Here is a 288358-nt window from a genome sequence, read left to right as displayed (position 1 = left end):
CATATACTCTTTTCCTCGCCGATTCTACGGAAAAATCTCGCCATTCCATACGTTATCGTCCCACCTTCTTTTCAACATTTTTCTGTAGCTCCACATCTCAAATGCTTCGATCCCCTTCCGTTCCGATTTTGCTACAGTCCAAGTTTCAATACTATTAGACGCTGTACTTCAAATGTACAGTGTCAGACATTTCTTCCCAAAATGAAAGCCTGTGTGTGACAGTAGTAGACATATCTTAGCTTACAACCAACATAACGCCGTCATGAAACTGAAAACTACCTAAGATCCCATAATGTTACTTAAGGAAAACTATTAGGCTTGTGAAACGAAATATTAAACGAAGTTATATCTCAGTATTTTAAACATAGCTGCGCAACAGCAACGGTTCCACGTAATAAGACTAAAAACAGCCGACCAGTTGCAATGGATAAAGTAATCTTTACCTAGGTTTCGACAGATTTAAATCCGTCTTCTTCAGAAGGCGGCCTGAGGACAATGAACATCGTAGTTTACATTAAAAGGTATGAAACTGAAGTCAAGAATAGAGTTTAACACATATTAGAGAGCTCTTGTATTACAAAATATGAAAAGGACGCCTGGTACTTACAGTATTACATTAATATGGAATGATGTATCATTGTCATTTTTACAAATATCTGCATAGATCCATTAGCCCAAAATAAAATATAGCCCTGAAAATAGGGTTTGTCATGTAAATAAAAATTAGTACATGGATGTTGCAGAGCTCATAAGCGACTGAGTATAATCGGCCAGCGTAGTTACACTGCGGCCAGGGCAGGTGGCGCTCATGTCGCGATCTATGTGCCGATTGGCGTACTAAAGCAACGTGTAAAATATCAATATTAATAGCGTCCTTAGATAAAGTGACAATAAAAACAAGGAAAGCGTTTCTGTTCAAAAATGGTTCAGATGGCTCTGAGCACTATGGGACTTAACATCTGTGGTCATCAGTCCCCTAGAACTTAGAACTACTTAAACCTAAGTAACCTAAGGACATCACACAACACCCAGTCATCACGAGGCAGAGAAAAAATGGACTTCTGTCTCAGTGTCTTGGCCTTAATCCCGCCACTAGTCATGATGACCTTTTGCATGAATGTTTGGTTATTTTAATTTAATTTATGTGTCATATTTATAACTGCATGTGCAAATCACTGTAAAGACCACAGTAAAGTTTGCCTCCCGTTATACCTCGTATCAGAGTTTCTTCCAGTCCAATTCGTGTGTGAAACGTGGGAAGCAAGTCTGTTTGAATGACGCTATAGTTAGTCTAATATTTTCTTCGTGGTGGCTACGAGTGCGGAGCACAGGAGATTCTAGTATACTCCTAAAATACGAAGGTATGCTGAAAAGTAATGCATACGAATTGTTTATTCCAGTCTCAACATCGATTGAGGTATTGCATATGATGCGTATTACTCAGGCGACTTTCCCGCTTCGCTGACGCAAGCTTCAACCCTCTTCGGCTAGAGGGCTCAGAGTGGTGGTGTATAACACGGCGATGCGTAATGTAACCATGGCAGAGCGTGAGACACCCTCAGAAAATACCATTCGAAGAGTTCGCCAACCCTCTCCTTCAGCATGAGGCCAGACCACACACAAGTAATGCGACAATCTGACGCCTTGGGTTCACTGTCATCTATCATCCTCCTTACAGGCCCAGCTTGTCCCCATCCGATTTCCATCTGTTTAGACAACATAAAGAACATCTTCGACAGGTTTACTTTGATAGTTATAAAGCCGTGGAGGCAAAGGTGAGGTTGTGGCTCCGTCACCAATGTCAGACATTGTACAGTGATGGTATCAATAAATTGTTTTTTTTTTTTTTTGGGGGGGGGGGGGGGAGAAATGTGTTCGTCGCCAGAGTGAGTATGTTGAGCAATAAATCTATAGCCATGAAGAATAGAGATGTAGAATGTTAATAAAGTTTCATTTGCATAAAAAACTTCAACAGTTTTCATATAAACAATTCGGAGGCACTACTATTCAGTACGCCCTTGCAGTAGATCTTGAAACTTTGCAAGTAAGCTTTTGCAGTACGGTTGATCTTAATCTTCAAGTAACTTCAAGGTCAGGTAATCCATCATTTCCGCAATGCTCACCAGTGGGTCCAACCGGTGATAATACGTGTTGCTTTCCTCTATATAGACTAGACTCAATGTCATCAATTCGTCCTCTTTGCATAGGTCTACATTCTTGAGCTGTATTCTACGATGGTTCACACGAATGTTGTTTAAGCAGCCTCCATTGTAGATCGACTGTGTTTTCCCATCATCCAAACAATATGAACCAAAGTCTGCCACCTGATTTACCTACTGTTAAGCCTATGACACCATTCAATCTTTATATCCTCAAAAAGAATTGCACCATGGTACCTGTCTGATTTGTGTGACTCCAGTTGTGAATCACTGACGTTATCGTCTGAAGATACTGTATTTCTGCGTTTATCTGAACATTTAACGCATCTTTCCATTTTCCACAACTATCAGAGTTCATTGCATCTTTATGTCTTTTGCCCTTTTTTTTCTTTTGACGTGATGATTTTTTCCAATTTCCGAACAGTTCTCGTAATCTCTTCCTGAGCCAGTAACCTATTGGATAATTGATTCCATTCAGACTTTATAGGAGAGTATGAAGGTGATTCAGTAATGTACTTAATTTACACAAACCGTGCTGCAGTAATACAAGTTAGGAAACTATTTATTCTATGACGGCTACAAGACAAAGACTGGAAAAACAACAAGCAACAGCAAGGTGTCAGCTCAAAAACACATGTATTCTCAACAGTAACACGGTAATTACACATCGCTTTCTAGCTGAATTCTCGATTATACCCAAAACCATGTGTAAGTATGGCGGATAACATGGGCCTATGATTTGATACACCCTTTATAATGGGAAAGGAGCCTTCTGCATAGCATCGACATCAGGGTCCATTGTCAACAATGGCAGAGATTGGAGCTAACGATGCCGTACCTTAGAATCAGTGCGAGGTATTAACTTAAAACAAATAAAAGATGCGGAAGCGGCGAGGAAGACTCTTGCTCTATGGTTGCTCTTTGAGCTGGACGAGGAAGGAGTAACAAGGAGTTTGGAGTAATGAACGGATTTAAAGCATTTGTGTTGGTTGAGATCAACTGTCGTTAATGTGGAAACGCCAGGAAACCACTAAATCATATATTTCGGCTAGTATGTTTAATTGAGATCAAGATTAATTGGCGATATTTAATGTCATCAGATCATCAAAATAAACTGCAAAATGATTTAGACAAGTTATCTATATGGTACAAAAGGTGACAATTGACTCAAAACCATGAAAAGTGTGAAGCCATCAATATGAGTACTAAAAAGAATCCACTAAATTTCAGTTACACGACAAACCACAAAAATCTATAGGTTGTAAACTCAACTAAATACTTAGGATTACAGCTACAAATAACTTAAATTAGAACGATCACATAGACAATATTATGCAGAAAGCAAACCAAAGACTGAGATTTACTGGCAGAACACTTAGAAAATGCAATAGGATTATTAAAGAGACTGCTTACTCTGCGCATGTCCACCCTCCTCTGGAATACTGCTGTGCGGTATGAGATCCGCTTCAGATAGGATGAAGTTCAGGAAAGAGTAGCTCGTTTTGTACTATCACGGAATGGGGGAGAAAGGGCTACGGGTATAATACGCGATTTGGGGTGTCAGTCATAAAAACAAAGGCGTTTTTCGCTGCGACAGGACCTTCTCATGAAATTTCCATCACCAACTTTCTTCTCAGAATGTGAAAATAGTTTGCTGGGGTCCACCTACAGGGAGAAATCAGAGTTCACGGATGACACGTTTGAGAGATTTGAATGTTCATTTTTGCGGCGCGCTGTTCGACAGTGGAAGGGAGAGAAGTAGCTTCAATGTTGTACGATGAACCATCTGCGAGGCACTTAAGGATACAGGGTACTTTTCCGGCTCAATATTATGTAAAAATCAACACCAGCTTCTTTCAGGCACTGTTTATAATGTATATGTTTTACAGATTTTTCGTTGATATCAGGTAATGCAGCGCACCTTCTAAGCAAATTAGAAGTATTTTGAATATTTTTGATCCTGCTTAGGGTTATTAAAAATTACAATGAAACTGATGCAATTATTTTTTTCAAAATGATTCCTCAACCTGAAGTACCATTTAATCCAATGTTATATATTTGAAGGAGACCAAATTTACCAGGTATGTATGACATGATGGCTGAGGTAGTAGACCTATTTAATTCCACCTATTATGTATATTACAAAAATAAAAAAATCACACCTTACATTTTAATTTTTATAGCATTTTCCTAATGAAAATGTTACTTTTTCTATAATTTAGTTGATTCTGCAATAAAGATTAGGTTTACTACATAAGTATGGACTACTGAAAGTTATAGAAAAAAATAGAGCAATGATTTATAAGTTACAGGAAATATTTGTACCTGAATTCTGAAAAATAGAACTTGCGGGAAATGGTGAATGAAGATATGAGTCCAGTTAAACTGTGCCTCAGAACATTCCTGAAGCATAGTCTTCATCCTGCAGCTTTTCTTTATCTTCAAGCTTCCTCTTGGCATTCCTTTTAGCACTTTTTGCTTCTTTGGTAACTTGCAGAGCTAATCTTCCAGTTTCATGCACCCGTTGTCTGTCACACGCAAGCAGTTGTCTTCCATATTGGAGCCACAGTTTATGCCTAAATTTCTCAGGACTTCCAACCTTCCTATTACTCCATCACTGAAACATATCACTGCATGTGGTACACCAAATTTAATGCATTTAGTCCTACAAAAACATTCTTGACTAATCTTTCCCGTATGTAATGATTGAAACTTTCATTTGTATTCTGAGTGTCCCCATGAAGACATTTACTAAGCAAAATAGGGTCACTCAGGTCTCTAAAAATTGCTTTTATTTCATTCATAACAGGCTCAGGAAGAGAATGATATGATGGTATATTTGACCACTTTCTTTTGCTTTTTGGTAATCACACCAAGAAGCTGCCCCTTTAAGGCAAGGTCCGTGGACAGAGTGGTCATCTGTGGACAACTTATGAAAGTGGGTGGCCCATACAGCTTTTCTCATTGTTGTAACGTCATTAAGAGGTGCAGTTCGTCAAATGGCTAACCTATAATTACTCTGAAGAAGGTCTATTTCTGTCAATCTGCCTCGGCCAGACAGAGATTTTCCGTCGGATAGCACTTTTCTTTCATTTCTCTTGGTAGCTTCCTCAACCTAACACCCATCCTCTTTTGCCCATGTCCTCAACACTCCAGTGTTGTTACCAAGGTATCACCATAAACATTGAACTTATTAACTTTATTGAAAGCTTTAGAGTCCCCATCGCTTAGGTACTTCGTATATCTAACGTTATAATCGGACATCGACCTCTGAAATATTTGTAGAGCTCCCTCACACTCCATACCTCCACTGTAACCATTATATAACTTAGAATACTGATGTTCAACATGTCCTTCAGTGTTACCATGGCAAGTGTGGCAGCACTTAGATAAGCACTCAACATCAACAACTTTTCCATACTCCAGAGAAGTAACACTTACAAAGGAATGATGTCCTCGACGTTGCCGTGTCCCATCTAGTGCAACAGCAATATCCCTGGTTCCACTAATATTTACAGTTTCTTCTACTACATGTTTTATAGATGCTTTAGGCACAACCGTCAAGGCACATAAAGTGTTTTTATGTATTTTCTGAACCTACTGGGAGGAAGAGGAAGGTCCATCAAACCACAAAACGTTTGAGCAGCCTTTTTTCTTTTTCCTATCGCACGCATTGTATACACTAATTTCAAATTCACTTCATATGAATTGTGCACAATGTTCGAAGTCATTTTCGAGGCATATTTGTCGCAGGATCTACAGAGAACAACTAATTTAGACACTAAACCCTTCCTGCTACTTTGTTGTTCAGTTATTTCCAGACAGCCTACACCATCACACTGTATACATTTCGCCACTTCCTCTATCGAAGAAGGTAAGATGCCCACATCAACAACAACAAATCCACTACAAACAGCGTCTTTGTTAACACAAATATTTGAATCATCAGGAGACGTACCATGTGGGAGTTTCTTCCCTGAAGAACCGATACATAGGTTACTTTCAACAGTGCGGCTTGCTTTTTGTTTGTGAACTGGTTACCACGGAGTTTCGAATTTCTTGAATTTCTTAATGCGTAGCGTAGTTTGTATGTAGTGCACGCTAAAGCATATATACTTCCACAAATATATGTAGCATTTGGGCAACAAACATTCAGTAACACGTAAACAAACTGCTTCAGTGAAGAAAAAGCAAATATTAGCAAAGATAATCATTTACAGCCACTAGAAACCTGCATTGCTACTCACATATATCATGTATCATACGTATAATCGCAGGAAACAGAAAGTTCACAGTTCTTTTCGAAATAATACTGATTTCTGTTACAGAAATAAAGGGGGCGTGGTGGCATACATGACCGTAACTTTAAAATTTCGTATATATAGCTAATTTTTCATCTAAAACCCTATATTATATATTTCAGTGTAGTCAGGAAAGACTATAGAATTTAGGTCATTTTTCATTTGAAACCCTGTAATATATATATATATATATATATATATATATATATATATATATATATATATATATATCAAAGTAATCAGGAAAGACTATATAATTTAATAAAGTCATAAAAAATTAGGATTTTTACACCATTTATAAGTGCCCTGTATCCTTAAATGTGAGATGTAGATGTAGATGCAGAACTTTAGTTTTGAAAGTTTGAACCAGTCTTCTCGTATTATTTTAGCAAGAGTGATACACATGCTGGTGCGTGCGCTCACATGCACGTGCAAGAACACACACACATACACACACACACACATACACACACACACACACACACACACACACACACACACACACACACACACACACAGAGAGAGAGAGAGAGAGAGAGAGAGAGAGAGAGAGAGCAGTATTTGCAGGTTCTGCGAGAGGATGGATTACAGTAGACGACTTGGCACGCGTACATAGCAGATGCCTCGCCAACGGTATTTGACTGAGTATTTTGCCAGCGAAATTTGGATAGGGGCTTACCGAAATACTTTTAAGAGCACTGTAGCAACAGTCTGAAATCTCATTTCAATGTCCACATCTATCTTTTCTGTAGGAGCATAATAATGATTATATCTAGAGTGCAACGATTATTGCGACGTTGTTCGAACAGAAAAAAATAAATATGGTTCATTGACCTTCTGAAGGACCCAACCACAACGATAACGAACAAATTTGGTGTGAACTAAATTGTGAGTTGCTCGAAGGGTCAGTTTCCCAGAGGTCAAGAAACAACTATGGTACATATCGCGTTTCATGAATGATGGAATCAAAGTTTGCACTCAGTATATTATAACTCAGTCTATAATCTCCATACACAGTATTAGTAACGTTCACAACTGTTCTCCGTAAGTCACATTACAATGTATGGCATAAAGCATTCCTTGTGCTATCATTTTCCCTCTTTTCTGTTTCGTTTACGAATAGTAAACAAGAAGAACGATAATCGGAAAGCCTGTTTAGGTGCCGGCCGGAGTGGCCGAGCGGTTCTAGGCGCTACAGTCTGGAACCGCGCGACGGCTACGGTCGCAGGTTCGAAGCCTGCCTCGGGCATGGATGTTTGTGATGTCCTTAGGTTAGTTAGGTTTAAGTAGTTCTAAGTTCTACGGGACTGATGACCTCAGAAGTTAAGTCCCATAGTGCTCAGAGCCATTTTGAACCTGTTTAGATCCTCGATTCTCTGTGATTTGCCATCATGTTCATTTTGCAAGGTATACGGATGAGCCAAAACCTTACTACCACTGTCCACTCTGAGGCTGAAGGCCATATGATAGTGTTATGGACACATGACATGGTAAGGAAACTATATAAGTGGAGTTGAGACCAACGGAGAATCATTCTAGACATGGTACTACACAAATTGAGAAATCTACTGCCGTAAGAGCTTTTCACAAAGCACAGTTAACTACGGCCAGTCTCCTGCAAATGAGTAGATTCATCTATGGGAAGTGGTTGAAGGACGGAGAAACCACGAGTGAGGGATAGAAGTTTATCAGTGCCAGTTCTAAACACAGTAGGTGTTTCTGATAAGAGGTTATCGGGTTACACTTCTGCTGCAAGACTACACACTTGTGCTATATATGTTCAGGATCACTAATAACACACACCTCTCCATGTTCCCCTCCTGTCCTCTCCCCCCTGGGCGAATAAAATACAAGCACACTCTCCTCCTCCTCATCGTTTATAACTGGAGCACTTTAGTGTATGGGTTAATTTTAAGTTGTGAACAATAGTAAGATGATCAGGGAATACTTATTTATTGAGAACAAATTAATTTTATTGTAGTTATTTCAAGTCACATCACACAAGGTCTAGGGCGTGGGTATTTTAATAACCAATTAAATTTAACATTACACAATTTTCTTCAATCAAGGCAGAGACCACACCCAGGCAGATACGTAAATTCTCTCATTTTTCGTACTTTCCCATATTTTCAATAGATTTACGGATTTTTCGACATTTTTACAATTTTTCATGATTTCACACATTTCCTTTTACAATTTCACATATTTTCCCATATTTTCTAGAATTTTCCAGTTACATGCGTTTTGTTCCTCTCTCATGTCATCACTTCAATGTCATGTCATATCTTGTTGCATCACGTCACATTGATGTCATGATGCTCTCAACCAATTAAAATGCAAAATGTGCACCCTTCTATTTCCATATCTTGCACAATTTTACTTATTTTTCCTTATTTTTTACAATTTTGATGTTATACATCGATCTAAATACCAAGAACAATGCAAGTAATTATGTACTACTAATGGTAGAAGTGTTTTCCTGTGCAGTAGGAATTTATAAAATCGACTGCATTAAGACAAAACGTTCTGAGATCAATATGCCGTAACTTGTGTCATGTTGACCGACGTGATGGGTTCATTAAAATTGTATTTTCGTTATGTATGCGTTGGTAAACTGTGACCTTTGTATCACAATAAAATTTCACACTTTGCTTTCTATAAAGAAGAAAAATGTAAATATGGAAATAAAAAGTTATAGTCAAACTGTGTGATTTATAAGGTTACTGGACACACTTCATAGCAGTGAATCATCCGTTGCTTGTGAAAATACTGTAACGTACTCCATACTAACATAGTAGAAGGCTATTTCCAAAACCTATAATGACTAGTTACCAGTAGGTCCAATTAACACTCTAGTATTCCACATCACAGTTCTACCACAATATTCTGATGTCAATATAGATGTCAATATAGTGTCAAGAAAAGTACATACGATTGCCTGTCATGTTCAGTCTAATTGATAATTATTCATCAGTTACATGTCACAATGTGGGAAATAATTATAATTTTCAAGTGCGTTTCTCGATGTGCGTTACGTAAAAATACGATAGGTCACGTGATTTACTCGTCAACGTGCGTTAGGATCAGAGGGTACCTTACATAATTCACGAAAAAAATAGATCGAAACTTCTTTATTGGGGAGATGGGAAGCCAGTGTAGTGTTTATGCGTATGGCTAAACAAATATTAGACAAATACTTAAGCACACATGTCATAGACTCTTCCATTATTTATAGATGGTCTGAACTGTACGCTTATAAATTGGTCACATAATCGTGATGTCACCCTTTCAATTTTCTTAGAATCGTATGTACTCCAAAACTCATCGACAGAGGGAACCTTTTGCCATGCAAATATAGAGCGACAAAGGGTACCTCATGCCTTGAAAATATAGAGCGAGGGAATAGAAACGACTGCCTAAATTCGTGTGGATACGAATGTCAATTCTCAACAGTTTTCGAAAAAAGAGCGTTCTCCAATTTCAGATCACGTAATACTAGCGTGTCGATCGAATATGCCAGTAACGAGTGCAGAATTTCATTATTGGGTTAGGAAAAGTCTTCTACTAAGTTAGTAAAAAGTGTGTTACAGCATTTCTGTAAGCAACAAAAGATTCACTGTTACAAAGCGTAGCCAGAAAACTTATAAGCCACATAAGTGGGTCTAATTTTTCATTTTGATTTTAGTTTTTCTTCTTCATAGGAAGGAGTGTATGGATCTGTCTTGTGATACATCAGTCGTAGTTTAATACTGCATATGTAACCAAAACGCATATTTAATGATACCATCACAAAGTTTAACATGACACGATATGCTGCATACTTGCCTCAGAACTTTTTTTGTACTGTAGCATTATCTTTGATATTTAGATTCAAATATAATAAAAAGGTTTCTTCGGTTGTCGGAGTACTGAGCACGCTGCTCCTATGTTATTTACTTCACGCCGCAGTGTGACAGATAGCTGCACTCACACCGAGATATCGCATGGCTTGCAATGTCAGTGCATGGCGTCTCTGTCGTGGGAGCCTCTTTATCTTCTGGTGACAAGTGCGTGAGGTCCAAGACGGTGAAAGGAATTTCTTGAGCATTACCTATAGCGATTCACAATTTTGTGATTCCCCTGCCTTTTATCACTTGTGTGTGGGATGTTTCTTGGCTATTATTGTCAATCAGCCTCCACACATTGACGCTCCGGCGGTGCTTCCTGCGACTAGATGTTTCATTTACGTGAGCAGTATTGTTGTGATGACTTCTTTATTTCCTGAGCTACCTAGAGACTTTTGGTGGTGCAAGCAGTGCGAAATTGTGGTGGCTGGGAGAACAGAGAAGAAATGGTGGTGATTAAACAGTTAATAGGTATGTGCAAAACGTTTCCCCAGCAGTCCTTGTGCGCAAGTTGTTCGCAAGTTGATCGCTGTTTGTGGAAGGTTAGATGTAATTACGTGTGAATCTTTGGAGAGCCGGTTTATCGACACATGGAGCGCGACCTTTGCAGCTCTCGAACCTCGCATTTCTGATGAAGCTGATGACTTCATACAGAGAAATAATTTATTTTTGCTACACTGTGTTGCTCAGTCCCATTTCGGTAACAGGGATGGGCATATATACTTCAGATTATTTCTGTATCTATTAACGAGACTTATAGTGATGTTATACACTAATACTGCTTTGCACAGTAATACTGCAAGAGTATATTTCGTGTTGCATGTTCCTGGCCGCATAGGCGGGTCTCACCCGCCATCAGTGGGCTTGCGTGACTGTATGCTCGCTAAATTGTACCTGATACGCTCAGTACGGTTCACATCTAGGGAAAATGTAGCAGTTTCATTACATCTACATCCATACTCCGCAAGCCACCTGACGGTGTGTGGCCGAGGGTACTTTGAGTACCTCTATCGGTTCTCCCTTCTATTCCAGCCTCGTAAAGTTCGTGGAAAGAAAGATTGTCGGTATGCCTCTTTGTGGGCTCTAATCTCTCTGATTTTATCCTCATGGTCTCTTCGTGAGATATACGTAGGAGGGAGCAATATACTGCTTGACTCCTCGGTGAAGGTATGTTCTCGAAACTTCAACCAAATCCCGTAACGAGCTACTGAGCGTCTCTCATGCAGAGTCTTTCACTGAGGTTTATCTATCACTTCCGTGACGCTTTCGCGATTACTAAATGATCCTGTAACGAAGCGCGCTGCTCTCCGATAGATCTTCTCTATCTGTTCTATCAACAACATCTGACATGAATCCCACACCGGTGACCAGTATTAAATCAGTGGGCGAACAAGTGTACTGTAACCTACTTCCTTTGTTTTCGGATTGCATTTCCTTAGGATTCTTCCAATGAATCTCAGTCTCGCTTCTGTTTTACCAACGATTAATTTTATATGGTCATTCCATTTTAAAATCACTCCTAATGCCTATTACCAGGTAATTTATGGAATTAATTGCTTCTAGTTTCTGAACTGCTATATTGTAGTTAAATGATAAAGGGTCTTTCTTTCTATGTATTCTCAGTACATTACACTTGCCTACATTGAGATTCAATTGCCATTCCCTGCAGCATGCGTCTATTCGTTGCAGATCCTCCTGTATTTCAGTACAATGTTCCATTGTTGCAACCTCTACTACAGCATCATCCGCAAAAAGCCTCTGTGAACTTCTGATATTACCCACAAGGTCATTTATGTATATTGTGAATAGCAACGGTCCTACGACACACCCTTGAGGCACACCTGAAGTCACTCTTACTTCGGAAGATTTCTGTCCTTTGAGAATGACATGCTGCGTTCTGCTATCTGGGAACTCTTCAATCCAATCACACAATTGGTCTGATAGTCCGTATGCTCTTACTTTGTTCATTAAGCGACTGTCGGGAGCTGAATCAAACACCTTGCGGAAGTCAAGAAACACGGCATCTACCTGGGAACCCGTGCCTACGTCCCTCTGAGTCTCGTGGACAAGTAGCGCGAGCTGGGTTTCACACGGTAGTCTTTTTCGAAACCAATGCTGATTCCTACAGAGTAGATTTCTAGTCTCCAAAAAAGTCATTATACTCGAACATAATACGTGTTCCAAAATTCTACAACTGATCGATGTTAGTGATATAGGTCTATAATTCTGCACATCTGTTGGACGTCCCTTCTTGAAAACGGGGATTACCTGTGCCCTTTTCCAATCCTTTGGAACGCTACGCTCTTCTAGAGACCTACGGTACACCGCCGCAAGAAAGGGGGCAAGTTCCTTCGCGTACTCTGTGTAAAATCGAACTGGTATCCATCAGCTGCGGCGGCCTTTCCTCTTTTGAACGATTTTAATTTTTTTCTATCCCTCTGTCATCTATTTCGATATGTACAATTTTGTCATCTGTGCGACAATCTAGAGAAGGAACTACTGTGCAGTCTTCCTCTGTGAAACAGCTTTGGAAAAAGACATTTAGTATTTCGGCCTTTAGTGTGTCATCCTCTGTTTCAGTACCATTTTGGTCACAGAGTGTCTGGACATTTTAATTTGATCCTACCGCTTTCACATAAGACCAAAATTTCTTAGGATTTTCTGCCAAGTCAGTACACAGAACTTTACTTTCGAATTCGTTGAACGCCTCTCGCATAGCCCACCTCACACTACATTTCGCTTCGTGTAATTTTTGTTTGTCTGCAAGGCTTTGGCTATGTTTATGTTTGCTGTGAAGTTCCCTTTACTTCCTCAGCAGTTTCCTAACTCGGTTGTTGTACCACGGTGGCTCTTTTCCATCTCTTGCTTGGCACATACTCCTCTATTGTATATTGTATGATACCGAGCGAGGTGACGCAGTGGTTAGACACTGGACTCTCATTCGGGAGGAAGACGGCTCAATCCCGCGTCCGGCCATCCTGATTTAGGTTTTCCGTGATTTCCCTAAGTCGCTCCAGGCAAATGCCGGGATGGTTGCTTTTAAAGGGCACGGCCGACTTACTTCCCCGTCGTTCCCTAATCCAATGAGACCGATGACCTCGCTGTCTGGTCTCCTTCCCCAAACAACGCCCATCCATATTGTATGAGGGCTTTGAACTTTGTCCACTGATCCTCAACACTATCTGTACTTGAGGCAAAGCTTTTGCGTTCAGCCGTCAGGTACTCCGAAATCTGCTTTTTGTCACTTTTGCTAAACAGAAAAGTCTTCTACATCTACATCTACATTTATACTCCACAAGCCACCCAACGGTGTTAGGCGGAGGGCACTTTACGTGCCACTGTCATTACCTCCCTTTCCTGTTCCAGTCGCGTATGGTTCGCGGGAAGAACGACTGCCGGAAAGCCTCCGTGCGCGCTCTAATCTCTCTAATTTTACATTCGTGATCTCCTCTGGAGGTATAAGTAGGGGGAAGCAATATATCCGATACCTCATCCAGAAACGCACCCTCTCGAAACCTGTACAGCAAGCTACACCGCGATGCAGAGCGCCTCTCTTGCGGAGTCTGCCTCTTGAGTTTGCTAAACATCTCCGTAACTGTTTTCCATTCATTTGGAACCTTCCGTTCCTCTAGAGACTTGCGGTACACTGCTGTTAGAAGGGGGGCAAGTTCTTTCGCGTACTCTGTATAGAATCGAATTGGTATCCGTCAGGCCCAGTGGACTTTCCTCTGTTGAGTGATTCCAGTTGCTTTTCTATTCCTTGGACGCTTATTTCGATGTCAGCCATTTTCTCGTTTGTGCGAGGATTTAGAGAAGGAACTGCAGTGTGGTCTTCCTCTGTGAAACAGCTTTGGAAAAAGGTGTTTAGTATTTCAGCTTTACGCGTGTCATCCTCTGTTTCAATGCCATCAGCATCCCGGAGTGTCTGGATATGCTGTTTCGAGCCACTTACTGATTTAACGTAAGACCAGAACTTCCTAGGATTTACTGTCAAGTCGTTACATAGAATTTTACTTCCGAATTCGCTGAACGCTTCACGCATAGCCCTCCTTACGCTAACTTTGACGTCGTTTAGCTTCCGTTTGTCTGAGAGGTTTTGGCTGCGTTTAAACTTGCAGTGAAGCTCTCTTTGCTTTCGCAGTAGTTTCCTAACTTAGTTGTTGAATCACGGTGGGTTTTTCCCGTCCCTCACAGTTTTACTCGGCACGTACCCGTCTAAAACGCATTTTGCGATTGCCTTGAACTTTTTCCGTAAGCACTCAACATTGTCAGTGTCGGAACAGAAATTTTCGTTTTGATCTGTAAGGTAGTCAGAAATCTGCCTTCTATTACTCTTGCTAAACAGATAAATCTTCCTCCCTTTTTTTATATTCCTATTTACTTTCATATACAGGGATTCTGCAACGACCTTATGATCACTGATTCCCTGTTCTGTGCTTACAGAGTCGAAAAGTTCGGGTCTGTTTGTTATCAGTAGGTCCAAGATGTTATCTCCACGAGTCGGTTCTTTGTTTAATTGCTCGAGGTAATTTTCGGATAGTGCACTCAGTATAATGTCACTCGATGCTCTGTCCCTACCACACGTCCTAAACATCTGAGTGTCCCAGTCTATATCTGGTAAATTGAAATCTGCGCCTAAGACTATATCATGCTGAGAAAATTTATGTGAAATGTATTGCAAATTTTCTCTCAGTTGTTCTGCCACTAATGCTGCTGAGTCGGGAGGTCGGTAAAAGGAGCCAATTATTAACCTAGCTCGGTTGTTGAGTGTAACCTCCATCCATAATAATTCACAGGAACTATCCACTTCTACTTCACTACAGGATAAACTACTACTAACAGCGACAAACACGCCACAACCGGTTGCATGCAATCTTCCCTTCTAAACACCGTCTGTGCCTTTGTAAAAGTTTTGGCAGAGTTTATCTCTGGCTTCAGCCAGCTTTCCGTACCTATGACGATTTCAGCTTCGGTGCTTTCTATCAGCACTTGAAGTTCCGGTACTTTACCAATGCAGCTTCGACAGTTTACAATTACAATACCGATTGCTGCTTGGTCCCCGCATGTCCTGACTTTGCCCCGCACCCTTTCAGGCTGTTGCCCTTTCTGTACTTTCCCGAGGCCATCTAACCTAAAAAAACTGTCCAGTCCACGCCACACAACCCCTGCTATCTGTGTAGCCGCCTGCTTCGTGTAGTGGACTCCTGACCTATCCAGCGGAACCCGAAACCCCACCATCCTATGGCTGAAATCATCGATGCAGTAACCGTTCTATGATCGATGATTCCTTGTTCTGCGTTTGCTGTTTCAAATACTTCGGGTCTGTTTATCACCAGAAGGTCTAATATGTTATCTCCACGAGTCGGTTCTCTGTTTAACTGCTCAAGGTAGTTTTCAGATAACGCACTTAAAAAAATTTCACGGGATTCTTTGACCCTGCCACCCGTTATAAACGTTTGAGTCTCCCAGTATATTCTGGCAAATTAAAATCTCCACCCAGAACTATAACATGGTCGGGAAATCTACTCGAAATATTTTCGATATTTTCCTTCAGGTGCTCGGCCAAAACGGCTTCTGAGACAGGGGGCTATAGAGACATCCAATTACCACGTTTGAGCCTGCTTTAACGGTGACCTTCACCCAAATTATTTCACATTTCGGATCTCCGTCGATTTCATTCGATACTATTGCACTTTTTATCTCTATAAACACGCATCTCCCTTCACTGTCCCGCCTGTCTCTGCAGTATACTTTCCAATCTGCATTTGGAATTTCATTACCGTTTACATCTGGTTTCAGCCAACTTTCTGTCCCTAGTACTATGTGGGCATTGTGGGCATTTATTAATGAGAGCATTTCTGGGGCCTCATGCAGTTTACTATTACTGCATTGATATTGTTATTCCCTGTTGCGTTTTGCCTACTACTACCATGTCTCGTCTCAGGAGGCGTCTTGTGGGGCCTAGGGAAGGAATTCTCTAACCTACAAAACCCACATGTGCACTCCACACGTACTCCGCTACCCTTGTAGCTGCTTCCTGCGTGTAGTGCACACCTGACCTATTCAGCGGGACCCAACATTTCTCCACACGATAGCGGAGGTCGAGAAATTTGCACCCCAGCTCTCCGCAGAATCGTCTGAGCCTCTGGTTTAAGCCTTCCACTCGGTTCCAAACCAGAGGACCGCGATCGGTTCTGGGAACGATACTACAAATTGTTAGCTCAGATTCCACCCCGCGAGCGAGGCTTTCCGCCTTCACCAACTTCGCCAACAGCCTGTATGAAATGAGGATGACCTCAGAACCCAGACGGCAGGAGTCATTGGTGCCGACATGAGCAACAATTTGCAGTGGGGTGCACCCAGTGCTCTCTATTGCCGCCGGCAGAGCCTCCTCCACATCTCGGATGAGACCCCCCGGCAAGCAGACAGACTGAACACTGGTCTTCTTCCCCAACATTTCCGCTATTTCCCAAAGGGGCTCCATCACCCACCTAACACTGGAGCTCCCAATCACTAATAAACCCCTCCCCCCGAGTGCCTGCGCGGACCTTGCTGAAGGAGCGGCCACATGTCCACTCACAGGCAGAGCGGGCGATGGCACACGGCATGCCTCCACATTGACCCTCCGCCTCGTGCGACGCGAACGCCGCTGAACCCTCCACTCCCCTTTGTGAGAGGGTGGCGTAACCGCGCCTGGTACCCGCGAAGGTGTCTCGACAGCAGGGACCGTGGGTGAAGCATGTAACACCTGGGGTGTACCATGCGACGCACCGGACTCCCCACTGCCGCTACACTCCAAGACAGCAGCCTGAAGACGGCTGTCCGCGGCCATCAACACGTTCAGCTGTTCGCGAACAGATGCCAGCTCCTCCTTCTTTCGTACACATCAGTCACACATCCTATCCATCCTAAGAAATCAACAATTTACTGTAGAGAGTCAATCATTTTAATTAGATTGCTGATTCCCTAAAGGCAACTGATAGCTGACTAAACTGTGGTTACTAGACACTTCTAGTTGGAAACAATGAAAATAAGCACTACCTGTCTCTGGACTGTATTCAAAACAACCACGAAGTCTATGGAACACTATTACTTGTACTCGAAAATTAAAGCTTCCTAAAAGCAAAAAAAAAAAAAAAAAAAAAAAAAACACGGAAAAGGAAGTCGCAAGTAAGAAGAACACAGTTAATACTTGAATTTACGTAGCTCGCTGTACAGCAGATATGATTACATTGCATCATTCCTGGCCATATTTGAAGGAAACTCCAGACTAACTTACCAGTGTCATGGACACTTAAGAATTTGCAGCACTGCTACTGGTTTGCCTTCGTACTCATTTATGAGTCTTTTACCAGTATCCCCTACTCACTAATAATCTAATAGTTTATATCGTGTTATGGTAAGTTACATTGATTTTAATTCTGTCTGGGAGCTATGGCTGACCAAGAATGACACTGCCCACACATAAGCGCTACTTTTTAAAGCAGGAGGGTTAGGGAGCCAGATTCACAAGAACCCAGAGAGTGAAAGGAGGAACGGGACGACCTTTATCTGCAATGCATCTCCTATACTTCACCCAGTGTGTTGGGACATCAGAGTCGTTTACACCCAAATACTGCAAATTTCTCGGCCATTGATAGGGGAGTATTCACGGCAGTACTACATGCATCAACGTCCGAGGTTTGGTCTACCCACACAGGCGCTAGGTGTCTCTTTCGTTGCTTAGATCAATCTGCTTCAAATGACTCACGACAGTTGGAGGCACTGGTTAGGTTTCCAGGTGTGTGTTTTGTGACACTCTGCTAATCATTATACATATATAATGATTCTTTGATCGGAAATCGGTAAACCTCAGGATTTTGCTACAATATCACAAATTTACCGTGATACCGTTTTAACACATAAACTGTGACGTCACACACTAGACATGCAGGGGGGTGGGGCAACCTAACCAGAGTTTATGGTGCTGTGGCATTTCTTATACATACAGGACCTTTGGTTCAAAATCTGTAAACTGAAGTGCTAATAGAATTGGCTTTGACGTCATTAATTTGGCAGAATATGTCATGATGTCATTTTAACTCGTACACATACTACGACGTCATATACGCATGCTATTAATGCAGAGATAGCTTAGCAGTGATATATAGTTCAGATACTTTTGTGCACATACTGCACTAGATGAGAGCATCATGACACCAACATGCCGCGACAAGACATGACATGGTATGACGCAACATTGACTTGAAATTGAGAGCATTGGAATGAAACTCGTGTAGTTGGAAAAGTGTGGAAAAATATGAAAAATTGTGAACATGTGAAAAAATACATAACATTGCCGAAAATACGGAGAAGTGTTGAAATATGATAGTACACTTTCTGCACTGTGATTGGTTGAGAGCAACATGAGGTCGACATGATGCAATGTGACGGGACATGATGCAGCGTGATACTAAAGTGACATCGAGAGGAGGAAACTAATGTAATTGAAAAATTATCGAAAATACGTAAAATTGTTAACAATACTAGAAAATATGTAATTATTTTAGATAAATATTGAACAATACGTAAAATTGTTGAAAATGTAGAAAAATAGGAAAATGTAGAGTACTTTCGTATCTGCCTGGATGTGATCCCTGTTGGTGTCTCGAATGACGAAAATCGCATAATATTGAAGTTAATATATTGTTAACAAGTACCTACACTATAGACCTCGAGTGATATGAATCCACTCCCTTATGTCCTCCAGCTACAAAATATGAGGAGAGGAAGGTGGGGGGCTTGAATTTTATTGGTCCTTAGGGAAGGGAACCGGGAAAGGGGAAGCATAAAGATGGGGGTGACGTTGATCAACTGTCAGGGGAAGGTAGTGGGGGGTGACTTAAATATATATATCACACAAGCGTGTAATCTGACATCTGAATTGTAGCCTGGTAACCCCCTTATATTTTCAGCAGTTCCCACTTTATATAGAACCAGTACTACTAACCTACTGGCGAGGAAATGTTGAATCCCCATGCTTCATGGAGGTCAGAGGATCGCCTGCTCTGTGGGGCATGATGGGCGATGGTCTGAGACAGGTCTCACGACAGAATGAAAATCTAGTGCAGGCACTGTCAGGTATGCAGTACATGCAGGAAGCAGCTACTAGGGTAGCAGAGTATATGTAGCTTAACATGGGAGTTTTCTAGGTTAGAGGAACTCCTGGCTCCTTGGGGTCAGAGTCGAATTTTCTGCTGTAATCGAAAATACATCACCCACAATGTCCTCAGAGAATCCTCGCTGACTGGTTACAGAAAAGATCAGTATTTTATTAACAAACTGCAGGAGCATTCAAGGTTAGATCCCAGAATTAGTATCGATTATAAAGGTTTATTATGCCCAGATAGTATTACGAACAGCAAGTTAGTTGAAACCGGAAGTGAGTAGCAACGAAATTGGGACTGGAATATTGATCGTAAGAATAGGTTAGTCGGCAATGGTGGCGGCCTGTTTATTGTAATACAAAATTCTAAAATATCTAGAGATATTATCACGGATTTCGAATGTGAATTAATCTGGGTGAAGTTAAGTACCAGAGGTCGGTCGAACATGGTAATGAGCTTCTTTTATATACTGCCTGAATGAGGATCTGTAGCGGCAGAGCGCTTCAGAGAGAACTTGCAGAATATCGTTAGTAAATATCCTGGTCATGCCGTTGTAATTGCCGGTGATTCCAGCTTGCCAGGCGATGATTTGGAGGTCATGTTTCAAAACTGGTGCCAGACGTACAGATTCGTGTGACATCGTTCTGAATACCTTGTCCGAAAATTATTTCGAGCAGACAATTAGAAAACCAAGTCCAGAAAGTAACGTCTTACACCTCCTAGCAATAAACAGACCTGCATTATTGCATCAGTTAACGTAGAGGAATGTATCATTGATCATAAGGCTATGATACCAACTATGACTATACTGAGATACAGAGATAGGTACGACAATATTTTTCTTATAGAGGTAGACAGCATACAAATTGCTGTCTGGTTAACATCAGATATTCAGTAGCGAGGAGAAGGAAATGGAACACAAATGCAAAAATTCAAAAGCAGCGTTCAGTTTGTCTGGGAAAGTATGTTCGGAGCAAGGTCTTAAGGGATGGGGAAGACACACAGTGACTTAATAGTCGTATTAGAAAACTTCTGTATAAACAGAGAGAGCCTCGTCACAGATTCAAGATAGTCAAAAGGTTGCAGATAAACGAAAGCTGAACGAATTGAAAATGAGGGAGCAATATAATAAGCGTTCATTGACTTTGAGAGTAAAATTTTACCGATCGAGCTGGCTAAGAACTCTGTCTCGGTCTCAAGTAAAATCAGTACGCGTTTCCAACTCCTCTATTCATTCATTCAGTGACCGTACTGGCACCGAAACGGCGAATAACAGAGAAAAATGGTTCAAATGGCTCTGAGCACTATGGGACTCAACATCTTAGGTCATAAGTCCCCTAGAACTTAGAACTACTTAAACCTAACTAACCTAAGGACATCACACACATCCACGCCCGAGGCAGGATTCGAACCTGCGACCGTAGCAGTCTCGCGGTTCCGGACTGCAGCGCCAGAACCGCACGGCCACCGCGGCCGGCAACAGAGAAAAGGGCGAATTACTGAATACGCTCTTACGAAATCGTTTGACCGCCGATGATCGCAATACGATCCATCATTTCAGTTACCGTACGAACGTTGAAATGGCAGATTTCACAAGCTGCGACATTGTCGCGAATAATACAATACGTTTCTGCCGGCCGTTGTGGAAGAGCGGCTCTACGTGTTTCTGTCCGGAACCGCGCTGCTGCTACTAAAGTGAACGAACACATATATAGGTCAGGAGTACCTTTCATTATCGTCTATTTGTTGTTTTTAAGCTGTAGACAATCTGCGAGTGTAATTATGATTTTTTCCCATTTTTTGCTGTGGATCGGATGATGGTCATTATAGACCGATACCGGTAATCTGTTAACAAAAAGTTTCTGACCATATACGTTAATTAAAGAATACGTAACGAAATGGCAGACATTGATATTACCGATCGCTGATTAGAAAAACGACTACAGTAGCTTAAGCGTGGCAAGTCATTGGGAGCAGATAAGGCACATGTTAGATTCTACACAGTTTATGCCAAAAAACTTGCGTCCCTTCCAGCACCAGTTCATCTTAGTTTCATGCAGCAACGAAGGGTGCCTAGCGACAGGAAAAAGCGCGGGTCATTCCCGTTTTCAAGAATAGTTCTAGGACAGATGAACATAATTATATACCTATATCCCTGACATCAGTCTGATGTAGAATTATGAAACATTTATACACCAAAGTTATGACGTATTTGGAGACATCTATCTAAACATCAACATGAATTCCGCAAATAGAGATCTTGCAAAACTACGCTCGCTCTGTTCCTCTACGAGATCCACAGCGCCTTTGACAACGGCCTGAGCTTGATGCCGTGTTCCTTAATTTTAGGACGTCATTTGACACCCCTTCACTCTGCCGTATAGTGAAAAAAATACGAGCTTACCGAGTATCGGACCAGATATGCGACTCGATTCAGGACGTCGCTCTTAACGCAGCCAAATCGACAGATGTAAAGGTAATTTCTGGAGTACCCTAAGGAAGTGTGCTAGGACCGTTACTGTTTATTATATATATAAGTGAGCTAATAGAAAGACTCGGTATCTCTTTAAGACTATTAGCAGATGATGCGGTTGTCCATAAGAAAGCAGTAACGCCAGAACACCGTATCGACTTTCAGAATAACCCATAGAGGATAGATGAAAGGTGCAGGTTCTGGCAGTTGACAGTCAACGTAGATAGATGTAACATATTCCGCTTACACAGGGAATGATATCAACTACCGTACAACTAACTATTGATGGACAAATTGGTGGAAACAATATTTATCGTAAAATATTTTGGAGTAACCACCCAGACCGATCTTCAGTGGAATTACCACATAATACAAATAGTAGGAAAAGCAGATGTCACACTGAGATTCACAGGAATATTCTTAAGGAAATGCAACTCATCCACGAAAGAAGTGGCTTACAAAGCACTTGTTTGGCCGAGACTTGAGTACTGTTCATCAATCTGCAATTATTACCAGGTAGGACTGATAGAAGGGATAGAGAATATCCAACGAAGAGCGGCGCGTTTCGTTACGGGTTCGTTTAGCCGGCACGAGAGCGTTGTAGAGATGCTCCACCAACTCCATTGGCATACGCTACAAGAGAGACCTCGTGCATCACGGAGAAGTTGACTACTGAAATTTCGAGGGAGTATTTTCTGAGAAGAGCTGGAAAGCTTCCCCTATCCGTTATCTCACATACATTTCGTAAAACGACTACGTTGAGAAACTTTCAGAAATTACAGCAAACAGAGGATTATCGACAATCACTTCTCCTCACGCGCCATTCGCGAGTGGGACAGGGAAGGGGTGATCAGATAGTGGTACCAGAAGTAACCTCCGCCGCACACCATGGAGTGACTAGCAATGTATGGATGTTGATGTAAACATGGGTTTCTGCAGTTTTAGGTGTCTATGGTGTGACATCAAAGAAAGCAGGCAGCTATTCACATCGCTCTTTACATTGTGGATGACGCTGGAGTTGTTGTCCGATGATGTCCCATATGAGTCGATTCAAGACAGAGCCGGTCACTGATCAGGCAACATGTCGATACTCTGTAGAGAATGTTGGGCTACAGTGGCGGTATGTGGGCGAGTGTTATCCTGTTGGAAAACAGCCTTGAACTGCTGTTCATGAATGGGAGCACAATAGATCGAATCACCAGACTGACGTACAAACTTCCAGTCAATGTGCATGGATTAACGAAGAGAGTGCTCCTGGTGTCATACAAAATTGCATTCCAGACCATAACTCCGGGTATAGGTCCAGTATGTCTTGGCGGCAGACAGGTTGGTTGCAAGTGCTCAAATCGTCTCCCTCTAACCAACATATAGCACTGGGTCAGAGCCAGCTTTACCATATCTTCGGAATTATATCTCTATAGGTAAAGTATTTACGTGATTAACGTTGCAAAATCACAGGTTAATATAAGCGCTGGAAAAAGCCACTGCAAATGTGACATTCTGGTAAATTAACAATCGGAGCAGTTGCCAGAATGGTGCCCCTAAGCATCCAAAGGTGAATGCAATGTATCGTACAGGTGCCGGATGCCAATTTGTTATATGAATTTCATACCTGTTGCACTTGATCGGTCAATAGAGGGACGGTTAATGCTGGTCGGGCATGAGGCTAATATTGTCGTCCGCTGATGTCCCATTCGCGCTAGATTGAAGACAGATCTGACGATTGAATAGGCCAAGGCAACACGTCGACATTCTATAGAGCATGTGAGCATGTTGGATTACAACAGTAGCATGTGGGCGAGAGCTATCCTGTTGGAAAATACCGCATGGGATGCTGTTCAAGAATGGCAGCGCAACAGTCGAGTCACAAGATTGACGCACAAATTTTCAGTCATGGTGAGTACAGGAACCTCGAGAATGCTCTTGCTGTCATACGAAATCACACCCCAGACCCTAACTCCAGGTGTAGGTTCAATATGTCTTCGTCGCAAACAGGTTGCTTGCAGGCACTCACCTGACCTCCTTCCAACCAACATACGGCCGTCACTGACACCGAGGCAGAATCAGCTTTCATCAGAAATCACAACAGACCTTAACTCTGCCTCCAATGGGATTTCGCTTGGCGCCACTGAAGTCGCAAGCGCCTGTGGCTTGGATTCAGTGGAATGCACGCTACAGGGCTTTTGTCTCGGAGTTTTACTTAAATTAAACGATTTGTAACAGTTCGTTGTGTCATAGTGGCGCCAACTGCTGCTCGAACTGCTGTTTCAGACGCAGTATGATGCGCCACAAACATATGCCGACCACGATGGTTTTTCCTCTCGGCAGTGCCACGTGGCCGTCTTCTTGGGTCCGTGCCTTACCGTGACTACCACTGCCAGCAAACATTTACAGTGGCTACATTCCTGTCAAGTCTTTCTGAAACTGCGTTGGGACGAACATCCAGCTTCTCGTAGGCCTATTAAATGACGTCGTTCAACTCAGTGTGGTTTTCACAACGGGGACTTCGTCGTCTTAAAGGCATTTTTGACTACCATCAACTCTTACCATCCGCCGGCCTTGGGTGGCCAAGCGGTTCTAGGCGCTGCAGCCTGGAACCGCGCGACCGCTACGGTCGCAAGTTCGAATCCTGCCTCGGGCATGGATGTGTGTGATGTCCTTAGGTTAGTTAGGTTTAAGTAGTTCTAGGGAACTGATGACCTCAGAAGTTGAGTCCCATAGTGCTCAGAGCCATATTTTTGAACTCCTATCGTCCAGTCTCACAGGTTACTAATGATCACGACATTTAAGTTTTTACTATCTTACTATGCTATTGCTTAGAGCAGTCTGTAATACGCGAACGTGTTTACCGGTACGTCGTGCGTCGAAATCCCTTAACTGTGTTTGCATTTTGTTGCAAACTGTTACCCACTGGAACGATTCTGGAAGGTAAGTACTTTTAAATTTAGTTGCAAGTTGCAGTGAGTTACTAATTTTAGTTGTTTTCAACCTCTATTACTTCTGTTTCTTGTGAACTAACCGTAGAAGAAACTATCGAAAAAGTACGCTCACTGTGTGGGTTTAAAGTTTCTCTGAGTGGACCAATGGACGAGTGAAACATGGTGTGAAGTTTTTATGGCATTTCTATTAACGGTGGATTAGTATTGTCAATAGCAATGTTTACATTCTTTTTTGAGACTAATATGTGAAATCACTACAGTTATTTCATAAAAATCTTCTACTGTTGTAACATAACTTAGGAAAAGAAGTATGGCTTTTTGACCGTTGTAAGAGCTTTACCATGGGTGAGAAGTGTGGATTTTGTCATAGGTTCTTGAGTAGTTATTTGCGGGAAATATTTTTATTGGGAGGAACGCAGTGGGGAAGTCAGTGGACAGTCTATGGAGATCTTCTCTTGGAACTATAAGATACGCAACAAAAAATATGTTAATAGAGGAGTAGGAGCAAGAGACCTGTTCCCTTCAGGTGCAGTTACAAAGACCAAAGGGAGGAGCTACAAAGGATGAGGAAGGAGAAGAGGGCTGGGGAATGGGAACTGGCAGTTGGTAAGAAGGCTGCTGGGAAAAGGGTCTGTTAAGACAGTAGCACTAGGTGTATCACCAACAGATTTGACCAACTGCCAGAGTTTAGAGCACAGGAGTCTCTTGTAGATTTAGATGTAGAAAACAGGCAATAGCCTACAATTTTTAAGAAGCATAAGTCAAATATAACTTAAATAGAAAGAGGTGTGTGCCGCTGCCAGGTAGTTCTCTTCGCAGGCGTGTAGGCAAACTATTGCACAAAGTGTTTGGGACTGAGTACCCGGTCACCATCATTGTAGGGTGCAGGGTTGGCTCAGGTGACTGATAACATAGGAGACTTACGTAGAAATTTTACGGAAGAGGATCGATAGTGATTGTGGGTGGAACTGGGAAGAGTCTCGATAGGGGCAGAGATTATGACACAGATAGTGACCTGGAAAAGATAGCTACTCATACTCGTGGAACATATGTGCACATCTTGCAGGTGTTTCAGCGTCGTGATCAATCTCATTTTAGTACAGCTATTAGCCGCATTAACATGGGCATTGAGAAGGCACTGATGACGAACGGCATGGCTCACATTTCAATGGTGCCAGATCAGTCAGTTGATAGATCAGGCTTCACCATGTATAGCCTACAGCTCATTATGCATGAAATGAAAAGGTTGGGAAACTTCGTAGGTCACAGTATAGTGGCAAATGGTGGAACCATTAGTGAAAAAATTTGTTCTAGAGCTGCAACGTTTTTAGACTGAAATCTTCTAATAAGTATCTCTACTTAAGGGAAGTCTCACTGACAAAGGAACCGCCTTCAAAGAAGGTGGGCACCTAAGTAATGAAAAGAGTTACCAAGTTTCATGAAAATACAGGGTGGAGAAAAATTGTGTCACGAAATTTTAACCATGGATAGCTGATGGCAATAGGAACCAAAATTGCCAATGTTGTGTAGGTCGACAATGCAACATTTTTAAACTGTGGAAACTTAGCGCCACGCTCTCCAATTGGCCGTGGGATCGCCCTGTAGCAGTTTGTCGTTGATGGGCAGCGTTATGGTTGTCGGTTTACACATACAAACGTCCCTCGTCCCGTCACTGCCGTAATGTGATACACATACGTGTCCAACAGGTCTTGCTGTTTGTCTCCGCCTCAGTGACTTTCACACGTAAGCTTCGCTTCGGAGCACACACACGTCACCTGCGATTTAGTCATATAGTAAGCATGGAAGTACAGTATTCGTTTGAAGAACAACGAGATACGGTTTTTGTTTATGGACTACCCGATGGTAATGCGCATGAAGCTCGACGGTTGTATGAGGAACGGTACCCAGCAAGACACCACACACACCTGCAAACGTTTACAGCAACTCAGCGGCGACTTGGCGAAGCAGGATCGTTAGCGGAATATCATGGTGATGCTGGAAGACCTCGAACACGACGGGATGCTGCAGTTGAAGAGACTGTTGTCGAGTCCTTCGAGAAAGCACCTACTACAACTACTCGAGCGGTTGGACACGACATGGGGGTCGCTCATCGGTTAGTCTGGGAGGTTTTGAGGGATGAAGGCCAACATCCATTTAGTTTCCACCATGTTCAATACCTAAATCCTGTGGTGAATATGAACACAGGCTAGGGTTTCGCCGGTTGTTTCTGCGACGTGTTGCACGAGATCCCGATTTCCCCGCCATTTTATTGCTTACCGACGAGTGCACCTTCCATCGGGATGGCCTTTACAACACTCGATACGTCCATTACTGGGAAAGTGGAAATCCTCACGTCACATGCGTCCACGGATACCGGGAACGATTTTCGCACATCTTTTTGCAGGCATTGTGGGTGACCATCTGGTTGGGCCAGACGTCTACCTTCTCGACTTACCGGGGCAAATTGCCTTCACTTTTTGAAAGACACTCTACCCGGCCTGCTGGAAGATGTCCCCCTGCACATACGGCTACCCATGTGGTTGCAGCATGATGGGGCGCCCGCACGTAACAGTCGTGCTGTGGGCGGATATTTAAATGAACTCTTCGACGGCCGGGTAACGCAGAGGTGCTCGTAGGACATGGCCCCTGCGATCACCAGATCTCACGCCAGTGAACTTTTTCCCGTGGGGATTCTTCAAGGTTGTAGTTCACGCACCTAGAAGCGAACCATCTATAAGCGAAGAGGACTTAATTGATTCCATTCAACATGCTACCAGTCACATAAGGGCAATGTTAGGAATCTTTGAAAGAGTTCGGTAAAGCACTGTTCGAGTGTGCTCCCTGCCGCCATTGGGTAGGCAGCTGCCAGCAGCAAGTCATATACTCCTAGCTCACTTATTTGTTACATAGTTTAATTCTTAATTTCTTTGCGTGTTTTTGGATACTTGCATTGTTTAATTCATAAATTTCGGGCATATTATAGTATTTGAGAGTTGTAGCATCGCGTTTTAGTACCTGAATAGTGTAATTTGCGTAGTCGTTTGTCTTCTGTTTTTGTTTTGAATGGTCAGTGTCGGTTGGTCACAGCCAGTGTGCTCCCTGCCGCTGTTGGATAAGCAGCTGCCAGCAGCAAGTCGTATACTTCTAGCTCACTTATTTGTTACATAGTGTCGTATAGGAGGTGTAATTTCGAGTTGTAGTTACTGTAATCGTAAATTCAGGCAGATTGTAGCGCAGTCGTTAGGCATTTGTACAGGTTAGTTCATACATTCTTTGCGTGTTTTCCTTGCGTTATCTAGGCACAGACTCGTGTTTCAGTAACTGTTGTTCAACATCGATTAGAATGGACAGGTACTGTGATTTCTGTGTTCAAATAAGGGCTGAGTCGGCATCTCTTCGCTCACAACTGCAGGCGGTGCTGACTTCGGTCGTGCAGCTGGAGGCTGTTGCCAAAGGGCACCACTGTGGGGAGCCAGACTTGGGTATCACGGGGATGTCAACCTCGTCCCGCCTGTCCCCAGATCGGTCTGCCACTGTGGTTGCCCCGGTTGCTGCCCGCAGTGGGGCTGAGCTGTCGCCTGTGGTTGATTGGGAGGTCGATCCAAGGAACAGTCGGAATTGTAGTTGTAAATTGTTGTAGTTGTGCTGGGAAAGTCCCTGAGCTTCAAGCTCTAATAGAAAGCACAGAAGCTGAAATCGTTATAGGTACAGAAAGCTGGCTAAAGCCTGAAATAAGTTCTGCAGTAATTTTTACGAAGTCTCAGACGGTGTTCAGGAAAGATAGATTAGGCAGAATTGGTGGTGGAGTGTTTGTGTCTGTCAGTAGTGGTTTATCTTGTAGTGAAGTCGAAGTAGATACTCCGTGCGATTTGGTATGGGTGGAGGTTATACTTAACAGCCGAACTAAGTTAATAATTGGCTCCTTCTACCGACCCCCAGACTCCGATGATATAGTTTCTGAACAGTTCAGAGAAAATTTGAGTCTCGTAACAAATAAATACCCCACTCATACAGTTATAGTTGGTGGGGACTTCAACCTTCCCTCGATATGTTGGCAAAAATACTTGTTCAAAACCGGTGGTAGGCAGAAATCTTCTTCCGAGATTGTCCTAAATGCTTTCGCCGAAAATTATTTCGAGCAGTTAGTCCACAAACCCACGGGAATTGTAAATGGTTGCGAAAACACACATGACATCTTAGCCACAAACAATCCAGAGCTAATAGAGAGCATCATGACTGATACAGGGGTTAGTGATCACAAGGTCGTTGTAGCTAGGCTCGATACCGTTTCTTCCAAATCCACCACAAACAAACGCAAAATAATTTTATTTAAAAAAGTGGATAAACTGTCACTAGAAGCCTTCCTAAGAGACAATCTCCATTCCTTCCGAACTGACTATGCAAATGTAGACGAGATGTGGCTCAAATTCAAAGATATAGTAGCAACAGCAATTGAGAGATTCATACCTCATAAATTTGTAAGAGATGGAACTGATCCCCCATGGTACACAAAAAAGGTCCGAACGCTGTTGCAAAGGCAACGGAAAAAGCATGCGAAGTTCAGAAATTCTGGTCGTATGTAAAGTACACAAGCACCAAGACGCAGTCAATACCTTCGCTGCGCAGTGCCGATGGTACTGTTACCGACGACTGTGCCGCTAAAGCAGAGTTATTGAACGCAGTTTTCCGAAATTCCTTCACCAGGGAAGACGAATGGAATATTCCAGAATTTGAAACACAAACAGCTGCTAGCATGAGTTTCTTAGAAGTAGATACCTTAGTGGTTGCGTAGCAACTCAAATCGCTTGATACGGGCAAGTCTTCAGGTCCAGATCGTATACCGATTAGGTTCCTTTCAGATTATGCTGATACAATAGCTCCCTACTTATCAATTTTATACAGCCGCTCCCTCACCGATAGATCTGTACCTACAGATTGAAAAATTGCGCAGGTCGCACCAGTGTTTAAGAAGGGCAGTAGGAGTAATCCATCGAACTACAGACCTATATCATTGACGTCGGTTTGCAGTAGGGTTTTGGAGCATATACTGTATTCAAACATTATGAATCACCTCGAAGGGAACGATCTATTGATACGTAATCAGCATGGTTTCAGAAAACATCGTTCTTGTGCAACGCAGCTAGCTCTTTATTCGCACGAAGTAATGGCCGCTATCGACAGAGGATCTCAAGTTGATTCCGTATTTCTAGATTTCCGGAAAGCTTTTGCCACCGTTCCTCACAAGCGACTTCTAATCAAGCTGCGGGCCTATGGGTTATCGTCTGAACTGTGCGACTGGATTCGTGATTTCCTGTCAGGAAGGTCGCAGTTCGTAGTAATAGACGGCAAATCATCGAGTAAAACTGAAGTGATATCAGGTGTTCCCAAGGGAAGCGTCCTGGGACCTCTACTGTTCCTGATCTATATAAATGTCCCGGGTGACAATCTGAGCAGTTCTCTTAGGTTGTTCGCAGATGATGCTGTAATTTACCGTCTAGTAAGGTCATCCGAAGACCAGTATCAGTTGCAAAGCGATTTAGAAAAGATTGCTGTATGGTGTGTCAGGTGGCAGTTGACGCTAAATAACGAAAAGTGTGAGGTGATCCACATGAGTTCCAAAAGAAATCCGTTGTAATTCGATTACTCGATAAATAGTACAGTTCTCAAGGCTGTCAATCTAACTAAGTACCTGGCTGTTAAAATTACGAACAACTTCAGTTGGAAAGACCACATAGATAATATTGTGGGGGAGGCGAGCCAAAGGTTGCGTTTCATTGGCAGGACACTTAGAAGATGCAACAAGTCCACTAAAGAGACAGCTTACACTACACTCGTCCGTCCTCCGTTAGAATATTGCTGCGCGGTGTGGGATCCTTACCAGGTGGGATTGACGGAGGACATCGAAAGGGTGCAAAAAAGGGCAGCTCGTTTTGTATTATCACGTAATAGGGGAGAGAGTGTGGCAGATATGATACGTGAGTTGGGGTGGAAGTCATTAAAGCAAAGTCGTTTTTCGTCGCGGCGAGATCTACTTACGAAATTTCAGTCACCAACTTTCTCTTCCGAATGCGAAAATATTTTGTTGAGTCCAACCTACATAGGTAGGAATGATCATCAAAATAAAATAAGAGAAATCAGAGCTCTAACAGAAAGGTTTAGGTGTTCGTGTTTCCCGCGCGGTGTTCGGGAGTGGAATGGTAGGGAGACAGCATGATTGTGGTTCGATGAACCCTCTGCCAAGCACTTAATTGTGAATTGTAGAGTAATCATGTAGACGTAGATGTAGACGTTACCAAGCTTGTGTCGCGTCAGACTGTCGCCAATTCGAGCACCTGCTTTAGGTAAATTATGTCCTAGCCACAAAAAAGGTCCTTGTCAGGGCCGACTTGATTTGTAAAAGATTTTCTGTACTTGAACTAACAGCTGTTGACGTGTTGTTACCGGTATGTCTTATCATGAAACTACAAAGGATGTGTCGGCACCCCGGTGGATTCGCCCCCAGGCCCACAGAGTGGAAGGCTGGCGCGCAACCACTGAGAGTGGGGGCCGCCTTGGATACATCGCCATCTCCGGCAGGCAAAGCATTCGCGGTCATGCGTTGTCCAGAGCATCCGGCAACAGGGCAATCCCGCAGCCAATCTGAGCACACGGGGCCAGGTTTCCGTAGTTTCCGACCTACAAAACATGTTTTTCAAGATCTTTACGAAGTGGGAGAGTGGCCATGCATATGAAAAAAAAACTGTATTCCATTTGAATTTACTGACGTGTCAAAGCACTGCACTGGACGGGTCATTGAATATTGTGGGGGAGTAGTTGAATTTAGTGACACTACACTTTTCAATGCTGTTATCTATTGGTCCCCTAACTCTGGTTTGAGGTCATTTCTGTTTTAAGGAGTAAGACTTCTTGTTTCACTTTATGCAAAAACTATTTGTATATGGTGAATTAACATTAGTTTCAAAAGTGATTTTCTGAGGCAAAGAATGTTGAAAGATCTTCTAAATTCACGTCATCTAATGCAAACTATTATGTCAAACCGGACTATAGGGGAATAGTAGCACAACTGTAGATATTTTTGTTCATTCTTTATTACTGGGGGCGGGACATTCTATTACTATAAGGGTAAAATGAGCTTTGATGCAGAATTTTACCGATGAATGGAATTTATGCACACACATGTTAAATATAATTACAAACAGTTTAGAAATGTTAATCTATTGACAACAGAGACTTTTCTAAACCTCACTAGAGGGCAAGAATAGCTGGAAGTTTATAAGTGCAGATAACATAGACGATAAGTATAATGATTTCCTCATGCTTTTCTCGTGCTTTTCCATTAGAACATTTAAAACAGAATGCTGGCACTAAGTGGCAACCTGCATGGCTGACCGATGGGATAAAAATATTATGTATAAGCGACAGTCAAATGAAAACGAAACAGATAGGAGAAAAAGTAAGTAAACTGTTTATTGTTTCCAAAATAACAGCCATAAGTTTTAACATATTTTGCCCACTGTGAGGCAATGTGGTCAAAGCCTTCATGGGAAAGTGTTTTCAGTAGTCTAGGCAACCTTGATTGTACCCAGGCGTACACATCTTCGTCTGCAGAAAATCTACGGCCATGAACGCCCATCTTCAGAACTCCAAAAGCAAGGAAGCCGTATCGGGAGATGTCGGAACCGTATGGAATATGTGTAAGTCCTTTCTAGCGAAACTTCTGCAGTGTATTTGAAACAACCTTGACAACATGACCAATCGAGCTACAACAGCCCATTACAAACACTTCTGTAAGCTTCTGTAAACTGTCAAAGAAAGGCCAGAAGCATGTGGTACGCAAATAGAATCGGCAATTCTCAAAACAGAGCTAAAACCACCTTCTTTCTTCAGGGAATCATATAACTCTGTTAAGAAATGGCTTACCAAGACTTCTATCTCAAATACACCTCTGTGACAGTGAAAAAGGGGAGACAATAATAAAATCGCTGAAGGCTAAAGACTCTGAAGGATATGACATGATATTTAGCAGGATATTAAGGGACTGTTCCACATATATTAACCCAGTACTTAGCCACATTTGTAATTTTTGCTTTAGGAATGGTGAGTATCGTGAACGATTTAAGTATCCAGTAGTAAAACCTGTTTATAAAAAAGAACAAAGGGATAATGTAGCCAGTTTTAGATCTACTTCCATGCCATCGGTGTTTCCAAAAGTTATTGAAAAGCTTTATGTATAGCGGTAATTAATCATTTCAGTTCACATAATTTGCTGTCAAAAGTACTGTTTGGTTCCGGAAGAGGCTGGACAATTCTAAACCTAAACGCTATGTTATCTTTTCTTAGAGAGGCACTGGACGGATTAAACAAAAGCTGCGAACATAATGCATCTTCTTTGATTTAACTACGGCCTTTGACAGTGTGGATCACCAAATATTACTGCAGAAGTTGAAGCTTTATGAAATAACAAAAGTATCTCACTGCTGAATCCTGTCATTCTTTCAGAACAGCAGTAAAAAGGTCATTCTGCACAGTAATGGGAAAAGATGTGAGGTTGCTTCTGATTTGGGCATTTCTGATAAAGATACCGTCCTGGTAGAAGGATGCAACATACGCAGTGTATCAAAAACTGCACTTAAAGACAGAAATTCGTGGGTTGTAGAAAATAAATTGATGCTAAATCACAGTAACACTCAGTTTTTGCAGTTTATAACACACATTTCAACTAAAACAAGGATTCTGATTATACAGAATGGATATATGATTAGTGAGTCAGAACAGTTCAAGTTTCTAAGTGGTCAGGTAGACTGTAAACTTAATGCTGGTCTATTATCTTTAGAAGAGTGCTGCAATAAGTAAGGGTCCAACAAGAAAATTTATCTTGTTTGCTTACTTTCATTAGTGTGTGACATACAGCATTATATTCTATGGTAACTATTCCCATTCACAAAGGGTATTTTTGGCTTAGAAATGTGTAGTTCGAGAAGTATGTGCTGTAAATTCGTTAACCTCTTATCGGCCCCTTTTCAGGCATCTGGGCCTCTCAATACTTTTTTTAGTGTTGTTTGTTGGTCACAATGTGAGATTATTCCCAAGGATTTGCAGCTTTCCACTCAGTTAATTCTAGGCAGAAATCCAGTCTACATTTCGATCCCACCTTCTTGACTGTTGTGCATTTTCTCTCAGTAAGCTATCACAAGAATGAAAAAATATTAGTAGCAATCCTTGCATTTTCAAGTATAAAGTGAAAAATTTACTGCCGCGTGGTGTAGCTGAGTGGTCTGAGGCGTCTTGTCACGGTCCGCGCGGCTTCCCCCTTCGGAGGTTCGAATCCTCCCTCGAGCATGGGTGTGTGTACGTGTGTCGTCCTTAACGTAAGTTAGTTTAAGTTAGATTAAGTAGTGTGTAAGCTTTGGGACCGATGACCTCAGCAGTTCGGTCCCATAAGACTTACCACAAATTTCCAATTTTATTTTGAAAAATTTACTCATGGTTCTCTGATTCTATCCCGTCGGGAAGATCCTGAAAAAAAAATTTAACCTAATTACTGTGTTATATTGTTGATTATGGTAATATATACTCGCAGCTTGTCATCTGCATACGTTTGGCCTACATTTTATTTCATCCATGCTGATCACATGTACTGACCACTTCCACAGCCATGGAGATTCGCTTCTCAGTTTTGTCCAGCGGAACTAGGTGTGTAAATAAAAATAAATATAACGATGCTACGGGTCAAGTTTTGACCCAACTATATCATCAGTTACGGTTGCAATTGGCAAGGGATGGTCGAGATTGGACCGTGGACCAATGGAAGTGTGTCAGCTGCTCAGATAAACCATGCTTCTTGTTATAAAATGTCGATAGCGTGTCAGAATACGCCGTAATCGAGGCAAACGTCTGCACGAGAAATGAACCACACCGCAGACACAGGCTGATTGTGGAGGGGGGATGGGGTGGCGTTATTACGCTGTGGGGGATATTTACCCGGGCTTCCATTGAACCTGTATGGGTTTTCAAAGGCAACGTGTCTGTGTGTACTACGGGAACATTATTGCACACCTCCTGCCTACGTTCTCGCTTGATGTCTTCCTCCACCGCGAGGGCAACTTCCCGCGAGGTAACTGTCCGTGTTACCTCATCAGAATCGTGTTATTTTGGTTTGAACTCTTGTCGATGTCCTCCCTACCCTATAGAACACATGACGTGCTATTTGGCGCCAGCTTCACGCGCAAATATTACTGGATCGTAATTTACGGAAATTGAGCAGCACGTAGACAACTCGTGCAACATACCCTCGGAGAAGTACCAACATCTCGTACAATCGATACCACGCTGTATCGTCACTGCATTGTGTTCCAGAGGTTAACCACCATGCTATTTAGCAGGTATCGTAGTGATAATGTTTTGACTCATCAGTGTAACTGCACTGTTTCAATGCATTGTGACCAGACGAAACAACAATCGTGCGCCTGCAGCTGTAGATTCTTAACGTGCTCTGGTAGACGGTTCATTTTTCACTACAACAGATGAAATATTAGTTCACTTTATCATATGAATAAAAGAACATGTTTCTTTGACTTGTTACTGTTCCTGGTTACAGGAAAGCGTAGAATATCTACAACTGCCGTTGACTATGAAAGCATCGCTTGAAGGATGCAATCACAAACTGTTCTCTTGATATATTAAGTTCAACTTTAACCAATGTTCATGTTTATCTTTTACTTCACGATCACTGCTCTCTCACAATGCGGTCGGTTGCTACGAATGAGTTGGCAATCTAAGCTGAGCTCTTGCATGATCGACACTATACTGACCTCCTGTGCGAGGGTGTCGCTGTGCTGACAGGATATGTGTGGCCTTCAGGAGCCCCTCTCATACGTAGTTGTGGTTTGCAGCGGAATCTCGCTAATGTCTGTGCCATCGTTTCGAGTTGCCAACTGTAGTGTGGCACCCGGATCTCTGGACGATACCGCACTATGTACTTACACGCGTATAAAGAGTAATTTATTTATATCTGGCCTATCCGGTGTAATGAACAGCTTCATTGTACACGAAAGTGTTAGGACACTGTTTTGAATGGTGAAGCTTTAGAGTAAGAAAAGACTAAGGCATTTGCCTTAATGCGTTATGGTAATTTCAATAGAAAAGAGTAAGAAGCAGAAATATGTTTATGACTTATTACAACATTTGTAAAAAATATTGTTATTCAGTGTGCAAGCGAAGTATGTTAATAAATAACACATATCGATTTCTTAATTTCTCGTTGAAAAATCTGTTCCAGTCTTTTTGAAAAGTTCAAAATTCGTTTAATCATAGACATGCAGTGCTACATTTTCGTCAAGGTGATACTTTCATACTTTTAAGACTACCACTGTCCTTCCTCGTTTCTCTTTTCAGTGTCAACCTCACTACCTTGTGTGGTCGTCATTCTTACAACTCACAGGGCTATGGCGACAAATGTCGCGTAAATTTAAACGCAGGTAATCCTACGTTACACGGTGATTTCAACTTCGATGTTGTAAAAAATGGTTCAAATGGCTCTGAGCACTATGGGACTTAACATCTATGGTCATCAGTCCCCTAGAACTTAGAACTACTTAAACCTAAATAACCTAAGGACAGCACACAACACCCAGCCATCACGAGGCAGAGAAAAACCCTGACCCCGCCGGGAATCGAACCCGGGAACCCGGGCGTGGGAAGCGATTCGATGTTGTAGTGCGATCTTCATTACTCGTATTATCTAAAGAGGATCTGTTAACAGACGTGATTCAGTAATGTATAGAATCTTGAATCCTATGTTTATGACTTACTATAACATTTGCAAAAAAAAATTGTTATTCAGTGTGTAAGTGAAGTATGTCAATAAATCACACATACTGATTTCTTAATTTCTCGTTGAAAAATCTGTTCCAGTCTTTTTGAAAAGTTCAAAATTCGTTTAATCATAGATATGCAGTGCTTCATTTTCGTCAAGGTGATACTTTCATACCTTTAAAACTACCCACATTGTCCTTCCTCGTTTCTCTTTTCAGTGTCAACCTCACCACCTTGTGTTGTCGTCAGTCTTACAAATCACAGGGCTATGGTGACAAATATCGCGTAAATTTAAATGCAGGTAATCCTCTGTTACACGGTGATTTCAACTTCGATGTTGCAGTACGATCTTCATTACTCGTATTGTCTAAAGAGGATCTGTTAATAGACGTGGTGTCAGTAACGTAAAGAATTTTGATTCATGTAAGAATGTTTTTAGCCATCATCGTAGAGAATTAACAGCAGTAAGAAATCAGCTACTGATCATGCTGGCAGAGGTATTCAAGAGCTCGAGTTGTATGTAGGTCCGAGCACGTTTACAAAGATACGTGAAGGAGAACAGAATATAGGTATTATAAGTGAGCATTTCTGCAATCTGCTTGAGTTATTTTGCTGCAGTCAACCAAACGATCTCACTTGCGCTAGGAACAACACATCCCATCTAGTCACGTACTCTGCAGCAGTGGTTGGTGGGCATCGTTACTGGAATTCTGCTGTATAATATCGAGAGCTCTGAAGAACACGTAAGGTGATGTTTCCAACACATACTGATTAAATCGCTCAGGGTAGGTACAGCGAGCATTGAATAATTTCTCATAGAGATGGACGACTTCACAACAGGACATCTCTCAGCGATACATTTGAGACGCCATTTCATATGTGACAACGGTTGTGACAGTCTTTCTTGGAATTTCTTGAGGAAATTTATTTAAACAATCGTTTAGTGATGAACGTTGAATCAATCTGCATTTACTGTCTGATGGCTGTGATGTTCCTGAAGTAATAGAGAAAGAAAATGGTGTTTCTGCTTCTAGACAACGACTAGTCAATAGTCACTGTGTTTGGTTCAGATATCGCCGTCTCTAAATGCAGAGGTGATCACCGGAAACCTCGGATGACAAGAGGTTTAAGCGTAGTTCTGTGGTATGAAAGCCACACTGAAGTTGATTATACAAGTGTGGATTGATTAATCTGGTAAATTTCTACTAAAGGCAGTCAATAATGGTATTAAGGCCTGCTGATATAAAGGTTTTGTTGAAACTTTCAAACAACTGCAAGATATAGCTGCCTGTCACCATCATATGTGATGGATGTGAGAAGTTTCTTTGGAATGTGCCAATGCGAATGACTTACAGTGACAAAACATAATTATATTCAAAAAGTGGACTGAGGTGGGTATATAAAATGACTAGAGAGATACTCTTGACGATATTATAACAGCACCGAAAATATAACTACATACAGTCTTTAGAAAGCTTCAACATTGGCAAGATCTGTGTGACTGACCGAGGTTTCATCTGAAAGGAAGTTAGATGAAAATTACGACACAGAGATGCATGAGTTTGGTATTAAGGTTAGTGTGATTATTGAAATCAGAAACATTCATATGGATGCGTACATACTATTCCCGAGAAGTTCTGCATATGCAGAAACTGAATGCACTGTGACAGGAGTGTTTGTTAACTTCTACAACACACGTGACATTCCGAAACCTTGCTTACAGTAGTTGAAGCTCAATTCTGAGAACTTTTGGATTCCTCATGTGACTAAACGCGAATTTACTATTACATTTCGGGGGCAAACTACCTGTCATATTTCACCATGTGGGGTCGAGCAGTGATATGGCGCTCGAGAGAATAGCAGCTGAAATCCCCATGCAGCTATTCAGTTGTGGAGTTCCCGATGTTTCCTGAAACCACTCAAGTCTGTTTTGGACTTTTTGTTAGATGGCTAGGATGAGTGATTTCCATGCTAGTTTGCGGTCAAGGCTAGTCCGATGTGTTTTAGTATCTCAGTCGGATAGGACTGTTGTAGGTTATAAGCAAGACGGAATCTACGAGTGTTTCATCATATTTACACTACTGGCCATTAAAATTGCTACACCACGAAGATGACATGCTACAGACGCGAAATTTAACCGACAGGAAGAAGAAGCTGTGATACGCCAATGATTAGCTTTTCAGAGCATTCACACAAGGTTGGCGCCTCTGGCGACACCTACAACGTGCTGATATGAGGAAAGTTTCGAATCGATTTCGCATACACAAACAGCAGTTGGCCGGCGTTGCCTGGTGAAACGTTGTTGTGATGCCTCGTGTAAGGGGGAGAAATGCGTACCATCACGTTTCCAACTTTGACAAAGGTCGGATTGTAGCCTATCGCGATTGCGGTTTATAGTATCGCGACATTGCTGCTCGCGTTGATCGAGATCCAATGACTGTTAGCAGAATATGGAATTTGTGGGTTCAGGAGGGTAATACGGAACGCCGTGCTCGATCCCAACGGCCTCGTATCACTAGCAGTCGAGATGACAGGCATCTTATCCGCATGGCTGTAACGGATCGTGCAGCCACGTCTCGATCCCTGAGTCAACAGATGGGGATGTTTGCAAGACAACAACCATCTGCACGAACAGTTCGAAGACGTTTGCAGCAGCATGGACTATCAGCTCGGAGATCATGGCTGCGGCTACCCTTGACGCTTCTAACAACCCTACGACAACAAAGGTCAAAATTTTATAACGATTGTGGTGTTGCTCACGCTGCTAAATACTGCATTTTCGGGCAACAACAGTAATATTATGTGGCAGGTGTCATTAGAGCACAGTTAACAGTCATTTCATGTAATAATGAAAAAACTAGGCACTCATCTTTTTGTGTTTCCCACGCTGGTCTCGTTGTAAAATCATGGCTGAATCGTTGAAAATCTAGGTGGTTATGATTCCAAACTCGGACGCAAAGAGGCCTAGGTTTTATTCTGCTATATTCAAAGGTTTTGTAGATGCACTTCTCAAACCATTCTTGGAGATTATATTGAAAACATCTTCCTCACAGTCACTGTTAAAGTTCACGGACTACAATATGCGTCTTTCCTACATGACGTCCAAGACTTGACTTTTTCAAGGTCCGACTCTCTCACAACTCAACAAGTAACTAACTAATCGCTTATGCGCCCAAAAATCAGAGTTACAAGTACGTCAAAGATCATAGTGACAAAAGAAAGAATACCCATAAGAATAATATCACTGCAATATAAACATATCGATGTATCACAAATGAAATCAAATCTGAATGTTGTCTCAGAAATATGTCAACTACTTTGCAGAAACACAGTAGAATACTACTGGTATCGAGAGGTTTAGGTGAGGTGCCGTAATGGTTGCGTAATTCAAGTACCATTACACGCTGCATCACAGACAGGAGCGCCTGAGATGGTGTACTCAACGACGAACCTGGGCGCACGAATGGCAAAACGTCATTTTTTCGTATGAATCCAGGTTCTGTTTACATCATGATGGTCACACCCGTGTTTGGCGACATCGCGGTGAACGCACATTGGAAGCGTGTATTCGTCATCGCCATACTGGGGTGTCACCCGGCGTGATGGTATGGGGTGCCATTGGTTACACGTCTCGATCACCTCGTGTTCGCATTGACGGCACTTTGAACAGTGGACATCATATTTCAGATGTGTTAGGACACGTGGCTCTACCCTTCATTCGATCCCTGCGAAACTCTACATTTCAGCAGGATGATGCATGACAGCATGATGTAAGGGCGTTTCTTGATACAGAAAATGTTCGACTGCTGCCCTGGCCAGCACATTCTCCAGATCTCTCACCAATTGAAAACGTCTGGTCAATGGTGGCCGAGCAACTGGCTCGTGACAATACGCTAGCCATTACTCTTGAAGAACTGTGGTATCGTATTGAATCTGCATGGGCAGCTGTACCAGTACACGCCATCCAAGCTCTGTTTGACTCAATGTCCAGGCGTATCAAGGCCGTTATTATGACCAGAGGTGGTTGTACTGGGTACTGATTTCTGAGGCTCTACGCACCCAAATTGCGTGAAAATGTAATCACATGTCAGTTCTAGTATAATATATTTGTCCAATAAATACCCGTTTATGATATGCATTTCTTCTTGGTGTAGCAATTTTAATGACCAGTAGTGTATTATTATTGCGAGGGTCTTAGAAGTTCTTAGTTTGAGGAACCGTTGGGATTTCTGGACGGTGAATTCAGGGAAGGAAGGAGGTGCCGTCTGCGTGCTGGAGGAGGTAGTTGAAGGAGTTTGATAGATACCGGCGGTGCAAAGGGCACAGAATTGAAGAGAAACAACGGAGCCTTGAGACTTACCTACAGTGAGATGGCCTATTCGGGAGTTGTGTTATTTCATGTTGTATGGTGTGGGAGTTTGGATAGAAACGATGCAACAAGCTAGCCACCGTGAACTGGAAGTGCATAATAATGGAGTTTTAGCAGGTGACCTGAATGTGCGCAAAGTGTACGGCCTGACCATCAGAGGAAAAGTAATGACGGAACGCACTCTGGCTGATACGTTTTGGGGAGGGGGGGATGCCCTATTAGATGTTTATATTTGAAGGGAAGCATTCGAATACCTTGTTGCTCACATCACCGAGGTAAGGCTGATGAGGTCTCTAGCAGGAGGTGTGAAGTATCAGAAGCTGCCGGCATATTTCACTGGAATCATCGCAGAAACATCCACAGGCTGGACCCAGCTTTTGACGGCCACAAATAAAATCTTGAGCAGAAAGTCAGAGACTGTGACGGCAGCTAGTAAAAGCCTCGCGGAAGGACAGATCGTGGCAGTGACGCAGGCGGCCGGGGCTGCGTAGTGTCTGCTGGCGCCAGCCACCGGGCCCCTGCGCTGTTCTGCTGCCGGCCCCGGCCCCGGCTGCAGATAACGCCGCCCGAAGCCCGCCACTGGCGCCAAAGGGGTGGCGCCAGCCGAGGCGGCGGCAGCGGCGACAGCGACGGCGACAGCAACAGCGACGGCCACACACGTACGACGCCGCTGGGGGTGGCCCCAGGGGACCCTGTCGACGTGTTTTGTTCGGAACGCTACAAGTAGGGCCCGTAGGATGATGTTATTGGAAGAGAGTTGTTAAAAGAGGAAGTTTTGCAAAAGTTAAGAGATTCCTGATACTTAAATCAGTGAACGCGTTAGTTTTTAACGGTAGTTGTACGACTGGGAAGTAATAAATGGAACTCAGAGAACTGTTAGAAACCGAAATGACACAATGAAAATTAAAAATTAGGTAGGCTAAAAAATGTAGTTGGCTGATCTCTGGATAAGAAAACGATGAGCAAGACATTCTGCAACACACTGAAAGCTGCAGCTTAATGGCTTACGTGGAGTCTAGACAACACATGAAACTGTAAGAGTTTCACCAAACTCGATACAACTAAAGTATATCGCATGTGTACGCAACAGGCGCTACGAACGGGTGTATCGAATAGCTAGTTTTGGATCCTATTATTTTATAAAATTAGTCAAATTTAAGTCATTTGTGGCCATAAAACGTTACCATTCGCCTCTCCCGTATCTAAAATACGGGTCAGTGTTAGAGTCTGAAATGGCTTTGTTGCAGCGTCCTCCAACAGGTGAAAGTTCTTAGAGATGGAGTGTTGCTCCTGATCCAAAACTAAAAGTGACTAATAAGCTCTCTGGCTTACTGAATCCAGAGAATCCGAAGGCTGAGCATTTGGTTGGTGAAGCTTGTACGACGGTGGTAACTTTGGAACGTCTGATCATACCCTGGCTTAAAGTGACGTGGTGCACAAAGATATTAAGGTTACTGCCGAGGCAAGGTGCCTTGACGTATGCTGTGGATAATGTAGAAACCAGCATCCACGCAGGCAAAGGACGCTTATGAACTTCACAATTCGTTGTACTAAAATCCCTACTTCGCATCTCGTTGGTTACAAAGAAAAATTTGATCCTGGTTGCCGTTGTCGGTTCTATGCACGAAATGTTTCGGCATTATTTGCCCAAATCTTTCATTTTGGTCCTGAGATTCTTATTCTTCTTCATAGCACTAATGTGACACCCGTCTATTACTATCAGAAATGTTTCTAATGACTTCCCTAACATCTGTTGAAATAGTGGAACGGCTGATAGACTTCAGGAAAAGACTGTTACGATCAGTGTTGCTGTCCTTAATTATACGACGGCATTTAGTCTCACCATACAAAATGCTGCAAGGTTCTTACCAGAAATGCTAGGATGAACGCAGAGCCGTTAGCCTGTCCCCGATTACAGAATGTCATTAACCATTCCACAAATGGACAGACGGTCTTCGAAGCTGTCCCGGAAACTTTGACACAGACGAATCAGTGATGTGGTGGATCTTTTTTTTTTTTTGATAAGATCAGCTTAATCCTGGACTCCGACTCTAATTTCGAAACAACCAGCTGGCTGTGTAGCGTCCAGTTTGATTCCTGAGCACCCACCTTGCCGACATTCGTTCGGGCAGTCGCCTGTCTTGTAGACCTATCCAGATCGAGAAGTGATCGCTGGTTTGCAGATCGTGGGCGCCTATAGAACTGAAAGGGTGCTCGAGGTTTATGAAGCAAATAGCGCCAGTAATTCCAGGGTGAATATTCGTTTTACAAGCAACTGCTTGTAGGCTGGTGTTATAAGGGAAAAATTAGGAATGGTATGCATCCTTGAGGAATATCATAACAATAACGCAGAATGGCGCAATAGCCCAGCGCAGGTCTTCCAACTGGACGTCACTTCGGCGACATGCGTGTCCATGATCCAACGGCACCTGGCTTACCCAGTCACCAATCCATGTACTGACAAGGCCCAACGTTGTTTAACCACAGTGATCGGGCGAGCACCGGATAACATGGCTTGGCAGTTGGATTCAGTTAGTAAAATAAGAACTCTTCCTTTAGATTAGCTCACCCTTTCTGTGCAGGCTACAAACCTTTAGGATATGAATGTCAGACAATTTAAAAAGTGTTTCCTTTAAACACAACATAAAGATCTGATTTCCTCGAAATGTATACTGAGTCTATGTGCGTTCTGCTGTAAATTGAGACATTTGACGGGAGATGATTCGTGATTTTGTTATATTTTTCTGCTACGGTGGACACATCACGACAGAAAGAGGGTTTTCCGAGGTTGGTTCCCTCGGATAGATTTCGATAATAATACTTCCTTTACTTTCACAAGATTCGCCACACAGAACAAGTGCAGCGTGACGTGATAGCGTCGGACAGTTTCTTTCCTCTCTTTTCACCTTTACCATGGATTTTTCCTTCGTTGAAGATGACGGGTACCATGGTTAAACTTGGTCAGCCACCTGGAGGGATGCTGCTGCAGCTGGTGGTCTAAGTTTTTCTGTTGGTTTTGTTTACTGAGTGATGGAGAGAACTGCCTTTATGGCAGCTTTGTAATTACATGTGTACGTGTCGTGCAGCTAGTCACAATGTCATTATGAATATTCCATGATGTGAAGTTGTATTCAGAGGGACGCAAATCAGACATGATGACATAATGACGTAAACATTTGTGACCATAGACGTGAAGTAAAGGAAATTTATTCTATTTTTAGGTCACTGTTCAATTCGCGACCACGTCGCAGCGTGTGAAGCTGAGGCAAATGACGTTGCACAGTTTAGTGGTTTTTGAACACCGTATAGTTTTTTGGCTATCAGTTAGAGAATTTATGAATACCTTTTCATTCAGAAAAACATGACAGCCACAGCACCCAACTCCTTCCTATGTTTATGTGAAAGTTGGCCATTTTTTCCCATACGTTTCACGGCCATTACGTGATATGGTTTTGCGTCCATAGTGAAACACTTCAATCAGTTTCGGGGGAGAGGAGAGGGGGGGGGGTAACCCAGAACCCATCTGTTGGATGCCCAAGCAACGTTAGAAAACTAAAAGAAATGGCAAATGCAACCGCCTACTCTAGTTCGCCGTTCATTTCCTTCTTTATGTTTTTGACACCTGTCACGACTACATCTTCACTGTTCCTTCAGTCCCTTCACATACATCCTCTGAATGACACAGCATCCTTGCCTCAAACACAACTGCGTAACCTATAAGAAATTTCTCTTTCTCTGTCACTTCAACCTGACGTAATGTAGTTGTTTCCACTAGTAGTGCGCAATTCCTCAAGCCTGCTGTACATCCTAACATCTTACGTATAATGAAAGGTGACACTTAAAAAAACTATCCTCCATACAGATAACGATCAGGAACACACTGAAATACATTAAATTTCATATTACTGCTTGGCAAACTTTTCTGAGCTGAAGGTCGTGGTGGCCTGTCAAAAGCCTATTTCGTCTGCATGTAATCGTTCCAAGATAGTGCTCCTATCCCGTTAACAGTAATTTAGAGATCCTTCCTTGCCGACGTAAGCCTTGTACAAGGCACGAGCGGCAGGTTCTTCAGAGGTTAATCGCTAATGGCTGTTTCACGTCAGCAGTCATCCACTCCGTCTGTATACTTCGAGGCTCATTTATGCAGATCTACACTGAGTCGCCAGAGTTCATAGGACAGCGATAGCCACATTTACAGATAGTAGCGGTATTATCGTATACAGAAGCTATAAAAAGGCAGTGCATTGGTGGAGCTGTCAATTGTACTCAGGTGATTCGTATGAAATGGTTTCCGACGAGATCTTGGCCGCACGAAGAGAATTATCATACTTTGAAGGCGGGATGGTAGTTGGAAGTAGACGCACGGGGCATTCTTTTTGGGAAACTGATACAGAATTCAGTATTCCGAGATTCACCGTGACAAGAGTCGGCCGAGAATGCCAAATTTGAGGTATTAGCTCTCACCGCGGTCACCACTGTGGCCGATGGCTTCACTTGACAACCGAGAGCAGTGGCATTTACACATGGATGTCAGTGCTGACAGACAAGTAACACTGCGTGAAATAACCGTAGAAATCTATGTGGAACGTAGACCAACGAATCAGTTTGAACAGTGCGGTTAAATGTGGCATCAATGGATACTAGAAGAAAGACGCCAATGCCTTTGCTAAAGGCACGACTTCGCCTGCAGAGCCTCTCCTGAGCTCGTGCCTGTATCAGTTGGACCCCACACTACTGGAAAAACCGTGGCTTGGTCAGATGAGACGTGATTCCAGTTAGTTAGAGTTGATGGTAGGGTTTGAGGGTGGCAAAGACCCCAAGAAGCTACGGACCCAATTTGTTAACATGCCAGAGTGCAAGCTCGTGGCGGCTCCATTACGATCGTCCCGTGTTTGCATGGAATAGACCGGGTCCTCTGGATGTTCGATTTCTTGGAGATTATTTGCAGCCACTCAAGGACATCATCTTCCCAGACAACTACAGAATTCTTTTGGATGACAATGCACCATGTCACCAGGCTTAAATTGTCCGCTATTAATTTGAAGAGCATTCTGGTCATTGCGAGGGAATGGTTTGGTCATCCAAATTGTCCGACATGAATCGCAGTGAATATTTATGTACGATCACTGAGAGTTCAGTTCGTGCAAAAACTCCTGCACCGGCAACACTTTCGCAATTTTGGACGGCTATAAAGGCAGCACGGCTCAATATTTCTGCAGGAAACTTCCAACGACTCGTTGAGTTCAAAAAAAATGGTTCAAATGGCTCTGAGCACTATGGGACTCAACTGCTGAGGTCATTAGTCCCCTAGAACTTAGAACTAGTTAAACCTAACTAACCTAAGGACATCACAAACATCCATGCCCGAGGCAGGATTCGAACCTGCGAACGTAGCGGTCTTGCGGCTCCAGACTGCAGCGCCTTCAACCGCACGGCCACTTCGGCCGGCCGTTGAGTCCAGGCCACGAGTTGCTGCAAGACGCCAGGTAAAAGGAGGACCGACAACATGTTAGGAGGTATCCAATGATTTTTGTCACCTCAGAATATATCGCACTCGAGATCCCAGACGTTATGCCAAGATCCAGACCCCTGTGACGGACAACGTTCTACCACTGATGTGCACGGAGATTGCTGAAACATGTATAGAACTTAATGTCACACGAGACTGGTGGAGTTCATTCATGCTCATCAGATCAGAAACTCCGGGTTCACCAAACCTTTACCCAGCCAACGAGGACTGCGCTCCCTGGGAGACACGTATGGCTTGTCGAATGACACGGACGCCGCGAGAATAATTTCCTGGAGGTCCGGCTGGTACCATTCAACCTCTCTGAATTGTTCTCTACAGAGATGCCTAATGTGTATGTCCAGACGTACGGATATACTGAGTGTCTCCTCGTGACCAAAAGTCAGTAAAACATTGGAAAATGGGAGACAAAAAAGGACCAAATGTACGCTCTGCTTCGTGGAACAGCAATGAACCCATTATTGTGCTGTCGCCCAGCGGATCTTTAAAGGATTCTTCAGACCTGTTCATCGTTGAGCTACAAGTCTCACGACTTATCAGTCTGTTGACGTTGTTTGTCCACAAGTGTAGATGTGTGTTACTTCAGTTGATCATACAAAACAGACTGACAAGTGTACAGAATATATTGGTGAGGCATAACTCCTCTGACGAATATTTAGCGCTCATCAATTGGCACTCTATCTGTTTGAACAAATTGAGGTCACTGAAGGACGCTGTACTATGATACGTATTTTCTCAAAACATTTGTGATAGGAGCTTATGTACCATCGCTTAAACATTCAGTTTATAGAACTCTAGCATGATTGTGTTACCTTCTGCTTAGACCGTAAGAAAGAGGAATCAAATATATGAGAACTTATTGTATGTCGTGATTGAATAGCTCAGAAAGTAGAACAGAAACACGAAATTCAAGACTTTGTGGTAGAATTCCGGTACGGCATACACTTGTAATCTGTCAAAAAGGTCAAAAGTAGGTAGTAATTCCTCAGAAAACAGTAAATGTGATGTGCAATATAGAATCCTACCGTTACATGATTTCCCGGCTCCTACCATCTTGTCAAATGACGCAGTTAATTTTCCATTTCTGCCACCAGCGTTGATTTGTCATAATAGGTATACCTAACTGATCATATGCTAGTAGCCAAACTAACTTGTCGAGCTGTATGTGCCAATAGGTGCCCGTAGGTATCGGTATTCGTGAATCCTGTATTCTCTCACTAATGTTAGAAAATGAGTCACGTGGGTTTCATGAAGCGGACACATCCACTAGGATAGTCTCATAGATGGTCAATAGTATACAGATCAGGGGTATTTGGGAGCTGCAGAGTAACTTCATACTTTTATTCCAGCCATTTTCAGATTGAGCTTAAGCAAAAATCCTGAATTTATTGGAAAGACCTGTCCTCGCCAGGTCAAGAAACTCATCAGTTGAAAGTCAGAGATAATTCGTAAGAATATCGGCCAAGATATCTTTCCATATACGTTAATATGCCTAGAGAATGCCACGAAACATTCCCTAACCATTAAGTTACATATGTTTCTTCGTTCTTCCAGTTGTAATGTGAATGTTGGCCGACGTCTGTAGTAGACCAGTGTAGTGCAGAATCATCTAATCAATCCAATGAAATGCGTCTGATATGATAAAGATGCATGTGGTCAATAAACTGCAGTCCCTTTTCCGTACTAATGAGTGATTTCAGATACGCAACAGCTACCAAAGTAGAACTCATTCATATTTCGGAGCTCCATATGTAAAACGGTTTTCTGCATTGTAATGATATACACAGCTCTGTTTGCCATTTAGTTTATTTGTACTATCAACTGTTCTACCCTCGCATTTAGGTTATATTTCATGAACCGTCGTAGTAAAATTTGATCTCAGATATTATTGGCACGCGGAGCACCATTATTTCCAGACAAATATCTTCATCTGACCGACGATAATCAGCACTTTATATGAACTCTGATAAATCACTTCATTGACCCAGGGCAGCAGTATGAGTCTGACTGAAAGCCCCTTTTCGAAACAACTTTTCCAGTGCACACACCATGACACGCCAAGTGATAAGCGTTACATACGTCACATCTAGGAGATAATCGTAATAATGATGCTCTACATCTATACACTTCAAATCAGTTTGAAGTGCACCGCAGAGGGAACCTCCCACTCTATCATCTACTAAAATTTCTACTCCTTCAATTCGCTTTTGGAGCACGGGAAGAATAACTGCCTGAATGGTCTTTGCGCGATGTAATTACTACAATCTTGTCGTCGCGAAGCCGGCCTTGTGACCGAGCGGTTCTAGGCGCATCAGTCCGGAACCGCGCTGCTGCTACGGTCGCAGGTTCGAATCCTGCCTCGGGCATGGATGTGTGTGATGTCCTTAGGTTAGTTAGGTTTAAGTAGTTCTAAGTCTAGGGGACTGATGACCTCAGATGTTAGCTCCCATAGTGCTCAGAACCATTTGAACCATTTTTTGTCGTCGCGATCACTAAGAGCGGTAAGTAGTGAGCTTAAGCGTATTTCTAATTTCTGCACTCACTACTAGTTCTTCGTAAGTAGTCTTTCGTGGAATGTTTGGCGTGGGTCCTCAGGCGTCTGCCACTTAAGATTTTTCATTATTTCAGTGATGCTCTCCCACTGGTTAATTCGCGCTCCTCTACTGTTGGTACTAATTGGTTCAGGCCCCACACACCTGAGCATCTTTGCAGGATGAGTCGCACGAGGTTTTTGTAGTCATTTTTTCAGTGTCCTACAAACGAACCGAAATGCACTTGCTTTACCTGCGGTCAACCTTATGTGATAAGTAAGTTTCACATCCCCACAAACTGTTACACCTAAGCGTTTGTGTGAACTGGTTGATTCCAGTTCTAACACATTAACATTGTAGTCATTGTAGCGGGTTTGTAGTTTGTGAAGAGCACAGTTTTTCATTTTTCAAAATATAAAGCAAAATGTTCATGTAGGCAGAACTTCTAAACCCTACCAAGTACTGACTAACTACCCATACAGTTTATTCACATAATACTTAACTGTAGACAGCTGTATAATCTCCAGATAGTCTGGGGTTAGTATTAATATTGTCTGCCGGGCCACTTATACTAAAAAACTTCTATCCTGGAACCCAGTTCCAATTACAGGTTGCCTATCTAATAGCTTCCAGAGACAACAAAAATTTGATTTTCAATATCTCGCGTATTAAATAACCGAATTTAAAAAATTTAATGTGCTGTCATAGTCGAGTTATTAACAGGTATAATCTCACATGTATTAAAGATATGAACTGTGTTTTTGTCTTGAGGTAGCTTAGTTGACGGCATCCAAACACCCGGACTTCATTCATACACTATGTGAGAATTAGAGCATTTAGGGATTTCGAAGAAGGCTCACACACAATTTCAAACCTTTACAAAGCCCTTTATCGCTGATATCCCTGCAGAATACTGAAAGTAAATACTGTATGATACTAAAATAAAATGTTTGGCCCTATGCACAATTTGCCAAGCAGGTCTTACATGAATATTTATAGCGATTATTAATTTGTTTGGTTTATCAGTTGTGATTTGACTTTTTCATTAGTCTATTGATGAATTATTCGAACTAATAAAATCAGTATAATTAGCGTTTTGCATCTTCATCCACAAACGCTTTACATGCTTAACATCAAATATCTGTCACATTAATTCATCTGCGAAGTAACCTGACGTTTGAAGTTGTTTTACACATGTGAATTCGCTTCTTTAATGAATCAGAGGTAAGGGACTGCTGCTTAAATTAAACAAGAATAGCAACGGTTCCAGCGCACTTCGCTGAGGCACACTTGATGTTATTTTCAGCCCCGTCTCGATGACTATCCACCAAGATAACGTTCTGTATTGTGCCTAGCAAGAAATCTTCAACACTCTCACAAATTTTGTTTGATAACCTGTACGGTCATATTACGCTACAGGCACTGATGTTGCTTTTCGGATGCCAAGAAATGTCGCGTTAACTTGGCTGCATTGATCTATTGCTTTCAAAATATATTGCGAGAAAAACTCTAGTTGGTTTCGGATGATCGATGGGTTAAGTGAGTCTGTGGCCGTAAGCATGGAATATTTCACACGGAGGAGTTCATTCTGTTCGAGGTGTTTTCTGCCACGGTTTGACAAAAAAAAGATATTTCCTGATAGAACTAACCCAAAAGGAACGAAGAATTGAAACAAGGTAACGGGAGAAACGTGGAGGGTAAAAATGTAGAGGGAGAGCAAGGCGTAAATACAGTAAGATGGTTGAAATGGATACAGGATGCGGTAATCAAACAGAGAAGAAAAAGCTTGCACACGACAGAATAACATTGAGAGCTGCATCAAACTAGTCTTTGCAACAAATACCAAAACAGGGTAATACGAGAGACATAAGGAAGTTATACGGACGTTGCCACCATGACACATCTGCAAACAGAACCGGTAGGGGTAAAACTATGAATCAGTTTTCTTCGACATTTGGTGTAAAGTAGAATATGCTTAATAAGTACATTTATGAATAACACACTAGCAGGTGAACAGTAGGTGTACGAGTACATATCTTGTCTTGTTGATTTGTCCAAGTACATAATGTCTACCAAATATAACTGTTTAGTCAGACGTCACCGTAACACTACCCAGAACTTAACTGATATCACACCAGTGCTTCCACATGTCACACGGGGTATACTGGAACCTCTCACCATGCAGCTGGTACTTTGTATCATGTTAACCAGTAAGAAATTCTGAACCGGAATCGGATGTGGAAAATGACGCAAGAGTGGCATTCAGTGGCTGAAGGCTCCTGATTATAGCGTCACTCGCAATATAGCCTTCCTTGGCGAAGAACAGCGCACCTTTTGGCAGTCGCTGTAGTAGGAATCGCTATTGTTGATAAGAAGTCAGTTTATTTTTTATAGCATGAACCGATTACTATGAGATCACGAGATGCCTACATGCTCTCATATCTTATGTAAAGGCACAGCGGCACAAGAAGGTTCTAAGTGAATGACAGTTTCGACTCCGAACTTCACACGCGTTCCATAGTGCACCACTTGCCTTTTGGATGATAAAATATGCCCAGATAGTTTCCAGCAATTTACACAGTAGCTGTCTTAATGGATAATACGACTCTGGTTACCACTGTAATGGACATATTGGAATGTCTGTTTTTAAACTCTACAGAAGCTATCTTAACAATATTCTGAAACACGTTAGACTTTAGACCCTTTCATTCACAGCCACGTAATATACGATAGTGGAAATCAAAGAAGACTTGAAGTGTAGAATTAGTGCTCCCACGGAGGTTCGAGGCCATAACATGAAACATGAACTACCAGAGGATGTATTACATAGTGGCTGTAGTATAAACAAAGCGTGCACATTGTTAGAAATGGTTAAGTGAATATTAGCCAGTTTTCGTGCTAGTTGAATCACCCATTCGTATTTTAATTACCCTCTCACGCCTTTCGAGTGTCATGTAACACATCAGGCAACCGATTTTCCTATTTACCATTCGAAAATTGCAAAGGAGGGTGAATATATGATACTAACACCAAAGCTTCAATAGCTATTCCAGATACCACAAAATAGAGTACATCTATATATCTACATATTTACACGGTTCATCCACATTAATGTAAGGACTAATCAAAAGCTTGAGTAAAGACCTGTTGCAGCTCAAGACGTGCAGGAAGAGACAGAGAAAGATTCTGAACGGTACCGACACGGATGTGTAGCCATGGAATCCGGGCATCTTGGTAGTCAGGACAGTAAAGTAAACTCATCCTTGTACTCTTCAAACCACGCACATACATTGCGAGCTGTGTGACATGTTACGTGATCCTACTGGTAAATGCCATCTTGCAGAGGTAATACTAATTGCATGTGAGTCACTAAGGACAGATGCGTACCTCTATTGATCCATCCATTGTGCCTTCTAGAATGACGAAATCACCCAGAGAATGCCACGAAAACATTACTCAATCATTAACGCTCCCTTTTCCTGCCTGGCCTCCTTCGACGCTTCTTGCACGGTGTTTGGGTTCAGACATTTCACACAGTGCACGCCAACGGCCGTCTGTCCTATGGAACATAAAACGTGATTTATCTGAAAAAGCCACCCGTCGCCGCTAAGTGGAAGCCCAGTTGCTATATTTGGTGCAAATTCCAGACTTCATCGCCCATAAAAAGCAGTCAGCAAGGGCGCATGAACCAGGCGCCCGTTGCAGAGGCCGATATGCAGTTACGTTTGCTGAACAGCCGTTGAGGAGACACTGTTGATAGCCCCTTCGTCCATCTGGGCGAGCAGTTGCTATACTGTTGCACGTATGTTCACCCGTGCATATCTCCACAGCCTCCGTTCACCCCTGTCACTTTGCCCGTGTGCACCACGGTTGCCTCGGCGCCGCTTTTCAATAGCGCCGATTTACTGTGCACGGTATACTTTAACCACTGCGGCACGCGAACAGGCTAGAAATTTAGCCGTTGCGGAAATCGTTTCTCCTTTGGAACAAAAGCCAATTATAATACCCTTTTGCACGTCACGGTAATACGCAGCAATGTATCTCACGTACTTTCCGACAAGCTTTACATAGCTTTCGCTGCTAGTGCTGCCACGTGCCGTATACGAGTGGTTACTGCACGGTGACGTCGAACATAGGCGGGCCGCTTATACACACATCAAAAAAACTTTTGCGTCACCTCGATTCCGAGAGTTTCGGAATCTGCACAGAAAACTGGAGTATAGATCAACATAAACATCATATCCGCCCTTTTTATTGTTCATGAAAACCACACATTTCATGTTGTACCACCATGCAAAAAAAAACTTCAGAGGTGATGATCCAGATTGCTATAGACACCGGTACTCCAATACCCAGAGCACGCCCTCTGGCATTGACGCATGCCTGTATTCGTCGTGGCATACTATCCAAAAGTTCATCAAGGCACTGTTGGTCCAGATTGACCCACTCCTCAAAGGCGATTCTGGGTAGATCCCTCAGAGTGGTTGGTTGGTCAATTCGTCCATAAACAGCTCTTTTCAGCCTATTCCAGGCATATTCGATAGGGTTCATGTTTGGAGAACATGCTGGCCACTCTAGTCAAGCGATGTCGTTATCCTGGAGGACGTCATTCACAAGATGTGCACGATGGGGGCGCGAATTGTCGTGCATGAAGACTAATGCCTCGCCAATATGCTGCCGATATGGTTGCACTGTCGGTTGTAGGATTGTATTCACGTATCGTACAGCCGTTACGGCCACCAGCGGCGTACCTCGGCCCCATACAATGTTGCCCCAGAACATAAAGGAACCTCCATCTTGCTGCACTTACTCAGCAGTGTGTCTAAGGCGTTCAGCCTGACCGGGTTGCTCCAAACACGTCTCCGACGTTTACTGGTTGTAGGCATGTGCGACACTCTTCGGTGAAGAGATCGTGATACCAATCCTGAGCGGTGCATTCGGCATGTTGTTGGGCCCATCTGTAAGCGCTGCATGGTGTCATGGTTGCAAAGATGGACCTCGTCATGAACGTCGGGAGTGAAGTCGCGCATCATGCAGGCTATTGCGCACAATGTGAGTCATAACACGACGTCCTGTGGTTGCACGAAAAACATTATACAACATGGTGGCGTTGCTGTCAAGGTTCCTCCGAGCCATAATCCGCAGGTAGCCGTCATCCACTGCAGTAGTAGCGCTTGGGTGGCCTGAGTGAGGCTTGTCATCGACAGTTCCTCACTCGCTGTATCTCCTCTATGTCCGAACAACATCGCTTTGGTTCCCTCTGAGACGGCTGGACACTTCCCTTGTTGAGAGCCCTTTCTGGCACAAAGTAGCAATGCGGACGCGATCGAACCGCAGTACTTACCGTATAGGCATGGTGTAACTACAGACAACACGAGCCGTGTACCTCCTTCCTGGCAGAATGACTGGAACTGATCGGCTGTCGGGCCCCCTCAGTCTAGGCGGGTTTAGTGACATCTCTGAACAGTCAAAGGGACTGTGTGTGTGATACAATATCCACAGTCAACGTCTATCTTCAGGAGATCTGGGAACCGGGGTGATGCAAAACTTTTTTGATGTGCGTATATCGCTAGTCTCTGTACAATGCATGGCAGAGCGTACTTCGTAGAACCAATAGTAACAACATTATGACGTATTCCATTCGCGTACCGAACAAGGTAAAATGATTGTGACCATGCCGCTGTATGCGCAATAAGGTGTCTTCTCTTATTCTCATCGTCCTTATGGGATGCATGCGGCGGAGGAAACATAATAGTTACACATGTTTATCTCGGATACCGATTCTCTGAAATTTTGCAACAGAATTTGATGAATATTGAATCGTCTTTGTTCCAAACATTTCCGATTTAATTTCCCGAGTGACTGTTTTGAATTTTCAAGCGAATTTTATAGACCTTCTACCACCCTAGCAAAATATCTCTGAATTCTTTCTGTGTCTGTTGTCATTCCTATTTGATAAGGACTGCAACGCTGGTACAATAGACTCGAATTGGTTGTATTGGCTACTGGTATGCAAATTCCATCATCCCTTATAACAAAACTCATTTGCCTCACTTAATAACGATTTTACGTATTCATTCCTTTTGATAAAGCTTTTATTATTATTCTCGTAAACTTGCTACCAGTATCTACTCTTATAAAAAATGTTCAGATGTTTGTGAAATCTTATGGGACTTAACTGATAAGGTCATCAGTCCCTAGGCTTACACACTACTTAACCTAAATTATCTTAAGGACAAACACACACACCCATGCCCGAGGGAGGACTCGAACCTCCTCCGGGACCAGCCGCACAGTCCATGACTGCAGCGCCCAAGACCGCTCGGCTAATTCAGCGCGGCTCTACTGTTGTAGGTCAACAAAATTTAGATACCACCACCTTCATTGAACTTGTTCTGCAGCTGGCACAGAATATTTAAATCATCTACAGTCTAAGTAGCTTGTATGGATGTAACAGACTTGATTACGCTGGGACGTAATTGTAAAGAGAAATATTCGATACGTTGCACCGTTTCCGAATTAGGTGATTAGTAGTGAAATTAGCCAATGAAGCCGTTGCGTACGCCAATTCAGGCTGCCCCCCCCCCCCCCCCCAGAGCCTGTTTGACCAAGCATGATTTCGTTTGATTTCCTGAAACCTAACAAGAGGGCGACACAAAAATTGGACAGGAAAGGTGGAAAGGATCTAACCCGAGGTAATGGCTGAGCTGTCTCATGCGTTATCATCTACGCTATGAGAACAACTAATAATAAATTTATCTGGGGGGGGGGGGGGGGAGGCGTTTGAATTTGCGGGAGCAACGACCTGATTGGCTGACTTCAACCTACCCTGCAACATCTTTACAAGCTTTTCAGATTATTTCTGACCACTCTGTTTACAGTTTGCAGCTGTCATTTTTTAATGGTTTGTTGTACAATTTCGGTCTTAGACCATTTTCAAGTATCCCAGTTTGTAGCTCAGCGTAACTACTTTTTAACAGCTTTTTCCAGCGCCCACAGTAACCATTGTGCGGTGCTGAAGTGTAAGTTGAGTGCACTGGTACGTGGGAGTAGATATAACTTTAAATTTGTGACTTGCACACATCTTAACGATCCCAGTGGTACTGATTTCATCCATTCACTTAAACAATTAGGCATCAGATGATAGAGTACTAACGGGATTGCCATACGTCAGTAGAAAAGCCTGTAAAAGGTCTAACACATGCAATCGTTGAAACATCAGTAAATTAATCCTATCAGGACAAAGTCGAACACATTTAATTTAGAAATTGCAAATTAGCATTGTTTGTGAATAAGTGCGTTTTCAGAGATCACTGAAATTAAGGAGAGGTTTACTATATTTGGCCCGGAAGAAACATGTTCTCTGAGAATTTTTTTCTCGGGATGTGTTATAGATATCAATGTAAAATTTGGTGAAAATGTTTATTGATATTTCCCTTACAAACTGGAATTTTGTCGACCGGAAATGTTGAGGAGCCAAGACGGAAGTGCAGTCGGAACGAAACAAAATTTGTTGTAGATTTCCACGTGTGGTATTCACAGGTCAGCCGGTTTGTCTGATATCAAAATTGACATTATCGAAGTATATAAGATTCCTTAGGAGTAGTACTTCGCTTAAGTTATTTGGCCCATTGGAAACAAAATGGCTGAGATTTGAAACAAAATAGGGTTTTTTTCATTGATTTTTCGACTTTTTTGGCCAAGTAAAAATAATTATAGTTGGTGGATCGGAATAAAAGTTCTACAACTCCTAGACAATTTAGTTAGGTTCGTCGGAAACAGCGAATCATGCCAATCAGTTCAGTAGATTTAAAGTTACCATACCGCCCGATAAATAAAGTCATTTCGAGATATACGCGTTTGAAGTTTTGACTACTATAAAAGCAAAATCATGCAACTTACGTTCCTCTTCCTCATAGAGGACGTTATGCTCGATCTGGACCATCCTGCGCTGCTCCAGAGCCGCTCGTATGGTGAAGTCCATCGTAGTCACGTCTTCAGAATTACTGAATACCCTTCATTGAAGCTGCTCACTGCCAGGAAAGTCGCTATCTCCATCTTCGCACAAGAATGCAAATGCTTGGGGGCTAATTTCCAAACACACGCGTTCAAACTGCAAACTTTCATTTGAATTTGGTGTGTTTCCTCCCAAGCACCGGTAAAATAATTTGTCCTCTGAAAGGGCCTCGTAGATCGGATGAATCACTTTTTTAACTTCTTTGGAGAGCGGCTGGTCGTGTTGACATACGTCCAGATGTCCAGTAGCCTCAGCAATGCGCCACTTGCATCAGCTAGTTTCCCCAGCCGGACAATTTTGGTGTTGTGGGTGGTCATCCGTCGAGCGCTTGTGGAAGTACGTTGCCCAAATTTCCTTCTTGATCTGTTCCACCGAATTGGAAAGCCGTCGGTTTGCCAAGCTGTAGTACGTCGTAAACTCCTTGATCACTTTATCAGTTTTAGTCATGGGCAAGCACATAGAATAATTTTTCAGGGCTACAAAGTCGAAATTCCCGAAAAAAATGGTGCGTGAAGAAGGCCATTTCAGCCAGGTGCATTTTTTTGTTCAATCGCGAATAACAAACATTTCCGTTCCGTATTCGGAAAAACCGTTTCAGGGGTGGATTCTGAACACTTTAATGGATCCTAAAATGCAATTTAAAAAATCGATTTTTTGAACCAAAAGATAGTAAACCTCCCCTTAATCAACGTCAGTTCTGTATCATGACTAGATCATTAGGGATCTCCAAATTTTGTAGAGAAAACAAGTATCCTATGCTTGAGCCCGCCTGGCTAGCCGCGCAGTTTAACGCGCTGCTTCCCGTTAAGGAAGGCGTGCCAGTCCCCGGCACGAATCCGCCCAGCGGATTAGTGTTGACGTCGGTTGTGGATGATTTTTAATGCGATTTTCCATGTACTTTGGCGAATGCGAGCTGGTTCCTCTTAATCCGCCTCAGTTACACTATGTCGGCGATTACTGCGCAAACACTGTCTCCACCTACGCGTACACCATAATTACTCTACCATGCAAACATTTGGTGTTGCACTCGTCTGGCATGGGACGTTCCCTGGAGGGTTCACTGGGGGCCGAACAGAACAATATCCCTGTGTTCGGTGTGGGGCGGCAGTGGGGTGGGTGGACTGCTGTGGCCTGTTGTGGGGTTGTGAGCCACTGAGAGCTATGGCGGAACGAAGCCTCTCTGTCGTTTCTAGGTCGCCGACTTAATACAAACAATCTTAAGCTCGCTCAACGAGCACTGCGTTATCGTTGCAGTCGTGCAGCTTGCCGAAAATCTCTATTATATAAGAAGTACGCCTACTTCAAACTCTTGAAATAGTTGATTCCAATTAGAGTACAAAAGTCAATCTTTACGTAATAATTTCGACGTTAATATCTGTCTGTCTCGTATCTTGACTGTATCGTACGACTCTGCTTCACAGATTGTTCCTCCATTCCGTTCATCCTCTTGCTCCACAGTCCCGCACTCTCGTTATATCTGATTCGCGGTAGCCTTTCAACAATTCACAGAGGAGAACCTGCGAAAAGATTAGAAAGAGAAGATGCTCCACCCTGGTGAAATATTTCCGTATTCAGATTAGTTAAGTATTACATATAATTCCTCTAATTCAAAGTGAAATGTTCAAAAAAGTCTGAATAATTCATCTTCTTAAAATTAAAACTGTAGTGACTAAGGGGGATGTGATTATTCTTTTTGATGAATGAAAACTTAAACGAATTCCACGATTCAGAAAAATGAAGCTCTACGTCGGTTTAATGCTCTTCCCTGAAATTTCAGTAGAAATAATGCTTCATGCAAACTGGATGTACAGTAAAACTTTCCTGACAACCGCCGACGTTCTGCAGCCTCGTTCAAAAACTGTAAGTCAGCTGGTTCTAGAAGATTCATAAAGCCATCACCTTAACCTTTCAAATGGTTCAAATGGCTCTGAGCATTATGGGACTCAACTTCTGAGGTCATTAGTCCCCTAGAACTGAGAACTAGTTAAACCTAAGTAACCTAGAGACATCACACATCCATGCCCGAGGCAGGATTCGAACCTACGATCGTAACGGTCTCGCGGTTCCAGACTGCAGTGCCTAGAACAGCATGGCCACTTCGGCCGGCACCTTCACCTTTATACACCGTCCGTAATCTGTTCGTGTGCTTATTCAGACCGGTGGAAACTAGATAACAGTCGTCGTATTGCCGCAAAAAAGAAATTTGTAAAGTAAAAATATTTTCAAAATTGGGTATGGCGATACATGCAGGTTCTAAGTGTCTATTCATTCTTCATCGATCCGCACGATCTATGAATCACCGAGATATCTCGGATACACGTAGTTCGATCCACAAAATTAAAACTCAAGCATACCTTTTGGAGTAATTAATGAAGTATGTTCTTGAAGAAGCAGTACACTTTTCCTCTACACGTTCAAATAGATTTCGTTGATAATTAACTCGAAACAATTATATGAACTGAACACAAATTAAAATTCAGGCAATGGCGACTGCCAAAACTGGCTAGACTTTTCAAAGGAATCTAGTGTCAATAACAATGACCGTCTTGTTCAACCTTTCAGCATAAGTAAGTCTACCTTAGTTCGTTTTAGGTAAATTGTCATTTCGTGGATAAATACAATGCAAAGAGCGCTGAACGCTTTCGCAGGCGAACTGACTGTGTCCGTCTTATAAGTTAGGAGCGCAACTCACACGTTGTTATACTACATTAAAATGCGATGGTTTCAAGATCTGCACCACTAAACTTTTAGTCCGTTCTCTTTGTTACGGTCATTATGTGGAATTTATTCACATTTATAGCGAGCGGCTATCCAAATCTTTTTCAATTTCCCTATGATCCTCCCAACAGAGACAGTTTCCAGTAGACCGTAGCACCGTCGGCGAACAACATGATAGCACTGCTGATCCTGTCTGATAAATCGCGTGTTTACCTTACGTACCTTAGAGGCCAAGGTAGTTAAAGAAATGGTTCAAATGGCTCTGAGCACTATGGGACTCAACATCTGAGGTCATCAGCCTCCTAGAACTTAGAACTACTTAAACCTAACTAACCTAAGGACATCACACACATCCATGACTGAGGCAGGATTCGAACCTGCGACCGTAGCAGTCGCGCGATTCCGGACTGAAGCGCCAAGAACCGCGGCCGGCATTTCTCAAGTGTGTGTTGTTTGCTACGCTCGTATTATATACACCATCGAGTCGGTGCTGATAAGCCCTTGGCTTTTCACAGTTAAAATGCATATAGATTAAGTCTGATGTTCTGGCGTTAAACCTTGTTCTTTACATTATACAGGATGTCTAGAAACGTGTCGAATGTTTTGAGAGGTGTAAGTATTCATCGGAACAACAAAAATAGGTTCTATAAACCTGGGTCGTACTTTCTAAGATAATTCCAATAAACATGAGCCCGGAAATGCACACAGCGTGTGATAACACGTGTTCACAGGAGGTGTTCAATCGTGGCGTCTACCATGGTAGGGCGTATAGCCCTATTAATATATCGCCAAGTACACCTGCCCATGTGTTGATTGAGAATTGATGACAATGGCATATTTCCTGAATTGCCTGAGGATTTACATTTGCCCATACATGCTAATTACGGAAATTGACAACACCATGTATTGTGAACCCTGCCTCAATTGTAAATAAAAAAACCTGGATGTGAACAGTGGATCTGCAGCACAGTTCTGCAACAGCCACTGAGAGAACCGCCGTCTACCACGATGTTCCTGCGGCCTTAAGGTCTGAACACGCTGTAGGTGATATGGGTATAGCAACTGTTCATAAGTTATCGCCTCATATAAGAGAGTGAGACACACCTTCTGCTGCTGCTAACTGTCGCACACTGGTCCCAGGAGTTTCTACCACCGAACGTAGCACATGCTCCTTCATGTCAGGCGTGTGGATTGTACAGAGTGTTCCCCTGTCAGTCTTCCGTGGTGCAAGAATACCTGTGTCGAAATGGCTCAAATGGCTCTGAGCACTATGGGACTTACCATCCTAGGTCATCAGTCCCCTAGAACTTAGACCTACTTAAACCTAACTAACCTAAGGACACTAGACACATCCATGCCCGAGGCAGGATTCGAGCCTGCGACCGTAGCGGTCGCGCGATTCCAGACTGAAGCCCCTAGAACCGCTCGGCCACCGTGGCCGGCAATACCTGTGTCCCACAGACGCTGGACAATTGTGCCCAGCAGCTTATAAGAGGGCACTCTACGCTGTGGATGTTTTTCAGCATAGAGAGCATGGGCTTGCAGGGTACGTCCATTTGCTAAACCATAGCGGAATATCGTATCCGCCATTCCACTTGTCGAGCAGTAGGCTTCCATTGCTAACAAGTGGCCTATGAGAGAAAATGTAGAAGTACTGCACCAAATGTAAGCACTAACAGCGCAATAACAGTAATCACGTAAGTGAATCCGTGTTTGGGAGAAGGTGAAACACCATTATACGTACCCAGAGTTCACAGTATTGAACTATAAGGCGCACAAACAGGACGAAAACTAACGTAGCCTACAACATGACTCGAACCATACAACTGACTTCAGACTATCTAATGGTAGATAGAGTACTGTGATTAAGAGATCATAATACCCTGACGATAGGTTTAATGGAGCGCCACTGCAACGACTGTGCTAATACCCGCAACCGCGCGTCGCGCAGCCCTTCCTATAAACACATGTTTATCTCGGAATTAGGGCGTTTCCGGACCCATGTTCACTGGATTTATTTTTCTTATTTCGATGAGAACTATTACATCTCAAATTATTGGACACTTTCTTTTGAACGTCCCGTATATGAGAGTAATACTGGTTTTTAACACTGTTTTCTATGTTCTGTGCAGGTCTGAACTGAAAATGACACAAGAAAATGGAACATTCACAGTGAAATAGAGTCCTGCTGTGATTAAGTAACTGCTCCTCGTACTCCACTGTCAAGAATTAGGTTGTTGCATTAAGAACAGGGTATTTCAGCACTGAAGATGAAGAGCTTCCTGGAAGAGAAGCTCAAGTTACCGTGGATGCTGTTCATTCCATGATCCTGGATAATCGTAGGATAACTTCCAAAAACATAGCAGAGACTCTGGGCATTTCTCGAGAACATATTATTCATAACATTTTGGACATGAGATAGCTCTCAGCCACATCGGTTCCCATATGTCTCAATGCAGACCAAAAGTGTCAATCAATAGTTTCTTCGTAGTCCATTTAGATCCCATTTCGCTGGTATTCTGTGGGATTTTTGGATCGTCTGGTCACCATGGATTAAAAATGGGTATACACTTATGACCCATAGGCCAAACAACAGTCAGAAGACTGCAACACACTGGTTCTCAACGTCCAAATAAGTTCAAAACAGCAGTCAAATTTGCTTGCATTCGTCTTTGAAGATAAACATCGAATCCTTCTTGTTGATTACTTGGAACATGGAAAACTATCTCGGTGAAGTAATATGTTGAGCTTCTCGATAAACTGATAAACTGAAGCAATAACTGGTCTCCAAATGTCGAGGAAAGCTAAGAAAAAGAAATAAGGCAGCTAACACGTTGCAAAACTTGGCAGATCTTTACTTCACAACTCCATAGCAGGAATGCGTTCTTCAGGGGCCAGTCCACCGACCTTCCGTGTGAAACTGAGTAGTCTCCACGGGCTGTATCCATATCCAACAATTACAGGTACGAAGTGCGAAAACAAATAAAGCTCTCTTTCTGTACAATTCTGCCAAGTTTCGCCATCTGCCTTGAGTTTAGGTCAGCGCACGACCTCAGATGTGCCGTAGGTTCTCGTCAACAGAAAACAAACAAAAGTTACGTACCGATTGCTAAAGCAGTAGTAATTCTTACGGTAGCCCACGCTATGCTAGAATTGTGTACTGCGGTTGGGCGGAAACAGGCCGCATTCAGCATCTAGAAACTCATAGGCTGAACACGTAGCGTGGGCCCTACCTATGGAAACTTGTGGTCGCTGACTCGTAAATATAACATCGCAGAGAGATTTTCGAATTAAAAATCTAAACATGGCATTCAACGTTTATTGCTTAGTTCTATCAAATTTTACTACACAATTTGTGATTTAACGAATTGATGAGATTAAAAACTGAAAAATTATCGTTTTGTATTTTCGCTTTTAAATTCTTATTTCCTTTTGTGTCGATTACTTTGTATTTAAAGGAAGTCATTGATTATAGCTCAAATGAAAAAGTACATAAAAAGTCTTATTTGAGTAGTAGGTTTGCTTTCCTTCTACATAGTCATGCCCCGGCAATGATGGGTAATGCCCTGACAGCTGTGCTGGGTACTGAACTGTAATGACAAGTATAAACGACAGAACTTTGTAGTATGGATGTATGCAAATCTTTGAAGTTTTTCGAAGTTGTGGGTTTGTGGTATAATCAGTGCGAACAAAGGATCTGTATGATTGTCTTTGCAGGCCGTAAGATAATGAGGAGAAAGCAGCCGGAGTGACTTAAAGTGGCATGATTATGTAGAATAGATTGTAGGAAATCACATAGCAGTCTGAGGTTCATTGAAAGAATCTTAGGAACCGCGCGGCCACTACGGTCGCAGGTTCGAATCCTGCCTCGGGCATGGATGTGTGAGATGTCCTTACGTTAGTTAGGTTTAAGTAGTTCTAAGTTCTAGGGGACTGATGACCTCAGATGTTAAGTCCCATAGTGCTCAAAGCCATTTGAACCATTTTGAAAGAATCTTGAGGAGATATAATTCATCCACCAAAGTAGCGGGTCACAAAACTGCCGTTCGCCCGATTCTTGAATATTGTCCATCAGTCTGACACTGTTAGAAAGTGTGATTAACAGAAAAGACAGAGGATATATCAATCACGGGATCGCTTAGAAAGTGCGAGAGCGTTACGGAGATGCTCAGCGAACTCAGTGGCACACACTACAAGAGAGCCGCTGTGTATCACGGAAAAGGTTACTGTTGAAAGAGAGTGCGCTGGAAGAACAGTGTAGCGACATGCTACATCCTCCGACATATGTAGTGCGAAATAACCACGAGGAAAAAATCGTGGAAATTTGAGCTCATTCAGAAATTTACGGACAATCGTTACTCCCACGAAACGTATGCGAATGGAACAGAGAAAAGGGAAAATTACTGATTCATGGTAGCAAAGATACCCTTCGCCACCAACGGTAAACTGGCTTGCGGAGTCTAGGTGTAGATGCAGAATTTGGAATTTTCCCCTAAAATGCTCACAGTGACGGCGTGACCTTCCTAAGATAATACGTGCCAGTAAGACGTCAAACGCTACGGATCTTAAGACGTACGTTTCCCGTAGAAGCTGCCTGAAAATGGTTGAGTTCAGCGATAGGAAGTATTAAAAATTTTGACCCTGCTTTAGATGAAATGAAGTATGGAAGAAATCTTTTTTAGCAAAACCGAACACATTTCAAACTTCTAAAATTCTCATAACGATTATTTTAAAAGCCGTTACTGTTTTGCCAATTGGATTAACAAATATTTGACTGGGTTCACTGGAAATTTGAAACGACCCCTGGAACTTGCACGTCGACTTAATTCACATCAGCTCTCCAGATGAAAATGTTAATATAAAATAATTACGTTTTCGTATTATCCAGCTATTAGAGTGTCCTCGCCACAGTTTCATAATAAATATATTTTTTATTTTATACTTTTGTGGTGCTGACTCCTAAGATGGGGCCTAAATAATTTGAGGGTTCATATGGGCCAAACAGAATTACACAAAATCATTTTTAAAAGTGTTTGAGAATTCCCTGTTTGTTGTTGTTGTTTGTTATCGTTGTTGTTGTTGTGGTCTTCCGTCCCAAGACTGGTTTGATGCATTATTTTACCATATGCAACCCTCTTGGTCTCTGCTTAGCTGCCGGAATCTGCATGGCGTCGAAGCTGCTTAGCGTATTCAGACCTTAGTCTCATACTACTTTTATGCTCCCCCTCGCCCCCCCCCCCACCCCCCCCCCCCTCCCCGACTACACTTCCTTCCTTTACTAAACAGACGTGTCCTATCAGTCGACAGCTTCTTTTAGTGAAGTTATGCAATAAATTTCATTTTTTGAAATTGGTTCAGTACATCATTAATTATTCAATCTATTCATCTAATTTTCAACATTCTTCTGTAATGCCAAATTTCAAGAGTTTCCGTTCTCTTCTTATCTGAAGTGCTTATCATCCATGTTTCACTGTCTTACGACACTGTTCTCCACAGAGATAACTTCAGAGAATGTCAACACTCAAATCAATATTCGATATTAATTTCTCATTTTCAGGAATATTTTTCTTGCTATTTCCAGACTGCAATTTTCATCCTCTCTACTTTGAACATCGTCAGTTATTTTCCTGTCCAAATTGCAAAACTCATCCACTTCTTTTACTGTGTCACTTCCTAATCTAATTCTCTTGTCATCGACTAATTAAATTTGGCCGGCCGTGGTGGCCGTGCGGTTCTAGGCACTTCAGTCCGGAACCGCGTGACCGCTACGGTCGCACGTTCGAAACCTGCCTCGGTCATGGATGTCTGTGTTGTCCCTAGGTTAGTTAGCTTTAAGTAGTTCTAAGTTCCAGGGGACTGATGACCTCAGATGTTGAGTCCCATAGTGCTCAGAGCCATTTGAACCATTTTTTGAACTAATTAAATTCGACTACGTTCCTTTAAAAATGTTTTACTTTTGTTGATATTCAACTATTAATTCCTTTTTCACTTCTGAAGACCCTACCCATTTGACAGAACTACTGACAACGGCAAGCCGCAAATTTTCTGTTTCTTCTCCCTGAACATAAAGTCCCTTTCCAAACTGATCTTGGGTACAACTTGTAGATAACCTTTCCTTCCCTACTACCTTCAGAATTTTACAGTACAATGTACTTAACAGTATCAAAAGCCTTCTCTAAATCTAAAAACCAATTGTAAGACTGCTTTTCTTCATTCTGTTTCCTAAGACAAGTCGTAGGCTCAATAATGTCTCCCTTGTTCCAACATTTCTCCGGAACACAAACTGAACTTCTTCAAGGTCACCGTCAAGAAATTTTTCCGCTCTTCTTTGAATAATTGATGTTTGCAACCATGACTTATTAACGTTGATTAATAACAGAGCAGTGCTCCAGATTTTGGATGGGGTAAGCACATTTCTTAAATCCTATTACGCTTCCATGCGGTACAATTTCTTTTCTGTTGAACATTCGCCTTACACTGTTGCGTTCTGGATTTTACGTGCCAAAAGTCACCCAGTAGAAATGTGCACGTGGATACTAGGGTGATTGATATTAACACCTAAATCACCGCAAGGTGACGTAGATGACGCTGAGTCAAGTAATTTAATATACGACACATGGGGCCGCAAATGTCGGGAAATACCCCAAAAGTGGATGACAAGTATGGAACATGTGACATCAGAAGTTGACGTATCTTGTGAAAAGTGCAGCCATTACGTTTGTTGATACTGTCCTCGCCGGTAGGGGAAGTGCTACACGTCACAGCATTAGGCTACAATGATTTCGAACACATTTTGTCAATGTGGTCTGATATAAACAAATAAATTACAAAATCATTGTAATTGTCCTCTCTGTAAGCACTGTAAGCAAAAGCTATTATCGTTTTGTGTCTCTTTTTTTTTGTTTAGTAAAGAACACGTAGGTCATTTTCTCTTAGCTGTGAAACTCGGAAGCTTACACTTATTTTCTTGTGACGCAATACGGTAGGTCTTTGTTGTACTGTCCTTTGCAATTAACAACAGCTTAACGCAATGCAAAGAAACACCGTCTGCCAAACACAAGACACGAACCTAGAGCCCCACATGTTGAATTCGAACCCGGAGCCACACCGACGTGAATACTTGATTTGGGTTGGAATGATCGGGTGCGACAGACTGATAGGCTCCACCACTGCACAAGAGGCGAGATACGTCATCTGGTGACCACAAATGTTCAACATTTGTCATCCACTTTTGGGGTATTTTTCCGACATTTGCAGCCCCATGTTTCTTATATTAAATCACTTGTCTCAGCGTCAAATAAGTCGCTTCGGGGGTTTCTAAACGTTAATAAGAGTCACCCCGTTTATGTAGGGTGTTTCACAATTCATGTTACACATTTCTAGAGGTTGTATAGTGGCCTTAATAGATCAAGTTTTACATATGAACCCATGGCCGTTAACGTCATCCAACGACGCTACAGTCAAACTTGTAGGCGCCGGCGCCTGTACATGTTATATACGGGGTGCGTCAAAAAAATGTATACACACTTTGAACTATCATAGACAATTTATTTCCCGTTCTGCAAGGTTAAACATCTGTAAGAAAGTAATGTTATGTTTCTTCAACAGGTGGCAGCAGTGGCAAGGAAGTAACTGCACCATCGCGGACATGCGTTTGAGCTTTGAAGCGCGGAAGCAGATAATGAAGTGGTGCTGGAAGTTTGAGAATGTAGCTGCGGTTCGAAGACAGTGGAGAAGTGAGTGTGGTACAGAACCACCTTCCAGGTTAACAATTACACATCTACGAGACAAATTCGAAATTCATGGATCTGCATAAAGGTCGATCAGGGCGACCTCGTACAGCTAAGAGTGATGATTCCACAACTGCGGTCTTGGAACTGTTTCAGCGTTCGCCTCAAAAATCTTGAAGGCAAGCGGCACGTGAGAGATATGTAAGTGCTAGTAGTGTGCTACACATTCTGAAGAAAGGCAAGTTTCGTGTGTACATTCCAAGGCTGGTGCAACAGCTAAGTGACGACGCTCCAGATCGAAGGTTAGAATTTTGTGAATGGGTTCAGGAGATGGTGAGACGTGAACTGGGATTTATGGGTAGCGTAATTTTGACGGATGAAGCCCAATTCAAACTCAGTGGAACTGTCAGTGGGCACAGTTGTGTGTACTGGGCTGGAGATAATCCTCACATTACAGTTGAAAAGGCTGTGAACTTGTCTCGTGTAAATGTGTTGTGTGGTTTGTCTGCAAGGGGACTCATTGGACCTTTCCACTTTGAAGGTACTGTTACTAAAGAAACGTACCTAACAATGCTTGCTGACTCCATATTCCTTGCCATTCGTACATTATACGGTAAGGATGAGTTTTATTTCCAATAAGATGGCGCCCCGCCGCACTATCATAGGGACGTACGAGCATACCTGGCGCACAATGTGCCAGGCCAGTGGATAGGACGCAGGGGACCAATCGAGTTTCCTGCACGCTCTCCAGACCTCACGTCGCTGGATTTCTTCTTATGGGGCACAGTAAAAGATGAGGTGTACGAACGTAAACGACGTAACCTGGACACACTTTGGAAGGAGATTCAGGCGGTGTGCGCAGAAATCTCATTGGACACTTTGGTACGATGTACGGAATCAGTGGTGACTCGTACTCAGAAATGTATTGATGCTGAAGGCCACCAGTTTGAACAATAATCACATTTGCAAAGTACATTTATTTTTCCAATTGGATTTTAAGCTTTCCATTTCCAGAAATTTAACATTGTAGAACGGGAAATAAATTTTCTATGACGCTTCAAAGTGTGTATACATTTTTTTGACGCACCCTGTATATACAGGCTGATTCCGTGACGATGTTTCAAAGTTTCAAGGATGATGGGCCGCAAAAATTGAGAAATTCCCTGGAAGGGTCTCTGGTTCGGAAACGAAGTGTCGAAAGTTATAAGCGAAAACCGTTATGATACCTCTGACAGTGGAATGCGTGTACCGGTGCCGTTGTTGCTAAGGTTGTAGAGTGGGCAGTCTTCGGAGGTGGTTGTATGGACCAAAACAACTACAAAGAGTCTAGAAAAGATGGGCTCTAAATGTCCACCTTAAGAACTGTGACCTGTGAACCACTTATTCAGTATGGGAGAGTTCCACAATAGCGAAGAAGAACAATGCCCGTAGCTCCTCAGATATGCGTTTTAGGGCCCTTGTGTACTGGGAATTTTTTTCCTTGTTTTGCACGATACTACCACACTGTGAAAGCTGCCTGCCCTACAATCTTAGCAAAATCCACTATCAGAGGTATCAGAACGGGTTTCGCCAATGACTTTCGACTCGTTTCCCAATCAGGGACCCTTACAACAAATTAATACATTTGTCCGTCTCCATCATACTTGAAAGTTTTTACCATAATTACGGAATTACTCTGTATACAGGGTGTTACAAAAAGGTACGGCCAAACTTTCAGAAAATATTCCTCACATACAAAGAAAGAAAACATGTTATGTGGACATGTGTCCGGAAACGCTTACATTCCATGTTAGAGCTCATTTTATTACTTCTCTTCAAATCTCATTAATCATGGAATGGAAACACACCGCAACAGGACATACCGGCGTGACTTCAAACACTTTGTTACAGGAAGTATTCAAAATGTCCTCCGTTAGCGAGGATACATGCACCCACCCTCCGTCGCATGGAATCCCTGATCCGCTGATGCAGCCCTGGAGAATGGCGTATTGTATCACAGCCGTCCACAATACGAGCACGAAGAGTCTCTACATTTGGTACCGGGGATGCGTAGACAAGAGCTTTCAAATGCCCCCATAAATGAAGTCAAGAGGGTTGAGGTCAGTAGAGCGTGAAGGCCATGGAATTGGTCCGCCTCTACCAATCCATCGGTCACCGAATCTGTTGATGAGAAGCGTACGAACACTTCGACTGAAATGTGCAGGAGCTCCATCGTGCATGAACCATATGTTGTGTCGCATTTGTAAAGGCACATGTTCTAGCAGCACAGGTAGAGTATCCCGTACGAAGTCATGATAACGTGCTCCATTGAGCGTAGGTGGAAGAAAATAAAATGAGCTCTAACATGGAAATTAAGCGTTTCCGGACAGATGTCCACATAACATCTTTTCTTTATTTGTGTGTGAGGAATGTTTCCTGAAAGTTTGGCCGTACCTTTTCGTAACACCCTCTATACATACATTTACAGGCAGTGGCTATAACTTTGGTCCTTTGTAGCGTCATTGGATGGCGTTTGCGGACATGGGTTCCTATGTGAAACTTGATCTAGTAAGTCCCCTCTACTAGCAGTGGGTGACGTTAATTGTGAAACACGCTATTATTTTTAAGCTCAGTGAAGAATTCCTCTAGCAACATGGGGCCGTCAGAGGGCTCGCTGCCTTCGGTGGGTCTCAGCCCTAGATTAGGAGGTCGATACGGCGGCCCATTGGCCGCGGCGGTTTGTTAGTGGGCGTGTTTTGTAACGGGCCGCACTGCTGGAGGGGGAAGGGGGGCGCCTGATCGCCGCCTGAGGGGAGGGGAGAGGCCGGCGGCGGTGACGGCTGACACGCTCCTCCGCCCCCACCGCCGCCCCCGCGCCGCCTCCGCCTCCGCCTCCGGCGCGGCCGTCCATCGGCAGTCCCCGGCGGGCGCCGCTCGTGGCTCATTACCAGCGCGTGACACGCAGGCTGGCGGACGCGCACGGACGCTCGACGCCGCTGTCAGCGTTACCTGCTAGTGGCTGGCCGGTGATCCAACTTGTCACCAAGGCGAGTCGCTCCGATGCCCGCGTGGCAGGTGACGAGGTAAGAGACGGTCGCCGCCACTCGAACTGTGCGCGTGTGCTGCCACACCCCCTCCGCCCAACTTTCCGGAAAGCGTCGCTCCGCGTGTTGATGGACGTGTGTCGAAGGAGCAATCTCGCCTGCCAACGGCAGCTGCCCCTGCATCACGAGCTGTGCCAAAGTTGGTAGCGACGCAACAGCAAGGAGTTGACGCGGTGCGGGGTGCACTGACCGCTGAGACAGTTGTCAACAGAGCTACGACGAACTGTTTACACACTACTAATACACTACTACAGTGCACTTAAATAAACTGCGATCTTTTCATTCACAGCCTGCCCTAAATAGTAAGCCAAATGCTATTTAATTTTTTGCGCAGCTTAAGGCTCTTGGCTGTACACCACGCTATTTATATGACGATTCGTAACTTCTAGTCGTGATCCAGAAACAGTTAAGCCTTCTTTGGCGAAATGTAAAGACACTTCTGTTCCTAGGAAAGTCTGAAGTGGTGAGATTACAGTATTACTAACTGCTCTCTGTCGTGCCGTACTAACTAATAGTGTCGTAATTTCTAGAAAGTGTTTGGGAAATAATGTCAAGAAATATAAAGCAATTCTAGTCTTCGCGAAATGTCTGCTACTAGACTACTGTTGGCATTCAGAAGCCAGAATTATCGCTGAACACTCATTCAGAAAAGTATGGGACGACCTGTTTGTACTACCGAGTTCAGAGCGTCAGACACTCGACCTTCCACCGTGTGACGGAACCAAGATGCTCTCTGGCGGGTGCTACCAGCCGCAGTACAGCGGCAACTGCACCGCAGCCTTCAGCGGTGCCACCACCACGGGGTACCACCCAGCGCACCACCACCATCACCACCACGTGCACCACCACGGCCAGGTCCACGCGGCGGCCACCCCTTTCTCCGTCAAGGACATCCTGAACCTGGCGGCGGCCAACGAGCAGCAAGCTGCGAGCCAGTTCTTCCCCGTCATGGACGTCAGCTTCGCCTTCGACGAGTGCTCCGCAGCTGGCACCACCTTCACGGCAAGCAACAACAACAACATCTGTAACGTCGCGAACAACAACAATAACATCAACGGCTCCCTGGTCGGTGGCAGCGCAGTGAACGGCACGTCCGGTTTCTGCGACGGCAACGCCCCTCTCGATCCGTTCGCTGACCTGTACTACTCCACCGGGTACGCAGGGGGAGGCGCCGGCGGGAAAGTGTCTGTGGAGGGCTTTTGCGGAGGCGGCGGCGACGTGGACCAGTCGCTCACGTCGCCGCACGTGCAGCAGCTGAGCCACCTGTGTCCGCCATACCCGGAGCAGCAGCCGTCGCACGTGCATCAACAACTGCAGCCACAGCAGCAACACACCCAGCCAGGCGCGGTTGAAAGCGACAGTAAGTACTATGATTGCTTTTTTTCACTAATCACTCTTCTGTCTTCTTTGGACCTCTCTTAAATTTATTCCTGTCTTGTGCTAATCTTTCAGTCTCTCCATAACTACTATACCAAAAAACTTCTCGGTGTTCAGGCAGCGACAAATCGGAGGTAGAACCACAAACTTTTAAAGATTATCACCAGCAGCTTCCTAAGGAGATATGACAGCTGGTTCAAAATGGCTCTGAGCACTATGGGACTTAACTTCTTAGGTCATCAGTCCCCTATAACTTAGAACTACTTAAACGTAACTAACCTAATCACATCACACACATTCGTGCCCGAGGCAGGATTCGAACCAGCGACCGTAGCAGTCGCGCGGTTCCAGACTGTAGCGCCTAGAACCGTTCGGCCAATCCGGCCGGCTATGACAGCTGGGAGCGATCTTAGCAGACAGTCATCGCCTGACGAAGGAGAAGGTGACAGTCAGAAAGCTCAAGTTTTGGCTCCTACCTGATGCTGTCTGAACACAGAGAAATCCTCTCTTTAACCTATTTCACTTATTTTATCCTTTGTCTGCCCATGCTGTATTTTCGTTCTGCCACTCTTCCCAGAACCTAATATACTGGTCCACAATGTTTAGCAGTTGCCACACTAATATGCCCCCTTTTCTGGTAATTGTCTTCTACAGATTCCTTTCATTACCTTTGTTATTTGTAGAGCTTCTTCATTTCATACTTCTACTGTGCATTTTATTCTCAACGATCTTCGATAGGTCCACGTTAAAAACTTTTCTAGTTTCTTCTTCCTCCGATAGCCGGTTTTCCCTGTCTTTCTTCCGTTCAGTACTGTCCTCCAGAATTCCGCTGACAGGATGCTGTATTGTTAAACAGCTCACCTGTTCATGGTGCATAATATAGGCGACAGTCCCAACTGCAGGGCGTCTAAATGCTTCCAGGAGCAACAAAAATTTAACTTTCCGTATTTCATATAATTACTGAGCGAATTTAAAATTTTTAAGTGTTGTCATAACCTACTCATTAAGAGAGATGATCCTACGTTAAAAGTTTAACACATTAACACAAAAAACAGCTATAGGTCTTCAGGCAGCGTTACGCACTGCGCGCAATTATCCACATTATATTCATCCAGAATTTGAGAATGGGAGCAATTACGGACTTCCAATACACTTTACGCATTATATGAAACCAAGTTTATCGCTTACTACATTTCGCTGCCCATGCAGTGAAACTTCATCAACAGACATGACGTTTTCATTTATTACGTCTTAATGACTGACTCTACTCGCGACGCATTTTGGTCACAGTATCGAAAAATATCGCAGAATGTAACTCCAAAATTAAGCCACTAAGTATACGTAGCTGATATGTGAAAAACTAGTTCTTGCTTAAAACGAAGTGCAAATTACCCAGACTATAATTATTAGGTAAGTGTTTGATAACGAGGGTACTTAGCAATTTCCAATGAATTTTTAACTTAATCCAGATATTTTTTAAGGTTTTCCTTGCCTACATGCTTCACAGCAGATGTTTAAAAAATCAGAAGCTTGAAACTGTTTGGTAGTCCTACATGGGAGTTCGATTCTTTCTAAGGAAAAAAGGGGAAGGAAGGGGCGGGGGGTGGACCTGTTTACTGGTTTCTTCCAAATTTCCGTATCAACATCTAACAGCATTTAATTTTCTATTGAATAAACTTTTCTTTATTTGTGCCAGTCTACTTCTCATCTTTGCATCAGCCATCCTGCATAATGTTCCTTCTCAGACAGCAGGATTGTTTTACTTGCACCACTACAAATTTTAAAGTTAAGCGAGTCGTTCTTCTCCTTTCTATTATTCTTCATCACCTCCTTCTCTACCTTGTTTATCCTTAAGCCATAAGCAGTGGTGAACCATTTTGCAACGTACACAACTTTCATCTTCGTCAAGAACATACAGGGTGCTCAAACGTCCTTTAACATTCCAAAAGGCACTAATTCATGGTATATTGTAGGTAGAGAGTTAAAACTTGACACACACGTCTGAAATGACATGGGGTTTTATTAAAACCAAAACGAGTGTATAAACTGGCCGACAGAGAGCGCTATAGAGCAACACGTCAGTGACGCCGCTTGAGAATCGTATATACAACGAACTAATGAGAGACTGAATCAGTCCCGAGGCCTCAGTCCGTGTGATTACTGGTAACTGATATATTGTACAGTGCTTTGCTAAAAATGAATTGTAATTGCATCACTTGAAGCGCCATCTGTTGGTCTTTTGTGCAACCCCACGTCATCTCAAGCATGTGCGTCAATTTTTACCTGTCTCTCTCATGTCTATATATATGTTTTCAAAATACATTAGCCACCTTCACATCTTATGTCACTATAATTATCCATACGCTGTGTATATATAGCTTATTTGTGTCGAAAACTTCTATCATAGGATTCCACGAGCTCACGGCGCTATTATCAAATCAATCACTGGAAGTGCTACTTGTGATTTCTGTCTGTGAAAGAAATTGTATGGTGTCTCGCAGCTCGGCTTATGCAGTGCACTGATACGCATGGGGATGTATATTATCCATTTTATCTCCACTTTTTCTCTTTATTTGGAAGACCTACAAAGGAGGAAAGAGCATGACCACAATCCGGTGACGACCTTCTCTCATTCTTCTAACCTTCACTCGCGCCTTTCCACTCTGTTACACACACAGAACACAATTTATCCCTTAATACGGCTATACTACATTCAGATGTGGCACACTCAGTTAATTTTGTGCTTAACCAACTTCCATTTAACAATAAATATCAATTTTATACCATTAAACATTATGTTAATATGCTGCGATTTCTCCACAACCTGCTACGCGGAAACTAATAGTCCTACATAAAAAATGAAAATGACCTTTTTGGAGGAAATTGTATGAAGCTTAATTTTATACAGGGTAACATCTTCGTCAGATGCCGCGATTTTCGAGATATTCAAGACAAAGCTAAAAAGGTTACATCACAGGCACCCCCTCTCCCCCCAACCCCGCTCACATCTCATCGGTAAGGATTTTTAGTATGTTGTTCATTGCACCCCCGCCTTTGGCCTTCGTGGCTTGCCATAAGGCAGAGCTGAAAAAACGCCATATGCATTTCTGCCGAAAAATATTAAAAAAAAAAGATTTGCCCTGTCTTGCAACTATCTGCACATAGCTGGAATGACACTTAGCTTTATTATAATAAAGGTATCTATCGCCTGAAAACGGTTGCGATCTTCTCAGACTTTTCAATATGGTGGAACCCCCGGCCATTGTTTATGAAAGAAACACTCAGCCGTTAAAGCACTTGCGAAAGTAAAGCGCAAGCTAACGAAATCTTTCAGAGTCATCAGCCACGCAATGTTTCGTTATAGTTCGATATTTCAATGAGTTTCTTAATCGACGTTTCCCTGACAGACAGGGCCAGGACAGCGAGTAGGCCGTTGATGCTTAAGATATAATGTCTGAGAAATTAATTTAGAAACCTAGCATTCATAAATATGAAATTAATATCTCACCCAGGACTGCGTACCTATTACCATCGATTTGACAGCATCAATGTCAATGGATTATGATGAAAGTAGTAGCTGTCATCAATGTTTTTCTCTTATCAGTTTGCATTGGTCACGAAATAATCTGACGTAGATTCGCATTTAATCAAGCACATTTGATGAGGGCCTTCTTGAGAAAATAGTGAAGTTTCTTAACAGGGGAATCAGAAGAAACAAGGTGTCGAAGTTATTGAGTTTCAGGACACCCAAAACACTATTGTAGAATAAAAGAGTTCGAGTTTGGTTCTAAATTCCAACATTCGATGACAACACTGTTCTGTTACAATAATGGTGGTGCACTCCTTATTTTTCTTTCTTACCTTTGTACAAATATGGTTACCTTCGATAAGGACTGAGACTAAATACGGCTCCAGGAAAATAAAATTACGTCAGATTCATTAATATGATTACGTATTTCTTAAAAATGGGTTTTCATGTCTGATATGTAAACAATTCAGACCCCGCGTCAGTATATTTCGTCAAGATATTTATATGACCACAATAATGCTTTTAAGAATTCTACTTCAAATTAGTGAGCCTGTTATTGCAATACAGACATAATATAGAATTTCTAGATTTACTATGTAATTCTTGCCTTAAGTTTTTATGTTTCCAACTTAAGAACAACTACAGTATATTCGCTAAATGAACAGTGAAAATCTCTAAATGCTGAAGCATAAATAGCATTTAAGTCATCCTGATTTTGCGATATATAGGTGCTCTTTCCGCAAGAATATGCTGAAAAAGTTCACAGGAAACAAGATAATTTACGGTCAAAAACGAGAGAAAACTGTTCATTATCGTATATTTAGGATATATAAGAAAACATAATTTATTTCATTCCGGAGTCATCTCCATCTAGGCGCTCAGTCCGGAACCGCGCGGCTGCTACGGTCGCAGGTTCGAATCCTGCCTCGGACATGGCTGTGTGTGATGTCCTTAGGTTAGTTAGGTTTAAGTAGTTCCAAGTTCTAGGGGACTGATGACCACAGATGTTAAGACCCATAGTGCTCAGAGCCATTTTCATCTCCATAGTATTGGATGCGTTATCTATAGTCAGATAACAGTTTGTACGCCAGAGATAAAGCACGTGAGTCAGAACATTGTGACTACCTGCTGAATATCATGTTGTTTCCTCTTTTGAATGGAACACGTACAGCGCTGATGATGAATCTGCTTAAAGTGGGTTCGAGAAATCCTTTCTGGTTATCCGAAAGAATACGGCGCTGGATGTCTACGCTCAGACCACGCCATTCTCGTAAATTACAGGCCGATTGGTTGTGGACGCGAATCTGGCGCGCAATAGCATGTCGGATGTATCACATAGGCTTCAGCACACACAAATTTGGTGGTGAAGACATCAACGTGAGTTCATTATCAAGTTTGTCAAACCACAGAAGTACGATTTTGGTCTTGTGAGACGAGCAGTTATCCTGATGGAAGATCGCAGACAGGGAAGATAAACTTGACAGTCAGCGCGTTTGGTTTCTATGCAGCGAACCCGGGCTCGATTCCCGGCCAATTCGGAGATTTTCTCTGCTGGGGGAATGGGTGTTGTATTGTCCTCATCATCATTTCATCATCATCGACACGCAAGTCGACCAGTGTGGCACCGACTGAAAAGACTTGGAATTCGCGGCCGAACTTCCTCAGTTTGGGACTCTTGTTCATCAATGCCATACTACTATTTCCTTTTAGCATGAAGAGATGCAGGCGATCCCAATAATATTCACGTACACCGCACCTGCTTTGGTGCCTCGGGTCACATGGAAGCCCAGGCAAATCTTCTCCGTTGCATAATACTTCTCTTATCAGACTTGTCCGTGGTACGTTGCATATTTCGACCAGCGATTCGTCTGGATGACGGGATAGCTGGGGACGATCGCCGATCTGCTGTAAAAAGAAAAGTGCATCTAACTACGTGATAGATGCGGATGATCGTGCCCACTGCAATCGTAAATGACAATATCGTTGGGTAAACAAGCGAGAACGTAGTGGTCGTCCGTTGCGGAGCCCTAAGTTCAATACGTGCTGAGCGGTGGTGTGCTCCGACACACTTGTACCTGCACCATCATCGTATTATGTTGTTAGATCTGCAAGAGATCGCCACCTGTCCGATTTTCCAGAGCGGGCAAGCCTCCGATTGCTATGTTCTGTAATGAGGCGTAGACGTCAAATGCATTGTTGCTTAACTCGTGGTTTTAATGAATTTCCCCATTTACGGACCTAAAATGATTCCTCATACGACTGTGGTCCGTTTATATACTTCAGTAAACGAGTCACGTGCCCGCTTCACCACGGGACAGCATTCAGTCTCGCTCTGTGGAACGGTCATAAAGTTTAGGCTCGGCAGTGTGAGTGTGTGTTTGTGTGTGTGTATAAGAATTTCCTGTCCTGCCAACAACGAGGTCCACAGAGACGAAGTACATGGTTTTCTTGCACATTATGACAAATGAAATTGGCTGCTTCTCTTTCAAACTACCCATCTCATCATTCGCGTTGGCAAATTTACGCGACATCAAAAAATATAAAACTGGACAGAATGACGACGATAGAAACTACTCCTTCGGAAAGAGAATCCAGGTCCTTCACCACTGAATCACTTCGCTCGGGTAAGTCAGTTTATGAGGGGTATCGAAATGAGACTGACACAGACAGAAAAAAAGTAAGTAAATTGTTTATTATTTGAAAAGGAATCGCCACAACGGTTAATTCACTTATCCTACTGTGAGACAAGACGGACAGTACCCTCATAGAAAAACATTTGTATTGTCTACGGAAACATGATTGTACCTACGCCTGCATCTTGCGAAGCAAATCGGCTGCCACGAATCTCTTCCTTTAGGGCTCGAAAAATATGGAAATTGCTTGGAGAGACATCGAGACTGTGTCGGATGTGTAAGAGCTTCAGACCGAAACGGTTGCAACATAGATGAAACAGCCTTGGCAATTCTTAGACGACTGCCTGGACTTGATGGCGAGCTTCGGTTTTTTCATCGTGTCCACCTACCATTGTGCATTATCTTATGGCACCGTTTACCAGAAGGTCAATGAGCAACGAGACCTTTCACTCATAGGAAGAGGTCATCATGACCTTCCTGAAATTGGCGTGTTCGGCTTCGGATTTTTTTCCGTGGGGTAGGGTTTGGGGGGAGGGGGTAAATCCATGTGCTTCCATTATTAGCTCTGATGCCCTCTCTCCGGCTCAAAATGATGACATCATGTTTCATCTCACACGACAATACGGGACAGAAACTAATATTCTTCAGTGTAAAACCGTTCCAGATGATGCAGCGTTGTTGACGTTCTTTTCAACTGCTGCTCTTCCATTAAACTTTGGGGAGCGCAGCACACGCAGGTTTTCCGGAACTTCAGGCGCTGTGTCATGTTGGCGCTGACACCAGCGTCCACCGCAGCAATGACAGTGGGATAATGACACGATGAAATGGCTCTGAGCACTATGGGACTCAACTGCTGTGGTCATAAGTCCCCTAGAACTTAGAACTACTTAAACCTAACTAACCTAAGGACATCACACACATCCATGCCCGAGGCAGGATTCGAACCTGCGACCGTAGCGGTCGTGCGGTTCCAGACAGTAGCGCCTTTAACCGCGCGGCCACTCCGGCCGGCTTGACAGATGAGCTAGACATGACCAACTGCTGTCTTTCAACGACACCCGACCTTCTCGAACTCGTTTAATCCACGTAAGCACACGTGCAAGCCACATACTATGTTCGCCATAAACAAAAGAACTGAATTTCACTTCATGACGCTCCCTCCGCAGTCAAAATCCGCGCTACGGTTCACTGTTTCTTCTTCCTGGCCTCCATCGTGAAGTAGGACACATAAAAATCACTCTGTGACTTCACGCCGAGCAAGTCTAAAACACAAATGACACAGCCCTGAACGCCCGCACAGTTCCTTCCTGATTCCCAATAGAGGATACTTCCTTACACACACGTACCTGCGTTACTTAAGTCTATCCAGTGCTCGTTATACAGTCTGTCCCCTGTCTGACCCCTGACGCAGTGAAGCACTAGAGTAACTGGTAAAGGCACGCATATTGAAATATAGAGAAATGTACACAAGCAGAACACGGCGCTGCGATCGACAATGCCTATGTAAGACCACAAGAGTCTGGTGCAATTGATAGATCGGTTAATGCTGTTACAGTGGCCGGTTATCAGTATTGAAATGAGTTTGAACGTGGTGTTATAGTCGGTGCACGAGCGATGGGACACAGCATTTCCGAGGTAGCAATGAAGTGGCGATTTTCCCGTACGACCATTTCACGGGTGCATCATGAATATCAGAAATCCGCTAAAACATCAAATCTCCGAAATCACTGCAGCCGGAAAAAGATCCTGGAAGAACGGGACCAATGACAAATGAAAAGAATCGTTCAACGTGACAGAAGTGCAACCCTTCCGCAAACTGCTACAGATTTCAATGCTGATTTCAATGCCATCAACAAGTATCAACAACATCATCGACATGTGCTTTCGGTGCCGAAGGTCTACTTGTGTACCCTTGATTACAGCACGGCACAAACGCCTCGCCTGGGCCCGTCAGCATCGACTGGGAACATTTTGCCTGGTCGCACGAGTCTCGTTTAAAATTGTATCGAGTGGATGGACGTGTGCGGCTATGGAGACAACCTCATGAATCCATGAACCCTGCATGTCAGCTGGGTACTATTCGGCTTGATGGACGCTCTGTAATGGTGTGGGCCGTGTGCAGTTAGATTGAAATGGGACACCTGACACGTCTACATACTACTTTGACAGGTGAAACGTACGTAAGCATCCTGTCTGATCACCTGCATCCATTCATGTCCATTGCGCACTCCGACGGACTTGTGTAGTTCCAGTAGGACAACGCGACACTCGACACATCCCGAATTTCTACAGAGTGGCTCCAGGAACACTATTCTGAGTTTAAGCATTTCCCAGAAATGAGCATTATTGAGCATATCTGGGATGTCGTACAACGTTCTGGCTGTTCAGAAGAGATCTCCACCCCCTCGTACTCTTAAGTTTTTTATGGATAGCCCTGCAGGATTCATGATCTCTGTTCCCTCCAGCTCTACTTCAGACATTAGTCGAGTCCATGCCACGTGTTGTTGCGGAATTTCTGTGCGCTTGTGGAGGCCCTACATGATATTAGGCAGATGTACCTGTTTCTTTGGCTCTACAGTGTACAATAGCAACGAAGCAAGGAACACTTTGTTTCCTCATTGTAAGTGTTTCTGCAGTCTGAATATTTTTCGTTGTGGAAGTAAGACAGAAAATCGAATCATCACACTATTTGACTGTTAAATAACCTGGAAGTCACACCAATAATGGCGAATGGGGCATGTCACTGGAACACATCAAATGCCTGCTGTCTTTTTAAGATGACAAGATTTTCACTGGACGTACAAGCAGTTTTGATATATTAATTGTACACTGATGAGGAACTGACTAAGAGACGCCTAGTACGTATTACTACACTTCGTTACTATTCGGATATTGGTTGGACGACACGGAACTGCGTTAATCCACGACCGTGCAGCAAGCGTCCTCAAATTAGTTCAGAAGCGTCCAAAACGCTTAGGTCTTTCCTGACAGTATCTCACATCTGTTCAATAGATTAAAATAAGGTAGCATTAAGTCTGGGGATTGTTTACCAAACCATCGTGGCAGTATTGCGGAGGCATATGGCTGGTCATTGTAGTGTTAAGAATGCTGTTCGCCAAGGGCGTCTCATAAGCGAACTAGTACGCATTATTCCAGCCCTATCTTACAACGGTCTTCTATGACGGATAGTTGCAGGGATTCAATTAGATTCTGTTTAATTGCCCATTAACATTTCTGTTACGAGGGTTTCAGCGATAACTGCGTCGTGCCATGTGTAGTTGTGATACAAGACTGACTTTCCATGACGATCGTTGAGTTGGATTCCCTGGGACCACGTTTGCTGTTGTATCAATCTGAGGATGGCAGTGACGACCCAGCTCATCCACACATTGTTGTCCGCAAGCATTTGACACCTTAAGCAGCTGCTTTATCCTTACTGAGGCCAATGATAGATGGGTCTGTATAACACATAATAAACTACTGTTATGAAAGCGATGTCTCTGATTAGCAAACGCCCCTGTAGTTGTCGATACATGTAGTATTTCAGTTATCCTTTCTTAATCAGGCATACAAAGTAGCTCTGGACTAATGAGGTCCCTTCAAAGAAGCGACATACAAGAGGGGTGGTCATAATGTTGTAATCACCCATTCGAAAAAATAAAGTTGCGTAATTTTTTTCTTATTTATTTGCACACAAATCGATGTCCCTGGGATGCCCTACCGTAGTGCGCAACCAGAGGGGCCAAAAGAAGATGGTATAGGCCATACCACGCTATGAATGAAGTGTGCCGTTGCTGCAGTACTGTGGTGAGAGAATCACGGTGTCAAGTTCACTGAGGACAATGCCATATTGCGCAAAAGTGAGGATGAGTTACAGGACCTGTTGAATGGTATGAACGTCTACTGGTATATATATATATGGTTTAAGAATAAACCAAAAAATCAAAGAAAGACAAAAGTGTTAAGCTGCAGCAGAAATGAGATTAGTGATGAACTTAATAAGTGCCGGGGCACATTTAATAGACTAAGTTAAGGGGCTGTGCTACCTTGGAAGTAGAATAACTGATGACGGACGAAAATAATGACGTAAGAAACCACTAGCACAACCAAAGAGAGGATCTCTCGCCAATAGAAGTGTACTGGTATCGAAGTTAGATGTTAATCCCAGGAAGAAATTTCTGAGAATTTTCTTTGGATCGCTCCATTGGAAGAGAATGACGTGGTATGCGAAAGCCAAAGAAGGAGATCAAAGCTTCTGATATGGATTAACAGAAAGATGCTGAGAATTAATTGGAGTGATAAGACAAGAAACGATGAGGTATTTCGTAAAATCGGCGATGAAGGGAAGACGTTGATAACACTAACTAAAGTAAGGGGCAAAATAGTAGAACTTTCGTTGAGTTATAAGGGAATAACTTCCACAATACTAGTGGGAAATTTATATGGCAACGATTATAGAGCAAGGCTCAGATTGGAATATATCCTCCAAACAATTGAGGTCGTGAAAAGTTCTGATCAGAGGTGAACAGGTTGGTACAGGAATTGAAGGCATAGTGGACATCTTGAAACCAGTCATAAGATTGGCTTGCATAACGCATTTACCGCAACTCAGTCAACTCAAAACGTTTTCCAGCCTCAAACTTCTTTCTGATGGGAATCAGGGAAATACAGTGGCTACCAGATTTGATGAACAAGGAGAACATGCCAACAATTCATACTTCAAATCCTTCATTTTCTCCCATTGGCGAAGCACTTCTATGGGCGGGGGTGAACTACTGACGAAATAGGTTATTTTGTTTTCCTTTATATACGTATTTGCATTCATATATTATATCACAGATTTTGTACTTACAGTTGGTATAGAACGAAGTATTCGCCCAATATTGTCTTAACGTTTGTAAGGTAATCAATAAAAAGAATCTCTTTTATATCTCTGGAACAACTAGTCATAGCCTTAGAGCCTGATAAGATGGACCCAATCTAAACTGTGGTAACAACTCGCTGCTTTAATTGGAGCTTCATTCTGGAATGAAATGATGTGCTCACGGCTCATCTACATTGAAAAGTCGCCGTTTTCAAACTGTCCTAACATTGTCAAGAAATTCCGTTTTTGCCCTTGCCGACGTTTAGTATTCAATAAATGAAGAGGCTATTTTGAGGACGTCTTTCTAATCAGTAATTCCTCAAGCAAAATGTATAGTACTCCATCTCCTGATACACCTACAACATTAACTACATCATACTCATTTAATCGTCGTCGGATAATACTATACACTACACTTAAGCGGTTTTTTTTACCCGTGCATGAATTTGGTTACGTCCTTCATGTATATCTGTTTAATGATCACGTTTGAATTCAGCAACCAATTTTTTAATGTTGGAAAATGTTGGAGCAGAATCCTTACGAACTCTCACTTTCTTCGAATGAATATAGGCTGACTATAAAAACCCCAAACTGGAAAACGCTTTGGACCGTACTGTATTCCAACTAACCACACAACACCACTACTGTCAACGTAACTGTTACGCAGATGAAACTGATTCAAGTCATTCCGCTAAATGTGTCAAAACTATAAGAAAGAAATTTCGTTGATATCGAAGCCATCTCCGTCCCATACCGACTAATTTTCACCTCACTGTTATAGGGTTCCTCTCGGAGAGCATGCATTGTCTGATCAAAAATATCGCTACAACCATTATTGGACATTATTATGGCGTGTGACCACCCTTCACTTTCATGGTGGCTTTGTTGGGGGCATTTTAAATGTGATGTCTGAATGTTTGTGAAGGAATGACAGCCCATTCTTCCTCAAGAGCCGAAACCAGAGAAGGTAGCGATGCTGGACGCTGGGGTTTGTAGCGATCTCGGCGTTCTGATTCATCCGAAAGACGTTCCGTTGGTCTCAGGTCTGAGATCTGGACAGGCCAATTCACTTCAGGATCGATGTCGTGCACAGTCTACGACCTCACAGATGCTGCTGTATGACAAGTTGCATAGTCATAATCTAAGACTGATGATGAAACACGGAAAAAACTATTTATGTCACAACATGATTTGTGGTTCATTTATAGTCTGAGCAGTTCAAGCATGTACCTGAAGGGACACTGATTTAACTTGAGACTATTCCAGTTATACACACAACTGAAGGAAATACGGCCGGGCGACATCGTCGTCGGCTACGTCATCAGGCTGAATTCTCGTAAATTATGTGAACATTGTATACACCGGGAGTCAAGTCTCATATATCAGTGTCGTTCCTAGGCTTAAAGATACCTGGGTACGTTGCCTGGGAAGTTGCAGGCTTGGATCTGAGTTTTAAATGTGCCGTTACTGTTCGTACCCACTACACTAAAAAAAAATTGAATAAAAGAAATGGCTACACTTATCTTCGGACTGCAAACCGATGAATGCTTACAAACGTGGTTAAGACTCAAAAATAAAACTAAATGAAACAAAGGGAAACTACGGAGCGAATATCATAACAGTGCTGACAAATAACGGATTTCATATGTGTAATAATAATAAAAAGTAATAAATATCTCGAACATATGATAAAACAAACCATCATATATGTTATCCATTTAGTAAGTGTGGGACTCACTTTCTTCATCACTATGTTGCAGAATCATGTCATCTGTTTCTTTCATTTCTTTATATCTTCATCTTTAAGTATCAATGGCTTTTATTAGACTGAATAGATATCAATGTTTCATCTGCCGTTTCACGTATGGCCGAAATTAATAATTTAGACGCTCGAAGCGGAAGGCTAGCGCGTACACTGCACTCATTTTAACTCTTCCACTGTCGTTCTCGCACTAGTTGTAAGGAAAGCATTGACGTCTTGTAACCATTTTTTCCAATAAATTTTACTGAAGCATATCCTGTAATATTATTTTTATTTGGTCTCCTGAATTAACTATTACTTACGCCAAGGCTTTAACATCTTCTTACAACTGTGTATTTACAGCCAGAGCCCTCAGTCATTTTCAACAAGAAACAATTGGAGCCCATCTTTCTCATGTCGCAAGGGCACCTTCACAAAACCCACGGCGTAAAATGTAAAACTTGTGGGTAATCAAAGTTGTGATATGAATACAGTAAATTCAGACTCGCTTCTGTCACCAGTGAAGCATTTAAGCTGGAGCTGACACAACTATTTTCAGTTATCAGCATCTGACTGACCCACGTCGAACTCTGCTTGAATAGAGCGGTCTCTAGCAGGTAGCTACGTTGCTTTTGTATTGCTGCTGTTCTAGCTCTCGTACCATCTTGTGAAGTAACGCTCGTGTTCCTCCACCAAGTATTCTCTGCAAAAGTACGTCAATTTTGTTACCGTGGTGGCAGAAGCATTACATGTAATATCATACTTCATGCTAGATGAATGCCGCTATCTAAAAGCGAATTCACTGCAAGTAACCTTTTAGGCGTTCGCCTCTTTACTGGCGTCTTTCACATGCTTCGTCTCCTTCCGAAATTGTTGGAATTCCTTAAGATATGTTGATAGTGTCACGTTATACGTGTACTTGAATCAGCGTTACAACAAGTTATTCATTTCGCAATTATGAAATGTCTACTCTTCCTGGAGAACGTCAAGGAACGAATATTTTATTTCTTATTTTTGTGCCATAGCTCTTGTTAAAGTGGGTACAAAGACTTGCTAAGTCTACAAGTAGACACTAAGGACATGTTTTACTTGGTAGATGCAGAAGGAGTTGCTGTCGCCAGACAGGCACAGTACAAGCACGTAAAAATATAGGCTCGGAGCCTTCTTGTACATTGATGAGATTTTCATTATGTTAGGTGTGCCTACAACCATAGAGATATATGTCCACCGCGCACTGCAGTTTGAGACCTTCACATGTTTCGGACCAGTCAAATAATATAAATATTAGTAGTTATGTTGGGACGGAAAGCTATGAACATGAAGTCGCGGCTAACTGCTCGATGAATAACGAAAACATACTCGCCTATTACCTCCGTATCATTCTGTCGCTCTGTGTAAGACCTTTCTGTGAATATAAATAAACGGTTTCTTTGCGTAGTGCAAGTGGTATGGTACAGGTGATCCGTAATGATCATGTTCAATATGTTTTCCGTATAACAATGATTTCCTTATCCTCATCACACTACCAACTCTATGCCCAGAGTCGTTGTGTTAACTTCATGAATACTCCTCAGAAGACGTCACCATCACACACTGCTCTCGGACCCAGTAATAATGTATATTCACCACTGCAGTATGGCCAGAGGTCTGTGGAAAGAACATTGAGAGACGAGCACAATAAGATCGCAGTACGGAGGAAAGCGAGGATACAGTCTGACAGGGTGCACCCACTGTCAAGGCCTACGCGAGTACTGGACCTGCTTCACCACACTTGCTGTGCGCCCAACTCTTTTGTTAGTCGTTCGTTTTCAACAAATTCCGCGATGTATATTCACATCTGTTGCTTTAGTATCATTAAATACCTCATTCGCGAGATCACAGTGATATTGTCATCCATGAACAGATATGAACGTGTGGATGCATCTGTGACGGCCCGATTATCACACTTATCATGTGTCCACGTATCGAAACATTCAGTGGATTATGGCCAGAAGACCATACTGGCCAATGGCACGGACCACGACGACCAACACTCCGTCAAAGGCAGATATCTTTCAAAATCCTGGTACGCAACTCAAGTGCACTTTGACCTCTCATTCTTGACCCACATATCGCGACGAACTTCTAGGTCCGTTTTTTCTTTTCAGTAGCATGAACTTCGTGTTTATCATGGAGGCCAAGTAGGCTCGTCAGCTGAGTCACCTGCGTTGCTAGATTGAGATTATATGATGATTATGACACATAATTCTACAGCACACCACACAATGAGTCTTACTCGCTGGCCGTGACTGGTAACCTCCGCACCAAGGGGGTTAGCACATTCAAATGTGTTCGTTGTACGTACGTTTACGATACCATCTCGACCAAATTAGCATGACTGCTGAAAAAGTAGATGACCCAAATGCCAGTGAGCTTGTGACCATGTGTGTTAACCACAGAATTCTGAATGAGGGAGAATAGCCCTCAGTTAATTGCTATAGTGTTTAAAAGTGATTTATGTGTACAGCAAGTCAAGAAAAAGACACTAGACAGACATCAGACTTACATTCATTTCACGGTCCACTTATAGTCTGTTCTTAAGTGAACCGCTGGTCACACTATGTAACACTGGTCACACGATGTAAACAAGTCTCCCATGGAAAGTACTACTATACGTCGCGTTACATCGCAATTTATACGGACACACCAATCTCAGACTACTTCACACACAAGATGTGCTCCATGTATGCAGATGTGTGTGCAATGTGACGCCCTCCCTTATGCACGGCAATATAAGCAAACTGGACAAGAATTTTGTTATTTTCAGGAGAAATAACAATAATACCGTCTAACATCGCCTCTGACGCTGAAAATGGTCCCAGTTTGGCGAGGGAGAGAGTCTACACCTTCCTGCAGGTATGCTATATCCAGGTGAAGCAAATCATTGACGATTGGAAGTAACAAATTGCTGAGACATTGACTGCTGCGTCACACTTGGTCACAGAGAATGTAGAAATAGACACGTTGGTTGATGTTCACAGTGACATGAAAATGTGCATCTAAATTATGGTACGAAAAACACACAAAAAACAGCTCAGAATCACCCGTGGAGGACCCTCCACACACAGTGGTGTAACACCTCACTGGGCTCTCGGTGCATCAGCGCCCTGAATTAAAATCGTAATTCAGCGGACCATACCACACTCATGCTCATAAATTAAGGATAATGCTGATACATGGTGAAACAACGCTCTGATGGGCGGTTTGTGGGTTTAAATAACCTCGGCGTATGACCATGCGGTGCATTTGACCTGCGGTCGTCGCACGGTGGCGCTGCCAGCAGTCCACATACGCAGAGGTGTGGTACATGTCAGAGTACGGTGCAGCGAGTAAGTGTGCAGCCGTTGTCAGACGTGCTAATGGTGACTGTGTGTTGAAAATGGCTCAGAGAACACATATTGATGACGTTATGAAGGGCAGAATACTACGGCGACTGGGGGCTAGTAAAACACAGCATGTCGTAGTACGGGCCCTCAGTGTGCCACAAAGTGTGATCTCAGGATTCTGGCAATGATTCCAGCAGACAGGAAAGTGTCCAGGCGCTACAGTACGCGACGTCCACAGTGTACAACACCACAAGAAGACCGATATCTCACCATTAGTGCCCGCATCTGGCCACGGAGTACTGCAGGTAGCCTTGCTCGGGACCTTACTGCAGCCATTGGAACAGTTGACTCCAGACACACAGTATACAGACAACTGAACAGACATGGTTTATTCGCCCAGAGACCTTCAAGGAGCATTCCACCGACCCCTGGACACAGGAGAGCCAGTGAAACCTGGTGTCAAGAACACATTACATGGTCACTGGAACAGTGGTCCCAGGTTATGTTCACGGACGAGTCCAGGTATAGTCTGAACAGTGATTCTCGCCAGGATTTCATCTGGCGTGAACCAGGAACGAGATACCAACCCCTTAATGTCCTTGAAAGGGACCTGTATGGAGGTTTGATGGTGTGGGGTGGGATTATGATTGGTGCACGTACACCCCTGCATGTCTTTAACAGAGGAACTGTAACAGGTCAGGTGTATCGGGATCTCATATTGCACCAGCATGTCCGCCTTTTCAGGAGTGCACTGGGTCCCACCTTCCTCCTGATGGATGATAACGCATGGCCCCACCGAGCTTCCAATCGTGTAGGAGTACCTTGAAACAGAAGATATCAGGCGAATGGAGTGGCCTGCCTGTTCTCCAGATCTAAACCCCATCGAGCACGTCTGGGATGCTCTTGGTCGACGTATCGCTACACGTCTTCAAACCCCTACGACACTTGAGGAGCTCCTACAGGCTCTGGTGCAAGAATGGGAGGCTATACCCCAGCAGCTGCTCGACCACCTGATACAGAGTATGCCAACCCGTTGTGCGGCTCGTGTACGTGTGCATGGTGATCATATCCCATATTGATGTCGGGGTACATGTGCAGGAAACAGTGGCGTTTTGTAGCACATGTGTTTCTGGACGGTTTTCTCAACTTATCACCAATACCGTGGACATACAGATCTGTGTCGTATGTGCCTATGCTATTAGCGCCAGTTTTGTGCTGTGCCACATTGTGTGGCACCACAATCTGCAATTATCCTTTATTTATGAGCATGAGTGTATATAGCTACAGTCAGCTACTGTCAGTCCGATCCCGGTAGCTGAGTGGTCGCCGGCACTGTAGCTCAACGTGTTCGGTCAGAGGGTTAGTTACTCTCTGTAACACAAAAATTGAATGAGATGATCAACAAAGAACCTAAACGGGTGTCAGAATGTCAATCCTAAGCGTCCGGGTTCAATTCCCGGCTGGGTCGGAGATTTTTCTCCGCTCAGAAACTGGGTGCTGTGCTGTCCTAATCATCATCATTTCATCCCCATCGACGCGCAAGTCGCCAAAGTAGCGTCAAATCGAAAGACTTGCACCAGGCGAACGGTCTACCCGACGGGAGGCCCTAGTCACACGACTTTTTTTTTTAGCTACTGTCCAGTTTCTGTATTCTTTGATTTACAGAAGACATGTAGCATTATGCACCGCTGTCAGGAATGGCCTGTTGCGAGGTACCCAACTCAAAAAGTTCCTTGCATGCAGTTTCCTTCACAGCGCTCATTCGGAAACTGGTTGATATGGATCTGCATTCACCGACAACAGCAGTTCATGAGAGATTTGAAACCGACTGTCAGTGCCAAGGCGTGACACTAAACTGCGATGTTCTAACTACCACTGTTTTTACATCATGACAGTGAGTGGTACACTGTTCCTTCCACTCACGTTGGACAGACCACTATATTGCACCAACAAATTGTGAGATCATGAGCACGTCCAACAGCAATAGCTTCTTTCTGCTATTCTGTTACGTCTCCACGTCGAGTGCTGATTCCATACAACAGACGGGCTCAAACGCTTCAGTTTACTGTCAGGGTTTGAGGGTGATCGAAGGTCACCTGACTTCCTGTTTCTAGTTCTACCCTAACACCAAAGTCGGCTTCTTGTTGACACTGATGACCGTGAACAACAGTTTCCCACTAAAAGTAACCTGACAGAGCAGTTATTTTTCTGCTGCAGTAGGCATTTGTTAAACTGGAAACTGGTCACCACCTAAGGGCCATACATCATCCCCACAGAGTTTAATTCATCTAACACTGGTATACGCATTATTAATTAAACTAGCTCAAATAAACAATGACTGGAAAATCACCATCGTTTATTCAAAGGAGATTTGGCTAGTTAAAAAAAAATGGTTCAAATGGCTCTGAGCACTATGGGACTTAACTGCTGAGGTCATCAGTCCCCTAGAACTTAGAACTACTTAAACCTAACTAACCTAAGGACTTCACACACATCCATGCCCGAGGCAGGATTGAACCTGCGACCGTATCAGTCGCGCGGTTCCAGACTGTAGTGCCTAGAACCGCTCGGCCACTCCGGCCGGCCTTGGATTTGGCTAGTCAAAGGAGCGTTCAGGGCGTACACATGTAGTGAGTTAGGGAAGCAATTAGAAACCAAAATATGGGTGACGGGTGAGGATATGAAACCTGGTCCTCCAGAAAGCGAGTCCTGTGTCTGAAATTAATGTGAAATTCTTGGTATATGCATGTGAGATGTACGCAATTTCGGACTGATCTCAGAGATGGATGATAAGGCTGCTACAGTTAATGATTTAATGATTATATACAGATATTCATGAGTCACCAGGTGACGATAGGTAAAATATCACATATTTTTAAGAGGATGCGGTTACCTAAAAGAGAGTATTATTCGATTCTTAGTCCAATTGATGTCCAACGGCTATGAAATCCTGATTGACTTCTAGAAAGGCATATGCACGGATATGATGAAAATTCAGAGGCACTTAAATTTGACATTTATCGCACTGTTCTATGAACGTTTCACAGCTCTCAATTGCTAAAAAGAATGATAGAAAAATATAAATAAAAATGATAGAGGTATTTGATAGTAACAAGTTCGCTTTCGCACAAAGTGCAAGTATTTCAGAAGGCATTCTCCATGCTTCATGCTAAACGAATATATATCGCGACTTGCACCTTCCCAGTGAATATTTTTCTTATTTCAATTCAAGAAAATATTTGCAATTCTTAGCAGAACAGAGAAACACGCTGCTAGAATTTGTAAATGATGATATAATGTTGCCCTTCTGACTGAAATCATGAGGATTAACTGATAAACGGAATCAGTGACGTGAATAGCACGTAATTCAATTTAAAGAAAATAAAAATATATCAAAATTTATGGTCTTAATGGAGACAAAAATAATAATCTACTAAGCCTCAATATTTGTAAAGAATCTATGGAAGATGTGAATGAATTCTGCTGCTTGGGAAAGATGGTATTACAAAATAGGTTAAAAGATTAGCGACGAACTTCCATTTTTCACTAAAACTCTCTTCATCAAAATTAAGATAAAGCTGTCGAATATTAACTTCAGAGCCGGCCTCTGTGACCGATCAGTTCCAGGCGCTTCAGTCCGGATCCGCGCTGCTGCTACGGTTGCAAGTTCGAATCCTGCCTCGGGCATGGATGTGTGTGATGTCCTTAGGTTGGTTAAGTTTAAGTATTTTCTAAGTTTACGGGACTGATTACCTCAGATGCTAAGTCCCATAGTGCTTAGAGCCATTTAACCGTTTGAACTAACCGTCAGATGAACAACTTTTTAGAGCAGTACTGAACCATGAGGAATGTTGACAAGGAACAGAACTGAAAATAGGTGGCATTTGAATTCTTGTTTTTGAGATGATCGTATGACGTGCGAAATAAAGAAATGATAGATGCTTACGGTAAACTCTTGTCAGGAGACGGAATTTGCTGTAGTATCGTGTGCTGAAGCATGTATGACCATTTTACCCGACGAGAGGGATCGTTAGAGCATAATACCTGTTCAAATATGCAAAGTTAGGAACGTATACAGCATATTTATAAAACCAGTGGTTGATACAAATTTTCTGACATGGATTTGTTTGTTAACTTTAAAAGGAGATCTGAAGATCTAGTACGGCCAACTGAAGAATTTTTAGTGACACTTTTAAACAATTCTACTTGCCAATAACAAGAAAAACATTAACAAAAGGTATCTACAACGCTTTTTTTGACGTGGTGACTCTGTGTTAAAAATATTATGACGTAACGACAGTCAGTTGAGACAGTGTACTCAGATTCGAGAGGAAAAGCTTTGATATGCCTATGCTGATTTTCTTGAGACACTACGCATTCATGTTTCTTACAAGAGTACTACAGTATAAAGTACATTATGGGAAAGAGAAATGCTTAGCCCAGAAAGTGCCAAAACAAGAAAAATTTTCCATTTCAGATGTTTTTTGAATGAGCAGCAAACTCTTTACTGAGTCAATGATAGCTGCAATGAAACAGATTCTAAACAATTAATAGAAATTTCATTGAGCTGCAGTGAGACAAACCAGCATGCTGTTGATACATAGATCGTATAAAATTAGGCTGGGTACTGAATTTTTTCTGACTTCATTTCTGAATCGTAAAATAAATATCCTAAGTGAGTCAGTGTTTTAACTGTGTAAAGTTTCGTATTAACTCGTGTCAGCTATGGCAGTAAAATTCATGGTATGAACTCACTGGAAATGTTGGAAATCAAAGAAAAGAAGACTCTAGAGCAAACGTAGTCTCATAGCTGCGAAAATGAAGTGAAAAATTGGTTTATTTAAAGGACGACGCAGCTTATTTTAGGGACCACTGTTTAGGAATCAGTTCTATTAGCCTCTTAAATTACATAATAATAAGACATGTAAGTTAAAAAAAGGGAACATCTATTTGTGGATATTATGCTATACTTTCTTCACGGAACACTGGTGATGTTACATAGCTACTTCAGATAAGTAGACGTCAAATGGCTTTAATAAGTCGTTGACAGTTGTAACGTAAATAAACTGTAACAGACCGCCAACAACCAAAAGTTTAGTATTATGTTTGTTTCTACATAGCAAACACTTTGGAATGATGCTATTACCGGGTGTAATCATAAATATGTCCTGCATTGTAAGCGATCCGTTACGAATGGGAGTATTTGGTTGCTTTAAGTTCGATACACAAAAAAACTTAAAAGCTACTACATAGCAACTTTATTAGTAAAGATTCTTCATAAGACTATCAGATGCCTTGACTGAAAATTATAACTTTCTTAACTTAAATTTTAACATAAGGAATCAAATTCTGACATACTGGAGGTACGTCGACTTACATCTATGTACTGTCCGTTTCCTAGATGCCAGTTGCAAAGTGAGACAAGCTCCTGCAAATTTACCGAAAGTAAGTTAGATCCTATGATGGCAGAAAATTTTTACGAAAAGATAATCAGTGACTAGATTTCTGAACGAAAAGGCGGTAATAAACAAATGAAAAATAATGGTACCAAATTTACACATAATAATGATGAAAGGGAAAAGTATTCCAAGTGAATTTTATTTCTCTCAGACGGGATCTTCTATTGACCTCAAGAGTGCATGGCAAACCTGAATGTAGCGTAAAAATAACATGAGCTCTAATAGAGAGTTCTGTGTGTTACAGTGGCATTGCCGCTGTTGTGGACTTGCAGTACGAAGACTGGTTTGATACGCTGGTCTGGCTTGCACAAGTCACTTCATCCGTTCAAAAATAGTGCAACCCACATTCTTTTAAATGAAGTCTCTGCGCCGTGAGGTGTAGCCTTGTGGTCTGGGGCGCCTTGCTTTGTCCTTAGCATAAGTTACTTTAAGTTAGATTAAGTAGTTTGTAAGCCTAGGGATGGATGACCTCAGCAGTTTGGTCCCAGACAACTTACCACAAATAAAAAAAAAAAATTAAAGTCTCTATCTGTCTCTCTGATTTGTACCCTCGCCACCCTTCCTCTTCCCCACACACAAACTTCCGTTCATTGCCCAATTAACTATTCCTTGACACCTTAGGACGTTTCCTATCAGTGTATCCCTTCTTTTATTTAAGTTGTGGCATAAAGCGCTTCCCCAAATTCCATCCAGAACCTCTTCATGGGTTATTCTATCTACTCAACTAACCTTCAGCTTTCTTCTCGCACACCACTTTTCAAAGGCTTTTACCTCTTCCCGTCTGTACTTTTATCGTCAAGGTTCCACTTCCATATGAGGCTAAACCACAAACTAATACTTTTAGGAAAGGTTTCTCAAAAATTTATCTTCTTCTACGACGTTTTTATTGCTATTACCAGTGTATATGTAATAACCTCTTTACTTCAGCCATCCTCGGCTGCTTTTCTGCCAAATAGGAAAAGTCGTCCACCACTTTTATGCTTGCATTTTCTAGTCAAATTCCAACAGCATTGCCTGATTTATTTCAATCACATTCCATCACCCTCGTTTTATTTTTGTATATGTTCGTTGAATAACCTCTTTTCCAGGCATTATCCACATCGTTAAACTGATCTTTGTAGTCCATATCCGTCTTTGACAACATGAAAGTGTCATCGACAAAGCTTAAAGCTTTCTGATCTTCGATTCATTTTACAATTTTCTTTGGTTTCCTTTAATTTACAGTTTGAATAAGAGGGAAGATAGGATGTAACCCTTGTCTGACTCCCTTTTCAATTACTGGCTCCTGTCTACTTTCTGTACTTGTTGTGAGATACCCTTTCATTACCCGTACGCTATCCTGATAACTACAGTATTTTACTTAGTGTATTTCGATCAACATTTTCAGTGATAAACTGTTATTTCTCTATTTTGCTTTAAACCTTTTTTCAAATGTTATGCATTATTTTGGGACCAGCGTGCACTGTGCTGTTTGATCACTACTACGGGTGCTCATGTGCACCGCTACGACAGTACATGGGTAGCAGATTTCGTCAAGATGATACACCCAATCCCATCATCCACCACCGTGTGCCAGCTAATTCACAACGTCTTATCTACTCTGTTTATCAGTAGCACATGAAATCAAAACGGCAAACACTTCAGACTTCATAATCCGTTGAAAGATATATACATTTGATAGTGTCACTCCATCACAACTACGTTTACTTTTACTGTGTCAGCGTTCTTCCACAGAAATCCAGAGAGTACGACGTAGTTGCTGACTAAGACGACTACCCTGTTTTAAATTGATTGACAATGCTTCTTCTGGAATCCTCCAGAGGTTTCATTAGCAAAAATGTATTGCAGTTTCATCCCTTTCACAAGAGACAAATGAGAAAATTTTATATTCACCAATTATGAGTTTCAGGTGGGCTAAAAGTAAAAAAGTAAATAAAACTTTATCGGTGCAACGTGAGGAATTAATAAGAGGCGAAAGGTTGCAGAATCAACTATTCATCGAAGGAAATTTGAGGGAAAATAATACGAAAACGTCTGTTCCATATAGTTGTTTCAAATTACAACTAGATGCGAAGAATTTGAGAATGGGGATAGTAAGTGAGATCCAGAAACATAGATGAATGCAGAATTCTAAATTGCGGAATATCAATCAACACATTCGATGAGATTTCTTCGCTTGAGGATCTTTAAGAAATCGAACTTGGGCAACTAAAATTATAGAGTATTGTAAATAACTGTATTCACTTAACTTGCTTGAAGTTAAACACAATCGAGCTATGAACTATATCACAACGTGTGACTCACCAAGTGTGGAGACAATCAAGAGGTGTTACGAGTGTTCAGTTGTGTGTATATGACAACTATAAAGTATAAAATACGTATCTGTGGCACGAGAAGTCGCTCATGATTTCTAGGTACTGGACGTTGTAAAAGGAAAGATAATACACGAACTATTATGGGATCACTGAAGAAAATACGCTCAGATGAACGTTTACAGTATTGAGAAGATGCGTCTCCATAGCCGAAGTTACTAACGAACGTTACGGCATTGTCACGCAATCCGAATATAGCCACTTAGGATGGATACTGACAATGGGAGACATTTTCACCACCCGGATTTGGTCAACGGGATGAGAGGTCTAAGTAAGCACTTCCAAATCATAAGAGTACGCAAACGATATGAATTATTATCGAAAACGAGCGATATCGTAAGACCCTTTAATGGTGCTTTGCATGTTGGAAGAGAGTGTCAAACTCTATAGCATTTTTAGGGTTTTTCGAGAGCATCGGTTTTCACCCTTTCATCAGCATCGACAATGCAAAGAAACTACAACATTCAGGAACTACTCGTCACAGTCGTCTGCAGGTTGAGACAGCCAAGACAAGTCTCCCAAATATACATCCGGAACTAGGGAATCTGTCAAGTACCCACTTAGGGTGGACAATGTGATGAATTTTCTGACGTACGCAGTCACTTTTCGACACTTGTAGCTGCCGAATTATGACATCGATATTGGCTTTTTCTGTTAACCGAACCGTATAATTTATTTGTGGCACTGGCAGGTTCCTTCTAAGAGATCTTCTGCGACCATCATGTTTGGAACTTGATCAAATAGTAAGAAGATAATAGCGTCGCACGCCACTGTTACAATGTATAATTGTCGAAAATGTATGTCGGTTTCGCTTATGGCGAATCTAGCCACATTGTTTGAGCAGTGGCGATAAAGCATGCTAGAAGGTATGCTGATCGTCACAAGCCCTCTCCTACTGACTTGCCAAACATTTTTTTTTCAGTGGAATGGAAGTATGAAAAATAAAATACGCCAACGAAAAAGAACAGCAGTTGATGATAAAAATGAAACTCACATAGCAGCAGTAACACAAATAAGTTTTTTGCTAATACTACATTCTAACGTATTTCCAAGATCACTTTCTATGCACTACTTTGTTTACTAAAGAAGGATCGACACAAGCTATGGGCAAAATCAATATTCGAAATATGCATTGCTAGTCAACTGAAAACCCACGGTAAGAGTAGACTATGAACAGCGACGACCTTGGTCTGTCAATGCGTGGTGCGAGATTTTCAAGAATCGCGTCACTTGTTGTTATAGTGATTCGACCTAAAACAGCCATAAGCAAAAGATCTCTTGCCTCACTTCGTGGACATACGGCAATCCATGTGCTATCAATGTGACGGACGTCTTGCCCATTACAAGCAGATGCACCCACAGATATACTTCAGGCTAACAAGTTCTGGAATTTGGTCTGTGTGGAAAATTAGATCACGAGCTATAAGAAGGTAGGCTTCCACGGCCGGCGTCATTTTGTATAAAATAATTTTGGGTATTAGGCCGCATCATTGTAAACTACTAAAACAATTAAACTGCCGACGTTTCGACCGACTGCCTGTGATGGTCTTCAGGGCAGCTCAATGCTGCAGTGAACCGCCCTGAAGAGGACCGAAAGAAGTTTAGTTTAGTTGTTTTAGTAGTTTAAATTATGCGTCCCACTACCAAAAATTATCCAAAATAGAACACGAGCTGTACAAGGAAACTGCCGACAACTTTCGAAGCCTTGGAATACAATACAACATAGTCCTGCGGTGCCATAGGTCCACGTGCCAAGGTTTATAATTTCAAACACCAACCAGCCCCAAGATGGTTTAAAAATTTTGTTTATGTCAAACTATTACTGGTTTCGCATTTATTACAAATCCGTCTTTAGATAACTGTTACAGATTTTCTTTCTTTCCTGCTTGGTCCTCGTTCTGTAGTCATTGTTAGTTTTGCGCACTACGTCTTTAGTTCAAAATTCAGTAAACGTACGAGAGTTTTCTTTTATCTTCAGAGAACGATACTGGAAATGATTTTAAAGTTAATGAAACATAAAATGTGGCGAAAAATTCTCGGAAAACTGTTTTTACACATACCATTCTTTGTTTTACTGCAGCATATTTATAAAACGCAGTCACTACTTCAGATAAGGGACAAACATTAGCTCAAAGACGTTTAGGTGCAAGGATAGTAAGTTGCACATGCCGTATAGAGATTATCGGCACAGTAAAATATGTCTTTGCTAGAGCGATGAAAGTAATTTAACTGTTGAAGAAAAAGGTAAAACTATTTAGAATAAATTCTAATGTGGCATTCTCCTGAATGACCAAGACTACATGTACACAAGTATCATACGTAAATAATTGAAGGTTTATAGGTGTGAACGAACTAATCAGAGCTTATGTGTGTTAAATTGTAATGGGATAGTGTATATGTACATTTAAAATTTTTTTTTACTTATGTGGAGCTGGGAAAACTTTTGAAAATGTTGAACTTGTGTGTAGTCATAAAACGTGGTACGGCGTGTCTTACGCAGTTTATCGAGAATTTCACAGCATTCACATAACGAACGTGCCAAATTGTGGACTCTTTAAAGTGTACAACACAATTACACGAAAAATTTGTCCTGTAGAAGTATATGCCACGTGAGTTTAGCAACATATCTGTGTTAACTTTCAAATCAGTTCTTGTACCGTTTTCCAATGGTAAAAATATAAATCAAATAATATAAAATAAAATACAAAAATCTCTCTTTAGTGAACTGAATTCTGAAAGAAAGCTTTATGGTGGGACCGTACGAACTTCGCTACACCGATCTGATTCACATTGAAAGAATGTGTAGAGCACGACTAGGACTTCAACATACTTAAACATACAAAACTCTCAATATTTCTGGAGAAAACATAATTTCAGAATTTTTAGCATGTTCTTATATTTCGTATGGTCGTAACTGTTAGAGGATTCCGCAGTCAAATGAGTAAGTGCTTGATTTCATAAGTGTGAGGTCTGTCGATCGAATCTCGTTGCGAGTAGTCTTCTTGTTTTCATTCCCACGTCATTGTAATAACAGATATGCTTGGTACGCCACAAAATTGTATGACCACCGAGAAGCCTTTAAGAATGTAAACCAAGTCGGTTTGCAACAGACACGTTACAAAACTCATGCACATGAAAAATTCGGCGTTTATTACAACTGCTGTTGTCGCAATAATTACTGTTTTCCTGTTTTTATGATATGTATCATCCTCTGCAGGCTACACATTATAATTGTCACACATGTAGATATAACAATATAAATAAAATTACTATACTGATTTGGCGGAAAGTATTTATTTATCCTTTTTTATTTCTAATCGATATATGACAATTCCTTCTCCTTTTTTCAGGATTAAAAAGATGAAAATAATAAATCATTAAAGACTGATAATATACTCAGTAATAACAAGTATATTGTTAGAATTACGTGTAAATGAAAAAAAACTGAGCCAGTACGGGCATTCGATCTAAAGACCTCGCACTTTTGAAACCAAGCGCTTAAGTACTCGACTATTGTCTCCTTGAATTGTAGCGACCAAACAAATTATGTAAGCAGGCGTAAAATTTTAAAACTCTGTTTTCTCGAAACTAGTTGATGATTGCCTCTTACCGTTTACGTATGCTGAAGATGATGTGAGGTCTCACACATCCTGTCACAGTGGAGAGGGGAAGCTCGTACGATCCCCTCGCCACTGGTCAAAACCAGCGATGACCATAAAACGAGGCCCCAGCAGGAAAGCGACATAAACTGTAAGAGACATCTGAAGATGGATGTGTAATAAATCTGAAACTGATAGTCGCTTGACGTGAATAAATATTTTTAAATAATATTTGTGCGTAGTGCTGTTTCAAATTACAGCCATTTAATTGAACTATAGGCACGGTTCTCGCAATTTCTACGTTCAAGAAAGCGATGTCTACAGAAATTCAGCTTGTCTATCCAACATCGCTATACAGCATGTATGCAGGGTGAACATTTTGAGTACGTTATATGACAGTTGCAATAACAAACAAACGCACCATACCTGAGTTACGTGTTTGCTTACTTTTGGTGCAGCAGGGCAGACGTATGTGACACCTAATCTAGCCAAGGCAGCATAGTTGTTTATTGTGTTGTTATCCTCTTACTGTCTCATTAAGTTTCACATATGTTCAAGTCGACTTGCAAGGCTCTTTCAGAATACAAAGAAATAGTGTTAGTTCGATTACAAAAGTTATTTCGATTTCACAATTCAGCAAATATAAACGGTAAAAATTATTTGCTTACGTCCCCCCATAATCCACTATAACTTAGAGAAAACACCATATCCATATTTTCACTCGTTTTGCATAGATTTGGGATCGTGTTTTTCAAATTATTCACTCTCTTTGCTACCCTGTGTCGTTCACACACTACACGAGGTTATGTGGCGATGAGAACGAGAGCAAATAGCTTGAAATAAAATATGTAGAACTGTAGCAGCTGAGCCTAATCTTCTCGGTTCCGAAAAAACGACAAAAATAGCAAATGGCTTTACTTCTACTTTAGATTCAGGAACTTTCTCATCAACAAAAGGACAAGCAGGTGCAAGACGCACTACATCAGCGAGATCTTTTGAGTATGGGAATGACGGGGAAAAGGGAAGTCGAAAAAAGGAGATGTAGTAACGATTATTTGCTCTAAAGGAATAATAACCTAGGACAAGGAAGGTAAAATTAAAGGTTCTACGGGAAAATAATCACCCTTTTCTGTTTGCATCAAGGTGGTTTGGGGTTCGCCGAGTTGATGACGCTGACATCATTAGAGATGTGGCACCAGCTCAGTTTTTTAATGTAGATAACATATAAATAAATATATAAAATTCATACTGCTATACGAAGACAAGTCGTTGTTTACCGTTGTTATCTAAAATCTCGAAAAGTTGTTGATCGATCGACTTCAAATTTTACACGATAGGCCTTTGAAACAATGTGGCAAAATCTCAACAAGTTCTTGACCAGTCCACTTCAAATTTTTACACAATATCCTATCAGACGTTTGGACGGAGATAGGCTGTATATACTCCAATAAACTCGGACGGTCCAACCATTTAGCTTCTAGTGGTAGTTTCATTGTCCTTCTACCTCTTTCCGGAGATGCTCATGACAGTCGCACGTGAACATTCGACCGGATTCGCCGTTTGCGAGATAATCGTTCACACGCTGTGAGTAACAATAAGTTGCCTTTTGTCAAAGCAGCTTGTCTCAATGAATCTCCCTATTTGCAGCCCATATTTTTGCTAGAGTGATAGCTCGTCTTTTTCTGCTCTACTTACTCGTACATACGCTTGATAACGCCACCAGGCGGCATCCGACTTCGCTGTGGGCAATGGTCATAATGTTTAGACTTATCAGTGTATTACTTTTATTTGCGTCGCGACCCTGTAGGATCGCGCAAAAGCATTCTGCCTCATTTGGGTATTCTTTCTTATATTCCACGGTTCCCTCATTTTTAATAATAAATGAAAAGCACCAGTTTGCTTTTGTTCTACAATATTCATTTTTCCCTCGATGGAGTCTCTATCGTCACTGCACTTTGTGCCTGGTTGCTTTGAGACTTCATTCTCTGACCTAACATTCCACTTGTATGTCTTCTTTCTGTTTATTCCTCTGTCTTGAACATCTATTGGATCGATTTTTGCTTTTTCTAGCTCAAGCTTGACTTTTGTGATACATGATACTGTCGACTTGGTCTCTTGTATGTAAGTCAGAATTCTCATAGTGAGTTTTGTCTCAAGTACTGATATTGTTGAGGATCAGTGGACAAAGTTCAAAACCATCGTACAATATGCGTTAGATGAGTATGTGCCAAGCAAGATCGTAAGAGATGGAAAAGAGCCACCGTGGTACAACAACCGAGTTAGAAAACTGCTGCGGAAGCAAAGGGAACTTCACAGCAAACATAAACATAGCCAAAACCTTGCAGACAAACAAAAATTACGCGAAGCGAAATGTAGTGTGAAGAGAGCTATGCGAGAGGCGTTCAATGAATTCGAAAGTAAAGTTCTATGTACTGACTTGGCAGAAAATCCTAAGAAATTTTGGTCTTATGTCAAAGCGGTAGGTGGATCAAAACAAAATGTCCAGACACTCTGTGACCAAAATGGTACTGAAGCAGAGGATGACAGACTAAAGGCCGAAATACTAAATGTCTTTTTCCAAAGTTGTTTCACAGAGGAAGATTGCACTGTAGTTCCTTCTCTAGATTGTCGCACAGATGACAAAATGGTAGATATCGAAATAGACGACAGAGGGATACAGAAACAATTAAAATCGCTCAAAAGAGGAAAGGCCTCTGGACCTGATGGGATACCAGTTCAATTTTACACAGAGTACGCGAAGGAACTTGCCCCCCTTCTTGCAGCGGTGTACCGTAGGTCTCTAGAAGAGCGTAGCGTTCCAAAGGATTGGAAAAGGGCACAGGTCATCCCCGTTTTCAAGAAGGGACGTCGAACAGATGTGCAGAACTATAGACCTATATCTCTAACGTCGATCAGTTGTAGAATTTTGGAGCACGTATTGTGTTCGAGTATAATGACTTTTCTGGAGACTAGAAATCTACTCTGTAGGAATCAGCATGGGTTTCGAAAAAGACGGTCATGTGAAACCCAGCTCGCGCTATTCGTCCACGAGACCCAGAGGGCCATAGACACGGGTTCACAGGTAGATGCCGTGTTTCTTGACTTCCGCAAGGCGTTCGATACAGTTCCCCACAGTCGTTTAATGAACAAAGTAAGAGCATATGGACTATCAGACCAATTGTGTGATTGGATTGAGGAGTTCCTAGATAACAGGACGCAGCATGTTATTCTCAATGGAGAGAAGTCTTCCGAAGTAAGAGTAATTTCAGGTGTGCCGCAGGGGAGTGTCATAGGACCGTTGCTATTCACAATATACATAAATGACCTGGTGGATGACATCGGAAGTTCACTGAGGCTTTTTGCAGATGATGCTGTGGTGTATCGAGAGGTTGTAACAATGGAAAATTGTACTGAAATGCAGGAGGATCTGCAGCGAATTGACGCATGGTGCAGGGAATGGCGACTGAATCTCAATGTAGACAAGTGTAATGTGCTGCGAATACACAGAAAGATAGATTCTTTATCATTTAGCTACAAAATAGCAGGTCAACATCTGGAAGCAGTTAATACCATAATCTGGGAGTACGCATTAGGAGTGATTTAAAATGGAATGATCATATAATGTTGATTGTCGGTAAAGCAGATGCCAGACTGAGATTCATTGGAAGAATCCTAAGGAAATGCAATCCGAAAACAAAGGAAGTAGGTTACAGTACGCTTGTTCGCCCACTGCTTGAATACTGCTCAGCAGTGTGGGATCCGTACCAGATAGGGTTGATACAAGACATAGAGAAGATCCAACGGAGAGCAGCGCGCTTCGTTACAGGATCATTTAGTAATCGCGAAAGCGTTACGGAGATGATAGATAAACTCCAGTGGAAGACTCTGCAGGAGAGACGCTCAGTAGCTCGGTACGGGCTTTTGTCAAAGTTTCGAGAACATACCTTCACCGAAGAGTCAAGCAGTATATTGCTCCCTCCTACGTATATCTCGCGAAGAGACCATGAGGATAAAATCAGAGAGATTAGAGCCCACACAGAGGCATACCGACAATCCTTCTTTCCACGAACAATACGAGACTGGAATAGAAGGGAGAACCGATAGAGGTACTGAAGGTACCCTCCGCCACACACCGTCAGGTGGCTCGCGGAGTATGGATGTAGATGTAGATGTAGATGTAGATGTCGTTGGTGGTAGCCTGCTGATGTGCACATAGAACTTTAACCTTCTCTTTCTGACATTTGCTGCTACGTTTGACATTTTCTCTTTGATTTTCCTACAGTGTAATCTGTACCCTTTTTCAATCGTTTTTGGGTCGAGATTTTTCTCGTGATTTTACGTTCTTCCTTCACTACACTTTCCATGTCGCTTGTCGTATGGTGTTAGTGTCTCACTTGCGTACAGTATGTCAAGTTAGATTACTCGGTTGTAGTGTCTGATCTTCGTTTGAATGGACATGCATTTGTTATTACTGATGTCTTGTTTCCAGCCGCAACCTGTATTTTTTATTGTCGTGTATTCTGTAGGACTTTTCTACTTCTGTAGATTCGAGGTTTTCGCATAGATACTTGATACGTTTATAACTCTGTTTATCTTGCCGTATTTTGAGGCTAATTTTTGTATGTTTAATTTTGGGCTGAAGAAATCAGATATCTGGATAGAAGACTTGCAGGCCACATTCTTTTAGGATTTCTGTTTGTTTGGCCGCTGTTGCTTCGTTATCCGAGAGTATGGCCAGTACGTCTGCGAAAGCTAGGTTTGAGATTTCTGTCTTGTCCCTGAATCGTCCTAGTCGTGTTGGTTTCAAGTGTTCCTGGACTTTCAGTTCTTTTTCCCGTTCCCTCGTTACCTTGTCGAGGACTGTGTTGGACAATAGTGGGGATAATCCGTCGCGTTGCGCGTACGCCAGCTTTTATCATGAACAGCTTCCCAGATTCCACCAATGAATTTAACGTTCGATTTTGTGTCAGCCATTGTCTATTTGATTAGTCGTAGTGTTTTGTGTCGTGTTCCTCTTCTTCTAGGATGTTGTATAAGGATTGTCACTCAACACAACCGCATGATTTCTTGAAATCCATGAAAGTGAAAATGATTGGCGTATTCCTAACAGCCTTGCGTTTTATAAATGTTTTCAGACTGACAATTTGTTCTGTGCATGAACGACTGTGGCGAAAACCTGCCTGGTAGTCACTAATTCTATGTTCTAACTGTTCTTGTGTTCTCTGGACTAAGCACGCCAAGAAAATTTTGCAGTTGACTTGTAGCAGGGAAATTCCTCTGTAGTTGTTCACATTTGCCCGATCCCCTTTCCTGTGCAGCGGGTGGATACGTGCATATTTCCACTCATCAGGAAGTTTTTATGTTTTCCAGATGCTTGTGATTATTTGCGTCTGTTCCTGTAAATACTTTAGGCAAAGGTTCTTCAGTAATTCTGCAATGATGCGGTCTTCATTGGATGTTTTTTCCTTTTTTTTTTTAGTATGTTTGCGGATCTGTTTTCATGTCGGTGAGAGTGATTCTGAGTGAGAGGCAGTTCAATCCTATGTTGGAAATCTTTTTTCAGGTTCTGGGCAGTTAAGCAGATCGGAGAAATAACGTGCCATTTCCTGTCGATTCTTCTTGATTAGTTAATGCAAGTTTTCTATCTTGTGTTCTGAAGCACAAGTTTTGAGGTGCGTACACGTGGACCTCCATTGCGAAAGTCCTGTAGAAACCTCTTGTGATGCAGTTTCGGAAATTTTACTCTATAGCGTACAGTTGCTCCTTCATGTACTTTCTCTTGATTTGACTAGTGACTTTTGCTGCCTGTTGTCTGGCCTCATTAAAATGGCTTAGGATTTCTGTGGATTTACTCTTGTATTCCTGGAACAGACTTCTTTCTTTCTTTCTAATGCATTTTCACATTCCAAATCCCTTCTCGGATGTTCAGTGTTCTGTTTTAGTCGAATCAGTTCTTTTGCTTTTTGCGCGATTTTCCGATGGAATTCTTCCTCTTGTAATGGTACTTGAATTACGCAATCATTACGGCACCTCACCTGAACCTCTCGATACCAGCAATATTCTACTGTGTTTCTGTATAGTAGTTAACATATTTCTGAGACAACATTCAGATTTGATTTGGTTAATGTAGAGGTACTTTGATACATCGATATGTTTATATTGCAATGGTATTACTCTTACGTGTATTTTTCCTTTTGTCACTATGATCTTTGACGTACTTGTAACTCTGATTTTTGGGCGCGTAAGCGGTTATTAGTTGTTAGAGAGTCGGACCTTGAGAAGGTCAAGTCTTGGACGTCATGTAGGAGAGACGCATATTGTAGTCAGCTTATTAAATGTGAACTTTAGCAGTGAGTAAGATGTTTTCAAGTATTTTTGTATTGTGAAGTGATGTTTTGTGTGTTACGCGATATTGCAACAAAAGCAATAAAAAGGAAGTGTAACTTAAATTCGGAGTGCTGATTATTTTTTACATCACCATTGTGCTAACTTTCAAAGGTTTAATCATCAAGAATGGTTTGTGAAACACATCTATACAACTTTTGAATATCGCATAATAAAATCTAGGCCTCTTTGCATCCGAGCTTGGAATCATTACCACCTAGATTTTCTACGATTGAGCCATGATTTTACAAGGAGACCAGCGTCGGAAACACGAAAAGATGAGTGCCTAGTTTATTCATTATTACATGAAATGACTTTATTAACTGTGCTCTAATGACACCTGCCACATAATAACTTTGTTGTTGCCCGAAAATGCAGTATTTAGCAGTGTGAGCAACACCACAATCATGATTAAATTTTGACCTTTCTTGTGGTAGGGTTGTTAGACCCTGCGTTTGCTTGTCGTCTTCTATATGTGTACTGAAGAGCCAAAGAAACTTGTACATCTTCCTAATATCGTGTAGGGTCGTCGTGAGCGCGCAGAAGTGCCGGAACACGACGTGGCAAGGATTCGACTAATGTCTGAAGTAGCACTGGAGGGATCTGACACCATGAATCTTGCAGGCGTGTTCATAAATTCGTAAGAGTACGAAGGGGGGAGATATCTTCTGAACAGCATGTGCCAAGGAATCCCAGATATGCTCAATAATGTTCATTTCTGGGGAGTTTGGCGGTTGTGTTTGAACCCAGAAGAGTGTTGCTGGAGCCACTCTGTAGCAATTGTAGACGTATCGCATTGTCCTGCTGGAATTGCCCAAGTCCGTCGAAATGCGAAATGGACATGAATAGACGCAGATGATCAGACAGGATGCTTACGTACGTGTCACCTGTCAGAGTTGTATCTAGACGTATCAAGGGTCCCATTTCTCCTACTGTACACGCCTCACACCATTACAGAGCCTCCACAGCTTGAACAATCCCCTGCTGACATGCAGCGTATATAGATTCATGAGGTTGTTTCCATATCCGTACGTGTCCATCTGCTCGATACAATTTGAAACGATACTTGTCCGACCAGGCAGCTTGTCTGCAGTCATCAACAGTCCAATATGAAAAGTTGTCAGGAAAAATCTCTATATTTTTTGACCGACTTACTTCAAATAAACATTCAGTCAGCTATATATTTTTTCTTTCTCACAATCACTTTTAACTGCGATTGCACCGCATTTGCACTCTGGAACAGTTGTTTCTCCCATGTGTATTATTTTTCCTTATACATAATTTTAACAAAAATTGTAGAAACAACTATATCCTGTTTCTTTTTTTCTTTCCCGCAATTCGTTTTAGCAGAAAACAGGTGAGTTGTATTTATGGCTTATTGGCTTATGTGTACAACACTACTACGGAATCGGAATCGTCCGAAACTTTGTAATCCAACCTGTTTGCACTATGCGAAATACTATCAATGAAGCCGCTATCCTCACAGATCCAGAAGCAAGAGAGATCTCTCATGTACTGTATACCAATGTTACCATTCAGTTTCCACATTATTTTAAGCGAATTCAATTCCCAATCAAAATTTCGTTGGCAATTACAATAAACAAGGCTCGGAGAAAGAGGGGAAGAGAAGATCAACGGAGCGGACGGCGATGAAATGGACATAAAGAGGGGAAAGGAGGAGATGCTCAGAAAGAGAGGAGAGAAAAAGGCTGAGAGAGGTGGAGAGAGCAGGAGATGGACGGAGAGAGGGTGAGAGAAGAACATTTGAACGTATATTCCGATTCCCAGATACATATAGCAATTTCAAAGCGTCACCGGATTCGCTAGTAATTCAAATGAAAACTAATATAGTGACGGCCGGAAGTGGATTTGAGTCGCACATTTCCAGAATGTCCCAACGAAAAGGAGGTGTTCTTTCGATAATATCTAACAAATTAAATGTGACAATGGTATTCTCCTACCGCACAGATGTGAGTCTAAGGGTAGGCGCAGTGTGAAGAGTAGAAGAGGGGAAATTGCTGGGGAGAAGCGGAAATGTTGCGGAAGCAGTAGGGGTTAGTGTACCGGCTGGAGGGTGGGTCGCCTTGCCTTTCCCGTTCTCCAGAATCGCCCATACATCACACGCTGACGGAGACTCCTTCGGTACTGAGAGGCTGTACTTGTCCGGCGGAAGAGCCTCTTGAACGGTCGATTCCGTCAAGACCTTCTCCGTGGCCGCACTCGAAACCTCTGCTAAGGACCGCCACTGGAGCGCAAAAACTCACGCCCGCCTCTAAGAGCCCAATAATAAATCGACACCTCACTCTCGCCTCGTAACAGCATCCATAAAACTCGTATTTTACTGCAGTTAAGCTTCCTTCGTTACTGCAGTCAGCGATATGATCATTTAACAAATGGTCGTACGGACTCCTGGATGTATCATCTCGTACATTCTGTTCAGCAACATGTATGTCCTAAGTTGCTCTTATAACTCCCCCACACCACGAAATAAACGCGAATCACAGAAGAATCGTCCAGTAACAATTTCTTAAGAGCAGACAGTGACAAAAACAATGATACCGAGGCGTCGAAGACCCATACAACGCCTACTTCGATAACTATACATTTCGAAAACTCGTCATTCTCAGAGAAGGAAGTGCACCATTAAAGTAAAAGCAAATGAAAAGACCGCCTGAGTCGAAGTCCTCTGCTATGAACAAATATCTGGATGAAAGAGAACATAATAAGCTAATTCTTCTGCTATGGCTTTCTGGCAACAAACCTTCATAGGTTCGAAAATGAAATGGACATGGAACTGCAATTCGAAGTTCATATGTTCAGGCGTATGGTAGAAACAACAGACAATAATGCGAATGAACGTGATGGGAAGTATATCCAAATTAAAAGCCAGAGTGCAAAGGTAACATAGAGGTAACCCTGTTAGTGGTGGAATCAGTAGCAAATCATGACGATCCTTCTGCTGTGTCAGTCATATTAGTGGTCGTATTTATTCTATGTCAGATGACATAAATTTTGACAGACATTCAGGTGAAGAACTTTCTGGTATGTTTGAGACTTCGGTGATCTGTTTTCACTTAGAGAGACATGAAATAATGATTAGCGTAACATCGCAATCGTATTAAGCACAGACGTAGGGGCAACTACTTTTACTTCATTTTATTCAGAAAGAATTGTGCTGTGCTATGGCTGTAGAATAGCCTTAATAGAAGAGAGAAACTCGATTATTGCTATTTCATCGCTACGACGTAACACACGGGAGTTTAAAAATGAGATTATCAGCCATTCTTGCAGCATATGGAATGTTGCACCAACTGTAAGCTAATGTCACTCCCAATAGCAAAACATATAAGTTAGAGATTTTTGGGTAGTTGCCTTATGCTCTTTGGAGGATCTGAATGAAGTATAGTGGAGCCGATCTCTTACACAGATCACATTTGTTGGGATATCACACACTGGTCTCGCATTCGGGAGGCCGACGATTCAAATCCCCATCCGGAGATTCCGATTTAGAGTTTCCATGATTTCCCTAAAACGCTTCATGGAAAAGGGCACTTTGAAAAGGGCACGACCTGTTTCCTCCCCCATCCTTCCATAATTCATCTCTAATGACCTAACTGTCAACGGGACGTTAAACTCTAATCACTATCCTCTACTGGGATATCTACCAAAATTAATTTACAGTAAATTCTTCAGAAACGGATTCACTTACATTTTACGAGAACTAGCGGCATATTTATTACTACAGACAAAATCCGTAACGGCTGCTGCTTTGTTCGTGAAACTCACACGTTGAATACATGTCCGTAGAACAAAACTTCAACCTTGGAGAAAGTTTTTCATAGGGAACGGATGTATCTTAACCCAATTTACTGACATTCTTCGTAAGTAAATAGCATGCCAACTAATTCTGTGTTAGTGACACTCAAGGTAAAGCTTTTTTCAACTAATTAACCGCAGCACGACACTTAAAAAAATTATGAACACAATATTCCACATAAATTTCGACGTACTACCAATAAATCAGATATGCATAAACGCTAATCCCAGGGTACTTCATTCAAATGTTCTGGAGATACACGACAGACAAATTGCCCAAGTTATTTTTAGCACTAAAAAATCATTCACACAGGGAGATCGATCACCATACAAACTTTTCAACGAATGACTTAGATACAAGCATTCCTCATGCTAAAAGGTAATTGTGCCACTAGAAAATAATAAAACGCTAGGCAGTAATGGAATTTCAGTTCGCCTTTACAGAGAGTACGCTGAGATATTGCCTGCTTTATTTGATCGGATTTATACGGAATTTCTACAACAGCGATCAGTCTCAAGCGCTTGCAAAAAGTGCAAGTTATTCCTGCGCAGGGTGTTCCAGGAGTAATATGAAACATTTTGAGAGGTTGTAGGTAGACTAATTCGAATAAAGCATGCCGTATAACATGTCCAATACTTATTTGTTACAGGGATACGGATGTGTACAGATACAAGTTTACATTTCGCTTGATGAATTACATTGTATCATTTAAACATGCAGCACGTATTTACAGACGCAGGTAGACTAATGTGGTTTTTGTTACTAGTTGTGTAATGGAACATAGGCCAGACAATTTCCTAACCACAGTGTTCCACATCCACTAAAACGCGTGAAACTGATGCAGTACTCAACAGTCACATTTCATCTGGACGTGCACATGAAGTAGAGCTCTTTATCAAGTTGAAGCCATTCCCACTTGTGACGGTATCAATACCGTTCGTGAGTCATACCGGTGCTCAGACGACAGAACTGCTTGATTTTCTGCGGGATAGCTGCGCTTTCTAGGGCGCTTTGCCACGGTTCGCGAGGCGAAGGTTCGAGTCCACCCTCGGACGTGGGTGTGTGTGTTGCCCTTAGCGTAAGTTTAAGTTAGATTAAGTAGTGTATAAGCCTAGGGACCGATGACGTCAATAGGTTTTTTTTTTTTTAACGAAATCCCAAATTCCAGTGTTAATGAAAGAGGTTCTTCTAGCTATGAGGATGTTTATGTTCTTCCCACATGAAATTGACCCTGTACGTTATAGTCAACAGAGGAAAGATCATCTAAACCTTTCACATCCTGGAAAATGGATCGAGAGAAACGGTGACCCTTTTTGGCCACCAATGTTCCCGGACCTTACCCTTTTAGATTTTTTTGCAAGACCACCTCGGGAGAGCTACACCTGGTGTTGTCAAGAGATTTAGAGCGTGTGTAGAAGTTTGAAGAGAAATGTATGGAATCTAACTTTGAATTTAATTATTTGCCTTTGCTTAACACCTTCTGGTAGTATTTTATTGAATTACATTTCAATAGCTTCAATTCCGTAAATAATAAAAATTACAGATGTGTTCTACGGAATGTTGGATTCGAATTAGTTTATGTTAACACCTCCTGAAACACCCTGCATATGTGTAGGATATACGAAAACTTTTATTGCCTATTTTTAGACCATTTTGACTACGAGAAAGTATTATACGGCTGCTCTTTTAGATCTCTAAAATCAGCAGACCACTTGTTGTTAAAAACTATATTTGCTGGCGCTTTTCGGGCACAGCGAATCATCAGAACATCACATAGAATGCCTCAATACAGAGTATTGTTTCACCTAATTACATTCTTGACATCAGTGCTCAATTGACGGCGAACTGCAGCTTCGAAACCTAACAGTACTGTGTACTTTAAAATATTTTTACTCCTAATGTCATGCTTTCACTGTACTTCCAATTTTAAGGTCATTGCGTTTCATTTGAAAATGATCCGATGATCTGATGAGACTGAAATGCATAGCAAGCATAATTTTTAATCACAAGTTATCTGGTGCCTTTAGCGACCAAATAGAACAGTGACAACAGTCGCTCATTTACACAATGGTAGCAGACCTCCTTCGCGGATCTGTGTTGCCTTCTTAAACCAATATCCTTAACGTCTGCCTCCTCCATTATCCATGAGCATATTCTAACATGAAAAATAAAAAGGTTTTACGGAGAAAGGAAAACTTACGTCCACAAAACAGTAAGGATTCAGAACGTGATGGTGATTTTAATGCTCCAGGTGTTCTAGATAATCTCCCTTAATTTAAGTCGAACGCACTGAAAGTTCAAGCACACATGTGGAACTGTGAGAATAGACCTTCTTTGGGATGTCGTTCAACTTACGCGTCTCATTCTTTCATTGTTTGGACTTGGATGAATCGTCAGAGATCCGTTCTGTACTTCGTCGTTTTGTGGTAGGTTCGTATTGATAGCATCAACTCTCGTCACCCGCGATGATTTTTCTACAATAAAAATGTCAACGTTTTTCATTTCAACCAAGTTGCGGCAGGTGTGCGCACGTTGTTTTTGTTAGGGACTCAAGGTGTGCGGGACATACTTTGCACACACTTTTCTATTCTTCAAAGCATTCTGGAGAGTAACTTGAACACCTGGTTCAGAAATCTTGCTTCACTGAGGTTTGTGACACAACGTTGACTCCCTATGGTTGCTCGTCCACTGTATGACATGCCTGGTGACAATGACTTGTCGAATGGCCGGCCGGAGTAGCCGAGCGGTTCTAGGCGCTACAGTCTGAAACGCGCGACCGCTACGGTCGCAGGTTCGAATCCTGCCTCGGGCATGGATGTGTGTGGCGTCCTTAAGTTAGTTAGGTTTAAGTAGTTCTAAGTTCCTTTTTGGACGGTCGGTATAGCACTAATGGTGTGCAGCCAGATTTAGTCATCTCGGTTAAATATGTGGACATAGCGTTGGATAAAGCCACAGAAAACAACGAGCATGAAAGGACAGTTGTAGGAAAGGCAAACTGATGATTATGGTTTCCTGAAAAGTTCTGCGAATATGTAACATGCCTTTAAGAAGCAGAGGGCACAAAACGCTTGTGTGAACCATTGGGATACCCACCACATCGGATCAAAGGGAGATATCGACACGATTCAAAGGCACACTGTCTGTTAGTTTTGTTACCGGTGAAGTTCGATCAGTACCACACTATGACGGAGGTACATTGTGAGTTTAAACGGAAGTCCTTGGATGGAAGAAGACAATCTTTTCACAAAACGCTGTTGGAGTTTTCCACAAAATAAGAATTTGAGGCTGATAGCTGAACAAGTCTACTGCCTCTAATATTCATCTCGCCCAAGGACTATTATGATAAAATAAGAGTACACCAGTAACTGTAACTCCATCGTTCAGAATTGTAAAAATTTAGACAGTGTGTCATTCAGTTTGTCACACAACTAACAGAAAAACCTGTATTATGTGCATGTGTACTCCGTAATTTCTTATAAGACGTACGAGATACACTGCCTGACACAGAAAGTGAAGCACCAGAAAGGCATGGTCGGATGTCAACGTACTTTCTTACACGTATAGGCCATTGGCTGGTAAATAACGGATTAAAAGTTACAATTCTCTGCGACCGGTTCAACGGCCATCAGAGTGAGTGTTGTTGCCAGGCCTGGGAGGGTATATATACGAGGAGTGTTTTTTTAAGTAAGTACCGTTTTTAAATTAAAAAAAAAGACGTACTAAGATATCTCAATAATTTTATATTTACATGAAAGCCTGTACCTTAATCTACGCACTGATGCCATTACAGTCTGATTATTCCTTGTTTACGTAGTGTACTGAGTGTTTAAGATGCCTCCGATAATCGTGAGTCCCGCCGACTGTGAAGTACGGGCTGTTATAAGATTTCTTCGTCCTAAAGGCCTAAAAGCGATCGATATTCATGGTGAGATCTGTGCAGTTTACGGAGAAAACATTATGAGAGATGGAATGGTAATAAAGTGACAGAGCATTTAAAGATGGCTTCACAAATGTGCATGATGAACAACGGAATGGGTTCCCTTCGGTCGTTAATGAAAGTTAGGTGCAGGAATTGGACAATAAGGTGAGAGAAAACAGACGATTTACGATTTCCACCTTGCTGGATGACTTTCCTAATGTTTCTCGTAGTGTTTTGTATGGCACTGTGACAGAGCACTTGAATTACCGAAAATCGTGCGCACGTTGCGTACCGAAAATGTTGACGGATGTGCACAAAATCAAAAGTTTAGACAGTGCATTGACTTTCCTTGAGCGGTACCACAACGACGGTGATGATTTATTAAGCCAAATTGTTACGGGTGATGAAACATGGGTGGCCTACGTCACACCAGAATCAAAGCAACAGTCCATGGAAGTTGAGCAAGGGCATCGTTTTGCTGCAAGACAATGCCCGTCCGTATGTTGCGAATCAGACCAAGGATCTCATCACATATTTTTGATGGGAAACTCTAGATCATCCTCCGTACAGCCCAGATCTTGCGCCCAGTGACTACCATCTGTTCCTGCATTTGAAGAAACACCTGGGTGGTCAGCATCTTCAAGGCGATGACGAAGTCAAAACAGTGGCGATGCAGTGGTTAACTAGTCAGGCGGCAGACATCAATGAGGAGGGTATTCAAAAACTGGTACAACGTTATGACAAGTGCCTCAATATTGACGGAAATTATGTGGAAAAATAGATGAAGGTACAGGCTTTCATGTAAAAATAAAATTATTGAGATATCGTAGCACTTCTTTTTTTAAATTTCAAAACGGTACTTACTTAAAAAACAGACCTCGTAACAGCCGTGAACAGCGTCGGATGTTGAGTGATAACTGCGAAGAACACGGAGATGCGGCGCACTTATGTAACACAGAGCATCAAGAAATGGCTGATTTTGAAAGGGGCCTCGTTGTGGGTCTCCGTTTGGGCTGCTGGTCAAATCGTGCATTATTCAGACTTGTGGGGCGTTCGGATATGACAGTGTCCCGATGTTGGACTGCTTGGAAAATGGGGTGAGGCACACACGTTGTCAAGCTTCCGGGCAACCACTACTGACCACCACAAGAGAGAATCGCCGTATTGTGTACCTAGAATGTAGTTACCCTTCACAGCTATGCCTTCCATACAAGAACAAGTAATAGACGCCCTGCAACATCTGGTGGAGACTAGCAGCATAGCAGCAACCGGACTGGGAATTGACGTCACATTGTTACTGCAACACGAACGGCTGCGTTTGTAGCAGAGCCGCGATCGGAAAGCATGGGCTGTTGATGACTGGCGTCGCACTATGTTGAGCGACGGATTATGATTCTGCACTACACCGGATGACCAACGTTGGCGAGTATGGCGGCGACGTCGGGAATAGTCCCATTCTTCCCATGATTTGGAGAGATACGGCGTTGCTACTGCTAGCGTCATGGTCTGAGGAGATTTCAGTTAGCAGCGAATGGGAGAACTCTGACAGCAGAACTGTACGTCACGGACATGCTGCTTTCTCATGTGTTGTCTCTCATGTGACAGTATGGTGGTGCTATTTTACAATAGGGCAGCACTAGTTCACACATGGCACGTGTCCCTATGAACTGCGTGAGTGATGTTAAGGTAATCCTGTAACCAGCAATATTCTCAGATCTGTCCCCAATAGGACATGTGTGGGACCAACTCGGAAGTCAACTCGATCCTAAATGAAATGTCGTGTGGCTATTGCCACCGTCGGGTTGACCAGTCGGCTGGTGCAAGTCTTTCGAGTTGACGCCACTTCGGCGACTTGCGAGTCGATAGGGATGAGATGATGATGACAACACAACACCCAGTCCCTGAGCGGAGAAAATCTTCGACCCAGCCGAGGATCGAACCAGGGCCCCTTTGCATAGCATTCCGTCGCGCTGACCACTCAGTTGTCGGGGCGGACAACTCCACCCTAATATGGATAGGCTATATAGGATTTCAAGAACCAGTTGAAACAGTTGTGCACTAGCTTGCGTCGACAGAAAATAAAGACACTGTTAGACACCATTGCCAAGCGAATCAGCGCGTGCAACCATGCCACACTGGGTACGACGTCATACTTATAAGTGAGCTCATATTGCCGAGGTCTTTGAAAATTGGGCTCGATTGTGTAATCACAATCACATAACCTCTCAATCTGTGAAGTTTTCTATAGTTTTCTTTTCCCTTTCTGACTACTTCACTTTTGTTGTCGGATAGTCTGCCTATAACAGCAAATTTTTCAGATCCAGAACTGCAGTGTGCGAGACTAAATTACAGCATTTTTAATTCGGGAAATACCTTTTATTTTTTTATTTCTGTGTTTAATGAGCTTAGTATGGCATGTTGTTCATCATTTTATGAGATCCTAAGCTCATTCGTCTTGGTGGAAACCCATCTCCAGTAAAAGTATATCTGAAGTTAAAGGTTCGAATGGGGTCACTGTGTGTATGAAATCTGTATGACTTCAAAGGAAATTTCTGGTAGGCTTTCATGCGGGTGCCTGAAAAAGACGTTTGTTTGTCTCCAGCATGAGTGGGAGTACTCCAAGACAATATTCAAATCCTTAATGTCAGCTTTTCTGAATATTTCAGGTTTTGCAAATATATTACGTATCATGCAGTCCGTTCTTTCCATCATGTCCGATACAACAGACTCCATTCTCATCCTACAGCCACTATGAATCAAGACAAAAGGAAAGAATGACATTAGCAGCTAGTGGGCATTGGTTTAAATGAATGGCGAAAGTTGGAAATTTCTGTGGTACTGGGATTCGAAGCCAGGTCCCTGTTTACTAGGCAGATGCGCTGACCACTGCTCCATCCGGCACACGCGCTCTAACTGTTACGGTAATCAGCCAAACGCTGCTAGTAATGAGGATAATGGGCAAGGGGCACTACATCAGTAGGGTGCGGATAAGTTGACTATTTGGGCTGACGGGATGCGTGCCAGGATAGTCCGTGCGGCTGCAATACCCACTGCGTCTCAAAGTAGTTCATCGGCGAACATCTTAATCTACCAGTCAGTATCATTCATTATAATGATTCATTTCTTAGCCTCCAACTGTCCCTCGAGCGAGGCGGAGCAGCTGTAAAATATTGGATACCCTCTCCTGAAAACAGCTGTACAAATCTCCACGGAAGCCTGCAGAAAGTTATCCAGGGGGAAGGCGGCGGCATCAGGTCTCTAAACTTGGCGCATAGATATGAATCAGTTCGTCCGTTTCGAGACATGCCATAACAAGAGAACTAAATTTTATAGGTGATACAAAAAACTTTTTATGTCACAGAGAACTGATGGTTATCTACTCACTTCGAAAAGTGTACCAGAATTCTGAAATGTATTAAAAGTTGTACTCCATATCCTGAGGGACAAATTCACTTTTAAGCTTGCGCCACTCCCTCCCCCCCCCCTCCTCGGGACAACTTTTCAATCTCCGTCTGTATATCACGATTTACGGTTCCCTTGATTTCTTTAAACCGATTCAAATGAATGCCGGAATATTTGCCCTATGAATCATGAATTTCGTTTCAGTAAAGATACACCACAGGTAGCTCAATGTAGGATAAGCACAAAAAGCATTCGAGCTGATGGCTTTTAACTAAGGAATACTCAAGTGAATTTAGAACTTTCCTAGAAACCCTCCAACAAAACCAAACTACCCAGAACATCTTGAAAATGAGTGATATTAAATGAAGTTCAATTTACGTTCTGGAAGAAGGGATCCAATTTTGAAATGAAATTCGACATTTAGGACAACAAAAAGAGATTTCAGTCCACGAAACAATTTTGATATAATAATGTTTAAAACGTATTTAGTTAGAGGGATGTATTAAAATAAATTTATATCCTCAAAAATATAAAGCCTGTAATTTATATTCCACTTTGTTTACCGAAAAAGGGAACATGCCCAGTTGAAACAAAAAGATTTTTAAGCTACCGGTAACGCAAAGTTGGATAAAAATTGCATAATCTAAAACACCTTACAGCCTCATATTTTTATAGACAATATAGAATAAATTTGTCTTAGAGTTTTTACGTAAAGCAGTTTATGCTTCTTACTTCCTGCAATTACCTTTTCACATGTTGTTAAAGTTTATGCTCTATCTTCAGAATCAGACATTCGTTCTAGCTTGACTTCTGCCATACGTCAATGGAAATCGCATGTAGTAAACAATTCTGCCAAATTAACGTGCACTGAAAAAGATTCAAACCCGGATTGCCGCCTCTAGCTGGTAGTGCCACACAAATTGCGATATGCAAGTTCACCTCAAAGATCCACTCAAAGCAACGAAACACGCAATCCTTTCATCTTCACAAAACACTCACACAAATATGCACTTTTTATATTTATCTGATACAGTGTTCAATAAATATATCGAACCGACGTTTTCAAGAGTTTGTTGTAAGGTAAATTCAGGAACTAGCAATCACCTCCCGTTTCTTCTCTCAGATGGGAGCCCCTCAGCTCCAGTAACAGCTCGCTTGGTGATTTATTGAAAACTACCGATACTATTAACGGCCGAGTCACAGCCAGCCCACTCTATTCACTGGGAGGGAGAAACCAAGAGAACGACGCTCTAAGTTTGTACTTGGCTACAATTCCTCCCTATCAGGGCATATACTTCGCTGAACACTGTAAAGGTGTCATCTAAGATAATATCCATGAGCGTATAGTGAAATGGACTTTTACGCTTCACTATTCCTTCCAGGGAAACTAGTCCAGAAACTCTGTAGAAGAGGGGTGTTAGAGTATGGAGGGTATAGAGAAAAAGTAACCGCTGGTTAATGCAAGGTGATAATTATTGAAATATATGAAATGAACCGTCATATCATTTGAACGGTTTGCGTTAATACGTTCAAACTGCACGGCTAGCCGCGGGGCATGATGGGAATTTGTATGCACATGTATGGTTTGGTTAAGCGACGAAGCCCACTTTTATTTGGACGGGTTCGTGAATAAGCGAAATTGGCCCTACTGGGGAACTGAAAATCCTCATTTCACCATCGAGAGGTCTCTTCACCCTCAAAGAGTGACTGTGTGGTGTGCCATGTCCAGTCACGGAATAACCGGTGCGATATTCCTAGATGTCACGGTGACTACCGAAAGGTACGTGAAGGTTTTGGAAGGTGGTTTCATCCCCATTATCCTGAGAGACCCTAATTTCTACAAGATTTGGTTGATGCAAGACGGAGCTCGAACCCATAGAAGGAGGAGAGTGTTTGATGTCGTGGAGGAGCACTTTGGGATCCGTATCCTTGCTCTGGGGTATCGAGACGCCACTGGCATGGGCCCCGATTGGCCGCCATATTCTCCGGATCTGAACAAATGCGACTCTTTTTTGTGGGGCTATATTAAGACACTGTGTACAGCAATAACACAAAAACCATTGCTGAGCTGCAAACAGCCATTCTGGAGGTCGTCGACTGCATCAATATTCCGACACTTCAGCGGGTCATGCAGGATTTCGCTATTCGTCTGCGCCACATCATCGTCAATGATGGCAGACATGTCGAACATGTCATAGCCTAAATCCAAATATCTGCAGTGGCGTTTACACGTTGAATAAAGTGTGTGCACGCCGTAGTTTGTAACTAATTTAAGTTTTTTTCTTGTAGTTCAATAATAGTCACCCTATATTTTGACTAATACCTGAGCTGGGCTCGAAAATCGTAACTGTCAGTGCGTACTGCATCCAGTTCAGGTTCAACACACACTTTCAGCAACATGAGATCTGTGGTTCTGACTTGACGCAAACTGTTTTTTTTTTAATTATATCCGAACTAGTCTTAGGATGGAGTCACAATTACCAGTGGTTTTCTTCATTTTTATATTTTTTCTGTATCTTATATAATGCTAATTTGGTAACGTGTGGGGGGTTTGTCACACAGCACGTCATGTGTTGGCCTCCATTTTCGAGATGACTCCTAGGAAAACTTCATGCTTAGCTGTAAACCGCAGCTAATCGGTCTTGCCTTCTGATCGAGAGCCGGTGGCTTCCAGCGACTGTCTCAAACAGCGACGTCCACAGGAGCAGAAAATCGATCGGCAGACAAGACGGATTAGCTGCAATTTTACTCCCAAAGACGAAGTTTCAGAATCAGTCCAGCAAACCGAGGCGAACACCTGATACGATGTATGAGGAAAGCGCAACACGTAACTAATGTAGCGAGGTATAAGAAACACAAAAAATAAAAGAAAAAAAATTACGCTGAGCATGACCTGGTATCGCTGAACTTACTTGAGAATAGTAAAGGGCTTCCACCTACATCTACATCAACGTCTACGTCTGCTTGATTAATTGTCAATTCACATTTAAGTTCTTGGCAGAGAATAGCACTTGGGATAAATAAACACTTAAATCTTTGCGTGTGAACTGTGGTTTATCGTACTTTATTACGAGGTTCAGTTCTTCCTAAGTGAGCGGGTGTCAACAAAACATTTTCGCATGCTGTGAGAGAGTTGGCGACTGAAATTTCGTAAAAATGTCTCTCTGCAAGGAGAAAAGCCTCTGTTTTAGTGACTGTCATGACAACTCGCATATTTTATCCGCGACAATCCTTTCCTGTTTTCTCGATAGTAAAAAACGAGCTGCCATTCTTTGAACTTTTTCCATGTCCTCCGTCAATCTCATCTGGTGATTATCCCATATCACAAAACAATATTCGACAGGTGGACGAACAAATGTAACGGTGACACACTCCTTAGTACATCTTCGAAGAGTTCTGTCAATTATATCCAGTCTTTGTTTTACCTTTCACAAAATACACTCCTGGAAATTGAAATAAGAACACCGTGAATTCATTGTCCCAGGAAGGGGAAACTTTATTGACACATTCCTGGGGTCAGATACATCACATGATCACACTGACAGAACCACAGGCACATAGACACAGGCAACAGAGCATGCACAATGTCGGCACTAGTACAGTGTATATCCACCTTTCGCAGCAATGCAGGCTGCTATTCTCCCATGGAGACGATCGTAGAGATGCTGGATGTAGTCCTGTGGAACGGCTTGCCATGCCATTTCCACCTGGCGCCTCAGTTGGACCAGCGTTCGTGCTGGACGTGCAGACCGTGTGAGACGACGCTTCATCCAGTCCCAAACATGCTCAATGGGGGACAGATCCGGAGATCTTGCTGGCCAGGGTAGTTGACTTACACCTTCTAGAGCACGTTGGGTGGCACGGGATACATGCGGACGTGCATTGTCCTGTTGGAACAGCAAGTTCCCTTGCCGGTCTAGGAATGGTAGAACGATGGGTTCGATGACGGTTTGGATGTACCGTGCACTATTCAGTGTCCCCTCGACGATCACCAGTGGTGTACGGCCAGTGTAGGAGATCGCTCCCCACACCATGATGCCGGGTGTTGGCCCTGTGTGGCTCGGTCGTATGCAGTCCTGATTGTGGCGCTCACCTGCACGGCGCCAAACACGCATACGACCATCATTGGCACCAAGGCAGAAGAGACTTTCATCGCTGAAGACGACACGTCTCCATTCGTCCCTCCATTCACGCCTGTCGCGACACCACTGGAGGCGGGCTGCACGATGTTGGGGCGTGAGCGGAAGACGGCCTAACGGTGTGCGGGACCGTAGCCCAGCTTCATGGAGACGGTTGCGAATGGTCCTCGCCGATACCCCAGGAGCAACAGTGTCCCTAATTTGCCGGGAAGTGGCGGTGCGATCCCCTACGGCACTGCGTAGGATCCTACGGTCTTGGCGTGCAGCCGTGCGTCGCTGCGGTCCGGTCCCAGGTCGACGGGCACGTGCACCTTCCGCCGACCACTGGCGACAACATCGATGTACTGTGGAGACCTCACGCCCCACGTGTTGAGCAATTCGGCGGTACGTCCACCCGGCCTCCCGCATGCCCACTATACGCCCTCGCTCAAAGTCACGTCCACGCTGTCGCGGCATGCTACCAGTGTTAAAGACTGCGATGGAGCTCCGTATGCCACGGCAAACTGGCTGACACTGACGGCGGCGGTGCACAAATGCTGCGCAGCTAGCGCCATTCGACGGCCAACACCGCGGTTCCTGGTGTGTCCGCTGTGCCGTGCGTGTGATCATTGCTTGTACAGCCCTCTCGCAGTGTCCAGAGCAAGTATGGTGGGTCTGACACACCGGTGTCAATGTGTTCTTTTTTCCATTTCCAGGAGTGTATTTTCTATGTGCTCGTTCTAATTTATGGTGTGCGTAATTAGAATCTCTAAGTATTCTGTAGTACTGACGACTTTAAATTTTTTTTTGTTTATCGTGTAAGCGAATTTTCACGTACTTCATATAGTAGGCTGCTGAAGTGGACGACCTCAAATTTCTTATTGTCCAATCTTATTGTTAATTGGAAGCCAACATCATCCAGTGGGTTAGGCGCTCCCACTACACTAGTTATAGTGAGAATGCGGTGGGTTGGGGGCCGTTATTCGGAACACTTCGGTGTTACTGTTTCAGATTACTGCTACCCGCAGGACCCCAAAGTTATGAGACCGTAATTGTCTGACGAAGTGTTATTGTGATGTCCGCGTGAGTGAACAATTAATCTATTAATAACAGTAACCGCACTTACATGTAAATGCATATTGTAATATCAGATACGGTCTCAAATATTTATTAAATGTTTTGAATGTCAATTTACTTCTACTCATTGTGCTGTATTACAACCGCCTTAACTTAATTTCGCAGTCCTTGATACAAATATGTGCTCCCATTGAAGACGGCCATCACTATAATGCGTGTTCACTAATCCATGTTACTTTCGTTTGAAATTTATATCACAGCAGCTGATCAATACAAAACGCGCACGCCAGTTAGTTATCAGTAATGTAAGAGAAACAATAAAACATTCGTACTTTCACGTCCTCTAATCCTACATTGGCCGCTCTACTTACCCCTCTGCAGCTGAAGTAAGAAGCCAGATTTACTTAGCTCACGGCTGAAAACATCAACATCAATTTAAATTAATCAAATCGTAAAATATTACTGTCTCGGTAACTGTATTTGTTACTGAGCAGGAAAATTACAGTCTTAGGAGGCCGTTGACGTTAGTCGACGTTTCTGTATTGCGCTGTTTGTTGTTAGATGATAATATTTTTACAATATGTAAATACATAAAACTGCAACCAGTCACATCTGTGGATAGTTATTTATTTCGTTGAACCTGTTTTCGAACTTTTGTAGGTCAATCTTCAGATGGTTTTCTGGAAGTTATATCACTGTTCCTAAAGAAATGTTGGGCGCTGGCCTGGGACAATATGAACGGCTTTTCTCGTTAGTGTCCATCTGTATGCTTCTGTTTTGGTGGCCAGTTGGTACATCACTTCACATACTTGTGAAGTGTGCGAAGTGATGAAAAGTCCTCCCATACCGTCGCAAGCCAGCATTACTCTAGAAATCTGATGTAATGTGCAGAAAACCATCTGAAGATGAATTTGAAAAGGTTTGAAAACCGGTTCATGGAATAATAAATAACTACCCATAAAAGTGTCTGCTTGCAGTCTTATGTATTTACGTTCAGTTAAGAGTCACGGGTTCTAAAATATCCGTAATGGTTAAGCTTAATCTGTTATACAATATTGTGCGAACCGCAGGCTGCGCGACTATTTGATTCGGTCCGCACGCTCGCCTTCGCTGCAGTTTGACGACCGGTGACTTAAGAGTCAGTTGCCCTTTTCTCACCACATAGATGTTTTACACAAACCATTTTGTAATTGGTTCTGAGCTTCTTATGCTTTTAGTAGACTTTAAACAACAGCATCACCTGCAAACAATCTAAGAGTGCTGCTCAGATTATCTCCTCAATCGTTTATCTAGATTAGGAACAGCAGAAGGCCTATAATTCGGCCGATTTCACTTCTGTTGTATTCGATTACTTTCTGCCGATTACAGAATACTGTGACATTTCTGACAGGAAATCACGCATCCAGTCGAACAACTGCAAAGAAACTCCATAGGTACGCAATTTAATTAAAAGACAGCTGTGAGGAACGCTGTCAAAAGCATTCTGGAGATTTAGAAATGTGGAATCAACTTGAGATCCCCCGTCGATAGCAATCATTACGTTGCCTGAAAAAAGGCCAGTTGTATTTCACAAGATCGATATTTTCTGAAACCGTGCTCTGTGCCAATAGACCATTTCCTTAAAGATAATTAATTATATTTGAACATAGAATACGTTCCAAAATCAAACCTTAAAGCTGTCAGTGGTATAGGTCTGTAATTCAGCGGATTAAATTCAGTTTCTCTTCTTCTGTATTGCTGTTAAATGTGCACCTTCCTAGTGCTTATCTTTTATCGAACGAGCTATTGAATATGATTCATAAATATGGGGCTATTACACCATCATATTCCGGGAAATACCTAAATTGTATACATTTTGGACTGGAAGACTTCCCGTTATTAAGTGATTTATATTTCTATCCTCCTCCCCCCATGAACCATGGACCTTGCCGTTGGTGGGGAGGCTTGCGTGCCGCAACGATACAGATGGCCGTACCGTAGGTGCAACCACAAAGGAGGGGTATCTGTTGAGAGGCCAGACAAACGTGTGGTTCCTGAAGAGGGGCAGCAGCCTTTTCAGTAGTTGCAGGGGCAACAGTCTGGATGATTGACTGATCTGGCCTTGTAACATTAACCAAAACGGCCTTGCTGTTGTGGTACTGCGAACAGCTGAAAGCAAGGGGAAACTACAACCGTAATTTTTCCCGAGGGCATGCAGCTTTACTGTATGGTTAAATGACGATGGCGTCCTCTTGGGTAAAATATTCCGGAGGTAAAATAGTCCCCCATTTGGATCTCCGGGTGGGGACTACTCAAGAGGACGTCATTATCAAAAGAGAGAAAACTGGCATTCTGCGGATCGGAGCGTGGAATGTCAGATCCCTTAATCGGGCAGGTAGGTTAGAAAATTTAAAAAGGGAAATGGATAGGTCAAAGTTAGTTATAGTGGGAATTAGTGAAGTTCGGTGGCAGGAGGAACCAGACTTCTGGTCAGGTGAATACGGGGTTATAAATACAGAATCAAATAGGGGTAATGCAGGAGTAGGTTTAATAATGAACAAAAAATAGGAGTGCGGGTAAGCTACTACAAACAGCATAGTGAACGTATTATGGTGAAAAAAAAAGACACGAAGCCCATGCCCACTACAGTAGTACAAGTTAATATGCCAACTAGCTCTGCAGATGACGAAGAAATCGAAGAAATGTATGATGAGATAAAAGAAATTATTCAGGTAGTGAAGGGAGACGAAAATTTAATAGTCATGGTGACTGGAATTCGACAGTAGGAAAAGGGAGAGAAGGAAACATAGTGGGTGAATATGGATTGGGGCTAAGAAATGAAAGAGCAAGCCGTCTGGTAGAATTTTGCACAGAGCATAACTTAGTCATAGCTGACACTTGGTTCAAGAATCATAAAAGAAGGTTGTATACATGGCAGAATCCTGGAGATACTAGTAGGTATCAGACAGAGATTTAGGAACCAGATTTTAAATTGTAGGACATTTCCAGGGGCAGATGTGGACTCTGACCACAATCTATTGGTTATGAACTGTAGATTAAAACTGAAGAAATTGAAAAAAGGTGGTAATTTAAGGAGATGGGACCTAGATAAACTGACTAAACCAGAGGTTGTACAGAGTTTCAGGATGAGCATAAGGGAACAATTGACAGGAATGGGGGAAAGAAATACAGTAGAAGAAGAATGGGTAGTTCTGAGGGATAAAGTAGTGAAGGCAGCAGAGGATCAAGTAGGTAAAAAGACGAGGCCTAGTAGAAATCCTTGGGTAACAGAAGAAATATTGAATTTAATTGATGAAAGGAGAAACTATAAAAATGCTGTAAATGAAGCAGGCAAAAAGGAATACAAACGACTCAAAAATGAGATTGACAGGAAATGCAAAATGGCTTAGCAGGCATGGCTAGAGGACCAATGTAAGGATGTGGAGGCTTATCTCACTAGGGGTAAGATAGATACTGCCTACAGGAAAATTAAAGAGACCTTTGGAGAAAAGAGAGCCACTTGTATGAATATCAAGAACTCAGATGGAAACCCAGTTCTAAGCAAAGAGGGGAAAGCAGCAAGGTGGAAGGAGTATACAGAGGGTCTATACAATGGCAATGTACTTGAGGACAATATTATGGAAGTGGAAGAGGATGTAGATGAAGATGAAATGGGAGATACGATACTGCGTGAAGAGTTTGACAGAGCACTGAAAGACCTGAGTCGAAACAAGGCCCCGGGAGTAGACAACATTCCATTAGAGCTACTGACGGCCTTGGGAGAGCCAGTCCTGGCAAAACTCTTCCATCTGGTGAGCAAGATGTATGAGACAGGCGAAATACCATCAGATTTCACGAAGAATATAATAATTCCAATCCCAAAGAAAGCAGGTGTTGACAGATGTGAAAATTACCGAACTATCAGTTTAATAAGTAACAGCTGCAAAATACTAACACGAATTATTTACAGACGAATGGAAAAACTGGCAGAAGCCGACCTCGGGGAAGATCAGTTTGGATTCCGTAGAAATGTTGGAACACGTGAGGCAATACTAACATTACGACTTATCTTAGAAGAAAGATTAAGAAAAGGCAAACCTACGTTTCTAGCATTTGTAGACTTAGAGAAAGCTTTTGTCAATGTTGACTGGAATACTCTCTTTCAAATACTAAAGGTGGTAGGGGTAAAATAAAGGGAGCAAAAGGCTATTTACAATTTGTACAGGCACTAGATGGCAGTTATAAAAGTCGAGGGGCATGAAAGGGAAGCAGCGGTTGGGAATGGAGTGAGACAGGGTTGTAGCCTCTCCCCGATGTTATTCAATCTGTACATTGAGCAAGCAGTAAAGGAAACAAAAGAAAAATTCGGAGTAAGTATTAAAGTCCATGGAGAAGAAATAAAAACTTTGAGGTTCGCCGATGACATTGTAATTCTGTCAGAGACAGCAAAGGACTTGGAAGAGCAGCTGAATGGAATGGACAGTGTTTTTAAAGGAGTATATAATACGAACATCAACAAAAGCAAAACAAGGATAATGGAATGTAGTCGAATTAAGTCGGGTGATGCTGAAGGAATCAGATTAGGAAATGAGACACTTAAAGTAGTAAAGGAGTTTTGCTATTTGGGGAGCAAAATAACTGATAATGGTCGAAAGTAGAGAGGATATAAAATGTAGACTGGCAATGGCAAGGAAAGCGTTTATGAAGAAGAGAAATTTGTTAACACCGGGTATAGATTTAAGCGTCAGGAAGTCGTTTCTGAAAGTATTTGTATGGAGTGTAGCCATGTATGGAAGTGAAACATGGACAATGAATAGTTTGGACAAGAAGAGAATAGAAGCTTTCGAAATGTGGTGCTACAGAAGAATGTTGAAGATTAGGTGGGTAGATCACGTAACTAATGAGGAGGTATTGAACAGGATTGGGGAGAAGAGAAGTTTGTGGCACAACTTGACTAGAAGAAGGGATCGGCTGGTAGGACATGTCCTGAGGTATCAGGGGATCACAAATTTAGCATTGGAGGGCAGCGTGGAGGGTAAAAATCGTAGAGGGAGACCAATAGATGAATACACTAAGCAGATTCAGAAGGATGTAGGTTGCAGTAGGTACTGGGAGATTAAGGAGCTTGCACAAGATACACTCCTGGAAATTGAAATAAGAACACCGTGAATTCATTGTCCCAGGAAGGGGAAACTTTACTGACACATTCCTGGGGTCAGATACATCACATGATCACACTGACAGAACCACAGGCACATAGACACAGGTAACAGAGCATGCACAATGTCGGCACTAGTACAGTGTATATCCACCTTTCGCAGCAATGCAGGCTGCTATTCTCCCATGGAGACGATCGTAGAGATGCTGGATGTAGTCCTGTGGAACGGCTTGCCATGCCATTTCCACCTGGCGCCTCAGTTGGACCAGCGTTCGTGCTGGACGTGCAGACCGCGTGAGACGACGCTTCATCCAGTCCCAAACATGCTCAATGGGGGACAGATCCGGAGATCTTGCTGGCCAGGGTAGTTGACGTACACCTTCTAGAGCACGTTGGGTGGCACGGGATACATGCGGACGTGCATTGTCCTGTTGGAACAGCAAGTTCCCTTGCCGGTCTAAGAATGGTAGAACGATGGGTTCGATGACGGTTTGGATGTACCGTGCACTATTCAGTGTCCCCTCGACGATCACCAGTGGTGTACGGCCAGTGTAGGAGATCGCTCCCCACACCATGATGCCGGGTGTTGGCCCTGTGTGCCTCGGTCGTATGCAGTCCTGATTGTGGCGCTCACCTGCACGGCGCCAAACACGCATACGACCATCATTGGCACCAAGGCAGAAGCGACTCTCATCGCTGAAGACGACACGTCTCCATTCGTCCCTCCATTCACGCCTGTCGCGACACCACTGGAGGCGGGCTGCACGATGTTGGGGCGTGAGCGGAAGACGGCCTAACGGTGTGTGGGACCGTAGCCCAGCTTCATGGAGACGTTTGCGAATGGTCCTCGCCGATACCCCAGGAGCAACAGTGTCCCTAATTTGCCGGGAAGTGGCGGTGCGGTCCCCTACGGCACTGCGTAGGATCCTACGGTCTTGGCGTGCATCCGTGCGTCGCTGCGGTCCGGTCCCAGGTCGACGGGCACGTGCACCTTCCGCCGACCACTGGCGACAACATCGATGTACTGTGGAGACCTCACGCCCCACGTGTTGAGCAATTCGGCGGTATGTCCACCCGGCCTCCCGCATGCCCACTATACGCCCTCGCTCAAAGACCGTCAACAGCACATACGGTTCACGTCCACGCTGTCGCGGCATGCTACCAGTGTTAAAGACTGCGATGGAGCTCCGTATGCCACGGCCAACTGGCTGACACTGACGGCGGCGGTGCACAAATGCTGCGCAGCTAGCGCCATTCGACGGCCAACACCGCGGTTCCTGGTGTGTCCGCTGTGCCGTGCGAGTGATCATTGCTTGTACAGCCCTCTCGCAGTGTCGGGAGCAAGTATGGTGGGTCTGACACACCGGTGTCAATGTGTTCTTTTTTCCATTTCCAGGAGTGTAGATTAGCATGGAGAGCTGCATCAAACCAGTCTCAGGACTGAAAACCACAACAACATTTCTACCCTACACCGAGAGTATCTACTTCCAAGCTACCCGTATCGGCAGCCAGTCTCACTTCGAATCCTGGAATATTTACTTCGTTATCTTCGGTGAAAGAATTTCGGAAAGCCATTTTTAGTGATGCCGCTTTAGTGATAATGTTATTGGCAAAATTATCAATCTTGTCGCGCAATGAGTACCATTATTATGTCTTGCCGCTGCTTTAGTTCACATACGACCAGAATCTCTTTGCACTTTCCGGCAGATTTCGAGATAGACTTTCGTTGTAGGAACAAGTAAAATCCAATCTAATTAAAATCTACGCTAAATTCCAGCATCTGAAAAATATCTCCAATCTTGTAGATTTTGCATTGATTTCTATTTGGTGCTATTTTCCTTGCTTTTGCAACAGTGTCCTGACCTATTTTGTGTACCATAGGAGATCAATTTCGCCTCTTATTAATTTATTTGGTTTGTATCTCTTAATTACCGTCAATCGTATTTCTCTGGATTCAAGCTACATTTGGTCTATGCTTACACAGTTTGTTTAGAAGGAAAGAAGACTGTCTCTTAAGAAAGCGCCACAGGAATTTTTATCTGCATTTTTAAACAGATATATGGTACCGCTACGTTTATTTTTGGTGGATCTGGATGTGGTCATTCATCGCTGTATTCGTCATGATGTCCCCCATGTGTTCAGGATTATTTCTTGCTAAGAGGTCAAGTACGTTACCGCAGCCATTTACACTTCGAGTGGGCTCCAGAAGAAACTGGTCAAAATAATTTTCAGACAGGACATTTAATACAATTTCGGACGCTGTTTTATTCCTTCCATCGATCTAAATATGTGTCTTCACGATCATATCGATTGTACACACACCAAAAAATTTTTTCATCAACCCGATTCCCAGACCTCCTGAAGATTGACGTTGACTGTGGATATTGTAGCACAGACACAGTCCCTTCGACTGTTCAGAGATGTCACTGAACCCGCCTGAAGGTAAACAACCATACATGAGCTGCGCCTATTAGATGGAGTGGGTCCGAAAGCCGATCACTTCCAGTCATTCCACCAGGAAAGAGGTACACTGGTCGTGTAGTCCGTAGTTCAACCATGCCTAGACGGTCAATACTGCGGCCCGGTCGCGTCCGCATTGTTACTTTGTGCCAGGAAGGGCTCTCAACAAGGGAAGTATCCAGCCGTCTCGGAGTGAACCAAAGCAATGTTGTTCGGACATGGAGGAGATACAGAGACACAGGAACTGTCGATGATATGCCTCGCTCACGCCGCCCAACGGCTACTACTGGAATGAATGACCGCTACCTACGGATTATGGCTCGGAGAAACCCTGAGAGCAACGTCACCAAGTTGAATAATGCTTTTCGTGCAGCCACAGGACGTCGTGTTACGACTCAAGCTGTGCACAATGAGCTGCATGATGCGCAGCTTCACCCCTGACGTCCATGGCGAGGTCCATCTTTGCTACCGCGATACCATGCAGCACGGTGGAGGTGGGCCCAATAACATGCCGAATGGACCACTCAGGATTGGCATTACGTTCTCTTCACCGATGAGTGTCGCATGTGCCTTCAACCAGATAATCGTAGGAGACGTGTTTGGAGGCAACACAGTGAGGCTGACCGCCTTAGACACACTGTCCAGCGAGTCTAGCAAGGTGGAGGTGCCCTGCTGTTTCGGGTTGCATTAAGTGGGGCCGACGTACGCCGCTGGTGGTGATGGAAGGCGCCGTAACGGCTATACGATACGTGAATGCCATCGTCCGACCGAGAGTGCAGCCATATCGGCAACATATTGGCGAGGCATTCGTCTTCATGGACGACAATTCGCGACCCAATCGTGCACACCTTGTGAATGACTTCCTTCAGGATAACGACACCGCTCGGCTAGAGTGGCCAGTATGTTCTCCAGACATGAACCCTATCGAACATGCCTGGGATAGACTGAAAAGGGCTGTTTAAGGACGATGTGACCCACCAACCACTCTGAGGGATCTACGCCGAACGCCGTTGAGGAGTGGGACAATCTGGACCAATAGCGCCTTGATGAATTTGTGGATAGTATGCCACGACGAACACAGGCATGCATCAATGCAAGAGGACGTGCTACTGCGGGTTAGAGGTATCGGTGTGTACACCAATCTGGACCACCACCTCTGAAGGTCTCACTGTATGGTGGTACAGTATGCAATGTGTTGTTTTCATGAGCAATAAAATGGGCGGAAATGATGTTTATGTTGTTCTCAATTCCAATTTTCTGTAAAGGTTCCGGAACTCTCGGAACCGAGTTGATGCAAAACTTCTTTTGATGTGTGTAGGTTTCCGAGCGGTTCTAGGCACTACAGTCTGGAACCGCGCGACCACTACGGTCGCAGGTTCGAATCCCGACTCGGGCATGGATGTGTGTGATGTCCTTAGGTTAGTTAGGTTTAAGTAGTTCTAAGTTCCAGGGGACTGATGACCTCAGCAGTTAAGTCCCATAGTGCTCAGAGCCATTTGATTTTGTGTACGTTTATGTCGCCACCAACTGTGATTATATGAGCGGGGTACCTATTTGAGATGATACTCAAGTTTTCTTTGAACTGCTGAGAAGACTCGGGGATCGGTAAATAGAACCAATTATTAACTCACTCCGGTTGTCAGGTATGACCTCTTCCCATACTAACTACCAGCATCTATTCACTTTCGCTAGTGGTAAACTACAGATGACAACAATAAGAATTTCATCATCCACTGTGTCTGATCCGTTCTTTCTGAACACCGTTAGGTCCTTTGCAAAAGTTGGGGCTAAAGGTATCTCCGGCTGAAGCCAGCTTCAATGAAGATTTGAGCTTCAGTGCTTTTTATTAGCGCTAGGAGATCTTGTTCTTATCTAGCACAGGTACCACAATATACTGCTACAATGCTGTTTGCTGCTATGTCTAACTTCTTTCTGTGGTCGTCCTGCACCCTTTGAGAAGCCCTTTCTGTACCTTCCTGAGACACTCTTACCTAAAAAACCACTCAGTTTGTTCCTCACAACCGCCGCTATCTGCAAGTTACATGGACGCAGAACCACCTCAGCCTCTGATTCAGACCCTCCACTCATCTCTGCACCAAAGGCCAGCATACTGCCCTGTCATCGATGGTTCATATGGGAAGATCTGCTTGAACTCACAAGCAAGACCTTCTTTACTACTGCAGACAGCCGCCAAAAACCACAGAGAAAATCTTCCTATCCACAGTGACACACACGATTAATACTCCAGCTAGCTGCACGCTGTGCTCCTCATGGAATCTGGTAGGACATGTTCCACATCTGGGGTGACTTCCTCGTTTGCACTTAGCAGGCACACTGGGCTTCTTCCCCTCTGTGGCAGCCTTACACCCGAGGAGAGCCATCACGCGCCAAACACCTGTAAATAATTCCATCTTCTGTGAATGCCCGGATCTTGCAGGCTAAGAGGCTTCCACGCAAACAGGGCAGACGACTACAGATGGCTCAGGATTTAATCACCTACTGATAGCACCTGAACCCTGTTTGCCAGACAAACCGGGGAAGCCTTGCGATTCGTCCCCTAGAAAGTCTTTCTGCTGACGGCCCCCACTCTAGCACTGGTAGCGTGTCAATCTCAATGCAGGTAATACCTTGGCCGTCTACAGTGGTGCACCAATCAGGAAACACGTGGGATGTGCTGGACGTACCTTGAATCACCATATCCGGCCCCCACCCATGGCCTCCCCCCAGAGACGCCCACTGGCAGCATCCTGTGGGACTGAAGCCAGCACCACCTGGCGCAGTGGGCGACAGGTCACCAAGTATAGATCCTAGCAAAGCATGCATGATACCTATCAATATTAATGAGGGCAGAAAATTCCATTACACGAACACACAAGATATTTATGGTTAAACTACAATTTGCACACAGAAACTTATTAATAAGTCAGTCTCGTAAAATTAACTCAATAACGAATTACAATCCTGCTGTTGCTTCTTTAGTATTGAGCTCTACAGAAAGGTTCTGGCTGGCCAAAACACATGACATAAAACTACAGTACATCAAATCAGACACACAAAGTCCTCATTGTTAACCTGCAATCAAGGAACAATAAGTAGATGAGTTCAAGTGCACAGTGATGGACACACTTTTAACTTGTCACATACGTTCATCGCGAAAAATAATTCGTCAAATAATGAAAACATGCTGATTTGATATATTGACTTCTCCTCCTCCTCCTCCTCCTTCTTGTTTTTCTTTTGTTTGTGATTTTACCCCGCAGTGTCGGCAGGGTCGGCATGGTTACAATCAGATTTCGCATGGTTAGTTCGAAGGGGTGGCCGATTGCCCTTCCAACCGCCAGCCCGTAGTCCCCAGAACGGAAACAGTGTACCCCAGCTGTCGGCGTCTAGTGTAAATCATGAAATAATGCGAACGTGCTTAGATATAGTGACTCTAGTCGAATATTTTAGTACTTACACATATTGTTAAACTAGAATCTTAAATATGTTGTATACAATATTCCTATTCAAGTAGACTCTGATTTGTGTTTAAAATATAAACGAGTTAACCCATATACTGCTGAAAGGTTAGGCCTACAAAGAAAATATAAATGCAACAGACGAATCGATCTTTCGACTTATGAATAGTGCTGCCCTCATAAAAGAATCTCAAATTGGCCTCAGAAGAGCGAAATGTCGTGTTGACGTGATTTCGAAAGTGAACTGGTATTGGAAGTAGAAATTCGGAAATCAGCTTTGAACTTATTAATTTGCCTTTACTTAACATCTGCCCTGAATATTTGGTAGGGTCGCATTCCAACAATTACAACTTTGTAAACAAAATGTATGAAATATTTTACATGGTATGTTTTATTCTGATTAATCTTCATTAACACTCCCAAAATATTTTCAAATATTTGCCTCCTGCAACACTCTGTATTTACGCTGCATCGCTCTGTGATCAAATGCTCTAGTGTCTCTTATATTTCTCTACTGTTTGTGATAAAGTAAATGATGAAACTGCAAATTTTCTATTGCACATTGGCGATTGTAGACTCACACCGTTCTTGTCGTAACTCAGAGCCTTTAAAAAGAAAAGAAAATCCTCACTCGAATAGATAAAAAGAAATTCAGAGGTAGAGACGTCGAGAACCATTTAAACTCTTTCTTCAGGCTGCAAATCAAAGCTACTCAACAATGACAAATGGAGAACTAACGATCCATGTGACTGAGTGATTACCAACTGCTGAAAAACGTCACAAATGTACTTTTCATGGAACAATGAACACAAATACATTTTCTTCCCATTGACTCAAAGGAATGATTATTTACATAACCCTTGTTCTTGATGAGTCACCCAACTGACTACTTCTATATAGAAGAAATGAGTTTTATTGTGTGGATGTTCTAGGACCTTATGCTGTGACAAGTTTTGTTAAAATCGATCAACTCATTAGCAGATTTTAATGGATAAAAATTTTTGACATAAGAAAATTTTACTGCCTAGGCTGCAATTCAGTTACTCTTAGTTTTGACGTGTCTTGTCAGTCTGGTTGTCCTTGTGACATTTTACTTTTAGTCATCAACTTCTGCACATATTGTAAGGTTGATTGTTTTATACGCCATGATTCTGTGTTCCTTTGTAAGCCAGGTTATGGAATAGCTGACAGTTCTTGTTACCGACGCATATGTTGTGCAATTGCAAATAATGAGCATTTGAAACAATTTTTACTTACGCAACTCACCATTTTCCTTCTTTATTACCCGCATCTTCCCAGTTACGGTTTACAACCTGGTTCGCTCTCTATGATGATTTTAACAGCGCACTGTCCTAGCCTTGTTGGTTCACAATTCGAATACATGGCATTTCATGACTGTTTCTATTGATCACGCTTTTCAATGCATATTCACCTCGTTTTTACTATCAGAACGACCTGAAGGTAGTTGTTGTATGTAACCGAAACTAGTCACCACGTTTCGACTGTATAATGTTGAAAAATGGCTCTGAGCACTATGGGACTTAACTACTGTGGTCATCAGTCCCCTAGAACTTAGAACTACTTAAACCTAACTAACCTAAGGACATCACACACATCCATGCCGCTCGGCCACTCTGGCCGGCTGTATAATGTAAATTGAGGTCTAGGCAGTAGGAGGTATTTTTTAGAGATTTTTATTCAAATAATTACGTTAAGACCCCTGTCTCCTACCTGACAATGTTAGGGCTCATTAGCAGAAGACGAGGATTTTCGTAAGTATGTGTTCTCTCGTTGCGACGACAGGGAAATATGAAGGAGCTGTTTCTCTGAGGACAATCACACACATAAATGCTTTGAGTAGTGCAAAGAACAAACTCAGACGTGTGGAGACACAAACGATTTCTAGTTAGAAGGCGGTTACGAGTAACTAAACATACTGGGTAGGGAGCCAAGTCTGCAATATGTCTCTTTCTTTTAAAACGTACTTCGTTCTCGACTTTCTTTGATGGAGCGCTAAAGAATTTCTATTGTAAACTACTGATTTGCAGTCACACAGTTAATCGATTCTGATTAAAATTCTCACAGCGGAAGGAGACATTACAAGGTCGAAAATCAGATGCGATCTAATTCGCAACCACATATGGTTCGTTATTAATGCGAGCAGTCTGGTTTCTTTTGCGTCGAGGTAGTATAAACCGTCAGGTGTCCGCGAAGAATTCAAATTCTTCCCAAGCACTTTCAGTAGGTTTGGTATAAGGTTATCTGCTGCTGTATTCACAAAACTTCTAATTTCGGATAAAGTTGCTAGACGCCTGGGGATATAAATTTGTCCTTGATAAACCGCTACGGGAAGATATTACGCACTGAAGAACGTGCGGATTCGGTAGCAATAGCAGTTTGCACGGTATACAATACAGCTGGCTTGTAGAATCATCCTAATATTTAGTTCGGTAATTTGCCTCTCCGCACTGATTTCTGCGGGCTTCGTACAAAACTTTGACGCAATAATTTACATAAGCTACCGAATGCATTCTTTTCCTGTCAGCAGATAGGACTCTTGTCGCAAATTGGCGATTAGAGCCCTCTGATTGTTGACATAGAAGGAGTACAATATTTAAATTTATTTTTCTTTATCGACTGTTTACAGGAGCAAAGTATTTAAATGACCAACTGACCGTCCATCGAATCGCTCCGACACTATCAGTACATTTGTTCCCAACCCGTAGCGTAGATAATATATTAACAACAACAGTAACAACGGGCGCAATTCACATTCAGTAGCGTATCCAATGAAACAGCAATCATACTTACAAATTCAAGATGGCGGTATGATACCATATTTACGTTGATAAGCCAAAGTATTGTGACCATTGCCCACCGCGTCGTTGTATGCCGCCTTTTGGAGTTGGAGGCACGTGACGCAATAAAGAAAGTATGAAAGTGGTTCTGACACGGACGGGGGATAGCCCTAGCAAAGATATGGGCTGCAAATGGGAAAATCCATTAGAATAAGCGATTTCGACAAATTGGAGGTTATTATTACCCACAGCCTGTGAACAAGTATCTCGAAAGCGGCGAAGCTAGTCGAATGGTTACTTGATACCGTCGCGAGCATCTACGTGAAGATGTAGAAGGACAGTGAAACTATAACTAGGCGTTAAGCGGTTGGACGTCTACGACTCTTCGCAGAACTTGGGGTGGACGCTTGTCTGCTTTGTAAAGTGGAATGGATGGTGATCTGTGGCATCGCTGCCCAATAGAGCACAGTGCTGGTGCATGCACAAGTGTTTCGGAGCACACCGTTCATCGTACATTGGTGAACATGGAACTCGGCAGCAGACCACCCCTACGTGTTCACAAGCTGATCCAACGACATCGTCAGTTACGATTATAGTGGGCACGGGACTACAGAGATCTTACCCTCCATCAATGGAAACGTGTCGGCTCTTCGGGTGAACCGCATTTTCGCTACACTAGGTCGATGGTCGTTTCCACTAACGTCTCCATCTACATCTACATCGATACTCTGCAAATCACATTTGAGTGCCTGGCAGAGTGTTCGTCGAACCACCTTCACAATTCTCTATTATTCCAATCTCATATAGCGCGCGGAAAGAACGAACACGTGTATCTTTCGGTACGAGCTCAGGTTTCCCTTATTTTATCGTAGTAATCGTTTCTCTCTGTGTAGGTCGGTGTCAATAAAGTACAGGGTTATTACAAATGATTGAAGCGATTTCACAGCTCTACAATAACTTTATTATTTGAGATATTTTCAAAATGCTTTGCACACACGTACAATAACTCAAAAAGTTTTTTTAGGCATTCACAAATGTTCCATATGTGCCCCTTTAGTGATTCGGCAGACATCAAGCCGATAATCTAGTTCCTCCCACACTCGGCGCAGCATGTCCCCATCAATGAGTTCGAAAGCATCGTTGATGCGAGCTCGCAGTTCTGGCACGTTTCTTGGTAGAGGATGTTTAAACACTGAATCTTTCACATAACCCCACAGAAAGAGATCGCATGGGGTTAAGTCGGGAGAGCGTGGAGGCCATGACATGAATTGCTGATCGTGATCTCCACCACGACCGATCCATCGGTTTTCCAATCTCCTGTTTAAGAAATGCCGAACATCACGATGGAAGTGTGGTGGAGCACCATCCTGTTGAAAGATGAAGTCGGCGCTGTCGGTCTCCAGTTGTGGCATGAGCCAATTTTCCGCGGGCTACGCGTGAAACTTGCCCGCACGCGTTCAACCGTTTCTTCGCTCACTGCAGGTCGACCCGTTGATTTCCCCTTACAGAGGCATCCAGAAGCTTTAAACTGCGCATACCATCGCCGAATGGAGTTAGCAGTTATGGATCTTCGTTGAACTTCGTCCTGAAGTGTCGTTGCACTGTTATGACTGACTGATGTGAGTGCATTTCAAGCACGACATACGCTTTCTCGGCTCCTGTCGCCATTTTGTCTCACTGCGCTCTCGAGCGCTCTGGCGGCAGAAACCTGAAGTGCGGCTTCAGCCGAACAAAACTTTATGAGTTTTTCTACGTATCTGTAGTGTGTCGTGACCATATGTCAATGAATTGAGCTACAGTGAATTTATGAAATCGCTTCAATCATTTGTAATAGCCCTGTATTTTCGCATTCGGAGGAGAAAGCTGGTGATTGGAATTTCGTGAGAAGATTCTGTCGCAACGAAAAACGCCCTTCTTATTTCGCGATAATACAAAACGCGTTGCCCTTCTTTGAACTTTTTCGATGTACTCCGTCAGTCCTATCTGGTAAGGATCCCACACCGCGCAGCAGTATTCTGAAAGAGGACGGACAAGCGTAGTGTTGGTAGTCTCCTTAGTAGGTCTGTTACATTTTCTAAGTGTCCTGCCAATAAATCGCAGTCTCTGTTTAACCTTCCCCACAACATTTTCTATGTGTTCTATCCAATTTAAGTAGTTCGTAATTGTAATACTTAGGTACTTAGTTGAATTTACGGGTTTTAGATTAGACTGATTTATGGTGTAACCGAAGTTTAACGAATTCCTTTTAGTACTCATGTGGATGACCTCACGCTTTTCGTTATTTAGGGTCAACTGCCAATTTTCGCACCATTGAGATGTCTTTTCTAAATCGATTTGCAATTTGATTTGATCTTGTTATGACTTTATTAATCGATAAACGACAGCGTTATCTGCAAACAACCTAAGACGGGTGCTCAGATTGTCTCCCAAATCGTTTATATAGATAAGGAACAGTAAAGGGCGTATAACACTACCTTGGGGAACGCCAGAAACCATTTCTGCTTTACTCGATGACTTTCCGTCAATTACTACGATCTGTGACCTCTCTGACAGGAAATCACAAATCCAGTCACATAACTGAGACGATATTCCATAAGTACGCAATTTCACTACAAGCCGCTTGTGTGGTACAGTGTCAAAAGCCTTCCGGAAATTCAGAAATACGGAATCGATCAGAAATCGCTTGTCAATAGCACTCAACACTTCATGTGAATAAAGAGCTAGTTGTGGTTCACAGGAACGATGTTTTCTACACCCATGTTGACTGTTTGTCAACAGACGATTTTCTTCGAGGTAATTCATGATGTTTGAACACAATATATGTTCCAAAATCCAGCGGCATATCGACGTTAACGATATGGACCTGTAATTTAGTGGATTACCCGTACTACCTTTCTTGAATATTGGTGTGACCTGTGCGACTTTCCAGTCTTTGGGTACGGATCTTTCGTCGAGCGAACGGTTGTACATTTATTGGTAAGTGTGGAGGTAATGTATCAGCATACTCCGAAAGGAACCTAATTGGTATACGGTCTGGACCAGAAGTGATTTCATTTGCTTCACTACTCAGAGGATATTTACTTCTACGTTACCCATGTAACTTAACTGCGTCTCGAAACGTGCAGCGTGCATAGGACTTAAGCTGATGGGAGCAGTATTAGGCTGTGGGAGACATTCTCCTACACTTGCATGGGACCTGAGTTAGTAATCGAAGACATGCCGACAGCTGCGAACCACGTGCGTCCCTTCATGCTTGACGTCTTCCCCTGTGGCGATGTCATCTTCGAGCAGTGTAACTGTCCTTGTCTCGGAGCCCGAACCGTGCTGCCGTAGTTTGAGGAGCATTGGAAAGAACTCACGGATGTCTCCGCGGGCAAATTCGCCTGATAAATTCTGTGGAACCCAGCTGAAACCCTATCAGGTGCCATCACTTCGTACGTAAATCAGCGTTATTTACGCGCATTACATGACCCGTGCGTACACATCTAATGCCACATACCCCCAGAAACCTACCAACAAACTGTCGGATCCCTGATACGTAGAATCAGTGATGTGTTTCGTTCCAAAGAGGGACAAATAAGGTAGCAAACAGGTGATCATGATCTTATGGCTCATCAGTGTATATTATGTGTTACTGAAAATAAAATCTACAGAAATCGTCCAATCTGCTGTCATTCAGTTACACCCACGTACATTGCAAGTAAGCCGTTATGCTCATATATATTTCAGACACCTTTGTATTTAGAATTTAATTTTTAATTAAAATTCTTCATTACTGTCATTAGTTATGTGCACGTCTTGTCACAGTGTACACAATCACTCAATTTTTATAGGCAAGTATTAGGTCAGGTTGTTCAAAAATATTATCTGTGACTAACATTTTAGCCCATACGTCAACAGTGGATAGTCTTAAAAATCAATGTCCACTATTAAAGATCATTGGGAGTGTGCCTCGCACCGAACGAATAAAAATTAAGTCATACTTTTTAGCAGGTGTTACTGAAGTAACAATTAATAAATGAATTAAAATGATCGCATGGCATTGTTAGCCGGAAGGGTCCATTCGGGGGAGTTCGGCCGTCTTGTTGCAAATCCTTTTTAGGTGACGCCACATCGGCGACTTGCGAGTCAATGATGATGTAGGGCACACAACACCCAGTCCCCTGCCGGGAATCGAACCCGGGCCCCCTACGTGGTAGGCGGTAACGCTACCGCTACGCTACAGAGGTGAACAATTAATACAATCTTACTGCTCAAATTCGTCTGCTTATGAACTCTTTCTGAACTTTTACAGAACACTGCACTAGCAATAACAAGAATCGTGTGGTTAACGCACGATGGAGGTGCAACACGTTTTAATCACATTGTTGGAAATAAATTGGTTCAGATCTAACACACCATGTATGGTAAAATCAGTCCAATGGCCTGCATTTTCGCCGACCTCACACTTCAAGTTTCTTAGCCCTGGAAGCACATAAACGAACTAAATTCCCTTACGGCTCTTCAAATGCAGAGTTACGGTAGTTCTTGTACAAAGTGATGGCATTCTGCAGTAATCATACACGCTGTGCTACCAGTCTTCAGTCACGTTCTGTATGACTTCAAGCGATACATTGAAAATTATATTGTTGAAGGTACTTTCAGTCTACATTACACATCTCTTTTCGCCACAAAAATGCAACTAATGTAATTACAGCAATCAGGACAGGGCGTGAAGATGGTCCCTTCGAGTTCAAGCAATCCGCCAGAAATACTTCTAATTAGTTACTACACTTCCAAGGTCCACGGCCAGTTACGTTACAGGAGAATGGGAACGTAAGGGAAGCACTAAGTGAATGCTTTAGTAGCTCAAGACAATCAAGTAATAGAGGTATATGAACTATAAAATAACTAGTGTACAAACGAATAGACAATCACATTATGAAAAGATCCGTGACGGACTATTCCGTCGAGGGACAATCGATGTGCTCAACACGATCAAGATCTAGCTCATAAATCACCAATCACAAGAAACAATGGGAGACATTACTTAGTGTCGTTAAAAAGCGCCGTCATTGACTCAGTGGGCTGAAGAAGAAGATTGTGTGGAGTGGTCTTGTTCTCAGATGGGCTTGTGTGATTCACGTAATTCGTGGAAATCAATACATAATTCAGTGCGCTGTGGCGAGGGTGGTATATGAGGTTGTTGGTGTGATGTATGGTGCAGTTTTCACAGATGCAGTACTGGCCATTTCATTTGGTTGACAACTAAACAAACGCAAATTCTTATTATTAGTTCTGCTCTCTGACAACAATGTGCTGCCCGCAATGGGGCGAGTGGGGGGGGGGGGGTGGCGGGGGCGGGGAACAGTCTTGAAACGGAGACACTATGAATTTGCATGACAGTACCCCTGTTCACAAAGCAAAGATCTTACACGAAAACAATTAATTATTTCATAAATACAGCTACTACTATTCAGGAATAGTAGAAAGACATTCCGCTGTGAGTTTGTAGGGAATCATTGAAAAGATAAGCCTGAAACTTAAAAGCTACAGTAGTATCGCCGGCCGGTGTGGCTGAGCGGTTCTAGGCGCTTCAGTCTGGAACCGCGCGACCGCTAAGGTCGCAGGTTCGAATCCTGCCTCGGGCATGGATGTGTGTGATGTCCTTAGGTTAGTTAGGTTTAAGTAGTTCTAAGTTCTAGGGGACTGATGACCTCAGATGTTAAGTCCCATAGTGCTCAGAGCCATTTGAACCATTTTTGAACAGTAGTATCAAAAATAGGTTCTGTACACTAGACTGGGAGCTACAGGCGTGACGTCGCTGAATGGAAAAAAGAGAATGTCCGTACACGTTCGACAAATCGAGTAGATAAGTGTGAAAAATTTCCATGAGGCCAGACACTGTTTTGGAGAAAAGTTAGTATGCAGACAAGCTACTATATGAACACAAAAGTAAGACAAATGTTAAGATTCCTTGTTATCCAACAACTTTAAGTGGAGCTCGTTCCATTTCTTTAAACCTAATCGACTGAAATGATCATTAAAAGATTCGGAATGCCACAACGTGAAATGTGTGCTTGCGTAACTTCCAATCGACAAAAAAACGTTTCATGTTCTTCAGGTATCTGCTTTCAGGAGGACTGGTGCATTGTGCTTCAGTTGGAAAGAAAGTGGGTACAGTAATGGTACTTAACTGCGATCAACACAAATACTTTCAATGCACTACGAGATATATTGCTGGTACCCCATTAAGCACTCATCTATCACTGCGAAGTTTTACAGAATTTTCAAACGAGGGACCAGAACATTTCAGAATGCTTAACTGGTTCAGTAAATATCGCTGAATGGTGCTAATGTAGACCATCTCGGAGTGAAACGATCCATTTTCGAACCTGGCGGCGAAATATATTTTCGCCACAAGAATTCGTAGGCAAAAAGAGGATTAGCAGACTGTGCGCGAGTGTTGTGGCATCAGCCCCAAATCTCTGCAGGGAGTCTCGTATAGTGAGGGGATACCACGCTTTTGATCCGATAGCAAGCTGCAGCCCCCTTTACTGCTATTTGAAATGAGTGAGATCTTTTCCAGCGTTGGGTTTCACCATCTCCCCTCTCTCTCGAAGATAAACAACGCAAACATAACACGTCGCAGATGCTTTCGACACATTCATCTTATCTCTTAAAAAAAAGCGACGCCAGAGAGACAAATCCCATAATTTGGTGGGAGCTGGGATACAAAAAGCGATAAAGAAGAGATTTGTGTCTTTACCGGATGAATTTACCTCATCTCCCAGCAAACGGTTCTTTAGAAACTCAGTTCAGTTCTTGAGTCTGTACATATATCAGTTACAATTACCATTTCTTACCATTTGGAAAACGAATTTGGTGTCCTAGCAACATCTGATATGTTCCATACTGCTATTCGTTAAATTGCCACTCAGATTTACGCCATTCTACATTCACGCGAATCCTACAAACAGCGCACTCACGTTAATACAACTAGAAAAATAAAATAAAAAAGTTAGTATTTGCTGAAAAGTTGTAAATAAATTGATAACCAAATAGATGAATAGCTGACCATCATAAAAAATCTCTCCACCCCGTCCGTCATTTTTAAGTACGTCTCGTTTTGTGCCGATTCAATTTAAAACGTTTCTAGGAAATGCGTTAAACACCAAGAAAGTTGACCTGTTGACTACAGCATGAGACAAGCGCAAAATGAATTCTCCGAATTTCATTACATAATAGTATTTCACAAACGAAAGTGTCTGAAGTACAACAAATTGTAGAGACTGCAACATCAGGTTGTTCATTCTTAGATACCAAGGTACGTAAAACTGTAGTTCTTTCGTTGGCCACAAAGCCAAATCTTCTGTTCAACCCTATCATGTAAACAAATATGTGGTGTGTTTCTGTTCATTTGTCAACACAAAAATTTCATTTACGTTTGGTATGACATCGGCAACTGATCATTCTGTCCAATGATTCCATCAGCCTTTTTCTCATGTAATAACAAGAGTTTGGACTAGAATGGTTCTTTTTCTCTAGTGATAATTATCTGGTATTACTTATAATACTTTTATCTCTCTAAAACGGGATACGTTCTACTATCTTATTTTGAAACTGCCACCTTGTTACAATCTCTGATAACCAGCGGTTAACATTACTTGAATTACTTCTATTTTTTACTCGAGTTCCATTAGTTTGTTATTATGATCATATCTAACAATGTCTACAACTTTATATTCTTCTTTTCTCGTTCTCATTGAACTTTGCCATACTCACAGCTTTTACTGGGGCTTAGCCCGCGCACATTTTTCCGCTTTAGTCGCCTGATAGATGAAAATTACTGCCTGCTCTTTATGTGTTAAATCTAGAATACAGTTAAAAAATGTCAGTTGATAACTTGTAAACTTTCTCACAGACAAATTATTTCCATGCAGTACATTGACACAATACGTGCGTTTAAATAAACTGTATTGTAATTGGCGCATTCCAAGAAAATTTGCAACTATTTCTAACATAATTTGAAAATACCTCATGTGCCACACAATAATAATAAAGACGAAAGTTTTGTTGCTGGCAACTGGCGTCTTAATGGCTACAAAGCAGTACGAAATTACAAATAATGCACCACACCTTATTATAAACTGAAACAAACGCCCTTTCTTCTTACGCGTGAAATAATGTTTTACATTCTCTTGGCTTCAGCGGGATACGTTACCATTACATTCAATTTCGCAAGTACTTCTTTATGAGTACGTTGCAGGTTATGTCATTTGATTTGTATGTTTTAGCTCTGTTCACGACTATTTTACGGTTATTCATATCTAATAATACTGAAGTTTGGAAGACTAAATTATTGTAACAGTTTCGCAATCTTCGCAGTGAAATTATGACGAACAAACACGTTATGACGTGAAGATGCATGTAGTTTTTTCACCGCTTAGAGACCTAGTGTCGAGCCAGAGTCGAACGGTTAACAGCTTTTACAATAGTGTTCGTCCACATACAAGAACTTATTATAGTATCATGTAGTTCAGATGGGGCAGTATTTTCTTAGTTAAAACTCATATAGATCGAATTCCCTGTTTCCAGCAAAGACATTATGAGTGTTATTCCTTCGTACTAAAGCATATTTTGGAACTTTCAGGAAGTTTAACTTTCTCTCACAATCTGGGAATCAAGTCCCAGTAAAGATAGGCTCGTTACTAGCCGTGGCGACGTCAAGTTTGAGTAGTATCGACTACTTTACCTAAGTATGTACACATATCTGGGATGCACATGTCTCTATGGGGCAGTAATGCTCTAGTAGCACATTAAATTAACTTCAGTTACCGAACTCCAGCAAAATTTTTCTGAACATTTCAAGTGACTGTCATTTTTTCCCATCTCATGCTGCATATTGTCAAACTGCAACCTTCATATTACAAAACTCATCTGAAAAAAAAGAAAGTAAATACGGTACATCTTTTTCCATTTAACGAAAATATGACCCCGATTCCCTTCAAGGCTTCCGAACGTTGAACCTTTGTATAATCATAACTATTATTGATACCAAAATAGAATATAAAATTATAGCTCATCAACAATTACAAATCAAAATCACAGTTAACACCTTCTCTTCTCATAAGAAGCAAAACAAATGTCTTCACATTACCAGTTCTAAGCCAAAAATACTGAAACATGCTAGTGATAACACGATATATTCGCATGCCTTATTAGAGATCGTGTACCATGAGTCGTACTACCGCCAAAGAAATGAATTAAATTAAGAAACTGGTGATCTCCCATGTAAGCCAACTAAACCAATGTACGTCATATAACGGTTTTACTGATGTTCTAAGGCACAGAGTACGTAATCGTATAAGCGTGTTTACCTACATGTTACGAGTGCCTCACTGCTTTTACCAGTTAGTGTTAAACAAAAGTACATCTGAATAATGTTAAATGTTCATACGAAGAGCTTTAGGAAAGGATCTTAAATCACAAATTCTCTCAACAACCACCTAAATTAAAATTTCATTTTAAATTGTGTGTTCAAAAAATAAAAAAATAAAATTAAAAAACAACGCTATATAGAATTACTGTGTTTATACCTGTTCATCTGGAAATCAGTACATCGACTGTGTAGTTGGTATTTTCATTATAAAATAAAATCATTACTTCATCTGTAGTTTAAGTACTGTAATTCCGGTTACGGTTAAATAAGAATTAATATACTTTACCAAAAACATTGAGGGTTGTAAAAAAAAGTTTGCAATATCGTCGTTTCATATTATCTCAACACTTACCTGCAACACATTCGTTTGAAAGAAGTACATGCTCTGCAAATCTGCCATTGTCTCTTACAAGCTTCTGCTAGTACATGCCACTCTCAGATATTAGTAAACTTTTCCACCTCTCGTTCTTCTTTAGACAATAATATCGACGTATTCTACTACACAAAAGCTTACATAAGTTTTAAGCAGCGAGCTTTCAAAACTGTTCGACATTGCGCCATTACCTTTCAGACCTATTTTCTTGATGCAGCGCTACGCTTCTATCACACTAACTTCTTTGACCAATGACTACCAACAACAAATATATATCGATGCTCTTTCGATGCACTGCAGAATTATTAACGTAATTACTTTGTAGATATGTTTAATATAGCATTACAATTGTCCCAAAAACAGTTTTAGACCGTTTCAGTTTATATCTCGTTATTCGCACTTGCAGTCGCACAGACGTTATCATCGGTGACCACCCGTAGTTCACCCTGTTTCTTAATAGATGTCACTTGCCTCATTACTACAGTGTGAGTCTGTTTCCTCTTGATAAAAAGAGAAGGAACAACCAGGACGCTTAAACTAACTAAAGTTGTTGTTTCCATAACAGTATATGTCCGAGAAGGATTAGTTGTGAATTACACGTCGTAGCGTGCAATATCCGGCATCAGTTGGGCATAGAATCCAGTGCCTACGTTGCAACTGATACTGGGTAAATTAAAAATTTTTGTCATCTTATAAACATCGACGCCTGTCTAAGCCATCAAGCATACACTGAAGACTGCTTTAGTGATTGCCAGACACGAGATGTCGGTAGGAAACTTACTCGTCTCATGTCGCTCGAACAGTCCATGAAAGTCTACTGTAAAAAGTGAATGTTTATGTTACCACGCCCTCTGTGTTTCTTCTTTATTAGTAAATTCGTATGAAACATTTTTGCCCAGTGATTAACGTGCTTGGCATCACAGTCAAGGAGCATTTCTTTTGTCGGTTTGCGGGTTTCTACCATTGAGGTTAAAAAAAAGAAGGGAGGTGGCACTACAGACTTCCGCTGTACGTTGTTTTGAAGACAGAGTGGGCGCCATTTCAAGTAGCCCAAAACATTATCAGATTAATGTTTACTTGTGCTTCTTATTTATTATTTCTGTCGTGCGCGCTCAACAACAGTTTTAAATACTAAAAATTAAAATTACGTAGCTTGCATGAATAACATAGTGTCAAGAAGGCAATTTCGAACTTTTCTTGTTCTTGAATGCGCATTTGCTCTAGTAATACGCCACAGCCACGGGAAAGAGTCACCGCAATGAACTCTGAGGCACCAATGCGGTGATCCTAACGTTTTGGGCTGCTGAAGGTGGCGGACATCGGCTTCAAGTTTGTAACGTAATGCCGCCACCCTTCTTTTCTTACCTCTGTGGTTTCTACCGTAGAGTTTGTATATCTATGGAATGAGCATAGTCTACAACTCATGTTTTCAACACCAAACCGGGCCAGTCACGTGATTCAGGGACGACACTGCCTGTCTTCGATTTTTGGTATTAGCGAAACTTGAAAATTACTCGTATTCGTCTTGTTTTATATACATTTCTGCACGTCTGAGTTTTAATAACAATTATGGTGCAGTATTGTCGTTTTCACGGATGCAAGGAGAAATATGTGAGAGGAGTATCGGTTACTTTTCGTAGGTATATACAACAGTATAATTGTTAACGTATTACTGGTATGAGGCCTTTACATGTTGAAAACTGTAGAGACGCTGTGTTAAAATGTCTTGTATTGTAGAAGTAATTTCTGCAATTTGGTCATGTGTTTACAAGACAAGTGCTAGATATATTTACAAGTATGTTTGAGTAATATGTCAGTCAGTTTATACATACTGATTTTATGTTCATATGCAGATAAAATCTATACACAATAGTCTGATTAATTGCTTCCAGTTTATGCACGTTTTCAAAACCGTTCCGTGCATACAAGTTCATGAAACGGTTTTCTATACACGGTCATTGTTACGCAATTAATTAAAATAATTTCGACAATATGAATCAGTGTAACAAAAATCTAAAAAAAATATATTTTTGGCTGCCACTTCTTTAATTACTCCAAAATTCAAGCATTGATCTTCTATTTTTTATTTTCGTGTGAGTAGTGTATGGTTTTACTTTTCTGATGACATGGCGAAAAAATATCAGAGATGTTTTATTTGTCCACAAATAGCAGAAGGCTAAATAAAGAAAAACTGAAAATAATAAAGGACAAGCATGTGGTGCAAATCGATTGCCGTATTTAGTGCAATAGATCCGTAGTTCCAAATGCGTAGTTTTTTCCTTACACTTCGGCACCGTCTAAAGCGCCATTGTAACGTTATTAATTAGAATAGTGATTCTACAATATGAATAAATGTAACAGAAAGCGTAAAAAGGTATTGTTGGCTGTCACTTTTTATCCTGTTACCGAAAAACGTAAATAACGTGTAAACTGAGCGTGGATACTGGAGGGAGAAAACACAGTACCATTGGTCTTCTCATCTTTAAGCCAAATACAGTTTCCGGTATCAAACTGTTAAGCTACATGTATACAAAGTGTCACGGTACTTGTAACGCTGTAGCAGCGAAGTAATAACACTCCAAATGCGCTTAGCGCCATGCTAGTTCAAATTCGCCTTCCCAAAGCCATGTCGTTTGAGCTGCAGGGAAGTTACGGAGAGAATTCTCGTTTTACGCATTCAAATACGCACTCCATAGATTTTATAAAGTTTCTACCAATGAGCTCAATACCTTCGGCTCACTGGTTTCTATCCACTGCTGAATCTCTCTGCTTGAAATCTTGAACAAAGCTATGAATAAGCACTACCGTCGTGACTACGTTTCTCCAGAGTCTTGAAAGTTTTCTCTTGTACAGTTACTTAGAATGGATTTTATCATGTGACGAATAAAAATTCAGGTGATGTACCGTCATTCTATTATCGATAATCTATCATTAAAATTTGTAAATGACATAAATTTTACGTTGTTGTGTTTAAAGGGAAAGTACCTGATAGTGTATTATGTCAATGTTTCGTTTCAGAGACGGTGCGAACAGATTCGAAAAGGAGCCAGACTGGTCAGCATCGCCAGAGGATTAAGAGGAAGCCCAGAGTGCTCTTCTCGCAGGTCAGTACACCAAGACATGTTGGCTCATTTACACAAATACAGTAAGAAATACGTATAGGACATAGTATGAAATGAGCGAAGAACACAGTTTACCTTAGGCAAGACAACAAAAATAATACATTTATTATAGCTATTTGCTGAACGAAATGAACTCAGAACGCAGTAAGAAATGCGTACAGAACTCCAGTTTATCTTCAACGAGACAACAAACGGAAGATACAGAAATGAAAGTAGTCGTTAAGTATCTTTGTTATGTTGCAGGCCAAATTGTTTCTCTGCTCTTGATTGTAGTTGTCACACTTTAATTTGGTACCATGCAATATTTTGGAATACCGCTGCCGTGCAAAAAATTTCGATTCGCCAAGGCTTTTTTTTACCTTCTATTATGTCGAAAGCTATTTGAAATCGTCTTTTCTTTATTCCTGTACTTCTTAAGTTGTTAACATCGGAGAATAGATTTAAGTGTCAGGACGTCGTTTCTGAAAGTATTTGTATGGAGTGTAGCCATGTAAGGAAGTGAAACGTGGACGATAAATAGTGTGGACAAGAAGAGAATAGAAGCTTTCGAAATGTGGTGCTACAGAAGAATGCTGAAGATTAGATGGGTAGATCACATAACTAATGAGGAGGTATTGAATAGAATTGGGAAGGAGTTTGTGGCACAACTTGACTAGAAGAAGGGATCGGTTGGTAGCACATGTTCTGAGGCATCAACGGATCACCAATTTAGTATTGGGAGGCAGCGTGGAGGGTAAAAATTGTAGAGGGAGACCAAAAGATGAATACACTAAGCAGATTCAGAAGGATGTAGGTTGCAGTAGGTACTGGGAGATGAAGTAGCTTGCACAGGATAAGAGTAGCATGGAAAGCTGCATCAAATCAGTCTGAGGACTGAAGACCACAACAACAACAACAAACCTAACTAACCTAGTGACATCACACACATCCATGCCTGAGGCAGGTTTCTAACCTGCGACCGTAGCAGCGACGTGGTTCCGGACTGAAGCGCCTAGAACTGCTCGACCACAGCAGCCGGCTCCGTTTCATTATAAAATTGGTTCGCAATCTCGACAAATATTTTAGAAATCGTTATTATACACATGGACGTGCAGTGAATTAGTTAGTTGTGTATATATCAGGGACAGTCAAATGGTAACGAGACAGATGGAGGAATTGGACTTTTATTATTTCAGAAGTAATCGCCATAACTTTAGTCGATTTATCCTACTAGGTGACAAGACAACCAGTGCTCTCATGGACATAATGTTTGCCATTCCCTGCGGAACCATTATTGTAGCGACACATGCACTTCTTCGTCGGAAGCAAACGAAGGCAGCGAATGTCTTTCTTCAGGGCTCAAAAGATACAGAAATCGCATGGGGAGGGATCGGGAGTGTATGGAAGACATATAAGGACTTCCCAGCAAAACTTCTGCAGCGTAGTCGAAACAACAGCGCCGCCAGCTCTGGGAAACTCATGATCACCATTTCCTTTAACTGCAGATGCCCGCTGCTAATTGACTTTGAGAAACACGACGCCACAATTAACCCACAGTGCACGTGAACACTTTACTAAAATAGAAGTGCGCCATCAAGTCGAAACGCCCAGTAATGTTGGCAGACGGCTTCTCTCTGTTGCAGGATAAAGCCTGCCCAACTGTACCCAGGGTTGTATCGGCTACGCTGCTCAAGTTACGCTGGAAACTTTTACGCATCTTCCATATAGTCCCGTTCTCTCCACATGCGATTTCCAATTTTTGAGTCCTGAAGAAAGACATTAATGGGCGCCGATTTGCTTCGGACGAAGAGGGTCACGCATGGGTACAGTCATGGACTCTATAGGCAACAACCAACATTTTTCCATGGAGGACTGACAGTCTCTCCTAGCAGTGGGACAAATTTATATACTGTTTTGGAGAGCCTCTTATAGTATGAGGGCTGTCCAAAGAGTAAATTCCATGTATCATGGGATGTTGTTGGGGATACGAAACAGTCGCTGGCACCGATTCACGTAGTAGGTCACTGTGGCTATGAGCCGCAATAGCGAGGAAAACAATTGCTTCTCCTTCGTCTGTAATAGATGTTGAAAATGAGCGTCGTATCGGGAAATTCTATATAATGTGAAAATCCATCCTCAGATATGATTTTTAGTGGTGACAAATCTCAGATTTCTTCACATTCAATGCCAAGTTTGTGCTGCATGCGGACTGAAAGTGTTGTCTGAACGTAGTGTGCATCACTGTTATTTATTTAAGAGGGAAAGGACGATTGTTCACAGTGACGAGAAAGTGGCCCTCCGTCGTCATCAGCAGAGTACTGGTACAGGAAATTACGAAAAAATACATGAAAACCTACGTATCTGTGTATTTCAACAGTCAGAATACTTTTTACAAATTGTCCCGAGCGCTCTACATGAGGTTGTAAGTAAACAGTTAGGATAAAAGAAATTCTTTTTTGTTCGCTGGGTTTCAGAATTTACTTCTGAGCACCACAAAACTCAACAGATTACTGCATCTGTTGATTTGTTTTTTCGTTGTCTTGTAGAAGGAAAAAGCCTATGAAACACAATGTAACGGTGACAATACTTGGCTTTCTACTCTAATGCACAGACAAAGTGGCCGTCAGTGATGTGGATCATAGCACATTTCCCAACAAACCAAAACAAGCACTCCAAACGTATCCACCACAGAGTTTATGACTGTCTTGTTTTGTGACGCTAAGGGAATACTGATTAAGGATTTTCTGGGGCGTGGATGGACGATCAATTTTGAGGTCTACTGTGAAATGTTAAAGAAACAGAAAAGAGCAGTTTAAATAAAAAAAGTGTGTCTGCGCTACCTGTGTCGTGTTTTTGCACAACAATGCTCAGCTATGCTCTCCCGTAGGAGGGACTGTTGTGCTATTTCAAAAGAGACGGTCCTGAACGCCCACTCTACAGCCCATACTCGTCTTGCAACACTTGGATCCCAACGTTTTTACACCGACAAAGTTGAAAACTGTTGCGGCCTCCAAGCAAGGACGTAACTAAAGGGGATGGGAGGGGGTCTAGGGGGTCCGGACCCGCTCTGTCACTTAAATAAAGCTGCAGATGACCTAGTTGCCATGCAGTGAAATTAAATAATATTTTGATTTTCAGTTTTACAACGAAAAAGGTATACGCACTGTCGATAGTCAACAAGGCCATCGATACATTTAAATTACTGGTATATCGACAGCACTATCTGCTACCACTCAATTCATACTTTAGCCAAGACCATTATCGTTGGTCTTACTTGATGTCAGTTGTTTTTTTAATCAGTTCACTTTTTACTGCAGTTGAATTAAATGAAAGTGCTGCCATTTTTTGCTTTTGTTCTGTGTGGTGTTACGATAGTGTCTAATTGAAGGTAATTCTGTAACACGAAAGGAAAGGAAAATCAGTTCTGATTGGTCCTCCAGCATTATCATACGTTAAGAATATGTACTCGCTACTGTAATACCCGAATCACCTATTATAGCAGTTTAATATTAGCACTGGAGTCGTTATTTGAAGATTGGTAGAACTTCAGGGTTGCAATGTATCTGACAACATAGTGGAGTGGTAAACATAACTATAAATAACATTAAATTAAAATCAGTGGTTAAAAATAAACTTGCATTTGCCTATGTCGCCCAAAAATCGCGCTGATCAACCAAAGTATCGCTCTGAAGACGTCGGTTGCATTGTTTAAAAAATTTGCTCAAAATTCTATCATTAGTAGCCGAAGTGGCAAAATATCGTCCCACATTGTCAACTGGGCGACACTCATTTACGAAAACCAGTTCCGATACAGAACGACGGGGAGGAGTTGGCTGATAGTGGAAGGGGTATATGATGACAGTACGTTTTATAATTCATTCGTTTATAAAAGATTTTTTCAGCACGTTGCATGTATTCGTCTGAGGCGACTGCGTCCTGCATCTCCATCCTCGTCCTCCATTCCCCCTACCCCCTACCTCTCCTCCAATAACCTGTTCTCCCTCTTCTATCATTATAATAACAAGCGTGTCGGATGTTCTATAATTATCATCAAAGTCTAACGTTTCTAAGTTGTAGAAACAATTGTAAAGATAATTTTTTTTCGTTACTTTTGTAACAGTACCTACCTTCATTTCGGGAATAGTTAATTATTTCTCGGGCAGAGAGTGTTTAATTTTAATGTTAGTTTGGATAGGATTTCGACAATATGCGTAGTTCAATGATGTTTGTTTTGAAAGGCAGCTATCCAACGCCATTTTCTATGTACATTTGCATAAAGATAGCTCACATGTGGAACGGCGATATATCATTTCTTCAAATTCTGCTGCAAGAAAGTTAGTCTACCATGAAATGCCTTATTCGTAATATTCTTGGAGCAATTAGTACATTGGTCATAACTATAACATATTTATAAATAAACATAATATAATCGATAACGTATGTTCCACATCACGGAAGAGTTCATTATCATCAAAGACTGTATAACCATATTATCATAGAAAACTGCCGAATCATTTGTGATGTGGCATACATTTTAAGTCTAGTAGAAATCAGAGCATGAACCAATGTTACGATCCAAAAACTGCAGCTCATGTTATTTGTGTAATCCGTCTTGTTTTATAAATATATTTGCTTACTATAATTTCAAGTTGACTATTGAAATAATCATTTAAAAAGAAGTTCTTGATCACTTGAGGAAATTGAAGAATTTTAATGAAATGAAAGACACGTAATTTGAGATTGAATTGAGGAACTTGATATGGTTTGACGTACTGAAGGAATTCTGACTTGGTTTCAGACATTTCGGAAATTTAAAGACAAGATTGTAGCAGGAGAAAGATAGCTATTCTCAAAAGAAGTTTGCACCTCAGAATTTTATACTTGGGCATGACATATAGATAAGTTTTTATATTATCATTTTGACATCTTACCTGCGCTGATACTTACATTCTGTTGAGGTTGTCTTTCTTCAAGGGCTACTTTCTCACAGATGCGTAGATGTTGTTCATCCTGAACATTATGTTGTCTTCTACGCTGAAGAGCCAAAGAAACTTTTACACCTGCCTAATATCGAGTAGGGCCCCGCGAGCTCGCGAAAGTGCCGCAACACGACGTGGTATGTACTCGACTAATGTCTGAAGTAGTGTTGGAGGGAATTTGACATCACGAATCCTGCAGAGCTCTCCGTAAATTCGTAAGAGTATGAGGGGGTGGAGATCTCTTCTGAACAGCACGTTGCAAGGCATCCCAGATACGCTCAATAATGTTCATGTCTGGGGCGTTAGGTGGCCACCGGAGGTGTTTAAATTCAGAAAAGTGTTCCTATAGCCACTATGTAGCAATTTTGGACATGTGGGGTGTCGCATTGTCATGCTGAAATTGCCCATGTCCGTCGGAATGCACAGTGGAGATAAATGGATGCCGGTGATGAGACAGGATGCTTACTTACGTATTGCGTGTCACAGTCGTATCTAGACATATCAGCGCCCCCATATCACTCGTACTGCACGCGCCCCACACCATCACAGAGCCTCCACCTGCTTTAACAGTCCCCTGCTGGCATGCAGGGTCCATGGCTTCATGAGGTTGTCTCCATACCTGTAGACGTCCATCCGCTTCATACAATTCGAAACGAGACTCGTCCTAAAAGGCGACATGTTTCCAGCATCGGTGTTGACGGGCCCAGACAGGCGTAAAGCTTAGTGTCGTGCAGTCATCAAGGGTACACGAGTGGGTCTTCGGCTCCGAAAGCCCATATCGATTGTGTTTCTTTGAATGGTTCGCACGCTGACACTTGATGATGGCCCAACATTGAAATCTGCAGCAATTTGCGGAATGGTTGGACTTCTGTCAATTTTGAACGATTCTCTTCAGCCGTCTTTGATCCCGTTCTTGCAGGATCTTTTTCCGGCGGCAACGATGTCAGAGATTTGATGTTTTACCGAATCCCTGGTGCTGACTGTACACTCATGAATTGGCTCGTATATAGGCGTTGCCGACCGCAGCGCCGTATTCTGCCTGTTTACATATCTCTGTGTTTGAATACGCCTATACCAGTTTCTTTGACGCTTCAGTGTATATATTCTGTGTAAGGTATGACTAGGTGGTTTTCTACATTTGGTCTCTTGACACGTACTTGGACATTCATTTGACACATATGACATAATTATGCCTATATTCGGTTTTCTGCTTAGCATTTTATAGCTTTGATGTGACGAACAGATATTTTTACATTATCATTTTGCTACATTTACTTATATTGACACTAAGATGTTGCTGATGCTGTCGTTGTGCAAGGACTAATTGCACATCGATGCATATTTCGTTGGTTTTGCATATTTCTGATGTTGTATTTCCTTTTCTACAGATATTTTTGTAGATTAGTAGGTTACTTCAAGACTGTGCAGTTTAATGTAGCATCCAACTGACCAATAAAAATCATGGCATATTTAATTAATGGTTTTGTTGATAAATATTTCATTTGTACAACGTGTAGAGTGGAAATTCTTTATGGTATACTATATATAATTCTACTTTACGTATGTGACGATCGATGTATCTGTTGGTTTTATCAAATGATTACTATAAATTCAGTTGTATAGCATTGTCCTTGATTCTTGTTCTATTTTTAATATGTCTTTGTATTTCGTGGTTGGTAAGTTAATGTTTAAGCATACAGGCCTGAAGTTTGTGCACTGAATCTCCGAAACTGGTAACGATATAATAAATAAAGCCGAAAAGACTGCTCCAGGGGTTTAATTTTATTACGTAAGTGAACGGCTGAAATCCCTCAAACCTTCAGTCTGAAGGTTAGACGTACACAATCATTGAAGATGATCGCAGGTCAAACATGACACGTTTCTCAGGACGATAAAACATTGAAGTATATTATCGTGACAATGATTTTTGTTGCAAGAATGTGGATTCATCAGGGGGACACAGGGTCGACTTCAACTGTAGGAGATCGATGACTTTGGATCTACCAGGCTTTAGAGTACGTCTGACATTTGATGAATTTCGCACATTTCAATGATCGTGTGTAAGTCTACTCCTCCCTGACAGACGTTGAAATTTAGGCTGTTCCCAAAAACAAGAACGAAGACGATGACGAAGCAGGAGAAGAAGTAGAAGAAGAAGAAGAAGGGGAAGCAGAAATAGAGTCAAATTCCATCTATGACTAGAAAATGAGGAAAGCCATTATTGAAAACTTGTACGTTAGTAGAACGGATTATACTATGATGTTCTTTCAGGAATTGGTACGTCCATTTCATTTCATTTTTTACAATAAATAAAAATTAATAAACTTTGTAAAAGAATGAACTTTCTTTTGAGTTTCAGTTTCTTTCTTTCTTTCTTTCTTTCGCTTGTGCCTTTTTCCCGCAATGACGTAGGGTCGGCATGGTTAATCGGAATTGGCGAGGGTAAGTAGCCGGATGCCCTTCCTGCCGTCAACCCGAACCCCCCCAGGACGGAATTAGTGTACCCCAACTGTCTGTGTCTAGTGTAATCCATGGAATTGTGCGAATGTGTTCAGATGTCTGCCAGCCGTGTAACTGAGGCGGGACGTGGAGACCAGCACGGTATTCACCTAGTGGGATGTGGAAAACAGCCTAAAAACCACATCCAGGCTGGCCAGCACACCGGCCTTCGTCGTTAAGCCGCCGGGTGGATTCGATCGGGGCCGGCGCAACAACCCGAGTCCAGGAAGCAGCACATTAGCGCTCTCGGCTAACCTGGTCTTTTGAGTTTCAGTTACTGATTTGTAAAAAAATATTTCTTGATTAGTGAAACTTTCGTGAAATCGAATTCTCAATGAATCGAACTTTAAGTTGTGCCCCACGTACTTTGCATTTTCGAGAGTCGACTGTATTATTCTGAAATCTGAACGGTTATTATTGTAAAGAAGTACAGTAAAGATATAATTTTAAGATTTTTCTAATTATTCTGCTTTAAATTTCCGTTTTTACCCTACCTAAAGTTATTTCCTGTATTTTCTTCTATTTTTCACGTTGCAACCAAAAGTTAAGTCCCATAATACATTCATCCAGAGATGATTCGTGGCACTTCGACTGGGCTCTGCTCTTTCGCTTCGCGCTTTTCTTTTTCTTTCTTTTTTTTGTGGTTTTAGGGCGCACAGCTTCAGTGGTCATTAGCGCCCTGAAGACGTTAAGAATGCACCGCGAGCCACAAGTTTAAAACAACAACTAAAAGGGAAAACACGATAAAAGACAGACTGACAGGCATAGGATTAAAAAACATCATCATCAAATGTCCTTAGTGAGGTTTGTCAAATTGATAAAACGAAGAATACGAGCAGCTGCTCATGGGTCATCCGCTAAAACGGCATCTAAAGTACATGGCAGGTTAAGATCGAGACGCAGCGCGTTAAAATCCGGGCAGGACATTAAAATTTGGCGGACCGTCAGCAATTGCCCACATGGGCAGAACGGCGCCGGCGCAGCCGTCAGCAGATGGCGATGGCTGAACCGGCAGTGTCCAATTCTTAACCGGGCCAAAACTACCTCCTCCCGCCGAGAAGGGCGTGAGGAGGACGTCCAAGCCACGGGAAGAGGTTTCAAGGCCCGAAGCTTGTCGGCTGTAAGGGCAGCCCAATCGGCATGCCACAGCGATAAAATGCGCCGACAAATAACCCTGCTAAAATCTGACGAAGGGACACAACAAGAAGCTGTCCGAGGCTGGAGGACCGCAGCCTTGGCCGCGGCATCTGCAGCTTCGTTCCCAGGGATACCGACATGGCCAGGGACCCACATAAAGCTAACCGGAGAACCGACGTCCACCAGCTGCCGAAGAGAGCGTTGGATCCGGTGCACGAAAGGGTGAACCGGATACGGATCACTGAGGCTCTGGATGGCACTCAGGGAATCGGTGCAGATGACATAAGCAGAATGTCGGTGGCGGCAGATGTAAAGAACAGCCTGGTAGAGGGCAAAGAGCTCAGCTGTGAAAACCGAACAATGGCCATGGAGCCGGTATTTGAAACTTTGTGCCCCGACAATAAAAGAACACCCGACCCCGTCATTGGTCTTAGAGCCATCTGTATAAGTGAAAGTCATATTGATGAACTTCGAACGAAGTTCCACAAAACGGGAGTGGTAGACCGAACCGGGGGTAACCTCTTTTGGAAGCGAGCTGAGGTCAAAGTGAACGCGGACCGGAGCCTGGAGCCAAGGTGGCGTGTGGCTCTCGCCCACTCGAAAGGTTGCAGCGAGTGAAAAATTAAGGTGTTGAAGGACGCGACGAAAGCGAACTCCAGGGGGTAGCAGGGCAGAGACATACAACCCGTATTGACGGTCGAGAGAGTCGTCAAAAAAGGAACGATAAGACGGATGGTCGGGCATTGACAGTAGCCGACAGGCATACCGACAAAGCAGTATATCGCGCCGGTAGGTGAGCGGCAATTCGCCAGCGTCAGCATGAAGACTCTCTACGGGACTAGTATAAAATGCTCCGATCGCAAGTCGTAAACCCCGATGTTGTATGGAGTTGAGGCGGCGTAAGATGGATGGCCGTGCAGAGGAGTATACGAAGCTCCCATAATCCAGCTTGGAGCGGACGATCGACCGATATAGACGAAGTAGGACGGTTCGATCCGCTCCCCACGACATACCACTGAGAACACGGAGGACATTTAAAGAACGGGTACAACGGGCGGCCAAATATGACACATGTAGAGACCAGCTAAGTTTCCTGTCAAATGTAAGGCCTAAAAATTTGGTTGTCTCCACGATTGGGAGAGCAACGGGACCGAGTCGTAAGGACGGTGGGAGAAACTCTTCGTAGCGCCAGAAGTTAATACAGACCGTCTTCTCGGCAGAAAAACGGAAGCCATTGGCGACACTCCAGGAGTAAAGACGGTCAAGAGAACGCTGAAGACAGCGCTCCAGGACACGTGTACACTGCGCGCTGCAATAGATGGTAAAATCGTCCACGAAAAGGGAGCCTGATACATCAGCTGGGAGGCAATCCATTATTGGATTGATCGCGATGGCGAAGAGAGCGACGCTCAAAACTGAGCCCTGTGGCACCCCATTCTCCTGGCGAAAGGTGTCTGACAGGACAGAACCCACACGTACCCTGAACTGTCGATCCATTAAAAAAGATCGAATAAAAAGAGGGAGGCGACCGCGAAGGCCCCATGTATACATAGTGCGGAGAATGCCCGCCCTCCAACAGGTGTCGTAAGCCTTTTCCAAATCAAAGAACACAGCCGCGGTCGGGCGCTTCCGCAAGAAGTTATTCATAATGAAGGTCGACAAGGTAACCAGATGGTCAACAGCAGAGCGGCGCCTACGAAATCCACATTGTACATTGGTAAGTAGGCGTCGAGACTCGAGCAGCCAAACCAATCGAGAGTTAACCATTCGCTCCATCACTTTACAGACACAGCTGGTAAGCGAGATGGGTCGATAACTGGAAGGCAAGTGCTTGTCCTTCCCCGGCTTAGGAATCGGGACAACAATAGACTCGCGCCAGCATGCGGGAACATGTCCCTCAATCCAGATGCGATTGTAAGTACGAAGAAGAAAACCTTTACCCGCAGGAGAAAGGTTCTTCAGCATCTGAATATGAATAGAATCAGGCCCTGGAGCGGAGGACCGTGATCGGCCAAGGGCGTTTTCGAGTTCCCGCATGGTGAATGGGGCATTATAACTTTCACGATTCGAGGAGCGGAAGTTAGGTGGCCTAGCCTCCTCTGCCTGTTTGCGGGGGAGGAAGGCAGGGTGGTAATGAGCGGAGCTCGCAACCTCTGCGAAAAAGCGGCCGAAGGCATTGGAGACATCCTCAGGGGCCACAAGGACGTCATTCGCGACCGTCAAGCCAGAAACTGGTGAGTGGACCTTAGTGCCAGATAGCCGGCGCAGGCTACCCCAGACAACGGAAGAAGGAGTAAAACTGTTGAAAGTGCTTGTGAAAGCAGCCCAGCTGGCTTTCTTGCTTTTTTTAATGATACGACGACACTGAGCACGTAATCGTTTATAATTGATACAATTCGCCACTGTAGGGTGGCGTTTAAAGGTGCGTAAAGCACGTCGACGGGCACGTAAAGCGTCTCTACATGCTGCGGTCCACCAGGGGACCGGTACGCGACATGGAGAAGAAGTAGGGTGAGGGATGGAATATTCAGCAGCAGCGAGAATGACTTCCGTGAGGTGTGCGACCTGATGATCGCAGCTTGTGAAGGTTTTATCCTGAAAGGTCGCCCTGGAAGAGAAGAGCCCCCAGTCTGCCTTGGAGATGGTCCAACTAGAGGAGCACGGAGAGGGGGTATGCTGCAGGAGATGGATAAGACACGGGAAGTGGTCGCACGAATATGTATCAGAAAGGGCATACCACTCAAACCGGTGTGCAAGTTGGGGAGTACATATAGAGAGGTCTAAATGGGAATAGTTGTGAGATGTGTCCGAAAGAAAAGTAGGGGCGCCAGTATTGAGACAGACAAGATTGAGCTGGTTGAAAAGGTCTGCTAACAGGGAGCCCCTCGGGCAGGATGCTGGAGAGCCCCAAAGGGGTTGGTGGGCATTGAAGTCTCCAGTTAACAAAAATGGTGCAGGTAGCTGAGCAATAAGTTGCATCATGTCTGCCCTGGTAACGGCAGATGACGATGGAGTGTAAACGGTACAAATGGAAAATGGAAAAGTGGGGAGAGTAATGCGGATGGCAACTGCCTGCAGGCCGGTGTGCAACGGGATGGGATCGTAGTAATATCATCCCGGACCAGCAACATAACCCCTCCATGAGCTGGGATACCTACCACAGGGGGTAGGTCAAAACGCACAGAGGTGTAGTGTGCCAAGGAAATTTGATCGCATAGGCGTAGCTTCGTTTCCTGGAGGGCTACGACGAGCGGACGGTGCAAGCGGAGCAGCAACTTCAAGTCCTCTCGGTTGGAGCGAATGCTGCGAATATTCCAGTGAATTAGCGCCATCGTAAGAAAAGGAAGATGAAAGAAGGGGTCACCTCGAAGGCCGCTGAGGGCCTGGCATCGAGCGAGCACTGCCGCCGCTATCAGTAGGCGGACAGTCATCGTCCATTGGGTCTATAGGTTCATCGGCCATCTTGGGAGGATGGCCGGGAGGGGGAGCTTCCTCCGCCGGTGAACGGCCAGATGTTCGGCTACCAGCGGTGCGGCCAGGCGAAACGGATGACGGCCTGGGGCGCAACCGCTGGGTGGCGCAGGAGAAGAAATGCGCCGTGGCGGAGAAGGAGAACTGTGCTTCCTATGAGCCTTCTTGGAAGGACGTTTGGTGGAAGTACCGGTCGAAGGCTGGGAGGTCGAGGTACGTAGGAAGTCTGCACGGGATGGTTCCTTCTTGAAGGCCCGTGCATCGGACTTCTGGGTCTTCGTCTTAGCAGAAGCTGATGAAGGGGCTGGTGTCTGTGGGGTGATGGGAGGAAGAGAAGACGTCGACCGCGCGATCTTAGCACTGGCCGAACGGACGACCGTGGTGCTGAAGGTCAGATCGCCTGTCTGGGTTGCCACCTCCCGGGTAGTCCGAGGAGATGCGAGGACAGTACTATATTTCCCCGCTGGGAGCAGCGTGGGCTTCCTACCAGCCAATAGCTTGCGAGCAGCCGAGGTGGACACTTTCTCTTTGACACGAATTTCTTGGATACAGCGTTCTTCCTTATGGACAGGACAGTCGCGAGAGGATGCGGCATGGTCACCCTGACAGTTCACACAACGAGGAGACGGAGGTGGACAGTCACCCTCATGGGCATCCCTGCCACAAGTGTCACATTTAGCCGCATTGGAACAAGACTGTCGAGTGTGATTGAAACGCTGACACTGGTAGCAGCGCGTAGGTGTCGGGACATATGGGCGAACAGAAATAACCTCGTAGCCCGCCTTGATGCGCGATGGCAGCTTAACACTATCGAAGGTCAAGAAAAGTGTCCGGGTCGGTACAAGGTCATTGTTGACCTTTTTCATGACCCTATGGACAGCCGTCACGCCCTGCTCAGCGAGGAAAGATTGAATCTCCTCGTCAGTCAATCTGTCGAGAGAGCTAGTATAGACTACACCACGAGACGAATTCAAAGTTCGGTGGGCCTCCACCCGGACAGGGAACGTGTACAGGAGTGTGGCCCGAAGCAGTTTTTGTGCCTGAAAGGCGCTCTCAGTTTCTAGTAATAAGGTACCGTTACGCAACCTGGTACAAGATTTGACAGATCCGGCTATGGCATCTACGCCCTTCTGGATAACGAAAGGGTTGACAGAGGAAAAATCCTTTCCGTCCTCAGATCGAGAAACGACGAGGAACTGTGGGGCAGGCGGTAGTACTTTTGTCACTGGTGGCTGGTCACGTTTCCGTTTTTGGGCAGAAGTCGAGAGAGATGGAGTGAAATCCATTGCGGAGGAATCCCCCATGATTGCCAGCGTCTCCGATGGCGCGCTCCTTCCTTGTGGGGACCCTCTCAGAGGGCACTCCCGCCTTAGGTGAATGTTTACACCTCAGGTCACACCTCCCGAGAAATAGACGGAGGGACCAATCGGCATGGTCAGAAGGTATCAGCTCAGGCAATCACCCCTCCCCGGGCCTGGCCTTTACCAGGGGGTACGCGCGTGCCTTACATGTCTACCCAGGGCGGGGAATTACGCGTTACCCCGTCACCGGCTACGCGTGCGAACGCGTGGGTCGGCCTTCAGGCACGCACAGGGAGGAAGGAAGAAGAGGAAAAAGAAGAGAGAGAGGGAGAAAGAGGACAGACTCTCTCAAACGCCGAGGCGGAGACCAGAGAAGGCAATGAGAAGAAGGCAATGAGAAGGCAAGGAGAAGAAGGCAATGAGAAGGCAAGGAGAAGAAGGCAATGAGAAGGCAAGGAGAAGAAGTCAAGGGAAAGAGTAAGGAAGACAGTGAGGTGGAGAAGAACAAAGAAAGGAACCAACCAAAGGAAGGAAGAAACGAGAAGTGAAAAACCAAAAAGACCACAATTATAGGTCGTGGAACCGTTCGTCTCCGAACGCAGGCGCTAACTACCCCCGTGAGGCGGATGGACTCCTTTTAGTCGCCTCTTACGACAGGCAGGAATACCTCGGGCCTATTCTAATCCCCGGACCCGCAGGGGGAACGCGCTTTTCTAGTAGTGAGCAGTTAAGTTTGTTTATGTTCCTACAGGAAAAACTCAGTGGCGATTCAGTTTCAAGCAACACCAGTTTTCAGTCAGTACTGACGGCAGCCTTTCGCTGTTCAGAGCAGACAACAGCGCTGACAACTGTGGGACACCTTCTCCCGCCGAATAGAGTATTGTGTACTTCTGTCTGACAATCAAGATACCGTCTAAACAGACCGGTAGCAAATGAATTTTAAAATAAAAGATTAACAACTGTGAGTTGACGATTTTTACGACTCTCGTAAATTTTTCTCAAAATATTTCTTCATTCTCTTCCTTGCACACGGAGATGGGAGCAATATGTTTGTTCAGATTCCTTGACAGTCTTCTATTCGTTTTCATATTTAACCTGTTTATAGCTTTTCTAAACAGTAGATAGTGTTGAAATGATTAACTTACTAACTGTATTGCTTACAATGAACAATAAACCACGTTTTTTATTATTGCAAATTCCGGTTTTAAACGTTGGAGTAAATTTCTTACTCATAAAGGTCTCTGCTTTAAAAAGGTATTCTTCCGAAGCTGTTGTCAGAGTCACTAAAATGGGTTTTCATCGGGATGACACCAGGCTCGAAAGTGTTGACCTGTTTGGTGGAGTGTCTTTACTATGAGGAAGTTACTTTCAAAGTCACTTCTTCGATCGTGAACCAGTGGGTACAGGGATAGAGCGTGGTAGCTTTATGGGATTTCTGAATTGGTTCAAGGTTGCTTATGTTGTCTATTTATGTAATTGGATGATTACAGATGATAGTAAAAATGTCTGGAAGTGAGATTAATAAACCGTATGGTGGATAGACTGCTATTCACAAGAGAAGTTCAACGTATGCGGTGTGTTCGGAAATTCCAGTTACAAACTTCTAGGACTTGCAGCTGGGAGTAAGTACACAATATTCTGAATATGAACTAATGTCCGGAAAGGTACCATTTCCGTGCTACAGCTGTTGGAAAACATGTTTGCTGCGTATGTATACAACCGGGTTGTTGGGGGGAGGGGGGATGCTTACATTGGATTGGCTGATTTCTTTTGACGTCTATCCTACTTCTCTGACCGGTTTCGAGCCTCCTACTGGTGTCTGTGACTGTTAGAGCAACATGGTTGAGTACACGTTTGCAGAATATGCTGAGATGATTTTTCAGAATATTGAAGCTCCATCGCATATCCTGTTCGCCACAATTACGCAACAGATTCCAGAAGGGGTATCTTCACAGTCAGCAGGCATTACTGTGGTGCACGCAAACTGGAGGAGGTCGTACTGCATCACGTTGGGGAGTACCCATCAGTGAGTACACGAGGAATTTCTTTGGCCGTTAATGAATGGAATGGTAAAACAAGTGATACGTCTCCATACATAGTTTCAAATTCCCAATTTTATCTATTCACTCCGCTCTAAAAGCCTTAGAAGTTTGTAAGGGGAATTCCTGAACACTCTGTATACTCCGTAGGATCTTCAGTCCTCGCTTCATAATACACTGACGGAATCGTGTATTCAAAAGAAGAATTTGACCTAACAGTCATATGATGAGAAATTGTCTGTGATATCCTATCAGTGTCTCTAGTTTCCTTGCACTCCTTCGACTCATTCTACCATTCATGACAGATTATATTCTGGTGATGAAGATAGTTCAGTGTTCAAAAACCACCCCGTTACAAGAGATCATGAATGCAAGTACAGTTGCTTTCACTAAATGGAGTAATAAACCGTCTTGCACTACATCTTTCTACGAATTTCCAACAGTTTTCCACCCTCAGATAAAATACGCATTTTTAGTATCTTAATTTTTGTACTCTGTGTCACCTCCGTTGAAATTAAGGGGTATACTAGGTCTCCCATATCTTCCTAGTTTTCACAATTAAAAAAACTGCTAACAAAATCTAAAAATAACACATCCACTGTTTTCTTTCCGTTTCTCACTTTATTGCTGGTTTACATCCCTTAGCTGAAATGTCAGTACGTCTGTTCTTTTTTATTTTCGGGCACAAGATACCAACTGATGTTGTTGTTGTGGTGGTCAATCCGAAGACGGCTTTGATGCATCTCTCCACGCTACTCTGTTCTATGCAAGCCTCTTTATCTCCGAATGACTGCTGTATACTACATCCATTTGAACCTGCTTATTGTATTCATCTCTTGGTCTGAATTTACAGTTTTAAGTCCGACTCCAACCCCACTTATCTCCAATGCTTAATTCTTGATCCCTTTATGTCTCTGAATACGTCCTATCAACCGATCGCTTCTTTTAAACATACTATAGCGCTGTATGTCCTCGGGAAAAAAGCAGCTGCTGTTTCCCCTTGTTTTCAGGCTGTAAATGTCATAAAGAACTGTGCATTAAATATTTTTATTTCTTCTGTGTCATACAGCACAGTCTCCCTCCCAGTGTTTACTCCTGCGAAAATGTAAAGGGCAACCACATCGTTGACGTGTTATGCTGTTGCACCGAGCACTCGCTGCTGTTGGTGAAAAATCATAAATTACTGCTCATATCGCTGGTATGCTGTCACTCCCACACTACAAACGCGGATGATATTAGTTGGAATTTCAGACTTTTCACAAATTGTATGAATAGCTATGAGGAAGTTGTATCTGATATAAACTGCAGAAATGTCTCGTTAGATCAAGACATTGGGCTTGTAATAGCACTGGAAAAAGCGAAATGTGCAACAGATAATACGTAAAAGCGTAAATGTCTTAGCTGTGAAAAAAAAAGAAAAAAGAAATAAGAAAGTGGCAGGAGGCTACGATTGATTGGCTGTATTTTAGGTAAATACCAGTTGATGTCCAAAAAATATTGCTCATAGTACTTGTGTACTCCATATACTTGTATAGTGAACAAGAGTTTGGCATTCATAGGAGAATAGAAGACGCTTCGAATGGCCACTGGTTTCACTGACTGGTGACGGAGTATAACATAAATGTTAAAGTCTTTACTCGGGGTTAATGAATGACTTCGTATATCTAGCAAAAACTTGCTTCTACAGTTGTTAGAAGCAGCCAGAAAGCGGAACTCCCAAAGTTACAATAGCGCTGCATGCTTGGCGGCAGCAGTAAGCGCGGGCCAAGGCAGTGTTATCACTGGTGAATTGCTGTTTATTCTTCGTATTTTACTCTCCATGTTAAACATGTCAATAAAACGAATATCGCACCAGACCAATTTTGGAGCGCTCTATCGAATGAGCACGTAAAATTTCGCTTCAAAAGTCATTTTGTTCGTAACTGGAAACAAACCGACGCTTTCCGTCGCCACTGGCCTCGAATGAGAGACCTGATGAGTAGTATTTGTTACGTGTGATACATTGAAGAAACGAAATTGCAAATATCTTTCGAAACACAAGAGAAAATTCGCCAGACGATTATTTGGAGTGACACCCCGTGTAAGAGTATTTAGTATACTAAGTACTGCATTTTATCACAGAAATTTTACTGTTTTTCAGAGCGTAAATGTTGATGAATAGGTAGGAATAACATGCAGATGATAGTGAAACACTGCTTATAATACCTTCCGTTTTTTTGCACTAGTTATCACACCATCTAAGTCGATTTTCTGGCACTTTGTGTAAACGTTAACAAATAAATAGGTGATACATGTTTAACACAGCAATTTACGCCAGATGTACAAATGTTGTTTCTGAATGATTCTCAAAAAAGTAAGGAAATTAGGATTACACAAACAGCATCTACTATTTTATGAGAGCCAACATTATGTTTAATGGGCTGAATCAGTTAGTCTAGTCTCGAATACACGTGATTTGTTTGGCACCTGATAAAGAAACAGACAACACAAAAAATAATATACTGTGTACTCCAGTGTTTTGGGTAGGGTAAGATGGGGCTACATGAATCATTTCAAATTTTTGTTTCCAAAATGAGTAGTAAACATTTTATCATGCATGTTAAATTATCTACATCTTCATCTACATCCATACTCCGCAAGCCACCTGACGGTGTGTGGCGGAGGGTACCTTCAGTACCTCTATCGGTTCTCCCTTCTATTCCAGTCTCGTATTGTTCGTGGAAAGAAGGATTGTCGGTATGCCTCTGTGTGGGCTCTAATCTCTCTGATTTTATCCTCATGGTCTCTTCGCGAGATATACGTAGGAGGGAGCAATATACTGCTTGACTCTTCGGTGAAGGTATGTTCTCGAAACTTTGACAAAAGCTCGTACCGAGCTACTGAGCGTCTCTCCTGCAGAGTCTTCCACTGGAGTTTATCTATCATCTCCGTAACGCTTTCGCGATTACTAAATGATCCTGTAACGAAGCGCGCTGCTCTCCGTTGGATCTTCTCTATGTCTTGTATCAACCCTATCTGGTACGGATCCCACACTGCTGAGCAGTATTCAAGCAGTGGGCGAACAAGCGTACTGTAACCTACTTCCTTTGTTTTCGGATTGCATTTCCTTAGGATTCTTCCAATGAATCTCAGTCTGGCATCTGCTTTACCGACAATCAACATTATATGATCATTCCATTTTAAATCACTCCTAATGCGTACTCCCAGATAATTTATGGTATTAACTGCTTCCAGTTGCTGACCTGCTATTTTGTAGCTAAATGATAAAGGATCTATCTTTCTGTGTATTCGCAGCACATTACACTTCTCTACATTGAGATTCAGTTGCCATTCCCTGCACCATGCGTCAATTCGCTGCAGATCCTCTTGCATTTCAGTACAATTTTCCATTGTTACAACCTCTCGATACACCACAGCATCATCTGCAAAAAGCCTCAGTGAACTTCCGATGTCATCCACCAGGTCATTTATGTATATTGTGAATAGCAACGGTCCTATGACACTCCCCTGCGGCACACCTGAAATTACTCTTACTTCGGAAGACTTCTCTCCATTGAGAATAACATGCTGCGTCCTGTTATCTAGGAACTCCTCAATCCAATCACACAACTGGTCTGATAGTCCATATGCTCTTACTTTGTTCATTAAACGACTGTGGGGAACTGTATCGAACGCCTTGCGGAGGTCAAGAAACACGGCATCTACCTGTGAACCCGTGTCTATGGCCCTCTGAGTCTCGTGGACGAATAGCGCGAGCTGGGTTTCACATGACCGTCTTTTTCGAAACCCATGCTGATTCCTACAGAGTAGATTTCTAGTCTCCAAAAAAGTCATTATACTCGAACACAATACGTGTTCCAAAATTCTACAACTGATCGACGTCAGAGATATAGGTCTATAGTTCTGCACATCTGTTCGACGTCCCTTCTTGAAAACGGGGATGACCTGTGCCCTTTTCCAATCCTTTGGAACGCTACGCTCTTCTAGAGACCTACGGTACACCGCTGCAAGAAGGGGGGCAAGTTCCTTCGCGTACTCTGTGTAAAATTGAACTGGTATCCCATCAGGTCCAGAGGCCTTTCCTCTTTTGAGCGATTTTAATTGTTTCTCTATCCCTCTGTCGTCTATTTCGATATCTACCATTTTGTCATCTGTGCGACAATCTAGAGAAGGGACTACAGTGCAATCTTCCTCTGTGAAACAACTTTGGAAAAAGACATTTAGTATTTCGGCCTTTAGTCTGTCATCTTCTGTTTCAGTACCATTTTGGTCACAGAGTGTCTGGACATTTTGTTTTGATCCGCCTACCGCTTTGACATAAGACCAAAATTTCTTAGGATTTTCTGCCAAGTCAGTACATAGAACTTTACTTTCGAATTCATTGAACGCCTCTCGCATAGCTCTCTTCACACTACATTTCGCTTCGCGTAATTTTTGTTTGTCTGCAAGGCTTTGGCTATGTTTATGTTTGCTGTGAAGTTCCCTTTGCTTCCGCAGCAGTTTTCTAACTCGGTTGTTGTACCACGGTGGCTCTTTTCCATCTCTTACGATCTTGCTTGGCACATACTCATCTAACGCATATTGTACGATGGTTTTGAACTTTGTCCACTGATCCTCAACACTATCTGTACTTGAGACAAAACTTTTGTGTTGAGCCAACAGGTACTCTGAAATCTGCTTTTTGTCACTTTTTCTAAACAGAAAAATCTTCCTACCCTTTTTAATATTCCTATTTACGGCTGAAATCATCGATGCCGTAACCGCTTTATGATCGCTGATTCCCTGTTCTGCGTTAACTTTTTCAAATAGTTCGGGTCTGTTTGTCACCAGAAGGTCTAATATGTTATCGCCACGAGTCGGTTCTCTGTTTAACTGCTCAAGGTAGTTTTCAGATAAAGCACTTAAAAAAATTTCACTGGATTCTTTGTCCCTGCCACCCGTTATGAACGTCTGAGTCTCCCAGTCTATATCCGGCAAATTAAAATCTCCACCCAGAACTATAACATGGTGGGGAAATCTACTCGAAATATTTTCCAAATTATCCTTCAGGTGCTCAGCCACAACAGCTGCTGAGCCAGGGAGCCTATAGAGACATCCAATTACCATGTCTGAGCCTGCTTTAACCGCGACCTTCACCCAAATCATTTCACATTTCGGATCTCCGTCAATTTCCTTCGATACTATTGCACTTCTTATCGCTATAAACACTCCTCCCCCTTCACTGTTCAGCCTGTCTCTGCGGTATACATTCCAATCTGAGTTTAGGATTTCGTTACTGTTTACGTCTGGTTTCAGCCAACTTTCTGTCCCTAGTACTATATGGGCGTTGTGATCGTTTATTAATGAGAGCAGTTCTGGGACCTTTCTATAGACGCTCCTGCAGTTTACTATTAGCACATTAATATTGTTATTCCCTGTTGCATTTTGCCTACTCCTATCTTGCCGCGTCTCAGGAGGCGTCTTGTCGGGCCTAGGGAGGGGATTCTCTAACCTAAAAAACCCCCATGTGCACTCCATAAGGGTGAACAGATCATAGCTACAAATTTTGTGTGATAAATGTACATTGCTTCAAGACCCATTCTTGCTCTCTGCAATTAGCATAATTTGAAATGTTGAAAGTACGGAAAAATTAAAAATTTTTGGCGCTATTTGAATCTTAAACGTGGCTCCATGGATCATTGTAAACGGCCATACAACTATACACAATATGGAAGATTATATTTTTTAACTTTTCCAGTATTAGTCACATGCATTTCCCACAGCAGAGTTATTTACGACCAGTAGCCTCCACACCACTTTTCTGAAACCTCACCTTGCACTTATCATACCTGATACATTCCCCTTTCTTCACAGATCCGGGGTGTAATATCTGGTGTTGCAGAAACTAAATGGTAAGTTTTCTTATTTGGCCTCAGCTTCAGGAGATGATGAAGACGGATCCTCTTCTGGATTTGAAAGTTTCTCTGGGATATCCAGGACATTTCTGCAGACCTTGATCTTCTTCACTCGGGTGTTTTCAAAACACAATTTTCTCTTCATTCCTGTAACACTGAGATGAAATGGTGAAGCCACATGACAAGCTGAACTGTTGTCGCTCTTCGCACGTGAGGTACCGATGGTTTTTCGTTGGGATTGGCAAAACAGAAGAAAATGATGAAGATTATGCTGCTGTGCTCTGACGTTCCGAATTTCTTGAAGGATTGGAAGGAGTCGCAGAGCCTCGGTTTGGTTCTGATTCTGTGGTAATAACGTGTGATTCCTGATTCCGGAATGTGGACGACGGAAGGAATTTGTATGATGATATGTTATTGTGATCATAGTGGAAAAAATCCCTTCCATTCAAATTCTTTCACAGTTTTTTTTATTAGCTTCACGTTTCCAGCCGACGTCAAAAATTGTACCAAAAATAAATTTGTAATAGAGGCAATGCGATTATTGTGTATAATGAGGCAACATGAATACTTTAATAAAGAAGAAATAACACATATTATATTCCGATTTAGAAAGCCCAACGAAGACTGATTCGCATAGCTCCATTCCCCTGTTATTTTTTAAATGTTAATAGTTGCTCAAATTTTAACAGATGTCGGTAACTTTTCTGTTGACCAATCTGATAGATCCTATACAACTAGTAGCTGAATGATTGATAACTAGCATTCATCTATTTCAACAGTACACCTTACTTTAGACAGCCTTAATATTGCATGGAACATTGTTATAAGCAATATTGTTTTAGCGCTTCTGCTTCCTTCTGGATGATTGCTGTCTAGATTGAATATATTTGGAAAAAGCTTCTTGTCGATTGTGCACGACTTATCGAGCAACGGCCTGTAAGATAATGGCGTCAAAGTTACGCACATGGGCTGAACAGTAGAAAATCTGCTTATTTCCGTCCACATAACATCATGGTTCAAGCATCCCGACCCAGTTGTATATGATCAGTGACACTTTAACTCTTAGTACCGCAAATTAATTTAACAAACACCAGTTAAACGGAAACATTGCTGCAGATACGAAGAAACTAATGAAATAGCGAATTGATACAACACAGGAAGTAAGTCAGAAGGTTATTGAAGAAGAATAGCATTTGATCGTTTGGTAATCTAGAGGACTAGTCCTCTATATCCAAAGACTTGATGAATTAGAGACAATGAATTACATTACAAACAGTCTGTAACTGTTTTTGGTGCCTTTGCACAGGTTTAAGGGGAGCTGGAGGTGCCTATGCTGCCCATGTTAAAATCACTAAGTTTGAGGAACATTTATGAATAAACTACCAAATAGAAAAATTTGAATTTTTTTTACATATAGAGTGGTTTAGTATTGCAGTTATGACCGAGGAATTTTGGAGTATGTTTTCTAGTTTCCTTCCAATTATTTTTTTATTAATGACCCAAATTTTTTTACAAATAATTGCTTTATAATTAAACTGAAATGCAACTACTGAACATATTGCCAAATGGCTGTGTTACAATGTAGGTTTGACCACTAGGAGTGCTGTATAAAAATTTCATCTCTCTAGCTTCAGTGAATTTTGAGAAAATGTTCCTTATATTCGATAAATTCTAATTTACGGGAAATGGCTATCAAAGTTTCTCAGTACATTCCTGCACTGTAGGATGGATTATCAGGGTATTCTTCTTCATACTCCAAATGCTTCCTCTTCTGTCTTCTTTTCTGGCCTGTTGTTTCATCATACTTCATATGCCTTTCTCTTCTTTCTGCTCCTCTTATCCTTTCTCTGTCAATATTTCTTAGTGCTCGTACAGTGTTCACCCCAGCTGTAAATCCTAATGCCTTCAGAACTTCACACTTCACACTGTTCCCTTGGTTGTAGGTTGGTATTGCATCATAAATGCCAAAGTGCAGTGTTTTTATGCTTACAAACACCCTTTTAGGAATCACTTTCCAAATCAAATGGTTTACGCTCTCATTAGGATTCTGCGTTTTTCCGTGTAGACATTTGTGTAACAATTCTGGCTGTGCTATGTCATGAAAAATTGGTTTTATTGCATTTATCACAGCTGCTGGCAAACCATGTTTGTGATCATAGTCCTTTTTTGCATTATATTTGCACCAGGAATCTTTTGGGCACAGGCTGTGTTTAGGGTATTCATTGGAAGAGGCAGTATGAAGGAACAATGCCCACACTGCTTTTCGCATGTCACTAACATTACTAGTATTTTGCCTTATAGCATACCCATAGTATCTCTGTAGACGTTCAATCACGTCATCAGTAAGCCTGCCTTTCCCTCCTGTTGTCTTTCCATCACTGAGCTTACTTGAACCCAAAGTTTGTTTGAGCCTTCGAAGCCGAAACGGTAAACAGCAAAGAGACGATGTTCCGCGCTCTTAGCGCTTTATTTGTCACAGAAAACAATGTAGCCAACCCTTACACACTCGCTGTATGCGTAACATAAGGCGCTGTATGCGTAAAAGGCCGAGAAAATCCCAAGCAGTTCGCCAGGAAGTCACGAGAGGGTGTTAGATGCATTCAGCGGCCGCCCATTTCTTCTGCAGGCGTGGGGAAAAATGGTAATAACTCCACTTCTAGCGCGAGTAGAACAATAATTCAAAGTTTACATTAAAGAGGAATGTTCCAATTAATTTTCGGTAGCAAAAAAAAATCGTAATTTTTTGGATTTGACCACCTCCGGCTCCCCTTAAGCTCATCGAGGCCTGCATTGGGTTTTAAAGCGACTGTTGTGATGCTGACATTGTGGTGGGTCAGCGCCCCAAGTGTCCACCGGAAGACGCCGCCAAGTGGAAGCGTGACGCCTGAGAGGAGGCAAACAGCCGCCTACTTCAGCCTGAAGAGCACAGCCTGCTCCCGAAACGATACAGCCGACCCGCCCCCGGACAGAGGACGAGACGTTTGCATGTTGCAAACATGGAGAGGATTTTGTGGAACGACAGCGTCTGTTAAGTAAACGTTTTAGTGAAGGAGAAAAAAATAGGAAGTGAGCTATGGAAAATTTAAATTAAAAATGATACCATTTACGGAGAGTACTATGATGTACTTCTAACTGACGACGTGGCGTATTTCAAAAATCTGGACCAACAACATCCTTTTTCTCATTCCCCCAATCTTAACAAATCGTGCGACGTCAGCCATGTTACAAATTAGATGTAGCTTAGGTATCAGACTTCTCACTTGCAAACCGGGCACCTGTATATCAACAGTTACAAAATGTATTATGAAAAAACATCATACTTCCTGCCAGACAATGCCTAGTCCATATAGATTATATGAATGTACTAAAATTTCTTTCAACGAATAAATTTACCGTGCCAAAATGAATCCCGGAAATAACAAACGATATCAGGGGCATTTATGATATACTCAACCTGTTGCAACAAGATTTTACTTTAACGTGGTTTCGGCACCGACTGTGTGTGTCTTCAACAGAAATCAGTATCCTGCACGCAGAAATAAAAAGACGTCAGGGTTAATTTCCTTGAAGAATTAGAAATTTTCAAAGCCCATCCCATTGTGAGTGAACAAACAGTTACAGCTACGTAATAAAAATTTGTTCGTTGGTATAAAGCCCTTACTTAAAAATGCCTATAATTTACTCCTCGTTTTCCTCACTAAAATCTATTAAATATCGTCTCCCTGGCTCCTTCTTATTTATAACATTTTCACACAAAATTTATAGAACAATTGCTATTGCTTTGGCCTGTATAAATTTCATTTTGCATAATACTGGCTTTTAACTTGTGAGATGGAAACTGTTATCCTATTCAAAAATATGTTTGTAATTGAAGCAGTTGAAAATGGTTCAAATGGCTCTGAGCACTATGGGACTCAACGTCTCAGGTCATCAGTTCCCTATAACTTAGTACTACTTAAACCTAACTAACCTAAGGACATCACACACATCCATGACCGAGGCAGGATTCGAACCTGCGACCGTAGCGGTCTCGCGGTTCCAGACTGTAGCGCCTAGAACCGCACGGCCACTCTGGCCGGCAACTGAAGCAGTTGATATCTTCGATTGCTAATGGGTGGTGAGACACTTTTCGCTTCCACGTTGTGGCAACTTCAGCCAGTGAGCCTCTTAGTCTGATGCCACGTCCAGTGTCAGTTTCCTCTTACACCCCGTTGCGGTGTATAGCAACGTAGCTATAATTTTACTTATGACGGCCCATTTCATTTAAGTTCAAATGCCTGTACTTTTACGTTGTTTAACTTCCTATGAAACTACATGTGACCACAGTCTCTTCACCAATCTGTTCGGTGTAGCAACCATCTATTCTTAGTGCCTGATGAAGACACCCATAGTCGGTGTCGAAACCAGGTTGAAGGCTAATCTTGTTGCAACCGGCTGGCCGTATTGCAGAAATCATGTTCCTGTACGGTTGATATCTCATAAAATTCTTTAAAATTGAACGACATAAGTGGCAATAATATCAGGAATAGGCAGTAATATTTGAAAATATATTTGTAAATGTGAACTGTTGAAACTTCCCATTAGAAAAATTTATTAATTACTGTGCTGATAAAACTCTTACGCTATTTGATTTTCAAACAGCTGAGCAAAACTGAACGTACTCAGACATTTCGCTCTTTACCTATTCTGATCAACACTAAACTGACACACAATATTTTTAGCGCAACGCAATCTGACTTTCAGTAATCCCTACAAAATAATGGCCCTGACTAACATTAACCTATACCTTTCACAAATCACTTACCTCACAAAAATCTTCGTTACTCGAACTTCTGCAATACAGCGAGCGCCACTACTGGCAGCTAAATAAAAGATTCTAACTACTGAAGGCACTAGCTACTGATAGGCATAGTTAGCAAGTGAAAGATTTTGATAGAGAACAAATAATGTATTTACCTTAATAGTGTTCAAAAGTCATAATATATATAGCAGTTCATGACACCCAGTCTTACAAATTTACTGTCTCTGATGGACACACGTCCAGATCATCCGCTCTCAAAACTCCGCCATTTCTCTCCCCACATCCACCATTGCTGGCGGCTCACCTCCAACTGCACAATGCTACGCGCTGTTAACAGCCAACTGCCCAACACTACAATGGCAAATTCCAACAATGCAAACCAGCCACAGACTGCACACAGCACAGTCAGTGATTTTCATATAGAGCGCTACATGGCGTTACCAACATAAAAACCTAAACAGCCTGCTTACTCTGTTTTTAACATATGTGTTACATTTTACTCAACAATTGACACTCTGAGGACTTACCATTTACATATTGTCTATCATAAACAAGAGACTTGGTTTTAAAAAATGATTGGTAGTTGGGGTCCAAAATATAATAGCAGTAGACAACATTGTTAAATATACATAATGTAGCAAGTCTCAAATGCAGTTAAGGATTGTATTTTTTTCTGTTCATAACTGATGGGAGAGCTATAGTTTGCTATAACTTCCTACTAAATTTCTTTCGGAAGATACTATTATTGAATATTGCTTACTACCGTAGTTGTACATCATAGAAAAATCTGCTGGTCCTCCCTGAGCATAATACACGGATGGCCAGCCGCATACGTAAGTCATATTGATAGTATACATAAGGAAACTTTAATTGACATAAATATTATGTTTTAAGAAATAAATGAAATTCATGTGGATCAGGGCAGGGATAGTCGATGAGGAGATTCATCTATCGTTCGCAAAAAGCAGGAAATCCGGTTTCGAGCCCAGATCAGCACAAATTTTCACTGTCGTCATTCCATTACACAACCGATGGTTCTCCATATTCGCTACTGCAAATACATTTTACATAATTTATAACGGCTGTAGTAGCAGTAGGACCTGTTCCTTATGAAATGCATACATGTCCGGAAGAACGTTGTATCATTCTTCTGAAGAACAGGTTAACTGCAGTATCGTATGTAGTGGGTAAAAGGGGCTGCGTACCCCGGGCTACGTAGTGTTGTCTTTACTGACTATTTTAATGCGCACTTCACTTGCACATACCTTACAGACAGTCACACAGTACCTCACCGAAATCTGTCCTGGGCGTTGGGTCCGTCGTCGTGAGTAATTTCTTGGTCACCGAGGTCAACTGATCATACTAAATTTTATTAATGTTTGTGGGGTTTGCTGAAGAGCGAAGTCCACAAACGCAGAATGGACACAAAGGAGGAACATCTCGCTCATATCTTACATACGCTATATGATCAAAAGTATCCGAACACCTGGCTGAAAATGTCTTACAAGTTCGTGGCGCCCTCCATCGGTAATGCAGGAATTCAATATGGTGTTGGTCCACCCTTAGTCTTGATGACATCTTCCACTCTCGCAGGCATATGTTCAATCACGTGCTGAGAGGTTTCTTGGGGTATGGCAGTCCATTCTTCACAGAGTGCTGCACTGAGGAGAGGTATCGATGTCGATCGGTGAGGCATGGCTCGAAGTCGGCGTTCCAAAACGTCCCAGAGGTGTTCAATAGGATGCAGGCCAGGACTCTGTGCAGGTCAGTCCATTGCACTATGAACAGTTGCTCGATAGTGTTGAAAGACGCAATCGCCATCCCCGAATTCCTCTTCAACAGTGTGAAGCAAGAAGGTGGTTAAAACATCAATGTAGGCCTGTGCTGTGATAGTGCCACGCCAAACAATAAGGGGCGCAAGCCCCTTCCATGGAAAACACTACCACACCATAACAGCACCGATTCCGAATTTGACTGTTGGCACTACACACGCTGGCAGATGGCGATCACCAGACATTCGCCATACCCACGTCCTGCCATCGGATCGCCACATTGTGTACTGTGATTCGTCACTCCACACAACGTTTTTCCACTGTTCAATCGTCCATTGTTTTCACTTCTTACACCAAGAGAGGCGTTGTTTGGCATTTACCGGCGTGATGTGTGGCTTACGAGCAGCCTCTCGACCATGAAATCCAAGTTTTCTCACCTCCCACCTAACTGTCATAGTACTTGCAGTGAATCCTGGTGCAGTTTGGAACTCCTGTGTGATGGTCTGGATAGATGTCTGCCTATTACACATTAGACCCTCTTCAGCTGTCGGTGCTCTCTGTCAGTCAACAGACGAGGTCGTCCTGTACGCTTTTGTGCTGTACGTGTCCCTTCACGTTTCCACTTCACTATCACTTCGGAAACAGTGGAGCTAGGGATATTTAGGAATGTGGAAATTTCGCGTACACATGTATGACACAAGGGACACCCAATCACCTGACTGCGTTCGAAGTCCGTGAGTTCCGCGGAGCACCCAGTTCTGCTCTCTCACGATGTCTAATGACCACTGAGGTCACTGATACGGAGTACCTGGCAGTAGGCGACAGCACAATGCAGCTAATATGAGAAACGTGTGTTTTCGGAGGTGTCCGGATACTTTTGGTCACAAAGTGTATCTGTGCTCAAGTAAAGGGGAGTAAAAATGAGCTCAGAGCAGCAACGTCTGTCTGTTGCTGTTGCTTTCTTGCATAGGCAGCGCCCATAAACTAGAAGTCGATTAATATATTTAATACTGTTCACTTTGCATAAATGTGAAATAAACTGTTCGGGTTAATTACCCTCATATTCATGTCATTTTGAGGGCTAAAAAGAAATATAGTGAAAAAGGAAAATCGGATATAACCTCCAACTAACTTGGTTATTGCATCATATTATTTCAATTACATTTAAATTCATGCACAACGACAACGTCCAGCACAAATATACATTTATCAGTCTCTGTAAAGATATAGTTTTATAAATTAATTCTATGATAAGGAAGTTTGACATGATTAAATTTCAGTGCATACTTCCCGCTGTAACACAGTTCTTCTAATTACAACCAACAATAGCTCAGACGTAGTTTTATTGCTCTAAAGGATTCCGTATACTCCAACGTTAAGCCAACAATTGACACTAGCCGCTGATGTACAATATTCTGCCAGGAGCGTCTTCTGACTGAAATATAAATGCGAAATTCAGAGTCTGGTAGGCTGAAAAAGATTAATGATTTCATTTTGCACACTGCTCCAAATGGTGATTTTACTTGTGCATGCTCTCTGGTTTATAAGTGAACTGTAGCGTATTCTTGATGTCAAGCTTCTGTTTATAACCGAGTTCTGATCCTGCTGACTCCTATGCCAATTGGTGTTCGGTTAATCTCAGATCTCTCACTGACGTTCAGTGTAAAGCAGATTTCCTCGTTATTTATCGACTCTGACGGACGAGATGACTACTAGCTATGTCTCCAGCTTCACTTACAGTGAAAGCCCTCTCTTTGTTAGTAAGATTTTCCAACTTATAATGCGAATGTTTGGTTAGGTTTTACCGTGGACAGCAAGTGAAACAATTTTACTGAAGAAAAGAATGAAAATTTGTTAGAAGGCGGGATTCCAACACGGCTCTTCTTCTACTCACTAGGTAGTTGTACTATCCACTAAGTCACGCTGGCACAGTGGCTTTGCACTACTTCACGGATTATCGTAGCGCGTTTCAAGTGTGATCATCCATGTGTCAAAGATATATATCTTTGAGACTTTATAAGGTGTCTGTAACCATACAGCTTCATTTGAACGAGTTTACTGTTATCAGTCATTCATACATAGACAGAATCCTTGATTACACAGCCCCCTCTCTGTATTGACTTAGTACCAGGCTGTAGGTGGCGACAACTTGTTTATTTTTAAGAACCACGTATTGTAAAATCGAACCAAGAAACGTTTTAAATGTTCGTATAATAATGTATAATGATAAGATTGCTAAACGAATTACTAAGTACTGTCAATTTATTCTAGGCGATCCTTACATTATCATTATATTCTTGTCTACTGGATACTTCTGTCTGACGAGCCCGTCGTTGGTTTCGTCGTCTGTTCTGATAAGATCTTTTATGATATAGTCAGATATCTCAATCTTCAGAGCCGGGATGTACCGAGGAGATACGCTTTTCACGGACTAAGGCATTGGGATAGTATAGTAAATGCGCTACACAGGTCTTACAGTGCGCAGTAACCGGTTAAAAGTAAGAGGGCAACGCACTATCTGGCTGTGGTCGAGGCTGCTCGGAGTACCAGAGGAAGGCGACTATCTCCGATGTATTCTGATCAAACTGGAATCGCCAATTGTGATAGAAACTCGTGAACATGCTGTCAGTCAAACACACAGAGGAAAACACGGTTAACATGCCACTTATTGATTTCCTAAGTACGAGTTTTCCAAAAACTACGTTCAAACATACCTAGTTTATACTCGTTTGTAGCATTCTGTGTTGACAGGCAGCGATGATGGTGTAAACTGGATTCACTTGAAGTAACCGAAAATTAGCGTTGTCCTTCGAAAATTGATGAGCATTGTTCTCTACACGTACTTTTCTCCCTATGCCATATATTGGAAACAACTTTATATTATCGTCACGTATTAAGTTTGACAGTCTTTCAAAGCACCAAGTCTTGATCCTTGTGCTTGGACTTTAGAGGCTTAAATAAACTGTATAGTGTAATGCTTGGCTGCCATTGTGACCGTACTGTTCGTGATTGCCAGTGCCACTCCCACACTTGTCTAATTTCTCTATATATAAATTGAAGTTCGTTGTTCGCAAGATAATATGAGGAGTTTCTGTGAGATTTATGAACCGGTTTTACACTGATTCACGCGGATACTTTGTACGTAACTTATACAGGGTGACAACTATTAGACTGTATGAAACAAATCGTCATAACTTCTTAACAGTTTGCGTTACCACGTTCAAACTGCACGCTTGGTTGCGGGGCATGATGGGAATTAGTATGGGCACGGGCACGCACCTTGTTGTTGTCATTTGGATGGGTTCGTCAATAAGCAAAATTGGCCCAAGTGGGGAACTGAGAACACGCATTTCACGATGGAAAGTCTCTTCACCCACAACTGGTGTGTAGTGTGCAGTGACCAGTCGCGGAATAATCCGTGCGATATTCCTTGATGGTATGGTGACTACCGAACGGTACGTGAAGATTTCTAAAGGTGATTTCACCCTCATTATCCAAAGTGATTCTGATTTCGACAAGGTGTGGTTCATGCAAGACGGAACTCGACCACATCGAAGCAGGAGAGTGTCCGATGTCCTGGAGGAGCACTTGGGGACCGCATTCTAACTCTGGGGTACCCAGACGGTATTGGCATGGGCCTCGATTGGCCCCCATATTCTCCAAATATGAGCACACGCGACTCCTTTTGTGGGGCTATATTAAAGACAAGGTGTACAGCAATAACCCCAAAACCATTACTAAGCTGAAAAGAGCTATTCAGGAGGTCATCGACAGGATCGATATTCCGAAACTTCAGTGGGTCATGCATAATTTCGCTGTTCGTCTTAAAAATGGTTCAAATGACTCTGAGCACTATGGGACTTAACATCTATGGCCATCAGTCCCCTAGAACTTAGAACTACTTAAACCTAACTAACCTAAGGACATCACACAACACCTAGTCATCACGAGGCAGAGAAAATCCCTGGCCCCGCCGGGAATCGAACCCGGGCACGGGAAGCGAGAACGCTACCGCGCGACCACGAGCTGCGGACGCTGTTCGTCTGCGCCACATGATCTCGAACGATGGCAGGCATATCGAACATGCCGTAACCTAAATCCCAATACCTGTTGTGACATTTACATGTTGAATAAAGTGTTTGCACGCTGTAGTTTCTAACTAATTTAGGTTTTTTCCATATAGTTTAGAAATTGTCGTCTTGTATGTCTTTGTACAAATTGTCTGAGCTATGACGAATTAAAGATAAGTTGTGAAGATCATGCCATTGCCAACTAGCGAACAGCCGCCATAACTCGCAAGAGCAGAAGTGCCTGAAGAACTCAGCAAGTGAGAGCTAATTCGCATCTGGTGTGGCGGACTAGTAGCACCGAACGGGATGGTTGTTAGTTTATCGCCTTACTGCAGCGTCGCTCGCTTGATCAGGTCTTCCTCAGCCTTGTTCGTGTCTTCGTGTGTGTCACGTCGTCGTTTGGTCTGTAACGATAGTAGTTGTGCGTGTCCGTCGGTAGCAGCGTATCGGCTCATAATGTCCGTCACGGGTTTCAAGTGTGTTCCAACAAAAGGTACAGTTACCTTTAGTTTCGAGAAATCGACGCTTCCCGTGCTGTTCGGATCTTTGGAGGTTCATGACCGGCTCGTCGACACCGTTAATGTAACATCCGATGAGGTTCATACTGCCTATTTCGACTCTGATAACAATGTCTTTTTCGTTAAGTTTTTGGATCCTCTGCAAGGGTTTCAAGTGTGTTCCAACAAAAGGTACAGTTACCTTTAGTTTCGAGAAATCGACGCTTCCCGTGCTGTTCGGATCTTTGGAGGTTCATGACCGGCTCGTCGACACCGTTAATGTAACATCCGATGAGGTTCATACTGCCTATTTCGACTCTGATAACAATGTCTTTTTCGTTAAGTTTTTGGATCCTCTGCAAGGGTTTCAAGTGTGTTCCAACAAAAGGTACAGTTACCTTTAGTTTCGAGAAATCGACGCTTCCCGTGCTGTTCGGATCTTTGGAGGTTCATGACCGGCTCGTCGACACCGTTAATGTAACATCCGATGAGGTTCATACTGCCTATTTCGACTCTGATAACAATGTCTTTTTCGTTAAGTTTTTGGATCCTCTGCAAGGGTTTCAAGTGTGTTCCAACAAAAGGTACAGTTACCTTTAGTTTCGAGAAATCGACGCTTCCCGTGCTGTTCGGATCTTTGGAGGTTCATGACCGGCTCGTCGACACCGTTAATGTAACATCCGATGAGGTTCATACTGCCTATTTCGACTCTGATAACAATGTCTTTTTCGTTAAGTTTTTGGATCCTCTGCAAGGAGATAGGCTGCATTTGCGTCATGGTTCACAAGTTCCTTCTAAGCATCGTGTAGGTTGTATAAGTATGGTGCCTCTTGCTAACGCGGATCTAGATTGCTTCAACGTCCGAGTGGAAGCTGACGGACTGTTCATTTAAGGAGATTTTTCTCCCTTACGTTGTCAAGGATATACGAAGCGAACTCTGGTCCATTCAACACCGTTTATTATATTATAGCGGAATCCGTACAGCAGAGATGGTAACCAAATGTTAACATTCCTTCCCATCCACGGGTCTGTGACTAAAGCGTTCAGATAACGTATAGTGAGCAAGTGAGACTTACTTTCTTTCCAATGAAAGTGGCAACCTCAGATTTAATTCCATGAGGCAGGTATTTTTATTGAAGTCCTCATTTGCAACAGCGACGGAAATTGACGTTAGCTGATATCGATTCTGCTGCTCACAACGTTGGTGCTACGCCTTCCCTGGGTGATATGGAGCAACAGAGAGATGCGCAGCTTGCTGTTCCAGACTTTCTGCCTATATCCTCGCAGCACGAACCTGAAATTATTATTCCCAATCCCGCAGTGTCCGCAATGCAACATAGACGCCGTACGCATGAGTATGAAGAGACGGATACGTCTGCTCCTCGCCCAATACTCGCTGAAGTTACTTTGTTGGCAGATTTATCTTGCAGTGCTGAGTCGTGGTGCGAAAGCAGATGGTGTGATCTCTAGCGTTTCTCCTAGTATTCCTCCCGCGGTCGAGGTAACTCTTCCAAAACCATCCTAGGGTGGAGAAGTCGTTGAGCCTTCTGATGTTCCAATGACTCAACAGCAGCAAAATGAGGCGCCCCTAAAGTTATCTGTTCCCTTGACGTCACCCATGCAGGTAATATCGGAACCAAAAACTGTTGTTAAGCGAGTGGGGGTCATTGGTGGCCAGGAAACCCTACCTGTTGACCCAGAAGTTGTGATCCTCTCTTGTGGGTCGGTCTGAATTCCAAGGACCACGTCCGGCGGAATGGGCTCCTGCGACTCGTTTTTTGTAACCTACTTTGATTAATGTTCAAGAACCACCTGCGTCCCCGACTGCCGATGCTGTATTACCTCCCAGTCGTAAACAACGCGTCAAACCTGAGCGCGCGGGGGCTCGTAAAGAGAAGAAACACAAAGTTTCCAAAGGCATGAGTGCAAGCCCCTAACCCTCTGGCTCGTCAATAGACTCAGCAGTGGATCTTGATGTAGACTGATAACGTAATTGAGTTGGTCGGAACATGGAATTTCGTTTCTTATTCTTAAGATTTGCTAGCTCACGCGTTTATTCCTTTTATAGTTAACAGGGCAGAATCGGACCAGCAGCTCGTTTGCTGTGTCTGTTTATCAACACAGAAGCGCCGAAGAAACTTGCATAGCCATCTGTATTCAAGTACAGAGATATGTAAACAGGCACAATACGGCTCTGCGGGCGGCAACGTATATATAAGACAAGTATCTGGCGCAGTTGTTAGATCGGTTACTGTTGCTACAATGGTAGGTTATCAAGATTTAAGTGAGTTTGAACTTAATGTTCTTCTTTCGGCGCACGAGTGATGGGACACAGCATCTCCGAGGTAGCGATGAAGTGGGAATTTTCCCGTACGATCATTTCATGAGTGTACCGTGAATATCAGGAGTCTGGTAAAAATCGGTTCTCCGACATCGCTGCGGCCGGAATAAGATCCCGCAAGAACGGGACCAACGACGACTGAAGAGAATCGTTCAGCGTGACGGAAGTGTAACCCTTCCGCAAATTGTTGCAGAATTCAGTGCTGGGCCACCAACAAGTGTCAGGGTGCGAACCATTCAACGAAACATGGGCTTTCGTAACCGAACGCACACTCGTGTACCATTGATGACTGCACGATACAAAGCTTTTCGTCAGCACTGAGACTGGACTGTTGATAACTAGAAACATGTTGCCTGGTCGCACGAGTCTCGTTTCAAATTGCATCGAGTGGATCGACGTGTAACTGATATGGAGACACAGCATGAATCCATGGACCCTGCATGTCGGCAGTGGAGTGTTCAAGTTGTCGCAGGCTCTGTAATGTCCTAGGGGGTGTGCAGTTGGAGTCTAGATACGACTCTTTCAGGAAACACGTACGTAAGCATCCTTTCTGATCACCTACATTCATTCGTGACCACTGGGCATTGCGATTGACGAGGGAAATTCGAGAAGGACAAAGCGACAGCCCACATGTCTAAAATTGCTACAGAGTGGCTCCAGGAACACTCTTTTGAGTTTATACACTTCCGCTGGCCACCAAACTCACCAGATATGAATATTATTGAGCATATCTGGATGCCTTGCAACGTGCTGTGCAGAAGAGATGTTCACCACCTCGTACTCTTCGGATTTATGGACAGTTCTGCAGTATTCCTGGTGTCAGTTCACTCCAGCACTATTTCAGACATTAGTCGAGTCCATGACACGTGGTGTTGCGGCACTTCTACGTGTTCGTGGGGCCCTACACGATATTAGGCAGGTGTAGCAGTTTCTTTGTCTCTTCAGTGTAGAAGCTTGCCAATGTGACGATGTCTATGATCTTACTGTCAGATCGCCTTCTAGCAAGTCGCCAGGATTGGTTGGCCTGCCTAAGGAGTTTTATGTACATTTTGTGCGTTTGTTGGGTACTATTTGTGCATTTATTTTGAACGAAGTGAAGGGCTTGGGCCCGTCTCGTTTAAAGTTAACAAAACTGTGTTCATTTCCTGAAAGTTCTGGTCAGGCGGCACCTAATAACTTTCGTCCGATTACCTTATTGAATTTTATTTAGACGACTGCGACGAGGGCTGTGAATACCCAGCTGTCTGCGTTGCTGGGGGACGATTATTACTGACCCTCAAAATTGTAATCCTGGTCATATTATTCTGACCCCGGCAGCTAAATGTCCTGATGTCAAATCAATGGCTGCTGTTAATTCTGTTCCTAGTGATTTGGCATTTTTGGATTTTGACGAGGAGTTCTACCGGGTCAGCCGGGCGCTGTGGCCGAGCAGTTCTAAGCGCTTCAGTCTGGAACCGTGCGACTGCTACGGTCGCAGGTTCGAATCCTGCCTCGGGCATGGATGTGTGTAATGTCCTTAGGTTAGTTAGGTTTAAGTATTTGTAAGTGATAGGGGACTGATGACCTCAGATGTTAAGTCCGATAGTGCTCAGAGCCATCTGAACCATTTCTACTGGGTCAGCCATGTCTCCATCCAGGGCACCCTTACAGCGTATTGGTATGTTGACGATATTCTACATTCCGTAAGGTTGTCCTTCAGGGCAAGACATCGAGGTTTAAATTTCAGCGAGATGATGCCACACCGCATGAGTTTCTACTGCTTGTCTTCGTCCTTGCGAAACCCTATCTTGGCGAGCAAGGTCGCCTAATCTCTCCGCAAATTAGAACGTTTGTATCATCGTGGGCGCGGCCCACCGACCATTTCACAATTCTGACTATCTAACGCACCAATTGGACAGAATTTGGCACGATATCCCTCAGGAGGACATCTAACAACGCTAACAATCAATGCCAAGCCGAAAAACTGCTTGCATAAGGGCCAGAGGTGGACCGACGCATATTGACCAGCTTAGTTCTGTGAAGCTCTTTTTCTTGAACAAGTCATCTAATTTTTCTGCAATTATAATTATTTGTTTGTTTGTATATGTACATCACATACACCGATTTCCGTGTCATTCGGATAATTTCTTCGAGGGACTTTCTTAAATTTTTTCTTAAATGATTCCCATGGCATGGCTGCGATATGGCACTGGTGTTCTAGTTGGTGAGCGCAAATTTTACTGGGGAGCGACGCGGACGGGGCAAGGATGCGTTAACTTTAAGAATTCAGTAGGAGAATCCTGTCATAGTTTCGGAGTCATCGCAAAAGGAAAGTACGTGACTGTGTGTGTGTGCTGCGTTACAGGCGCAGGTGCACGAGCTGGAGCGACGCTTCAAGCAGCAGCGCTACCTGTCGGCCCAGGAGCGCGAGCACCTGGCGTCGCACCTCAAGCTGACGTCGACGCAGGTGAAGATCTGGTTCCAGAACCGCCGGTACAAGAACAAGAGGCAGCGGCTCCTAGAGGGCGCCACCGCCGCCGCCGCCGCCGCGGCAGCCGCTGCCGCCGCCGCCGCTGCCGTCACAGTGAAGGTATACCGTCTGTCTGTTGGTGGAATTGCGCAAAGCGCTGGAGCATGTAGTAAAAAAACTGGGTCTCGTCATTGTTGGGCTACTAGTTGAGGGGTTAGAATCTCAGATGTCCCAAAAGTACATCAACGCTGCGCTTCCGTCCAGGAATATCTCATTCCAAATCTGGGGTTGAAATTGCCTGTTAAATCTTAATCAATGTTTTCAAGAATTATATTACTAAAAAAAATAAAGATTAAAGAAAGTAAACCTAGCTGGTTGGTGAACAGAATGAGATTTTCACTCTGCAGCGGAGTGTGCGCTGATATGAAACTTCCTGGCAGATTAAAACTGTGTGCCCGACCGAGACTCGAACTCGGGACCTTTGCCTTTCGCGGGCAAGTGCTGTGCCATCTTTTTTTTTCTTTTAATCTCATTTTGTTCGCTTTTGTTCGTTGCATCTGCTCGAGGCGGACGTCGTAAGACATCCGTTTAAGTTCGTTGCTGATCGATTAACTCAGTTTTTATTACAGAGGGCAGCTGACCCTCTGACCGAACACGCTGAGCTACCGTGCCGGCACCATCTGAGCTACCGAAGCACGACTCATGCCCGGTACTCATAGCTCTACTTCTGCGGTTCGCAGGAGAGCTTCTGTAAAGTTTGGAAGGGAGGAGACGAGATACTGGCAGAAGTAAAGCTGTGAGTACCGGGCGTGAGTCGTGCTTCGGTAACGCAGATGGTAGATCACTTTCCCGCGAAAGGCAAAGGTCCCGAGTTCGAGTCTCGGTCGGGCACACAGTTTTAATCTGCCAGGAAGTTTCATAGCTGGTTGGTATGAACCTTCTCATAACGTGCAACCACCTTCTCAGGACTTAATTTCGACTGGAACGGCTATCCGGCACCTCGCAGGGAATTTTTTTTAACTCACTGGAACAGCTGAATCAGCGTAAAATCAAGAGCTGTAATTTCTTTCTTAGTTGACAGTAATTCGATCTGTGGTAAGGTCGTATGGGACCAAACTGCTGAGGTCATCGGTCCCTAGGCTTACACACTACTTAATCTAACTTAAACTAACTTACGCTAAGGAAAACACACACACCCAAGCCCGAGGGAGGACTCGTACTTCCGAGGGGGGGGGAATCCTGACAAGGCTCCTATACCGCGCGGCAGTAATTCGAAATAATAACACCAAACTCGGCAGAGTGAAATACAGTGTTAACTAGTTCGCTATATTAACATCGACCACGTTTAAACAAAATCCTGTGAAAATCACAGAAAAACTGCCCGTAGCAGTCATGTCCAGTTTATAATTCTATTACACGTTTTGCCGCATTACACATATATCAAAAGGCAAGTTGAAAGATTGTTAGTGTACCATTATAGTTGTTTTTGTACTTAAGGACTGTGTCAGTACCTGGAAGAGGAAATTGTTCCTAATAAACGCAACAAATTGCACTAGAAACGAGTGACAGTGATGGAAAACTACAATATATTAGCTTATTGTTTTTTTCCAGAAGTGCACATTTAAATGTCATTAGACAGCAATTTACGGTTCGTCCACGATCTGCCATTGTTCAAACACTCATTGATTTAGCTTATCTTAAAATAGAAGGAACTGAATAATATACAGAATATATTTAGAGAATCAATTTTCATAATATAATGAAGAAGGTCTAACAAAAGAAGTCACGAACGAATGCCCAAATGAGATTGAAGCAAAAAACTACAAACAAAAATACCAGCAGTCAATTTCTTCCTGTAAGTCCAAGGAACACGCATTATAAAATAACATACAAGATAAAGCATATTTGCGATTGATGTAAAACATACGTAAAATATTCCTAACGTAAGAATTAAAAAAAAAAGCGGTTGGTTTATACGTGAGATATACGTGTAACACATGTGAAAGTAGCACAAACTGAAATGACAGTCAACACAATATTAATAAGAAGTGTAGAACACGCAACAACGAAACATCAACTAGCTCTACAGGACGACAGTATCCAATAACAAACACTAATGAATAACAAACAACCGCAACTGTACAAAATATTTCCATTAATACAAAAATATTTATGTAACGTTGTCCGTATTTGAATATTTGTCCCCATTCATTCTGCAATAATATGACAATTTTGTCAACGTCATTACAAAATATCCCTTTCGACTACCACGAGGGTTGCCCAGAAAGTAACGCACCGCAATTTTTTCTCATCCAAAAACAATCCTGTGGTGTCACCGCCAGACACCACACTTGCTAGGTGGTAGCCTTTAAATCGGCCGCGGTCCGTTAGTATACGTCGGACCCGCGTGTCGCCACTATCAGTGATTGCAGACCGAGCGCCGCCACACGGCAGGTCTAGAGAGTCTTCCTAGCACTCGCCCCAGTTGTACAGCCGACTTGCTAGCGATGGTTCACTGACAAGTTACGCTCTCATTTGCCGAGACGATAGTTAGCATAGCCTTCAGCTACGTCATTTGCTACGACCTAGCAAGGCGCCATTACCAGTTACTATTGATGCTGTAAAACATGTACCGTTAAGAGCGATGTTCACCAATTATGGATTAAAGTTAAGTATTCCAACAGATACGTACTATTTTTGCTAGTCTCAATTCCTTGTCCTGTTCCAGACCTCACGCTAGCCTGCGTGAGCTTAAACGCGTGCTATTCGGCTTCCTCATAGTGGATTGGCTGCCTTGCCAATCCACAACAAATCCTACGAGTGCGAAGCGCTACGTATGTATTGTTTGTAGTCTCCTGGGTGAACGCGCCATGTTTCCGTCATTTCCGACAGATAGCTCCAGGACAGTTTCAAAATGGCGTGCGTAGGTGATGAACGTTAAAAGCAATGTGCTGTCATTGAATTTGTCACTGCAGAGAAAGAAACTGTGAGGAATATTCACAAACGCTTGTGCAAAATCTATGGGGCATCTGCTGTCGACAGAAGTACAGTTAGTCACTGTGCACGGAGGTTGAGGTCATCAGAAGGAGGTTCGGCGGAGCTCCACGATTTGCAGCGGTCGGGGACACCGTCCACGGCTGTCACACCTGACATGTTGTAGCGAGCTGATATTGTCATTCGCGAGGACAGACGCGTTACAACTCGTCAGTTGGCGCTGCATCTGTCAGTCAGCAGAGGAAGTGTGGATGCAATTATCCGCACTCTTGCACATTCAAAAGTTTGTGCAAGATGGGTCCGCGGAGTCTAACGGTGGATCACAAATCATACAGAAAAAACATTTGTCTTGATTTGTTGCAATGTTTTGAAGCTGAGGGAGAGGCCATCTTGTTCCGGATTGTGACAGGTGATGAAGCCTCGGTTCATCATTTTGAGCCCGAAACAAAACGACAGTTGATGGAATGGCGCCATTCCCACTCCCCGCAGCAGGAAAAATTCAAAGCAACTGCTTCCGCCGGTAATGTCATGATCACCGTGTTCTGGGACTGTGATGGTGTGATTTTCATTGATGTGATGCTAAGAGGCGGTACCATTAATTCAGAAGCATCTGTCAACACATTAACAAACCTCAAGACGCGCTTCAAGCGACTTCGGCGCCACTGCAACCCACGAGATGTTTTGCTGCAACACGGTAACACTCGTGCCCACACGAGTCTGAGGACTGCGGAACACATCGCAGAACGGGGATGGACAGTGTTACCCCTACAGCCCTGACCTAGCCCCTCGGACTTACACTTGTTTGGACCATTAAAGGATGCCATTCGTGGAAGACATTTTGAAGACGATGCTCCGGCACCAGGACAAGGATTGGTACCGACGGTGGATACACGATTTTGTTTCGCGCTGGAGGAAGACCATAGAACTCGGTAGAGATTACGTGGAAAAATAGGGTGTGTAGGTAAAACACCGTTTTTTCGTGTGTGTAATCCTCATTATGTTCAAAAAAGAATTGTTTAAGAAAAAAATGCAGTGCATTACTTTCGGGCAACCCTTTTACTAACATCACAATAGTTACATAAGTCTGCGTAATACAACGGAAACGAAAATGATCTTAGGAGACAGAAAGCTGAGAATACGACGTGGATGATAAACTTTCTAGTTACAGATCAGAAATCGCTTACACGCCGACAGAAGCAGAATAAACACGAACAAAATTTTATTAAAGTAAGTGCACTATTGTATCGGCTTATTCGCATTATACGAGATAGCAATTCACTGTGAAACGAATCACTTACTGTCGCTTCTTGTACCAGTCTCCTAGCAATGGCATTTATTTCCTTATCTATGTTTCAGGCAGCTCGTTTACCAGTTTTCCAGGATTATGTGAATAGATGGAAACGTAGACTATTGTACGTACCTTAAGTACGGTTCTAGACTAATAGATGCCGTGAAGGAAAAATTCACATTACGGGGCTTAATTAATCCCTAACTGCCTCCCAGAGAAAATTTTCTATACTCTGTTCTTTGGAAGGTCATGTATTCCACCAAAAAAAAAATCTCTGTATCACCAAACATAATGTCGTTGCACATACGTACAACAAATCTTCGATTCTCTTCACGTTTTAGGCCAAATATGTTGTTACAGTATCCGTATGTTATGTTGTCTGTGCTCTCTCCTTCTACCTCAATAATCCTGAATTTTGGTTATTAGGGCTAAGATTTCACTTTCCGTTCTTCACAGATGATCATTCGATAGGAAAGAATTTTTCCGTGTTACTAGCTGTATCCGGCCATGCTTTCCAGTGGCTCCGTCTGCTTAAAAAGAAAAGGAAGAAAAGGGAATACACAGGTTTCTAATATGTAAGGGAATTAGATATACGTCCTAATCTCCTTTTCTCCCCTTTCACTTCTATCTCCCCTCCCCTTTTCTTTGTCCGTCTTCTCCTCCTTCCCCATCTCTCTGTCCACCACTTTCTCCCTCTCTGTCTGTCCATCTCCTCCTTCCCGTTTTCTATGTTAATTTCCTTCCACCCCTCCGTTCATCTCCACTTCCGCTCTCACTGTGACCCTGAGCGTTATTTAGTGTTATTAGGAATTGACATTCTGTACTATTGTTCTAATCATAAACCAATATTTCATAAATATACCTCTCCTGTTTCCTAACAACGTTCCACTATAGTATATTTTATATGTGTTTTATATACTAAAAAGTATGTAGTCTGTATGCATCTAAACGTTTTGCTGTACAAACGAGGAAAAGTTTGAAGTCAAGTGGAAGGTACATTTGAGATTTTTCGTAATAATGTTTTCCTTTACATATTATCTATGTGCTGTATGTATTGAAAATATACATATATTAAAGAATTACACACTAAAAATACATCCATATTGGGATTCAAAGTTGTGTCAACATTTCTAAGAAATCATTCTAGAGCTTTCGGAGATCACAGATTTTGAACAAACCAACTTTTACATTTTTATAATGTTTCCCCTTCTGTTACATATGTCTATTACATACATACCACGCGCCGGTTACAGTAGGTATATAAAAACGCTTGGGTATTCGAACTCACTTGTGTCTAAGTTTCAAAGCAACCCAATAAGAACTTCCGGAGATTTGATATTTTGAAGAAACGAACGTCTTGTTTGTACTCATATAGAAAATGTAAATGGTCCTAATCGCAAATCTCCGAAAGTTTTTGATCGTTTGTTTTGAAATATTGCCACTACTTCCCATTGGTATACGCACGTATTGGATAAGTATTTAATGACCTAGGAATCAATGGGACGTTAAACCCATTTTTTCTATCTTGCTAAAAAAATGGTTCAGATGGCTCTAAACACTATGGGACTCAACATATGAGGTGATCAGTCCCCTAGACTTATAACTACTGAAACAGAACTAACCTAAGAACATCACACATATCCATGCCCGAGGCAGAGTTCGAACCTGCGACCGTAGCAGCAGCGCGGTTCCGAACTGAAGTGTCTAGAACCGTTCGGCCACAGCGGCCGGCTTTCTATCTTGTGCTTCCTTGATCCATAAGTAATTAAGTGTGATCGAAATAGCAATTGGTTACCCAAACCATTATCTGAGCTATACACGTTACCTGTTGATAGAACCTGACGCCGTCCTCGCGGCAACACCCACCACCGTGCCAGCAGCAGCAACATCAGCATCAGCAGCAGCAACATCAGCAGCAGCAGCAGCCACGGCGCATCGCGGTGCCGGTGTTGGTACGCGACGGCAAGCCGTGCGCCAGCCCGCCGCCCCCGCAACCGCCCCCGCCAGCCTACCACCTGCCTCTGGCTGCCACCGCGGCCGTCAAAGCCGAGGAGGAGTCATTCCTGTGCCACGGCTACCCCACGGCCTCCACCCCCGGCGCTCTGCAGTTCGACCAGCCGCCGCCGCCGTCGCCCCCAGGTCTGGACGTCTTCAGCCGCCAGGATGCTGCCTCCTACTGTGCGGTCGTAGACGCCCACCAGCTGAGAGCCTGGTGAAGGCCGAGCCTTACTATGCTACAATAAATACGACACTCAGCGGAAAATCGTGCTGCGCTACCTATGTGGTGTGATATCGGAGCGTATGCTGATACACGTGTAACGTCTCACTTGGCCCAACACTGACATCGTGCTTTAGCTACGGAACTTCGGCATAAGGAAATAGGTATAGTCTGCTGGACACTCGCAGATCATTGAAGACTGCTCTAATGTCAGGCTACACCACTATGAGATGCAGAAACTTGGCCTAAATAAATGCGCTTAATTTTGGAGTAGCGGAAATGACGTTAATCATTAAACCACGGCAGATGAGTCGTAGGAAGCCCATTCAAGTTCAGAGATCAGAGAGAGAGAGAGAGAGAGAGAGAGAGAGAGAGAGAGAGATCTCGCGAGAGAGAGGAAGGAAGAGAAGGGGAGGGAGACACGGTGGAAAGGGGGATAAGGGGGATGACACTACTCGTTTCCAGAAACCAAATTGAAAGAACTGTGGTATGATATTAACTCTGGTTGCGGATACAAACCTTCTGTAAAACAACACAAAATATTTTCTCCCGATGCTCACCCAGCGATATTTCAGCGCATGTGTGCCATGTTGAGCTGATTTATACTTTTCCTTTGTGTGTAATACCTTTGCACGTTTACTCTTCACCAGAATATTTCTTTTATTTTTCTTTATTTAATGTTTTGTATATACGTTAATAAATTTGCATTACATTTTCTTTGTGCAGAATACTTAGCATGTATCAAACATCTTTGCGCATAGAGACATCATTACGGAAGTGTCGAAAATTGCAAGAAAAATTTAGTGTGCTTCATTAGCACGAGTATTAGATGATTACATACCGCCACCCCAAGGATCTGCTTCTCAGGGAAACAGTAACGAAAATAGAGACACATTCAAAGAGGGCTTATTAAAATAGAAGAAACGGACGTGTTCTGGAACATACACGGATCGGTATGAAAGGAAAAATAGTTCGTGTTTTGCAGAAGGTCTTCCAGAATTTTAGTTTACAATAGAGTGTAAAAATAAAGAGCTATCAGAATTAAAAGATTACTGTGCCAACAGTGTTTAAATGTGAAGGAAGGAGTTTTGACCTACTTCACCACACCGAATCTTGTGCGACGCTGTCCTTAGAAAGAAGTGACAATGAGACAAATATTGAGGAGTATAATTGGAACATGTAACATTCTACGACGCGTATTTCAGGATAATTCTCCAAAGTAGATAGTGTGGAGTTATGGAGTACTGACAGGAAGCCCAAATAAACAACCTTTGTTTAACTGGAGACGCCTCTCGGCTAGATAAGAGAGTGAATAAAGAGTAATAAACATCCCATAAACTACAGACACTTATTATTTAAGTTGCTACGCATCCGAAAGACTATAAATGTGTATATTATGAGTGAAGCTAGTGTTTCAGCTGCAAAATGTTTGTCGGTACATGACCAAGTCTTTGTACCTTTCTGTCATGTTTGCGCAATTGCTACAGACGTTTGTTAGAAGCATATAATTTCGCCGAAGTTTGTTATTCGTGGTCTTTATTTGTTGCGATTTGAGCGAATGTGTAATAAAGAACTCTACTTGTATCCATTGTATAGTTTCTCTTTTTCTACGACTTAATATTTAAAGCTCGATGGAACTGTATCTGGAATTGTCCCTTCCTGTTTCTTATTCACTTTTATCACTTCATCAGCTTATCATTAAGCTCTTTTTTTCTCGACGAGTGTTTCAAGAAGACACTTTGGTCTTGCTATGCTTTGTATCCTGTGGTGAGTACTATTCTCTCATATCTTTAACAGAATTTTTTGTCGGTGCTTGACACAACATGACACCACACTCAAATAGCAATCACTTCCTGATGTTCTACAAAATACAGTTCATTTGGTCATGAAATCTTTTCCGGCTTCTTAGATCATCGTTAGGTGGCAAATGTCACAAACACAGATGAAATGACATCTTAATTACACGAATATCACTCACATAAATACAACACTCAATTACAGAAGTTAGAAATAATGAAGAGTTGTAGAGTGATTACAAAGGAAATTGTTACACCATAATGTCATCGCAAAAATACAGTGATGGAAAAAAAATCACAACACCAAAAAATAATCAAAGTAGTGTAATTTAATTTTGGGAATACATTTGTCTAGGTAACATATGTAAGTGATTAACATTGCAAGATAACAGGTTTCAAATCTGAGATGCTGATGCATTAATGTCCGGGGTAATCTCCAGACTGTCGGATGTAAGATTGAAAACGTGCACGCATTTGGTTGCATAGATGCTGGATGTCAGTTTGTGGGTTGGAGTTCCATGCCTGTTGCATTTGGTGGGTCAATACAGGGACGATTAATGCTGGTTATGGATGACAGTGGAGTAGTTGTCCAATGATGGTTCAAATGGCTCTGAGCACTATGCGAATTAACTTCGGAGATCATCAGTTGCCTAGAACTTAGAACTAATTAAACCTAACTAACATAAGGACATCACACACATCCATGCCCGAGGTCGCTCGGCTCCAGATTGTAGCGCCTAGAACCGCACCGTCACTCCGGCCGGCTGTCCAATGATGTCACATATGTGCTCGATTGGAGACAGATCTGCTGATTGATCAAGCAACATGTCGACTCTGTGAAGAGTATGTTGTATTACAACGGCAGTGGACAGTGTTATCCGGTTGGAAAACACCCCTGGTAAGCTGCTCATGAATTACTGCACAACATGTCGAATCACCAGACTGACGTACAGATTTCCAGTAATGGTGCATGGGGTACCGAAGAGAGTGATCTTACTGCGATACGAAATCTCACCCTAGACCATAACTCCAGGTTTAGGTCCAGTTTGGCTAGCACGCAGATAGGTGGTTTCAGGTCCTCAGCTGGCCTCCTACCAACCAACTCACGACCATTGCTGGCACCGATACAGAAGCAGTTTTCAACAGAAAACACAAGAATCCTTCACCCTGCCCTCCAACGAGCTACTTCTTGACATCACTGAAGTCGCAAATGGCGGTGGTCTGGTGTCAGTGGAATGCACGCTACAGAGCATCTGGCTCTGACCTGTCCTTGAAGTAACTTAGTTGTAACAGTTTGTTGTCTCGCTGTGGTGCCACTGACGATGAAATTGCTGCTGCAGATGCGGTACGATGCACCTGAGCCTTACGCCAGAGACGATGGTCTTCCGTCTCGATAGTGCCACGCGGCGCTCTGGACCCTGATCTCATGATCACCGCTGCCAGCAATCATGTACAATGGCTACATTCCAGACAAGCCTTTCTACACTATAGCAAAAGGTACAGCCAGCTTCTCGTATCTCTATTACTCGACCTTGTTAAAATTAACTGAGGTCTAAATAATGGAGTCTTTGTCGCCTCAGAGGCATTCTTGACCAACACCAGCTCATCGCTTTTTTCGTTAACTAAAGAATATGCTTGTGCAAGAGCTTTCTTCGTAATGCACTGGTAGGCTGAAACAGATTTTAGACATTAAGAAAACCATTTCGCAGCTCTTAGTTGGTCTTCATAAGGAATAACACAGGGCACATTGAGTGTATTTCTCATGTGCAGTACGGCGTAGAACAATAGTAAATGCTGGACTGCCGTTGTGCCACTTAATACCAGTGTTCATCGGTATTAATCATCATAAGAGAGAAACAAACAATTCAGACAAAAATCTCAGAAGTTAGACACATTACTTCTAACATTAATGAACTACTTACCTCAAAAATCACGTTGGTTTCTCCGGCGAGCTACTATTGAATAGCAGGACTTTCAGATAAGTGAGGTCTGCGGATGATCGGAAAGGTAATAAAGAGCGTAATATTTTATTTGTTTCCGAGGCGCTCAACCACTGAGAAGTCAAAGAACTTTACATTAGTATAAATTACATCTAATGACAATCACACAGCCGATAACACAGAACCCAAATTCTTGTTAATCTGCACTATTTCACCTTGTTAATGTTGGTAAACAAATGATCTGTCCAGAACAAAACAGTAAATTAATACGGATGGTGTTATTTACTCCGCAGCGGCTTGTATGTAGTTTCGATCTTTTGTATCAACCAGTGTTAATTAAGATAAAAGAGGAACACGCAGTTTGGATCCAAATATCAGCGTTTAGGCACATAAAGTCTACCACGCATCAGAATTCAAAACCGAAACAGTAACTTGGGTGGGGCATGTTTTTCCAGCAGACGACAGCTTGCGGCCACCAGAAAGGGACTCATGCAAAAACAGTTATCCCATTAGGCACTTGTCTTCGAAAAAAATCAACATCTGATGTCATGAGGCAAGATGTTTCTTGTACCAGGTGCAGTCGTTATAATCCTCGTAACTAAAGATATTTTATTTAGTCATCTCAGATTCGCAAAATAGTAATTTTCGAGAAACTGAAGGAATAGTGTTTTCGATACGTTTCACTTACACTTCAGCTGGGAAACGGCGTGATGAGCAAGTGACGGTTCGGAGGGGGGAGGAGGGGACACCGTCATCGAGACTCGAAATGTTAAGTCCCCGCCCACTTTAGTAGCTCTCTATTTAAGCAGATATGGGTGTAGTTAAAACCTCCAACCTGAAACACACGACGCCACTGACTTTCTCAGCCGCCGACTGCGATGATGAAAATATTTTGTTTATCATTCTGGATGAAAATTAGCCTTTTACACGCTCAGACGTTATTTTATCGACTCCAGACTTCAAAGGAGCTTCTTTGAATTTGAAATAACGAGAATATTTATGTTATCTCAAAACTGAATAAGGCTTAAAAGAATACCATTTTCCATTACAAGAAGAAGGGAGAAAGAAGTAGTAAGTGACTAAGGTCTGGACACGAGTCTGAAGTAAGCTGTAGGATTTAGTTTTCAAAAAAGAAAGTAGTTTTGACAGTGGTCGCTAGTGCAAAATTGTAGCAGTGTGGTACAACGTGGTGGCCTACAGACTTTTATTTACAATGGTAGTAATCGTATCTTAACTGATTATATTAATTTTGCAAATATAAATTGAACTGTAAATGTATATTTAAATTTTCTTAACTATAGTTTAACGTTCTGAGGAACAAAATAAAATGAAAAAAAAGTTGGTAACGGCAGGAACTGAACCCCAGTCCACGAATTATCAGTCTGTGTCTTTTTTTACATTTTGTTCGTTATTGTTCTCGGGATTTGGTATGGGTGGACGTCACTTGACATCCCTTCAGGCTTATCGTTGGCTCCTTCACTACGGTTTTTTTTTCTTTTAACTGCAAAGGTCAACCAGCTCTATGATTGAACAAGCTTAGCCACCATGCCGGCTATGCCTTAGTCCACTCGCCCATGGTGAACTCATGATGATGGTGCTATAAAAATCGGTCATACCCTATACTTGCACAAATACTAGGCGGAATTTCAAAGAAAAATACTTATCTTTTGAATTCAGTAATCTATGGCAAATGATTGACTTCAAATTAAATATTTGTCCAGAATATGATGTACCCTTGCTAAAACCACCTTGATATTCACCTAAATTACTCTCCAGCGTCGTTTTTACTCTAATTAGTCGTATGTTATATGCAACAGGTTGTAAAGGAACTCCTCTGTTGTTGTTGTTAACTTCCTGTTTATTAATGCAATGGAGAAACAGCCAAATTTGCAAATATCACTTTAATTTACTTGACTAGTTTCTGGTTGTGACCCATATTCATATCATCCAAATAGTCAAAATGGTATTTCCACAGTATAAGAACCACATTTAGGCAACAAACATGTTCAAATGAGCAACTACAGCTTACAGATGACTTATCTGTTTGCTCTGTAACAGCTCATTTTCTTTCTTCATTTGTTATCTTAATATGGTTCTTATATTGTGGGAAACATCATTTTCATTATCTGGATGGTTTGCAAATGGCAAGTAAATAAAAGTGAAACTGGCAACATTGGCCATTGGTAAACTTTCTTCTAGATTTTCATGTGTGTTTGTGTATTTGAGCTTATGGATTGGTTCTGGAGAATTAATATGCTGATAAAGATATTTTGCTAGTATTTTGAAATTTCCGGTCTAACGTAAGCAAAATTAGTGAGCATCGTCCCACGCCCTCTGTTTGTAGATTTACACTTGATGTACATCTACCTGACTCTTTAAACCTCACTTTCTCCTACAAAAATCTACTAGATATTTTATTTAGTAGATCATTTACAGGAAACACTTTCACACTGCATTTCCTTGGATACTCGCTTGTTTCGCCGCTGTCAAGCGTAAAGCCTTTTGAGTTACAACCGTGGTAACTGTAATTAAACCAAAACTATTTTTTAGGGGTATAGACTCAACTCCAGTTTTTGAATTTTGTAGGTAATAGTTTAACATTGCGAAGAATAAAATAAAATGGGAACACTGTTAGTGAGAGCGGGAATCGAACCCACGTTCTCAAATTGCCAGTGGGCGCTTTACAGTACTCTCTCATAGTGCATTCATGACAACATTTCTGTAAAAAGAGTTATATTATGCACTTGCGCACTACGCTACAAGCAATTTCAAAGAAAACTTCTGTCCTGGTGCTATAAGTAACATACCACTCACAGTACCGGAAGGAATGACGTCACAACAGAGCATGCGCAGTGGAAAACAGGCAGCTGCCTTAATGCACTGAACTGATCGTTGTCCAGCTGATCGAAGTTTCGCCGGTCGCGGTGGTTTCGCGGTTCTAGGCGCTCAGTCCGGAACCGCGCGACTGCTACGGTCGCAGGTTCGAATTCTGCCTCGGGCATGGATGTGTGTGATGTCCTTAGGTTAGTTAGGTTTACGTAGTTCTAAGTTCTAGGGGACTGATGACCTAAGATGTTAAGTCCCATAGTGCTCAGAGCCATTTGAACCATTTGATCGAAGTTTCAACGCTTGACACTGGTTTCTAATTGTCACAGGAGAGCGCTAGAAAACATGTTTAGTCCTTTTTATTCGCATTAAAAGAGAAATGGCGTAGTTTTAGTGCTTTTTCCGGCTCGCTTTCGAAGCAGACTGACATAATTCTGGTGCGATATTTACAGTGTGCTGTAGCACATAAGCGCATGATAAAGGGCTGCCACTGAGTTTTAGTTAATCGAATTTAACCCATTTTCTGCCCAATTTTCATTTATTTGTGAAATTTTTTTTACATATTTCCATGTATAGTGATCGCAATAATATCTGTTTGCTAGAATATTTGATTTTTTTGTTTTTAGTTTTTGGAGAGAAATTTGGGATGATTCCATATGGCATCATTTGGTAGCTTACGTTTCCATCACTCCATCATTTGGTAGCTTACGTTTCCATCACTCAGTGGGTGGAATCCGACTAAAAATTATACTTATATAGTTAGTTGCAGTTTACTAAATGAACTAGGAAAAATAATGCGTAAAAGAGTTCAAGTTGCATTTCAAAGCAAAGCACAAGGTTTTTATAGTGTCGTTGTTATCTTACATGAAAATTTAAGAAGCAGTTCTCATCTTTGGTGAAACAAAGGGGTTTATTACATTTAATACATTTTCTTTGAGAATGTGCTCTTATTCACAATTTACATATCTGTTCTTCCAGATGCTCTGGCCAGTGTCCAGTGATGTCACACCTTCCTTCATCATCTGGGCTGGAAACAAACGGGGCTCGTTTTTTCACAACTGTTGCCGATGGACTGTCATCTGGAGGCAGTTCTCGTCTACTTAGCATTGTGTCTCCTGTTTTCAGTGGTCCATGAGCTATGTCAAACCGAAAAATCAACAGAGGCATGTGTCTGGTAATTCCTGTTTGCCTGCAATGTCGACAGTATAGGAGCCACGCATTTACAACACACATGTCAGTGAAATGGAATATGATTCTTAGATAAAATATTTTTATGCCAATATTACTCCCTTACGTAGCAACAAGCGCGTCATATAAGTCAAGCCCACCCATCAAACAATTTCTGTAACAACATTTTTCCTTTGAACATGAATATATTCTTGTTCTCAGTTTTCCCAACGTTTCACAGGTTCCGCTGGATTTCTTCCTTTCTATGACGATGCAAGGACGACATACTCTGTATCATACCACTTCAGTGCTATGATGTTGTTTTCTGTTTTAGTTCTGTAATCATATGACCTTCGTCCGTCCTTTTTCAGTTCACTGTCCACTTTTGGATTGCGTTCTTGAAGTCTTGTGGATGTAAGAGCTCCAACAGTCTCAATTCCAAGGGGGTAACCAGTTGTCTGTAAACACTTGACAATTTTTATATTTAGATAGTCTTTCCTCAAGCATTATCACTATATCGCCATTTGTACTAAGACCAGCATCACTATACACGGTTTCCTTCCCTCGTTATACTTCAAAATTGTACAAATTCCACTGGCACCAACACAGTTAAAACTTTTTATATCCCATTTGCGCAGTTTTCGTTTTTACATATTGTATCAGGGATTAACGACCTTGAAGAGAATGATTAATTCGTCCACTGAATTTATTACACAACTTCAATAAGTGAAATTTTTTTTTGATCTTATCAACAAATAGTCTTACCTTGAGAAAATTGTCATAATTAGGGTCTTCTCTTTGTTTCATTTTAGTATCGTTATTCACGTAAAAATACTTTCTTAATTTATCAGTTGTGTCCCTTGGCATTGAGTCAGCTGTTGGAAGAAATCTTGTAGCCTCTGCATAGTACATTCTGTAATTGGGCATTCTAGCAGCACCTGCCAGACTGTGTATCCCGAGATCCTTTTCTATTTCTCGGTCATTTTCATCCAAGCATGCATCATTTTTTGTGTGCAGTGTAGGTAAGATCGCGTGACCAGGCTGTGGATAATGCCATCACTACATATAGGTCTTAAATACTGTGAAGATGTACATATTCTCAAGGGTCAGAGAAAACTGCATTACATAGGTATCCACTTCTTCGACGTCCTTCACTCTCCATCAAAGCTGCCGGCGTGTCTCGCATTGAATTATCTGTTGAACATCATCTTCAACAATGCGCTGAGTGTCCAGAATGTCAACCTCATCGAGATTCAACCCTTGAAAAACTTGCATATTCTGTGTAGTAGGGCCCCGATACTTAGCAGTTTCAATATCTTCCTCCGCATCAGACGTATCAGCGCCCAAATCAGATAAACCACCTTCCAGAAGAACAGTACATCTTCCATTTGAAAATGATTTATGGTTCCGTATCATCTCGTGAGCAAACCGAGAACTTTTCCTACAGCGCCAAAAATACTAGTATATTATGTCAAAACAGAATTTTAAAATATTAGTATAACCAATTAGTATATTATAGAGGCAAAGGAAACTGAAAGTTATTAAAGCTTCATTCTCTGGCAAACGTTAGTCGAGGGTTTTGCATGTACTGCGTTCTGTTTTCATAATAAATTCCCAATGACGGCTAATGAAATCACACATATTTGTGACTTCCAAGCAACAAGTTTTATAGGTGATATAATTTCCAAACTGTTTACTAGTTAATTTATAAATCCAGCAATAATTTATTAGTGCTATTTCCGAATTCTTTTGCTTCCTTTCATTTGATATAATATTTTTAAAGTCCTCCTGCGTGTGCTGTAGCTTAGACACCACGTGAAAATACGTTTGCCAATGCACTGTAGCCTGATGTTCTCTGTTTCATCGAACTCACAGTAGCCAAGCTAATCACAACTATTTTGGAAGGTCCTGCAAGATTGTTTATAATATTTAGATATATAGTTTTACCTTTAGGAGCAATTAAATATGATGATACCTTACAGAATCACTTGGCGGGAAAGGGTTAATTATATGATGCTAAAAGGTCTGGCTTCTTTACAAGGAGGATGATTCATCTTTTCGGGCTAGAGAAGTTTCAGTAAACTATTTTAAGTATTTTTATTTTTTAACGAATTATATGTTCTAATAAAACTGCGGTTAAAATTTTTCTTGCGCGGCAGAAGAAGCCGACACAGATGTAGCTGCTTTTGGCGAGAGAAGTCTTTGGGCATGGTGTGGAGGGCCATTAAAACGACAAAATAATGTAATACATGCTTCAAGATCATAGGAAACTTTAAAAAAATATGGTCCATGTGAAAAATCGCTAGTTGTTTATTGCTGGATTAATATCTCTGTTTATATTCCTAAAAGATTCACTTTACTTCTTGTCTTGGTTCTTTCAGACTGTGTCGGATAGTATTCGTAGCGTAAGAAGAGAAAACAGATAAATTATCTGCACCAAGCAATTTTCCTGCACGCTAATGTTTGCCACCCAATATGCGATGGACGTCACACTTTGTTTACGTTTGAATCGTAGCGAATGATTTCGACGAGAATCATGATTACGGTGACACATTAGGGTTGACAAACGATTGGGTACAACACTTAAGTTCTTTCTGTAAAAATATATTGCAATAAGCACGATTCGAACCCACACTGAAGCTAGGTGAGTGTGATCTATCCTCAGGAATTAAACCTTTTCGTCAGCACCCCTGTTAGCAGCGCCCACCCAGTAAATATCTGTAACAGAGCGAAACCACTATTTACCCCATTTTTCGGGAGCTATCATATTTCAGATCTGATAAGTAAAATTAAAATTCGTTCATTTTATCGGCTCGAAGGATCTCACGTGGTCCTAAACAGTTCTGCATCATGGACTTTCACCTCTATTTTTCGAAAACACAAGTGTGGTAACCTGAAAACTTAAAACATTTAAAATAATATTCATAAACCAAAATACTATAATTAAAAAATCAATTCTATAAAACATACTGAGACAAAAAACAAAAAAAGTATTTGTATTAAATAATTAAATAAACAAAAAATCAATATAATAAAATAAATAATCAAGACATCCTGATATCCACAGAAAAATTTTCAGTGAAAGGGTTCCTTTCGAGTAGCCCCCGACTATTACGTCGGACTCATCGAAATCGCACACACATGATGCAAGCATTGAATCACGTTACTGGGGAATAAACAGAGCATCATGAAAAAATTAGAGCATCAAAATACATTTTTTAAAGAAAATATTCCTTCTGGAACCAAGTAAGAACGTTCTAGAACAAAGTAAGCAATGAGACGGGAAAAACGAATCAGGAAAATGCGGACATTACCTAAAAACAGAAAACAGGTAAACAAAAGGTAACCTCAAATTTACAGACTTTTTACTTACTTATTTTCTGCCTGTATGACACAATCTAGGTCTGTACACATCCTTAGTAGATGGTCTCCAGTTTCTAGAGAAAACAATCAAAAGAAAGTTTAATAAAATTTCATCTACATTCTGTAACTGTAAAATTCGTTCTCAATCGCATCCTCTCTCTTGAGAATAGGTGTTCATGTTGCTACAATGAAATCGCTAGTAGAATAAACTGTCTTCAGCTGAACTTAGTAATAAATTTATTTACATTTGTAGTGAATCTTTTCATACGCATTTCTCCCGATAGATTTATACATGTTGTTGTCAAGTGCCATCACTGTAAAGGATGTACAACATTATTAAACTATTATCACTCTCTGTTATTATTATTATTATTATTATTCGTATTTAAAGATATTTTCGGAAAGATTTTGAATCGCAACCTTTATAAACGCTTAGTAGAGTAAAACAGTTTGGGATTTACATAGAACTGTCAGCTGAACTGGCGTTATTTGCGTTGACAGTTGATAAATCAGTTACCTTAGGGAGTATTGTAGACTTGGCCAATTTTTTTCACTGCGCTAGTCAGGATACCTTCACGCAAATATTAACGTGCTATGCAATAGTACCCATATCAGGCTAGTCGTTTTTATCTCATTTGGAAGAGATAAAGCAGAATATATTGTTTCCAGCAAGTGGCACTCAGAAATTGAAGCATTCAGACATGGGTCATCTGTTATTTCTAATATACATGAATGATTGTCCACTTGGGCCTTCTCAAAATTTTATGTTGGCAGCATGTTTCAAACAGAGAGAATAATCAATATTTCCTCTTACCCTTTGATTTAATCTATTTCTATTGTTACTGGTCACACTGTCATGATGTTAGTGACAAACGTCAGGAAATAATGAAAAGAAGAAAGAGTACAATGGAGTTTCTGAAACATGCAGCCATAAAACGAGCGAGAGAAATATAGCAGCTTGTGTAAATTAGAAAGTGACTACTTTTATGACTGCAGGTGAGTACTGCTTCAAAACTGATATTTAAGTATCACTGTGAGCAGAATAATAAAGGAAAATTAAATTCAGTTGAATATATAATTCTGTTTTCAGTTGCCAGATGAAATGCCAATGAAGATAATGGAGGGCTGCGAGATAGAATTATACACAAAATTTATTGCATTCTAATAACGCTGGACAACATGTTAAACACTTTCACTTGTTCTCGTACTATTAAGGAGGTCAAAATAAATAGCATGTTATGCTGAGATTCTGTTTAATGGCTTCACCACGGGGAATACTTCAGTTCGTCGCCCATTACTTTCCAATGAAAAGCTACTCTTACCTTTCACGTGATAGAGACATCACCATGTAAAAATGAAAATTATAAAGACCTATATTGTACATTTGCTCAAAGTATATGCAGAATTGCAATTAGAATCCTGCAAGAAGATGAATTTTGAAGTGAAAATAACAGAAACAGAAGAGGTGCTGAATTGTAAGAAATGGTGGCAAGTTCTGCTATTTCCGTTGAAAATCAAGGAAGGGCTACACAAAGAAAAACCATAAGTAATGTCATGTAAAGCAAATCATTTAGTTTTTGCTATAAGCATGAAAGTCTCTGTGTTGTTAAAGTTACGCCATTCATAGAAAGAGCAGAAGTGCACACGTTTCGACTGCCTGATAAACCTATAATTCACCCAAGCTCTGTAAGTCAGGCTAATCAAGATCATGTCTTTATAAAGGAGATGATAATGCATGACTTAAGACAATTTCTGCCATCTCTACTAAAAGAAGAAATGAACCAGAACTTCTAACATAATATATGCAATTGTCCATAAAGTGTCAAAGAATAAACTATATATGGAATACCACGACAAAGAGAATGGAAAATAGACATAATTTGTTTGATTTTTGTCCATACTATCGTCATATTAAGAGTTAAGTAATGACTGATGGTTATTTATTACAAGTTTACTGAGGAAGGTCATAAGTTCACTGCATGAATTTTAGCTTAATGTTAAGAAAAAGTATCATGATTGTCTACAGTGAATTGACATTCTTCCCTCTACATTCATATTAACAAAAGATGAAAAGTAAAATGGAATTTCATCATAATTTTGTGACCTAGAACTTTTTTGTATCTCCTGATAACTTTAGTTTTTTGGACATGTAAGGTTTCTCAATATTCTTATTCAGTTGAAGAATATGCGTATGAGACGAGGATGTACCGATCGATACCTCCGTGTAGGGAAAGATAGCAGAACGGCTAAAAGTCTCCCTTACTCATGGCCAATCTATTTGGTTTCCTTTGTCGTTCACCGTTTAAGGTTAAAAGTTTATTCGTAAATTTAAAAAAAGATATATAGGTAACTAAAGCAGAAGAGAGAGATTGGTACGCTTTCCTCCAGTAGATTGTACAGACAAACGCAAATTTATACATTGTACCACAAGTTGTACCGGTGGACGTGATTTCGAAGCCGACACATGCAAGTGGAAAACATTTGAGTCCTATGACGTGTTCATCGTGTGTCAGTTTTCAGGGAAAGACGATCTGTTCCGTTTTTAACTAAAATGACGAAACAACATGTTTGTTGCTCATAAGGTACGAACGAATAGTCATCATTATGGAAGACCATCTTACAATAAAAAAGATTCAACTAGAAAGACAGCGCATTTTCACTCCGTCTCATCACTGGATACGAACTACAGTATGTCACTTTTCACCATGAAAACGAACTACGCGTGAAAATTAGATACTTGGTAATCCAGAAAAGAACAATAAATATCAGACAAGTCCTCAAGCAAGACATAATGTCTCACTCCTACCAAATTTTTTGAAGCCTGATACCAACCGTAATGGGAAAAAGGCTGCATGATTTAAGATGTGCTATCTGACGTTTTGGAAGTTTGCCGATTGTCATTATCATCGGCCATCATCATGCCATCCCTCACACTCCTGTGGTGGTAAGTATAACATTTCACACACGTGTATGTAAGCCCATCAACAGCCATTCTTTGGCCCACGATAATATTTTCTGGCGTCCCATTCTGCTTTGTCTGGCCTTAGTTAGACAATAATCTTCCAATGGAAAGCGGAACAATAGACAACTACAACCGTATAGCATTTTACGTTTCGACAAGTAATAGTCGAAAAATGAGGCTCCGCGAAAATTACGATCTTTGCCAGTGATTTCACGCTCATTATTCTAGTGCAGCTCGCAAAATCTGACGAGACAAGATTTTCTCTTTTTCTTTTATCTAAGTGATTGTGATTAAATTTCTCTAAGCCTATAAGAAAGTTGAATTTCAATCAGTAAATCTGTAAGTCTGTAAATTTGTGGTAAGATCTTATGGGACCAAACTGCTAAGGTCATCGGACCCTAAGCGTACACACTGCTTAATCTAACTTAAAGTAACTTACGGTATGGTCAGCACACACACCCAGGCCCGAGTGAGGGGAGAGCTACATGGAGCGTTACCAGACGTCCTAGACCACGCGGCTACCACGCGAGGCTCTGTAAGTCCGTATCGACCTATTTCCATAGTACTGCGCTGATGGCAAAGTTGTTAAATTTTCTCGAGAGAAATTATCTTGCCGGTCGCGGTGGTCTAGCTGTTCTGGCGCTGCAGTCCGGAATCGCGGGACTGCTACGGTCGCAGGTTCGACTCCTGCCTCGGGCATGGGTGTGTGTGATGTCCTTAGGTTAGTTAGGTTTAAGTAGTTCTAAGTTCTAGGGGACTTATGACCTAAGATGTTGCGTCCCATAGTGCTCAGAGCCATTTAAACCATTTGAAATTATCTTCGAATCATGGTTGTGGGGAGACGTTGATCAACGATGAAGACTTGTTTCAACACCCGTATCCAACAGCACATAACGAGAAAGGTGTCCATTATAACAGGATGTCTTCCACACACTCTGTTTTTTCGTAGCTTCGTCTCGCAAGCAGTCTTTGCTATTATTCGTTACACATTGATCGACCTCCGCATATTGACGACTGTTTCGTCTGCAGAAGTGTATTTGCCTCAGGTATTAGGTTGATTAGGCGATACCCATACGAATATCCGTGCCTGTTAAAACGTTGCTTCCGTGATGGCCGGCCGGGGTGGCCAAGCGGTTCTAGGCGCTACAGTCTGGAACCGCGCGACCACTACGGTCGCAGGTTCAAATCCTGCCTCGGGCATGGATGTGTGTGATGTCCGTAGGTTAGTTAGGTTTAAGTAGTTCTAACTTCTAGGGGACTGATGACCTTAGAAGTTAAGTCCCATAGTGCTCAGAGCCATTTGAACACTGATTTTTTTAACAGGTTGGTTATTCAAAACTTTTACTTTACACAAAGATTAATCTACCCAAGATGATCTCTGTTCATTCAAAAAATGTATATGTAGGGGAGAAGAATTAACTTTCCTAGCTGTGAACAACCCAGGAATGTTTCAGCCAAATTTCGGAACGAAAATTAATTTCCAACATAGTGTTAACCACAAGGAAGTTTGCAAAGCTGTAAATGTACCTTAAATCCATTCTTCGGAAAACTATTTTCTGAATCCATAAACACCTTTATCATTGTCTTATTCGGTCATTTCCATCTTATCTGCATTCAATGTGTAGCAGCTCAATTTCAGTTAAAAATTTCCTGACCATTCAGTTCCACCTCTGCTTCCCAAAACGCCTCGACCGATAATGAAGCTCTCTCTATGAGCATAAGTAATAAGTTGACAATTGTATAATAGCGAAGATGTCATGCACATTTCACAGGATGTCTTCCTAGAGTTCCCAAACTGCATCCACTTGGGTTTCGGCAGATAAGTTATTATTAATAACCAGATTACTTTCGTGTGCAATTCTTGTTCTCTCACCTACCCTGATCACTCATGTTGGCTGTAGATGGTGTTCCCTTGATGTACTACTCCACCCCTTTCTTTTCATTATTTGCCGATATTAGAGAGCAATAAGCGAATACCATTCACTGATAATTTGAACTTTTCCTACTACAAACATCGTGGTGACGGGTGACGCTATGCCATGTTTCAACATTGCGGCGTCTATTCCTTGTTTCCATATCCGAATCGTACTTCAACATGCTTTTGTTATTAATGACAAAAGTGCGCTCAGGTTGAGATTAATATACAAGTTGCTACAGCATTTTTACAAGTAATTTTAGTCTCTGCTATATAATGACGTGTCAAAAGTCATGCAATACCTCCTGATATCGTGTCGGATCTTCCTTCGCATGGTGTAGTACAGCAACTCGATGTGGCATGTACTCAACAAGTCGGTGGAACTCACATACAGAAATATTAAGCCATGCTGTCTCTACAGCCGTCCACAGTTGTGAAAGTGTCGCCTGTACAAGAGTTTGTGCACGAGCTGGTCTCTCGATTACGTCCATTAATGTTCGATGGGGTTCATATCGGACGATCTGGGTGACCATATCATTCGTTCGCATTTTCCAGAATGTTCTGTCAAGTAGCATTGTCATCCCCAAAGATTCCTTCTTCTTTGGGGACATGAAGTCCACGAATGGCTGCAAATGTTCCGCAAATAAATGAACATAAACATTTCCAGTCACTGACTGCTCAGCTGGACCAAGGACCCAGTCCATTCCATGTAAACACAGCCCACACCATCACAGAGCCACCACCATCTTGAACATTTCGTTGTTGACACCTTGTGTGCATAGCTTCGTGGGGTCTCCATCACACTCGAACCCTTCCATCGACTCTTACTAACAGAAATCGGGACTGATCTGACCAGGCCACGCTTTTCCAGTCGTCTACGGTCCAACAGACATGGTCACGAGCCCAGGACAGGCGCTGCAGGAGAGCAAAGACACTCGCGTTGGTCGTCTACTGCCACAGCCCATTAACGCCACATTTCGCCGGACTGTCTTAACGGATACGCTCATCGTACGTCCCACTCTGATTTCTGCGATTGTTTCACGCAGCGTTTCTTGTGTGTTAGCACTGTCAACTCTACGTAAACGCCGGTGTTCACGGTCATTAAGTGCCGGCCGTCGGCCAATGCATAGTCCGTGATGAGAGGTAATGCCTGAAATTTGATATTCTCGGCACACTTTTAACACTGTGGATCTCGGGATATTGAATACCCAAACGATTTCCGAAGTTGAATGTTTCATGCGTCTAGCTTTAGTTACCATTCCACGTTCAGAGTGTGTTAATTCCCGTCGTATGGCCACAGTCACATTGGAAACCGTTTCACATGAATCACCTGAGTACAAATGACAGCTCCGCCAGTACACTGCCTTCTTATACCTTGTGTACCTGATACTACCGCCATATTTATATACTACTGGCTATTAAAATGGCTACACCAAGAAGAAATGCAAATGATAAACAGGTATTCATTGGACACATATATTATACTAGAACTGACAAATGATTACATTTTCACGCAATTTGGGTGCATAGATCCTAGGAAATAAGTACCGAGAACAACCACCTCTGGCCGTAATAACGGCACTGATACGCCTGGGCATTGAGTCTAACAGAGCTTGGATGGCGTGTACAGGTACAGCTGCCCATGAAGCTTCAACACGATACCACAGTTCATCAAGAGTAGTGACTGGCGTATTGTGACGAGCCAGTTGCTCGGCCACCATTGACCAGATGTTTTCAGTTGGCGAGAGATCTGGAGAATGTGCTGGCCAGGGCAGCAGTCGAACATTTTCTGTATCCAGAAAGGCCCGTACAGCACCTGCAACATACGGTCGTGCATTATCCTGCAGAAATGTAGGGTTTCGCAGGGATCGAATGAAGGGTAGAGCCACGGATCGTAACACATCTGAAATGTAACGTCCACTGTTCAAAGTGCCGTCAATGCGAACAACAGGTGACCGAGACATGAAACCAATGGCACCCCATACAACCACGCTAGGTGATACGCCAGTATGGCGATGACGAATACACGCTTCCAATGTGCGTTCACCGCGATGTCGCCAAACACAGATACGACCATCATAATGCTGTAACCAGAACCTGGATTCATCCCAAAAAATGGTGTTTTGCCATTCGTGCACCCAGGTTCGTCGTTGAGTACACCATCACAGGCGCTCCTGTCTGTGATGCAGCGTCAAGGGTAACCGCAGCCTTGGTCTCCGAGCCGATAGTCCATGCTGCTGTAAACGTCGTCGAACTGTTCGTGCAGTTGGTTGTTGCCTTGCAAACATCTGTATCTGTAGACTCAGGGATAGAGACGTGGCTGCACGATCCGTTACAGCCATGCGGATAAGATGCCTGTCATCTCGACTGCTAGAGATACGAGGCCGTTGGGATCCAGCACGGCGTTCCGTATTACCCTCCTGAACCCACCGATTCCATATTCTGCTAATAGTCATTGGATCTCGACCAACGCGAGCAGCATTGTCGCGATACGATAAACCGCAATCGCGATGGCTACAATCCGATCTTTATCAAAGTCGGAAACGTGATGGTACGCATTTCTCCTCCTTACACGAGGCATCACAACAACGTTTCACCAGGCAACGGCGGGCCGGTATGGCCGAGTGGTTCTAGGCGCTACAGACTGGCACCGCGCGACCGCTACGGTCGCATGTCCTAATCCTACCTCGGGCATGGACGTGTGTGATTTCCTTAGGTTAGTTAGGTTTAAGTAGTTACAAGTCCTAGGGGACTGATGACCTCAGAAGTTAAGTCCCATAGTGCTCAGAGCCATTTGAACCATTTGAACCAGGCAACGCCGGTCAACTGCTGTCTGTGTATGAGAAATCGGTTGGAAACTTTCCTCAGATCAGCACGTTGTAGGTGTCGCCACCGGCGCCAACCTTGTGTGAATGCTCTGAAAATCTAATCATTTGCATTTCACAGCATCTTCTTCCTGTCTGTAGCTCGTCATCTTCGTGGTGTAGCAATTTTAATGGCAAGAAGTGTACGTGAATATTGCTATACCGTGACTGCACCTAGGTGTAGTCCGTTATAGTCCCTTTTTCTGTTTTGTCTTGTCATAAGGTGGTATCTTTTGCAACCCTGTCCACAAAACACATTTACTTTCTCCACCCGGTTCATGGAATTTATCGTTGACACATATTTCATGATGAAATTCACATTTTGCAAAAGTTGTTGTTAGATGCCTCTGGTTTCTACATTCACTGGTCCAGCTTTAATCCGTCATGGATGGTGTGTTCTTGAAGTCTAGGTCTGCCTCGTTCTTCGTATAGTCTATGATGTCGATGAGTTTCTGGTATGGTTCTGTCGAAGGTAGCCAGTTATTTTTGCTCTACATTTTCACAGTTTACACTTTCCAAGGCGAGCTTGGCAACTCTGATTGGGTCACCAGAAATGCATGACATCTTCGCACGGTCAGTTGTGCGGCTCTGTTGTACCTGAGCACCGTACTCCCAAGATGAATGTACGAGGCATGAAAATTGACAATGTTTCTTTGTCGTTTGAGTAACAGAGTATCGGATCCTTGGCAGTATAGATAATGAACACGGAATCAAGTAACGAAATTTCAATGGTTCTTCAGAGATATTTTCTTAGTATTTTGGTGTAAAGGAAACATGGCCATCGCTGATTTGTTACAGATTAATAATGTAATTATGATTTACTCACTTTTTACCGCGATTACAATTTTTCTGTGAGAACACCTTCACAAAAGAGAATAAAACTCATGTAATACTCAATAACTAGAACATACAACACAGGACACAAAGTTGGAACGCATGTAGATGCACTTCACAGAGGTGTGCAAAATATACAGTAGATGCAGATGTAGATGTACAAATGTAAAAATACAGTGATGTATTTCCTGTAGCTGCAGGAACAGCTCAACGTCGCACCGTTGTGTCTTTCTTTACAGGACTGCAGATTGGCCAACTCTTCGGGAGTAAAGCTATCAGCACTGTTGGGAAACACTGCTGTACACATACTTTGACTGCAATAGCGATACAAAGTATACAGGATTGAGAAATGTGACGAAATGCCATTCCTATGTGACGAACCGCCGAGATCGCTGGTTGCTTACAGCAAACTACTCACAAATAACCCTGACCAAGATCCGAAATTATGTCGATGGGTTTCGGGTTCACTCCGCGCACCAGCCACATGAGTAACGCAAATATGAGCAATTTACAGATTTGTTTTCAGTATGATACAATCACCAAATCCCATTTCTATGAAGCACACTGTTACGGTGCGAGGGTCAATAATTAAACAATCACAAACAGTCACTGGTACTTTACACGCCACCATGACGGAGGTCGCTAATCACGTAGCGTTTCACTCACAGGCACACCCTTTAGAATCCTGGCGGTGGATGAAAATTTCGCTGCGAGTATTTGGCCAGCAAGTGGAGAAGAAGTTGTGGCGTGATGTTCCTGGTCAGCAGCGTTTGCGTCAATGACTTGGATTAAGCTCCAATCTTCTCCACATTGTCTCGTGAAATGAGGGCATGTGACGCCGTTGATTTGAAACAGTCTGTCAAATAGGGACTATGCCCCGTGGTGTACCACAGTTGCCTCAGCACTGGTTTTCGATAGCGTCATTTTGACACGCACGGCATACTTCAATTACAGCCGCGTACCAGCTGTTCACAAACTTAACCATTTTGTAAATGCTTCCACCCTTGGTCCGAAAGACAATGATCATGCGGTTTTGGAGTTAGATAAATCGCTTCGTTTTTGCATTACGACAACCACTGTACTCCAGAATGAGATTTTCACTCTGCAGCGGAGTGTGCGCTGATATGAAACTTCCTGGCAGATTAAAACTGTGTGCCGGACCGACACTCGAACTCGGGAACTTTGCCTTTCGCGGGCAACTGCTATACCAACTGAGCTACCCAAGCTCGACTCACGCCACGTCCTCACAGTTTTACTTCCGCCAGTACCTCGCCTCCTACCTTCCAAACTTTACAGAAGCTCTCCTCCGAACCTTGCAGAACTAGCACTCCTGAAAGAAAGGATACTGCGGAGACATGGCTTAGCCACAGCCTGGAGGATGTTTCTAGAATGAAATTTTCACTCTACAGCGGAGTGTGCGCTCATATGAAACTTCCTGGCCGATTAAAACTGTGTGCCGGACCGAGATTCGAACTCGGGACCTTTGCCTTTCGCGGGCAAGTGCTCTATCGACTGAGCTACCCAAGCACGACTCACGACCCGTCCTCACAGCCTTAATTCCGCCAGTACCTCGTCTCCTACCTTCCAAACTTTACAGAAGATCTGCGAACCTTGCAGAACTAGCACTCCTGAAAGAAAGGATATTGCGGAGACATGGCTTAGCGTTGCGCTAAAAATATTGTATGTCACTTTAGTGAATGTCTGAGTACTTTCAGTTTTGCTCAGCTGTTTGAAAATCAAATAACAATAGATGTTTTTCAGCACAGTAATTCATTAATTTTTCTAAGGGGACGTTACATTGTGACCGGCCTGTGCATACACATGTCCATTACACTCACCTACACTCCACAAAACACATACAGCCCTCCACTAACGTATCTTCGAGGCAGGGGGCCAATGTGCGCAGAGGAGGGAAATATTTTCTGCTAGGACGCTGAACTCACCATGTAGAATATCCCAGCCATTATTTCCATATGACACATACATTTACTGACGCTTTACAGCATGTAAAAGCAGCAGTTATGGATAGCAGGGTACCCAGAGCATCAGTGAGTGTGTAAACCTGTAAGTTATGTGCCCCTTGTAAGAGCTGTGACACATTCAAGCAAAGATAAGCATACTAATAATCGAAGATCAAAATTCTAAAAAAATGGTTCAAATGGCTCTGAGCACTATGGGACTCAACTGCTGTGGTCATAAGTCCCCCTAGAACTTAGAACTACTTGAACCTAACTAACCTAAGGACATCACACACATCCATGCCCGAGGCAGGATTCGAACCTGCGACCGTAGCGGTCGTGCGGTTCCAGACTGTAGCACTTTAACCGCTCGGCCACTCCTGCCGGCCTCAAAATTCTTTCAGTAATTTTGAGTGTTATTCGTTTATATTTATTCTTGAAGGAGGGGAAAACATTCACTTCTCTGTTTACCATTTCTGCTAATACCCCTTGTATTTCTACCGACGCACAACAGAGCAAATTGCTACCTTCGCCGCCAGATACGCACGTTGCTTGGTGAGACTATACTGTATTTCACTCTTAATTTAATCTGCTTGCCAGAGGTTGAAAATACCGCTACAGTTGTAAGGTAGTTTCATTTAGAACACGACCGGTTTCGGGCTCTTATACGCCCATCTTCAGGTGTTGTAACTTGATTCGACTCATGGAGTGAGTAGTTCACAGAAGATTGCGGTGCCTGCCAGAGGCGTGCCGTCTGGTGGCTGGTGGTGAACTGCAGACACGGCCCCGGATAACCCCAGGTCTGGCGGCCAGATGCCTTGCCTGCAATGCAGGCGGGATAACCTCCGCTCACCTCCGCTCAGCAGAGAACTCCTGCAGACGCCGCTGCACCGCTGATATATTGCTCTATTTATATTGTCACATTACTATATATCATCCATACCAGCTAACTGATGTGGCTAAAAGCAGTCCGTACGTCTACTCCACTGACGAACTCAGTGTGAGCAGTCCGTGTATCTAAATATGCAGGGCGGTCAAAAACAGTTTGAAAAGACTGTAAGAGTATTTCAGGGGCGGCTGTGCTGAGAAATAATTGTTAAGAAAAAAACTCGAAATACTGCGCCGTTTCCAAGTAATTTAGCAATGAAGTCAGCCAACAGGTCGTCGTGTTAGACAATTCAAGCAACTTGCCAGAGATGGTGTCGCCAGATACGTTCTTTGTTTGATTTCCTCAAACTAAACGAAGGTAGCTTTTGCTCATCTAACTTAAACGTATTACTTTCTGAAACGGCACATTTTAACTGGTAATGAGCATCTGAAGAAGTGGTAACTCTCGGACCCACAGATGTCTGTACATTACCGCATTTTAGCCCGAGCACGTGGTTGTATTTGCACGCGCATTGATCTGAGTGTTTAACTTCATTACCCAATAACTCGGAAATGACGCAACGTACAGATTTTTTTTCAACAGTTATTTCTCAGTGCAACCTCCCCAAAACTACCCTTACAAGCTATTCAGATTGTTTCTCACCATCCTGTACAGACTTGCGACAGGTGTGGCGAATTTTTTTATGTACACAAGGAGTGTGAAACCTCAATAGGTGCCGCACTATGACTACAAATTTCTTGTCTTTTTATGTAACCAAATTAATTTTTCTGTGGGACTATGCCGACATAATACTTGCAGAACTTGTTCAACTAGTAACCAGACAATGCCGCTGCAGACCACTTTCCTGCCGTTAGCGGAAATGCTCCCAGAAACGACTGCCTATCTGTACCAGATGAAAGTAAACTCTCAACTCTGGGACGTTTCTAGTGCGACTTGTGCGTTTCAAGCTCATCACTCAGTGTTTTGAGGTTGTGTTCTCGATGCTATTCCAATTTTCACATTCATCCCTTTTTTTCTTTTTGACTGGTTTGCTCGCCTGCCTCTCCTGCGCTAACCACTTCATCTCAGACTAGCATTTGCACCTTACGACTTTTTTTGTGTGCATATATTGCAATCTTCTTACCCTCTGTAACTCTCCATAGCGCCATGGAAGCTGCTCCGTGACACTTGACACGTCCTATCATTCTGTCCCTTTTTTATATCAGCGTTTCCTGTATGTTCCTTTCTTCGACGATTCTGCGGAGAACCTCCACATTACCTGTCTTATCAGTCTACCTGATGCACATCTCGAACGTTTAGATTCTCTTCTGTTCCGGTTTTCCCACTGTTCATGATCCTCTACCATACAAAGCTGCGTTCCACACTTAGGTTCTCAGAAATTTCTTCTTCAAATTGTGCGATCTATGTATGATACCAGTAGACTACGTTTGGTCACGAACGCCTTTTCCACCAGTGCTAGCCTGCTTTATATGTCCTCCTTGCTTCGTTAGTCATGGATTATTTTCTTCCCAAGCCTGCAGTCTTCACTAACTTCATCTACTTCGTGTTCAGCAGTTTTGTTATCAAGTTATCGTTAATCTCATTTCTGTACTCCTCATTACGTTCAACATTTTCGGTTTACTCAAATTCTGTCTTTTAGTTCCATTCTTAACTTTCACTGAGGCTAGCAGTATCATCAACGAATGATACCTATATATCCTGAATTTTAATCCCGCAGTTCAAACTTTCTTCTATTTATGTCAGCGCTTCTTAGATGAATAGACTGATCAAGAATGATCAGTAGAGACGAAAGATTGCATCCATGTCTTTGAGCCATTTTAACCCGAGCTCTTCATTCTCGATCTTCATTTACCGTTTTTTTCTCTTTACTCTTGTACATATGGTAAGTTATATTCCCGTCTCTCCATGTAGCTTATATTTTCCTCAAAACTTAGCTCATCTTCCACCAATTTACACAGTCTAACACATCTACCATGTCGTCAGATCCTATAAAAGTGCTTGATTTTTCTTAGGCCTTGCTTCCATCGTCAAATGAAACGTCAGAACTAACTCTCTGCTAGGTCTACCTCTCCGAAAGCAAAAGTTTCGTCGTACAGCAAATCCTCAATTTTCTTTTCCATTTTTCTGTAGATTAGTTTTTTTCAACAACTTGGATGCATGAGACGTTGTGTAAACGGCATTGTAACAGTCTAGACGTATCAAGGGTCCCATATAACTCCAACAGCACACGACTCACACCAGTATAGAGGCTCAACCAGTTTGAACACTCCCCTGCTGACATGCAGGGTACATGCATTCATGAGGTTAATTCCATACCCGTACACGGTCATCTGCTCGATATATTTTGATACGTGACTCGTCCGACCAGACAACATGCTTCTAGTCATCTACAGTCCAATGTCGGTGTTGACGGGCCCAGGCCGTCATCACGGGTACACGAGTGGGCTTAGAGTCTGAAAGCCCATACCGATGACTTTTCGTTGAACTGTTCGCACGCTGACTCATGTTGATGGCCCGGCATTGAAATCTGCAGCAATTTGCGTAAGGGATTCACTTCTGTCACGTTGAACGACTCTGTCCAGTCATTGTTGGTCCCATTCTCGCAGCCGGCCAGAGTGGCCGAGCGGTTCTAGACGCTACAGTCTGCAACTGCGCGACCGCTGCGGTCGCAGGTTCGAATCCTGCCTCGGGCATGGGTGTGTGTGATGTCCTTAGGTTAGTTAGGTTTAAGTAGTTCTACGTTCTAGGGGACTGATGACCTCATACGTTAAGTCCCACAGTGATCAGAGCCATTTGAACCATATGAACCCGATCTCGCAGGATAGTTTTCCGGCCGCAGCCTTATTGGAGAGTTGACGTTTTACCGGATTCCTGATATTTACGGTACACTCGTGAAATGGTCGTACGGGAAAATCCCCACTTCATCGCTACCTCGGAGATGCCGTGTCACATAGTTCGTTCGCCAGCTATAGAACCACGCTCAAACAAAGTAAATCTTGATAACCTGCCATTGCAGCAGCACTAACCACCTAACAACTGCATCAGACACTTGTAGTCTTCTATCAGCGTTTCCAAACGCAGCACCGTATTCTGCCTGTTTACATATCTCTGTATTTGAATACGCATGCCTATACCAGTTTCTTTGGCGCTTCAGTGTGTTACTGCTGTAGAAAAAAGGAACAGGACTTTTTTTTTGTAGGAAATTTAGTGTGCTTACATTTTATACCAGGATTCGTTTTTGCTGGAGGCCATTGTTTTCAAGTTATATAGGACAAATGCCTTGAAGTCAATTAAGCAAAATTTTCTTGAATATTTCGAAAACTACTGCTTCTAGCGAAAACGTATCGCAGTACAAAACTAAACCACATTAAATATGTTACAAAAAAGGTCCAGTTCATTTTTTCATGGGACTAATAGTTTGCACGTAGTGAGAGAGAATAAGAAAATCTCATGTATGGTTTTTGTAGTCATTGCGGGTTGCATTAAAGCAATTGGTATGGCAGCTGAATCGCTTTGTATATTGGGCACATACATTCAAAGCGTCAGATGTCCGAGTTATTTCTCTGCACTCGTCATGTGACAGATGAGTGTTGAATACCGCAGTACTGAAGAAGATCATAAGCTCTAGCTGAGTAAGAGAGAAACGAGGAAAAGTAGTGTGAAAGAAATGCCGCAAGCCCCTCCTCCGAGCCCCTCCCCCCCCCCCTCCCACTCCCTCATAAGAATGCTCCCGCTTCCCCACTGTGTCTGTATTCACAGAAGAGCTGCATTTCAATCACGTATATCTGAAATGTGCCTGTCGTCACGCATTTGCCTCTACGACTGGTAAATGGGATACATGTGTGACGCGGAGCCAATAACGCACTCTGACGCGGAGCTTTCCTTTTAACGCGACGGCCGTGTATACTAATAAATAAACGGAACTGCCCGCAAGGCGTCGCTCTGCATCGGCTGGAAGCTGCCGCAGCGGAGCCTTGTGCAGCGTGTGGATGCAACTAGCAGCGACGTGAAGGAGTGATGGGCCGTGACTGCGTCGTTCACAGCGCTTCCACAAGCCACACTTCACCTAACCTCGGCAGTAAAAGCACCTCAGAACACAGAGCGAGTGTCAGTTACATACACAGTCTTTCTGGATTGTTTCCTAACATCAAAACTAGCACGAAATGTTATATTAATACATGTCAACAAATGTGCTGTACAAATACGATGAATAAAGTATTATACATGTTACATTTTACGCTCAGAAATTTGTTCAGTGATAGTGCGAAATGTTGTTCACTTGCTTCCCTTTGAAGCGATTCCAAATCAGTCACTGGAAGCAGTCGCATTCATTAAATATCTGGGAGTACGAGTACGGAGCAGTATGAAGCGGAGCGATGCCACAAAACTAACCGAACGTAAGGTTTATGACAGATGAATATCATCGGAAGAATCCTCGGAAATGTAGCCCATTCACGAAGGAAGAAGCTTACAGAAGGCCTGATCTACCAGTTATTTTCAGCCATAATGTCTATGTTTGTAAACCATGACTGTGTGGGATAATTATTTATTTCAAGTTTCTACTACCAGTCACTTTTTATTTTATGCTTAATCTAACATAATGTAACGCGTTTCGACCATGTTTTGTTCATCTTCAGGCGTTTATACATACATACGTACATACATAGAGAAATGTTACTTAAAAATAAATAAATAAATAAATAAATCTAGTTTAAGACTGTTTATTTTTAAGTAACATTTCTCTATGTATGTACGTATAAACGCCTGAAGATGAACAAAACATGTTCGAAACGCGTTGCGTTGTGTTAGATTAAGCATAAAATAAAACGTTACTGGTAGCAGAAACTTGAAATAAATAATTACTGATCTACCAGTATTTGAAGACTGTTCGTCGCTCTGGGATCCGTCAGAGATAGGACTGACAGAGGATATCGAGAAAATCCAAAGGTTCATTTAATAAGCGCGAAAACGCCACGGGGATGCTAATTCAACTCCAGTGTTAGACACAGCAAGAGAGGCGTCGTGCCTCTTAGTGTGAGATTTACTGTTAAAATTCCGAGAGCGTACCTTCCTATAAGAGTCAACTTATATATTGCAAAATTGCCGCGAAGGTAAAATTAAAGAGATTGGAGCTAACATTGATGCTCCCTGCGGTGCATTTGTGACTGGGAAACGAAGAGTGGGAATAGACAGTGGCACAGAAAGTACCCTCCGCCTACATTGTAAGGTGGCTGGCGGAGTATAGATATGGTTGCAGATGGCAGACTTTTGGTTCAAAAGCAGCCGCAAGACGAACTCGCGCTTGCACACACTTTTCAGTCAGAATAAAAAAGGAAACAGTCGTGTAGCATTGTACTGAGAGATCCACAGGGGTAGATTCAGCTGCCCTGTTGGAAAGAGGTTTCTTTATGCACAAGGAATGATTTCTCCTCTCCGGGAGTCTGAACGATGTTATCTAACGTTTCGTCTCCATTAGCGGGAGACATCTTCTGAGGTCGTCCGGCTACTGCCACTGAGGCTCCAGGTACTCTCGCATTTATAGAGCGCATAGAGGGCACCACCATTCGTCACGATGTAAGACGTATGCGTTGCCGGCGATGGGCGAGGCATTGCAGAGTCTCTGACCAGAGAGTAGTATGTACACTCCTGGAAATTGAAATAAGAACACCGTGAATTCATTGTCCCAGGAAGGGGAAACTTTATTGACACATTCCTGGGGTCAGATACATCACATGATCACACTGACAGAACCACAGGCACATAGACACAGGCAACAGAGCATGCACAATGTCGGCACTAGTACAGTGTATATCCACCTTTCGCAGCAATGCAGGCTGCTATTCTCCCATGGAGACGATCGTAGAGATGCTGGATGTAGTCCTGTGGAACGGCTTGCCATGCCATTTCCACCTGGCGCCTCAGTTGGACCAGCGTTCGTGCTGGACGTGCAGACCGCGTGAGACGACGCTTCATCCAGTCCCAAACATGCTCAATGGGGGACAGATCCGGAGATCTTGCTGGCCAGGGTAGTTGACTTACACCTTCTAGAGCACGTTGGGTGGCACGGGATACATGCGGACGTACATTGCCCTGTTGGAACAGCAAGTTCCCTTGCCGGTCTAGGAATGGTAGAACGATGGGTTCGATGACGGTTTGGATGTACCGTGCACTATTCAGTGTCCCCTCGACGATCACCAGTGGTGTACGGCCAGTGTAGGAGATCGCTCCCCACACCATGATGCCGGGTGTTGGCCCTGTGTGCCTCGGTCGTATGCAGTCCTGATAGGGGCGCTCACCTGCACGGCGCCAAACACGCATACGACCATCATTGGCACCAAGGCAGAAGCGACTCTCATCGCTGAAGACGACACGTCTCCATTCGTCCCTCCGTTCACGCCTGTCACGACACCACTGGAGGCGGGCTGCACGATGTTGGGGCGTGAGCGGAAGACGGCCTAACGGTGTGCGGGACCGTAGCCCAGCTTCATGGAGACGGTTGCGAATGGTCCTCGCCGATACCCCAGGAGCAACAGTGTCCCTAATTTGCTGGGAAGTGGCGGTGCGATCCCCTACGGCACTGCGTAGGATCCTACGGTCTTGGCGTGCATCCGTGCGTCGCTGCGGTCCGGTCCCAGGTCGACGGGCACGTGCACTTTCCGCCGACCACTGGCGACAACATCGATGTACTGTGGAGACCTCACGCCCCACGTGTTGAGCAATTCGGCGGTACGTCCACCTGGCCTCCCGCATGCCCACTATACGCCCTCGCTCAAAGTCCGTCAACTGCACATACGGTTCATGTTCACGCTGTCGCGGCATGCTACCAGTGTTAAAGACTGCGATGGAGCTCCGTATTCCACGGCAAACTGGCTGACACTGACGGCGGCGGTGCACAAATGCTGCGCAGCTAGCGCCATTCGACGGCCAACACCGCGGTTCCTGGTGTGTCCGCTGTGCCGTGCGTGTGATCATTGCTTGTACAGCCCTCTCGCAGTGTTCGGAGCAAGTATGGTGGGTCTGACACACCGGTGTCAATATGTTCTTTTTTCCATTTCCAGGAGTGTAGTTAGTTGTTGCTTGTCGCTTGTCGGCAGTAGTTTTTAGTAGTCTGCAGTAGTCTTCTGTAGTCTGCTGTAGTCGACAGTAGTCGGCGCGTGCCTGCGCGTGTCGGCAGTCTGCTCTGGGCGGGACTTTGGAGGATGAGTATTATTGTAGAAGGTAAAGAAGCAGCCTTGCGCATATCTAGTAATGTATATTAACTGTCATTAACTACTTTTAAAAATACCCCAATAATAATTTTATATAATACACTCCTGGAAATTGAAATAAGAACACCGTGAATTCATTGTCCCAGGAAGGGGAAACTTTATTGACACATTCCTGGGGTCAGATACATCACATGATCACACTGACAGAACCACAGGCACATAGACACAGGCAACAGAGCATGCACAATGTCGGCACTAGTACAGTGTATATCCACCTTTCGCAGCAATGCAGGCTGCTATTCTCCCATGGAGACGATCGTAGAGATGCTGGATGTAGTCCTGTGGAACGGCTTGCCATGCCATTTCCACCTGGCGCCTCAGTTGGACCAGCGTTCGTGCTGGACGTGCAGACCGCGTGAGACGACGCTTCATCCAGTCCCAAACATGCTCAATGGGGGACAGATCCGGAGATCTTGCTGGCCAGGGTAGTTGACTTACACCTTCTAGAGCACGTTGGGTGGCACGGGATACATGCGGACGTGCATTGTCCTGTTGGAACAGCAAGTTCCCTTGCCGGTCTAGGAATGGTAGAACGATGGGTTCGATGACGGTTTGGATGTACCGTGCACTATTCAGTGTCCCCTCGACGATCACCAGTGGTGTACGGCCAGTGTAGGAGATCGCTCCCCACACCATGATGCCGGGTGTTGGCCCTGTGTGCCTCGGTCGTATGCAGTCCCGATTGTGGCGCTCACCTGCACGGCGCCAAACACGCATACGACCATCATTGGCACCAAGGCAGAAGCGACTCTCATCGCTGAAGACGACACGTCTCCATTCGTCCCTCCATTCACGCTTGTCGCGACACCACTGGAGGCAGGCTGCACGATGTTGGGGCGTGAGCGGAAGACGCCCTAACGGTGTGCGGGACCGTAGCCCAGCTTCATGGAGACGGTTGCGAATGGTCCTCGCCGATACCCCAGGAGCAACAGTGTCCCTAATTTGCTGGGAAGTGGCGGTGCGGTCCCCTACGGCACTGCGTAGGATCCTACGCTCTTGGCGTGCATCCGTGCGTCGCTGCGGTCCGGTCCCAGGTCGACGGGCACGTGCACCTTCCGCCGACCACTGGCGACAACATCGATGTACTGTGGAGACCTCACGCCCCACGTGTTGAGCAATTCGGTGGTACGACCACCCGGCCTCCCGCATGCCCACTATACGCCCTCGCTCAAAGTCCGTCAACTGCACATACGGTTCACGTCCACGCTGTCGCGGCATGCTACCAGTGTTAAAGACTGCGATGGAGCTCCGTATGCCACGGCAAACTTGCTGACACTGACGGCGGCGGTGCACAAATGCTGCGCAGCTAGCGCCATTCGACGGCCAACACCGCGGTTCCTGGTGCGTCCGCTGTGCCGTGCGTGTGATCATTGCTTGTACAGCCCTCTCGCAGTGTCCGGAGCAAGTATGGTGGGTCTGACACACCGGTGTCTATGTGTTCTTTTTTCCATTTCCTGGAGTGTATAAAGTAATTTTTTTTAAGAAAAGCAATCATTTCAATTTAAAGAATATTTCCAATGCATGATCATTCCTTCCAAGAATCAGAAAAAATATAGGCCAGCATTGCACGAAGCTGCGCCGAAAATTTTTTACATAAGAGCAGATATATTCGCAGTTTTTATTGAGGTAAGAATTTTTCCTTTTTATTTCAGAATACAGGGCCGGGGCGCAGCGCTGCTGTCGTCATAAAATTTACCAGGTTACTGAATTTTTTTTATTATTTTGGTGATTAGGAATTTTTCTGTTTCGAACTTAACATTAAATGAGAAAAGAATTTTGTGGTTACATTAAATGTGAATGCATTTCTGCACGGAGATTATAAATGGGAGCCAATTTTGTCCAGAGGTTACAATACTTTAAAAATTCATTTAATTATTTTTGTGCGGAGGTTACACTTGGTTCTTGGTTCATCATTTAATAAATATTTCTGTGGGGAGGTTACAACGTGATGCCTAGCAACACCTGGGGTATACAAAATTCCATGCAGTTGTGGACAAGTATATATTGGAACAGCCGCTTAGCCGAACATAAAAGAAACTGCCGCTTAGGGCACAACGAAAAATCGACCGTAGCTGAGCATGTTTTTCGAGATGGGAACCACGAAATTAAATTTAATGATTTAAGCGTTCTAGCACGAACATCCCATTATTATGCGCGCATGTATAGAGAAGCAATAGAGATTCACAAACACCATAACAATTGTAATAGAAAAGAGGTAGTTTTAATGTTAGACAAAATATGAATGTCGACGTTGCGCCAGCAGAATAACAATCGATTACTCTTAATCGAGAATGATGACGCCTTCCAAAGATACGCATACCGTCGGCATCACGTGACGAATGGTGGTGCCCTCCATGCGCTCTATAAATGCGGGAGTACCTGGATCCTCAGTTTTTCCGCCATTTTACACTTTAAGTCACCGTTTTATCGCCTGTTTTTCTTGTTTCTTTTCTTCTTCCGTTTTTAAAAAGGTCTGTAGGCCGTAGAGCAGCGTACTAAGCCTCTCAGCCCGGAAGTTGCAACTGAAGACAACAACGGCCGTGAAAGCCTACATTGTGTGATGTTATATAAGTTAATCTGTTGACCGCAGGTTAGTGTAACAGATAACTGCACGGTGTGGTGTTGTATTTGCATTCTACTATGTTGAAAGAGAAACTTGATAGTGAAGCTTAGCGTGGTCACATAGCCTACGTCTCTCGAATAGCACCAATGAGGCCGACGAACCTAACGTCCCCACAATATTGCCTGACCACCGTCAACCGTGTAACACAGCCTCAATCCAGAGACACTCTGTAGAGGTTTCCAATTTAATACAGTCTACTGGCGCACATTCCCCCCTTTACCAGGCAAATACCGATGAAAATTTCTTCTACCATCAGCATTCGAACTGGCTACTGACAGGTCGACAGCCACCACTAGAGTACTTGAGTCATCACTCTACGTACCGACGAATGTGTCCCTTAGTTATTTATTGCATCAGTTACGAGTCATTTTCACTGCATGAAGTATGTTTAGGAATAACAGAGCTGTCACATAAGAAAAAGCATACGTTCAGATGATGCGCTTCGTTGTCAGCTGAACGCTAAATTGGCGGAGAGGGAGCTGCTAATCCTTTGACCTGTATGCTCCCAAGACGTATGGATTTATATCTAGGGGAATATTTAAAGTCCACATTGTGTGATAGTGTGAAAAATGAAGAACCTGGGATTTTCGAATCGTTTGCAATATATGGCTCGACGAGGCAAAGGATGCTTTCAAGTAGGTGGAGAGCGTTTTGGACATTTATTCCGATTCACCGCTGCAAATGAACAGTTGTAGTATTCCAGCTACCTCTTTTTATTTTTCACTTAGATTAAATGGAAAGGAATCATGGACTATGGCAAATTCGAAGAAAGGAGAGACGAATTGTTTGAGATGTTGAAAGTTAATTTGTCTCATAACAAAGGATCCTTCTTGGAACCGACGAAGAAAGGAATTTGTGGAATGAATTGACTAGAAGAAGAGACAGGATAACACGAAACTTGTTACGACGTCGGGGAATAGCTTCCGTGCTACCAGTGGGAGTCATACGGGGCAGAAGCGGTAGAGGAAAGCAGATACCGGAATATCTCCAAAAAATAAACGAGGATGTTGTGTGTAAGTGCTAATTGAAATGAAGAGGCTGGTACAGGAAAGGAAGTCTTGCCGGACCCCATCAAACCTGTCAGAAGACTGGTAACACCTCCAAAAATACACATGAAAAGCCTCTAGTATTCTTGTTGTGAAATGCTTGCACATCAAGCTTATCAACTAGGCATTTATAGATATGGAGGTTGGACAAAAATATGGAAACACCGCGAGAAATTCACGCTTGAACATAAATTCAGATGCTAACCAAGTCTGCAGGTTTCGCTCTTGAATCTGACCTCGAACTGCATCTTTGCAGTGTTGAGTACTCCGCAAGTGTCAATCGTGTCGCTGTGAGAGCGTTATGTCGAAGCTAAATGTATTTAAAAGTGGGCAGACAAGCAAGGAAGCCGATGTGCTTTGTGTTTTAAGAGCTACCGTACTGAAGATCTACACTGCATATAGGGAGAGCGGAAAAAAAACATCCGCTGTGTCACAACGAGGGCGAAAACGCCTGTTGAGTGATCCTGACAGATGGTCATGATGAGGATCCTGACGCAGAATGTAAGGATAACAGCTACAAAATTCGCTGCCGAACTGAATGTCGCCCCAGTCAACCCTATCAAGTGCCAAAATAACCCGAAGGGAGCTCCATTAACAGGGACTTGCAGGGGTGTCGCCCAAGCCATAAAACCTGGATTGTGAAGCAATGGAAGAAAGTCATTTGGTCAGATGGTCTTCTTTATCACTGTTTATAAATTCTGACCAGGATTGCATCCCAGGAGTGAAATATGGCGGGGGTTCGGTGACGATTTGCGAAGACATATCGTGACAATTCTTGGGGCCTAACGTTACTGCCAAAGATTATGTGATTGTTTCCCAATGTTACTGCTGCGTTCTGAGACGACGGGGACCGTGCTCACACAGCACGCATCAGCCAGGACTAGTTTTGTGAGCACGAGAACCTGTATTACCACATCTGCCCTGGCCACCAAAGTCACCAAATCTCGATAGTATTGGGCCTTTGCGGTGTACTTGGAAGAGAGGGGTCAGTGATCGCGATCTACCTCCACCTTCGTTACCTGAACTTAACATTGTTTTACAATAACAATGGGGGTAAGATCCCATTAAAACATATGAGACCGGTATTTATCCGTTCTGAGACGACTGAAAGCTGTTTTGAATGCCAACAGGTTATGGGTACCGTATTAAGCATGCTAATGTGTTGTGTGTTTTCGTCCAATCACTTTATTTTTTGCAAACATTTCTCGTGTGTTTTAAAGTGAGTAACATCTTATAAAAATGTGTTTGCTGTAACGCCAAGCACAACAAGAGCCGCAGATTTTTAAGACTCGATGGGTTGGTCGCTGCAGGAGATTCAAGAATACTTAGGGGTCTGATAAACACTATTTCTGAGGTTAATTCTGAACGTTAGAAGAAGCAAATGGAGCAACTGGCTACACAACACAAGCCAGTGTCAGAGCTCGTGGGGTTAGAGGTAACAGAAATAGCAATCAGTAGCCGCATTTTAAGTAAAACATTCACAGCAGCTATCCAGATGAGAAAAACAGACTTGTCGGAACATACCCACAGCTGGCAACGAGCGACATGGAGTTGGCACCCCAACTATCTGACTGAGAACTCTGAATGCAAAAATATGGTTTTTTAAGGGACTGTGGAGGCGCTCTAGTTCTCCCTTCCTGTAATCAGCGCCTCAGTCCACCGGCACTTTACAGGCTTCACCCAATTTGATGAATGGCTCTGGACCTCCAAGGTGCCACTGGCGAATCACGTTCAGATTCGTCCCATTCTACTACTCGTTAGGTAAGGATGTTTCTAGACTTCGCGATAACAAACTCCAAGTTTGGTAGAAGCAGCTTTCAGTTGTAAGCTGAAAGTCACTCTGTCCCTCCACTAACAACAGTGCTTTACGTCACTTGACCCCTCGCTGAGACCACTCGCGGGTGGGGACCGCTGGTGTAGGACTGTAATCTGTGTAAACCCATGGGTGTTGTGGTTCTCAGGAGCAAGCATCAAGCACGCTGCGTCTGCTAAGATGTACTTTTTTGTGACCGTTTTCCACTGTGACCCCTTACAACAGCGTCTAGGCAGTGAATGGAGTTACCAGTTAATTCTCTGACATGAAACTTTTCCCCTTGGACAGCTGCTCAGATTTTCTGCAGTTTGGAGGTCTCTAGCGCTACTATTTTCCTCCGGTAACATGAAAGCTACCACTTTTGCACTGTTCTTTCCACTGTGTATCTTCTTTCCTAACCTGAAGGGCCCTCGCTGTTTTCAAACAACCTTCGCCTTAACAATGTGAAAGTCATTATATCGTCAGCTATGCTATACGAGCAGGATGATATGCCCGCATCTCGTGGTCGTGCGGTAGCGTTCTCGCTTCCCACGCCCGGGTTCCCGGGTTCGATTCCCGGCGGGGTCAGGGATTTTCTCTGCCTCGTGATGGCTGGGTGTTGTGTGCTGTCCTTAGGTTAGTTAGGTTTAAGTAGTTCTAAGTTCTAGCGGACTGGTGACCATAGATGTTAAGTCCCATAGTGCTCAGAGCCATTTCAACCATTTTCAGGATGATATAGTTCTATCACAACTTTCATAATTCATTTTCAGCCAATCCTAAGACGATTCCTCAAAATTACGTGCGTCATTTTTATTGTCTCGTCGTACTGAGTTTGTTACCCGTCGTTCATGATCTCTACGTCGATGAGACATCGTAGTCTGGGCTTATTTTGGTTCTTCCAGGTGTTTAGTCGGAACTCCTTTTAACTGGATGTGAATATCTTGATGCTACTTCATTAAAATCAGTGGAAATATTTGAGCAAATCTCCTTTGTTACATCAATCAAGTAACTGTCCAATAATTCCAACATGAGTATGGGGTACGTGTCAGCTATTATGTGGTGAATACGAAGCTACACGCAAAGTAAACAGGCGGGAAAAAACGCTGTGTGTTTGATACTACGTTACCCTTGCTGAAATATGTGTAGTGAGGTTTCCAATCACCCTACAGCAACTCACAAATGTTCAGACAACTGCAGATATCTTCAGAAACTAATGAAGTCCCATGGTTGAAGAGACTTAGCAAGGAAACAGTGACTTGACAACGAAACGTTGCAATAATAAAATGCAGAACTACGGTACAAAGTGAGCTGTTGATTTGACGCACCTGGTGATCACACAAATAACTTCAGTCGAGTACCACCGACTCACAAACTACGCGCCATAGAACTCGGGTATTGATCAGATGCTATTTCTTTTGGTAACGCTGTCGCATGGCCTTTTGCAGTCTTTCTGGTTTCGCTGATCTGTGACTAATTACGGCTTCCTTACCAGTTATGAATAACGAGCTCAAGGGTTGAAGCTCTCTGTAAAGAGGCAGCTCTTTTGACTACTGGTAGTGGAACTATCTTCAACTCCAGAAGCTGGCAGTCAAGAGAAGGAGGTGGCTATGAAGAGCTTGTGATCAGCAGTCTCATTGGCTGGATTAAATTTCATTACATCTATTTTGCCACCAAATTAAATTATGGTATGTGTTACTTTTTACGCTGGTCCACCCTCGGACTGGGCCGTTAAGACAGGTGACCACTTCGCTTCTACTCGAAAAGAGAAGGTGCCACTCTGAAGCCTCATTTTTTCCACTTTCTCTTCCATCGTCACTATAAAAATCACAAATAACACAAATTACAACGTGATCATGTGTGATCTGCAGTAAAACATACACTAAGACACAGCAGTCAGTTTCTACAACGAATCTGGCTGAATCTCGGCCTCTGGATAGCACTGTCATACAGCCATTCGTGTAATACCAGTTTAATTTAATAAAACCAAGTAAAGGTGGAAGATTCAGTGTAATGATGTTACAAACGCTACTGACAAGGCTCATTAATACGTTGCCCCCTTTGATTTTTGTCTAAATTGTCGTAATAGTGCAATATTGCCATACTACTCAAACTACTTTTCAGTATATTGGTGGGTAATTCAACCTACACCAGATGCTAGTCGCTCATAGGAATCGGAAAAGAAATCTAATGCGTCGAGCTCGATCTCTCTATGGTTAATAGAAACGTTAATAAACATATGGCATCAGGTGGCCATTATATTAAAGTAAGCACTCCATACTTCAACCTGCTAAACAGCTACAGTGAGTTCTAGATTTAAATAACGGGAGTAGTATAGGTCCTTCAAAGGCATTGCACTATCTTTTAATTTACAGTACGGAAATGTCCATTCTTGATTCTTCATTCCTGTTAAAAATGTTATCTTTTCAACATCATTACATCTCCTGAAACTATGTAATATGAAAGTCTTATTATTTCACACTCTGTTTGCTGGCTCGCGGAACATAGATATACAGGATGTTTGGGGAGGAAAGGTTAAATTTTAAACAATGGTAGTATAAGTAATTCTGAACAAAAAAATGTTATTTGAACATAGGTCCGCAAATGCTTCATTAGAGAGGTATGGGTATTGAAAGGAACTTTAATTCTGCAAAATTGATGTGCACAACGTGAACGTATACTCAATACAACTAGACCGTGACATGGTTTTCTTGCAAACAATGCACGGGTACATGCCATGTTTATGCTATGCAACCTACAACGTATTAATGTCATGTGACGTACATAGTACGTGGTACAGTCACCCGTTGTTTGGGCAATTGTGTAGTGTATCGGCGACGGATCGGTCAGCTGTGTAGTGTACGTTGTTAACTGTGTTCGTGCAAGCGTTGCTAACAATGCTACACGTTTACAGTAATGAGAAATACCCAGATATGATGTATGTTTATGGTTTCTGCGACGGTAGTGCTACGCTGCAAGAGAAGAACACCACAGGCGCTTTCCGAATAAACGATTACCTGATCGCAGGGTGTTTACCAAAGTGTTTATAACTTTTCGTGCAACAGGCTCTCTTCCAAGTTGACATTTTTCGTCCGAGCGTGCACATCAACAAACTTTTTTAAGAACAGGAAGAAATTATCGCGGCCGGCCGCGGTGGCCGTGCGGTTCTGGCGCTGCAGTGCGGTCGCAGGTTCGAATCCTGCCTCGGGCATGGGTGTGTGTGATGTCCTTAGGTTAGTTAGGTTTAAGTAGTTCTAAGTTCTAGGGGACTTATGACCTAAGATGTTGAGTCCCATAGTGCTCAGAGCCATTTGAACCATTTTTAGAAATTATCGCAGTGTTGAGCGAAGTCCCGGTACGAGCATACGAAGAATGTCCCTGCGTATGAATGTCCCATAGACACGTGTATGGGAAACATTACATGCGGAAAACCAGTATCCACTTCACACAGAGCGTGTCCAAAATCCCCACGTTGGCGACAATACCCAACGACTTTAATTCTGTCTCTGGGTAATTGAGAATAGTCCTTTGCTTCCATACATACTATTTACTGACGAAGCCTTGTTTTCACGACATGGAATAAACAACACACGCAATAATCATCGATGGTCACGGGAAAATACACACACTTCAGTGGAAAGCAATTTCCAAGTTCGTTCTGCCATCAGTGTCCGGTGCGTCACGATCGGTAACCTTTTGATAGATCCACCTATTAACAATCATTGTGGAATTATTGGAAGATGGTCCTTTAGCCAAGCGAACTGGAATGTACTTTCAACATGACGGCGCCCTTCCATATACACTCCTGGAAATGGAAAAAAGAACACATTGACACCGGTGTGTCAGACCCACCATACTTGCTCCGGACACTGCGAGAGGGCTGTACAAGCAATGATCACACGCACGGCACAGCGGACACACCAGGAACCGCGGTGTTGGCCGTCGAATGGCGCTAGCTGCGCAGCATTTGTGCACCGCCGCCGTCAGTGTCAGCCAGTTTGCCGTGGCATACGGAGCTCCATCGCAGTCTTTAACACTGGTAGCATGCCGCGACAGCGTGGACGTGAACCGTATGTGCAGTTGACGGACTTTGAGCGAGGGCGTATAGTGGGCATGCGGGAGGCCGGGTGGACGTACCGCCGAATTGCTCAACACGTGGGGCGTGAGGTCTCCACAGTACATCGATGTTGTCGCCAGTGGTCGGCGGAAGGTGCACGTGCCCGTCGACCTGGGACCGGACCGCAGCGACGCACGGATGCACGCCAAGACCGTAGGATCCTACGCAGTGCCGTAGGGGACCGCACCGCCACTTCCCAGCAAATTAGGGACACTGTTGCTCCTGGGGTATCGGCGAGGACCATTCGCAACCGTCTCCATGAAGCTGGGCTACGGTCCCGCACACCGTTAGGCCGTCTTCCGCTCACGCCCCAACATCGTGCAGCCCGCCTCCAGTGGTGTCGCGACAGGCGTGAATGGAGGGACGAATGGAGACGTGTCGTCTTCAGCGATGAGAGTCGCTTCTGCCTTGGTGCCAATGATGGTCGTATGCGTGTTTGGCGCCGTGCAGGTGAGCGCCACAATCAGGACTGCATACGACCGAGGCACACAGGGCCAACACCCGGCATCATGGTGTGGGGAGCGATCTCCTACACTGGCCGTACACCACTGGTGATCGTCGAGGGGACACTGAATAGTGCACGGTATATCCAAACCTTCATCGAACCCATCGTTCTACCATTCCTAGACCGGCAAGGGAACTTGCTGTTCCAACAGGACAATGCACGTCCGCATGTATCCCGTGCCACCCAACGTGCTCTAGAAGGTGTAAGTCAACTACCCTGGCCAGCAAGATCTCCGGATCTGTCCCCCATTGAGCATGTTTGGGACTGGATGAAGCGTCGTCTCACGCGGTCTGCACGTCCAGCACGAACGCTGGTCCAACTGAGGCGCCAGGTGGAAATGGCATGGCAAGCCGTTCCACAGGACTACATCCAGCATCTCTACGATCGTCTCCATGGGAGAATAGCAGCCTGCATTGCTGCGAAAGGTGGATATACATTGTACTAGTGCCGAGATTGTGCATGCTCTGTTGCCTGTGTCTATGTGCCTGTGGTTGTGTCAGTGTGATCATGTGATGTATCTGACCCCAGGAATGTGTCAATAAAGTTTCCCCTTCCTGGGACAATGAATTCACGGTGTTCTTATTTCAATTTCCAGGAGTGTATTACTTACGTGTGAGGGACCATCTCAACCGCACCTAGCCTAATCGCTGGATTGGCCATGGTGGTACTATTAACTGGCCTCCAAGATCAATCGAGTTTACACATTTAGATTCCTGTTTATGGGCTTGGATGAAAACAGAGGTGCACAAAGTGAAGGTAAATACACGAGATGAACAGCATCATCGACGCTGCTGAATTGATTAGGAACCAACCACCGGCAATTGAACAAGCAACACAATATGTTATCGCTAGAGCGCAAAAGTGCATCGACGTTCATGGTGGGATATTCGTACCTTTTCTGTGGAGCTGTACAACATCTGTACGATAAGTGTTAAAGCCGTTTATAAAAGACGTGGTACGTCTTTTTCAACTGAAAGTATGTAACATGCATGTTGTAATGCGTTATGTACTAAATGCAAAGTAAATAAACATTATCTAAAAATATGCAACATAACTCTACTTCTCTGTAACATTATTTCAAGAAAATCACGTTATGGTCTAGTTGCATTGCGTATACGTTCACGTTGTGCACATCAGTTTTGCAGAATTAAAGTTCCTTTCAATACCCATAACTCCCCAAAGAAGAATTTGCGGACCTATGTTCATATAACATTTCTGGTTCTGAATTACTTACACTATCACTGTGTAAAATATTTACCTTTCCTCCCCAAACACACTGTATACCATACATGTAAATCTAGTCAGCCTATTTAGAGTCTGTGAAGCTTGTAAATGGAAGTTTGCCACCTGAAGCACAGAAAATTTTGTTGTTACATCGTTCTATTAACAATTTTGAAGTACATAAATAACAAGGAAATTTTTACTTCATAGTTGCTTGTCTCAAAAGTGATGGTCTCATGTTATGTCTGGCTTCATGAAGTAGATAACGGAGCATGAGCATTTGACTTTGAAACTAATACGTAAGTTTTACCTCCGATCAACTGCGTACTGTTTCACACTAAAGTTGCCTTGTTTGCCCCTCATAGATGTCAGTACGTACAGTGTGAGTTGTCGAATAGACACACATCCGTGTTAGTTATCACACTGACAGCAAAAATATTGCAATAACAAGAAAGACGAAAACACAAGCTGGTCGTCGTGTTTTCACAGCAGAAAGATGACGTCTATTAAGTTTTCTTGCCAGTCGCTTCAGAGTGGCACTAGTAGAGCCGCTCTCTCTTTCCCAGCATTTATCCCGACTTGTGGGGTCTGCTGGTTAATCAGATGTGGCATGTAATGTTAAGGGGTGGCCAGATGCCCTTCCTGTCGCCAGCCCGTACCCCCTGGGACGGAATTAGTGTACCCCAACTGTCAGCGTCTAGTAGAATCAATGGAATAGTGCTAATGTGGTCAGATATCTGTGAGCCGTGTAACTGAGTCGGATCGTGGGCACCAGCCCGGTATTCACCTAGCAGGATGTGGAAAACCGCCTAAAAACCACACTCAGGCTGGCCGGCACACCGGCGCTCGTTGTTCATCCGCCGAGCAGATTCGATCCGGGGCCGGCGCACCTGTCCGAGTCCAGGAAGCAGCGCTCTCGGCTACCGTGGCGGGTTGGCACTAACAGCGCTGCTACGAGGATGACAGTCAGGTTTTCTTTAAATACCCTCTGTAACTGTGGTGAGCAATAGTTAGCTTTGAGATTAGATGTGTTGATTTGATGGTATTCAAGAAAGCTTTTCAGGCGACATAGACGGCGTTATGAACACACCACTGAGTTTGAAACAAATCGCGTAGTAGGGAGAAGCTGGATGTTCCTTCTGCTGTACAGCCTGAAGACGTCGCAGAAATGTCACCACTGTACATCATTGCTGGCAACGGTAGTAACGGGAATGTACGGTTGCAAGAAGACCGGGCTCCGGACGGTTCAAAAAATTTTCAAATGTGTGTGAAATCTTATGGCACTTAACTGCTAAGTTCATCAGTCCCTAAGCTTACACATTACTTACCCTAAATTATCCTAAGGACAAACACACACGCCCATGACCGAGGGAGGGCTCGAACCTCCGCCGGGACCAACCGCACAGTCCATGATTGCAGCGCCTCAGACCGCTCCGCTAATCCCGCGCGGTGCTCCGGACGGCCACGTGTCACTACTGAGAGGGGAGACCATGGTGTTCGGCGCAAGTCTCTGGCGCATCATACTACTTTTGTAGCAGCAGTTTGAGCGGTGGCACCACAGTGACACAACTATCGGTTACAAACCGATTACTTCATGGACAAATCTGAGGCCAGACGTCCTGTAGCGTGCATAGTACTGACCCCAAACCATTGCCATTTGTGACTTCAGTGGTGTCAAGCGAGAACTCATTGAAGGGCAGGGTAGAAGTCAGTTGTGTTTTCTGATGAAAGCCGGTTCTGCCTCAATGCCAATGATAGCCATATGTTGGTTAGAAGGAGGTTAGTTGCGGGCCTCCAACCAACCTGTCTGTATGCTGGACACACTGGACCTCAACCTGGAATTGTGATGCGGGGTGCAATTTATCCCACACACGCTGACTGCAGATTTGTACGGCAATCTGGTGATTCGGTCCGTTCTGCTGCCATTCATGGACAACGTTCCAGGGGTTGTTTTCCAACAGGATAGCGCTCGCCAACATACCATTGTCGTAAACGAACATGCTCTACCCAGTATCGACATGTTGCCTAGGATTGCTCGATTACCATATCTGCCTCCAATCGAGAACATATGGCCATCATCGAACGACAACGCCAGCTTCATCCAGCGTTAACCATTCCTGTACTGAGGGACTAAGTGTAACATGCAGTCAGGCAGTAGTAGCCGACCGAGACAGACGCAACAACGGGGAAGTAACCGCATTTGTCATTTACGAGTTCCTAACCAGGAGCGAATTTTATCATATCATCTGTGTGCTTTAATAGTTCAGTTTCTTGTGTTTCTGCGTCTAAATTTAATATCTAATAGCCACAGTTGTCGCGTTTTCGATTGCGTCGGAAAGTAAACCGATTTTGTGACATATTAAAAGTTCCTAATCAGGGACAAATTATTTAATTTCACCTGAGTGCTTCGGTAGATAGGTTTTTGAATACCTGCGTATTACTAGACGCAGTTCGCGCGTTTTCATCAGGGTCTACAGTAGAGTTGCGCAGCACGTGCCGATAGTCCGTTTACCTGCATAGTTTATTTTTCCACGGTTTTTAGTATGGACAGGGACAGCGATTGTTGTGTGCGAATACGAGCCAAGTTGGTGATACTTCGCTCTCAGCTTCAGGCTGTGATGGCTTTGGCTACACAGCTTGAGGCTGCAGTGGATGGGCACCACTGTTGTGGGTCGGCCGTGGGGATCCAACGGACGTCCAGCACGTCAGTGTGTTCCGTTCGGCCCTCACCGTTGGCCAACCCAGTTACTGCTGGCACTGAGGCTGACCCCTCAACTGTCGTCGAGTGGGAGGTCGCGCCGGGGAGAAGCAGGCGGCGAAAGACTTCCCAGGCGGCCTCCCCGGTTTGTCTGTCAAACAGATTCCAGGTGCTGTCTGTGGCTGTCGTTGAGCCACATGCTGTCGCCTGTCCTGTTTCAGAGGAAACAGCCAACAAGATCCGAGCAATCGCAGAGGGTGGGATTATTGGTAGTTGGGAACATCAACGTTAGGCACATTATGGGGCCACTTAAGGACTAGGCTGTCAAGGAGGGTAAGAAATACAATGTGCACTCTGTGTGCATACCAGGTGGAATCATTCCAGATGTGGAAAGGTTGCTCCCGGATGCCATGAAGAGCAAGAGGGCAGCCAACTGCAGGTGGTGGATCACGTCGGTACCTATGACGTGTGTCACTTTGGATAAGAAAAGATTCTCTCTGGTTTCGAGTGGCAAACAGAAGTGGCAAAGGCTGCCAGTCTTGCTTGCAAGATGAAAGCAGAGCTGACCATTTACAGCATAGTCGACAGGACCGATTGCGGACCTCTGGTACAGAGCCGAGTGGAGGGTCTGAATCAGAGGCTCAGACGGTTCTGCGACCGTGTAGGCTGCAGATTCATCGACTGGCGCTTAAGGGTGGTTGGGTTTCTGGTTCCGCTGAATAGGTCAGTTGTCCATTATACGCACGACGCGGCTACACGGGTAGCAGGGGCTGTGTGGCGTGGACTGGTCGTTTTTTTATGTTAGAGGGTCTCGGGAAAACACAAGAAGGGCTTTAGTCACAAAGGGTGCAGGCTGAACACAGGAAAAACGTAGATACAAGAACCATTGGTATGACAGTTGTAAATTGTCGTAGCTGTGTTGAGAAAGTACCAGAGCTCCAAGCGCTAATAGAAAGCACTGATGCTCAAATCGTTAGAGGCACTGAAAGCTGGCTAAAGCCGGATATAAGCTCAGCCGAAATTTTTGCGATGAACCTACCGGTGTTCCGAAAGGATAGGCTAAACACAGTTGGCTGTGGCGTGTTTGTTGCTTTCGGAAGTAGTTTAACTTGTCGCGAAATTGAAGTAGATACTATAACGATATGTATACGTAATGAGTATACATAAACATACAGTTATAAACGTCCCCGTTCGTAGTCGCTAATTATAACAATATGTTTACTTTTGTGCTGTAACATATAGCTATAATCAGCGGTGGAAACATATTTGCGAACGCCGACCGTTTGCGGCTGTTTCTTGTTGGATCGTCTGATCAGTCGGAAGTTGCACTGCAGAGGAGAGTAAATGCCTATTCAAAATATAATTATTTTGGATAGCTCAACATGAATTTCCTAAGGGACCGTAGTTTATCATGCATTTATCAGTAGAGTATGGCGCGGAGAAAATATTTCGCCGCATGCAACTTCCGTCCGATCTCGACGAAAGAATTCGTGACTGTGAACTCTCTATTTGGCAGAAACATAAAGAAAATTAAATAACTTCATGAAGGAGTGAGACATAGATTCTATATTAAATAAATAGTCCATACACCAGTTCCATGAAACTCTGAATTTATGGCAATTAATAGACGAACTTACACTGCAATGAAGGATTTAACATGGATGACGTTTTGACTGGCACTTCTCTTAATGAAAACAATTCCTTCGACGTTTTCACATACACGTCGCACAATAAATCTACTGCTAGGCACTTTTAGTATTACACATTTACACTAGAACAATATTAATTTTAACAATAATAATACGGCGGCAAGACATGCGCGTCCGACACAAGTTACAGGAGACAAGAGAAGAATGAGTAACTGTTCATCGAGAATATCTCGTACCTCAAAAAAAAAAATGTGTAAAAGTGTTCTTCTTCTGTCTGTTTTTCGCGCCGCGGTTTTCAAAGTCAATAACTCACTGCATCTCTGACGGCGCTTCGACAATAAACAAGTTACGTCACAGGTCGTTCACCTTTTACATTCTCGCAACATTATTTGCTAACTGTAGCTGTTGCCGAGCGACTGCTCGATTAGTGAATGATTTAAAATGATAAGACAATCACATAATGTTACATTGCCTTCCACGGGAATCTTGGAAATCAAGGAGATTACCAAGATTCACATGTCGCCGTTAACATTATGGGATTGAGTACTTTACAGATTTACTTTGATCAAACACAGTATTCCTGTCATTTGATTATTAGGATTACACAAATATGGTGATCTCTCATTCATAGACAAAGACAGTTCTTAAGGTAAAGATACACAAAAAAATTAAAAAACTAAGACAGTAAATCTACGAAGTTTACAATGGACATTATACATTATACTCATTACAGTCTTTTTTTTTTTTTTTTTTTTACAGAGTTCATACCGACCATCCTTGTGGCCTCAAGTTATTGTCCAGAGCTCATAGGCTCTTTGCTCCTGAAAGAAAACACATAGGATTCATCTTTTTATACGCACATAATTCTCACACATGGAATTTCTCACACGTGTCCATTTTTATACACATATAATTCTCACACATGGAATTTCTCACACGTGTCCATTTTCCATTGCTCACTAGTTGTCATGATTTTTACGCTTTCACTGTTTGTGTATTGACAGGTAAGTTAAAATTTGATTCTTCTCCAGGTGAAGCTTATGCCTTGAGAAGTTGGATCGCTACTTTGCGGTCTCCGAGTAGAAAACTTTTCATCAGCTCTGGCGGGCGAGTCTCACTCGCACGTTACGTACACACGTTACATGTAACAAAAGAAATATAAATACCCATTAGTCTAAAAACTAAGCTTAAATCTATTTTAGGACTTGGGATTCATAGGAATTTGACTTTGTCACTATTCGCGTGTGGTTTGGCTGTTCACATTTCATCCACGGGATATAACATTAGCATTGTATGTGATATGTTGTGAACTCATATAAGAGTCTTTTATTTTGGGAGCGGCTTTCATGGAAAGTCCGTTTCGTCGAACTGCAGCGGGAGTGCTGTGCTAGTACATCACTTTAAATTTAACGCGTTTGTTGCGTCGATGTACGTTGACACAGGCTGATTGTTAGAGCTGAATCGCAACTCGAGGCGCTCACTAGCCTCCACGCGGTACTTCAGCTTTTCCGCGCACGGTTCAGTGAACACGTTTCGTCGATGGTGTTGTGGTTTGCTGAGCTGGTGCGGAGGGACGAGAATTATCAGGGACAGAGGCTCCATTGAAACCATCCCTGTCTCCACATTTTCCAGCCGATTTTGAAGATTTTAAGGTAGGCTAGCGCTCGCACTTTGCAAAGCAGCTAACACACTTGGTTTCCGATGCACTGCACGTAATCACATCACCGCCTTCGGTTACACAACCGGACTATCATTGTCCGTCGGCCTATCTGCACGTTTAACACTTTTTTCTCTTCACCGTGAATGAAATTATCACTTACTTATAACAACGATGCATTGCTTCGTGTCTGTGGCAGACTTCCACACCATTTTAAGCCGTCACTTATACACTACTATGTACACAATTTTTTTTTTACAGTTTATAATCAAATAGTTTGTCTCACTTTGAAGCTTGTTAATTCAGAGCTTTGATTATCATGTCCATTTCAATTTCTGTTACTTTGTTGGTAACTACCTTAACATTTCGCTTTACATTGTTCCTCATCTTTCTCTAAGACTAATTATGCTTTTAGTTCACAGTCACAATACATTAGTTTCTCCGATCTGTTAGCAATTATTATTATTTCAATTTATTTGAATCGTTCTTTCTATTTATTAGATTCATTAAGGTTATCAATGTCATTTCAACAAAAATTCTCTTTTTACTAGATGTGAGGATCAATCAGTCACATTTGATTGCCCTCTCACATGAGAACAGAACACCATTCAAGAAAATATTCAAATTCCTTATCGCGATCTCGGTTTGCGTCTCGGATTGACTTTAAAAGGAAAAATAAAGACATTTCAAAACTAGCTTTTCTCGATTTCGTTCACGCGCTTCCTTTTGAAAATCGTATGCCAAACCAGCCTTCCAAGTCAACCGCATTTCTCAATCTGTGACGTCAAGTCTACGGGACGGGTTTAGGCGGGTTAGGATATTTACACAAATTCAGAAGAAAGACATAGATATAATAGTACATAGAAGAAGAAATCTAGCAAACAACTCCTTGTTCCTTATGACTCATAAATTAATTTTCCTTTGCGCCGTACGTCTGCGTACACGCTCCAATTACAAACTAGCTACTTTGTTTTGCCGGCGGTTTCATTGTCATTTTATTCTCGCCTTGACGCCTGCTTGCGCTACACTGCATTGGCCTCTATATATGACCTTAAGTCATAATTGCTTTGTCCTTGCCACTTACACTCTTATACTTGGTATTTATTTCACTTATGGCTTTGAATGTATCTGTCCTGCGTATTGCAATTACAATTAATGCTACTTTGTTTATCTAGCTGAAGGATAGCGCTTTCGTGGTCATGTTGGTACTTACAAGTAACTCACATGCTTCGTAAACATTACGTTATTTTAATGCAGAGATGAACCTGTTCCAGATTTCTATGTACATTGGAACTTAATCTAGACATAGCTGACTCAGAAACTAGTTACATGTTTTCCTTTTTAGTGGGATCAGGAACCAATAATTGTCAAGCGACCCTTGTCCTTGACGAAAATAAATTTCGTTTCTGGATCATTGCTCCTTGAACTTAAAAAAAAATTCTTACATACTATGTTTTATTTTCACTTCTTTAGCATTTCATATCGCAGAAGCCGGCTTGTTAGGCACATCCTTCGCTTTATCTTTCATTTCTCTCTCTTAAATATTATCTCCTTAAAACTAAATCTTAAAACTAGAGTTCTTGGAGTTGATCACTTTCTTTGTTAAACAAGATTTTCTTTTATCAGCTTGTCTGTACTTAAATTATGGCTCAAGATAACATATTTTAAATTGTCTGCTGTATAGCAAGATAGACTCACTGTCGTGTAATATATATTCTAAGCATTTTTTTTTTAACGAAGTCAAATCAGTTGTCACTTAGTCACTAGCGGCTAACCTTCTCTTGTCATTATAAAGCTTCCCTTTTGACTTATTCTGTAGCATGATATTTTTTAAGATCAGAGTGATGGTATAACCCTTTCATTTTTCCATTTGCGGGATGAGAAATCAGATAACAACCTGTATGCGGTATACGAAGGATCTCGTAAGGTCCCTCAAAAAGACTTTGCCATTTTCGATTTTTGTGTAAGAGCAACGATGGTTTAAAGTGTGTTTTTAGCAAGACCTTTTAGCCTACTTTATAAGTTAACACCTTATTAATATGTTTGTCATACGCCTTCTTGCGTAAATTGGCTTGGGTGGTCAACGTTGTTAGAGCTTGTCTTATTCTGGCGTCTAAACTAGCACTTGTGTTGTTACACTTAGGAACTGAATTGACCTTGAATGTGTTGTTACACTTAGGAACTGAATTGACCTTGAACATCCTTGGACGGGTAATGTTGGAATTTCAATTAATGTAATAATTTGCTTATAGAAACATAAGGACATAGCATTAATATTTGCACCTGTATCTAGGATTACAGTCGTCAAAATTCCGGCTATAGGAAGTTTTGTCATAGCTTGCACTTGGTCATCTATCGGTTCATCACCGTCAGTTGTCTCTTTCTCTTTTAATAGTTCTTGTCACATGTCAATCCCGTCATTGTATCTCAGTACAAGTACGTCATGGTTAGTCTCTCCGTCGAAGTGGTAGCCCCCTTCTGTCTCACAGCATCACTTAGGGAGCTTTCAGATGCTGGACTTAGTTTTCCTGCTTGTGTGGTTTTGATTGGCCTTCATCATTAGATAGTTCGACCAATCTGACATTGTGAGAACACTGAGGAACAAAATTACTGTTATGCACAAACCTCGTGTCAAAATGTTGCTGCGTTTGTTCTGGTGTCCAATACGTGTTACTGTCTTCCGCGTTTGCGAAAAATACAGGGGGATTGTAATGCCTTCGCGGGGTCTGATAATTTTTATTACTATTATGATTTCCGGAATTGTTACTGTGAAATCCACCTTCACACTGTGGGTTGCCGTTAAACTGTGTGTTTCTGTACATTCCCTGCGCTTGATTTTTACTAGGCGCGGAGTTGTATTGGTATGAGTGGGCGTTATCAGCTGTTTGTTGCTGCCCGTAATCTGAGTGTTGGCTGCGCGAGTACGATGCATTCCATTGCGATCCGCTCTGCTGTTGCCAACCTTTTTGACTGAAACCGTTTCCAAACTTCTGCTTGTACGATTGATTGCCGTACTGGTTACCAGTCGTGTTATAAACGGGATTGAATCGGTTGTGTTGATTATGTCTATTCCTTTTGTGCGGATACCCACTGCCTTTATTTCCGTTTTGCCAATCGTTACTACTTTTTGAACCGTTCCCTGGCTTTTCATAGCCGTTACTGTCGTAATGTTGTGGCCAAGAATTGTGCGGAGTATTCCGCGGTTTGTTAGCTCTCATGTCCTCATAGATCAGGTCTAGGGAATCTAATATCGACAGAAAGGTATCTGGATCATCATCTGGTATGGCTATCAGCTTTTCACGAATCGAAATGGGTAATTTAGACTTGAGAATCATAATTACATCTTTACTATTGATAGGGTTATCCCAATACTTAATTTTGCCAAGATATTTTTCGAAGTACTTTCTCAGGCTACTATTCCTGGGGTCAAATTGTTCTGCATTATAGACTTCTTTACGAAGGCGCTTCTGAACACCTTCGCTCCAAAATTTGCTGAGGAAACAGTGCTCAAACTCCTCATATGTTCGACACTTATCAACCATTTCTGTTCCCCATATTGCCGATTCGCCACCTATATATCCGGTAACAAATTGGATACGCTGTCTATCAGTCCACGAATTTGGAAAAATGCCGGAGAATCCACGAAGAAAGACAATTGGGTGGATATTTCGTTTTTCTGGGTTAAAGGTTTGAAAAACTCGATGCTTTATCATGCTTTCTTCCTTCATCATTTTTACTACTGAGTCAGATTCTTGATTTCGGTGACTAACTGGAATATGTGGTGGTGAAGTGTGTTCATTAGATACAACAGGTATTCGGAATTGCCGAAATAATTCATCTTCTTCCTCTGAGGCTAAAGAGTTAGGATAATTCGGTCTCTGTATTCGGGAACTACTACTCACTTGTGCCTTCAGGTTATTTAGCTGTTCCGTTACCTCTTGCTTCCAATTTGGTAATTCTTGCTGAAGGATACGCCTAATGCTACCGAGTTCAGACATTACGGTATCTCCGGAGCTTCCAGGAGCTGACAAGATACCAAGAGTGGTTGCTTTCACAGTCTCTACTAGGTCTTTGTTAATTTTATCTTCGACAAATTTGTCCTTTCCAGCAATCCAGTTCTCATACTTTTCTCTAAATTCTCTCTCATGACTATCTAGCCTCTCCTTTACTTTCGTTTCCGTTTCCAGAGTCAAATTTGACATTCCCTCAGTTAGTTTTTCTACCTGCGTAGTTACTCTGTCTAATCTGTGATTAACCGTGGTTACGGTGGAGTCAAGATTCTTGGTTGCGTTTCGGATGTCAGCTGTCTCGCTTTGCATGGTAGCTAAAGTGTCATTCAGTTCGAAAATTATTCCACTTCGCATTTGAGAAACAGCATCCTTAACTTGCTTTGCTATTTCTTTGGCTACGTTTTCTCTAACAGTTTTTATTTCTTCGCTTACTGTAGAAAGTTTATCTTCAATTGAGGCTAACATTTGTCTATTTTCGTCTTTCAAATCATTTTTAATGGAATTCACCATTTGGCGATTTTCCTCTTTCAATTGGCGATTTCCGTCCTGCATCATTTGACTTATTTGACTCAGTAGCTGTTTGAATACATCGTCTGTCACTACCCCTGAATTGCTTTCACCTGCCTCCCTTGTAACCGGTATATGGCTACGACTACTAGTGGCAGAAACTATGCTGGCATTGTCTAGTTCAGTACCAGTAACATTATGGTGTGAGGCACTAAAGTCCGTAAGATTTCCCACTTCACTTTCTACAATTGTTTCAATTGGTGTCTCAGCCCTACTAATTACCGTGCGGGACCGTAAGTGACGCGACACTTCACACGTTTCATTCCGTTCATTTGAATCTAGTGATGACATTTTATCGTCTGCCATAGCTCACTTATTTACAAACAGTAAGTCAATGAAGTTCGTTTGAGCTACGGCCGTCAGCTGTCGACAGAGATGTAATTTATCGGTTGCGAGTCGGTTGTCACTGCTACGTCACAAGATCGGAATGTCGGGAGATGCACGTCACGAGAACAAGAGACTATTCTGGACCGTAAAGAAAGTATGGCTGCACACTGTTCAAAATAAATGAAAACTAAGGCTGGTCAGCTCCGTGAACAGGCAGCGGACATTTAAAAACAAATTATATGTAATACACAACAATGGAATTTAAACAATACTTGAAGAAATTGCTAATCTACTAAATGCAATCTACTGAATTCAAAGCAAATTTTCCTGCAACTACTAAAGATCGCCACAAATTGATTAATGTCGGCTGAAATTAAGGTAGCTTGGCTACGGCTAACGAAATTTTAACTTACGTTACTGATGACTGCCTTGGGCGTTGCAACTAGATTTTCGCACAAATTCTATTCCAAAAAAAATCTCTCTTCCGTAATTTTCTCTGAATATCTCGTTTCTTTCGCTCAATGGAAATTTTATTGGATGGCGTTTGATGTCATGTAACAAATAAAAAGCACAAGATTAGCTACAATTATTTATGAATATTCCCACAATGCGTATCTTATATAAATTATTATTCCTTTGAGTATATATTTTTTTTTTTATTCAGGTCCGTGTTCGGGCGCCAATTATAACGATATGTTTACGTAATGAGTATACATAAACATACAGTTATAAACGTCCCTGTTCGGGCGCCAATTATAACGATATGTTTACGTAATGAGTATACATAAACATACAGTTATAAACGTCCCCGTTCGTAGTCGCTAATTATAACAATATGTTTACTTTTGTGCTGTAACATATAGCTATAATCAGCGGTGGAAACATATTTGCGAACGCCGACCGTTTGCGGCTGTTTCTTGTTGGATCGTCTGATCAGTCGGAAGTTGCACTGCAGAGGAGAGTAAATGCCTATTCAAAATATAATTATTTTGGATAGCTCAACATGAATTTCCTAAGGGACCGTAGTTTATTATGCATTTATCAGTAGAGTATGGCGCGGAGAAAATATTTCGCCGCATGCAACTTCCGTCCGATCTCGACGAAAGAATTCGTGACTGTGAACTCTCTATTTGGCAGAAACATAAAGAAAATTAAATAACTTCATGAAGGAGTGAGACATAGATTCTATATTAAATAAATAGTCCATACACCAGTTCCATGAAACTCTGAATTTATGGCAATTAATAGACGAACTTACACTGCAATGAAGGATTTAACATGGATGACGTTTTGACTGGCACTTCTCTTAATGAAAACAATTCCTTCGACGTTTTCACATACACGTCGCACAATAAATCTACTGCTAGGCACTTTTAGTATTACACATTTACACTAGAACAATATTAATTTTAACAATAATAATACGGCGGCAAGACATGCGCGTCCGACACAAGTTACAGGAGACAAGAGAAGAATGAGTAACTGTTCATCGAGAATATCTCGTACCTCAAAAAAAAAAAATGTGTAAAAGTGTTCTTCTTCTGTCTGTTTTTCGCGCCGCGGTTTTCAAAGTCAATAACTCACTGCATCTCTGACGGCGCTTCGACAATAAACAAGTTACGTCACAGGTCGTTCACCTTTTACATTCTCGCAACATTATTTGCTAACTGTAGCTGTTGCCGAGCGACTGCTCGATTAGTGAATGATTTAAAATGATAAGACAATCACATAATGTTACAATACTTCCTGTGAGTTAGTATGGGCAGAGGTCATTGTAGGCAACCGGAATAAAATAATAATTCGATCCTTTTACCGACCTCGCAATTCAGATGATATAGTTGCTGAAAGGTTCAAAGAAAAGCTGAGTCTGATTTCAAACACGTACCCGACTCATACAATAATAGTTGGTGGTGACTAATTTACCCTCGATATGTTGGCGAAAATACATGTTTAATTCCGGACATACCGGTACGCATAAAATATCATCCGAAATTGTGCTAAACGCATTCTCTGAAAATTATTTCGAGCAGCTAGTTCATGAGCCCACGCGAATAGTAAACGGTTGTGAAAACATACTTGACCTCTTAGCAACAAATAATCCTGATTTAATGATAACCATGAATACTAATTCAGGGATTAGTGAACGCAGGGTTGTCGTAGCGAGACTGAATACTGTAATCCCCAAATCTTCGAAAAATAAACGAAATATATACCTGTTCAAAAAAGCAGATAAAAATTCACTTGACGCCTTCCTGAGAGACAATCTCCACTCATTCCATTAACAATATAAGTGTAGACCAGATGTGGCTTAAATTCGAAGAAATAGTATCGGCAGCAACTGAGAGATTTATACCAAATAAATTAACAAACGACGGAGCTGATGATTTCAATGCGAGATGCCTATAACAGTTTCCACAACGAAACTTCGTCTCGAAACCTGACACAAAATCCAAAGAGATTCTAGTCGTATGTGAACTATGTTAGCGGCAAGAAACAATCAATGCCTTCACAGCACGATAGCAATGGAGATACTATCGAAGACAGTGCTGCCAAAGCAGAGTTACTAAATACAGCCTTTAGAAATGCCTTCACAGAAGAAGAAGAAGTAAATTTTCCAGAATTCGAATCGAGAACAGCTGCCAACATGAGTAACGTAGAAGTAAATATCCTCGGAGTAGTGAAGCAAATTAAATCAATAAAAGAAAGTCTTCTGGTCCAGACTGTATACCAATTAGGTCCCTTTCGGAGTATGCTGATGCATTAGCTCCATACTTAACAATCATATACAACCGTTCGCTCCACGGAAGATCTGTACCCAAAGACTGGAAAGTTGCACAGGTCACACCAATATTCAAGAAAGGTAGTAGGAGTAATCCACTAAATTACAGGCCCATATCGTTAACGTCGATATGCGGCAGGATTTTAGAACATATATTGAGTTCGAACATTGTGAATTACCTCGAAGAAAACGGTCTATTGACACACAGTCACCACGGGTTTAGAAAACATCGTTCCTGTGAAACACAACTAGCTCTTTATTCACAAGAAGTGTTGAGTACTATTGACAAGGGATTTCAGATCGATTCCGTATTTCTGGATTTCTGGAAGGTTTTTGACACTGTACCACACAAGTTGCTCATAGCGAAATTGCGTGCTTATGGAATATCGTCTCAATTATGTGCCTGGGTTTGTGATTTCCTGTCAGGTAGGTCACAAAAAAAAAAAAAAAAAAAGGCTCTAAGCACTATGGGACTTAACTGCTGAGGTCATCAGTCCCCTAGAACTTAGAACTACTTAAACCTAACTAACCTAAGGACACCACACACATCCATGCCCGAGGCAGGATTCGAACCTGCGACCGTAGCGGTCGCGCGGTTCCAGACTGTAGCGCCTAGAACCGCTCGGCCACACAGCCCGGCGATAGGTTACAGTTCGTAGTAATTGACGGAAAGTCATCGAGTAAAACAGAAGTGATTTCTGCCATTCCCAAAGGTAGTGTTATAGGCCCTTTGCTGTTCCTTATCGATATAAACGATTTTGGAGACAATCTGAGCAGCGGTCTTCAGTTGTTTTCAGATGACGCTGTCGCTTATCGACTAATAAAGTCATCAGAAGACCAAAAGAAACTGCAAAACGATTTAGAAAAGGTATCTGAATGGTGCAAAATATGGCAGTTGACCCTAAATAACGAAAAGTATGAGGTCATCCACGTGAGTGCTAAAAGGAACTCGTTAAATTTCGATTACCCGATAAATCAGTCTGTTCTATAGCTGTAAATTCAACTAAATACCTAGGAATTACAATTACTAACAACTTAAATTGGAAGGAACACATAGAAAGGCTAACCAAAGACTGCGTTTTATTGGTAGGACACTTAGAAAATGTAACAGACATACTAAGAAGACTGCCTACACTACACTTGTCCGTCGTCTTTTAGAATACTGCTGCGCGGTGTGGAATCCTTACCAGATAGGACTGACGGAGTACATCGAAAAATTTCAAATAAAGGCAGCACGTTTCGTATTATCGCGAAATATGGGAGAGAGTGTCACAGAAATGATACACGATTTGGGATGGACATCATTAAAAGGAAGGCATTTTTCGTTGCGATGGAATCTTTCACGAAACTACAATCACCAACTTTCCCCTCTAAATGCGAAAATATTTTGTTGACACCGACCTACGTAGGGAGGAACGATCACCAAGATAAAATAAGGGAAATCAGAGCTCATACGGATACAGGTGTTCACTCTTTCCGCTCACTATACGAAATTGGAATAATAGAGAATTGTGAAGGTGGTTTGATGAACCCTCTGCCCAGCACTTGAATGTGATTTGCACAGTATCCATGTAGATGTAGATGTAGATGCAGATGCATGGTACTCTAGCCCACAAACTAACATCCGGCACCTTTACAACACAATGCGTGCACATTTTAATGCTTGCATTTAATATTATGGCCGTTACACCGGTTATTAATGTACAGGATTTCCCAGTTGCAATAGCTTATCTCGAGCTGATATTAACCTCCGGTCTTGCAAAATTAATCACTTAGCTATGTTTGAGCCATGTTGCAGTTGGCGTTGGTGCCATGTGTAGGTTTCTGCCAGACCGTATCGTTTAGTTGGTATGGTTGCATTGTTTGTCTTCTTCCCCTGTTCACTGGCGCTACTCGGTTTTGTAAGCGTTGCCTGTCCACTAGTGGCAGCAGCGGCGCTTATCGATATGTTCTTCTGTTGCCCTATGTTTCGAGCGACCTCGTTCTTTTCCGTGTGGTGTGTCAGTAATCAGAATCAGTAACTGAATTTTCTAAAGGACAAAGATTCCTATAAGGAATACAGTAATCTGCAAGTGCCTGCCCGGTTAGCCGTTCGGTCTAAAGCACGGCTTTCCGGATTGGGAAGGTGCGCCTGGTCTCAGGCACAAATCTGCCCGGCCGATTGTGTCGAGGTCCGGTGAGCCGGCCAGTCTGTGGATGGATTTTAGGCGCTTTTTCATCTTCGGCGAATGCACGCTCGTTCCTTTTATTCCGCCTCAGCTACACTTTGTCGGCAATTGCTGCGCAAACAAGTTCCCCACGTATGCGTACACCACCATTACTCTACCACGCAAACATAGGCCGAACCGCACAATAACCCTTAAAGAGTGGTTCGGTGTGGGGCGGCAGAGGGGTGAAGTGGACAGCGGTAGTCGTGGAGTTGAGGACCACTGCGGCTGCGGCGGGAATGGTGCATCTCCGTCGTTTCTGGGCCCCCGGTTACCATACAGTACATTACAACCTGCAGGTACTATAGAAAGCGAAGTTAAGAGTTTAACTCTTAAGGTAAAATAGTATTTCTCGTTGGTCGGAAACTCAGGTTTTAACGAAACTAAATAATAATTGGGAATCTGTTTGATAATTTCGGCTAGTTAACTTACAAGATGTAAAAATGTAACAGGAAGTAAAGCAAATTGGTATTTTCAGAGTTTCTTTTCAGTAGATAACTGTTGGTAACAAAGTTCAATAGTAATGACGTATTAACGTTGACTTTCAAAGCTCCTGTCATCTTTGCTACACATTATGACCAACCTACAAGGTATCTAAAGTTCTGGTTATGACGTTATGTTTATACAAGAAAGGAATTAGAAAGCAAAAGATATTCATAAATATCTATTACGTTTAAGGACTTCTCAGAAAAAGTAAGAAAGGGGGAGAGATGTATCAATAATTCATAACTCTTGCTATATTTAAGAGCAGACGAGTAATATCTCAGTAGCCCGCCCGGTTAGCCGTGCTGTCTAACGCACTGCTCCCTGGGCGGAAAGGCGCGACGGTCCCCGGCACCAATCCGCCAAGTGGATTAGTGTCGAGGTCCAGTGTGCCGGCTAGTCTGTGGATGGCTTTTACGCGGTTTTTCATCTGTCTCTGCGAATGCGGGATGGTTCCCCTTATTCAGCATCAGTTATACCATGTCTGTGATTGCTGCGCAAACACTTTCTCCACGTACGCGTACACCATCATTACTCTACCACGCTGACATTGGGGCTACACTTGTCTGGTGTGAGACGTCCCCGTGTGGGGGGGGGGGGGGGGGGGGGAAGGGGGGGTGGCCACTGGAGGCCGAACCGCACAATAATTCTGGGTTCGGCGGAAGTATAAGTAGACTGCTGTGGTCTGTTGTGAACCACTGAGGGCTACGACGGGGACGAAGCCTCTCCGTCGTTTCTAGGTCCCTAGTTCCATACAATACAATATCTCAGTGGCAGCACTCATAGATATTCTTATTTCACGCTAGCATATTTATCATAATGAAGAAATGATAATGATTTACTACAATAAAACAGAAAAATTCTTTAAGTTATCGTTTTAAAGTAAATTTTCCCCTAAGTTAATTCGAGGTAAAGGTTTTTACAAGTTAATTAGAATTTTTTGGACTCTTATTAATCGCGAATAGAATTTTTATGTCAGTTTAGATTCCAATACGCGGCGTTAAGCTGCAATATGTCTCGCTGAGTGATGTAAGATTCTGAGCTTCCGAAAATCTATTTCTTGTTATATACTGCACACAAATGCTACTTAGCCTTACTGTTTGTGAAGTTATGTAAAAAATTTATGTCGTTTTATAGTTTGGTGTCGTACATAATTTCACTCATTCCACTTTGAATAATAATTAGGTTCAAAACACCGCTGTAACTTTCTGAAGCCGGTTTAACATTACGAGAAAATAACGTCTACTGCAACATAATCACAGTGCGTTTAATCACTTGTGATGTGCTGGAAGCAAGTGTACTATGGTGTTAGCACAGCAGGAAGTCCAATAGAAGGCAGTGTGGCATTGGTACAGTGACTCACTTTGTCTTTGCTACCCAAAAGTAAAGAGTACTCGAGTTAACAAGCTGCCACAGTACATGGTGACTCTGAACATTTGGTATCAATACTCATTTCTAACCAATTGCTCCTGATTTGAAACTACTAAGCGTAGAATCCTCTACATTGTGCATAATTTTTACGCTAAAGAGTTGAGACATCCTGTATAGCAGGGTTTCCACACATCTTGTCGTTACCACGAGGCAAATGAAATATGTTTTTGCAGTTGTTGGAAAAGGCCATAGGAGAATCTATGTATTTCCGATTTTCGCTGACACAGTAGTAGCCTACCCGAAAATAATATGAGCTGTACTCAGTCTTCGGATCCCTCTAAACAGCAAGTTTGGTCATTAAACCCAAAAAATGAAGTTTTGGAAGGGATAGTAGAAGTATATTTGCTGTCCATCCATCATACACATGTAAAGAGGTAATGTACAGGGTATTTATAAATTAATTATACAGAAGTAACCTTTAACTAGAAAAAGGTAAATAACTCACAGAAATGTTAGATACAGCACTAAATGCAGTATATCTTCAAGCCTTATTTATAAATGTTCAGAGTGGCTACTTCTTATAACACGACAAATGTCCCGTCTCTCTAATCAGTTTCCTGCCAATACCTATGAAGGAAGCCTTGAAATATGATGGTAGTTGCTTGTGTTATCCTTTGTCACAGCTCGTCGCCGTTTCCCAGAAACAGAGGAAGAAACACTCTGTCTTTAACGTAACCCCATACACAGAAGTGCATTGAGGTTAAAGGAGGTGATTATGATGGCCAGGATATTGTTCCAGCACGTCCAGTCCCAGTCGTCACATTACTACTGAGATACGCGACAACTTCAGTATGATAACGTTATGGCGCGCCACCCTACTGTAAAATAAATTATATGCCCTTGTCCTATTGTAATTGAGGCATTAAATAATGTTCAGGCATGTCCAGGTACGATATGCCAATCACAGTTTACTCTTAAAAAAGAAAAGTTCGTAAACCTTGTTACAGCTTAGAGTGCAGAAACATTTGCCTTGAGTGAATTCGTTACATTTTCAATTATGCGTTGCGGTTTGGGGTCACCCCATATCTGAACACAGTGCCGTTTCACTTTACAGCAGGCCTGGGAAGTGGCTTCGTCACTGAACTATTAAGAAAACAACTTGAGCGAGCATATTGTTAAACATTTCTACACAAAATGCAGCTCATTTTTCTTCGTTTCTTTCTCTTAAGGCTTGCAACAGATCCAATTTGTGCCGGCCGCGGTGGTCTAGCGGTTCTGGCGCTGCAGTCCGGAACCGCGGGACTGCTACGGTCGCAGGTTCGAATCCTGCCTCGGGCATGGGTGTGTGTGATGTCCTTAGGTTAGTTAGGTTTAAGTAGTTCTAAGTTCTAGGGGACTTATGACCTAAGATGTTGAGTCCCATAGTGCTCAGAGCCATCTGAACCAGTTCCAATTTGTAGGGTTTGAAAGTGGCATTTGCGTAATACCTTCCACACTGTAAGACTCGGTATATTCAATTCTAAGCTGGGACGTCTCGTTGATTATCCGCACTGTGAATGTATGACTACCGGACTTGTTCAGTTGCTGCGTCAGAGACTATGGGTCGACTCTGGCCCAGCGTCCTATGTGATAAATAGCCAGTTTCGGTGAAACTGTACGAATTAAAAACAGTCTTTGGGAAGATGGCTTGCTATATCTAGTCCTGAATTGTCTCTGGAGTGTAGTAGCGGATTTGGATTCATGAAACCATAAACAACAATGCACATACTCTACACTGTTGTACGACTCCACGATGATTGTTAGAATAACGCAATCGCGCATGGCACTAATAGTGTTAGGCGGGAACAAAACTTCAAGATATGCTACATTCAATGCTGTATCAAACATTTACACAAGTTATTAACCCTTTTCACTATTGTATAACTAATTTATAAACACCCTGCATTTCTCAGTGACTGATGCCACACGAATTTCTTCCAACCTAAACGCTGATAGACCGGTAAATTAAGACAGGTCGTGAGGACGGTGTCTATAGCACTTGTGAACAGATGTCATTTTGACGTCCTGCGTCACGGCTATATTCCCTGAAAGTGTGACGCAGTATGTTTAGAGTTGCGGATGATGTAGCTTTGCCTTCTGTTCGTCTCGGCCGCTTACGAACAGCAGACGCGTACGGCGAACGGCGGAGTGACGAATGGTTGCGATAGTAGCGCCGGCTGTGACAAGGCGTGGCGAACAGCAGCGCCACGTGCGTAAGCGTGATGCGTGCGTGCGTAGCCGGCAGCAAGCAGCAGCCGGCAGGCGGCAGGCGGCGCTATTCTCGGGCCGCGGCTATCTGCCGCCGTGGATCACACGGCCCGCCTCTGGACCATCTGTAACCAGCCGATGAACGTGCCTGGTTGCCGGCGCTGTTAAGCGATACGGTGCGTAACAGGCAAGCAGGGCGCGCGCCAACAGTTCTTCCAGTTTGGAGAAATAATTACATAGTCACTCCTATAAAGATCAACGTGAGCTACGTACTGCAGGTTCCGGGACAATCACCAAATATGGTGCTCTAGCTCATGTCACTGAATGACATTAGCTCACCAGATGGTACGACAACACACAACTACACCCAATACGTCAACAACGTAATCACGCACGCCAACACGTACTGACAACACGGTCTACACTGACAAAAGAACTACGAGGGACATTCAGTAACTAATGCAACACTTTTATTTCTGAAAGCAGATTGGTTTTATTCAGGATTCCAATTTACCATATCATTCCCCATTATGCTGCCTACAAAACTACTTTTCAACGTAATCTTCGCTCAATACGACGGCCTTACGCCACCTTACTGGGAGGACCTATATCGCCATATGGTACCACTCTACTGGCGAACGTCGAAGCCAACGTCTTGCTGCATCAGTAACCTCCTCATCTGCAGAGTGCATCCTTCATTGGGCCATCGTCTGCTGCTAGGCGACGAGGACCCTGCGGGCCCACAACTGAGTTCCTCAACTACTAATAGACACGTCCAATAGTGCAGCGAAATTTTTAATTGTTATCCGTCGATCATCTCGAACGAGAGTGTCTACACGTTTCAGCTGTGCAGGAGTAACAGTTTTGTGTGGCTCGCCGGCACACGAGACCGAACACAAGTAAGGCCGGTCGCGGTACCGATCCAAGTAGTGGCCGCCACTGCCTACAGCGAAGTGTCATGAACCAAATGTGGTGAGGTCGGGTATTTTAGCTCAGCCAGCTCGCAGCTCCGTGCCTCGCCACGGCTCTTCCCTTGCCAGCAAGCAGATTAACCCGCTCTCTGGTGCACCAGAGGGCATGACCTTCACTGGCGCAAACTGATGAGCAGGTGGGATTTCGAACTTGCATTGAGATGAGAATTTCATGGCACTGTATCAATACATTGGCTGTGCTACAAACGGTGCAAGATGAACTGTGCGTCAAGGTCAGAGAGGTATGACTATGTACATTTCATTCGTGTACCGGGTCACTCCAACTCAAAGGGGGCGTTTAATAAAAGTATTCTGCTTCTTGATTATAAAAACGAACGTCTACGATGCAGTATCAGACAAATGGGTTATTTTAAGTAAAATAAAAAGCGAGGTGACGAAAGTTATGGGATACTCCTAATATTGCGTTGCGCCATCCTTAGGCCGGCATAGTACAGCAACTCAACGGGGCTTGGAGTTAACAAGTCGTTGGAAGCCCTCGCGGAAATATTGAGCCACATTGTCCCTGTAACAGTCCATAACTACGAAAGTGTTGCCTGCGTAGGATTTTGTGCACGAACTGATCTGCTGATTATGTCCCATAAATGTTCACTGGGCTTCATGTTGTGCAATCGGGATCACCAAATCATTCGCTCTAATTCTCCAGAACGTTCTGCAAACCAATCGCAAACGACTGTGATCTGGCGACAAGGTGCATTGTCATCCATGGAAATACCATCGTTGTTTGGGAACATGAAATCTATGAACGGATGCAAATCGTCCCCATGTAGCCGAACATAACCATTTCCAGTCAATTATCGTTCCACTTGCACAGGAGGACCGAGCCCACTCCATGTAAACACAGCCCACATCCTGATGGAGTCACCACCAGCATTCACAATGGCTTGTTAACAAATTGGGTCCGTGGCTTCGCTGGGTCTGCGCCATATTCGAAACTGCGTTGTTAGTGGTGAGAAATAATGCCTAAAATTAAGTAATCTCGGTACACCCTTGACACTGTGGAACTTTGAATACAGAATTCCCTAACGACTTCCGAAATGCAATGATCCATGTATCTAGCTCCAACTACTGTTCCGCGTTCAGGGTCTATTAATTCCCGTCCTCCCGTCGTGCGGCCATAATAAGACACCGCAAATCTTTTCACATGTATCACCTGAGCAAATGACAGCTCCACCAACGCAATACCCGTTTATGCCTTGTGTACGCGATACTGCCGCCATATGTACATGTATATGGCGCTATCCCATGTCTTTTCTCACCACAGTGTAATCACATCATATTATCTGTGTGCCACTGAGCTTGTATGATGTATGTGGGTCTACAAAGACAAGGAGACCTGCGCGCAACTTTCAAGCTTTTCTACTTTCAAAAAATGACAGTGTTTAGAACAAGTGTAGCAGTTGGACTAAGGGTCGTTGTGAGAATGAGGAAAATCATATTTAAAAATTAACCGAACAACATGAAATAATAATAAGTGATTTACGATACATCCTTGTATATCTAAACTTCCACGAACATGATTCTGAACAAGATTCAATTACAGCAATCACGTTAGGCCTTACTAGCAATAAGTAATAATTCAAATCACAATTCAAGCCGAAAGTGATGTGTATCGTTCCGGGAAGTATATTCGGTTAGAAAAGTCAACTTGTACTACGGGCAGAGATAAAGGAATACCGCAATGACCAGAGTTATTATTTACGACAAGAGTGTACGCGAATTATCCAGTTAACAATTACTTTAAAACAAATAAAATGGCACTTATAATAAGGTAATATGAAAAGGGTGTCTCTTACCGTGATTAATAAGTTAGCTTCGGAATGAAGCTGGACAGGCAAGATTTCCTTTTGCCTATGATAGTTAAACGTCTCGTCTCTGTTAAAATTTTCCACAAATAGTACGTTTTAGCGCAAAATTGGCACGCAACTGCAGAAGGCGGGTGAAAAACCAATTTAACGACACATAATTCATCCCTGTACAATTAGCGTGAGCTGAGAAAAAGGGATGTTGAGTTGAGAAATAATATACACCGAAGCGCCAAAGAAATGGTATAGGCAAGCGTATTCAAATACATAGATATGTAAATAGGCAGAATAAGGTGCCGCGGTCGGCAACGAACTTATGAGACGATAAGTGTCTGGCAAAGTTATTAGATCGGTTACTGCTGCTACAATGGCAGGCTAACAAGATTTAAGTGAGTTTGAACGTGGTGTTATAGTCGCGCACGAGCGATGGGACACAGAATCTCCGAGGTAGCGATGAAGTGGGGATTTTCCTGTACGATCATTTCACGAGTGTACCGTGGCCATCAAGAACCCTCTAAAACATCAGATCTACGACATCGCTGCGGCCAGAAAAAGATCCTGCAAGAAAGCGACCAAAGACGGCTGAAAACAATCGTCCAACGTAACAAAAATGCAACTCTTTCGCAAATTACTTCAATGCTGGACCATCAACGAGTGTCAGCGTACGAACCATTTATCATCTAGGGCTTTCAGAGCGGAAGGCCCACTCGTGTACCCTTGATGACAGCACGATACAAATCTTTACGCCTCGCCTCGGCTAGTCAACATCGACATGTTGCCTGGTCGGACGAGTCCCGTTACAAATTGTATCGAGAGGATGGACGTGATCGGGTATGGAGAAAACCTCATGAAGCCATGGATCCTGCATTTCAGCAGGGGACGCTTCACGTTGGTGGAGGTTCTGTAATGGTGTGGATCGTGTGCAGTTGGAGCGATATGGGCCACTGGTACGTCCAGATATGCCTCTTACAGGTGATACGTACGTAAGCATCCCGTCTGATCACCTGCTGGATTTATGGTGTCAATTCCCACCAGCTCTACTTCAGACATTTAGTCGAGTCCAGACCACATCGTGCTGCGGCATTTCTGTGTGCTCGTGGGGGCCCTACACGATATTAGATACGTGTACCAGTTTCCTTGGCTCTTCAGTGTACGTGATACGAATCTATTTCAGTGAAAATGCCCCACGAATGACATTAACAACGATACTTTGTGTAATGGATAACTTTCATTTGCATATCAGCTCAAGCGTACATAATGGTACATGGACTGACTGAATATACAATGTAGTAATTAATTTCATTTAATTTCGCAATACTCGTTACGTTGTCGGAAGGGGTTAAATCACTCGAGGAAATGAAGTCTGGTACTATACGAGATGCCAGTAAAACAGAGTGCGTCAGATATCAGAAAGGATATCCATTTATTGGATCTTATGACATCTATTTGCCATCAGTATTTACAAAAAGACTAATGATAATCGCTTCGACAAATGCAACTTAGATAACAAGAGTAATGACGCCGTCTTATCTAAGCGGTCACTTAAAATAATTACTAACATTAATTTGTGAACAAGCGTGTGCCACTATCTATGTAGTTTGCTTCATGTTCTTGATGCCTAGGGAGGGTCATATCCGACAAATATAACGGAAACAATATTCATTGCAACTCTCAAAAAGTACCATGTTACATTCAATGGTAGATCAGCGAGGAAGCTACAGGTACTCAACTACACCATGCTAACAAATTAAGGATAATGCTGATACATGGTGAAACAACGCTCCGGTGGGCGGATTGCCGGTTTAAATCACCTCAGGGTATGGCCATGCGGTGTATTTGACCCACGGTCGTCGCAGGGTGGCGCTGGCAGCAGTCCACATACGCAGAGGTGTGTTGGTGCATGTCAGAGTACGGTGCAGCGAGTAAGCGTGCAGACGTTTTCAGACGTGCTAATGGTGACTGTGTGTTGAAAATGGCTCAAAGAATACATGTCGATGACGTTATGAGGGGTAGAATACTAGGGCAACTGGAGGCTGGTCAAACACAGCAGGTCGTAGCACGGGCCCTCTGTCTGCCACAAAGTGTGCTCTCACGATTGTGGCAACGATTCCAGCAGACAGAAAACGTGTCCAGGCGCTACAGTACGGGACGTCCACAGTGTACAACACCACAAGAACACCGATATCTCACCATCAATGCCCGCAGACGACCACGGAGTACAGCAGGTAGTCTTGCTCGGGACCTTACCGCAGCCACTGGAACAGTTGTCTCCAGACACACAGTCTACAGACGACTGAACAAACATAGTTTATTCGCCCGGAGACCTGAAAGGTGCATTCCACTGAACCCCGGTCACAGGAGAACCCGTAAAGCCTGGTGTCAAGAACTCAGTACACGGTCATTGGAACAGTGGTCCCAGGTTATGTTCACGGACTAGTCCAGGTATAGTTTGAACAGTGATTCTCGCCAGATTTTCATCTGGCGTGAACCAGGAACCAGATACCAATTCCTTAATGACTTGAAATGGACCTGTATGGAGGTCGTGGTTTGATGGTGTGTGGTGGGATTATGATTGGTGCACGTATACCTCTGCATGTCTTTGACAGAGGAGCTGTAACACGTCAAGTGTATCGGAACGTCATTTTGCACCAGTATGTCCGCCTTTTCAGAGGTGCAGTTGGTCCCACCTTGCTCCTGATGGATGATAACGCAAGGCCTCACCGAGCTGCCATCGTGGAGGAGTACCTTGAAACAGAAGATATCAGGCGACTGGAGTGGCCTGCCTGTTCGCCAGACCTAAACCCCATCGAGCACGTCTGGTATGCTCTCGGTTGACGTACCGCTGCACGTCTTCAAACCCTTACGACAGTTCAGGATCTCTGACAGGCATTGGTGCAAGAATGGGAGGCTATACCCCAGCAGCTGCTCGACCACCAGAGTATGCCAACCCGTTGTGTGGCTTGTGTACATGTGCATGGTGATCAAATCCCATACTGATGTCTGGGTACATGCGTAGGAAACAGTGGCGTTTTATAGCACATGTGTTTCGGGACGGTTTTCTCAATTTATCACCAATACCATGGACTTACAGACCTATGTCGTGTGTGTTCCCTATGTGCCTATGCTATTAGTGTCAGTTTTGTGTACTGCCACTTTGTGTGGCACCACATTCTTCATAAATCCTTCATCTATGAGTGTACTATAACGAAACCCACTGGAGTAAAAGCAGCGTGAGCACAAGACTGTTACCAGCCAGATACTGATCTGTGAAAAATACCATAAATTCCATAAGTACCAGATGAGAAGAGACTCGTTACACGTGATAGAATTCGTTCAGTCCACAGTCATACGTACGACAATATGAAGCCTTAGTATTGCTTACTGAATGCAAGGTAAGGGGTACACGGCAGATACTGCCCATTATGACCGTATACCACTGAGTGGGTGTCCCTTAGTTCGGATAAAATATTCCCAAAGAGACAGGCGCAAAATAACTAAATGTGATTGCTGAAGGAAGTGGTACGTTCATTTAAACAAGGAACAAAGGAACGGAAAAAAGCTCGGATCAACACATAAAAATAACACGGACTACCAAAGAAAGGAATTTTTAAAAGTTTCGTGAACAGAAACTATTTAATTGAGTAGTAAACAAATGCACAACAGACTAAACTCTTTGATTTATAAGCAGACAAGGGCGCATCTACTAGTGGACAAAGACTACCTCACCAAAACGCATTCTATAAGTGAAAATTGATTAAATACAACCGAAAATGTGACCAAAAAAGCAGTTACTGAAATTTAGCTCTAAAAGAAAACCGGTCGAACGCTGCTGCATGACGAAACATCAACTCAGTGTCTATCTCGAAGGCGTATCAGTAAGCTCACATATGATACTGTGCTATACTTACGAGACGCCGACCAAAAGTGACTACCTGTCCTTACCAATTAGTGGTGACGGAAGGGGGGATTGCAAATACTGTTACTGCCAGCTGCTGGACAGCGAGGTTTTAAGGGAACAGAATGTTGCTTATACACCCTGCGTCTATCGATAGTCTCTCAACAACTAGAACAGTGTAAGATAGGCGTAGGTCATGCATACAGCACTTGATTTTCCGGTTCTTCAACGAACTTTCAAAACAGACAGATACATCTATCCAATCGCTTACGAAGGTTTTCAGGGTGGACTATGAGCCAAAAAGGTTTCATCGAATAATAAATAAACAGATCCTCTCTCTTACCATCCATAAAGACGCTGTGCAAAATAGTAATTGAGTGTAATTCAATGTGACTGACGTATTAATAACATGCTTGGAGATGCCAAGAGACAACATTTATGAAATAGAACTGACAGTGCAGTCCACAGCACGGTGTGTTTACTTTATATATTAACTGGTATTCACTGGCTGACTCGTTATTAGACATCAAAAAGTCTCGTACTAGTTTAAAAAAAGAAATTTATCAATGAATCAGTTTATTACTGGAATCAGGTTCACTAACAAACTCCAGCAGTAATACTGAAGTTCGTGTATCACCCTCTACACTAACTGACACCACCAGGTAACAGTTCATAAAGAGCTAGCTTGATCTGGGGTGTAGGAGACGCAAGATTAACATGACAGTGAGATTTAAATTAACTTAGCTCCAGTCACAGAAAGCACTGTCATCATTTGTATTTGCTAAGGGTCTGTCATTATCTCGGAATTTCTGGGGGGTGCCTAGGAGCTATGAACAGAATTTAAAAGCAGAGTTAAAAGTTAGAAAAATTTTCAGTATTATGGAAGTACCGGCTCTATGCTTCTGTCTCAGGATCTTTGGCCGAGGTTTGTTTAACAATTTTCGCGATGTTTCAACAGCACGAGTGGCTGGCGTTGTCGAAGGATCACCCTCCGTTGCAGGTGGTGGACTGGAGTGGCTCTACTGCCAGGGACTATATGTACATTCTTTGTCATAAAACCCGGACGCCTACCGTCCGCCAGGGAGACGAGTCCGAGTCATTGACCTAAATGGCCAACAGAACTGTCTGCCCATCAGAATTCGAAAATCCACGATCTGCACAATCTGGCAACACTGTAGTGTGCAGATATAGCAGGAGGAAGTGTTTTACTTGGCTTGAGCTAATACAGTGATATATTTGCACGTGGTCTAGTGGTAAACGTACTTCTATGTAGACACAAATTCGTGACTTCGATCAATTCATTCCCTCATTTTTCTAAAATGTTTTGCGGCTGTCTGACAAAGGTATCAGAGTGATAGAACCTCAAACATAATTTTATTCACTTTCTAACCCAACAGGAATAGTAAAGCTTTTGGAAAAGAACTCGTGGCTGTGTCCAGATCAGAACAGTGTACTCACGACAGTTTCCCCTCCCTACTGCGCCCACTGTCCGCACAGCATTGTCCGCTTGGTGCGGCTGGCATGTGATCGGGTGAACATGTTGCATCTTGGGAACATTTCTGCTCTTTCATTGGTAAGCTCATATTTGTTTCTTATTGTAGTTTGAACAGAGATAGAAAAGTGCATTTGATACATACTATGCAGCCCTACAAGGAGTTTCAATTAATACGTTTATCTCGTTAGAAGCCTCATGTAGTTCATATATCATTATCATTCCTCCGATCCGTTAACTACGCAAACATGTCGTTCTCACTAAATTTTCGTTGGTAATACTGTTGCTGGGCTGTTCTACAGATCGCTTCAACTAAACAGCTCTGTTAGCATGCAGCATGTAGTGCAACCTTTTGCTAACCGTATTTATAAAAGTGTTCACCACAAGCACTGGTTAAGCGTTCTAGTAGGGCAGAGTTTGTTACACATTCTTTAACGTTTTTCGCGTGTTACACAAGCGTGATCACACTCAGCAACAACAGTGGCTGCATTAAACACTGTTGCAAGCTATAATTATTACAGATGTTAGTTCACTGTAGCACAGCGAATTGCATCACATGAGTTTACTCGTGTTGCTGTGCAATATCAGTTTTTTGAAGACACACAGAATTAATAGCGTTCGTCGACACATCACACAATTATTTCCACATCCGTTAGCAGCATAGGTAACCACAAGTTCACGTACTACTGTGCACTGTTAAATGTTTCACTTGCCTTGCTTTGAGCAATCCATCCCTACAAGTTTGGTGAGTGTCCTGATTTTTGCACTTCGTTTGGACTGTGATTTACTCAGAATATTTTACTCTGTATTCCTTGTATGTTTCTATCTATCTCCTCAAATGAATATAGGTTGTTCAAGTACGTAGTTCTTGAGGATCATGAAACTTCTTACAATAATAAAATTATTTATATATCTAAAATTTTTCTCTCTGATTTTAAGACTATATCTATGCAAGACTGTAATTCTCATTTTATTTTACCATGTTCCTAATATTTTTCTCTCTGGTTTTAAGAATATAGATCTATGCAAGACTGTAATCCTCATTTTATTTGACCATGTTCCTAATTAGTTAGTACAGTGGACGGATGTTTCCATATGAATAGTTTTTTCAAATAGTAAAACTATGTATTTCGCCGAAGAGGACACGACGATTCTATACTTACACAGAAATCTAGGATGCCTACGAATGAATAGAAAAACTGAACATGAAAGTGGGAAAGCAAATCATCCACCAAGTACGTGAACTAAAAGTAGCTCATAAGATACACCAATAAATACTTTTGCTTAATCCTTACGTGACCTAGGCAATGCAGTAAAATCACTTCCTTCAGTTAGTACCATTATCTTGCATCCTTTGCGTATGAAAAAACACCAAGGCATAGTTAATTAGTAAAACCATAACACAACTTATTCTTTACATTCGAGACAGTAAATCTAAATCATATTCCATTAATATTTAGACGTTGATCTTTACTTGAATTGCAAATGTTTTATATTTAGATACCATTTCCAGTGCACTTTTTATCATTCAAATTTTTTTTATTCATTGGAATATTATGCATGTCTGTCACAGATTACGACCTTTGTATTACGTTACATAAATAGTGTACTGTCCATATTCTGTTCATAAATTTACATGTCACTATATAACAAGTTTATGGGATATAGCTCCTCTAATATTTATAAAGCTGTTCCCAAATCTCACGCACTTTGTAGAAAAGTATACACTCACAAGTACATTTCAGTAAACGAAACTGCTGAACTTTCGTCTCCTGAGTAGGATATCCTAGTCTGTAGATAACTACAAAAGTTCTTGCAGCTTACCCTAACATTAGATTAGATTACATTAGATTCAGTTTTCGTTCCATAGAACCCCCAAAAATGAGATGATTCTCATGGGTGTGAAACATGTAAGAAAGTAAAAAATAAAAACATAAAACATTTGATTATAATACTTACTATCCTGATCATTTGTCACGAGATTGTCGAAATAGGTCAATACAATGTGGTAAACTGGAGCAGCTAATATTTACGGAATTAACACACTGCCAGAATGAAACATTGTTATGCACTGTTAATAAATTTATCATACAAAAATACCTAATCTTGACTGGTGTGACCAATAGCTGTCAAAACTTAAATCTAACAGACATTTTTACTTAAGCTGGCTTAACAGTCTCAGTTAAGATATTCATCTATGGAGTAGAAGGACTTGCCCATCACAAAGTCTTTCCAACTCTGTTTAAATTGCGGTTTATCTGAAACCAAGCTTTAATGGTTGCTAGCAATTTATTGAAAATGTGTATTCCTGAATATTTGATCCTTTTTTGGACCGAGGTAAGCGATTTTAGGCCTTTATTTAAATTGTTCTTATTCCTAGTATTGATACTATGTATTGAGCTATTGGGTAGAAATAAAGATATATTACTTGCAACAAATTTCATTAAGGAATAAATACAGTGAGAAGCAGTGATTACTTGAACTGGTTTCTACATGATTTTCTTGAATTTACAACACAAATTATCCTTATCACACCCTTTTGCATACTAAAAACTTTTGCTTGGTTTGATGATTTACCCCAGAATATGATCCCGTAAGACATAATAGAATGAAAGTGAGCAAAGCATGCAAGTTTTTTTTTTAATTTATATCTCCTACATCTGACATCATTCTCACTGCAAATACAGACTTGGTTAGGCACTTCAGCATTTCTGTGGTATGCCCTTCCCAACTGAATTCATTGTTGAGATGTAATCCGAGAAATTTTACTCTGTCAACCTCTTTGATCTGCATATCTTCATATGTTATACACATGTTGAAAGGGAATCTCTTACAGGTTCTGAACTGTATGTTGTGGTTCTTCTCAAAGTATAATGACAGTGAATTAGCTTTAAACCATTTATTAATGTCAGTACAAATGTGATTAGCAGCTATTTCTAAATCTGTTCTTAACTTTGTACCTACTGCAATGTTTGTATCATCTGCAAACAGAACAAACTTGGCATTTGGCAATGTAACAGACGAGAGGTCATTAATGTACAGAAGAAAAAGCAATGGGCCCAAGATGGAACCTTGAGGAACATCACATGTAATTAATTCCCAATCAGATGAAGACTGACTGCTTACTGCACAGGTAATTTGCAACGACAGCCTTTGTTTCCTGTTAGGTAGATAAGACTCAAATCATTTCGCAGCACTGCTGGTAACACCATAATATTACATATTATTTGCAGTCACATGCTTAAGGAGATATATTTTTGAGAAAGCCAGCAAAAGTGAAATTGGTCGATAGTTTGATGGTATCTCTCTATCCCCTTTCTTTTAAAGAGGCTTCACTTCAGCATATTTTAACCAGTCTGGAAATGTTCCACTCATAAGAGTTTGATTACAGAAATCACGTAAGATAGAACTCAACTCACACGAGTACTCATTGATTAACTTCGTTGATATGCTACCATACCCACTGGAACACTTAGAGTTTAAGGATTTTATGATGGATACTACTTCGTTGGGGGACGTGAGTGTCATCTCCATTTTACTGAAGTTATTTTTAAAGAGTGATCTCAGATACTCCATTGAACTGTTCACAAAAAATGATAACCCCAAGTTATCAGCAACAGATATGAAGTACTTGTTTAAGAGGTTTGCAACACTATGTGCATCTCTTTCCAAAGTCTGATTTATATTTAGAGCTATCTGTTCTTCTTCCTTCTTGACCGCACCTGTCTCTGTCTTCCCTATATCCCATAGCGTTTTTATTTTGTTAGCATATGTAATTATCTTTTTCTCATAATAAAACTGCTTCGATTTCTGGATTACTTGTATCAATATTTTGCAGTATTCTTTGTAGTGCTTTACAGTTCTAACACCAGAACTGTTCTTACATAGTAGATACAAACTCCTTTTTGTCCCATATGATATCTTTATTCCTTGTGTAATCCACAGTTAACTTTTTGACTTGGGTGTGATTTGAGTTACCTCTAGGGAAAAAATCTTTCAAAAAAGTAGGTAACTTTATTAATGAATGCTTTGTATTTTCCATTTGAGTCAGAAGTATTGTAAACATCCATCCAGTTCATATCTTTGAGCAATTTCTTGCATTTCTCAATTTTTTGACTTTTTTATTACCCTCCAACATTTCATAAATGTTATCTCTTGGCATCTCCAAGCATGTTATTAATACGTCAGTCACATTGAATTACACTCAATTACTATTTTGCACAGCGTCTCAGATTTAATAGATTTTTTATCCTGACAAGTTTCAACATTTAACACAAGATGCTGCATGTGAAATGTGCGCAGATAGCCCATTTGCAATTGATTTTGTGATACGACATTATCCCTTGATTTGTCTACAAAGATATTATCAATAGTAGTCTCAGAACAATTACATATCCTAGTTGCAAAGTTCACAGTAGGAACTAAATTGAATGATAGCGTTACTGATTGCAGTAATTGTTCACTGACAGAGCTTTTCAATAAATCCACATTAATATCACCAGCAAACACTATTTCCTTGTTTTTTACCATGAGATGGGACAACAGAGCTTATAAATTTTTTATGAAGAGTTTAAAATTTCCTGAAGGTGATCTGTATATACCTACTATAATAAAGGATTTATTATGAAATACTACTTCTGTTGCACAAGTTTTTAAGAGCTGCTCTGAGCAAAATTTATTAATATCAATGTTCTTGAAATCAAAACAGTTTCTGACAAATGTGACAACTCTTCCTTCCTCCATATTTTCTCTACAGAAGTAAGGAACTAACTGGAATCCTGTAACATTTAACATATCTATACCAGTGGTCACATGATGTTCGGAGAGGCAGATTTATCAAGTGGTTTGCTCAACTCTATTTCTTCAACACAAATAAGCAACTCTTTAAGCTTACCCCTTAGTCCTTGGATATTCTGATGCAACAAGGATAACTAACTTTGTGCACTAGCTGAATTACAACTGGATGAACTTAACTTTCCTGTCAATTTTTGAGTATCTCTAGTTTCGATCAGAGGCTGTCTGCATGAACTGTGTACATTAAAATTTTTTCTGGCTGCCTGTTTTATCAATTTGAATGTCATTTTCAGCCTGCCTCTGAACATCTTTTGTTTCTACCCCCCCCCCCCCCACCCTACGCTAAAAAATTTGCTGACATGTCTCTTGTAACCATTGGCACTTTACCACTTGTGACAGTGCTCCCCCTTAAGTTATTTGCTATTAGCCCAGACAGTTTTCCCCTCCCTTTCCTGTTGAGGTGAAGACCATCCCACCTGCAGATAGAGTCAACAGGAACCACACTGATATGAGACCCCATACCTGATCCAAGCAGCCCTTTGCACATCTAAATTAAATCTCCTAACACAAAAGTTTAAATGAGGCCAGTCATGGCACAGCAGAACAGACACACGCCCAACACCAGTATGTTCATTGCTGGAGCCATCTTTACCAGGTCACTCTAAACTGAATAATTAGGGTTTCTATCTATGCAATTGCCCATCCCACCCATTATTACCATGGTGTCTTCCTTTGTGAAGTCTTTGCAAAGTGAACCTACATCCTCTAACACCTGACTCAGAGTTGCACTAGGTTTAAAAAAACTTGTGACCTGGTTAAACAGACCCTAGTTCATCCTAAAACAATTGGCCACCACCTCTGCCATGTAAACCACCAAACAACGAAACTTTCTTCTTAACTTTTCCTGACTTCTTAGTTTTTAAACACGTTTTGATTCTAACAGCCGTTTATGGACCAATGTATAGCAACTGCTCCTCCTTATTTTTCTTACGCGACAGCGAAGGTCTGGGGTGAGCCCTCAGGAGTACGTTTTCCCCCACCTGGAAAGTTTGTATGTGTACCAGCCTTTCGTCAATGGCTGACTTTCGTAACTATGCTGTGGCTGAGAATAAGACGAATGTTTGACGATTTTTTTCATATTTCCCACATGAGAACTATGATATGTGGAATATGCTCTACCTACTCGTTCCTTTCATAGGTACCTGTCATTACTTATGCTGGGGTGTGATTTTGTTGAAGCATGGTGCAAAGTGTTTACTATTTGCGCAAATAAACATTATTAATACTTTTTAGAGTACACTTTTTATATGTCTTTTGCCTTTTATGGAACGGTAACATCAGTGACTTATGGTTGTAATGCCATTAATAGTTCGGATCATTATATTACACAATTGTCCATAATAACCTCAATTAACATTTACTGGTTTAAAGTACGTATTACTCCGCACGTGAGTGCGCGCGACCACCAGCTGAGTTCGCTGCTTCGCTGCCCGCGACGCCCAGTTACGACTCAGCGCCTGTGGACAACCTGTCTGGCCCGTTGGTGTGACCTAACGACAAAACATTAGTAGAAGCGACACACCCTTATGACTATGTACTGTAGTACTAACAGTTTAAGTTTGGCAGGGCGAATATCTGATATGTTTTAATTTAATTTTATATTGTGAGATTTCTGAAGAAGGTTACATTACTATAGCTGAAACTTACGTAAAGTTTCATTGCTTATGCAACTGGAGGCTGAAATTTAATATAATTATATTTTACAATTGATGACTCTGCTGCACCATGCTAAAAATATTCGTCATAAGATTATCCCAGTAAGCTTTAATTCAATCCCATTCTGGTAGCTGTAATTCATTTTTATTAGTACAGTTTATATTTTAATAGGGTTTTTAGATTACTTTATCGCACACAAGAGTAAGAACAAGAGAAGGATTAATAATCAGCAATATATGTGTTTGTGAAATCGGTGAAATGAGTTATTATGTACCGTAGTAGCAAAACGTGATGCATTTTTGTTGGTCGTTTATCCTGCATTGTGCCCAAAAGAAGTCTCAGCTGTTGGCAGCAAATAGTTGCGAATCGCGCACCCTTGAGGAGAAGTTTGTAGGGCACAGGATCAATTGTGCGCCACCAAAGGCAAAATATTATCTGTTCATACTGCCCATTCCTCGAGGACATGTCTTTTGCTAGGGCTCAGTTATTAATTTTTGGTTAAGCAGCTAACAGAAAGGCGTCATCACTAACAACTATATTGCATAGCAATGCTTAATGAGCGGACAGGTGATGTTCGAACAAAAATGGAGTGCTACACATCACTCTGATATTTCTATTAAACTCAAAGCCAAGAATATGTCTCAAACATCGGATCTTTCTTTCACTTTCAGCTCTACTTTACAATTATGAAACAACGTTCAAAAGATACAAGTAAGCAGAATCCAATTCATAATTGCAAGATAGATACTATACCTTCAGATAAGAAAATTAGAGTTGATAAGTGCATTCATAGTAATCTACACACGTTGTGTAATTGCATAGCATTCACTCGGTTAATATAAGTTATTTTGAGCGGAAATTCAGACTATAACAAGAAACAATTTTATTCTTATCAGTGGTAGACCAGAAACGTGCGACGCTCACCTGGTCAGATGGTGGCCAGGTCAAGCGGATAGTGGGGGGAGGTCCGTGGCCATTGTAGGGCGAAAAAGCTCTCGAGCGTTAACTGTTTTGTTCTGCTCTTTCACGGAAGGTTTTACTATCACAAACATGTTGGAAAATAAAGCAAATTACGTTTGCCGTTCTGTCAGGTTGATACTTTTATTAGACACCGGAATGCGGTTAGAAAAAATAAAGGAATAAATAAACTGTTACTGAAGGCGATGCCCATTCTTTCGATCTGTTCCTTCGTCGCTTATCGTCGTGGTTTTGCGGGGATGTTTCATGACATCGTTCACGTTCCATCTAGAAGAAATTCGTAAATAAGTTTTTTAAAGGTTTTTGAAAGATATTTCAAAGGCCGAACATGCCGAGCTACCGTGCCAGCTCTACTATACTACGAGCAGATGCTGCATGCAGTAAGTAACAGCTTGAGTAGAAAATAACAATTCCTCCAGATACTTCGAAACCGCCAGTGTCGCCGGATGGTGCTGGCGGCTGGACTTAAAACTCTGAAGGGATTGCCGGTTTTATTGGCCACTTACGAGAACGACTGTTAGTTTCTGTGGTGACTGGCAAGCGGACAGGTTTCATATCACAGAGTATACTAGGAGTGCCAATGTCTGAAACCAGTGTAAACGCTATTAACGACTGAATTTTATTGCAGAGGCCAGCTAGTGTCTCTTCTCCTTTAGTCCTGCTACCAAGCTCACATTCCCCCTTAACACTCTTTCATTCCTTCTCCACTATAGCGTTTCGTTCACCCATGATAGATTTTTATCTCCAATTACACACTGAATTACATGTTCATCATCCTACTATTTACCCGTATGAAGTCACAACGTGTATCTGAAATATTTCTGTTGGCATCGGTTTGCCATCGATTCTGATAGCAGTAATTCTGTCACTGAATAGTTTACAGTAAGTCGCTCTCACTTCTACTTTCCTATTCACGACGAATTCTACTCTAGTTACACCATGTTACGCTGTGCTTGTTATTGTTCTTAGTTAGTGTGACCGGAAACCATTCTCTTCTTTTCATTTCATATTACTGACTCCACTATATCAAGATTGAAAATTTGCGTTTTTTAACTTCGTTACCACATTCAAATTTGTGACATGCAACGTTTCGCCATGTAGAATTGTGCTCTGTCGTTTGTTATTCAATCTTTTTCTCATTGTCAGAGCCTCCTTGGCAGTCTATTCCCACAGATATGAACTGGGGACTAATCTGGAATCTTTTCCCACGGGAGAGAACATCATTACAGACAGTATGCCCTGTGGACACACATTACATACAGTAATGCAGTGGTTTCTCTTGCGTTCTGGATCATCATGCCGTTAATCATTGATGATCGGCTTTTTAATGGCTGTTTCCCAGCCCAAGATCAAGAGGGTGCCTCAAACATCTGTCGGCTTCTCCGCCCTCTTGGACAAGATCCTTGGCAGATTGACGACGACTCTTTATAATGAAAGACTTCATGACTTGTGACTGAGTTCTGTGTACGTAAAAAAATTCTACAAGCTATCTGAAATTAATGTCCAAACAATGTTTCTATGAGTGATACAGCCTCATACCTCTTCTGCAAGGAGGAGTGTCTATGACTGCGGATGGCATGATTAAGATATTTCCCACGCATATAAGCCATGTGACCGCTGCTGTTGCACCTTTTTCTGTTTGTACGGATGCAGAATACACCGTAGCTATTGAGAGAATGTATGTGTTTAATGTTATTTCGTCCGGTTGTTAAACGTAGTAAAAGAGTTTTCTCCATCCAGTTCGATCCTGTCATATGATGAAGCTGTGGGATCATTATTATTCTTAGTTGCCGACATTTTCCACTCTTGGAGGCCATGTTACGCACCAAGTCGCCTAGTGGTCATCTGATTCCCTTACCGCCATTTTATGAACGTTTGAAGTACCACCAATATCTTCTTGATAGACTTGTACTATGTCCTTAATAATTGTAACCTCTCGATCATTATTTCAACTAAATATGATTGCACATCGTTCGGTAAGGATCCTGAGGTAGTGGCGCCCGACTTCACGCTGTGACTGTCTTAGCGTTTATCGTCTCGTAGGGATCAGCTGTGTTCATGAGTGGCAAACGTATTCCATTTACCGTCGTATTCGGATCCGGATACCATTCCTGTTGCAACAGCCTTCATCTAAACTAACAGAGGGACATTTTGGGCTCCATCTGATAACCGAAAACCGTATAAACATTGTTCTGTGTGGAATCATATTTTAAGTGTTTGTGTATCGAATTTTCTGACTGACCACTGCATATCAGCCGAACACTTGTGTAGACGATCGGGGGAAATCGCCAAAAACCAAACTCAGGCTGGCCGGTTTACAAGACCTGCGGTCGTTAATCCTCGGAATTGCTGTCCCTCTGTAAGCTAGTACGCTTTGCTTTAAGCGGTACGAGCAGGTCGGAGGCAATGGAAGTCGCTGTTATGATCTTCAGTGGGAAGACAATATCGTTGTAGTCCTCGGTAAATGTGGCACTGTTAGCTGCACCAGGTAGAAGACGTACTTTGTTGGTGCTGCACATTTTAGCGATTCTGACCGAGATAAACTTACGCTGCGGTGTTCTGATTCGGCACGCCAGTGAAGAAGTTTGCACCGAATCAACTAAGTGAAAAAACCGTGCAATACGCACGATTATTTATATACGAAAGCCGTCTTAGGAATTTTGCTTTGAGTGAGACCGGGTGTAGATTTGAAATTCTACATTCGCATAATTTACTGTTCGCGTGGCTTCTTCTGTGCTATATTTCATTGATTGTATCAGTACCCGTTTGCATTGTGATATATTGTCAAATTTCGGACATTAGAGAGTGCCACAATAAACTAGCATTGTTATAGTCAACTGTACGCTTAAAATAAATTGTGCTCTCTTAAATTTTTAAGAACAGTAGGCTTATCCTACTTCAAAACACTATTTTTGTAATTTCTAAATACAGTTTGTGAGAAACAGGTTTGTTTCAAAATTTTCGGACGCTTACAAAACTATGTTTTTTAAAGGTACTGGTACAAGTATTTTGGATATGTAATTTAATTTGTAGCAAATCATCTTTTGCGGCTCACAGTTCGGTCAAAGTTCACATCACCCCTGAATTTCATTGCATATTAACACAAATAGACGTGCGTTTTTGAAAACTTTCGGAAATTTATCGTAAATTAACTCGGCTTTCTAACTTCCTAACAAGTATTTTTAACATCAAAAAATTTTAGAAAACTAGTAATTTTTACCACAGATTTTGTGTTGCTTTCACAGAAATCTGGTTTTGTGTATCTGCTTCAATTCATATAAGGAATTAGCAACTTTTAAGTTCTACAGATGTAAAGATAATCTGGGAGTTTAATTTAAAGTCCTTTGTTCACTGTCTTGCAATACATTTCACCAGACAAACTGCAGGCCCGCTGTGAATACCGTTCTCAAACACGGGATTAGTTGGTTGATGTTCGTAAGCAGCTGAAAATCGCCCTGACTACTGTCAAACGATTGACAGTTGCTGCGAATCGGGGTGTTGGGAAAGCTCCAGAGAGTCGTGTGCCTGTGATAATTGTACCAGGGGTACATCAAGTACTATCCGCTCCTGTGGATCCTGTCTCCTTTGCAAAAAGTACACGACCTGTCATTATCCGTCCACTTGATTGCGGGTGGCGTGTCAGTGGTAGATCTAGGCGTCCTGCACAGGGTAGACTCATGGTGTTGCGCCGATCCAACTAACCATCAAGGTTAAGGTGCTGTCTTCCACTGAAACTGACCCAGTGGAACCACGTCACCTGTTGTGGGGAAACCTGTTTTGTTCGGTGTTAGGAAGGGGGAAAAGCAAAAGGGTAGGGGTCTATCGATCGTCGGCACTTCAAACGTGTGGGGTCTGGCGGTATCCCTTAGGAAAATGGCAGGAAAGAATATTAGGTTTACTCTCTGTATCCATGGGGGCCACATTCAACAGCCGGCCGGGGTGGCTGAGCGGCTCTAGGCGCTACAGTCTGGAACCGCGCGACCGTTACGGTCGCACGTTCGAATCCTGCCTCGGGCATGGATGTGTGTGATGTCCTTAGGTTACTTAGGTTTACGTAGTTCTAAGTTCTAGGGGACTGATGACCTTAGAAGTTAAGTCCCATAGCGCTCAGAGCCATTTTGAACCCATTCAACATGTTGAAGAAGCTGTTCCAGCAGTCACTGAGGGAACAGGGTGCAACCAGCTGCAGATTGTGGCGCATGTTGGAACAAATGATGCCTGTCGTCTGGGTTGCAGAGTGATTCTTGAGTCAGTCCAGTGACTGGCAGAGAACACCAGCCTCATACGTGAAGTTTCAACGAACCTCACAATTTGCAACTTTGTTTCCAGAACTGATCGTGGCCGTTTGGTTCTGAGCCGAGTGGAAGGACTAAACAAGAGTTCAGTTCTGTGACAAGCTAAGTTGCGACTTCCTGGACTAGCACCACCCCGTTGATAACTGTAGGGTGCCCCTAAATAGGTTAGGTTGTGCTACATATCACAGGCTGCTACTCAGGTTGATGACTGTGTGTCGGGTGCACAGAAGGGTTTTTTTAGATTAGGTTACTCTCCATCCAATCTAGATAACGATAGCTTCCGGAAACCCAAAAGTACCAGTGTAAGATCGAAAGAAATGCCTACCACAGGTGACAGTATTGAAATCCTAATGGTAAACAGCAGAAATGCCAGAGTTTGAAGAGCTCATGAAAAGCAGTGAAGCTCACATAATATTAGGTGCAAAAATCTAGTTGAAACCTGAAATTGACAGTAGTGAGATATTTGGGGAAAATTTAAGTGTATATCGAAAGGATAGGTAAATGAGAAATGGAGGTGGCATATTTGTCGCTGTAGATAAATAACCCAACTCCACCGAGATAGAAATTGTAGCTGTATATGAGATTGTTTGGGCCAGTCTCAGTGTCTGGGGTGGCAAAAAGTGGTAATTTGATCCTTCTATAGTCCAAAAGACTCATCTTCTGACGTAACCGAAAATTTTAGGAAAAGCTCAGTTCACTTTTACGGACGTTCCTCAGTCATCGGCAGCGACTTTAATCATCCAACAATTGGGATAAGTTACAGTTTTGTTAGCGGTAGGCGTCTTAAGACATCCTGTGAAACCATACTAAATGCCTTCTCTGAAAATTGCCTAGAACAGATAGTTAGGAACGCTACCCATGTTGGCAGAACATTGGATCTAATGCCAACAAATAGGCCTGACCTCTTTGAGGACGCCCATATCGAAACTGGCATCAGTGGCCATGACGCGGTTGTGGCAACAACGATTGCCAAAGTACAGTGGACAACTAAAACAGGGAGAAAGATATACACATTCAGTAAACTACATAAAGATTCAGTAGTGTCATATCTCAATGAGGTACCTGAAACGTTCAGCACAGGTCAGCAGCATATAGTGGAACACTGGTTCAACTTTAAAAGAATAGCTGACCACGCACTGGATAGATATGCGCCCAGTAGAACAGTTCATAATGGGAGGGAACTTCCATGGTATACTATCACTGTAAAGAAACTTCCACAGAAACAGAGATTACTGCATTATGTGCGTAAAAGACAGCGTAGGGCTGTAATTAGAGAAATATTGAATTAAACTCGTTTAGCTGTCAAGAGGGCAATGCGTTTTGCATTCAATGACTACCGTAGAAGAATATTGCTGAATGACATTTCACTAAACCTAAAGAAATTCTAGTTGTATGTAAAGGCTATTAATGGCACCAACGTTAGTGTCCAGTCCCTAGCGAATGAGACTGGAACTGAAATTGAGGGTAGTAAAGCAAAAGCTGAAATGCTTAACTCCATTTTTAAATGTTCCTTTACAAAGAAAACCCAGGAGAATTGCCCCAATCTAATCTTCGTTCCATTGAAAATATCAATGAATTAAATATCAAATGAATGAAATAAGTATTAAAATTGAACAAAGCTGCAGGCCCCGAAGGAAATCCTGTCAGTTTCTATATTGAATTTTCGGCTGTGTTAGCCCCTCTTCTCACTATAATCTGTCGTAGATCCCTCGAACAAACAACCGTGCCCAGTTCTTGGGAAAAGGTGTAAGTCACACCCATCTACAAGAAAGGTAGTAAAAGTGATTCACAAAACTACCGTCCAATGTTCTTGAGATAGATTTGTTGTAGAATACTAGAACATTTTCTGAGCTCAGACATAACGAGGTATCTTGAACAGAATGAGCATCAATGACAACCAGCATGGTTTTCGAAAACATCGATCGTGTGAAACCCAGCTGGCATTTTTCTCACATGACATACTGAAAGCTTTGAATCAAAGCAGTCGGTAGATGCAGTGTTTCTTGATTTCCGAAAAGCATTTGACTCAACACGGCACCAACGCTTATCGTCGAAAGTACGATTATATGAGGTATCAAGTGAAATTTATCACAGGACTTTTTGGTAGGGAGGACGCGGCAAGTTATCTTGGATGGAGATCATCGTCAGATGTAGAAGTAACTTTGGGTGTGGCCCAGGGAATTTTATTGGAACCCTTGCTGTTCGTTTTTTTATATTAATGGCCTTGCTGTTCTTGTTGTGTATTAATGACTTGCAGACAATACTAATAGTAAAATCAGGCTTTTTACAGATGATGCCGTTATATATAATGAGTACTATCTGAGAGGAGTTGCATAAATATTCAGTCAGATCTTGGTAAGATTTCAACATGCTGCAGAGATGGGCAACTTGCTCTACATATTCAGAAATGTAAAATTTTGGACTTCACAAAACTAAAAATCGTAATACCCTATGACTATAATATCAATGAGTCACTGTTGGAAACGGCCAACTCATGCTAATACTTGGGTGTAACACTTTGTACGAATATGAAATGGAATGATAACATAGGTTCAGTCGTGGCAAAAGCAGGTGGCAGACTCCAGTTTATTGGTAGAATACGGGGAAGTGTAATCAGTCTACAAGAGAGATTGTTTACAAATAACACGTGTGACAAATCCTAGAATTTGTAAATAATAGATTTCAGCTACCAGTTGTCCTTTTTAAATTTTATTGGCATATCTAGATTTCAGCTAGAAACTAGCCATTCTCAATGCTAAGAATAAAAGAGGTACATAGTCAGATGATGTCATAAAAAAGTTGCAATTAATGGCTTAACTCATATCGTTTGTATATTACATACCACAATAATTTTTGATCAACGCATGTAATGCCTGTTGGTCAGGCTTCATCCAAAGTTCGTTGAATACTACTGTTTGCGGAAGGCGGGCTGTATGGAGAACACAGGTTGGTTACATGGTGCCATCTATGTGAACTACGTATAAACCTCAAGGGAGTAAACCACTTCAAATTTAATTACATAAAATGAAACATAAGTAAAATTCTTACATTGTCGTCCGACGTATTTCATATTTATCATCAAGTAATAAATTTTTCATGTTCACTCCTTGTGAGTCCGTTATTATTATTACAACATTTAAATTACGACATGTGGGTAAAACTTTTTTAAATTTAAATATATATATATATATATATATATATATATATATATATATATATATATATATAAATTTATAAAACACTAAAAGACAGGTGCTGTATACACCTATTAGTGATAGGGCTTAAATATATTTATTTTTTGTATTATATATACTTATTATGTTTTAATAAAGGGAGATATCATATAAAAATAGATATATTTAAGCCATATCAACTAATAGGTATATAAAACACGTGTCTTCTAATGTTTTATAAATTATAAAATAGTTTTTAATAATTTGAAAAAGTTTTACCCACCTGATGTAATTTAAATGTTGTAATAACATTAACGGACTCACAAGGAATGAACATAGAAATTTTATTACTTGATGATAAATATAAAATAGGTCAGATGACAATGTAAGAATTTTACTTATGTTTCATTTTACGTAACTAAATTTGAGATGGTTTACTTCCCTTGAGGTTTATACATAGGTCAATAGATGGCACCATGTAACCAACCAAAGTGTTCTCCATACAGCCCTCCTTCCGCAAACAATAGTATTCAATTAACTGTGGATGAAGCCCGACCAACAGGCATTACATGCGTAGATCAAAAATGATAGTGGCATGTAATATACAAACCATATGAGTTAAGCCATTAATTGCAACTTTTTTATGACATAATCTAATTGTGTACCTCTTATATTCTTAGCATTGAGAATGGATAGTTTCTAGCTGAAATCTAGATCTGCCAATAAAAATTAAAAAGGACGACTGATAGCAGAAATCTATTAGTTACAAGTCAATATAACAGTCGCTGCGTGCAACGACCTTCTGAATAGAAGGTAACCTGATGAAATCATAGAATATTGCTCAAGTGTGTGGGGCCAGTACCAGATAGGACTAACAGGGGATATTGGACGTATATAGAGATGTGCAACACGAATGGTCACTGGTTTATATAATCCATGGCCAAGTTTCCCAGAGATACTGGAGAAACTGAGATGGCAGAGTCTTGAAGACAGACGTAAACTATCCTGAGAAACTCTATTAACAAAGTTTCAAAATCCATCTTCAGATGATTACTCTAGGGATATACAACAACCCCCTATGTATTGCTCACGCAGTTATCGTCAGGATAAGATTGTTATAAACACTGTACTCACAGAGGCATTCAGACAATCATTCTTCCCTCACTCCGTACTTGAATAGAACAGGAAGAACGACTGGTACAATGGGACGTACCCTCTGTCATGCTTCTAATAGTTGTTTTCAGAGTGTAGATGTAGATGCAGAAAAGAAACAACAGCTGAGGCGAAAAAAGTTCTGGGACAAGTAATAACAGCGCATCGGACTCCCTTTTATCAGGTGTAGTGCAGCATTTCGACATGGCATGGACTCAACAAGTCGTTGGAAGTCTCCTGCACAAATATTGAGCCATACTGCCACTACACATGTCCTTAACTGCGAAAGTTTTACCTGTGCAGGCATTTGTGAACAAAATGACCTTTTGATTACGTGCCAAAAATGGTCAATGAGATTCTTGTCAAGCTCTCAGGGTGGCCAAATAATCCGCTGGAAGTGTCCAGTATGCTCTTAGAAACCCAACCGCGAACAGTAGTGTCAGGGTGACATGGCGGTTTGTTAGCCATAAAAATCCCATTGTTGTTTGGTCACAAGAAGTCCTTGAGTGGCTGCAAACAGTCTCCAAGTAGCCGACCATACCCGTTTCTAGTCAATGATCGGTTCCATTCCATGTAAACACAGCCCACACTATCAAGAAGCGACAACCAGCTTGGCTTCATTGGGTCAGCACCACGCTGTAACCCTACCATCAGCTCTTACCAACTGAAATCGGGACTCATCCGACCAGGTTACGGTTTTCCAGTCGTCTGTGGTGCAACTGCTATGGTCACGAGCCCAGAAGAGGCACTGAGGGTGATATTGTTCTGTTGGTGAAGGCACTCGTGTCGGTCGTCTGCTGCCATAGCCCGTTAACGCAAAATTTCGCAGCTCTGTCCTAACGGATACGTTCGTCTCACGTTCCACATTGATTTCTGCGGTTATTTCACGCTGTGTTGCTTGTCTGTTAGCAGTGACAGGTCTACCCAAACGCTATTGCTCTCAGCCGTTGAGTGGAGGCCATTCTGCATTCAGAGTCTGTTAATTCCAGTCGTGCCACCATAATCACGTCCAGAACCTTTTCACATAATCACCTGAGTGCAAATGATAGCTCCATCAATGCACTGCTGTTTTATATGTTGTGTACGCGATTCTACCACCATTTGTAAATGTGTATATCATTCTTCCCCGACTTTTGTCAGCTGAGTGTATGATTTGATGTAGACCAGACAGTATGGTGAACACTGAAGACGACTATCGATTTTTTTCATTTGGTGACTGATCAGACATGTATAATATACTGTTTTACACGTGCGAAAATAGGTACCCATCTTGGATTTGAGGTGTGTTGTGGTCTTCGATTTGATGCAGATCTCTAAGCTAATCTATGCAGTCTGTCCGACAGGTTTTGAGACTGAATTAATAAAAATACAGAAAAGTTAATAGGGTGGTCTTGAAGCTTCAGGTGTTCAACATAGTCTCCATGCACTTGAGTATAACGCACATAATTTTCATATAACCATGACAAACAGTCAGAAACGTCCCTATTTGGCACGTCGTTCAACTCGTTCATCACATTGAGTTGAAAGTCAGTTACGTCATCAAGTGTTGACACTTCATGTGAATTTCTGCATTTTACCGTTTTATGATAGGTCCACAGTGACTACACCAAGTCTCGCCATCAGTGATAATTTTCTCGAGAAAAGAACTGTCCGGCTTTTGCATTTGAATCAAGTCGTGGGAGTCATCCACGCGTCGTTCTTTTTGTTCGGGAACAAACTTTCCACACACTAAAAATGTGTGTGAAATCTTATGGGACTTAACTGCTAAGGTCATCAGTCCCTAAGCTTACACACTACTTAACCTAAATTTTCCTAAGGACAAACACACACACCCATGCCCGGGGGAGGACTCGAACCTCCGCCGGAACCAGCCGCACAGTTCATGACTGCAGCGCCCAAGACCGCTCGGCTAATCCCGCGCGGCTTGTACACACTATTCTCTTCTTTAAAACAGTCTCAAGCATGTCATTAACATTTGTTTTAGAGATGTTGCTTCATTACAATTTGTTACAAACCTTGATATGCTATGGTCGCATTTAAACTCTCTACTCACAAATGACTGGTTGGATTCCTCTTCATCCGTTTGAGCCTGCTTACTGCATTCACGGCTAGGCTTCCCTTTTGAAATTTTAGCTGTCCACCCCCATGGCGTGATAGATCCATACTACCCACCACCAGTGTCTTACAGCTGGCAACAGAAACGCATGTTTCCGACATACGCCAATAACAGTCGTGTGGTCACCCGGTGGATCCAACGACGCGCGCCCGCTGAGCCACGCCTTCACTGGCTCTGAGGGCCCTCAGAATGCCCGACGGCAGCTACATAGCGCAGTCACTCTTCGACATTCTTCAGCCTCAGTTAGCCTTCGACAGTTCGCTCGTGCAATGGTAATGTGAATTTCACAGTGCACGACGATCTTCAGATTAATATACACTACTGGCTATTAAAATTGCTACACCAAGAAGAAATGCAGATGATAAAGGGGTATTTATTGGACAAATATATTATATTAGAACTGACATGTGATTACATTTTCACGCAGTATGGGTCTATAGATCGTAAGAAATCAGTACCCAGAACAACCACCTCTGGCCGTAATAACGGCCTTGATAACGCCTGGGCATTGAGTCAAACAGAGCTTGGATGGCGTGTACAGGTACAGCTGCCCGTGCAGCTTCAACACGATACCACAGTTGATCAAGAGTAATGACTGGCGTATTGTGACGAGCCAGTTGCTCGGCCACCATTGACCAGACGTTTTCAATTGGTGAGAGATCTGGAGAATGTGCTGGCCAGGGCAGCAGTCAAACATTTTCTGTATCCAGAAAGGCCCGTACAGGACCTGCAACATGCGGTCGTGCATTATCCTAGTGAAATGTAGGGTTTCGCAGGGATCGAATGAAGGGTAGAGCCACGGGTCGTAACACATCTGAAATGTAACGTCCACTGATCAAAGTGCCGTCAATGAGAACTAGAGGTGACCGAAACGTGTAACCAATGGCACCCTATACCATGACGCCGAGTGATACGCCAGTATGGCGATGACGAATACACGCTTCCAATGTACGTTCACCGCGATGTCGCCAGACACGAATACGACCATCATGATGCTGTAAACAGAACGTGCATTCATCCGAAGAAATGACGTTTTGCCATTTGTGCACCCAGGTTCGTCATTGAGTACACCATCGCAAGCGATCCTGTCTGTGTGGAGCGTCAAGGGTAACCACAGCCATGGTCTCCGAGCTGATAGTCCATGCTGCTGCATACGTCGTCGAACTGTTAGTGCAGATGGTTGTTGTGTTGCAAACGTCCCCATCTATTGACTCAGGGATCGAGACGTGGCTGCACGATCCGTTACAGCCATGCGGATGAGATGCCTGTCATCTCGACTGCTAGTGATACGAGGCAGCTGGGATTCAGCACGGTGTTCCATATCACACTCCTGAACCCACCGACTCCATCTTCTGCTAACAGTAATTGGATCTCGACGAACGCGAGCAGCAATGTCGCGATAAGATAAACCGCAATCGCTATTCGCTACAATCCGACCTTAATCAAAGTCGGAAACGTGATGGTACGTATTTCTCCTCCTTACACGAAGCGTCACGGTGCACCAGGCAACGCCGCTCAACTTCTGTTTATGTATGGGAAATCGGTTGGAAACTTTCCTCATGTCAGCACGTTGTAGGTGTCGCCACCGGTGCCAACCTTGTGTGAATGTTCTGAAAAGCTACTCATTTGCAAATCACAGCATCTTATTCCTGTCGGTTAAATTTCGCGTCTGTAGGACGTCATCTTCGTGGTGTAGCAATTTTAAAGGCCAGTAGTGTATAAGAAACTATCAGCCTCGATGGCGGATGATAGTTTCTTAAATATTAGATTATCACGATTGCTGACTGGGCTGCAATGTTGAAAGTACTAAGATCTTCAGTTTGCCTCTTGTGATAACTGGACTTAATTGCTGTTTTGTTCTTGTGTGAAGTCTTTTTGTGCACTTTCAGAAAGATCCAGCGTCAGTAAAACTTCAGCTGACTATATTTGCGTGGTCACTAATCATTTATGCTGCTGTCCTACTTCCCTATGACGGCAGCTGTTGCACAACTCTGTAGTCCTACTCTCTTTACCGTTGTATACAAAGTAGTACACAACAGCCCCCTCCCCCCACCCACACACACACACACACACTTCTCTCTGTTATCAAAAGGATGATTCCTTGATGCTTCGGGGTGGCCGACCGGTTCTAGGTACTTCAGTCCGGAACCGCGCCACTGCTACGGTCGCAGGTGCGAGTAGTACCGCGGGCATGGATGTGTGTGGTATCCTTAGGTTTGTTGGGTTTAAGTAGTTATAAGTTGTAGGGGACTGCTGACCTCCGATGTTAAGTCCCATAGTGCTCAGAGCCATTTGAACTATTTTTGATGCCTCGGGACGACAGAAACAAATCAGAGAGGTGAAGATTACACACAATAATTTCGTCTCTGCCAGAGTATATGTGGACACGCACTGATGAACACCTCGCACGCGCCCCTCGCCACAACCCCTCGCCTCGTGGGTTCGGTGGCGACCTCTTTCCCCTTCCCTGTCTCGCTGTGCGGTCTGCTGTCTGACCCCGAGCCGCCTGGGCGCCGCCTCCGCCGCCGCTAATCCCCTGGGACAGGGTATCGGGTGTCGGACGCAGCATCTGTGTATCGCCGCCCCTTACATAAACACTGCTTACTGAATAGCGCAGCCACACACGCCGGGCCGCCGCCGCCGCCACTTCCTGCTGACAGATGGCACTGACCGAGGGGCACTCCGATTGTTGAATGCTTTCCTCCCGCCTTTACTTACACTGCCACAATGGCAACTATGTCACGAGTGATCTCGTCGGAAATGTGCGTGGCAGAAAGTATGGAAGTCGACAACGAAGTCATTACAAGCGAAGCACGATCTCGGACTGGAGAGGGATGTGAAAGGCAATCGGGCAAAATAGCGCAGCCACACACGCCGGGCCGCCGCCGCCGCCACTTCCTGCTGACAGATGGCACTGACCGAGGGGCACTCCGATTGTTGAATGCTTTCCTCCCGCCTTTACTTACACTGCCACAATGGCAACTATGTCACAGTGTGATCTCGTCGGAAATGTGCGTGGCAGAAGGTATGGAAGTCGACAACGAAGTCATTACAAGCGAAGCACAATCTCTGACTGGAGAGGGATGTGAAAGGCAATCGGGCAAAATAGCGCAGCCACACACGCCGGGCCGCCGCCGCCGCCACTTCCTGCTGACAGATGGCACTGCCCGAGGGGCACTCCGATTGTTGAATGCTTTCCTCCCGCCTTTACTTACACTGCCACAACGGCAACTATGTCACAGTGTGATCTCGTCGGAAATGTGCGTGGCAGAAAGTATGGAAGTCGACAACGAAGTCATTACAAGCGAAGCACAATCTCGGACTGGAGAGGGATGTGAAAGGCAATCGGGGTATTGTTGCGGAGGAGCCATCTCCGCATGCGTCTGGAGAGATATAGGGACATCATGTAAAACTTTAATTTGGATAGGCAGACTAGGATTGCAACAGCCGTCCTCTGCGCCGCCTCACTCTTTTGTAATTAAAGTGCAGATATTCACGGAAGTCGTTGTGGGCAGTGATTATTGTATTGCAGCGAAACTTGATAGATATATATATGAAGATGGTATCTGTTCTTTCTGACCTGTCAGAAAGAACAGATACAATCTTCATATATAGTTAAGGCTAACCGGCCATTGTCCGCCCCAGTAGCTGAGTGGTCAGCGTGACGGATTGCCGTCCTCCGGGCCCGGGTTCGATTCCCGGCTGGGTCGGAGATTTTCTCCGCTCAGGGACTGGGTGTTGTGTTGTGTTCATCATCATTTCATCCCCATCCGGCGTGCAGGTCGCCCAATGTGGCGCCGAATGTAATAAGACCTGCGCCAAGGCGGCCGGACCTGCCCCGCGAGGGGCCTCCCGGCCAATGACGCCAAACGCTCATCATCATCACCGGCCATTCAACTTCTTCTTCTGTGCTGGATGTACACGCATTGCCCGAACTCTTATGGGACTCGGTAAGATTGTCTGCCGCGAGTAATGAGTGTAATGGGCAGGGCCACTACGAATGTAGTGTGTGGACATTAAGTTGGGAATGTGGGTCTCACGTGAAGCGTGCAAGGGATAATTCCCTGCAGTCGCACTATCCTCTGTGCCCTCGGTGGCTCAGTTGGATAGAGCGTCTGCCATTTAAGCAGGAGATCCCAGGTTAGAGCCCTGGTAGGGGCACACATTTTCAACTGACCTCGTTGATGTATATCAACGCCTGTATATAAAAAAAAAATAGTTCCCGATTTGACTATCAAGTGCAAATCTGACGCTGTCAATGCAAGAAAGTCTAATAGAAATATTTCCGTACGTAATGGATAAGGAACGGAATGTGGACAGAAAAGGTAAAATGGTTCAAATGGCTCTAAGCACTATGGGACTTAACATCTGAGGTCATCAGTCCCCTAGACTTAGAACTACTTAAACCTAACTAACCTAAGGACATCACACACATCCATGCCCGAGGCAGGATTCGAACCTGCGACCGTAGCAGCAGAGAAAATGTCAAAGGCATATGGTGATTTTATTATTAACCATCACTTACACAGTTTGTTCAGTATGAGCGCCAGAGATATCGACGAAATGCTGTACAGCGCCAGATTTGCATCTGGTACACAAACCTTGAAGTAGTTTTTTACAGCGTAAATCACTTCCATGTAATCTGTTAGTACATCTGACAAGGTTCACTGCCATACGATAATTACAACCCACACTGGACCTCCGTGGATAGCTGCACTTTAATTATAACCACCCAGTACTACTAATTCCACCATCCCAAATGCTTAGAGAAACGAAATCTCCATGTATAAAATAACAGTGGACGTTACTTTACAAATGAGTTTGTAGGAAATCGCTCACTGAGAGAGAGAGAGAGAGAGAGAGAGCGAGAGAACCCTGGTTTTTCACCAGTTTATGACGTAATGTCTCCTGAACTTTGGATCATATAGTGGTACAATTGTGCGGGTACGTTCAGTGGTATATGTGCATAAAGTATGCAAAATGTATTACGAAAAATAGTTAGCAATAAAGAAGTAATAAACTAAAATGTCTTGCCTGATTCTGTAGTTTTACAGCATGAACATCGAAAAAATAGTAAGTGATAGTTTTTTTCCCTTTTATTATTTCGTGGCGGAGTGATGTGTGTCGCTTTGTCAGAAAAAGTTTCGAAAGGTTTGGAATTATGTGAAAAGTTTCTTCGAAGTCGCTAAGTGCTCTGGTTCTCAAATATACGATGAATATAGTCTAGGTAATTTGTGAGCTCCGAGTTATGATGCCTCAAGATATATATAGTTTCTAACTTTCGGGAGTACTGTCGGATCTAAGCGTCGAAGGTCCACGATAGTTCGGCAAATAACCGTTCCGCCATCATCTGGTGGCGCAGATCGAATGATGTTTCTGCTGCGTACCAGCATAATATTGCCCGCCGAAGCAAAGTTCTGGGGAAACCACTGGGCGACGCAGCGACAGCTTTACTGGAGAAAAGGCTGAGCTTTGCGCCGACACGTACATCTCTTCCAACAGCCAAAATTGTGAGCGCTGTAGGAAAGGCTGTCCAAGGTGTGCCAGGCGATGCCGCAGAGGAAATTCGTCGGGAAATCTGCTGAATTCTCACCAAAATCTCCATTACAGTAAGGATAGCACCTTGTACCATGAGAGAATACAAAGAAATGTAGTCCTTACAGCCGATGAGGGCGACGATACGGTTCTCCCCTAACATAGTCCGCCTGCTTAGGTGATTGGTAATGTGTTTGCCTTCCACGCAGCTGGCCTGGGTTCGATTTCCGGCCAGGTTGGAGAATTTCTCCGTTCCTGGACTGGATGTTGTGTTGCTCTTATCATTATTTCATCATCACGGACGCGCAAGTCGCCCCATGTGGCGTCACCTGAAATAATACTTGCGCTCCGGCGGCCGAAGTTCCCCGTCCATCAATGCCACACAATCATGTCATTTCCCCTAATGTAAGGACTGAGAGCAGAAAATTTCGCATTCCAAAAAACAGCAGCAGATCCAAACAAGAAAGTGCATCAAAGCATATCCGCTTTATTAACGAACGGCGTGTTCGATGACGTCACACTAGTGTACCATCTAGAATGTATGGCCTGCTAAAGACCCACAAAGAAGGCATTCGACGAATAGTGAGCAACATTGGGGCACCAACATATCCCATGGCGAAGCATCTGGTTCGTCTCTTTTGCCCTCACGCCGACAATTGTACACATCACACGCAACACTCGGGCGATAACACTGATCGGCCGAGGGAGGATTCCTAAATTATGGTCGTCTTTGATGTCCACTCACTTTCCACTCGAGTCCCCTTTGACGACTCCATGAAACTTTATAGAAACATTCTATCAACAATCTGTTTTATTTTCAGTTGTAGCATATTTGTTCAGGAAGGACATCGAGGACAGAGCACTGGAAACCGCTGAAGTAAGTCGACGACACTTCTGTCATCTGGTCACCTGGGCCCGAAAAACTACAGACATTCTTAGAACACATGAATTCCACCCACGAAAAGATCCAGTTAACTATGGAAGTAGAGAAAGATGACAAACTTCCTTTTCTCAATGTCCTAGTTCAACGTAAGTCCGACGGCTCTCTTGCCCACGGTGTATACTGCAAGCCAAAGTGTACGTATTTATATCTTCATGCCTCCAACTGCCACCATTCCTCGCAGAAGAACAGCGTGCTCTAGTATTTAGGGCATACTCCTTTTCATATAAAGTCTGACGGCAGAGATGAGGCACCTCTAATCACTCTTCCATGAGAATATATACAGCAACCGACAGATTCGAACGGCCCTGTGAGGCAAGAGCCGCAAGCACGACAAGGAGGTCGAAAACACGAAAGAAGACGGTAACAAGACCGCGTTCATACCGTTTGCTGGCCACGTATCGTCAAAAGTTGGCAGGAAACACCACATAACGCCAGTTTACCGCACGCCAATCACAATATGAACTTCATTACTAGTAAGGGACAACGAAAGGCGACATGTGTTTCAAGAAAGACGGGTTGTACCAATTTCTATGTGAATGCGGAAAAACTTTCATCGGGAAAACGATGTGCACAATCCGTGATCGATTTACGGAACATGAGTGCCACAACCACTTACTGTATCCCAAGTCTGCAACAGCATAACACTGAATTGAAAATGGACATGATTTAGCAGCAAATGAAAGCCACAGAAAGATTTTGTGACTCCATTTTCAAAGAAACAATTGAAACACGTGTGAATGATGATAATCAGCAGGGTCGCGGGCTTCCATCTGAGCAAGGCATGTGAGCCAACACTAAGCTTCATCAAAGCAGAACACAACATCCGGATGTGAGAAGCGACGGGGATGTGGGCAGAAGGCCACAGAGACTCTCACTCCCCACACCACCATGACCGCAGCCGTACGCCTCTCCATTCTCACCCCCCCCCCCCTCCCAACCTTCCTTTCCGCGAGTACGAAGCGGGATCGGTGAGGCCTGAATTCAGGACCGGCAGACATAAATACCCCCAGCACGCAGCAGATACATCATTCGATCAGCACCACCTGACGATGGCGGAACGGTCATTCGCCGGAGTGCCATGGACTGGACTGCAGAATATCAGAGAACCTTGGACGTCTGCTTAGTTCACAAGCTATTTTTCTGTTTGTCTTTGTCCCAAATTATACAGAAATGAAAAAAACGTAGATTGGGATTTGACGATACCGTTGTGAGTCTATGAAAAGGGTGGGGTCGTAAATCACTCGTGTCCTTTACAAAGGAACAATGCCAGATTTTACCATAAGCACCGGATGGAAATTTGAAAGTAGCTTTTCCACGTGTGGATCCAATAAAACAAAAGGAGAAACAAATGTCTTCAATGCGTTGAGGACAAGGGAAGAAATCAACTTGTCTGTGAAGGTGAGACTATTTGCACAACGAAACAGAACGCGTTTAGTTCCGATTAAAAAAATGGTTCAGATGGCTCTAAGAACCATGGTACTTAACATCTGAGGTCGTCAGTCCCCTAGACTTAGAACTACTTAAACCTAACTAACCTAAGGACGTCACACAT

General features: G+C 42.7%; 1 protein-coding gene across 1 annotated transcript; it reads left to right on the top strand.

Annotated features, from left to right (window-relative positions):
• Positions 1–70240: 70240 nt before the first annotated feature.
• On the top strand, positions 70241–192843 carry LOC126176594 (homeobox protein Nkx-2.5-like). The gene is made up of 6 exons (XM_049923754.1): positions 70241–70324; positions 71547–71715; positions 71773–72051; positions 149013–149098; positions 186241–186423; positions 192544–192843. The coding sequence occupies exons 1-6, from the start codon at positions 70241–70243 to the stop codon at positions 192841–192843; spliced, it is 1101 nt and encodes a 366-aa protein (XP_049779711.1).
• Positions 192844–288358: the final 95515 nt, after the last annotated feature.

This window comes from Schistocerca cancellata, chromosome 3 (assembly GCF_023864275.1).
Source record: "Schistocerca cancellata isolate TAMUIC-IGC-003103 chromosome 3, iqSchCanc2.1, whole genome shotgun sequence".
Lineage (NCBI taxonomy): Eukaryota > Metazoa > Arthropoda > Insecta > Orthoptera > Acrididae > Schistocerca > Schistocerca cancellata.
This window is presented reverse-complemented; position numbering and strand designations above follow the sequence as displayed.

Bases quoted from the DNA above. Each gene is read 5' to 3' on its own strand.
- LOC126176594 (XM_049923754.1), top strand. From the start codon at position 70,241: ATGGGGCCGTCAGAGGGCTCGCTGCCTTCGGTGGGTCTCAGCCCTAGA. The intron at 149,099-186,240 runs GTCAGTACACCA...GCTGCGTTACAG, and splicing joins CCAGAGTGCTCTTCTCGCAG to GCGCAGGTGCACGAGCTGGA. The intron at 186,424-192,543 runs GCGGCAGCCGCT...CAACATCAGCAG, and splicing joins CCACCGCCGCCGCCGCCGCC to CAGCAGCAGCCACGGCGCAT.